Genomic DNA, 281,320 nt, shown 5'->3' with positions numbered 1-281,320 from the left:
CAAGGTACACAATGAAGTCATCACCAAAAGACTTCTCAGTCCTTCGTCTCTTACTCTTTCGAGTCCCTTGATTGTCAACCTTCTCATGATTTTCTTCATGTGGTTGTTCAAAGTGTACTACTGTATTATTATGTTTAGGGGAATTAACAAATTCATTACTAGAACCGCTAGATGTTTCTTTCATAGGAAAAATGCTCTCAAAGAATGTGGCATCTTTGGACTCCATGATTGTACCAACATGCATGCCCCGTACTCCAGATTTTATTATCAAGAATCTATATCTAACAATATGAAAAGCATAGCCTAGAAAAATACAATCAAATGTTTTCGGTCCGAGCTTGCGTTGATTAGCAACTGTTACATTAACCTTTGCCAAGCATCCCTAAGTACGCAAGTATGAGAGTGTTAATCTTTTATTTTTCCTATTCCTCCAATGGTGTCTTCTCTTTGTTTTTCATAGCAACTCTGTTAAGAGTTTGACAAGCAGTCAACATGGCTTCACCCCACAATTCCCAAGAAAGTCCGACTGTTTCTAACATGATGGCAACCATCTTAGTTAGAGTGTGGTTCTTTCTTTTAGCCACTCCATTTGACTCAGGGGGAATACGGCGGTGTTTTCTCATGAATAATACCATGTTCCTCACAAAACAAATTGAACTCATTAGAGAAGTAATCTCCACCTCGATCCGATCGAACACGTTTTATCTTTCTCTCAAGTTGATTTTCAACTTTAGCCTTATAGATCTTGAAAAAATTAAATTTCTTATATTTCATTTTAAGCAAGTACACATAGCAGTATCTAGTAGAATCATCTATCAAAATTATGAAATATCTTTTTCCACCTTTGGTCAACACACTGTCCATTTTGCACAAGTCTGAATGAACTAATTCTAATAGTGCTAAGTTCCTCGCCTCGACAGCCTTGTGAGGCTTGCTTAGATTGCACACACACTTGACACTTAGAATTTTGGACCAAAGTGAATTTCAGAATTAAACTCAAATTAGCTAGCCGCAACATACATAGAAATTAACATGACAAAGCCGTGAATGCCAAATATTTGATTCATCATCATTACACTCATGATTCACAACTTTATTACAAGAGTCTGATAACGACAAGCGAAACAAACCATCACAGTCATATCCTTTACCAACGAAGGAACTAAATTTAAACACAACTCAAATACCAACTTTAAACCATCTTTACACATAAGGGATTCGCTAACAAGATTTTTATTGTTCCACGAGCCTGTAACTCATGAGCTTGTTCAACTATAGATTGTTCATCAACCATCTTGTAGTCATAGAACTATTCCATGATGTACAGCTCGCTGCCTGCATCATATACCCTGAAATTTGCCTAGAGTGCATCCCACAATGCTTTGCCAGAGGGAAGTTGCATGTATGAATCGACCAAGTTCTCAGCAAGAACACTAATCACAGCCCCTTTGAGCAAGTTGTCAGCAGACATGTACACACTATCCTCCACGGAGGTGTGCGGTTCCACAGGACGCTCCTTGGTAATGAGCCACACATTCATAGCCATGAGCCACAACAGCCAACAACCGAAAAAGCCCAGACCAGCCCACACATCATGTTCGGCCGGTCGTGTCGCGTCGTGTCGCGGCTTGGCACGGCTCGGTGAGGCGAGCGAGCGCGTGCTCACGTGCGGCATCTTGCTATCCTTTCCTCAACTTCTCAACAGGTGCAGCATGGCTCCACCTTATATGTTGGTTAGGGACCCTCTCAACTTCTTCTATTACAAATGTAACTACCACTGTGTGAATGGGTCTTGAGATTTAATTGAATTAATAGGCCACCAGCCCATTTAATCTAACACCCTCTCTTCCCCAAGTTTGCTCATTCCAGTTGGATATCTAGCCATTAGGATATTGGTTTCATTTAGAGACAGGAGAATCAGATTCCATGTTTGAAGTGTTTACAATTTGTAGTGACTAAATTTTGGAATTTTGCATAAAATATATTGTTTTCTTATATCCCCCTCCTCCTTTTAGATTTCTGAACGGTGACATGCATGAAATGCTTTCTCCATACTGTTAGGTGGTATTGGGTTCACATATTTGTGTAACGTATCCCGTTTACGCTAGCTGGGTAATTGATTCTATTAGTTGGTGTTTGGTTTAGAGCAAGGTACGAAATAGCGTTTAGCGGTATGGTAGCGGATTAGTGCTGGTGTAGCAAATCGCGGATAGTGGATGTTATAGCGGACGCTAAGTCCAAATAGCGGAATTCAAAAAATAGTCACAAATTTAGAGTATATATGAATATTAACATCTAGTTTAATTAAAAAAGTTAAAGTATTCAAGTTAGCCATTACATTTCATGGTAAGAATCACAAATAAATAGATATAATTAAGATGTATGGATATATATTAATATTAAATTATCATATTAATGAATAAAAAAATTATTTGTCATCCCATAATTCTTCATCATTACCTAAATAATCATTTTAAACATTATTATTAACATTTGATTCAAGCGAATAGTGGCTTAATATTAGCAATAGTGTCTGCAATAAAAGTCAATAGCGGACAATAGCGGCTGCTAAGTCCAAACATGCTATCTTAGATCTGCTACCTTGTAGGGTAGCGTACCACTATAGTGGTCGCTATGAATGCTATTTAGTCCCTTGGTTTAGAGCCTCCATAATTAGACACAGTGGGAGCTGATACCGGCCCAATGCACAATCGACCATGGGTAAAAAACCAATATTTATAACGTATTAGGAAACAAAATATATTGAAAGAACTCAAGCTTCGTACGCATTAGGAAACAAAATATATTGAAAGGAAGTACTTTAGGCCGATCACTCTTGCTGAATGTACTCCTGTGAAGTGGCTCCTCGCACTCCTGCGATCAACTAGGGTGACAAGGTGCAGGACGAGCGAGACGGTAGGTGTGACGCATGCTTGGAGTTTGTGATGGAGGAGGCGAACGTCACACGAAGAAGAGGCGGCGACACAGCCTGAGGGATTCTAGGGGCTGGATCGATCAGGTTTAGGTCCGATCCCTCGTGAAAGAAAGGCCTGCCGCATTGGCCAAATTACATATGTGTTGAGTTCAACTTGGGCCATTTTAATGCTAATTTCATTTTAACCAAAAGAAAGACCTACCTAGAAACTCATCTATTGCCACACCTAGAAGTGTCGTTGCAATACCACCTTGTGTGTAGCAACGATTTTGGTGTTTGTAGCTATATCTAAGACTCATTTGCAATAATATAGTTTTGCGTTGCTATAACATATACTCTTTTGCAACACACGATAGTACTAATAGCAACGCTTTATATTCGTTGCGAAATGAATATCTATTTGCAACCATTACAACTAGCATTGCAATAACATCACCATAATTACAACGCAAATATATTCATTGTGATATATCCACCTTATTGCAACCAACAAAATTTATATTGCAACACCACACAATTGGTGGCAACATATCACCCTATCACAACCAAAATCGACTACTGTTGCAATAACCCCTATATATTGCAACAAAAATCAACTGTTGCTAAAAAATCGTGGCATTAGGCAAAAAACCTTGTAGTGAATCTAAACAACCCTGCAAGACTCACAAGGCACTACTAGAATTAGTTCATTCGAACTTGAGCGAAATGAACAGTGTGTTGACTAAAGGTGAAAAAAGATACTTCATGACATTGATAGATGATTCTATTAGATACCGCTATGTGTATTTGCTTAAAACAAAAGATGAGGCATTCCACTTTTTCAATGTGATTTTGAGATGAAAGACATGTGAGTGGCTCATGTGATTTTGAACAAGCTACTAAGAGAAGGCAATGGTGGTGTTACATTACTGCAATCCCATTATGTGGAAAAGATATTGAGTCGCTTTGGTTATAGTGACTGCAAGCCTGCTCCCACGCCTTACGATTCTAGTGTGATATTGCGGAAAAACTGAAGGATCGCAAGGGATCAATTGAGATATTCTCAAATCATTAGCTTGCTAATGTATTTAGCTAGTGCTACAGACCTGACATCTCGTTTGCTGTGAGCAAACTCGGCAGATTTGTTTCAAATCCTGAAGATGATCATTGGTATGCTCTTGAGAGAGTAATGCGCTATCTAATAGGCACCGCAAGTTATGGAATTCACTATGCTGGGTATCCTAAGGTACTGGAAGGCTACTATGACTCAAACTAGATATCAGATGCTGATGAGATAAAAGCCACAAGTGGATATGTGTTCACAATTGGAGGTGGCACTGTTTCTTAGAAGTCTTGCAAGCAGACCATGTTAACAAGGTCAACAATGGAGCAGAACTCATAACACTGGATATGGCCACTGTTGAGGCTGAATGGCTTCGTGATCTCTTGATGGATTTGTCGGTGGTTGAGAAACCGATACCGGCTATCCTAATGAATTGTGATAATCAAACTGTAATTGTCAAAGTAAATAGTTCACAAGACAACATGAAGTCATAAAGGCATGTGAAAAGGCAGTTGAAGTCTGTTAGAAAAATGAGAAACTCTGGAGTAATAGATTTGGACTATGTCCAGACTGCTAAAAATCTGGCATATCTGTTTACTAAAGGTGTTTCATGAAATGTGATTGACAAGGCATCGAGGGAGATGGGATTGAGATCCACATGAAAGTTATATCATAGTGGTAACCTATCCTATTTGATTGGTATCTTGTGAATTAGGATGGTGAAACAAACTATTGTTTAACTGAGAAGGAGAGTACTTTTGTACAAACCCATTTCGTTGGAGATGCATTCCCTCCTTTTTCTGCATGGCAGGTTGGAGGTTAATACCTTAATGTGATCCAAATAGCTTATTTTCAGGCAAAAATGTTTACCTGCAAAATTATCTTTTGAGGAGCATACCTGTATGAGTTTGACTGCTAGTCATAGTCTATGAGATTGGGTAATCCCTAGAGACTCATGAAAGGTCCAGAAGTATGACTTATATGCTTCAACCAGAGGGGATGCATTTTGCAGCCTAGTATCGGTGAAGGACCTAAGTGAAACTTATTCGCACAAAACTGGCAATTGAAGGCAAAGTCCATTGTTCAGTTGTGGACAAATGTAGCTTATGCTCTAGGTGGATGTCCAAATTTCCATCGAAAAGCCAATACATCAAACAATAGTGGAACTGAACATGTGCCTTGGAATTTGGTGAGGATTGTTAGATTAAATGGGCTGGTGGCCTATTAATTCAATTAAATCCCAAGGCCCATTCACATGGTGGTAGTTATATTTGTAATAAAACCACCTTAGAAGTTGAGAGGGTCTCTAACCAACTTATAAGGTGGAGCCATACTGCACCTGTTGAGAAGTTGAGGAAGGGATAGCAGGATGCCACATGTGTGAGCGCTTGCTCGCCTCGCCGAGCTGAGCTATGCTGTGCCGAGCCAAGCCGAGACGCGATTCGATCGGTCGGATGTGATGTGTGGGCTGGGCTTGGTCTTGTTTTGCAGTTTTTAATCACGAGTTGATGACTAGTAACTGATGTGGTGTTTAGTGACTAGTAACTTACGTGATGACTAGTAACGGTTGCCTGTTGATGGCTGCAGTTACTAGTAACTTATCGTTTGATGGCAGTCGAGTAATGGCAATTAACCTGTACGCTCAAGAGTCACGGCTGCCTATAAGTAGAGGCGCTCCTTCTCTATCTTCCACGCGCTACAACTACTAAGAGAGTTATGTGAAACCACTGCTGCGATGCGTTTTGCTTCACCATTCCAACAACCTGTGTGTACACAGGGAACACACCAGAAGAGCAGGCCTCCAAAGCTGCGCCCTTTGCCCGAGATTCTGCACCTGAGGAGCAGAAGGGCGATCAAGTTTTTGGGGAGCACATCGCTGCACACCTCTACTTCCTGGAGGCTCATCTGCACGGCATTGCCTTTTGATTGACTACACCGAACAGGCTTGACTAACAATGTCGGGTAACGACGCATGCGGTTCCTACGGACCTAACCTCGCCGCAGGGTACTTTCTTGTGAACTTTATGGTTCATTATTTGTTTTATGTAGTATGAATCGCATGCTTTATGTTTATCGCTATACACCCAAAAAGATCATGCTCATGTCTTTGCTATCATATATGTCATGACTTATTTAATATTGCGAATTAAAATTATTCCAACAGTCGGCGCCCTACATGGTGGTGCTCTTCGTGCTCCCGTTACTCGCCTTCATTCCTCTACCTCAACGTCGTCTTCGTCGTAGCTGCGGCCGACAGGGAGCACCGTGGCGTGGGCGCGCTCCGGCAGGCGTGGCGGTTGATGACGCGGGTGTGGAGGAAGCCGGGCTTCGTGCTGGTCCTCGTCATCCACCTGGTGGCCATGGTGCCGTCCCCGCTCTACATGGTTGCTCTTGGGTACACGAAGAAGCATGGCGATGGGGATGGCTCTGCTCGTCGTGTACGCGCTGCTGTCAGGATTGGTGGAGCTCTTCTACTTCTCCGCGGCCACGGTGTACTACTACCAAGCCATGGAGAGCAAGGAGGTGGTGACGGCCCATGACTACGTCAAGATCCCGACCGGCGAAGCAACCGTGTGATTTATTGTCAAGTGGTGGGGAAATAAAGAAAAAATCTGCATGGTGATGTATACTTTTCCATGGGATCATATATGTAGTTTGATCTATCTGACTAGAAATGAACAATGTAGTTTTATGTTCTGTGCTGAGAATAGCTTGTATACAAGACAATTATTATATGTAGGTTTTGTTGGGAAATGGATTTTTCCTTTTGGTCTGTATAGGTTAGACCTGTAAAAGTTCAGAACTAAATAAGTTTCTAGTCGTTAAGAATATGATGCTATATTAAAATATTTAAACTTGATCAGACCCTTCTGGAAGGTTCTCTTATGAGTTAGATGATTCATGCATATCAATACTAACATTTCCGAGGGAAATTGTATGCGCAGGGATTATTTTAGAAATACCAGGCTTGTGTACCAATCAAGCTACCGTTGGGCCAATTTGATATAGCACACGATGTTGTTTGGGTTGCCAATTCATATACATCAGTATTCTCTTGTCACAACAGAACAGTAGCGCATTTTCGCTGGACTTCTCCAAATGTTCACCAAGAACAAGAGGACGTCATACCCGTATGATAATCACAATTAGATTGTCGTGCTTCGGAAGAAACACTTTAGTCGTAGAAATTTCTCTGCCTGATTATGGGGTGTTTGGATACACCTCCTAAAAGTTTAGTAACCGTCACATCGGATGTTTGGATACTAATTAGGAGTATTAAACATAGACTATTTACAAAACCCATTGCACAGATGGAGTCTAATTCGCGAGATGAATCTATTAAACCTAATTAGTTCATGATTTGACAATGTGCTGCTACAGTAAACAAGTGCTAATCATGGATTAATTAGGCTCAATAGATTTGTCTCGCGAATTAGTATAGAGGTTCTGCAATTAGTTTTATAATTAGCTCATGTTTACTCCTTCTAATTAGCATCCGCACATCCGATGTGACACTCCTAAAGTTTAACACCTCGTATTCAAACATCCCAGAAAAATTTCAACCAGCAACAAGAAAGCTAGTGTCGTATCACTACAAGTAACGACCAAGTTAGCACATCTTGTGACTTTTCGCAATGCTACAGCATTACGCGTCACTTAAGAGAAAGGATGCTGCTGATGATATGATTGGGCATACGATTTAGAAGTCAGGCGCTCTGAGCTCTGACTTTTAAAATCATGCAAATTCCATGCAAACACCCCCCCCCCCCCACACACACACAAGTAAACCTTGTTGGGATGATCTCGCGGCCAAAACGTGATAAGCCTGTCGGCCTGAGTCTCATGGGCCCACGGGCCCACAACTGTCTATGCGCCTTGATCGGGGGCGCTGAACCAGCGTTGGTTCGGTTCCCCGTTGCGCAGCGCTCAATAAAGAGGGGGAGTCAGCCCCTTCACGAGGCCAACGTTCTCATGAGGTTTTCTACTCTACCCTACATTCCGGTGATCCGATCTACACCCGAGTGCTGCTGTCGATGGGAAGATCGACGTTGCAGAGGCGAGCCTCTGCACCACCAGTCTTCACTGCTACTCTACGGATGCTTCACTGACACCTGCATCACGCAGGCACGGGTCATCGCCATGTCTTCCTCAAGCTCCACTCCAATTCCCAGTGGTGATGCATCTATTCCAGTTCTTTAGATCCTAAGTGTTCTAATGCATTGCTAATCATTAAGTCAAGTTCTTGTTCATGTAAATCTAACTTTTGGTATCATAGCCATCTAGTTCATGCCTAGAATCCTAGATTAGATCCCTGTTAGTACTAATTGATCATGCCTTTGATGTTAATCACCCTTTGTTAATGGCAAAAGCATGGAATTAGGATCAAACTAAGTCAAGTCAATCATGTTTTACACCTAATTGTCCTCTATTATGGTGCTTGTGTGGTCAATTAGGCTCGGTTTAGATGCAATCTCATGTTAATGTTGATGTTTTGCATCAGTTTAGTCCTAATTTGATGCAATTAATCATGTTTAGTGATACTCATGCAACTAGGTAGAATCAATGTTGATTAATCAAGTTCAGCCCTAAATGATCTAGGGTAGATGCAATTCATGTCAAAAATGATGTTCTAATTTAAAAGATTAGCCCAAAGTTAATGCAATTTCTCATGATTAGTGACATCTAATGCCTCGGTTAGGGTTAATTCCACCTGGCTTATTATGAGATTGACACAAATCCCAAATCCAAGTCGTTGAATCATAAAATCGTGGGCACGGGTAGCATGTAGGAGGGGATCGAATCGAATGAAGAAAACCCTTAAGAAATCCCCAAAACTGAAACCCTAGTACTATTTTCCCCAAATCCCTTTGAACCCAAAATCCCTAGAACGAATTGGTGGCAGCACTTATAGGTTGCTGATGTTGATTCTGCTCGGCTCGCGTGGACCTGCTTTGCCACACGTGTCGTTGTCGCGGAACCGAATCGCCGCCGCCATCCTTAACACCGTGGGTGACGCTATTCACATGTGCGCCGCCGCCACTTAAACGTGCCACCGAGGGACCAATTGATGGAGCTGCGCGCGGCTTCGGTCGCACGTGAGCTCCGACGAGAGGACCCACGACGGCATGGCAACCCTCGGCTTCCACGCACCACCGCTCGTCGCTGGTTCTCCCCTCCCTCGCGCGGAAAACCTGGAGAGAAAATGTTTTAGGGTTTCGGGAGCTAGCTAGCTACGGCATTTTTGATCGAGGCGAGGCGAACGGGAGCCGTCGGATCGAACGGACGGCACAGATCAAGACGGGCGAAGGAGGGTTGGCTGATGGACTAACGGTCCATTTTGGGTCGGTTTATGTTTGGGCTTGCACGTCATGACTGGCCTGCAAGAAAAGAAGTAGGGGAACCGGGCAGAGGGGTGGTATTTTCGGCCGTCTTTCCCCTCTTGGGCCGAGGCAAAATTGTCTCAGTCGTTCGCTATTTATGGGTTTTTCATTATAATTTCAGTGTATTTGAATGTTTTAATATATTTCATGTATTTTTGAACATAATTGATGTTTTATCATGTATTTGAATGAATTTTTACACTGAATAATTTATTATGAATGCCCAGAATAATGTTGAATATTTATGCATTTTATTCCGCTGCATATACTTTGTCTCTAATTAAAATGGCGTCTCTAATTAAAATGGAACCAACGGGAAATTTTAATTAGTGATTTATTGTAATTTTATTTTGCAATCATGTTTAACACATGTTTATATTTCTGACAAAAGTTGATTTATAAATATGTGTTATTAATGTTGTATGTTTTCCAATTCATTTCTGCCCAACGGTGATATGTCTTAGATAATTGTTCTCATGCAATTTTGTATTAATGCTTTGCTCATAATTATAATTCTGACCAAAATTTTTTTATAATTATGTGTTGATTAAGTTTACATGTTCTAAATCATTTCTTCCCAATGGTGATATGTTTTAGAATTGTATGTTGTTGATCATACCAACATAGGTTACTTTCATGCAAATAATATTATTTACTTATGTGATGATATATCAATTTTTCAGTGAGCTCCATTGCTGCGCAACTCGGCTCGATTGAGCCACTTACAGGCAGCAACTTCCTAGCATGGAAGTACCAACTAACGATGGGTCTTGCCCTCGCTGACCTGGATTATGCGCTGAGGGTTGATGAACCCACAGCACCTGAGGCTAATCTTGAGCATTATGAGGCAAGAAGGGTCGAATATTTGGCCAACAGTGAGAAGTGGGAGCGGTCAAACCGTCTCGTAAGATAGATTATGAAGAACTCCATATCGAAGGGCATAAGGGGAGTCTTCTCCGAGTGGCTAATGGGTAGGAAGCTGAAGTTAGAGCGATAGGACTGGTTCCTTTAGTTTCAAATAATGGTCATGTTCTTCAGCTTAAGAATGTTCTTTATGTTCCCTTGATTAGGAGAAATTTGATTTTTGTTTCATGTTTGGATGATGATAATTATTCATGTAATTTTGGAGGTGGACAATGTTTGGTTAATTATAAACATAATAATGTTGGTCGTGCCTTCCGACATGACAAACTTTATATGCTATCTCTGAATGAATATGTATCTATGAATGTCTGTGATGTAAGCAAAAAGCGCAAGAGCTTTAATGAGTCGTCTTCGAAGTTGTGGCACTATCGTTTGGGCCACATTTCGAGGGGGAGGATTGAATGACTAATTAAAAAAAAATCCTTCCTCCACTAGAATTCATTTATGCATATGATCACTGTCTAGATTGCATCAAGGGGGAATATGTAAAGCACAGGACCGTAAAGAAAGGTGCTAACTGTAGCACAAGACCTCTACAAATATTTCACACTGATATATGCGGTCCTTTCCCAATAAAGTCTATTGATAGTTTTGACTTGTTCATTACATTCACTGATGATTACTCACGATATGGGTACATATATCCCATTAAAGAACGATCTGAAGCACTAGAAAATTTTAAGATATTCAAGGCTGAAGTAGAAAATTAGCATGATTTAAAGATTAAAATAGTACGCTCAGATTGTGGGGGAGAGTATTATGGCAGACACACTACTTATGGGCAGGTCCCTGGTCCTTTTGCTAGGTTCCTCTGAGAAAATGGTATACCTGCACAATACTCAATGCCAAGTGATCCACCACAAAATGAAGTAGCAGAAAGAAGGAATTGCACACTTATGGATATGGTGCAAAGTATGATGAGCCACTCTACTTTGTCGGTTAAGCTGTGGATGGAAGCACTAAAGATAGCTGTACATATCCTCAATCGGGTTCCTAGCAAATCAGTACCGAAAACACCTTATGAACTATGGACTGGGAGAAAACCGAGTATGATTATTTTCACATATGGGGTTGTCCATCTTAGGCTAAAGTATTTAATCCACAGATTGGGAAATTGGATCCCAAAACAGTAAGTTGTCATTTTATTGGATATCCTGAAAGGTCTAAAGGGTACCGATTCTATTGTCCGGATCGAATTACCAAATTTGTTGAAACAAGACACGCGGTGTTCTTGGAAAATGATGGGATAAGTGGGAATTTGGAGCCTAGGAAAATTGACCTCGATGAAAAGCGGGTTTATATTTCGTCACCGCTAATCCCACAGGTTGTTGATCCCGAGCCCCAAACTGTTGTGACTACAGTACCTTTTGCAAGTGCAACACCAGTTGTCCCTGCAGATGATACTGTGACTGCTCCTCATATTGAGAACTCTGAGGTTGATACAAATTCTGCGAATAATGAAAAACCTCAACAACCTCCCACAATTAACGAACCAACTCATGAACGTGTCAGGAGATCACAGCGAGAAAGAAGATCTGCTATCCAGATGATTACGAGGTTTATTTGAATGAAGATGAAAATGATATTGGGAAGGCAGATGATCCTTGCTCATACAAGGAGACCATGAAGGATGAAAATTCATCTAAGTGGCTTGATGCGATGAAAGATGAAATAAAGTCGATGACTGCAAATGATGTATGGGATCAAGTAGAAATTCCTAATGGAGCCAAAACAGTAGGCTGCAAGTGGGTCCATAAAACCAAACGTGACTCTAAAGGGAATGTTGAAAGGTATAAAGCAAGACTAGCAAAAGGTTTTACACAAAGAAAAGGAGTTGAATATAATGAAACTTTCTCGCCTGTCTCGACTAAAGACTCTTTTAGAATAATTATGGCACTTGCGGCACATTATGATTTGGAATTGCACCAAATGGATGTCAAAACAACATTCCTAAATGGAAACTTGGATGAAAATATTTACATGACTCAACCAGAAGGTTTTGTTGTGGAAGGCCAAGAACATTTAGGATGCAAACTTAAGAAATCCATATATGGCCTTAAATAGGCATCTAGATAATGGTACTTAAAGTTTGATGAAGTCATAAAAAGATTTGGTTATGAGGAAAATAAAAAGGACAATTGCATTTATGTAAAATTCAAGGGGAGTAAATTTACTATCCTTGTTTTGTATGTGGATGATATTTTATTGGCCAGCAGCAACATGGATATGCTGCTTGAGACCAAGAGATTTCTCTCATCCAATTTTGATGTGAAGGATTTTGGTGAAGCATCTTATGTCCTTGGTATTGAAATTCACCGAGATTGATCTAAAGGAACTTTAGGACTATCACAAAAGGCATACATTAACAGAGTACTAAAGCGATGTAACATGCATAAGTGCTCTACCACGCTTGCTCCTGTAGTGAAGGGCAATAAGTTTGGAGAATATCAATGTCCAAAGAACAAGTATGAAATTAATCAAATGAAGGTTGTGCCTTACGCTTCAGCTATCGGAAGCCTTATGTACGCTCAAGTATGTACTCACCCTGATATAGCTTATATCATTGGAGTACTTGGCAGATATTTGTCAAATTATGGACCAGAACACTGGAAAGCAGTAATGAAAGTAATGCGCTATTTGCAAGGAACTAAAGGATACATGCTTGTATATAGAAAGTCTGACAACCTTGTGATTGTTGGTTATGCTGATGCTGATTTTGCAGGGTGTACTAACACTAGTAGAGAATTGGACTTTAGTCCCGGTTGGTAGGGTGCAAATATCCCGAAAATCCATCCGGGATAAACCAACCGGGACAAAAGGGGGGGTCTTTTATCCCAGGTCACTCAACTGGGACAAAAGACCCCCTTTTATCCCACAACCTCTAGCCTCGCGCGTAGCTTCCTTGCCATCCCACCTACACACCACATCTAAGTATGGAGGGGATGCTATCCTTTTGTATTAACTCGTGGGGGACCCTTTTATCCCGGTTGGAAACACCAACCGGGATAAAAGGGTTCGAGGATTTAATCCCCTTCCAGTCACCTTCCAGTCACCTCGTTGGGGACCCTTTTATCCCGGTTTGAAACACCAACCGGGATAAATGACCCCCTTTTATCCCGGTTGGTATTACAAACCGGGATAAAAGGCTCTTGACAACACCAACCGGGATAAAAGGGGGAGTCTTTTATCCCGGTTGGTGTTTCAAACCGGGATAAAAGGCATCTCAGAGTCTTTTTTTCCCACTAGTCTTTGCAACCGGGATAAAAGATCCCGGTTGGTGAGCCCCCCACCAGTGACCGAGTTTTAGTCCCGGTTGGTGAACCTTTTGTCCTGGGCCAACTTTAAACCGGGACAAAAGGGGGCGCATGGAAAGCCAATTCTCTACTAGTGTAATGATCGTAAGTCCATGTCAGGTTACATCTTCACCCTCGCAGAAGGAGCTATATCGTGGAAAAGCTCAAAACAAACTGTCACTGCATCATTGACAACGCAGGCAGAATATGTGGCATGTTATGAAGCAACCGGGCAGGCTGTATGGCTAAAGAATTTTATTTCGGAATTAAGAGTGGTAGAAAGCATTTCAGAATCACTACTTATGTACTGCAATAATCAACACGCAGTGTTGTATTCGAGTAACAACAAGTCAAGTGCCTCTGCCAAGCACATTGACATCAAGTATCATGTGGTGAAAGATAGAGTCCAGGATCAAACAATTAAGATTGAGCATATTGGTACCGAATTTATGCTCACTGATCCGCTTACAAAAGGCTTACCCCCCAGTAATTTTTATAATCATGTAGCCGGCATGGGTTTGCTGGAAAGCGTATGATTCTGAATGAGGACCATTATAAAACCAACTCCCATGCAGTTTTATGAATGGAATGTAGCACTATATGTGACGAGGTATGTGATATTTAATTGATCATTATGACACATTACTTTGCTGTGAAATTCTATTGAGAAAGAACTTATGATACGATATTTTAGCCTTAAGATCATGGGGGAGAATGTTGGGATGATCTCACGGCCAAAACAGGATAAGCTCGTCGGCCTGAGTCTCACGGGGCCACGCACCCACAATTGACGACACGCCCTGATCGGGGGTGCCGAACCAGCGTTGGTTTCGGTCCCCCGTCGCGCAACGCTCAATAAACGAGCGTTCGACATCCTCTTGGAACATCCCTTATTTTTCCATTTTATTTTATTTTATTTTTGCAAAATGGCCGATTTGATTCCTCAACTTTGCTCTAAGAGTCGAGTTCGTTCATCAACTTTCATATAGGCCAATCTACTCACTTAACTTTTGTTTTTTATCAAATTCATCCTTATGCTGATAAACACTTGTTACCTAACATGAAACTGATGTGAAAAGTTTTTTTTAACCTTGAATCTTTTTTGCCACCACCTCAATATTCATCGGCAGTGCAAAGGGCAAAGCCTTCGATCAACTAACCACAAGGACAATACTAATGAGATGACGCTTACTCGTTTCAACCGATCATTTTTCAATTGCCTCACCAATCACCATTGCTGGTCACCAACATTGATATGTAATTAAAGAACTCAACAGTAGAGACAACATACTATTCTTTGAACCACCATCCTTGTATGTACTTCCTTCATCATATCTGACTTACACATGCAAAGCATCAGCCTTTCCACCACCACTTTCATGCTCTAGTGCACTCTTGACTCTCGAGCTAGCTCAATCCCAGTTCACTGTTCACACAGACAGCTGCAGAAGATGGAGAAACACACGACATAGCAGCTAGCTAGCTGCTTCGATCGGATCTGAGAAACGATGGCTAGGCTTGCTGCTACAACCTTGCTTGTGTTGCTTTGCTCGGTGACATGCGGCTAAGTTGCAAATGTGCCAGTGGAAAGTGGGTAAGGTGTAAGAAACATGATCCTATTAAGTTATGGTTTGTGATTTTCATGATTGAGTGATAATATAGTTATTAGGATTAATGGTTTACAATAAACATGTCCCAAGAATGCAATCCAAATCAAGAATTATTCTATGGTATCCAAGTCACGGTATATGGTGTTGAAGTAACGGTATCCGAATTGAAGTGTTGAACATGTTCGATACACTCCTCCTTTGACTTCTGATCCTGCGATTGCATGAGGTTGTTGATTCAGCCCTGAGATTATAACCTCAGGGCTCTGATAGACTCTGACTTCCGGTCACCTCATTCGTTCCGTTCCACCTCGTTGTTCTCTCTAGCTCCAACCATGGCAACCAGGCAAAGCACGACAATTTACAAGCAGCCATGATTTATTTACTCGGTGAACATAATTAGCAGGCGCTAACGAAAATATTCTAAAGTAAATAGATTTTGTTGCAACAATCACAAACTCGCCCCATTTTGGGTCAATTTCCAAATGGTACAGCTAGCTTACATATCAGTCGCCAGGAGGTAGGAGGCTGAAGCTCATTGGACTAGGATCCAGAGGTCAGGCGATCTGACTTTTAAAATCATGGAGATTCTCCATGCAACTTCCATGCAACTTCTCCCAGCATGACCAATTCAGATTTCAGAATAAACGGCTACGCCTATCTTGGCCTTTATTATCTGCTGACTCTTCTCTCAGCAACGACTTCTAATCCGCGTGAAGTTTTTCTCTGAGGTTGCTTTCTCCAAACTCAACCCTGAGCTTATAACCTTTGACATCCTCCTCCGAGTTCTACCTCGTTCCATTCCACCTCCGATTCAGCCATGGCCACCGCGCAAAGCTCGACGCCATCGTTCTTCAACTTCCTAAAGGAAGGCCTGCTCCTCCCTACCCACAACAGGAGGCTCTTCGCTGCGGTCTTTGCGATCATCGTCGCCTCCAGCTCTCTGCTCCTACTCGGCAACGACCTCGCCGTCCAGCCCATCTCCGATGAGATCCGCATCGACGCCATGGCGCTCAACGGCACCGACCCCAGCAGCCCAGAATTCCTTCACCTCATCCAAGAGATCCAGGAGGACACCCGGAAGCTCTTGATCACCGGCGCGGTCTATCTCCTAGTTGCCGTTGTCATTGGATCTCTCATCCGGATCCTCCTCCAATTCGCTGCGGTGGCGACGTACTCCGGCGAGCTGCACACCTTCGCGTCGCTCCTCGGCAAAGCAAAGGCGCAGCTGAAAGGCCCCCTACTGACGCTCGCCTTCGTCTACGCGCTGGAGATCGCCTACACCGCGTTTCTCACGGTCATGGCTGGGATCCTCCTCACCTTCGTCGTCGTGATTAAGCAATACCTCGCCTTGGTCTTCGTAGGCGCGCTGCTAGCCATCGTCGCGGTCGTATTCCTCGTATACTTCTTCTTCGTGTGCTCCCTTAGCATCATCGTGGCAGTCGCCGAGCCCGGTTGCCACGGCGCCGGCGCAGTCGGGCGAGCCTGGCGGCTGATGAAGGGGAAGCTCCTACGGGCCGTGGTTTTCATCTTGGTGACTGTCGTGCTCGCTGCCGCCATCTGGCCCGTGTACAATCTAGCCAAGACGTGCGCCCTTAGTAACATGGCGTCAGGGTTGCTCCTGGGGTTTCTCTACACTATCCTGATGGCCGCCGTGCAGGTGTTTGAGGTCTGCGCCATGACTGCGTTCTACTACGAGTGCAAGGAGAGCACCGAGGCATCAGCGACGAAGTACATCAAGGTGTCTACCAAAGAGCCGATAAATGTTTGATTTATCTCTGCACTGTGCATGTAATCGTATGTTAATATCAAAGTTACTTGGCTATGTAATATGCTATTATTACCTTCTCATTTGAGAATTTACTACGTGGATGTGATGCACAAAAAAATAAGTGCAGCTTTTTTCTTTCTGGTGGGAAAAAAAAGGCCATGAATATACAATAGCAGGACTTATACGAGGCAACAAAATATGTCCTCGAGTTCTAGTTGAAATACACCGTGGCCATATGTTCCATCTATTAGTGAATTACATGGAAAATATTCCAACCAGATACCAAGCACAAGCCCGAATGCTCTTTTTTGTGCTGGGCCGGCCCGTGAAGCACAGCCGGCTATGGGCCAATTAACTAGAGGCATGGCAGGCCCTCACGGCCTGCTCCCTGCGCCGCCTCCAAGCTCGCTGTCTCCTGCCGTTGGGAATCGGCCCGCCAGCCCCTGCGCGACCCCCGCCTAGTTGCCTCCGCCTGCTTGCTCGGCGTCACTGCCACCTGCGGCTGAGGAGCATCAAGGAGGCGGAGCACGAAGGGGTGGACTGCGCCGCGCTGCCGCACACCAGGGGGAGCCGAGGCTGGAGGGGAGGAGGGCTGGGAGCCGGGGGACGAAGGGATGGACAGAGGTGGAGGCTGGAGGGGAGGAAGGCACGGACGGAGCCGGGGACAGAGGGTAGCGGAGGCTGGAGGGGAGGAGGACGGGGAGCCGGGGCTTCGCTGCTTTGGGTGCGGGGTGTGGGTGAGGGAGGCGAGATGATGGGAGAGGGCAGGTCATCAGGATAAGGTTCGAGGGGAGGTGAAGGTGAGGATAAGGTTTGATGATGTTAACTGGCCATATTGGGCCGACCTCTAAAAATCATACCGGGCTGGGCCACTTGTCGTGCTGGGGTGGCGGCCCACACCTGGCACGAGCCACCGGGCTGGGCCAGCATGGGTCCGAAGGGATTCGTGTTGGGCCGAGCTAGGACCGGGTCAAAAAACGTGCTCCGTACAGGGCTAACGGGCTGCGGGCTGCATGGAGACCTATACTCTCATGCAGACTATACAAAAACCTTTAGATCTATTATTTCCAACCATCTGTGAAACCCTAATCCTACAAGCATAGTCGAGAAACTCGACCTGTAGATTGATGAAATCACCACATGCGCCTTGCTATCAACGGGCACGTCACTTACTACTGAAAACATAGCATCATTAATTCCTAAAATAAACTTTTTAAAAGAACAAACCCGGTGGATATGTTCCACCACAAGTAACCTAACTGAGCTATGCTAAAACCATCTGTGATTGACTATATAAAGACGGTGGTTTCACCGTTTGCACTGGGAGGCGACATTTCCGACCCTCTCATGCACACTATACCAAAACTTTTAGGTACATTGTTTTCAACCATTTCTACTGACTCTACACCATGGTCATATGTTTCATCAATTAGTGAATTATACTTGGTAACTATTCGAATTCAGTCAAATAACTTCTCATTCGTAAATGCGGAACAGTTGTACGGCCGGTCTAGGGCGACGGCAACGATAAGCACCTAAGCCTACCATCTGCAGCCCTCACATGGCTGTCCATTCAATTTCACCTCTACCAGAGAGAGCCAAAGCATCGAGAAGACAAGGTTGTAGCTTTGACTAAGTAGTTTGTTAAACAGATCAACGAGAAACTGAAGTATTTGTTGTGCCAGTAGCCGAGGGGCAACAGCTAACTGACTGGTGTATGAGACGCGATATAAACCATTCATTTCTCGCAGATATATATCGTAAAGAACTCTGTGATCACGAAAAATCCATTGTATTTTGCGGTTTTCTTTTTGGTTAATTACATTAGGTACGTAGCAGCAAATTAAAGGTCATCCTTCTTTCGGCCGTGTTACGTGCACGACCAGTACAAGCGTAATCCACACGCTGCACGTTTTGACTGTGTATTGGTCCATCCCTGGCTGGCTGGCTCCAAGCGATCGACAAAACCACTCCTCTATCAGAGTTGCCTCGTGACCAGGCTTTCCAAGTCGCTGTAGACTCAGATATCAATGACAGTGACCTCCACAGGAATTGGCGCTCGTAGTCTAAAAGCGCGAGGGGATGAATTAGGCAACCTAAAAAATTCTTAACATGTGACTTCCACGGCTTGAATCGGAATTCAAATTATACTGTTTTAAGTACATATTAACTGGATTAATCATTAAAAGGATGAACCACTTAAACTAATTTAATTTAGGTAGTTCTGCCACTGCCACGCTGCCTTCATTATTTGCTGACTCTTCTCTCAGCAGCGACTTGTAGTCAGCGTGAAGTTTTTCTCTGAGGTTGCTATAATTCGATATTCAAACTCATATTTGCTGACTCTTCTCTCAGCAGCGACTTGTAGTCCGCGTGAAGTTTTTCTCTGAGGTTGCTTTAATTCGAATATTCAAACTCAACCCTGAGCTATAACCTATGGCACCCACCTCCGACTTCTCGTCACCTCATTCCGTTCCACTCCTCGTATCTCTCTCTTCCTCCAGCCATGGCAAGCAAGTCTCCCTCGTTCTTCAACTTCCTAAAAGAAGGCCTGCTCCTCCCTACCCACAACAGGAGGCTCTTCGCTGCAGTCTTTGCAATCATCGTCGCTTCCAGCTACCTGCTCCCACTCGGCAACGACCTCGTCATCCAGCCCTTCACCGACGAGATCGGTATCGACAGCAAGGCGCTCAACGGCACCGACCCCAGTAGCCAAGAATTCCTTCACCTCATCCAAGAGATCATAGATGACACCCGGAAGCTCTTGATCACCCCCACGGTCGGTCGTCTAGTTTCCAAGAGCATTGGATCGGTCACCCAGATCGTCATCCTCTTCGCTGCCGTTGCGACGTACTCCGGCGAGCTGCTCACCTTTGCGTCGCTCCTCGGCAAAGCCAAGGCGCAGCTGAAAGGCCCCCTACTGACGCTCGCCTTCGTCTACGCGCTGGAGATCGGCTACAGTACTGCGCTTCTTTCAGCCATGGCTAGGCTGATCACCTTCCTCATGATGAAGCAATACCTCGCTTTGACCTTAGCCGCGCTGCTCATCATCATCGCGTGCATATTCCTCGTATACTTCAACTTCATAAGCTCCCTGAGCATCGTCGTGGCGGTCGCCGAGCCCGGTTGCCACGGCGCTGGCGCAGTTGGGCGGGCCTGGCGGCTGATGATGAAGAGGAAGCTCCTACGGGCCGTGCTTTTCATCGTGGTGACTGTCGTGCTCAATGCCGCCATCTGACCCGTCCTTAGTAAAATGGCGTCAGGGTTGCTCCTAGGGTTTGTGTACAGCATTCTGATGGCCGCCGTGCAGGTGTTCGACGTCTGCACCAAGACCGCGTTCTACTACGAGTGCAAGGGAGCACCCAGGCATCGGCTACCAAGGTGTCTACCGAAGACTCGATAAATGTTTGATTTATATGCTCTTCACTGTGCATGTAATAACCTGCTAATATCAAAGTTACTTGGCTATGTAATATGATATTTTTTCCTTTTCATTTGATAATTTACTACCTGGATGTAATGCAAGAAAAAAAACCACTTTGAGAACTCAGATGGCATCTTGAGATAAGTTTATGATCTAAAAATGCATTTTAAGAGTTTAAAATTTAGATGACACCTCATGACAAATTCAGGAGCTGCTTATGTATCTTACTCTTTTTTTTTGCTAGTAGCTGAGGACCAACAGGTAACTGACTGGTGCATGAGACGCGATAGAACCATTCATTTCTTGCAGATATCGTAAACAACTCTGTGATCACGAATAATCCACTGTATTTTGCCATTTTCTTTTGGTTAATTATATCGGCAATGCATGGACGCGGGAGTTCGGACGCGCGCCCGCTTCCAGACGATCACGTGGCAGGGAAGCCTTATCCCTATCCTCTCTCACGCTGCCTTCTCTCCTCTACCACTCGTTCGTCTTTTTCCTCTCTCACGCTGCCTTCTCTCCTCTACCACTCCTTCATCTCTTCTTCCTCTCTGGGATGCACCTCTCCTGTTTCCCGTCGATCCCCCGCGGCCAGCGGCCAAGGGTGAGCCGCGCAGGCCGCCGCTCCCCCGCAGCCAGCAGGCGAGTCGCGCAAGGGGCCACCGCTCCCTGGCCAGGGTGCGCCGCGCGGGGCCGCCGCTCCCTTGTGCGGTGAGGAGGAGCTCTAGTGGGTGAAGACCCGCAGCTGCCAGCTGCGCAGGCTAGGAGCGTGTGAAGCGCGAGGAGGAGGCCAGCGGGGACGCCAAGGAGCGGTTAGTGGTGGCCGCGCGTGGACACTGCGAGGCCGCGATCGAGAGGACGGTCTGGAAGGCGAAGACGGCGAGCCACTGCTGGCCCACGGCGTCGTTGGGCACGTCGGTGGTCCCGCGCCTTGAGCTCTCCACTGTGCCCTTGAGCTGCAAGATGAGGAGGAGGTGACGTGCTATAGGAGCGGAATGAGGTGTGGATCCATGTTGCAGAAAAAAATTGAAGATGTTGCAAAAGATATTTAAAAATGTTGAAGCTTTACGTTGTAGATGTTGCAAGATTTTTTTCTCTCGATGTTGCAACATGATTTTTTTTCTGATGTTGCAATAAGTGATTTTTCTTGTTACATTAGTCTTTTCTTGATGTTGCATCAGATGTTCCCCACCAAGATTTTGATGTTGCAATAAGTATTTTTTCTTGTTGCGTTAGCCTTTTCTTGATGTTGCATCAGATGTTCCCCACCGAGACAATCCGGGTACTCCTCATCAGAGGAATGTTAGTTCCCCATCTGCTGAGCTCTAATAGTTATTCATGTTGCAATTGATTATTCTAAATGTTGCAACAGATGATTATAGATGTGGCAGATTTTTAATGTTGCAATTTTCATGTTGTGGGTGCATCTTGGTTGTTGCAGTATTATTTTCTGAGTGTCGTAGATGTTGTTTTCAAATGTTGCAATTCGTGTTTTGGGGCGGATCGAAGTTTTGGGGCAGATCGTAGATGCGACTGACATCTCCACATCTGCACTCCCCGGCGGCGGATCTGGGGGTGCCGCATCGCCTGGAACTTGCCCCTCCCCGAGCCGTGCGAAGAAGATGGCGTGCTGGAGCCGCTCGTGTAACGTGAAGAAGGTGGACGTTTCTGGGTGGTCTCGCATGGAAAATATTTGCTGCATCCGATGGCTACGATTCCCTCAATTGGATGGCGGCGCGTGCGTCCGACGTTAGCGCTCGGATCGGACGTCCGGGCGCCAGTAGCGCGGTAATTATATTAGGTACGTAGCAGCAAATTAAAGGTCATCCTTCTTTTGTCTTTGTAGTATTGGTCATCTCTGGCTCCAAGTGACAACCACTCCGTTATCAGAGTTGCCTCACGAGTCACGACCAGGCAGGCTTTCCATGTCGCCTTAGACGACTCAGAGACCGATGACAGAGGCCGCGGCCGCCACGAGCCACAACTACGACCACGCAGTGGTTGGCACCACATGGGAGCATGGCAAGAAGCTGTTCCTCATCTACCTCGCCTACGTCGCGAGCAAGCTCGCCGTCGCGCTCGCCGCCTCCGCGACGTACTCCGGCGAGCGCCTTACGCGTAAGGTGGTCAATTAAGGAGAGGATCGGAGGCCTCCTCGGAACCGCCGCCTTCGCCGGCGTGCTGGAGCTGTCCCTGACAGCTGTCCTAGTGGCACGCACTTCTCGTATCCACATGGACTTACTCATCATCAACCATGGAATTGGAATCTTTGTATGGTTACATGCTGTTCTCAGTGGCTCTTCTACCCTTATGTCTACCTCGGCACGGTGATCCCGGTGAGCGTCGCCGCGTCGGCGGTCGACAGAGGCTGCCACAGCGTGTGGGCGCTCCGCCGGGCTTGTCAGCTCATGAAGGCGACGACGAAGGAGGAGGCTGCCGTGCTCGTGTTCGTCGTCAACCTCCTGCCTGCTGTCGTCTACCCGGCCCCCGTGTACGCGTTCTCGTTCGTGTACCCGGCGGACGAGTACTCCCTCTAGCTACTACCCGGGGGACAGGTCCTCTCTATCAGCAACGAGGACGTGTGGTTCGTCGGGGTTGTTTCTGGATCGGGTCTTCCCACTGTTGGTGCGCAGTTGTTCTCCATGGTCACGGCCACGGTGTTCTGCTGCCTCTTCATGGAAAGCAACGCCGGGGGGGCGCGTGTCCATTTGATGAGATGAACGCAAGCATGCGAGAAAATCACCACTGATGAATGCTCATTGTATCTTAAGGGAATGGTTGTACTTTCCGCTATGTTTGGAAAAACAAAAGGAGAATGAGTGCTGCCATTTTGATTCAATACAAAAACTTGTCTGGCATGACATCAGACATGAAGCATCAGGACTTTGCCAACGAACAATTAAGTAGTCGTCTCATACTGAGTGTACCGCACCGTATGGATTTTTTTTTTTGACGAATATACTGAGACTCTATTACCTAACAGTTGGAGACCTCACTGTCCCAATATCTGGGTAACATACCCTCCTTATCAGAGCCTAATAACTGGGAAAGCATATGAGCTGCCTGATTATAATTACGGCCATACAAAGCAACACAGCACTGGTAATCGATGGCAATCTGTATTTTTTGATGGACCGGAATGGGCAACCAGAGCCTTTAAAATTCTCTACGAGAATAAGACCTATATCCTATTGCCACCTCAAACACACCACTCTTTTAGTTGTCAAGATACAAGAGCTAATTCTGATAAATTCGTCCTAGGAACGATTATAAATATACATAGAAATATAAAGATCAAAGCCTAACGGAAGAAACGCAAAACGAGACTCCAAAAGCTTGCACAAGAGAAATTAAACTTAACCACTATTAAACCTGAACTTATCTAAGTATGCAAACATTAAATAAAGGGACTAGCAAGTAAAGGTTCTAATTAAGGTGCAAACATTAAGTAAAGGTTCTAATTAAGTAGCTAAACAGGATTGTAGGATTAACTAACTAACAAATGCAAGAATTGAAGGCTTCAAATCATACCTCACTGGGCTGCAGGGCTGCGAATCAATGCTGCTGGGCCAGCTCCTCCGCCTGGGCCGGCGCATGCAGCGCTGGGCAGCTGGGTGGGCCGCCTCGCTTGGGCCGCCAGCTGCGCAGCTGGGCTGAACTGTGTGACCATCGTCGGAAGAAAAAAACTTATCTTACCCTGTTTGAGATTGGTGCAAACTTCAACCAATGATGAGATCAGAGCTGAGGGAGAGGGCACCGTGAGAACACGTGGCTTTGGGGTTGACCCGGATACGTGTCAACATTCGGTTTGCTCTTTTCTATGGGAGGGATGGAGTTCTTTTGAATTTCAAATTTTGATCTCATTTTTCTCTCAAACCGTAAATGCATTTTGGATTCCATTTAACCTGAGAATTAACGTAACACAATGAGATCCAATATGACCATATTTTGTTGTATTTTTAAAAATTAATATTTTAAATGAACTGCCTTTACATTTTTAACTAGAAAAAGTTGGTAAATGTCAAAAAATATTGATGAATGCAAAAAAAAAGTTGGTACGTGTAAAAAATCTTGGTGAATGTAAAAAAGTTAGAGAAAATTGTTGCTACATATATAAAATGTTGGTCAACGTCAAAAAATGTTGGTGATAACTTTTTTAAAAAATATTGATAATGGCAACAAATGTTGATAAATATCTAAAAATGTTGTACATGGGTTTAATATGCACCGTAAAGATACATTGCTTACCTACTTTCCGGTAGTCATTTAGAACCCGTTATGTGAAGCAAACCGGGAGTCTTAGCATGTGTTTGGTTTTGGGATGAAGTGGAACGGGTTAAGTTCATCCCACTTTTATGGGTTGGGTTCAACCTGTCTCATGTTTGGATGAGAGGGATAGATCTGTTCCAACTTTTTGTTTGATTGGAGGGGTTGAGAAGGTTGGGATGGATGCCATTTTAACACCGTTAGCCACAACTATTGGTGGACCCACTTGTCATTTTTTCCTTGGGGCTTATCCTTCCTTCTTCCCGCCCCTCCCTTCTCCCCGACCGTAACACCCTAAATTTCAAATTTTGCAATTTAATAAAATTGGCTAGAAGTAGATTGCATGTTTTTAAGGACTCTAAGGTTGCATTTAAATTTTCAAGTTAATTAAATTCTTTTTCAAAATAAATCAATGGATCATAAGATTTCATTGTTGCATTCATGCTGGTGCATTATTTTTGATTGTTTGAATTCAAATTTATGTTTGAGTTCAGTTTTGAATTTAATTTTGTTTTCGTTCTCCAAATCTTTTTCTTTCTCCCTTTTCTTCTTCGGCCCGCACTCTTTTCTCCTTCCCGACCCAACTCCCGCCATGACCCAGCAACGGCCTGCGCTCGCGCACTGGCCCATGCCTGCTCCTGCGCCTCCGCTCTCTCTCGCTGCCTCATGGGCCCCGCCCGTCATCCCTAACCTCCAGCGCGCGCCGCAATCACCGCCCGCCGTATCCACGCCAGACTTCAGCGCCTCCTCAACCACCGCTCCGCTTTCCTCGCGAGCTCGCACGATTGGGCCTTATCCCCACAGGCCTATAAGTACCCCCGCCACCGCTCTCTAGCTCCTCCACCCTTAACCCTAGCCACGCTCAAGCTCTGCGCTGCTGCCTCTCTCGCCGCTGCTGCACCCGAGCACCCGCCACCGTCAAGCTCCTTCGCTACCGCTCGCCCGTCGATGAGGACACTGCCCGGAGGTGACGAAGCCACCGGAGTAGTCCCCGTGCGCCCCGTGCTCTTTTTTCGCACGCCCGCGCTCGCCGGAGTCACCGTACCACGTCGTGCTTCGCACCGCTGCCACCGCTGCAAAAACCCACCCGTCGGCACCCAAATCGAGTTCGCCACAAGCTCATATAGCTCCTAGTCAAACCCCCGTCCAAAGCTGCACCCGGAGACTCGTTTTCGAGTTGCTCCAGCGAGTCGCCGCCATGCGCCACCGCTTGCCGTCGGTTCTGCCACCACCGCGAGTCGTAGAAGTTTCCAGCCGTCAGATCCGGATCCAACGGCCTGGATCTAATCTGACCGGGTCAGCTTACCAGTCAACTGCACGTGCCACGTCACTTTTGCTAAAAAGCCCCCGCGTTTCTTGTTTTTGCTCCGCAGTCCAGCTTAGTTCAAAACCCTTTAGATTTAGGGCCCATTTTCTTTCACTTTAACCCTCGAGTTTCTGCATAATAGTACCCGCCATCTAGCTTGGCTCTTTTGCATGTTAAACCTTCAATTTATACGTGTAATTATGTTTTAGCCCTCGATGTCTTTAAGTTTAGCCCCTGAAAGTTTCAAACCTTCACCAGCAAGTCCCTGCATCTTGTTTAGTGCATATCTTTAGCATTCTAGACCCGTTTTAGGTGCTTTTTGCGTCCACGAGTTCATCTTAACATGTAGATTACCTTTTTGAGCTTGTTTTTCTCTGTTTATTCTGTTTGGTGTACTGTTTCTTATTTTATTTATTTGGTTTGCTCGTGCGATCACGTTAGAAGGACCGCCGCTCGAGGGATTTGAAACTCAAGCCTTCGAGGACTACGAGCAGTAGGAGGAAATGCAACAAGGCAAGTCATGTCCTTGACCATAGATTTATCCTAAGAACTTTTAATTTCAATGTCAATAACAATTATGCTATGCACTTTAAGTCTTAAACATGATGGGACCTAATTAAGGATTTCCTAGTCTTATTCCCTACACCTTGATCAACCCGGGCTTACATGATGTTGGGTAATACATGCTTAGTTGCTTAACTGGGACTTGGTGGTATTAATGAACTCAATTATTAATCCTAATTTATTTATTCTATACCTTTCGTTAAGATAAGACCATTCATGCTTAATTGGAACATGGAGCGATCTCCCAGGAAAACAGTACAACCACAAGAACTATATGACTTTGGTCTTGGCTAATTAATTAGGGACTTTGATTAGTGGTAGCTTGACCTGAAAGGGGCAAGATGGGGAGACAACAGTTGGTGTATAACCAGGTCCTGTTGGGAAGGGAGCTTTGCTAAGATCCTATGCCCACTAGGGAGGTTTATGCATTGTGCTGATCATGAAACCTTAGCGAGCTATCCTGACTGAGAAAACTTTATGAAGGCCTCGTAGCGTCCCTATGCAATCACACCTCGGAAGTGTGGTATGGTGCCTAGCCAGCACCGCATGGTTGGGTCCAAAGTGTTTTGAACTTTTACGCGACTTGTGGGTAAAGATGTGCAACCTCTGTAGAGATGATAAATTGATCGATCAGCCATGCTCACGATCAAGAGCGGCCTGGACTCTCACATGATTAATTTATCAAAATACAAGAATTAAATTCTTGTTATTATGTTGTGGTTATCTATTTTATGTTCATGTTTATGTACGTGGTATATACTTCCATGTAGTAAATGCTAATAAAATTTGACAAACTAAATAAAATGTTGACATGCTATTAAAACCTTAGGCTATCCTTAATTGGCCTTACACTATACATTCCTCATGCTTGTTGAGTACTAGTCATAAGTGTACTCACCCATGCTAAACCAGCTGCTCAGAACAAGTCAACACCGTGGAGGTACTGCAAGATTGGGAAGAATACTAGGCGTACGTTTCTCCGGTCAGCTACCTGTGGAGTTGCCGAGCTTATTGAAGATCCGCTGCGAAATTTAATAAAGTTCTGTGTTATTTGATTTAAAGTCTGCCGGTCATGTAATAATGTTATATTCTCTTACACTATGACATTGACTTTGATATTCACTTATATCGTCGCATATGTGTAATTTGATCCTAACGCACATGTGACTTATGCATTTGGTTACCTTTAAAACCGGGTGTGTGAGAAGTGGTATCAGAGCTGTGTTGACTGCAGGATGTTAGCTTAATTTAGAAAATGGTCAAATTAAGGATTATAACATTTAACAGCCATTCTTGATTGAAACTTGTTAAAAAATGCTTTAATTTTGTTCTTGATTTTATTTCATCATTTTTGCCTTATTTAATCTTTTATAAAAATTTTAATTTATTTTATTTTTCTTTGTTTTAGATGGCCCGCACCAGACGCACTGCCCGCAAGAGTGCTATCCCCCAGTATCATCCTCAGGAGCTCGTGCAAGGGGCCGAAGCACCTCCTTACTTTTTCTACCACCCGGGCGATGACTCTGAGGACGATCTAATTCCAGTGGAAGAGGATCCTAAGCTGGAGTTTGAAGACGTGGAGAACACCCATGACGAGCCAACGTCTACACTAGCTCCAGCGCCTACGCCAGCTCTAGCTCTAGCGCCTGCACCTGCTCTAGCTCCAGCTCCAACACCTGCGCCAGGGCCTGATCCAGAGGATGACCCGAATGATGCTCCAATTGGGGAGGAGGACGCGCTAGAGGTAGCACTAGATGTATGGACTATGGTGATACAGGATGAGTTGGGGGAAGGCATTCCCATGGCTGGTAAGCTAAGGAGGACTTGGATCAGCTTAGGGAAACTCTTGAAGCCGGAATACAAGTGTCGGCAGTACACTCATCCCCGCTATGATACGTACTGGGAAGTGGTCGTGTCCCTCTACGAGAAGGTGGGTGAAGGATGGAGGGTGGTGTCTACTCACCTTGATGTGGCTCAAAGGGAAACCATTGAGGCAGGGATCGCTGAGTTTGCTAGGAGGGCACTCTATGTCCTCTCACATAGGGCACGCCACTAGTTGGAGAATAGCTATTGCCGGTAAATTCCCTACAAAGCCAGTGGCGAAGCTAAGACGTACATCACCCCAGTCACTGGAGATTGCGCCTGTGACTGTATTGTAGAGCTCAATGAGTCGTTGGCTGCCACCAACACTGCTTTGGATGATGCCAACAACACTCTCCATAAGGCTTAGGTGGAACTGCAGGAACTTAGGAATGGGAGAGACAGTCCGCCTGCTATTGTGGATGGAAGAGATCCCCCAGGAAGTCCCGAAACGGAGTTCCCACCGCTGTCGCCATCCCAAAAGAGGCCACGCTACAATGAGCCAGATGCCCACACCGAAGACCTCAGGGAATAAGACTTTCAGTTTAATTTTAATGTAATCATTAGCATTGTGCACTGTTAGTTAAGTGTGCTTAGTTTAGAATGTGCTTGAAGTGCTTGTCATTATGAACAATGTTTGAGTCGTTTCTTTGTAATGAGTGCGGTGTGTTGTGGAGTAATTGCCACAACAATATCAATTTTTAGTAATAAAGATTTGCTTAGTTTGGAGTTTATTTCTGTATCCTTTAATCATAATCTTGCAATCATGCTATTTTATTCCATTCATATCTATCTATCATGCAAATGACATTGGAACCAAATCTGCTCGCGCTGTTCTCTGACACAGTGGTAATGTTTCCATTATAACTCGAGCTACAGAACTCCAATTGATGTAAATCCAGTTGGGTTAACTTTAGAATTTTGTGGGTTAGTTTATCTTAACATTTAAGAACTTTTAGATACTCTGGCAGAGAGATACATTAGAATTTGTGGGGTAATCAGAAACTGTTACGGGAACCTGACACAGTCAACTTGTTTAATTTATATCTCAAGTTCTAAACATCCAATTGAGATGATTTCAGTTGGGTTGGGTTCATAAGTTTGTATAGTATGATTTGAAAAATTTCACGAATTTTGGACATCCTGACTGAGAATTACAATTGATTCATTGGAACCAACAGAAACTGTTTAAACTGGATTTCATATTGCTTTGTCTTTTGGATTATCTTTTCTACATCAATCTAAATCTTATATTTCTAATGGTCAGATGGTGAACACAAGGTTCAGATCAGGAGTTGACCAGCCCACATAGTCTTGTTGGAGGAGCAACAGCAGCAACACCAACCTCGCTCCTCAGCCGAACCAAGAAGTACCTGCAGGAATGGAACAGTTCCTTGCAGCCCAGACCCAACTCCTCACGAACATGGCCAACACCATGGCGGCCATGTAGGCTCAGCTCAACAACAACAACAATCAGCAACAACAATTAGCAGCAGCCACCAAGAGACAAGTATCAGGAATTTATGAGCCACAGGCCCCCGACATTCTCCCACTTTGCTGACCCGCTTTTGGCTGAAGACGGTGGAGAAAATGCTTACTATCACTCAGTGCACCGATAGAGAGAAGGTCCTGTATGCCTCACGACGTCTGGAAGGATCTGCTACAGACCGGTGGGATGCTTACACCACCGCTCATGCTGATGCTATCACCTAGCTGGAATGCAAGAATAGCTTTAGGACTCACCACATTCCTGCTGGTCTTATGAAGCTTAAGAAGAAGGAGTTCCTTGCTCTTAAGTAGGGAACAATGTCCGTGAGTGAGTATAAGAACAATTACATCCAGTTGTCCCGTTATGCACCAGAAGATGTGGCTGATGATGAAAAGAAGCAGGAGCTATTTCTAGAGGGACTGATTGGGCCACTCTAGTATCAGCTAATGTCCCACACCTTCCCGTCCTTCCAAAAGATGTTGGACAAAGCTATTAGCTTGGAGCACAAGCGCAATGAGCTGGGTGAAATAAAGAAAAAGTTCGTCTCATAAGGACAGTCCGAAAGCAACACCCGCCCCCGCTTCACTCCACCACAAGGGACGCCACTCCGCTTGATGGGCGCAAGTGGAAAGTTGGGCAGCATCCGTTCCCGTGCCCGGTACAACAGTTCCAGCACCCTATTCAGCAACTACTGTGCCCGGTACAACAGACTCCGCGCCCCAGCTTCCCACAGAACCACCAGTACCCTCCTACAGGCACTCCAGTGAGGCCTAACACTTCAGTGGGCAACACTTGCTTCAAGTGTGGAGAGGTTGGCCACTATGTCAATGCATGTCCCAAGAGGAATGGCTCGAACACCCCCATGCCGAACAATAGTGCTTCTAGGTAGAAACAGCAAATGCAGCAGCTGAGGAATGGGAAGCAGACCCCTCAAGGCAACCAGGGGCAGCAGAGCTATACACGTGGCAAGGTGAACCACGTAGATGCTGAGACTGCTCAGGAAGCTACAGATGTAGTGCCCGGTATGTTCCTTGTCAACAAAGCCCTTGCATCAGTTTTATCCTATTCTAGAGCATCGCATTCTTTTATTACTTCTCAATATGTGGCCAAGCACAATCTTCCCATCTGCACCATAAAGCATCATATGTTAGTTAGTTCACCAAGGGGGAGATGAAAGCATTATACATGTGTCCTAAGGTTGATCTTAAAATTAAGGGAGTTGACTTTTTGGTAAGGTTGATAGTCCCGGATTCAAAGGGGATTGATGTTATTCTGGGCATGAGTTGGTTGAGTATACATGATGCAATCATTCGTTGTGCAAAGAGATCATTTCTTCTCACAAGTCCTGGTGGAGAAAAGGTTGGGTTTGTGGCTACGCTACCTTCAGCAGCAGATTGTGCGGTAAATCAATTGGATGGAAAGACTTTGGAGGTATCAAAGTGGTGTGTGACTACCCAGATGTATTTCCAGATGAGTTACTAGGCATGCCACCTGACCGAGATGTTGAGTTTATTATTGATCTTTTACCTAGCACTGCACCAATTTCTAAGCGTCCAAATAGAATGTCTGTTGATCACTTAAAAGAACTTAAAAACAATTGAAGGAGTTATTGGATAAGGAATTCATTCGTCCCAGTTCCTCACCATGGGGAGCTCCAGTTATCTTTGTGTAGAAGAAGGATGGCACGCAAAGGATGTGTGTAGACTACAGATCACTCAATGAGGTAACCATCAAGAACAAGTATCCATTGTCCCGCATTGAGAATTTGTTTGATCAGATGAGGGGAGACAAGGTATTCTCCAAGATTGATTTGCGTTTTGGTTATCATCAGATGAAGATCAGGCCATCTGACATTCCCAAGACTGCTTTCACCACCAGATACGGTCTTTATGAATATATATTTTTTTCCTTTGGGTTAACTAATGCACCTGCCTACTTTATGTATTTGATGAATAAGGTGTTCATGGATTATTTGGATAAGTTCGTTGTGGTGTTCAATGATGATATCCTGATTTACTCCAAGAATGAGGAAGAACATAAGGAGCATTTGAGGCTAGGTGCTTCAAAGTATGCAAAGCTCAGTAAGTGTGAATTCTGGCTGACTGAGGTTTCTTTTCTAGATCATATCATCACCAATGGAGGTATTGCAGTGGATACAGGCAAAGTTAGGGATGTTCTGAAGTAGAAACCATTGCAGACAGTCATAGAAATTAGAAGTTTCCTTGGACTTGCAAGATACTACCGCAGGTTCATTGAGGGGTTCTCGAAAATAGTGAAGCCTCTCACATCACTATTAGAGAAGGGAAGGGAATTCATATGGACTGAAGCTTGTCAAGCCAGCTTTGAAGAATTGAAGAAGAGATTGACTGCAGCTCCAGTGCTAGTGATGCTAGATCTGTAGAAAAGTTTTGACACCTATTGCGATGTATCTCGATAGGGCTTAGGTTGTGTTCTTTTGCAAAAATTACTCCAAGCAGTTGAGGAAACATGAGCAGAATTACTCTACTCATCATTTGGAGTTAGCAGCAGTGGTGCATGCCTTGAAGATTTGGAGGCATTATGTTCTTGGAACCAAGTGCCAGATCTACACTAATCACAAGAGTTTGAAATACATTTTCACTCAAAAGAACCTTAATCTGAGAAAGCGCCATTGGTTGGAGTTGATCAAGGATTATGATCTAGAAATTCATTACCATCCGGGGAAAGCAAATTTGGTTGCAGATGCCTAGAGTCGGAAGGGTCATGCTAATATGGCTCTAGCTTTCCAAATACCTGAAGAGCTGATGAAGGAGTTAGAGAAGATTAACTTGGGGATTGTTGCTCATGTTGAAGGCATAACTTTTGAAGTGGAAGCAACTCTAGAGTAGGAGATACAGAAACGACAACTTGAGGATGCCAAGATCAAAGAGATTAAGGAACTCATGGAAGAGGGAAAAGTTCCAGATTGTATAGAGGATGATCAGGGAACTATATGGTTCAGAAAGAGGATTTATGTACTGGATGTGGGAAATATTAAAGACACCATCTTAAAGGAAGCTCTTGATTCAGCCTATTCTATCCATCCTGGGAGCACCAAGATGTACCAAGATCTCAAGGAGAAGTATTGGTGTTATGGAATGAAGAGGGATGTGGTTGCACATGTAGCCTTGTGTGATATATGCCAACGAGTCAAGGTTGAACACCGAAGACCAGCTGGGTTACTTCAACCATTAAAAGTGCTAGAATGGAAGTGGAAAGAAATCAATATGGACTTCATAGTTGGACTGCGTCATACCCAAGCCGGTTATGACTCTATATGGGTAATTGTGGGCAGGTTCACTAAACTGGCTCATTTTATTCCTGTGAAGACCACTCACCTTGGAGCTAGGTTGGCATAATTATATATGTCAAGAATTGTGTGCTTGCATGGTGTACCCAAGAAGATAGTGTCTAACAGAGGTACTCAATTCACATCCCATTTCTGGCAGAAACTGCATGAATCCATGGGTACAAAGTTGAACTTCAGCTCAGCTTATCATCCACAGACAGATGGACAGATCGACAGGACAAATCAGATTTTGAAGGATATGTTGAGAGCATGTGCTATAAAACATGGAGGTAGTTGGGATAAGAGTTTGCCCTATGCTGAATTCTCTTATAATAACAACTACCAAGCTAGCCTCAAGATGTCATCCTTTAAGCCCCTATATGGAAGGAAGTGCAGAACTCCCCTGTACTGGAGTGAGATAGGAGAAAGTTAGTTGTTTGGCCCAGAGATTATTCAGGAAGCTGAGAAACAGGTGTAGATAATCAGAGAGAATCTAAGGACAGCTCAATCCATGCAGAAGAGTTATGCTGATACGAGGAGGAGAGAATTAACCTTTGAGGAAGGCAACTATGTGTATCTTAAGGTGTCATCCATCAGAGGCATGCGCAGATTCAAGGTTAAAGGGAAATTATCACCTCACTTTAGTGGACCCTTCAAGGTATTGGAGAAAGTAAGAGAAGTGGCTTATCGATTGGAGTTGCCGAATCAACTCTCAAATGTGCATGATGTGTTTCATATCTCCCAGCTAAAGAAATGTCTCAGAGTTCCAGAGGAACATCTACTGATGGAGGATTTAAATGTAAAGGATGATCCCACTTACACTGAATATCCCATCAAAATCTTGGATACTTTGGCATGGGTTACAAGGAATAGAGTGATCAAAATGTGTAAAGTACAGTGGAGTCACCATGCAGAGGATGAGGCTACATGGGAAAGAGAGGATGAACTGAACGAGGAATTTCCCCACCTATTTGATAATCCATCCGAATCTCGAGGACTAGATTCTTCTTAGGGGGTTAGGATTTGTAACACCCTAAATTTCAAGTTTTACAATTTAATAAAATTGGCTAGGAGTAGATTGCATGTGTTTAAGGACTCTAAGGTTCCATTTAAATTTCCAAGTTAATTAAAAAAATTTCAAAATAAATCAATGAATCATAGGATTTCATTGTTGGATTCATGCTGGTGCATTATTTTTGATGGTTTGAATTCAAATTTGTGTTTGAGTTCAGTTTTGAATTTACTATTATTTTCCTTCTCTAAATCTTTTTCTTTCTCCCTTTTCTTCTTCGGCCCGCACTCTTTTCTCGTTCCCGGCCCAGCTCCCGCCATGAACCAGCAACATCCTGCGCTCGTGCGTCGGCCTGCACCCACTCCTGTGCCTCCGCTCTCTCTCGCTACCCTGTGGGCCCATCTCGTCATCCCCGACCTCCAGCGCACGCTGCAACCACCGCCGCAACCGCCGCTCCGCTTTCCTTTTGAGCTCGCACGCCCGGGCTTTATCCCCACAGGCCTATAAGTACCCCCGCCGGAGTAGTCCCCGTGCGCGCCGTGCCCTTTTTCTGCACGCCCATGCTAGTCGGACCTGTCGTACCCCGCCAGGCTTCGCACCGTCGCCACAGGCACAAAAACCCACCCGTCAGCACCCAAATTGAGTTCGCCGCAAGCTCCTCTAGCTCCTGGTCAAACCCCCATCCAAAGTCGCACCCAGAGACTCGTTTTCGAGTTGCTCCGGCGAGTCGTCACCGCGTGCCGCTGCTTGCCGCCGGTTCCGCCGTCGTCGCGAGTCGTAGAAGTTTCCGGCCATTAGATCCAGATCCAACGGCCCGGATCTAATCTGACTGGGTCAGCGTACCGGTCAAACAAGTGCGCCGTGTCGCTTTTGCTAAAAAGCCCCTACGTTTCTTGTTTTTTCGCTGCAGTCCATTTTAGTTCAAAAACCTTTAGATTTAGGTCTTGTTTTCTTTCGCTTTAACCCCCGAGTTTCTACATAATAGTACCTACCGTCCAGCTTTGCTCTTTTACGTGTTAAACCTTCGATTTATATGCGTAATTATGTTTTAGCTCTTGGTTTCTTCAAGTTTAGCCCCTGAAAGTTTTAAAACTTCGCCAGCAAGCCCCTGCATCTTGTTTAGTGCATATCTTTAGCATCCTAGACCCATTTTAGGTACTTTTTGCGTCCACCAGTTCAACTCAATGCGTAGATTAGCTTTTTGAGCTTATTTTTCTCTGTTTTTACTGTATGGTGTATTGTTTCTTATTTTATTTCTTTGGTTTGCTTGTATGTGTTCGTGTGATCGCATTAGAAGGACCGCCGCTCGAGGGATTTGAAGCTCAAGCCTTCGAGGACTACGAGCAGCAGGAGGATGTGCAAAAAGGCAAGTCGTGTCCTTGACCACAGCTTTATCCTATGAACTTTTACTTTCATGTTTAACAACAATTATGCCATGCACTTTAAGACTTAAACTTGACGGGACCTTATTAAGGATTTCCTAGTCTTATTCCCTACACCTTGATTAACCCGGACTTACATGATGTTGGGTAGTACATGCTTAGTTGCTTAACCAGGACTTGGTAGTATTAACGAACTCAATTATTAATTTTTATTCATTTATGTTATACCTTCCGTTAAGACAAGATCATTTATGCTTAATTGGAACATGGAGTGATCACAAAGGAAAACTGTACAACCACAAGAACTATCTGGCTCTGGTCTTAGCTAATTAATTAGGAACTTTGGTTAGTGGTAGCTTTACCTGAAAGGGGCAAGAGGGGGAGACAGTAGTTGGTGTATAACCGGATCCTCTTGGGAAGGGAGTTTTGCTATGATCCTATGCCCACTAGGGAGTTTTATGTATTGCACTAATCATGAAACCTTAGTGAGCTATCCTGACTAGGGAAACTTTGTGAAGGCCTCGTAGCATCCTTATGCAATCACACCTCGAAAGTGTGGTATGGAGCCTAACTAGCACCGCATGGTTGGGTCCAAAGTGCTTTGAACTTTTACACGACTTGTGGGTAAAGATGTGGGACCTCTGCAGAGATGAAAAACTGATCGATCAGCCGTGCTAATGGTCAAGAGTGGTCTGAACTCTCACATGATTAAATTATCGAAATACAAGAATTAAATCGTTGTTATTATGTTGTGGTTATCTCTTTTATGTTCATGTTACATGGGTGGTACATACTTCCATGTAGTAAATGCTAATAAAATTTGACCAACTAAATAAAATGCTTACATGCTATTAAAACCTTAGCCTATCCTTGATTTGCCTTACACTATACATTCCTCACACTTGTTGAGTATCAACCATAAGTATACTCACTTTTACTAAACCCGCTGCTCAAAACGAGTCAACGCCGTGGAGGTACTGCAAGATTGGGAAGAATACTAGGCGTACGCCCTGTGGAGTCACCGACCTTATTGAAGATCCGCTGCGAAATTTAATAAACTTATATGTTATTCAATTTAATGACTACCGATCATGTAATAATGTTATACTCTCTTACGCTATGACATTGACTTTGATATTCACTTATGTCGTCGCATGTGTGTAATTTGGTCCTAGCGCACATGTGATTTATACATTCGGTTTTGCCTTTACAACCGGATGTGACACCGGCGCCAGCCACCACCGCCCGCCCCTTGCTTCTCCCCACCTGCTCCTCCTCTCGGACGAAACGGTGGGAGACGCCGTGCACATGGGTCGGATGCGTCCCCTCATTTTGGACGGATACATCCAACCCGCATCTGAGGAGAATATTCTCTTAACTGGGTTCAACCCATTCCAACTTCCTCCAACTAAACACCTCTGTCCAACCAATTTCAAACCCCTCCTACCCTCAAATCAAGCACAAACAATAACTATTTTGTTGTACAACTTCCGGTTGTTGAGATCTGTTTTCAACTCGTGAACGGCTGAGATTTATGCGGGCGTGGGTGGACAGCGCAGCAAGCATGTAGCTGCACAGGGCGTCGGTGCATATGGATTACACATGGCAGTCTGCTGTTGGATGTTGTTGGGTTATGTGTTGGAGGTATGCCCTAGAGGCAATCATAGAGATGATGATATTCCATTTGTATCCATGATTTGTATATTGTGTTCATTGAATATCCATTAAAGGCTACTTGAATTGATTTGCAATTATGTGAATTGTATGTGAAACTCTTTACTTGTATGGTTATTCTAAAGTTGTCCCTAGTCGGAGTTCATGTGAGGACACACATGAATATTAGACTAGCACATGTATTAGTTGATGACTATGTTTCACAAGTCATGGACATGGAGATGTTGAACTAATAATGTGGACACATGTGGAGACATGTGTTAGGACTGACCCAACACGAGAAGTAGTTCTCTCTTTAAGCAACATATACGCTTTGTCCTTAGACCTGAGATTGTCGCATGTATTCTAGATGTGGATCGACCTACTTAGGGGCTATCAAACGCTACGCCGTAACAGGGTAGTTATAAAGGTAGCTTTCGGGTTTGTCAAGAAGCATGCTATAAGACATGGTCAATCAAGATGGGATTTGCCCCTCTCTGATTGAGAGTGATATCTCTGGGCCCCTCGAGTGATCGGATCCGAAAAATGCATGGCCATGCTACGTACGGTTAAGAGTTAACCTACAAAGGGATTCCGAATCACAGGATCGAGAAAGAGCGGTCGGCTTGAAGCTAGACCAAATATCGTGAGGCAAAGGGAATAGCATGTATATTATGTTGTGATGGTTCGTCTGATATGATCTTCGTATGCGTATAGGAGTTGGCACGTCTTGCTAGAGGCCGCTACCGACTATTGGGCCGAGTAGGAGTACTTGGGCCATGTCTATACGTATCCGAACCCATAGGGTCACACACTTAAGGGGCTGGAAGCCCAATTCGGATCTGATCCGAGTTGGATTAGGTTTAGGAGTACTAATGGGCCTCGGATCCAGAGGCCCATCAGGAACCTCTATAAATAGAGGGGTGGGGGCGCCCTAGGGTTTACCCTTTTGGCTGAACACTCTTGCCGCGCCTCCCACGCCCTCGCCTGTTGCAACTCGCGGATCTAGCAATCCGGCTTGCGACGCTTCCTCCCTGCACGTGTGGATACCTTGGAGGTGTTGCGCCTGCAGCACTTGGACGAGCCGCCGACGAGCCGCCGACAAGCCACGACGAGCCGACGACGAGCCGCGGTACCGGAGGCGATCTTGCTGTGCACGTGGACGAGCTGCTGAGGAGCTGCTGCACGTGATCGACTACGTACGACTACGTGATCGTCTTCACTGCACCGACGCATATCTACATCTTCCGCACCAGTAGTGCGTCGAGTGGTAATCCCGTGATCCTTATACGGCAGTTCTTCCTGGTTATACGCGGTAGAAATTTTTGATTTGCGCTAGTATAGCCTACCTCGTATGTCATCAGTGGTATCAGAGCCTTAGCTGCTTAGTTTTGGATTCGGGATGTGTGCATATGGAGATATGCGAGTTCTCTGTTTGATCTATGTCCTGATTTCGTGCCCTTGCTGCAATGGTAGTGTAACGACATACTCCTACCGGTCGGTTTCCGCCATCGGAGTTAAGTGATACACGTAAATCCAGTTGCAGTGAGCGAAGATCAATATGATTGGTCGAATCGAGATCCAGGCGCATGAGATGTGCAATAGTAGATGGGATCTACTGCCGGGGTTGGGATTTTGCCGTATGCGTATGCTTTGGTAAATCAGCCGTAACTTTTCGGTACGATCTCGGATCGGGGCGATTTCTATACGAAAATTGATCTACAAAAAAAGTTACACGTGAATTTCAACCGCTTCGCCGTTTTCGGCGAGATTAGATTTCCCAAATTCAGCTTGGAAGATGGAGTTTCGGGCCTCCCAAGTTTGGAACGTTAGGACGCCTAACTCTGTTTTGCAGGATGTATGTATGTATCTTGTGATCAGTATGGCCCCCTTGTGTATGTGATGCATGTGTGTAACTAATTCGTGACCTGCGTGTCGCGCGTACGGCAACACGGCAGGAGCCATATGTGTTGTCACTTTATTGTAATTAATGGTCTGCGTACCAATCTGTGATGATCCAAGCAACTATGTAATCTTCATTACTAGATTGTTTACTAGCTATTAGGCGTAATAGCATGCTCTAGTTCTTGGAGGACTTATCACCAGGAGGATGGCGCACATGGAACATGGAGATGGAGATCACCATGGTGAACAGGTTCTATGGAGATGGAGATCACCATATGAAAAACGGGCCATACTGTGTCACAACTGTGTGAATGCTATTCTGTTTATGTTTTACTTTCTGCATGCTGTGATGTTAGAAGTAGAACGATCCCTCGCAAAGTTTAAGTTAGTATGCCCTCCCAACTAAAACTTGCACCGTCCCATGTCTTGTACAATTAGTGGTGGGTCTATGAAATTAGGGTGCCACTAGTTTTCCTTGACTAGACGGGTTTGTGTCGGACACTTACACGCATAAGGGTTGGTTAGCTTAACGAGGTCATCTTAACGGTTAAGGACCTTGGGGCATAAAGGTTGGGCGCCGAGACATAGAGATGTCACCCAACAACAGGAGTCATATGTGATATGATTAGCAAAAGTTGCTTACCGATCTACCTCGTTTGCTAGCGGTGATGCTAAAGCTCACTAGTAGACTTGTTAGTTGTGGATCCTGAATCACTAAGTTTCAATAGAGGGATATTGATTTTAGTGGGAGTAGATTCTGTTAAAATAGTTTAATGTAATTTGCTCTATCATGGATACGTTTGTCTTAGTGTATTTTGCATTACTTTTGTTGTAGATTAAATGGCACCTAGCAACACCACCACATCGTTTGCTTTGCGTTCGGTCCTTGAGAAGGACAAGTTGAATGGAACAAACTACTCGGATTGGATCCGCAACCTGAGAATTGTTCTCAGGGCTGAGAAAAAGGAAGATGTTCTAGACAACCCACTACCAGAAGAACCTGCTGAGGATGCACCCGCTGCTGCTAAGAATGCTTACAAGAAAGCATGTGATGCTAACCTTGAAGTAAGCTGCCTTATGCTTGCTTGCATGGAACCCGAGCTGCAGATGCAGTTCGAAACAAACCATGAGGCGCACGATATGATCGTGGCGCTTAGAGACATGTTCCAAACACAGGCCAGGACTGAAAGGTTCAATGTGTCTAAGGCCTTTGTTGAGAGCAAGCTAGCGGAAGGTGCAGCAGTAGGACCACACGTAATCAAGATGGTTGGTTACACTCAACGGTTGGAGAAGCTAGGCTTCCCACTGGGCCAAAAGTTGGCCACTGATTTCATTCTTTCGTCTCTTCCGCCTAGCTATGGGAACTTCATCTCGAACTACCATATGCATGGGACGGAGAAGGGTCTGAATGAGCTGTGTGGCATGCTTAAAACAGCAGAGGCTGACATAAAGAAAAGCGCTAGTACCAGCCATGTGATGGCGATACAGAACAAGCCCAGCTTTAAGAAGAAGGGCAATTCTTGAAAGAAGAAGGGCAAGGCTGGAACGTCCAAGCCAAACCCACCGCCCAAGGTTAAAGCTGGACCTGGACCTGCTCCAGATAAAGAGTGCTTTTACTGTCATGAACTTGGTCACTGGAAGAGAAACTGCAAGCAGTACCTAGCTTCCTTGAAGAACGGCGGAAGTAAGAGTACTTCTACCTCAGGTACGCTTGTTGTTTATGTTATAGACAACATATTTCTCGCTGATACAGTTATTAATTCTTGGGTATTTGATACCGGATCGGTTGCTCATATTTGCAATTCGAAGCAGGGAATGATAAGAAGTAGAAGCGTGGAAAGAGGAGAAGTTGATTTCCGCGTGGGCAATAATGCAAGAGTTGCTGCTTTGACCGTCGGGACGATGCAACTCCACCTCCCGTCAGGATTTATTATGGAGTTGAATAATTGTTATTTTGTTCCTAGTTTAAGTCGAAACATTTTATCTCCTTCATGTTTGATGAAGGATGGTTATTCATTTGCGAGTGAAAACAATGGTTGTGTGATCTCTAAGAATAATATGTTTATGGCTTTTGCACCCATTGTGAATGGATTGTTTGTTTTAAATCTTGATGGTTCACCTGTCTGTAATGTAAGTGCTAAAAGGCCTCGGCCTAATGATTTGAGTCCTACCTACTTGTGGCATTGTCGTTTGGGTCATATAAGTGATAAGCGCATGAAGAAGCTCCATTCTGATGGACTTCTAACTTCGTTTGATTTTGAATCATACGAGACATGTGAGGCTTGCTTGCTAGGCAAGATGACCAAGACGCCTTTCACAGGTTCTCCTGAGAGAGCGGTAGACTTGTTGGAACTCGTACATAGTGATGTATGCGGACCAATGAGCACGACGGCTAGAGGAGGATTCCAATACTTCATAACTTTCACTGATGATTTTAGTAGATATGGCTATGTCTACTTGATGAGGCACAAGTCTGAAACCTTTGAAAAGTTCAAGGAATTTCAGAATGAAGTTGAAAATCAGCGTGGCAAGAAAATTAAGGCCTTACGATCTGATCGTGGAGGCGAGTATTTGAGCCACGAGTTTAGCAATCATCTAAAGAGTTGCGGAATTGTTCCACAACTTACGCCGCCTGGAACACCTCAGAGAAACGGTGTGTCCGAGCGACGTAATCGAACTTTGTTAGACATGGTTCGATCAATGATGAGCCAGTCGGACCTACCGTTGTCATTTTGGGGATACGCTCTAGAAACAGCAGCTTTCACACTTAATAGGGTACCATCTAAATCCGTAGTTAAGACACCATATGAGATATGGACTGGAAAGGTTCCTAGTTTGTCTTTTCTAAAGATTTGGGGATGTGAAGTGTTTGTCAAGCGACTTCAGTCGGACAAGATCACACCCAAGTCGGATAAGTGCATTTTCGTGGGATACCCAAAGGAAACTTTGGGATATTATTTCTACAACCGATCAGAAGGCAAAGTGTTTGTCGCTCGGAACGGGGTTTTCCTAGAGAAAGAGTTTCTCAAAGGAGAAAAGAGTGGAAAGACAGTGCATCTTGAAGAAGTTCAAGATGAGCCAATCGGGCAAGAATCAATGAGTGATGCTAACGTAGTAGAACAAGTTGAGATACCCATGGCAAGAGAAGCACCGCCACAACCACGAAGGTCGGCAAGGCTCCGCGAAATGCGGGAAATATTATTGTTGGACAATGATGAGCCTGCGACATATGCAGAAGCAATGATGGACCCAGACTCCGAAAAATGGCAGAGTGCCATGCAATCCGAAATAGAGTCCATGGGAGACAATCAAGTTTGGAACTTGGTTGACCCGCCTGATGGTGTTAAAGCCATAGAGTGCAAGTGGATCTATAAGAAGAAAAAGGACATGGATGGAAATGTTCACATCTATAAAGCACGACTTGTCGCAAAAGGTTTTCGACAAGTTCAAGGAGTTGACTACGACGAGACCTTCTCGCCCGTAGTGATGCTTAAGTCCATTCGGATTATTCTAGCTATAGCTGCATATTTCGATTATGAGATATGGCAGATGGATGTCAAGACAGCTTTCCTGAATGGAAACCTAGCTGAGGACGTGTATATGATACAGCCTGAGGGTTTTGTCGATCTGAAAAATGCTGGAAAGGTATGCAAGCTTCAGAGATCCATTTATGGATTGAAGCAAGCATCTAGGAGTTGGAACATTCGTTTTGATGAAGTAGTCAAAGGGTTTGACTTCACCAAGAACGAAGAAGAGTCTTGTGTTTACAAGAAGGTTAGTGGGAGCTCTGTAGTATTTCTAATCTTATATGTGGATGACATATTACTGATTGGAAATAACATTCCTATGCTTGAGTCCGTAAAGACTTCACTGAAAAATAGTTTTTCGATGAAGGACTTAGGGGAAGCGGCATATATTCTGGGTATTAAGATCTATAGAGATAGATCGAGAAGGCTTATAGGTTTAAGCCAAGATACTTACATTGACAAAGTGTTGAAGCGGTTCAGCATGGAAGAGGCAAAGAAAGGGTTCTTGCCTATGTCACATGGCATACATCTCAGCAAGACTCAGTGTCCTTCGACTGCTGATGAGCGGGATCGCATGAGTAGAGTGCCATATGCCTCGGCTATTGGATCTATCATGTATGCAATGATAAGTACTCGCCCAGATGTTTCATATGCGCTAAGTATGACAAGTAGACACCAATCTGATCCAGGTGAGAGTCACTGGACAGCGGTGAAAAACATTCTTAAGTACTTGAGAAGGACTAAAGATATGTTCCTCGTTTATGGAGGTCAGGAGGAGCTCGTTGTAACAGGTTACACCGATGCTAGTTTCCAAACCGATAGAGACGATTCAAAGTCACAATCAGGATTTGTGTTCACGCTAAATGGTGGTGCTGTTAGTTGGAAGAGTTCCAAGCAGGAGACGGTGGCCGATTCTACGACAGAAGCCGAGTACATCGCGGCTTCGGAAGCCGCGAAGGAAGGTGTTTGGATAAGGAATTTCCTCATTGAGCTTGGTGTGTTCCCGAATGCGTCCAGCCCATTGAATCTCTACTGTGATAATAATGGGGCAATTGCGCAAGCAAAGGAGCCAAGGAACCACCAGAAGAACAAACACGTAATGCGGCGATTTCATCTCATTCGAGACTTCGTTAACCGGGGTGAGATCAAGATATGCAAAATACACACGGATCTGAACATTTCTGATCCGTTGACAAAACCACTCCCGCAGGCTAAGCATGATGCGCATGTAAGAGCTATGGGTATTAGGTACCTTCTAGATTGACTCTAGTGCAAGTGGGAGACTGTTGGAGGTATGCCCTAGAGGCAATCATAGAGATGATGATATTCCATTTGTATCCATGATTTGTATATTGTGTTCATTGAATATCCATTAAAGGCTACTTGAATTGATTTGCAATTATGTGAATTGTATGTGAAACTCTTTACTTGTATGGTTATTCTAAAGTTGTCCCTAGTCGGAGTTCATGTGAGGACACACATGAATATTAGACTAGCACATGTATTAGTTGATGACTATGTTTCACAAGTCATGGACATGGAGATGTTGAACTAATAATGTGGACACATGTGGAGACATGTGTTAGGACTGACCCAACACGAGAAGTAGTTCTCTCTTTAAGCAACATATACGCTTTGTCCTTAGACCTGAGATTGTCGCATGTATTCTAGATGTGGATCGACCTACTTAGGGGCTATCAAACGCTACGCCGTAACAGGGTAGTTATAAAGGTAGCTTTCGGGTTTGTCAAGAAGCATGCTATAAGACATGGTCAATCAAGATGGGATTTGCCCCTCTCTGATTGAGAGTGATATCTCTGGGCCCCTCGAGTGATCGGATCCGAAAAATGCATGGCCATGCTACGTACGGTTAAGAGTTAACCTACAAAGGGATTCCGAATCACAGGATCGAGAAAGAGCGGTCGGCTTGAAGCTAGACCAAATATCGTGAGGCAAAGGGAATAGCATGTATATTATGTTGTGATGGTTCGTCTGATATGATCTTCGTATGCGTATAGGAGTTGGCACGTCTTGCTAGAGGCCGCTACCGACTATTGGGCCGAGTAGGAGTACTTGGGCCATGTCTATACGTATCCGAACCCATAGGGTCACACACTTAAGGGGCTGGAAGCCCAATTCGGATCTGATCCGAGTTGGATTAGGTTTAGGAGTACTAATGGGCCTCGGATCCAGAGGCCCATCAGGAACCTCTATAAATAGAGGGGTGGGGGCGCCCTAGGGTTTACCCTTTTGGCTGAACACTCTTGCCGCGCCTCCCACGCCCTCGCCTGTTGCAACTCGCGGATCTAGCAATCCGGCTTGCGACGCTTCCTCCCTGCACGTGTGGATACCTTGGAGGTGTTGCGCCTGCAGCACTTGGACGAGCCGCCGACGAGCCGCCGACAAGCCACGACGAGCCGACGACGAGCCGCGGTACCGGAGGCGATCTTGCTGTGCACGTGGACGAGCTGCTGAGGAGCTGCTGCACGTGATCGACTACGTACGACTACGTGATCGTCTTCACTGCACCGACGCATATCTACATCTTCCGCACCAGTAGTGCGTCGAGTGGTAATCCCGTGATCCTTATACGGCAGTTCTTCCTGGTTATACGCGGTAGAAATTTTTGATTTGCGCTAGTGTAGCCTACCTCGTATGCCATCATTATGTTTGCGGGAGAACAGAGTGACATTGGTTTGAATCACAAGATTCAAAAGTATTTATCTCACAAACCATTCATCCTTTTTCAAAACCGTTTGAACTGTGGTGTTCTTAGAATTAATGCAACAAAATGAGATCTAATATGTCCATATTCTATTTATTTTTTTAAAAAAAATCAACATTCGAAAAGTACTAATTCAACATTTTGAATTACATATCCAACAATCATGATATACTGCTTCAACATTTCGGCCTAAAATGTTGAACTGGTTTATTATAGTTGTTGAACTAAGTTGGAAAAAATATGTAATCTAGTAGTTTTAAAGTGCTACTTACCATTAGGCCTGGTTTGGTTCACTGACTTATTTTTAAGCACTCGTCACATCAAATGTTTAGATAATAATTAGGAGTATTAAACGTAGACTATTTACAAAACCCATTACATAAGTGGAGGTTAAACGGCGAGACGAATCTATTAAGCCTAATTAGTCCATGATTTGACAATGTGTTGCTACAGTAAACATTTGCTAATGATGGATTAATTAGGCTTAATAGATTCGTCTCGCCATTTAGCCTCCACTTATGTAATGGATTTTGTAAATAGTCTACGTTTAATACCCCTAATTAGTATCTAAACATTTGATGTGACACGTGCTAAAAATAAGCAAAGGGAACCAAACGCCACCTTATATTAGCTTGCTCTATCCCAGCATCCTGGATGACGGCGCTGACGACAATGTTGAAATTGTTGAACCAATCCGTTCAGATTGTTGAATGATGTTCGAACAAATGTTGAATTTGGTCTTTTAAAATGTTGATTATATTCATTTGGAAAAAAATAGGAAAAACAAGAGAAGCCTGGAAGCTTAGAAAATTCAACGCGTGCGGAAAACGTCTTTATCAATAGCTTAACGGAAAGGAAAGGGGGATTAAGGAGGTAAGAAAGGCACATCTGCTAATTGGGTTGCTAATTGGGTTTGATGGGCTATAGTTACAGAGCTTATTGAAATTCTGCAAGTTGGATAGGAAACCCCGGCCATTGCTTGGAAATCCTATCTTTCACAAGATTTTTCTTACCCACCTTCCACTATTTGAGATCCGTGCAACACTACGTGGACCATTGAGACTGCATCTAATTTTAAAAATAAATTTTTTAGATGGACTATCTCAACATTTTTTAGTTAAAAAAGTTAGTGAATGTCAAAAAATGTTGAGCCGAAAAATGTTGATGAGTGCAAAAAAAAAAAGTTGGTGCGTGTAAAAAATTGTTGAGCAATAATATTGGTGAGTGTAAAAATGTTAAAGAAAAATATTCTTAATATAAAAAAATGTTGACCAACGTAAAAAAAATGTTGGTAACAATTGAACCTGACTTTTTAAAAAGAATTGTTAATGAATATCAACAAATGTTCGATAGATGTTAAAAAATGTTGTACATGGCCTAAATATGGGGATTTTAACATAAGTTTTATCTATCTTCCGGAAGAGATACAGGAGCTCCGGCTAGCGCTGGCTCGGTGCCACTGCGTCGCGCGCAGGCTGCCACCCGAGTCTCGTGCTGGACCGGCCAGCAGTAGTCAGGCGCGATGCTGCTCCGCCTTCCACTCGACTGGAGCTGCTGGTCGACTTGGGAAGAATAGAGGAAAAATGACCAAGAACTCCGTCCAAACTTCAAAATAAAATTACTCCGTCAAAAATTAACGAATCGAGATGAAACTTGAGACATAGAAGCACCTCCTTAAGGGCTAATAGATATCATCATGAATTTTAGAGAAAACCGGACGCCCGAAAAGTTCTGTTTGGGGCAAACTTTCAATTCACGTTAAATTCGTGAGGGATTGAAGATGATGGTACCAAAATTGCTCACAAGGGTTCTAGAAACAATCCCCCAGCAAATTTCACAGAATTTGAAGCGAAGCGCGAAAAACATAAAATCCCCCAATCACCTCCGAAATCACTGACAAAGAAAGACGAGGGAGACTAGGCTTGAATCCACCATTAATGATTAGATCACTAAAATCTTAACAAGATTCGTGGCTATGTACCACCTATCGACCTCACTTTAGATTAGAAGCACTAAACCTAGAGTAATCACTCTCTAAGGCTATTCTCCTCTCGTTTAAGCAAATCCTAGCTTTTTAGGTGGAAAATAGAATGAAAGGAGTGGAAAAGATGGCTGAAAATTTCAGCCCCCTCCATACCCGCACTTGGTTGGATGACCAAAATGCCTCTAAGTCTAAAACTAAATACATGCCCACGTAGGGCGTTTTGTCTAAATTTTTGTAGAAACACCGGGCGAACATGGTGCCTTCATGAATTTGCTTCGCCTCGACGCAAGCTCCGTGATGACACCATGTGCCCTCCATCTTGAACCTCTAGCCGCATCGGATTCGCCTCGGTTTTGGGATATCCTGATTTTGAGGCCCAAACCGGAAAACCTGTCTGCAAGGTGGTTTTGAGGTCCAAACTACCCAAACCGTCCATCTCTCCTTGGCTGCCACGCACGCGACCTCCTCAATGTCAACACGTATTTGACCTTTGCCAAGATTGTGGCACCTCCATGTCTTTCGCTCCCGCTCCCAAGCGACCTCCTCGACTTGTCTCCATCCCGCTTAATTCGACCGACGCCATCTTGCACACCCAAAATTTTAGTTTTGGGTTGTGAATAGATAATGCTAAATAAAATAATTGATTTCAATATTTTTCTAAATTTTTCCAACATTTAATTGTTTTGCTATAAATTTAAATAGAGAAAAATAAAATTTTCTTTAAGATCAAGTTGATGGGATGTTGCATTCATGTGGACTGCATAATATTTTGAATGAAAAATGTATTTAAAACTGTTTTAAATACGATTAAGTTTTTGTTCGTTCCAAATCCAACTTTTAAATCCCATAAATCAATTCCTATTGAATCTCTCGTGCATACTTTCCTTTCAATTTTGGTTCAATCCAATATTCCTTTCTCTCTCATTTTGCTCTCTATCTTTCTTCTTCCTTTTTCCTAGCCGATCTAAGCTAGCTTTTCTTTGTTTTCTCCTACACGTGTATACCAGTCAAAAGAAGCTAGCAATTAGGCCTTCACGTGAACAACTAAGCCTTCAATTATAATCTATCTGATTCCATCGTCGCGAGTTGCAAGCAAGGCCGAGCCAGCCCATCTCCAGTCAGCCCAACGACAAATGAATGTACCGATTCCTCTTCTTCTTTTCGAATTCCTCAGCCTGCCATGAGCACCTGCTAGTGCTGCACGCTAGTCCATCTCTCACCAGCATTCATGTCCACTAATTAGCAAAACGGATCCCACTCCTCCTAATCAATTCCGTGCACTCATGATCATGAACCGTAGCCGGCCAATAGCTTTTGATCTCCCTTGATCGTTCCGCTTCACTCTCCTCTCTTGCTGTTTATAAGAACAGAGAAGCACTCGACACCCCTATGGTCCCTCATCGTCCGCAGTGCTGCTATTGTTTCGTTCTATCAGCCCTATTCCCCTCAGCGTCGATCGGTAAGGAGCTTCGCCATGTTCTCTGCTCATCGTCGAGGCGACGACTCTGATGATAGCTCTCCGTCTTTCGCATCGCAGGGGCACCACGATGCTGTCCCCGCGCTCTTGATCCGCGGCCGTCCCAACGAATCCCAGTAAACCGCTTCGGCTCGACGGCCCTCATCTTTGAGTCGTACTTCTTCCTCGTCGCTGTTCGCTGTGTACCATCACCTCGCCATCGATCGCTGCACGTTGGTGAGGTAGCCTCTCCTCTCGCCACTTCCTTCCTGTTTTGTGCTCATCATGGACCATAAACCTCGCTTATACAGCAGAACCTTGCACAGGATCATACACCCTTCTGGTGACCACGTTCATGCTAGTCCTAATCTACCATGCCTGTGCAGTACATGAGCTTTTCCTTTAGCAAAACAATTAGCATGTTTCCCTATTCTTTTCCAGCATGTTAAATCTTTTCTGTGGCACTTTAATTCTTCAGAGTGCTTATTCTCGTTATTTGGAAATCTGGTTTAAATAATTCTTTCACCACAATTCATCTAAAAGCATGATCTGTTTAACCTTTTCTTTAGAAATCCTTGTCAACTCCTATAACCTTTTATGTGACTTTTATGCTCACTCGGTCGTAGAAACGAGTAGTACCGTTATTAGGTCTTTTACAAACTGTGTTATAATATGGTGTACTGTTATTAGGGCTGTTTGGAAGTACTCCACTCCAGAAAAAACAGTTCCACCCCACCAACTCCACGAAATTCCCTGCTAAACACGTCCAGCTCCAGGAAAAATGTGGAGTTGGAGGCCAGATCCACGTTTTTTGTGGAGCACCTCAAGGGGTGCTCCAAAAACACAGATTTCAAACCTCCTCATGGAGTCGTGGGGTAATACCCACCATGTCACTGATTACATAGATACCGGTTCGCCAAACAAAATAAAAACACTCTCCGTCGCCCCCCTCCCCTTCTTCTCTGTCGATTTTCCCCATTGTCGCCGGGCAGCGCCGCCTCCGCCCATGCAGCCGCGTCGCCTTGGCTGCCGCCTCCTGCCGGCCGATCTGGCCCCGCCGCCCCTAGCTGCCATGGCCGACCACCTCCACCTGCCTCGGTTGCCGCGATTGCGCTGCCGCCTCCTACAAGGCCTTGCCGCCCAAAGCCTGGTTAGGTGCCGCCGTCTCCACATGCCACCGTGCCCCCCGCTGCAGCGCCTTGGCCTGTGGGGCCCCACCCCCCCTTGTGCCATGGGCACGCCGAGGCTCCCGGCTATGCTGCTGTGGAATACGGTCCCCCCCTTGCGCTATGGGTGAGTCGGGGCTCCTAGCCGCGCCGCTGTGGCCTGCGGGGCCACGCCCCTCTCACGCCATGGCTGCGCCGGGGCTGCAAGCTACTGGGCCACGGGCCGCGCCGCCGCCGCCTGCCGCACCAGGCTGCGCCGCCGCCTGCCGCACCAGGCTGCGCCGCTGCTGCTAGCCGGGACGCGCCACCGCCGCATGCTGCGTGGAACCCCGCCGGCGGCTGCTGCCGCCGCATGCCGTTGGATGGCCCGCACCAGTCCGCGATGCAGTAGTGGCGTAGAGCTGTGAAGTTGGTCGATGTTGGTAAAGGAGAGAGGAAGAGAGAAATAAAAGGAGACTGACACACGGGTTCCATTTTCAAGGGTATAATAGACTTTTCACAACAAGACCTCCTGTTTCTGGAGCTCCGTACTTCTTGCCAAACACGTGGACAACTCCAATATTTTTTGGAGCTCCGTACTTCTTGCCAAACACGTGGACAACTCTAATATTTTTCTAGAGTTGGTGGAGTGGAGTTGAGGTGATGTGGAGTTAGTGGAGTGAAGCTAAAAAATTTAAAGTGTAGTGCTGCCAAACACCTCCTTATTTTGCGTATGTTTCCTTGTATGTACCCTTGTCTTGAGTTGAAGCTGACCAGTTGGTGAACCTCTCGGGAGCAAGAGTACGAGGTTCTTTAGCAGCAAATCATTAAAGGCAAGTGTCCTTGATGATAACCAACAACCTATTTATTTTATTTTAATAGGGTAGTTAGATCAAGTTGCATGCAGAGTATAAGTTTGAATCGGTTTACTAGAAATTTCCAATATCTTCGTTGAAGCCTGGGTTGGTTTTGTAGTGTATTATGCTTAGCTCTGCAGTCTTGTGCGTTGTCCTATATAATTCCGGTGATGAAGCATGAGAATGATGGAATTCCTTGTGGTATAAGTTTAGCATGGGGAATCTAAGCAGGATGGATGGAATGGTTGGATGGTTCTGATTTGGTGTTTATTTGGTTCGCATTTTGCTCAGGTCTATTTGTAAGTAGATCGTTGAGAAACCAATAACTAAAAAAACACGCCTACGTTGAGGCCTCGCTCGTCACGCGCTTCGCATGCCGGACTTGACTTGATTAACTGCGCTTCGCATGCCGTACTTGATTAACTAGAGTAGGTCCTACTGATTACTGTTCGAAGTTGAGCTTATAAGGTGGAGCCATGCTACTTGAGGAAGAGATAGCAGGATGCCCCAGGTGCTTTTGCTTGCCTCGCCGAGCTGAGCCGTGCTGTGCCATAACTGACCATTTGATAAAAGCCGAATAGTTTCAATGAATTTGGACACCCAAAAGGTTACTGGTGTCTATAACAGAGGCGCTTCTTCTCAGTCTTCTGTGCGTGATACACACAACTAGTCTCCACTGCTGCGTTGCGTTTTTGCTATTCCCATTCCGGCGATCTATGTGCACGGACTTCACCGCAAGAGCAGGCCTCCGGAGCTGTGCCATTGCGAGAGATTCTGCACCTGAGTAGAAGGGCGATCAAGTTTTTGGGGAGCATATTTGCGTGACTGCTCGTTGCGCACATCGACTTCCTGGAGGCACAACTGCACTGCGATCACCTGCACGGCATCGACCTCTGATCGACTACATCGAACAGGCTCGACTAACAATGTTAGGTAACGGCGCATTCGGTTCCTCCGGAACTAGCCCCACCACATGTTACTTCCTTGTGAACTTTCTGGTCCAATTCTTATGTTTGATTGTGTTCACTGCGAATATAATAGATTGTGCTCCTGTTTATACTATCTTTTATATCATGATTTATGTTTTGTTTCGAATTAAAATTAACCCTAAAATACCTCTGATTCCAACCATACTGGAGATATATATACATCCATACATTTCATGAAACCAACCGATCGATGCTAGCTACCATTAGCTGGGTCTCCAAACTCTGTACGTGTGTGAGCATCCATCCATCCAGCAATCACGATGATGGCCGGTGGGTTCCTGTCGCTGCTGGCGGTGTCGTCGACGCCGCCCTCCGCGCGTGCCGACATCAACCGCGTCGTCTACGCCGTCTTCGCCGGCGCTCATGCTCGCCAGCCTCGCCAGCACCGTCACGCTCAAAGACGTCGTCGCCTGGTGGTTCATGCCCGTGAACTTCGGGGTCGCCTTCCTGGCCGACGGCGCGCGCTCGGGTGAGTGGCCGTGCTCCTCCTCAGGCCGCCGCCGCAGCTCCGGGGGCTCGTCGGCCTCCTGCTCTGCCGGTATATATACTTTAGCTAAATTGTTTGGTTAACTGGAAATGGAAATTTATAGCACTAACCGTGTTTATTGTTCTTGTCTGTATTATGAAGCAAACTTCGGCAACCTGCTGCTGGTGGTGATCCCGGCCGTGTGCGAGCAGGATGGCAACCCGTTTGGCCTGGCCAAGAAGATCCCGTGTGTGATCTCCTATGCCTCCTTCTCCATGGCTGTAACTACACTCATCATTTTCATATAAAACCTGCTTTATTTACTTGGAAAAAAAAGGTTTAATTTGCTTTATATGCATGACGTGTTCCCTCCATGGCAGCTCGGAGGAGTGTACATCTGGACGTACACGCACAGCGTCATGAAGAGGTCCGGCGAAGCATACGTACAGCAGGATGAGACTGGCTGATAGCAGCAGCATCGCTCCTGTGGTCTGCGTGGTTGACCCTAATAAGGAACCTGCCATACCTGAAGAGGAGAAAGAGCAAAGCGGCAACGATGACGATGGCGCCATCTCGCCATCATCCCAATCCGTTGTAGCGAAAGGAGAACACCAAATTGTAGGGACACAATCTGTTCTTTCACTCCCTGAATTAAATCGGCATGCCGGTTTTACTCACAAGTCGCAAGTCGTACATTATACTACATTATATTTCTGAACCTGGATTAACTTGCTATTCGTATGTGGCAAATACGGCGCGATGCGGGCAGTCAGTTCCGCTGCTGTCGAATTCTAGCAACCATCACCAGGGTGCAGGGAGCAAGAGCTTGTGGGAGAAGGTGAAAGAAGGCACTCACCAAATGACCCAGGAGTTAACCTCGCCTCCTACCACCGGCGCGGTAAGTTTTACAATCCATGTCCAACCATCAATCTGATGCAAAATGAGTGCCTAGCAAAGTTGGAGAACATATTTGTGCATATAAAAATTCTTAGTTTCGTTACCCTTTGTGATGCTGGATATGATGTTTGTCAGGTCATTGGCTTGGTAATCGGAACAGTGCCGTGGCTCAGCTCCGGTCCATATTTGTGGGCAGCAACGCTCCCCTACGAGCTGTGCAGGACTCCCTCAAGCTACTAGGGTACGTTCCACTAGCAATCATGCCATAGCTCCTTTTCTTACTTGGTATTGTGTTCTCATCGAGATGATTCCTGTGAGATGCAGAGATGGCACGATCCCTTGCCTGATGCTCATCCTAGGAGGAAACCTGACAAAAGGTAAACCCTGATGCTAATTGATCACATAGTCTACCTCTATCCTCTGATGAACATATACGATTATTTTGCTGACAAGATGTGTACCCGGCCATGAGCAGGCGTGCGCCAGACGAAGGTTCCCCCTCTCCCGGCAGTGGTGGCGGCGATCATCTGCGTGCGCTACGTTATCCTGCCGCTCGTCGGCGTGGCCGTGGTCAGGCGGCGCGTGACATGGGGTTCCTGCCGCCTGACCCGCTCTACCAGTACACCCTCATGATGCACTTCGCCGTCCCTCCTGCAATGAGCATCGGTAAGTTTCTCATGTAGGCATCTCTGTCCGTCCTTGGAATTAGGATGAATTACATTATTGCCAGCTCCCACGTCTTACACGGAGCCAGTTTTCTCACAAATGTTTACAACCTGTCGCAGGAACAATGTCTCAGTTGTATGATGTTGGGCAAGAGGAGTGCTCGGTTATTCTGCTGTACGTGGACGTACCTCGTCGCCGCCTTGGCGCTCACCGTCTGGTCCACCATCTTCATGTGGATCCTGCAGTAGGCACGCAGCATCAGAGGAGGATATATTTATGTATATCATTCTGTACAAGGCATAGTACTACATACTAGCAAGCCGTACATGCAAAGTTTTGTTGTAGCCAGAGGGGAAAAAAATGCAACTAATAACAGTGGCCACAAGGCAAATGTTCAGCGCGCGACGATATGTTTGAATGCTTAGATTCCAACTCGAATAGATTCTAACTGCAAGGACAGTGTAAGTTGCCGCTCACTACCGGAAAAAGGAAGTTTGCCTCATGCACTCGGCGAAGGCCCAAAAACACTCGGCAAAGAGTTTGCCGAGTGTAACACTCGGCAAACCGCACTCGGCGAACTTTCCCTCGGCAAACGGTGGAGTTGCCGAGTGTCGAACATCGGGCACTCGGTAAATACTTTGCCGAGTGTCAAAAAGCACTCGGCAAACATTTTCGAAAAAAATAAAAAAAATAGAAACACCGGCCGCCGGCCATGGCCACCACGCCGCCACCGGCCGCCACGCCCGCTGCCGCCCGCCACCACGCCGCCTCGCCCGCTGCCACCCGCCACCACGCCGCCTCGCCCGCTGTCGGATCCGCGCCAGATCCGGAGGGGAGAGAGCTGGGGGCCGTCGGATCCGTGCCGGGGGGAAGAAGGGGGCGCGGATCCGGCCGGAGGGAGCCGGGGAAGGAGAGGGAGGGCGGCGGTGGGGGCCGGCGCCGGACGCCGGGCGGCGGCGGGTGGTGCCGGGCGGCGAGCGACGGTAGTAGGGAGAGAGGAAGGTGAGGGGCGGGTGGGGATGGCGGAGGAATGAAGACGAGGGGGCCGGGTGCGGTGCCGGGGACTATAAGTCCTGCGCGGTTGGGGAAAAAAATCACCGAGTGTCTTAGGTGTGACACTCGGTGAAGGGTTGTTTGCCGAGTGTCTAACCTAGGACACTCGGCAAAGCTATTTTAAAAAAAATAAAAATTATCCAACAGTTTCAAAAAATTGTCAAAAATTCACATGAAATAATATATATTCTCTATTGACTATACAAAAAGTTTTGTAGTCAAATCAAAACTCGACCATCATTTTGACTCCAAATCTTATACAATCCGTCTCAACGTTACTATTCTTCTTCTGAAATGCTTCGGTTTGTAAAAATCGTACATGACGAAATGTGCAAAACATTCTCAATTTTTTTCCACAGCCTCCACGTATGATATCATCACATCATGACAAATCTCATGATTTTCAGACTTTGCTTATTTTTTTATAATTTAAAAATACCACTGCCACACGTTTGTGGTCGTGTTTCCTGAACAAGATGTTCGAAATTTCTTTTCGTTTCACGGGTCAGGTCTCAAATTGGGCCAAATAACATGAATATCATTTTTCTACTCATTTTATTCTATAATTTGAATCACTTGCGGTTCAAATTTGACTTATACCAAAAATTTTCTTGAAATACAATTAATTAAATAAATATAGCAAACAAATTCAAAAATATACTAAACTTTAACATTGAGTACCACATGTTGTACGTGGGGAGTAGAAAAAATTTCAAGGTGGAAAGAGGAAAAAATTATTATTTTGCCGAGTGTCAATAAAAAACACTAGGCAAAAGTGTTTTTTTTTGACACTCGGCAAACCTACTCTTTGCCAAGTGTTTTTTTTTTGACACTCGGCAAAGTCCAACATTTGCCGAGTGTTTTTTTTTGCCGAGTGTTCTTAGCCCGGCACTCGGCAAAGAGCTTGTTTGCCGAGTGTCGAAAAAAATACTCGGCAAATTTAAAGTTTCCGGTAGTGGCTCGTTAGGTCTGTGTATAATATTTCAGGTGCGCAGGAGGCCGTGAAGAACTGAGATCACCTCGATAATCGAAAGACCTCCCCTTTGCTACTCCACAGCAAAGATCATGCAACCGCACAACCCAATTTGGCGAAATCGGTATCAATATGGAAGCAGCAGCAGAAAGAACAAGCCAGGCCAGCCATCAGCTTATGAGCTCCAATTCGTTAAAGGCCTATCTGCATCAGCCATGTTGTGGGAACTGGGAAGCCTATGCAGAACTGAAGGTGATTCAGTTGGTGTGGATTAATTGCGAGGCACCAAAAGATACTGATGGCTGAGCCTTGGCTAGGAGGCCGGGGATGTATGGGAGCATCAACCGCTGTGCCGGCTGTGCGGCCAGGAGCAGAACCACCTGCTCATACAGTACAGCTTTGCATAACATGTTTTCAGTGTGATAAGCACCTAGATGCAACTGTTAACCATAAGGCATAGCAGGGAAACGTGCTGGACGGGCCTCAGTGCTTCAGCTGATACTCACCTACATGTCTGGAAGGAGCAGAACAGGTGGATTCTGTAAGGTTAGTGATATAGCCAAATTCAGGTGGCTTGACGTAGTCTGGAGAATTACTAATCCAAAAACTGAAATACCACAAAAAGCTGACATAACTCGCTCGGCCCCGCGTCGCCCTCCCCGTGGGCGACACGGGCGGCACCAAGTCCCTGCCGTCAAATCTCCCCCACCGCCTCTCGTGCCCACCTCGCCGCCACCGGATGGGGTCGCCGGAAGCCCGGCCAGCTCCTGAGGACGGCGGCGGCGGGGCAGACTGGTTGCCCCCTGGGACGAATTCATATACTTGCAATTAATAAATAAAAATTATCAAACGGATCCGAAAAATCCCCAAAATTTGACATGAACCAATCTATGTTCTCTATGGCCTATAAAAATAAATTGGACCTCAATGACAAATTCAACTATCGATTCGTCTCAAAATCTTACCGGATCCTTCCAACTTCTACGAATCCTCTCCGGAGATGCTTCGAATTCTAAACATTATATGTCAAAACTTGTGCGAAACCTTGTCAATTTTTTACCACAGCCTCTGCATATGAAATCATAGCATCTTGCAAAATCTCGTGATTTTCAAACTTCATTTGTATTTTTGAGAATTAAACAATCATTTGGCCACACACGTTCGTAGTCGTGTTTCCTTAACAAAATGTTCGAAATTTCTTTTTATTTTCTGGGTAAGACCTCAATTTTGACTCACTAACATGAATATGATTTTTCCACTCATATTATTCCATTATTCCAAACACCTGCAGTTCAAATTTGACTTAAATCAACAAATTACTCTAAATGAAATTAATTGATTAAATATAGCAAACAGGTCAATAAGAAGTCCACCTTGTACCATGCAGTGCCAAATCTCATACATGTGGAGTATAAAAAGTTTGGAGGGCGGAGGAGGAATTTTTTTTTTTTGCCGAGTGTGCCAAAAAACACTCGGCAACCCTCCAGGTTTGCCGAGTGCCACAAGGGACACTCGGCAAACTAGCATCTTTGCCGAGTGCCCCATCGGGACACTCGGCAAACTCCATGTTTGCCGAGTGCCCCCCGTCGACACTCGGCAAACCCTAACGTCCGTCACGGCGACGGCACAGCGCGGCATGTGGAAGTCACGTGCTCAAGGATTTGCCGAGTGCCCCGTGGGTGTTTGCCGAGTGTTTTTTTGGTGGCACTCGGCAAATTGTGTTTTCGCCGAGTGTATTATTTTTGCCGAGTGTTTCTAGGATTGCACTCAGCAAACCGGTCCTTCGCCGAGTGCCCGCAATAATACACTCGGCGAAGAAATTACACTCGACGACTTTGAGGTTTCCCGTAGTGTATGGTTCTATTCATCCATCTTTCTCAAGCCTTTGTTCCCTTGAGGTGATCAACCTACGACGCAACACCATATCTGGTGCATTCCCTCAATATTTTGCGGATTTTCTTAACCTAAGTGTACTCATGCTCCTTGAATTGGATCTTAATGGGCAGTTCCCTCAAAAGATACTTGAACTCAAGCACCTCACAACACTTGAGTTATCAGGCAATGCAAACCTCATGGTGCCAGTGCAAAGTTTACCAAAAGGAAGTAGTTTGGAGACGTTGGCTCTTGATGGCATCAACTTATCCATTGCTAAACCAAGCTCCTTTGGAAACCTAAGGTTCTTACACGCACTGCACCTTGATGCACGAATTATTTCCAAGGAACTTTCGTCATCATTGAGCACTCTTGACTCTTTGGAAGAATTGTTAGTCTTGTTGAATGAATCATTCTTGTCATGGATTGGTAACCTCAAGAATTTGGTACTTTTGACTCTTGAGTATTGAGACTTTTCTCGGACATCAAAATCTTGGATTGGGAAGCTCGCAAACTTGGAGGCCTTGGTAATTTTGAATTCTATCTTCTCAGGATGGATACCACCTGAAATTGGAAATTTCAAGAACCTGAGGATACTATCGCTCCACAATTGCAGCCTTTCTGGCAAGATACCAGCTTGGATTGCTGATTTGAAACATCTGTCTTATGTCAACCTTAGCACTAATAACCTCAGTGGTAAGTTTTGCTGATTACTTCTTTCTAAACTGGTTTTTACAAACCAAACTAGTTTTGCATTAGTGGTTGTTCCGCGAGGGCTCTCATAATTTTCTAGAGGTCAAGTCGACCAAGCACTCCTCCTGGATTAGTAAAATAATATTATTTCTTATGAGTATAGTTAGGTTTTGCATGCGCCAAATATATACCTTGGATTCTGCCAAATTCATCTGCATGGTCTTAACAACCACAACCAACAGTTTTGCAGGCCCTAACTCTATTGTCCACCTCAGTGATCTTTACTAAACTTTGAACTCTTTTCCAAAAAATTAAAAAAACATCCAGGTGACTTTTGGCTGCGAATGGACAAAGGACAGCCTTTCAATGACAGACTAAGTAATAAAATTTCCACATGACATATTTAAATAGTTCACACATATTTATTTGTATTTTGATATCTGGGCTGTGCAGGTTCAAAAATAACTTCAGTTTGACAATCAATATAGTATGCTCTGAGACTGAAATTCCGATATGGCATTCATAAATAGTTAGATTATAAAAGGCAAATTGTTGTCATAAGGGCATGCTATTTGTTAGCAAGCTGTGTATGAGTGTATATGGGCCTGGGTTGTGAGGCTAGTAGCCCGACCAGCCTCCCCCTAAGAGATACGAGATCTTATCGGCTCTGTTTCCATAAATCCTAAGATTTCCTCACCCCTATATATTGTAATCCCTCTCTCTCAATCAATCCAATCTAATATTCCACACAATCTTCATTGCTTTCACTATTGACCTAACAGACCACTGTTTTTTCATATATTTATATTGTGCCCTGACAATTTATATTAAATTCATCAAAATGGTAAAACTGCACATATATGAAGCTGGTGCATCTGAATCAACCATATGAAATCATAAACATTAAGGGTTGTGACTAGAGCTGTAGTATGCCTGAACACGCTTTAGAATACAAGTACACATTCATTTCTTTTACCTTACTGAAAAGATAACTGGTTACTAAAAAGTATAAGCTTCACCTTTATGCAGGGGAAGTACCTACACAATTATTTTCTCTTCCGGAGCTTTGAAGATTGTTACTTTCACAAAACTAGCTTTGTGGATCTATTCAGGAGTTCAACACATCAACTTCAGGCTAGGCGGTTCTTGATTTAAGTGAAAACCAATTAAGCGGGCACATTGCAAGGTCGTTTTGGCAACTCCAAACATTAAACACTCTTGATCTTAGCTCCAATAACTTTTCAGGCTTACTGGAACTTAATACACTTTTGAGATTAAGAAAACTCAGTGCCCTTTCTCTCTCAGATAATAAGCTAGCATTTTTAGATGTAGAAGTTAACAACACTTTATTGCCTGTTCTCTCTAAATTAAACCAATTATATCTCTCATCTTGCCTGTTCTCTCTAAAGCATATTCAAATGTTAGACCTTTCAAGCAACCAAATTCAAGGGACGGTACCTGAGTGGTTTTGGAAGACATGGAGCCATAGCCTCACCTACATGAACCTTTCGCACAACAATTTTTCAAGTTTGGAACTTTCCTCACATTTTCTACCTAACAAACAGTTGCAAACTCTTGACCTTAGCTTCAATAATCTCCAAGGAAAATCCCTGTCCCAGGCCACCCAATAAATAGACAACTACCGGATTACTCAAATAACATTTTCTCATCAATCCCAGAAAACTTTTCATATCTTACCCAAACTGTGTATCTAAGCTTTGCAAGAAACAAACTAAGCGGACAGCTTCCAGACACCATTTGCAAAGCAAGAATGCTTGAAGTTCTTGAATTGTCATATAACAATTTTAGTGGACAAATACCACCCTGCCTTATAGAAGATGTCCACTTGGGTATATTAAATTTAAGGGATAACAGCTTTGAGGGAAAGCTGTCTTTTGTTATTAAAGATCAGTGCACACTTCAGACAATTGATTTGAATGGAAATAAAATCGAAGGAACAATGCCAGAGTTACTCTCAAACTGCAGCGAACTGGAGGTTAAACAATCATATAATTGATAAATTCCCGTCTTGGCTTGGAAAGCTTTCCAGTCTTCATGTCCTTGTTTTGAGATCCAACCATTGGAGCCATATGTGACCCACTACAAGAAGATAATTCTGAAGAAAGTTTCACAAGTTTACAAATCATTGATCTTGCCTCAAATAACTTATCAGGTGTTTTGTGCCCAAAATGGTTTGATGGATTGACAGTAATGATGACCAAACATGATACAGATAAAGTTGTCAGGGGTGAACATCTGTCCAGAGGATCCTACCAAAATATAGTTTTAATCACTTACAAAGGGATGTACATGGCATTTGAAAAGATATGCACAACCTTAACAGTGATAGATTTTTCAGATAATTGTTTCCGTGGCAGAATTCCTGACACAATAGGAAAGCTTGTTTCATTGCATGTACTCAACTTGGCTCACAATGGTTTTGATGGAAAAATTCCTAACCAAATTGGAGGAATGACAGATCTGGAATCACTAGACCTATCTTCAAACCAGCATTCTGGTGAGATTCCACAAGAACTGACAAATCTCACCTTTCTTGGCACCTTGAACTTAAGCAGCAACCAATTGGTTGGCAGAATACCAGAATCACACCAATTTGGAACATTCCAGAGCACTTCATTCGAAGGTAATGAAGGATTGTGTGGTGCACCTTTGCCTAAACAATGCAAAAGCTCGAAAGCTCCAAGTGAGCCAAATGAGAGTAAGCCATCTAAGCAAATTGATTTTATCTTATATCTATTTTCTGGTGCTGGCTTTGGCATCGGATTTGCCGCAGCTGTCTTGACAAAATGGGTTCATATTAGCAAGTGGTGTAAAATTGCAAGGACATAACAAGGCATAAAGGATGCTGAAAAGTATTGTCTTGTTTCCATTTAAAAAGCAGAATAAAATGGATTGCAGAGATGCAATGCTTTGTATGTTATTTTCTAAACTTGCTATTTGACAACTTTCAGTAAGGCCTGCATCCTATTCTCGATGTTAAAGTATAATTTTTGTTGCGTGTTACAGTATGTCAATGTCCATTCTCCAAAAATTGGTTTTTCTTTACTCATATAGAAATCATGAATGGTCTCCCATATGGTAAATGTTGCTTCAGAAAATATCCAAATCAAAAGAAGGGCAAAAATACATTTTGGATAGCACTAAAAAAAATAGATCCCTTAACATACAAGACTAAGCTAATGTCTGATCAACTAAAACTACTATTTAGACGCTAGTCTTCGAAGCGCCAGAAGAAGTCCAAGTAATAGCGTTCAATTATATGACCTCAGCATGTTCTACATCATGTCATAAAATACATTCTAATTGAATTTCTGAAGAAGTCCATTTTCCATACAAATTAGGCTACCCCAAAGTCTTTTTATGGATCCACTCTAGCTTGGACAGGACAAAATATGCAAAAATAATTTTTGGGAAGTCAAAAGAAAACATTCAGCTAATTGAGTACCAAGTACCAAAGAAATATATTCCATTGAAGATCCTGCTCCGAGAAATTATCCACTTGTAGGATTGAAGTATTTCCTATGAAATTAATGCTCTCCAACATATGTTGAACCTACTACATTAATAACTTCTCTTTCAAAAATTAAAATCATTTATATTCACTAAACAAAATCAATGAAAAAGGTTGACGAGATCATTGTGGAAGCTATGCCGCCCTAGAATTAATAAGGTAGCTCTTCCAGGCTTCCAGCATATGTGATAAAAACAACCATATGCAAACACTGGATTCAATATGTATTATATGACACAAGTTATTCACAGATATGACAATAAATCTCATGGTGATGCCATTTGGACAGAATGACAGGTTAGCAATCAGAAAAAAGAAATGTACAATATTTGAAATGTAATATATAAATGCACTTGATGTGGGGAACTAGCATGCACAGTCAACAGCAAGCAGCAACGAGGGGTACCTCAGAGCGAAAGATGTACTACAGAAATGGGATGGATGAGATAAGTATCAAAAAAATGTTTCACACCTTGCACCTAGCATTGACAACTGCTTCAGAAGGCATCATGCACAAACGACAACAATTTAACATGAGGCCTAAGAAGACAAAAAAAACTCAGACAGTAATAATTGCTGAAAGCGAAAGAATCCTTAAAAGGACTCTGTTGCCCTTTAGTAAACTGAAACTAAAGCATTTACTCAGCAATCAAATAAGCACTCATAGAACAAGCCGAACAGAAGTGTGGTGCCTTCTGCATTATTATGGCACAATATCCCAACTAGCCAGGAGGATCTGATCAGAACTGGATAGGCTTCATCGATGTACAGAAAAGGATCACATTTTTTAATCTCTGTGATAAAATTAATTATACGAAAAATGGGGAGAACATTCAGTAAGAGTCTAGGGTTAAGTATCAAAGGGATCAACTAAAGAAATGTTACTTGCTTGCTTTAGAAACCTGATGTAGCTCTTGGTAAACTTCTGGAAAACAAATTGAGCCCCTAATGATGCCCTGTTGTCCAACAGTAATTGCCTTTTTTGGTTTGCCAACCATGAAGGCTTGCAGTCATTCTCACACAAGAATTTTATAACCTGTAGAACTCTTGCACTACGAACAAGAAACATGGCTAACTGGAGCTCATGCTTCCGCCCTCTGTAACCTTTCAGCACCACTGTTTTGAGATGATCGTTGAGGCATTCTATGGGATCAGTCATCTCATAATTCAATATCTTCATGCTCTGGGGAATAACCATGTGAGACTGCAACTCAAACAATAAACTTCATCAACATAAGCTATAACTATAACCAGGAATGAACAATCAATCCGTTTTCCATAGGACTAAAAATTACCGTAACATAGAGCGTTTCTAAGCAGGGGAAGCACCGGAGGAAGTCTGCTACAGGCTTCAACTGCGGATCTGCCATCTCCAGTGCCAGCATCCTCACACACCGGAACTCTGCTGCCAATCTAACAGCGCACATTGAGCGAAACAGTGCCGAGCCAAACTGCAGCTCCAGGATCCCGACCCCCAAGTAGCCGAGCATCTGCAGCCTCGGCGCATGTACTACATTTATCGATGGGCCCCAGTTGATGTCGTGCGCGAGCAGCCTCTCCAGGGCGGGCGCGTCCTCGACGACGAGGTGTTCCAGCTCGTCGGCTTCCTCCAGGACGCGCCGCCGCGTCAGGGAGACCGACACCGTGAGGCTGCGCAGGCTGCCGGACCGCACGCGGAGGGTCCGGCAGCCGAAGACGCGGTCGAGCGACAGGCTCGCGAGCTCGGGGCCGCCTGCGAGGAGGCCGTGGAGCGCGGCGGCGGAGGGGACCCGGGAGAGGCGGAGGGTGAGCTCGGCGAGGTGGGGGAAGCAGACTTCGCCGCCGACGGCATCCTCGGGGAGACTGCAGTTGGTGAGCTCAGCGGAGCGGAGGGAGCGGCAGGAGAGTAATGACGGCGGGAGGCGCAGGGGCTCGTCGGATGGGGGCCGGAGGACGAGTTCCTGGAGGTGCTTGGCGGCGAGGGAGCGGAGCCAGGAGTCGTGGTCGGCGGCGGAGGGGCGGGCGAGGAGGAGGTGGAACCGCGCGGCGTTGCCGATGTGGGAAGCGAGGATTCGGGAGACTGCGGCGGAGAGGGAGGAGGTGGGGACGGGGATGTGGGAGTCGAGGAGGTGGAGCGGCGCGGAGGCCCAGAGGCGGCGCCAGCGGCGGGAGAGGATTTGGGTGCGCGCGGCGGCGGGGAGGTGGAGGAACGAGAGGATGGTGGTGAGTATGCAATCGGGGAGGAGGCTAATTAAGTCGGGGTACTCGCCGTCGCAGCCGCCGGCGGCGGCGTCTCCAATCGGGCTCGCTGGGACAGTGCTCATTTTGGGAGAAGAAAAGTGCATCTGTCGCCTGAAGCCGACAGAGAGATGTACGTGGGCCGCGGAATAAAAGAAGCAATAAGTGGGCCGTGGAAGCAATACAGTAGGGCCTTGCATGGGCCGGAAAGCCAGTGCACCGTCCACGTGGGTCGCGATGCGTCTGGTGGTGGGTGGTCCGGAGACGAGCGAAAGCTGATGACCAGGTACCTTCTTTATTTTCTTTTCCACAGGTCATTCCCAGGGAAGAGTTTCGGAATGCCAAATTATCTTTAAATATTTAAGTTGATAAATGAAGCAGCCCATAATATACAGTTTCATATTACGATTTCATAAGCTACTCATGAGTAGTATTTAATTGTTATATTGTATTGAGATAAATATGGCGTATGAATACGTAACCACTTGTAAATTAAGTAGTAGCACACTAGTCATGGCCACACAGGATCCACAGAAGGTATAAAGATGAAATAAATTACTCTCAATGGGGTTTCATCATAGTTTTAAAGTCTAGGTAACTGTGTACACATAATTTCATCCCCATGAAACTCAACTCCTCTCTCTCTCTTCATAAATTTTATGCCATGTCACAATTTTTGTCTATGTGGCATGTCATTTAATGAGTTTGAAACCCTCATGAAAATTGCATTGAGAATGGCCTTATCTCTTTGTTTCATTTTCTTTCTCTATTATTTTTATTTTTATTTATTTTCTTCTCTTTTATTTATTTATTTTCATCCCTTCTCTTTTTTTCCTTGTTCTCTTTTCCTTTGCTTTTTTTCTTCTCTCTTCTTCTTTTCTTTTCTTTACCTTTTTCCGATTACACCTTTTTTCTCATTCCTTTTCTTTTTTCTCTCTTTTATTTTGTTTCCCTTTTTATTAGTTTAATGTCTATTTTTTTAATATTTTAATTTAAATTCTCTTCAACATATTCCCTCTTGGTACGCAATTTATCTTTCTTGTTTCCTCATTGATTTTTTTTTGCTTTCTCCATTACTTCATTTCTTAGTACATAATTTTTTTAGCGGTACATTCAAAATTATAATTTAAAGTAATCTTATATTTAGTTGTTCTATATAGACTTATTAGTTCGTAGTGTAAAATTATGTGTTCAATTTATACACTCATTGTTGCTAATTTATTTATTCGCCTTTTATAGATTGAACTGGTCAAAGATATAGACTCATTTAATTGTTGAATACTAACTTTTTCTTCTTATTCTTTCTATAATAACTTGTTGGTCATGTACAAATATTTTTTTTTGCCTATCATGATATGAATTGGTCAACCATATCACGTGTTGAATTATTTGTTCTCTTTCATAGACTAAATTGGTCAACCATGAAGACTCATGGATTAAAATATTGTTATATATACATAATGCATTTGTTTCAAGTGTACACATTTTTATTCGGTGAGTTTATATAATTTGTTTTATGTGTATATATACTTATAGTGTGAGTTCCTACAATTTGTTCATGGTATATAGATTTTTGTTCCGTTAGTCATATAATTCAATTTGTACTGTTGTTTTTTTTTGTGAGTTTATATAATTGGTTCCGGATGTATTTATTTTTATTTTGTGAGTTCATTTATTTTTTTTGTAAGTATAATTATTTTTCTTGAGTTCGTATAACTTGTGCCAGATATATGTATCTAAAAAAATCTTCCAATGCTCATATTGTACTATTTTATCATATAATATCAAATTTTTATTGTTATGCTTGAGTATATTATTATTTGTACGTCTCCGTTATTTGCATCATACAGTTTTCTTCATGTTCAATATTTTATTCGTTGTTTATAATCATTTGTTCATCATATGATTTTTTTTGTTCGCATTAGATAATCATTTTTTCTAGTTATTCAAGTATTTGTTCGTTATAATTAAAATTAATATTTTGTACTAAAAATAGTTTTAAAATTTTTTATCTAAATATATTTAAGTGTGATCTTGTTTTGAAGATGCTGTCAAAAAAATACAGTGGTGCAATCGGGATCCAATTTGGATGCTTGGTGTATAATTTATGATTTCCTTTAATTTCAAAACTACATGCATGTGGGTGATGTCATCAACCTTATCCTCTCTCAGCGCATCGTGTTTTCTCCTCGTAAGCTGGGCCTTGTGGGCCAAATAAGGGTAGATATGTGTAAAGTAGATAGGTGCATGCGTTGTTCCTTTAGTTTGTATAATTTATTTCAAGAGTAGACTTTGTTCAAAGTAGCTTTGGCAATTAGAGCAGCCTCTATAATTTATTTCAAGTATACGTATATTTGTTCTGGGAATTTATATAATTAATTTTAACGATATACTTTTTCTGTGAGTTCGTATAATTTGTTTGATATGTATGATAATTTTGTTCCATGAGTTTGTAGAATTTGTTGCATGTGTACGTGTGTCGCAGAAAATATACAACCTTGATTAAAAAATATGAAAAAAAATTCATCCAAATATAGTGCAATGGGACCTTGTTGCGAAGGTTTTATTGTAAGAAACCTAATGGTGTAATCGGAATTTAATTTTGATGCTCGGCGACGCCTAGGAAATAGTCAAGCGGTGTGACAGCTGCCACAGAATGAGCAAGATGAGCCACCATCCAGCCACTCAGCTCTAGCCGTTAGCTTCTGTTTGGCTACTAGCCCGATGGAGCGTTTCAGCGTCCCCCGTGAGGTCACTGTCAACAATGGGAAGCAGTTGGACTCCGAGCGCTTCCGTCAATACTATGAGGAGTTGGGCACTAAGGTTTGTTTTGCCTTAGTGTATCACCCGCAATCCAACAGGGCATGTGAACGGGCCAACGAAAGCATCTTCGCGGCGTTGAGCAAGCACATCTTTGGGGAACCCAAGGGGGTGTGGACCGATGAGCTCCCGAATATCTTATGGGCTCACCGCACTTCCACGACGCGACCCACCAGAGACCCCTTTTTGGCTCCTGTTTGGAGAAGAAGCCATGACCCCAGAGGAAGCATCCCGCAACTCCTTCCGGGTCACACACCAGGCGAAAGCTGAAGAGGATACGGTCTCCAAGGAGCTCATGGAGGAAACAAGAATTCAGGCCGTGGCCAACCTCGAGAGTTACCAAGCGGAGACAAAGACCTAGCGCGACAAGAAGACGTGGGATCGAGCCTTTGCGGCAGGGAACCTGGTGCTATGCCCCGCAAGAACTTCGACACCTTGGGCATGTTCGAGACTAGGTGGGAACGGCCCTACATCGTCACCATGAGCAACCGTCCGAGGAGTTACTGTCTGATCTCCCTGGATGGTGAAAAAGACCCACACTCATGGAGTGCTGACCTCCTCCTCCAATACTATCCATAGGGGGTCCTACGGCGACGGCCTCATGGGAGGAGCATGATGTTCGAAGCTTGATTTCTATTTTTTCCTCAATTTTTTTTTCTCTTCACTATGTCTCGTTCTGACCTTTTCACCCCGGCAAGGCTGCATGGGTAGCACAACATGTCTCGTCGTCTAGCTACTAGCAGCATTTTTTTTGGCCTACCGCTAGGCTGCCGGGAACCGCCAACATGTACCAGCTCCAGTGTGCCGATCCCAAGCATCAGGAATACTTCCTTCGGCTCATCCTCGTTGTTCTTCTGCGGAAGTGATGCCTTCCGACGAGTCGCACGGAGCAGCTAAGGGCTGAGACCCTTCAGTGTTGGCGTAGCACCGCACGCCCGCTCATTTTCCGAAAGCGATGCTTTTCGACGAGTCGCACGAAGCGGCTAAGGGCTGAGGCCCTACACCCACTCATTTTCTGGAAGTGATGTTTTCCGACGAGTCACACGGAGCGGCTAAGGGCTGAGGTCCTCAAGTGCTAGCACAGCACCGCTCGCCCGCTCATTTTTCGGAAGCGACACTCTCCGATGAGTCACACGGAGTGGCTAAGGGCTGAGGCCCTCGAGCGTCGGCGTAGCACCGCTCGCCCGCTCATTTTTTCAGAAGCGATGCTTTCTAACGAGTCGCATAGAGGGGCTAAGGGCTGAGGCCCTCAAGCACCGGCGTAGCACTGTATGCCCGCTCATTTTTCGGAAGCGATGCTTTCCGACGAGTCGCACGGATTGGCTAAGGGCTGAGGCCCTCGAGCACCGGCGTAGCACCGCACGCCCACTCGTTTTTTGAGAAGAAATGCTTTCCAACGAGTCGCACGGTGCGGCTGAGGGCTAAGGCCCTCAAACGCCAGCTAGCACCGCACGCCCGCTCGTTTTTCTAGAAGCGATGCTTTCCAATGAGTCGCACAAAATGGCTCAGGACTGAGGCCCTTGAGCTCCAACGTAGCACTGCACGCCCGCTCGATTTTCCAGAAGTGATGCTCTTCGACGAGTCGCACGGAGTGGCTAAGGGCCAAGGCCCTCAAGCGCTAGCGTAGCACCGCATGCCCGCTCAGTTTTTCAGAAGGGATGCTTTCCAACGAGTCGCACGGATCGGCTAAGGGCTGAGGCCCTCGAGCACCGGCGTAGCACCGCACGCCAGGTTGTTTTTTCGAAAGAAATGCTTTCTGACGAGTCGCACGGTGCAGCTGAGGGCTAAGGCTCTCGAACGCCAGCATAGCACCACACGCCCACTCATTTTCCAGAAGCAATGCTTTTCGACGAGTCGCACGGAGCGGCTAAGGGTTGAGGCCCTCGAGCACTGGCATAGCACCGCACACCCGCTCATTTTTCCGAAAGCGATGCTTTCCAACGAGTCGCATGGAGCAGCTAAGGGCTGAGGCCCTTGAGCGCTGGTGTAGCACCGCTCGCCCACTTGTTTTGCAGAAGCGATGCTTTTCGATGAGTCACACAGAGCGGCTAAGGACTGAGGCCCTCGAACGCTGGTGTAGCACTGCGCTACCTCATGCTAATTTCACTTGAAAGCGATGCCTTTCGGTGAAACAAGATCCTTCTCCAATCAGAGGCGCTGCCCTCCTAGAAAGCAAAACAAACAATAACCAACCACGAGCGCTTGAAGCCGCTGCTTTGGGGCGAATTTTCAAATTAATAGCCAGATGTTTACAGATTACAAGCCACAGCACAAACAAAAATCACCTAACCTAGATCTCCGCTGTTCAGGTAGTCTAAGAAGCTACGTCAAGTGTGCACCCCCGAACGCGGCACAGACCGGCTTCGGGGAGGATGATGACAGGCCGACCGGCGCGTCGACGCAATAGAAGACTTGCTGATTACAACATTTGACGCAAGATCCATGGAAAAGGCAGCCCAAGCAGCCCTCTGGGAAGCAACAGCATCAACAACTTCCGAAGATGCTTCGCTGCCCAAGATTTCTTCCGCAGCAAGACGTCTCGCCAATGAAGCATCTAATTCCACCTAGGGATTGCTCTCGGAGAGATCATACTCCAACTAGTCGGTACCGGATGATGATGAAAAGGACGACCCAAGTGCCTCCTATCTACCCTTCCCCTCTGTAGAAAAATGACTTGTTCGAGGCTCCTCCAAAATGAAAGAACCACGCTCTGCCCGGACAGGAACAACAGTGGTAAGCTAACCGTTGTACAAGGGCAAATTATGTTTTTTCGGCTCCCTCCCGGCTCTAAGGGAGAGGGAGGAGTATGGCTCCATGCCGGAACACAACATAGACCCGGAAGAGAGCTGGGGAGTTTTGTAAGATGGAAAATATACATAGCTATTCTTTATTGATCATAGTAAGAAGGGAAAAGAATTACACCTCCCGATTGGAAGAATCCCAGCGGAAATACCCTCCGCTCTTAACGAAGGGGATGAGGGGGCCCCGTCGGGGCCCCAAGACGCACCCCGTCTAGTATCTCCTACCGGAGAAGCCATGGGAATGGATCTGGAAGAATCTAGGCCCCTCGAAGGGGGCATAAGCATGGAAGCCAGTCAGGCTTCAGCTCGTCTGAAAGGCGACCGCAGTCTTCGGCAAATTTAGAAAAATCTTCTCTAGGGTGATGCTGGCGATCAGGTTGGAACGGCTGCCTCTCCAACCACTCCAACCAGTCCCGTAAGAAGGAGCCCCTAACCAACACTCCACGGTGAAGGAAAGCCTCCAGGAAAACTTCTAGAATGGCTGCGGCCCGAATGTCTAGATGACTGGGGAATCCTTTCTTGGAGTGTGGTTTTTTGCCGAGGGGGAGGGGGGAGGGGAGCCCCTTCATGGCAGGAAACTTCCGTCAATGCCTAGGTGACTGGGCAAAACAAAGTCAAGAAGAATAATAGTAAGGAAAACACAAACTTTCTTTCATTCTGTAGCCCCGAAAGGGTGCCGGGATGGAGGGCCGGGTTACATTCCGATAACTTTTTACAAGGTGGGAGCCCACACAAAAGCTAAGGGAAACCATCAAAAGAAGCCTAGGATAACAAAAGCTAACACCCGAGGGGAGCCTCGGGCACCAAGGGGCTGGCTAGGGAAGGGTATCAAACCTAGGGATCGCTCCGAAGGTCCTCATTCCCTGCCGCGCCCTCAGATCAACCGAGGCTCACCCCCGCATCGACCATGGAAACAGCCTGGGCCTCTGTAACAGCTAGGATGCGGGCCAGTTCACTCCCGCGGCTCAGCCAGTACTCCCTAAGGGCCTTCAACAGGGACTTCACGCCCTGGACATGCTCGAGGAAGGCCGCCACGTCATCAGTCAGGTCCCGGATCCTCCCCTTCGTGGCCTGGAGATGGTTGCATCCGGCTTTGTGAATCACCAGGAGGGCCACCTGCCAGGAGGTCTGGGTGCAAACGTTGGTGAAACCGGTGGCTCCGAGGATGATGCTCTTGATTACATGGCGGAGCCAGCCGATGCTCTCCATGAGGTCTCCCTGGTAGTGCAATGGAGGATCGATGTCGATGCCGATTGAGGGAAGAACCGCTCATCTCCTTCATAGCGGACGAGGCCCCCAGAGCCCCTTAGCGGAGCTGCTATGAGACTACCGCTGCTCTCCAACCTGCCTCCTCCTGCACGGACTTCTCCGCGGCCAAGTCCGAAAGGGCCGCGTCTCGGGCCGCCTCGGCCAGTGAAGCCTTCTCCGCGGCCTTCTTCTTCGCCTCATGGGCCTCCACTAGTGCAGCCTCCAACTCCCGCACGCGGGTCTCGGTGGCACTTCGTGGGAAGCAAAGGAGGCCGCGGAGGTTGCCTGGGCCAATACGACCACCTGAAAGGAGCGGGTATCCATGGTGGTAAGAAAAAGCGAGGGGACAAGCACCGAAGAGACAAGAGGTGGCAAAATACCATACCTGCACGCCTAAGGCAGCTAGTGCCTTGTGCACCTCCTTGATTAGGAGGTCCCGGGTTAGTCCCCGGAAGGTGGGAAGCCAAAGCCCCTATGCCATGGAGGCCAACCTCTTTCGGGGACCTGGGTGTCCCATTAGGTCCTCCGGAACAACCAGTCCTGCCTCCGTGGATGTAGCACTGAACAGGCCATTCCACCGGCCTGGGCAGGAGGCCGGCACATCTTCAGGAGTGGGGCTCCTTCCCTTCCCGTCGTCACCGCCCATCTCCTCATCGAAGCCAATCGCCCTCTCCTCCTCTGCAGCAGACGGACCAGTGTCCCCTGCAGGTGACAGCGATAGCGCCCATTCAACCATCCATTGAGGAAGTGGAGACAGCATAGCTGGCATTGGGAAAATCAAACAGCTTATGGATCTCCTCCTCCTCATCATCACAGTTGAACTCGGGGCAAAGCCCTGGGACTCAAAATGAAGGATGAGGCCTGCGGGAGGTGGAGCTCGATCCCCCCGCGTGTGATGCGGGGGGAGTGGAACGAGGGAGGGAGCGGGGGGTCCATCCCTGCAGGTCTGGGAGAAGGAGTGCCGTGGGGGGACTCGACTGTGGGCGCCTCCTCATCTGATTCCCCCTCTTAGTCCACCACCTCCTCCATGCGGCAAGAGGAAGGAATCGTGCCCTCGGCCTGATTGCGCAATGCCGTGCTCGTGCCTTGACCGTGGCCCCTCTCCCCCTTCGGAGCCTTCTCCGGAGGTGCGGGGCATTCCAGAGTCTCCACACCCCTAATGGTGAGGATCCAATTCACCCGCAGGCCCAACACCAGCGAGGCTTGAGCATTGTGCTCCAAAGGTAGGTAGGGGCCGAGCAGCTCTATCACCTTCTCCTCCACCTCCTCTAGAGTTAGGTCTACAGGGATGAGCACTTGGAGGTCAGCGGAGAGCTGCAGCAAGTCTCGGAGCACAAAAGAGTGGCACTCACCGGGAAGGGTCCACTTAAACCTCTTCCAGAAGTAAGAATTCCCCTGCTGGTCCCGACCTACTACGGAGGGAGTTTGGCCGTTGCCGACCGCCGAAAACTCCCATACACCAGCCAAGGCCCAAATCCCTATCGCGAGAAATTCCTTGGCAAGGTCCTGCACTGCGAAACATCTCGCAATGCTCCCCACCAATGCAATTCGAGTGCAGAGGCTGTCGTCCATGGTGAAGGAGTGGAAGGACACAAACTTCGGTTTCTGGTCGGTGGACCTCATTTGGGAAGTGGACAGGACCTCCTGGTAGAACCATCAGGACAGCCAAGCAGTCTCTCAATGGTACTTGTACACCTTGGCTAGGACTAAGGCTTGGTCCCGGGGGTGGAAGAAGACCTGGCCATAGCACACCTCCTTCTTCATGCCTTCGAAGACGTGGAACTTCCTACGGACGGAGGCGGCATGAAGGTAGGCGAAGGCGCGGGCGGAGGGGATAGCGCCTTTCTCTCGGAAGGCCTTCTCGAAGGAGTTAGGGGAGATGTGCTGGATCTCGAGTTTGTAATGGGCCAACATGGAGCAGAGGAAGTCCGAACACGAGAAATGAAGCTCGCACTTGTACTGCTCGACGAACACCACCACCTCGTTAGGATTCGGGGTGGGGACCTTCTTTGATCTGGGAGCGTGAACAAGCCTCCAGTCCGAAATGAGCCCCCGCTCCGCCATGATGTCGAGAAGGTCATCGTCGACTAGGCTCCGGGGGAGCTCCTAGGTGCAGTCAAAAGTCTTAGGACCCGAGTAAGAAACAAAAGGAGAGGGGTCAAATTTATAGCTTGAAGGGTGAGGTGGGACGAGCGTGGTCCGCATGGTAGCTGAACCCAGCCACAGTCTCAAGGAGCCAACAGGAGGGGGACACGCATCTCTGCACGCCACAATGAACGCCTCACACCCCATGACCCCTCGGGCTCACAGTACGAGAAGACCCCTCAGTTCCTACTTTGGTCTCCGTGCTGCCTACTTTGCACCCAAGAAGTTTCTCCCACCTCATCGCGGAGGTCCAAACCCACACCCCAAGATCACAGACCTTGAGACGGCGAGGACACATTCCCGTGCCTTTTGTTCCCTTGGACCTTTCCTCCCCGGTGGCTTGGGAATCCAGCCCAAAGACGCCCGGCCGGAAAGGTCCCGGTCGGCGCCCACTAGGAAAGGGCTACTATTGGGGAATCAGTCATGAGTCACAGGCCCAACAGGCCGTGCGACCTGGATGAACCCTGAATCTGCCAAGGCCCCTCCGGACACAGACAGATGGGGTTCTCTCCCTCTCTTCTCTCTCTCTCCACCTAGAAGTCCAAGACAGCAGACAAGGGCACGTACCCAGGGAAGGTACGCGCAGGATGCCGGAGGACTCCCGAGAGGGCCGAGAGTCCCCCGGATCGGAAACGATTGGTGAAGTGGATGGGACTCCCCCATCATCTTCCGCAAGGCCCACGGGTACGATTGGGCTAGGCGTGCGTCAGCCATAAGGGCGAGTTTGTTGTACCGACCCTACCTCCGCTAAGGAGGGCCCTGTATAGGGCCTCCACGTCCTCCCTAAGTATGGAAACCCCTCGTACCATGGAAAGCAAAGGCATAAGACCAGAGTACCCCTAAAAGGGGTGCCATGGGTGGGAGGGGTCGTACCGGGGGTAGAAGGGTCTTCTACTAAAAAGGTTTGTTTCCCAAGGCTATAAATGGGCGAGCCCTAGGCTCGTCTAAGACACAACATTCTAGCGACTCAGTCCCCTAGAAGCTCTTTGGACAAGTGCTGTGCCCTAGAGCCACCCTCTACTGCTTGGTCAAAATTGATGCTACGTATGTTGAATGTCTCGTCGTAGTCGATGTCGTGGCACTGGGAGAAACCACGAACCACCTAGCGGGCCTTGTGATGGGCAAGGATGCCGTCAGAGTGGAACTTATGCTTGAAGATCCACTTCCCCATCACAATATTGGCACTGGGAGGGTGCAGAACTAGGCGCCAGGTGTCGCTGTCGATGAACACTTGATACTCCTCTGCCATAGCAGCACGCCAATTGGGGTCTGCCAACCCACTCCTGTAGTTGGTGGGAATCGGCGAGGCTAATGACGTCCAGGCAGAGGCGGAGAGGTTGGTGTACCGAACACGCTGAACAGCCGGTCTGGGACCGAGTCACAGGGCATGACAAGGCCGGAGGTTCATGAAAAATGGTAACTCCAAATTGTGATGTCAGAAGTTTTGAATAAAGGCAAAATATCAGAAAGCTTTCAGGTTCCACTACAATAGCCAATTTCAATTTCTATTTCAGGAAAAAAATAGATTTTGGGATCTAAATTAGCCACTTTCTGAATTCGTGGACAAATTTGAACTTGAAATCCTGATATATAAACAATTTCTTATTTGTTTTTATCTTACAATGCTCTTGTTAAGTTCCCCTTCCAGATAACATTTGAAGAAAGTTGGTTAAATGAAGCAGATGTCCATGGTAAACAAAAAATGGCTGAAAGAAGGAATGAACTGCAATTGTTGTACTGTAATGGGAAGGTATTTCTTATTTTATTTCTCAGATCATTTGCTATTCAATTGATTATTCTCATATTTTCCCATGTACTGAATTTCTAGATGGTTACCATTTCGCAATGATGTTTTTTCAGTTAAATCTTTATATGGAACAATCAGTGGCTTGCATCGATGCAAAACTGGAAGAGATATGGTCTGAAAAGGAAAGAGGTTTGCCTGAATTGCATCGGTGTGTTGAATCAGCCTGAGTGAGTATTGGTGCATGATGACAAGTTCATGAAGGCTGAACCTGTGATAGCCAGTGTATGTGGGCACAGTGCAATGTAATGTATATGTTACCATGTGCTCGAACCATTGCGCATGTTGATTGATCTATTTGAATTTACAGTGCTCAAGGTAAGCTGATGTTCACATTATTTCGGTCTCACATGTTTCATAACAGGCATGCTCTAACTTTTCTGCGGCAGCAATGGCAAGTTCATGTGTGTTAAATGAATTTAAAACATGTGTTCAATAGTTTATTTTTAAAACACCCGCATGCCACACGTGCACTCTAACTAGTTAAGGAAAATGAAATTACCAATGATTTTTCAGTCACCCTTTACGATAGATGTCAACTAAAGAAAATAGTTGGACAATGAAGGAACGCCTCACACAAACCTCTAGTGTTCTTTTTATTATTGCTACACATACCTCGTACTTAAAACAACATGCAAAATTGCCTCAATGGCACTCTCCACACGAACCGGTTTGCTAACATAGCGTCACACCTGAAACTTTTGGATTTCAGGATATGATTAAAAATAATAATTAAACAATAATTTTCTCATAAATTTAAAAAAATTCAACATTTATTTTCTTACCAGGAAATATAGTATAGGAAAAAATTAGTTATTTTTCTAAACTAAATAGTGTTGTTCTGTGTGTATTGCATTCGTCGATGCACCTTGGTGTTTATTGAGTGCAAATATTTTAAAATGCGTTTAGACGACGACCACGTTCCTCTGAGAATTTTCCAGCTTTTTTCTCGAATTTATTCTCAGTTTTTAGAGCTAAATCTATTTATTAGAAGGCTCTAGAATCCTTTTTCACGAGCTTCAAGTATTTTATTTGGACTCCTCGTGTCCCAAACTATCTCTAGAATTTTTTCCTAAATTTTTTTGGATTTTCAGAGATTTTTTCTGGTTTAAATGATTTATTTAGAGTTCTCTGGATTTTTCTTTGCATGGGAAATTGTTTTTGAAAATAAAAGGAAAAGAAAACCTTAACCTACCCTTTTGGCCGAGCCCACACCCACGACCCATAGCCCACATTGTCAAATCATGGACTAATTAGGCTTAATAGATTCGTCTTGCGAATTAGACTCCATCTGTGCAATTAGTTTTCTAATTAGATTATATTTAATACTCCTAATTAGAATCAAACATCCGATGTGACAAGTCATAAAGTTTAGGAGGGTGTATCCAAACACCCAAAGTCGCTGCCCGAGCCTCTTATGCCGCTGCTACTCACCCCTTGCCGTCTCGTGCTCCCGCCTGCGCAAGCGCCGCCGCGCCATTGCTGCCTGTTCCACCACGGTCGCCGCCCGAAGCCAATCTGGCGCCTCCTCAAGCGTCCCCGCGATGAGCCGTGTCCAGAGAGCTATGACTCGACGTCGGATGTCTACCGGAACACCGCCGCGTCATGAAGACCGACGAGCCGGCCGTCCTCCTCCAAAATCCGGCCGCCTCCGTCTCTCTCCACCGTCGGTGAGAACCTCCCCGTGCTCCCCTCGACCTCCTCTTCTCGTACACCACCCGTATGCACCCTAGGCCACCTGAGTCACTGGCGATTTTGCCGCCTGGATCCGCCAGCTGCCATGGCTAGTCAAGCTCCGAGCTTTTGCGTTTAAGCCCCTGAAGAACCCTGTAATCTTTACCTTATCTCCTGTGTCTTGAATCTCTATCAGATAACCCCCTAGGTGTTCTCAATCTTCACAAACAGGTCCAACCCGAGATCTTTTATAGATCTAACCCTGATCTTTTAGCCTTTCGCAAGCACTATTTATAGTGTCTTGTTAATCTTACCTGCTAGTCCTTTAGATCTACGGTTAATTTTGTTCAGGTCCCTAGAACCTTTCGATGGCAATAGATCTCGCATTTTGTATCCGTTTAAGCTTGTTCTTGCTGCGTTAGTTTCATCTCAATATAAACTACGCGCTAGTCATGCTGTTTACCTTAATGTGTGTTTTAAGAATTTATTCTAAAATTAATTTGATTAATGTTTAGTTGAATGCCTTTTCTTAATAAAACTTAATTAGGGTATACATATTGGTTTTCATAGTTAACATTAATTTGACTAATCATATTAACTGAGTTTTCTAAATAAAATCTAATTAGAGTTATACCTCGCTTTCATAATTGAAGGTTAATTTGATTAATGCCTATTAAACATGTCTTCTTTAATTAAAAGCTATTTAGTGTTATACACCGCTTTTCATAATAAATGTTAATTTGATTAATGCTTACTCTCAATTGTTTTTCTAATTAAAATCTAATTAGGCTTATACATCGGTTTTCTCTAAGCAAGTGTTAATATGATTAATACCAACATGAATGAGATCATAATTATAACTTGTATAGTTCAATGTGACATATAAATTAGATGTTATTGCATATAGTTTATTTTCCAAAGTTAAATGTTTAAATGGCATAATTTATACATGAATGTTTACAAATGTGATCTTGCTGAGTACTAACCATAAGTGTACGCACCCTTTCTTACTACTGCTCAGAAGAAAAAGGTGTGTGAAGTTTTCTGAAGATCATGCTGAGTGCTAGGCGTACGCGACCCCAATTGATTCCGTGAAGTTTGGAGCCTTGATTTCCAGGATTAAGCTGTATATCTCTGATAAACTCTTTTTATTTACGTGATACTGTTACTGTTATTCACTGATGATGTCATTATATGTATGAAACTAGATCCTGGCATACATAATACATATAGGTAGCACTTAATTTTATTTTAAAATCGAGTGTGACTCCAAAAAGTCAGTTTGCTATTTAGCACTCCATAGCTTCCCCGTTCTTAACTCACCGTTCTGTCATGAGATCAGTTGCCAAGACACTGCTTCTTCTCTAGCTCTTCTATATCTCTACCCCTATAATAAATCTATCTAACTTTTCTTTCCTACATCCACCCCACCAAATGTCCCCTACTGAGATGTGTACTTCTTCATGCATGCTAAACTGTGTACAAAAAATCTCACTATATTCAAACAAAGCGCCCATATTTTTTCTCGAGTCTTCTCTCTCCTCACTCACTCAAATCCAAATCCAATGGTCCATGGTATCTGGATCATCCCAGTACTGATTCGCCCTCCGAGGCCACACCAGTCAAGCTAGCCCATCCTTCCCAGTCCTCGCGCATGGCCACCGTTTGCTCCTGCCCGACTCCTCAGTTTCACGCCTCCTCAAATGGAACCATCAAACTGACTTCCACTGCTGATTTGTGACGAACAAAAATGCGTCGTAAGAGCAACTCCAACACATCCCTTTTTCTCTTTCCACTTTTCAGCCATAAAGGGGATTGAAGAGCAAAAAGCTCTCTCCAACATATCCCCTTTCCCCTTTCTTTTTTCTCAATCCCCTTTATCTTCCTCCCTCTCCCCTTTACAAAGGGGATTTGCCCCTCCTCCCTTTCCATCTCCCTTTCGTTACTCTTCTCTCCTACCACACGATCTCCGGGCCACAAAACATCCTAGCCGCTCGATGCTACTTGCCATGCCAGCCATGCATTGCTCACCTCCCTACCGGACTTGCGCCGGCTGCCGTCCACGAACCAGCCTCCACCGTAGCACACCCATCGACTCTGCCTCAATTGCTGCCGCATGCTGTGTGCTGGCCCCTGCCGCAGCCCGCGTGCCAGCCCGCTGCCGTGCAACGCAGCCCACGCGTCGGCCTGCCACCCTATCCTGCACCGTCGCAGCCTGCGTGCCGGCCACCAGCCGTCAGCCACGCGCCGCTTCGCTGCTTCATCTCCCACACACCGCACCCAGGTTGACACACCGTCCATCGTTTGGCCCTAACCCCACCCCTTCCCCGCGTGTACGGCGGGGACGAGCGCCGCCGCCCATCAACCACTGGAACCTCTAGTTTGATCAAGGAAACCACTGGAAATGAGTCTGCCAGTAAACAAACAAAATCCATGGGTATTTGAACCCGAGTACCCGGGAAAAAGCAGCACCCCTGCCGTGGCTACTCCCACGCGCACAGGAGGCCAAGCGCCGCCGCTTTCCCAGCCGCTGCCCCTTGCCATGGGAGAAGCAAGAGAGAGGAGAGTGAGGGGGAAGAGGAGAGGAAGGAGGAAGAAGAAGATGGTTTGGTCATTGACAGGTGGGTTCTACATGTTAGGTCTAGAAAAACAGGAAAGGGGATATGCTGGAGCACTCTTCTTCAAAATCCAAAAGTTGTGAAAGGGGATTCCCCTATAAGGGGATAAAGGGGAAGGGGAAGGGGAAAATTAATCTATTGGAGTTGCTCTGAACATGTTTTTTTTTAAAAACTGTGATTTACGAGGGATTCAGCTGTTGAAGAATTTAGATGAATTTTTTTTGATGTTTACACTATTGGCTGCATATTAAAATTATTATGGAGATTGACGATTCGTGCACTGATTGTTGACTTGAGGATAAAAATGGCCGTAGGAATAGGATTATTATCTATATTTGTGCTTCTACAACATATAATTCAAATTGATACGATGGTTACTGAAACTGGAAAAGGAAAAGACCAAAAGATTATGCCACATCTGGCTGAAAGTTACAGACTATGGTTCATCTTGCTCAGATGCAAGAATTGAGACAATGGTGCGATTTGCTCCTTTGTAGGTGGACGAGGAGACGAAAATAAGGTGGACAAGGAATGATCTGGTGCCAAGAGTATATCTGATGCTGGATTTTAACTGTGAGATCATGTGTGGTGAAAAATTGGGTTATATTAAAATTGGCTTTGCAAAGTGATTAGGACAATGGTGTGCATTGCTTGGATGTGCTTTTTATACTATACTGATACACTCTTGGTAGTGTAGTTGTTTTGAGATGAATGTAACACACTCGGGGGAGTGGTGTTATGCGGACTGATTTGAGTCAAGCCTAGGACTTGTGCTCGTACACGGTTTTGTGTCCATTCATGTGCAGGTGTTGCTTGAGGCGGAACGTGATCGGTGATGTACTGGAACTAGATTCATGGAAAATTAAGATTTTGGGACTAAGTTCAGGGAGGAACTGAGATCCTATTGATCAAGGATGTCATGCAGGATGTTCACGCTAGAGAACATGCACGTGAGAACTTGTTGATATGCGAGTATATGTCTCGGTGTCGATGGAGGATATTGGTCGGAACATCACTGCTACCGTTCTAATTGGAGGAGCTAGCAATGTGAACACTAGATGTGGCGGTGTAGCAGCTGGACATGCGTGGGCAAGTGGCACTACTGGAAAATGGACCTTTAGTCCCGGTTGGATAGGACCATAAATCCTGAAAAATCCAACCGGGACAGACAAAAGGGGGTGTCCTTTAGTCTCGGGTCATCCACCTGGGATTAAAGACCCCTATTGTCCCGGTGTTATCAACTGGGACTAAAAAGTTTCTGAAAAATAAAAATAGGCCACCCGCGCCGGCCGCCCGCCGCCCTCCCGCTGCCCGCCCGCGCCGCCTACCCGCCCGCTGCTCGCTTGCGGTCATGCTGGCCGGCCACTGCCCTCCCGCGCCGCCCTCCCGCCGCCCGCCCGCTACTCACTTGCGGTCACGTCGGCCGCCCGCCCACCTGCATCCGCCGCCACCCACCTCGGCCCGCCTCCGCTCCGCCTTCACCCACCACCGCCTGCCTCTGCCCGCCCTCGCCCGCCTCCGCCACCGGCCACCTCAGCCCACGCCTGCCGGCCGGCCGCCCACCCGCACCCGCTGCCGCTCCTCACTGCCAATGATAGGCGAGCAGAGGGGGAAGGGGAGGGGCAGTAGAGGGAGAGGGGGCGGCGGCGGCACAGAGAGGGAGGAGAGGATGAGGAGAGGGAGGAGGGGAGGTGCCGGTGGAGAGGATGAGGAGAGAAAGAAGATAAGGTGGAGAGGAGGAGATCGCTGCCTAGAAGAAGATAAGGAAGGTGGAGAGAGCGTGGGGCGCGTGGAAAGCCCCATTTTGTCCTGGTTGGAAATTACTAATCAGGACAAAAGAAGGAGAGGAGGGAGGCGTCAGTGCTAGATTTTTTAGCCGTTACAACCGGGACTAAACTAAAGTGGAGGCTTTAGTCCTAATTGATCTTTACAACCGGGACTAAAGCCCTCCCCCGGCGGTGTTGACCCGGGACTAAAGGCACAGACGTGGTCTGGCCGTGCAGTTTTATTTTGCAGGTGAACTGAGACTGCTGCGTAGCAGCAAGGCCATGCATCCAAAAGAGGCCCCGAAGGAGGAAGTCGTGATCGTGTAGGACACGACTCACGAGCTCCTGGGATTGGCCGGCCAAATAAAATAAAAAAGGGTTGGTGTGCAGTGTGCTTGCTTTTGTTTTTCGAGAGGATGCAGGAGGCGGCTTCTGGTTTTGAGAGGAAAAATAAATAGCCATCTAAAGTTTTTGGAATTCATGAAGATTTTTGTATGGATGCTTGTGTAGGCATCTTTTAAACACATCTTCGGTGCAATAAAGATAAAGGTTTCCTAAGTGATGTGTTGGTAAATCTTGTTCCCTAGATTTCTCCGCTTTTAATCTTGAATGCTCAGTTTTGGATTTAGATTGATTTTTTGCTAAACATTTTTATACTTGAATTGGTCTATTCAAAACCGTGCTAGGGCATCAGGATAGTGTGCTGCAAAATCTTGTTGGTTAATAGATTTTTCTTAATCACGAAATTAGGGTTTAATCTATTCTCGTTACCATGTGATAGGGTCTTCTTGTTATGTTAATATCTCAAGTTCTATACCTCCGTTTGATGTGATTCCAGTTGGGTTAGCTTCCTAATTTCATAAATTATTTTATGATTAATTTTCATTAATTTAGGAGTTACAACCTAAGAGCGAAATACAATTTAGTGGACGATCCAGAATCTGTTTAGTATACTAGCGTACCCAAGATGCTAAGCTATTGTCTCTTTCATCATTGCCCAGAGATCCATGAAACCATGAAAGCAGTTCTGTTTTTCTTGCCTGGCCTGCGGGAATACGTGTGTGATTGAGTGGCATGTATGTTTATGTAGAATATTGTTTATGCAACAATTGTGATTCATTTTGTAATCTTATACTGAAATTTCATTCGTGTCATCTAGGTGATATGGATCTAGGACAAAAAGTTATGGTTGAGGTTGACAGCCGTGATAGTCTGGTAACTGATCAGTCAAGTCGATCATATAGGAAGAGAGCTAAAGTTTGGGAATTTGTTGATACCGAAGTGGTTGATGGCAAGGAGAAGGCAATATGCAGATACTGTAAGTTTCATTTGTCCTCTGAACTTGGAAAAGGTACAACACACCTCCAATAGGCACATTGCAATTCACTATCATTCCATTCCGCAAGAGGATAGGGACATATTCATAGCAACATTGAAGCCAAAGTCTTTGAACGAGAAAAGAGTGTCTTTGATCCAGAAGTATTTCGCATTTTGATTGCCAAAAATTTATCAGTGCAGAGATTGCTTTCCGTAAAGCTGATGATCCTCATTGGACAAACTTGATAAACTATTGTCAGCCATCTTTTATAGTTGTTGGTCATCAAAGTGTATGCACAGATCGTGTTTTGTTTTATGAATAGGAGAAGTTGTAGTTGATGGACAAGTTCAGAAAGGTGAAGTCCCATGTTAGTCATCTTACTGCTGATCTGTGGTCTTCTAACCAGAACCTAGGTTATCTAGGTGTTACTGCATATTTCATCGATGAGAAGTTTGAACTGCATAAGAAAATCATAGCATTCAAGAAGATTTCTTTCCCACATACATCATATGCGGTACAGGATGGAATTACCTCATGCCTGATGGAGTGGGAGTTGATTGAACAATTGTTTACTTTGACATTAGACAATGCCGGTGTGAATAACAAAGCAGTAAAGGACATTCATAATGCTTTAGGTGTTGGGATGTTCTTCAAAGGTGAACACCTTCATGTCAAGTGTGCTGCCCATGTGCTCAACATTATGGTTCAGACTGGTGTAAAGGTAATTTCAAATGCAATTGGGAGAGTGAGGGACACCATAAAAGTTGTTACATCCACACCATCCCGCATGCAGATTTTCAACACAATTGTATAGAATTCAAGCCTCAAAGCAAAGTTAGGACTGATTCTGGATGTTCCACACCATTGGAATGCTACATATGATATGTTGCATGATGCTTTGAAATATAAGGTGGCTCTCAACAGATATGCGGTAGAGCAACATCACCAATTTCCAAGTGAAGATGAATGGGCAAAAGCTGAAGCCCTTCATGGTTTTTTGCATCAGTTTAGTGAGGCAACCAAAGCATTCTCCGCAGACAAGCATCCTACAGCCCACCTTTTCTTGAAGATGTTGCTAGCAATCCGAGATAGTTTGCTCGATGAGGCATGGAATTCAAATGAGCTCCTTAATGAAATAGCTAATGCCATGCATGCAAAGTTTAAAAAGCACTCAACAAAGCCTAATCTTGCTCTTCTAATAGCTGCTATTCTTGATCCAAGTATGAAAACTGACTTCATCAACTTCTATTTCTATACCATTGATGAAAATATTGAGGTGAAAATGAGGGAGCTGAATCGGTATTTGAAGAAATATTACCTACAGTATGAAAAGATTATCAGGAGCAACAGTGTGGTTGTGTTCAATATATCAAATGATGAGCAGAGCACAAGTCAATCTGGCGAGTCTGGTAGCACTTCTTTAGGACAAGTTTCTGGTAAAAGGTAGGTAGAGCTTGCATTCGCTTAGTTTGAATCACAAAGCTCGGAGGCCCGTCAAGAACGGTCAAAGCTGGATATTTACCTGGAGGACCCTAGAGTCCTTGTGAGGTCAGATGAGCACTTCAATGTTCTTGCATGGTGAAAGAAGAATTCTGATGCTTATCCAATCCTGTCTTTGATGGCTAGCACTACCGGAAACAGTAACTTTGCCGAGTGCCTGGGGCACTCGGCGAAGGGCCAATTACACTCGGCAAAGGGTTTGCCGAGTGTAACACTCAGCGACGTTTACTCAGCAAAGTTTCCTACGGCAAACAGTGAGTTTGCCGAGTGTCGATCATCGGGCACTCGGCAAACTCTTTGCCGAGTGCCACAATACACTCGGCAAAGTATAACACTCGGCAAAAAGATGCTAACGGTCAGTGACGGTAACGGCTCCTTTGCCGAGTGTCAGACGGCGGACACTCGGCGAACCTATAATGTTTGCCGAGTGTATTGAAGATGGCACTCGGCGAACCTTTAATCTTTGCCGAGTGTTTTTTCACATTGCACTCGGCGAAGCTTTAAGCTTTGCCGAGTGTATTTCTGCATTGCACTCGGCGAATTTTTAACGTTTGCCGAGTGTACTTCCACAATGCACTCGGCGAAAATTTACCCTTTGCCGAGTGTATTCTATGCGGCACTCGGCAAAGGAGCCCCGCTGGCCAGATTAGTTTAGGCTTTTACCGAGTGTTTGCTTGCGGCACTCGGCAAAGCTGCGTGTTTTGCCGAGTGCCCTCCCTTGGCACTCGGCAAAGGGCCCTTCTGCAAAAATTTTTTGGCACCTTTGCCGAGTGCCAAGACAATGGCACTCGGCAAAGACGTCGATACAACAGAAAATGGGCTATTTTCCGAGTGTTAACACTCGGCAAAGTGCCCGAGCTCCCCCCACAAAACAAAAATGTTACGTATAAAAGACCCCTCTCAAAAAAAACAACCAGAGAAGCACATGCATATAAATTACACCACAGGCATATAAATTGCAGCACAAGCATCACAAGCACACAAATAACATTCACAAGTTCTGGTCGAAACAGGTAATTCACAAGTTTTACCACAGCTAACACCTCTAGTTCACAAGTCACTGAGGAGGATGAGGAGGATGAGGTGGATGAGGAGGCTGAGGAGTATGTGCAGGTGGCCACTGCCCCCAAGAAGATTCTGCATTGGACGCCGCCGATTGATTCTGCACAAAGTTATAGAGATTGTATTAGTCACTTTTCTAGTGTAAGTCTGTAGTGCCTGTAGTTTCTAGTTTAACTCTAGATTGATTGTAAGGTTGAGAGTGACTCACAGGAGTAGCTGCAGGAGGTGGTGGAGGTGGCGGGAATAGGTTCGGTGGCATAGGTGGTGGAGTCTGACCTAAACTGTGAAAGACACTCTGCATGTATTGGAACATCTGCTCCGTCCTCTGCCTTTCTAGCTGCCGATCCGCCTCGATCCTCGCCTCTAGTTCCTCCTGGTGCTTCCGTTCTACCTCCACCTGGGCCTACAATATTTCATCCCAATGTCTTATTGCCAATGCCAAGATATGAACAAAATGAATGAAAAATTAAAGAAACAGGAATAACCTGCAGAGCCTGCATCTGTAACTGTGCAGCGGTAGGCCGTGCCCGTATCGCGGGGCTCGAGTCAGTGCTCCTTGCTCGGATCTGGGAGAGGGTGGGAGTACTGGCAGTGTCGATCACGCTATCTCCAATCCAGTACCTGCCATGCTTCTTCCCTCCTCCCACCCTCATCACAATTTCAGGATCTATATCCTGAGAGCTCGGATCGAACTCTGGCCCATGAACCTCCCTCGCCATTGCTGTGTACTCGGTGACACGGCTGTGGATGCTGGGATGGCTGTATGCCTCGGGCGGGTCCTCCGGGTTGAAGTCGATGTCTGCCGAGGCCTTGCCCTTTTTGGACATAACCCATGCCTTGAACCGGGAGCACTCCTGGCCTTCATGTGATGACGTCTGCGGCAAAAATACAAAAGGATTACAAAATATGCAGTATTATGTGCATTATGTGTGATAATAAAGAAATGAATTCACGTACCCATTTTTCCTTGTATTCATCAAGGCTCAGGCTGCCTTGATGGTGTGGTGCATATGGCATCTGCAGACGCCGCTCCCGGCAAGCATTGTGGTTCTCCAACCACCCGGGCTGCAACCACACGTCCACCATTTGTTCCCAGCACCGGGTAAAGGATCGGCACCACCACGGAGGCACCTACATCATCAAGTGTGTGACATATAACAAAAGAAGTGAAGCGTAATTAATCTCAAAAATACTAAATATTAACTTTTTGTACGTACCATCATGAATTCTTCCTTCGTCAGGTTCATTGTCCTGGCCTCTTCTTTTTTGACCCTCATCCTTTTGTATTCAGCATATAAGTCGATGATGGCCTGAACCCGCGCCTCGTAGTGCATGTCCTTAACGAGCTTCTTTGCGGCTAGTTCAATGACGGAGGCCGCCCTAGCCTCGAATCCCTCTTGGCATCTATAAAAGTCCTGCGTATAGACACATTGCAAACAAGTATTTTTTCAAGAATGTCTAGCGAAACTTGTGTATTAAGCAATCTAGTGCTTCGAATACTTACCCACAGCTCGGCCTTCACTCGCTCCGCCTTGTTCGCAAATTGCCTGTGGTCACGATCACCGACGTCGGCGGCGGCGACGTAGTGATCCCACGTGTAGGCCGGCTCCTCCTGTCCGGCGAAGACCACTAGACCGGGAAAGTGTAGCCTACACAAAAGACCGATGATGCCATTGACCTTGCGGTTGTGGGCACCCCCACTAAGCTTAGTCCAACTCCTACACAAGTGAGTAATATACATTATTAGTTTCTATTGTAAATTTGAACATATCAAAAGTACTAATAATATGTAAAGGAACTTACTTTGCCCCGGTGGGTTGAATCAGTGGGCGTAAATGAAGAGGGATCGGTCGCCTCGGGAGGGACGAGGGACCTCGCAACCAGATCTTGGACTGCGAATCCCCTGCCTCCTCCCCTGCCTCCCTCTCCTGCTCCTGCTCCTGCTCCTGCTCCTGCTCCACCTCCGCCTCGTCACTAGAGGCATACGCGGAAGGTACCTCATCCTCCGACGACGACGAAGGCGCAGGCGAGGGGGGCCTCACCCCTTTACCCTTTCCTCGACCCCTGCCCCGACCCCTGCCTCTAGCAAGGACCTGTGCCCCCTCCGTTTCCTCGGCCTGTGCATCACCCCTGCCTCCACCCCTCCCTCGACGCCTCCCTCGACCTCTCGAAGCGTCTGACCTTGTACCTGACCCTGAAGCTGCAGCTTTTAATTTTTCGTAAAGCGCTGCAATCTTCCTCGTACCGCCCACCATTGTTGAGTCACCTGCATTTGCCAAGAGTTAACCAATTAGCACAGATAGTGTATAAGATGTGCAAAATAAAGTAAACATACTTAATAAATAACATGGTATGACAAATATTAAATAAATGTGTACGGCCCATACATGTCTTAGAAATAATCGTCATGATTAGGATTAGCTGGATCATAAGTCTCATCATCATCGCTGTCACGCGTGTCAATAAAATCATTCTCGTGCTCTGAAGGAGGAGTGTCATCATCAATCTCCTGTCCTAACTGTAACCGCTGAAGTAATTCTAACTCCTTCATATTATGAACCTCCTCTCCAGCATCATCGTTAGGAACCATTTCATTGTCCACTTCCATTCTCATACCGTCGGTTAAATCAATCTCAAAATTCCCTTCGAGCCCATCTTCTTGAAAAAAATCTCCGTCATATGTGTTGGGGTCAATGTTGTAATCTTCATTGTTTGGTACAGCTAATTTACCGTGCGGCGATACCTTGTACACAACATCCCAACCTTTAAGACGGTCGTCCGATTGGCACGGGTATGACAAATAATAAACTTGCGTGGCCTATTGAGCCACAATGTATACATCATCTCCTTCTAAGACGGATGATTGGCGAATTTCGACTAACCCAAGATTAGGTGCCCGTCTCACGACTGATGGATCAAACCAATGGCATTTGAATATGACTGGATTAAGCACTTTGCAACCATGAAAAGTTAGTTCGTATATCTCTTCAATTCTTCCGTAGTACTCTACACCATCAAAGCCAGGCGTAAAAACTCCGCTATTTGTCATTTTTCGATTGGGCCGACTATGCTCATGGGTTGTTGTGTGAAAGCGATATCCATTTACATCATAACCGGTAAAAGATTTGACCCTGTAGGCACAGCCATCGGCAACCTGTCTCAACTCGGCATTCATAGACGAATCGGTTTGAGCCTGCAAGTTGAAGTAGGGTGGTTCGTTATATTATTCGCATATACGATCAACTTCTAATCAAGCTAAGTACGAGCTAAAATCGACTGTACCTTATGTTTGAACCAAGAAATGAAATTGGGCATTCCATTTCCTGCACCCTCTTTGAGAAGAGTCTCGGCTTCGTGTGGGGTAGGTTCCCTTGAATTACGCCAGAACTTACGATGGAATTCCCTGTACCAACGAGAAACATGATAGTATGTCGAAGAATACTGACAAATTCAGAAAAGACTAGTTTGTTCAGAACTTACAGTATGTACGGCTCCACCTCGGATAGGTTGGTCAATACATACAACATGATAGTGCGCCACTCTTTATGTTTCAATTTTTTTTGTGTCGCACCACTTGCACTTCCAAGTTGTCCTCGAAAAAGACTAAGGCTCGATTCAACTTCGCTGTCATTGTAACGAGGCAGTGGATTGTGCACGTTAGGAAGGTTGTCAGCATAGTATTTTGTTGTGAAGTTTGACACCTCCTCTAGAATGTATGCTTTTGCAATGGAGGCTTCAATTTTGCATTTGTTTTTACATTTCGTTCGAAGAACCTTTTGACACCTCTCAATTGAATAACACCAACGGCCCTGCACAGGCCCCCCCATTCGTGCTTCATAAGGGAGGTGTAAAATCATATGCTGCATCGGATTGAAGAAGCCAGGAGGAAAGATCTTCTCCAACTTACAGAGCAACACAGGCGCCATTCTTTCCATTTCGTCAACCACGGTCCGAGATAACTCCTTAGCACAAAGCTGGCGGAAGAAATTACTCAACTCCGCTAGCACCTGCCACACATGCTCAGGGACATAACCTCGAACCATCACCGGAAGTAGGCGCTCAATCCATATGTGATAATCATGACTTTTGAGCCCGTTGATTCGCATAGTAGCTAAGTTCACTCCCCTCTTCAGATTTGCTGCATACCCATCAGGGAACATTAACGTTTCGAACCATTGTAATACCTCCCTCCTTTGGGCCCTCGTCAGGACGAAATCAGCCTTAGGCTTTCTCCACGACTTGCCTGCTCTGGGAGGCGCCATGTCTAACTTTGGTCTGTTGCATAACATTGCTTGATCCACTCTAGCCTTAACGTTATCTTTTGTCTTGTCAGGAATGTCCATAATTGTACCAAAAATTGCCTCGGCAATATTCTTTTCAGTGTGCATAACATCAATGTTGTGTGGGAGAAGAAGATCATCAAAATAGGGGAGGTTCCACAAGCACGATCTCTGAGTCCAAGCATGTTGCTCGCCATATCCCATAAAACCACCATCTTGATTGTTGACCTCAAGAGTGTCTAACTGAGCACGAACCGCGGCTAAGGTAAGCATCTGCGGTGGAGGGTCGTTAACTACGACATCTTTTGTAAAATTTCTAATATCTCGTCTGAAAGGATAATCAGGAGGAAGGAATTGTCAATGTTTGTCGAATGAAGAATATTTGCCACCCTTCGTCAACCAAATGAATTTCAAAGAAGCCTTGCATACTAGGCATGGGAACTTCCCGTGAACACACCAACCACAGAAAATACCATATGCTGGCAAGTCATGCAGGGAGTAGTGGTACCAAACATGCATCTTGAAGTTTGTCCTTGTAGCACGGTCGTATGTCCATACCCCTTCATCCCATGCACGGACCAAATCATCAATCAAAGGCTCCATGTACACACTCATATTATTTCCTGGATGTTCTGGAATTATCAACGATAAAAATATGTTCTGTCGCTGAAAGAGAACACCAGGGGGGAGATTGAGGGGGATAACGAACATAGGCCAACAGGTGTACGGGGTGGCAGCCATTCCATAAGGATTGAACCCATCTGTTGCGAGCGCAACCCTTACATTACGAGCCTCTCGAGCTTTCTCATGATAAATCGCATCAAACTTTGTCCATGCTTCGCCATCGGATGGGTGTACCAGCTTCTCAGCATTGTATCGACGTCCGGTTTTGTGCCATGTCATTTGTTTCGCGGATTCTTCACACATGTATAGCCGTTGGATCCTCGGTATGAAGGGAAGGTACCGAAGGATCTTCACAGGGATTGCAAGCTGCTTCTTCTGACCTTCACCAGAGTCTACCTCCAGGAACCTAGACGATTCGCACTTCACACAGTACTTTGATTCCGCATATTCCTTTCTAAATAAGATACATCCCTTCGGACAAGCATGTATCTGCTCGTACGGCATCTTAAGTGCACGAAGAAGTTTTTGTGCCTCATACATAGACTTTGGCAAGATGTGATCCTCCGGGAGCAGACTACCAAAAACTGTCAAAATAACATCGAAGGCGTTTCGACTCAAGCTAAACTGGGACTTCACAGCCATTAGACGTGCAATGGCATCCAATTGAGAGACCTTGGTATGCCCGTGAAGGGGTTGCTGTGCCGCACACAACATGTCGTAATACGCCTTTGCGGTAGCCTCGGGTTCCTCCTCCCTACGAGCTTCATGATAGTCATCTAACATGTCTCCCACCCCGGCGTCATCATCATATTGCTCGATCCGTTGTCTGATGACCTCGTCCCTCCCACGATCGAATTCACCATGGTAGATCCAGATGGTATAGTCTGGGGTAAAACCGTGCCTAACAAGATGTTTACCCATTTCTAACTTGGTTTGCCGACGCAGATTTCCACATTTTCTACACGGACACCAAGTATCTCTTCCTCCTTTGATCCTTGCAAATGCCCGTTCCAAGAAAGCATCGGTCTTGTTTATCCATTCATCGGTCAACGAATTCTGACTAGATCGGCCCGTGTACATCCACTGACGATCCTCCATCCTCTAGCATATCACCGAGTAATATAAAAACTCACGTTGCATCTACACGTTCCTATATTATCTATTAGGTGAAGATAGGTCCTAATCCCACACGAGGATGTGTAGGTGGGATTAGTTTCCATGGTCTACTGCAATCCGAGATAGAATTTCGGCAGCACCTCCCCGCTGTTCTCCAAATACACGTCCTGGAATGGAGATTGTGTATCCGGAGAACAATTGGGAGGTACTGCCGAAATTCTAACTCGGATCGGAGTAGACTATGGAAACTAAACCCACCTACACATCCTCGTGCTGTCCAAAGTGACGTGGACAATTCGAAACAGATACGGTTATAAATATGCAAACATCTACATATTTCCAACTGTATCTCTTTCGAACGGGAGACGCCTAACTAGGTTACGTGATATACGAACATCATACGGAAATAGAGGTATAGGATAACTCACCTTGCTATCGTACAAAGTGACGACTCGAGGACAGTAACGTAGCCTCTCCTGCAAAAAAAAAACATACAACTGTCAACTACAATTTTCGGCAGCACCTCCCCTGCACGTGGAGGTTTCCATAACCTGCATCAAATGAAACGGCACGATGGCCGACAACCACATGTAGAAAAGAAGGAACGGCACGATGGCCGACTTCCACAAACATTCTTATACCTTAGATTCTCAAGAAAAACATCATTTTCTAATTTCTACAACTACAGCCCTACAATATCTAATTTCTAATTTCTAATTTTAACCTACTTCCTAATTCTGAATTTGTAACTTGAAAAAGAAATATTCATTACCGGAAGGGCGAGGGACGCCGGCCTAGAAAGTCGATGGGACGTCCGGCGGCGGCGGGAGCGTCAGGGGCGGGGCACCAGGGTCCAGGACGCCGGTGGCAGGGGGCACGGGCCGGGGAAGGGGTGTCGGGGCCGGGGACGCCAGGGGCGGCCCTTGGGGCGGGCTGCTGGACAGGGGGCGTCGGGGCCGGGGCCGCCGGGGTCGGGGCAGGGCCGGCCGGTGGGGCGGGCCGCGGGGAAGGGGCGCCGGGGCCGCCGGGGCTGGGGCGTGGGCGGCGGCCGGGCCGGGGCACGGGGAGTCGGCCGGCGGCGGGGCGCCGGGGTGGGGCGGTGGGGCGGCGGGGCACCGGGGTGGGGCGGTGGGGCGGCGGGGCGCCGGGGCCGGGGGCGGGGGCTCCGGGGCGCCGGGGCCGGGGGCGGGGCGTCGGGGCGCCGGGGTGGGGCGGTGGGGCGGCGGGGCGGCCGGCGGTGGCGGACAGCGGGTGGCGGCGGCGGGTTGCACAGGCGACTCGAAGATTTTGGGATAGAGGCCAGGCCGCGCGCGGCGGTTCGGGGATAGCCTAAGTCCGGTTCTTTGCCGAGTGCCCGCGATCTGGCACTCGGCAAAGTAAAGAAATTCGAACGGGAACGTGTGTTTGCCGAGTGCCTTGGATTTGGCACTCGGCAAACCTTCTTCCTTTGCCGAGTGCCAGATCCAAGGCACTCGGCAAACACACGTTTTTCTTTTTTAAAGCAGGACGAGAACACTGCCAGTGGGCCTGTGTACCCTTTTTGCCGAGTGCCTGCGATCTAACACTCGGCAAAAACTACCTTTACCGAGTGTTTTCTTTTATGCACTCGGTAAAAAACACTAATATTTCATGTACCTTCTTGAACAACATGTTTTACAGATCTTTTCCTAATATACTTGGGCAAAATCGTGTCAACATCACTCAACAATGTTTAAATTATTTTTCTACTGATAATGTTCTATTATTTCATGCAGTTATAGCGAAAATTGCATTTATATCTACTAAAATTCTATAATTGCATTTAATCAATAAAAAATAGTAAACGCATCCAAAAAATTTCCAAATTTTGACACGAACCAATCTGTGTTGCATGTTGCCTATGCAAAAAGATTTGAAGCCAAACGTTAACTCAAGTGTCACTTGGACTCCAAATCTTATTGTGTCCTCTCTAACTTCTATGAATCCTTCGAGGAGATGCGTCGGCTTCTAAGCATCATATGTCAGAAATTGGGCAAAACCTTCTCAATTTTTTACCACAGCCTCCACACATAATATCATGACATCTTGACAAATCTTGTGATTTTCAGATTTCGTTTGCTTTTTTTAGAATTTAACCACCATTCAACCACACGTTCGTGGTCGCGTTTTTTAAAAACAATGTTGACAATTTCTTTTCATTTCCTGGTTGAGAACTCAATCCGGACTCCATAATATGGATATAATTTTTCCACTGATTAAAAACCATCATTTCATGTACATGCAGTTAAAATCTGACATGAATAAAAAAATTCTTATTAATGCAATCATTTCATTAAAAATAGCAAACAGACCACAAAATATACCAAATTTTCTTATGGATTACAAAATCTCCTACGTGGGGAGTAGAAAAAGTGTGGAGGCTAGGGGAGGATTTTTTTTTTTGTTCGCCGAGTGCCAACATTTTACACTCGGCGAAGTACTATGTTTGCCGAGTGTCCAGGCTTAGGCACTCGGCGAATGGACACCTTTGCCGAGTGTCTTGTGCTGCCACTCGGCGACATTCTCTATTTGCCGAGTGTCGGAGGGCGGCACTCGGCGAACCTTGTCTTTGCCGAGTGTCGGAGTCCAACACTCGGCAAAGAACTAACGGCCGCCCCAGTCCGGTGACGGACGGCGCACGTGCGATGCACGCGCCGTTGATTTACCGAGTGTCGGAATTTTGCCGTGTGTCACTGAGAGGTTTGCCGAGTGTCGGATTTATGGCACTCGGCAAACGACCTCATTGCCGAGTGTAAACATTTTGCCGAGTGCCGAGTTAAATACACTCGGCAAAAAGGCCCTTTGCCGAGTGCCCGAAGGAATGCACTCGGCAAAATTTTTACACTCAGCGAATTTACTGTTTCCGGTAGTGTAGAGACTTTCTTTCTATTTCTGTTAGCACAGTACCCTCAGAATCAACCTTTAGTACAGCTGGAAGGATTCTTGGGAAAAATAGGACATCTCTCTCACTTGAAACGCTTGAAGCATTGATCTGAGCAAAAGATTGGCTAATCGGCTTTGATGAAAACGAAGAAGGTGAACCAATGACCGGTCATAGAATGTTTAATTCAAATGAGGAAGATGAAGATGATGAATAAAGGTAAATGAGTCTTACACTTGGCTGATTGTATTTCTCTGAACATGTTGAATTCCTATCAGTACTATGCTTGTTCTGTTTTTTAACTAGCTATGGTGACATACTTAAAATCTTCTTCCGAACAAAATCTGGTGATGCTTGTTCAGGAATGTTTTGACATATGTAAACACATGCATCTAGTTTTATTTAGTTCTTTAGTGCCTGGGAAGTTTCTGCTTGTCTTTGTTTTGCATCTAGTTTCATTCATGCATGCTTGAGGATGTCTTTGTTCTGTCTTGACTTTTTTTATCCTGACTAACTGTCATATATTCCTGATTGTTTGCTATTGTTCTGTTCTAGTACCCTCACACTGCATTCAGGCAACTGTCATTTGGATGAGTGTGTTTCCTTGCATTTTGCAATGATTTAGTCATATTCAATAACTATTGACTAACGGATATGCATTATTACTTGTTTGAAACAGTTGTCCCGGACAAGGATGCGATTTCTTTTGTTGTTAGAGATACTGGAATGTGAAAACTTGGTGATCTTGTGGAATATGAAAACTTGGTCTTGTGGAATATGAAAACTTGGTGGATTAATTTCTAATATCATTATTTACATTGTCTGCTATTTATATGTGATATGTGGTGACCGGTGGCAGCCTAACAAGCAATGCTTGTTGCGGTTATTGCTTTCTAGCTTGTACTATTGGTAGATTGGCCCGTGGATCATTATTTACATTGTATGCTTCCCGGCCCTCTCTACACACGGCAGTGTTCGTGCTTGTACTATTGCTTGTGGTTATATGTGATATGCTTGCCCACGGATCGTGCTCCTTCAGTGCAACTGGATTGGCCCGTGGGCATAAATAGGATAAGGGCTGGATTAGGAGGATGTTAGCTGAAGGGTTGGATCGGATCGTAATAATCAATTGAGGATTGGATAACGATTGAGCTGACTACTTAATTAAATAGGGCTAGGGCTGAAGCAGGGTTAGGGTCAGATCACGATCCGTTACCAAGCCTAGGCACGGGAGGAGATAAGGTCGTTACCTACTTTTTTTAAATAGAAGAAGTTGCTAGAAATGATGGATGTGGCAGTATAAGACCAACATCCGATTTTCACATCGGATGTCCTCATCCTAGAATTATCGTAAAACAATTCAAAAGGGTGAAAGAAAGACATTTGACATTCACCAAAAGTCACCAATGTCTATGCTGTTGCCAAATACTACCAAGCAGCAATTTTGATCAGACAACTGATGGAATTAAAGTGATAAATTAATACACATTGAGAAAAATCATTGTACACAATTTCTTCTTCATATAATGACACATAGCTCTCCTGCATGTTCAAGAAAAAAAATCATTGTACACACATAGCAGTTCCAACTACCAAGTCACGGAGCATGATCCATTCTCACTGACAGCACGAGAGAAGACATCCCCAGAAATATTGAAGGGACTAAGGACATCACAGCAAGTAAACCTGCCTCATCACATGGCATCAGGTCTCAGTAACATTAAACATAAGTAGCATCATGGCCACAAGATTTGAAACAAAAGGCGAACATGGTTCGTAATTAGAGTGCATCACTAGCATAACATATTTCCCTATTGTACTATCCAAAACCTGCCAAAGAGAATAATGAGTCCAGCAGGAACACAAAAGAAGCCTGGGTATCTCCGTAGCAGCAGCAAGGCTTCTGTCTAGTAGCAACAAAATATGTTTAACACCTGCACAAAAATGAGCGGGAGTTGAGTGGCAGAACTCAAAGTATCCAAACAAGATATTTTGAAGTCTTGTATTACTACCGCTAAACATGTTTCAGGCTTATTTCCACAATATATTCGAAATGATCAAAACAATCGAAGACTCTGTTTGACTTTTCATTTTCTATATGTTCTTGGATGCTTTTATAAGCAATCTACAAACCAGGAAAAATTAACACATATATAAATGGTACCATTGAGGGTGAATTCTTTACTTGATTTTGTGGCAAACCTTCGAAACCACAACTATTAGACTTTTCATGCAAGGAGGGAAAGCTAATTGGTTGAAACATGGAACACATACCAAAGCAGCTTGCTCGTTGGAATTTTGAGTAATGAACAAAAGATGCCTTGTAACTGAAATATCAACTTACAGGTCAACAACTCTACAACATAAAACTGAAGTCTCCAACATAAACCTCATGTGGCACAAAATGATTATAGCAGCAGAAGCTTTTATGCCTGACCATAGTGAATTCAACACTGAGAATCTCCATTTCAAAATTCTCATGTGGCCTAATTGTAGAAATTTCATCTCAGACCAGGACAGCAGCTCTAAAGTAAAACTGTACTTTAGACCAGGATAGCAGTCTAGCTGTACTTTAAAGTGAAACTCTTCAGAGGCCCCCATACCACTCTAAAGTACACAGCTTATTTTCACTAGACTGCTACCAAATACTTGGTTGGCTTCTACATAATGAAAAAGCTTTTACTGATGAGCAGCTAGAAGATTAATAGCTAGCTCCCAACCACTTGTATAACAGTCTTTTTTAAATGCAAATGTACCAATGGATTTTCACACAGCCCCAGCTATCCGTTCATAAAGTTAAAAGTTATAGTATTTCTTTGCCATATTGGAATGCAGATTAGGACTCCAACAGTTCACGGCCAAAACAAATTGACAAGAGTAGTATCCATTAGTTATTGACAGATGCCTCAAAAAGCAGCATAAATACAGTCTACAACATCAGTGTAACTAGCTATACAAAAAGACTCAACCATTAGCTGACACATCTAGATATACATGCTTCCTCATCCACATAATTGGAAGATGTAAAACAGACAAGTTTCTAGTAAACATCAATCATGACGATTATCAACTAATAAAGTTGCAATGTCTATGTACTACACAAGAAAAAAAGGAAACATCAATACAACAGCTGCATGTCAAAACTTTTTAGTTGAATAACTAACAGGGTACGTAGGAGGCTCACAAGACCACACCAAATGAACAGTAAAATCTACATGAATCAATAAATTTACTTGCTAACAATAACACTGCTGACAAAAAAAAACTAATCCCAGGAACATAAGGCTGCATCGCAAAATAATCAAGTACTTGATGCTTACCAAAGTGATCGTACAACTGATAATCAGCTTCAGTGGAGTGCATCACCATGGCATCTACACGATGATCTATCAAACGGATCCATAGCCAAATCATGGATGTGCTTCATGTCGACAATGCTAGCTGGCCCGCAGCTACAGTCTGCTTCAAAATCAAATTTCGCTCTCTGTGAAGCTCTGTCATTCACCTGTAGTTTCTTATGCTGACAAGCAATCCATTTTGCACCACATTTGTCACGACAGACTACAAACTTCATAGATTCAAGCACCCTAGCATTTAAGACGAAGAACTTGATGAAGTTTACATCAGCCCTTTTCTCCTCATAATTTATTATCTGGACCTTCTTGAGATGTCGGTCAAGGCATTCGAGTGGAGCATAGCATTTCACGTCATTCTTGAAAATCATCTGAGTATATGACTGGAATGGAAGATTGGGTGGAAACAAACACGATATCAATTAAACCTGATGGATGATCACGCAGCATAGACAATAATGTAAGCAATAGAATTTAGCAAAGAAGAAACCCTGACCACAATGTGTAACTTCTCAACACACGGGAAGCATTTCAACAAGCCAGTAACAAAATCCAAATTGGGAGCAGAGAGGAGGCCTAAAATCTTCACAGAGCGTATCCCATCAGACGGCCTAACAAGCACCATTTTCTGAAATAAGATATGAACATAAAACCGTATGAGCGAGCAAGCAGCAGCAACATATGGGAACATGGATGAAAAAAGCCTTGGGCACAAGTGGCTATGCAGCTACCTCAAAATGCATGGTTCCAAGCTGCAGTCTGGGGATATCATCATGCAGATAGCCCAATGTCCTCAGTCTGGGTGCATGTATTACCCGAATCACTAGGTGATGACTTGGAACACGTGGGATCAACCTTTCTAGGAGCGGAGCATCGACAATCATGAGCTCTTCCAACCTTGCCTCCCAGGGATACCCACAATCAGATACGCCAACACTCCGAAGGGTCAAGGAGTTGATCCGGACACAGCGAGCACGAATGTTGTCCAGCAACAAGGTCTCCAGCACAGGGCATCTCGACAGGACGCCATGGAGAGCGCTCTCAGATACATCGACGTCGACGAGGGTGAGCTCCCTGAGGCTTGGGAAGCTGAGCGTGCTAGTGGTCCACAAGGGGGATTCGGGACTCGAACATATGTGGAGCACGCGCAGGGCTGCTGGAGATAAACTGAGAAGAGACGGCGGAAGGTCACCGCGGACGTAGAGCTCGAACTCCTGGATGTCCTGGAGACGGTGAGACTGGAGCAGTGGCGCGATAGGTTGAGAGAGGCCGTACCGCCCGTTGCATTTGAGGGAGAAGCGACGGACAGGGGCCTCGTGAGCGCTCAACAACTTGCAGAGTTGGGAGGCCACGCGCTCGGACTCGAGGAGGGTCAGGCTGCCGAAATCGGCCTCGAGGTTGAGAGGCGCGGCGCGCCAGAGGGGCCGCCACCGGCGCGAGAGGATCTGGGTGCGGGCGCCGTCCGTGGTGGGGAGGAGCGTGATGATGCTGCCGAGGACCTCGTCGGGGAGGCGGCCGATCAGGTCGGGATCGTCGCCGTCTTCTCCGACTCCTCCTCCGGACGGCACCTCTTGGCCCAGCCTCCTCCGCTTGCTTGCTGCATCCTCCTCCGCCATCCCGATTGCAGTTTCCTCGAACCCTGATTGCAACGGAGGAATCCCGGGAGAAATTAAGGAGGGAGGAATCCAGGGAGGGAAATTAAGGAGGAATCCCCAATCAAGAACCGAGTGGAGCCGATGCGCGTACACGTAGGCCGTCGGCCGCCTACTAGCAGAGCACGGCCCCGTCCAGGCAACCCTTCATTCGCCGGCGTTCCGCGCAGGCCACCGGCCGCCGACACCGATCGGAGACTTCGAGGGAGGAGTGCGAGACTGAATGGGAGCCGGGAGCGGAAGAGTCGGCCTGGGGCCGCCAGTAAGTAGACTAGAGCGAGGAGGAGTGGGCCGAGCGAGCCGGGCCGCCGGGGACGGAAAGTGGAGGATGTACGCGACGCGGGCCGACGCCTCAGCAGGCCGTAGGATTGTGGTGCCGTTTTGTTGTCTCGGGTCTGAAGTGTGATCGTTCGTTCTTCCAACCGAGATTGGTTACGCGGGTATCATGAATCATTATTTACAAGAATTAGTTATTTAAGCATGATAATAGATATGCTAAGGCCTCATTCGTTTTCACCGGATTAGCCCGGAATGAGGTCCATTCCGGATGGTTTGAAGTGACCCGGTTTGAAACCAGACTTGCATTGAAAGTGTTGTTCGTTTTAGTCTGGTCTGGAACGAAAACCGGCCTGGATTGGAATCCTTCTACATTAGATGGCCCGGATTGAAACCATACCTCCTCACCCCTGGAATGAATCCTGACCGGATTGAGTGACACGGGTGGAATCACTCAAACCGGACCTGGAAGTAATCCTAGCTGGAATCCAATCCTGGTGAAACGAACGAGGCCTAAGTGGGATGATAGGTAGGATTATTTTCTTTGTCATTATGCTAAGAGGAAATAGTACAGAATGGAGTGTGTAATACTTACAGAATTTGCAAATCATATATAACTTTCAAAATTATTTTTATTATTGGACTTTTCACTGTTTGAGAGATCGGTGCAACACAAACTAGATAACTAGAAATTTTATGAGACGGACGTGCGAAGCCGAGCATGCAGACAAGAGAACGACGCGGCGGAGCAGGTGGGCTCTAGCCTGCGCATGGACAGGTGTCATCGCACCATAGGAGACATTTGGATGAGATGGTAAACGAATTTGAAACTTCAAATAATCTTTTTCTCCCAAACATGTACCGAATTTAAATGCATTTGAACCATAGTATTCATTGGAATGAATGCATCAATAGAGCTGTGGGTCCTTAAACTAGTCCTGAAATCTCATCTAGGTTCATAAATTTTTAAAGTTGTCATCTAAACTCATGATTTAATAAAGAGTGGCCGTGGAGATCCACGGATGTCCACAGAAGCACCTTTAACCTACGTGGCGATGCCAGCATGGCAACAAGTTACAAATGAGCCGTCCCTCTTTCATTTCTATCTCTCTTGTCCCTCGTCCTCACATGTCACATATGAGGGCAGGCCCACTAGTTAGTCTCTTTTTGTTATACATACACAAAAGTTGACACATAATCTCTACGAGACTGATCACGCGTTAGCGCTGTCCAATATGAGAGCTTATTTTAGATTTTTTTTTAACTTCTTGGTTGTCTTCTCTTGTGTGTTCAAAAGGGAGCCGCTCACCTATGCGAAAAATGGTGAATTTATCTCGTCCCATAATCCTAGCACCATTTGTTGTGCCACCACTGACGTTGCTGCTTTGTTTGGGTTTTGGATGGGATGGATGATGCTTATAATTAGGTGATGTTATTCGGCAGTGTTGGTAGGATATGGTCGGTGGCAAAGGCTGTCGGCCGTATATCTATGGATCCATTGGGAGGCTTGATAGTTCTAGATACGTGCCCGTATGCCGAGACGTGTCAGATATGGAGACTATGGTGTAGGACGGCGTGGTCTACGTGGAGGAAAATAACTAGTCGAGATTAAGAAACTACTCGTAGCAATTAGAGTAGGACTCTCTAGTTGAATCCGACTAGGTAACCTTGCCCCTGGCAATACAAAGCGAGGCAGGGACCCCCTCCAAACAACATCAATCAACACATAGGACGTAGGGTATTACGTGACATAAGCGGTCCGAACCTATCTAAATCGTGTGATCGAGTTCACCTTCGAGTTCCTGATCTTCGACGAGCCCCCTGCATAAAACACTACCTTAGGTACCCTCTCGGTAGGTTGTCGATCAGGTCTAAACAGACAGGGGACATCACATAGGATGGGGCTGGCAAGGGAGATGATTAGCTGTTAGAAAAAGAGGACAAGAACAAGTACGAAGTCGTGGACCAAGGCGAGGATGGAGAAATAGCGCCAACAGAGAGAGGAGGGAGGGGCAGCGGCGCGGCACCAAGCACGGCAACGATGGTAGCGCCGGGGTGGAGGCACGTGCAATAGACCATGGAAGGTGAGAGGGTAAGGTTGCCTGCTGCTTCTTTTATTGTTCGTTGGTTTATCTGGTCCGTTTTTGGACGGCTAAAAATTTGATAGATTTTGATCTCCTTTTTCTAGCGACAGATAAATAGTCTATTCCTAAAATAATGAACTAGGAACAAATAATTAGTATTTTGTTGACCTTGCAATTTAGCTGGAGCTAGTTCCCGTGGGTGCACCAAAGATTAGACGATGGTACAAACATATGGCATAATTTTAGGGCGAGCCAAATTCGGATAGGGAGCACCCCAAGCTAGGCCTTTTTTCTTCAGTTGGAAATACTTCGTCCATTTTAAATATATGATGTTTATGATAAACTAATTAGTTTTTAAATATCATGCATTTAATTAAAACAAAGGTAGTATTCAAGTTCGGTACAACAACATTAGTCAATAGACTAATAATGATGCATGCAGTTGGGAACTACGATTTTTAATCCTGGAATAGGTAGCCATTTGGTCCACAATCCTGCTGAGGTGACTTCAATGTTTTTAGCCATCATAAATACTCCACCTCTCAACATACATACTTCCTCCATCCTAAATTACTATTCGTTTTAGCTTTTCGGGATACATAACTTTTAGTATGTATCTAGATATAGTATATATCTAAATGCATATTAAAAGGTATATACCTAGAAAAGAATTTAGGACGGAGGGAGTAGTTCTCTATCAATTGATAAATGTTTGATAAAATACCCCCCTCCACTCACATTTGGACCCATCAAACATCAATACAGTCTCAAAATTATTTCACTAATACTATCTCTGTATCAAAATATTTGTCGCTATTGACTTTTGATCATGTTGTTTGACCATTCGTGTTATTCAAAAAATTAAGCAAGTATTATTTTATTTATGATTTACTTTATCATCAAAGGTATTTTGAGCATAACTTATCTTTTTTATGTTTGCAATAAATTTTTGAATAAAATGAATAGTCAAATGTTGTGAGAAAAAGTCAACAACGACAAATATTTTTATATGAAGTGAGTACTTTAAATGTAATATGTTTAAAAACATATTAAACCAAGCTATACTTTGTAAAAACTATGTTTTGAAAAATTTACACAAATCTAAACCAAATACATAAAAAGTAATTAATTTATAACTAAAGTTTGAAATAGTTGACTGTCGTCATCCAAAATGTCATTTATTACATGTGACCAGAGAGGGATATTTTCTATGTTTTGAACATAAATTAAACCAATGCATGGCAAGATCTCCTAACACTAATCTAAATTTTTTCATTTGTTTTTAGCTTCTTTTAAATGGCATACCTGCTTACATCGTGCTATAGTTATTTCACATGACTAGGCAAAATATCTTGCTACCTATAAAACAATATATCTCGGAGCAAGCATCAAAGCAATCATTGGAGCAATTGGTACAACGTGCAGAAGCAAAATTAACTTAGGGCACCGGATGATCAGATGAGTGTCGGCCAAAGGCATCGGATCATCTGATGATTCCAGTAGCGGCTGTACATGAACAGGACCACCAGATGATCCGATGGTCTACTTTTTGAGAGCATCAGATGAATCGGTGAAGGGAAGCCACGGAAGAATGAAGCATCAGATGATCCGACGACTATGAGGAGGTGACCGTCGGACTAAGCATATTTACTTTGAAATTGTCCAAAAGGTTTCCGAGCAAATCCTCGTCGGTACCGGATGATCCGATGGGCATCGAATGAAGTGTTAGAGCAATTTTGGGCAGAAGGATCCAACAGCTATATGCGTCAGTAGGGGGCACCAGATGATCCGATGCCTACCCAAAATTACTATCAGATCATCCGATGCTCACTGTTTTTACCAGCCATTGGAGCAACTACTCTTTTAGGTCCATGGGCTATTTATACCCCCTCAACTTACCCATTTGGGGATTCGGAATAAATATGCTTTTGTATCTTTTCTTTAAATTGCTGGAGAATCCACACAACAATTGAAGACCAAGACTCATCATGAACATATTCATGCTTAGAGAGTGATTAGTGCTAGGATAGGCCTAGATTGAGTAATATAAGTGCAAGGTATTGCTACCTTGTGATTGGTTCAAGGAGTGAACTACTATTGTAAGCTTAGTGCGCTGGCATCTTGGGGCCTTGGTGGCTCACCGATAAGTCTTCGACCGTTCGACTTGGTGTGCATCGGCGACGACGATCGTGTGCGGGGGATGAGGAGACCCCTTCCTTCATGGAGAAGCTCCATAGTGGAGACGACATCAAGGTGACCGGAAGAGAGGGAGCGGTGAACCTTGCTTTTGTGGCAAGTTTCTCATCCGGCTTGGCGAGAGGTTTTGTGGTGAGTCCAAGACCTTGACCGGGAGCATATCCTTGGTGGAGCTCCAACGTAGACTCGGGGTGTCATTTGCCTACCGATACCATGGGATAAATTATCATGCCGAGTTTGCATCCTTCGTAACCTGCTCCTTTACGTTTCCGCATTTCTTACTTGCAACTTGTGTGCCTTTACTTTCATAGAGAAGTTTCACTAGATTAACCATAGATCCACATCTAGATAGCATGATCTAGTTTATATTTTGATGCAAGTAGTGGAAGCTATAGGCTCAGAATTTTAGGTTAGCCTAATTCACCTCTCCCCTCCTAGCTACGCTAGGAGCACCGATTCCTTCCACTTTGGCCCTTGCCATACACCACAAATGTGTCTCGTCGTAAATGAATGATCACACTAAAGCTTGGTGACACCCCATAAAAAAACACATCTATTGGTGTGTTTCCATACCGACCAAGCTACTAACACCCAAAATATTGAAGCCCCCATGGAGATGCTTGCTTGGTGCTGTGCTTGGTTTCACCATTCAGTAAAAATGAGATCATATGGCCCTGGCGCTTGCTGCTGCAGACCAACCAGGGACAGCACTGTAAACCAGGTCACATGAGGAAACAACACATACAGATGTTGTATAGTTTCCTCCTCTTATCAAACACTCAACAAGCCAAAGAATCAGACGATGAAGGCTCAATGGATACAAAACAAAAAAAATAGGCATCATTTAGAATTCATGATTTTCACATGTAGAACTAATCAAAAGACAGGTTGATGAACAAGCGATTGACAAATTAAAATAAAGCTTTTTTCCGCTAAGTGCAATGAGGTTTAATGATTTGTTTACTACAAATACTGACATGAAGACTTTTTGTAGCTAACAGGTATATAGTACATGTAATGTATACTGAAAAACTAAAAACTATATGTAACTTTTGCACAATACGTAACAGGACCACTTTTTTGGGATGAAGCTCCACTGGCAGAGAATTGGCCTTTAGTCCCGGTTAGTAAGCTGCAAATCTTCCAAAAATTCATCGGGATAAACCAATCCTTTTGTCCCGGGTCACTAAAACAGGGCACCACGGCAGGCGCTGCAAAAAAAAAAAAGAAATCCTAGGCTCCCAGGAGGCCCCCCACACGCGCATGTCGCAAGTCACAAGTCACACGATTTTTCACGTGAAATATACGCGTGCGCGCTGCGTGGGATTCGAACCCACAACTTCCAGCCTCGCGCGTAGCTTCCTTGCCATCCCACCTACACAGCACATCTGACAATATAGGGGATGCAATCCTTTTGTATTAACTCGTAGGGGACCCTTTTATCCCGGTTGGAAACACCAACCGGGATAAAAGACCCCCCTTTTATCCCGGTTTGTATTACCAACCGGGATAAAAGGGTTCGAGGGATTTAGTCCCCTTCCAGCCACCCCGTTGGGGACCCTTTTATCCCGGTTTGAAACACCAACCGGGATAAAAGACCCCCTTTTATCCCGGTTGGTATTACAAACCGGGATAAAAGGGGGTCTTTTATCCCGGTTGGTGTTTCAAACCGGGATAAAAGGCCTCTCAGGGTCTTTTTTTTCCACTAACCTTTGCAACCGGGATAAAAGGTCCCGGTTGGTGAGCTCCCCACCAGTGACCGAGCTTTAGTCCCGGTTGGTGAACCTTTTATCCCGGACCAACTTTAAACCGGAACAAAATAGGGCACATGGAAGGTGAATTCTCTAGTGCTCGAGACATTCGATTGGATCCAGTGGACCATAGCTCCGTTCATTTTTCATATTCTCCTGTAGGCAAGACTGAATAAAGAAAGTGAAAACATTAGAATATAGTATACTGTCTCAAATTTCATTTTTGGCATTCAAAAACAAGACAAATACTCACCGTAATATACAGTTTCTCCACACATGGGAAACACTTGAGAAAGTCAACAACTGAGTCCAGATTAGGCCCCAAAGATTCAATGGACAAAACCTTTACAGAGCGCATGGAGGTTGTGTCAAGCTTTGGGCAATCATTTCCTTGCAACAAAACAGCATGCATCAGATTCAATTAATAACCAGGACATAGAAAAGCAGAATGCTGGATGGAAGAAGATTTGTAGGTACCTTAAAAACTGTGGTTCCAAGCTCGAGTTTGGAGATGCCAGCTGACAGCCTGCCCACTATCTCTAGTTTAGGTGCCCGCATCACACGGATGGTTGCCGGACCATAGGCAGGCACCAGCGGTAACATTCTTTCAAGGCAAGGAGCGTCCTCTATAACCAGCTCCTCCCCCCCCCCCCCCCCCCCCCCCCCACCCCCCCCCCCCCCCCCCCCCCCCCCCCCCCCAACCTGAATTACTGAAGCTAATTGTTTTGAGAGTTGGCGAGCTAATGCGTAGGCAACCAAAGCCGAAATTATGCTTCAGCAAGAGGGTTTCCAGAACAGCGCAACCGGACAGCAGGTGCTGAAGGGCGTCCTCGTAAATGGTGACGCTGCACAGGGCAAGTCTCTTGAGGTGGGGAAAGTTCAGCGACTGCTCCATCTCTCCCTCTCCGGGAAAGACGCAGTGGCCAAACTCAGCAACGCAGAGGGTCGATGCGAAGCGAAACGCAGATGGCGGCAAGGGGTGCCGCCACGACGGCGAGTCCAATAAAGATAAGCTCAACTTGATCTCCCGGAGGCTGGTAAGCTTTCCGGAGTTCAACCAGCCATCGATCTCAGCGAAGCGGGCGCCTGCGGGGAAGTTGGCGAGGGCGAAGCACCGGCCGCGGCCGTGATGCTCGGAGAGGATCCTGGTGGCCAAGGTGATGTGCTTGGGGAACGAGAAGGAGAGGCTTGTGTCCACCTGCAGGTTGAGAGGCGCGTCGCTCCAGAGGGGCCGCCACCGCCGGGAGACGGTCTGCGTGCGGGCGCCGTCCCTGGTGGGAAGGAGGCTGACGATGCCATGGAGGATGTTTTCGTGGCGTGATCGGAACTAAAGGACATTTAACCCTGATTTCTAATACAAATCGAGATAAAAGGGGATCTTTTATCTTGGTTTGTGATCACCCGCGATAAAAGATCCCCTTTTATCTCGATTTATGATCAATCAGGATAAATGGGTACTTCCAGGTGGGAATCGAAAAGTCCCTTTTATCCCAGTTCTACTTTATAATCGGGATAAATGGGAGCCTTCTCCTGTTTTTCATCTCCCAGGATAAATGGGGGCCTTCTCCTATTTTTCATCTCCCGACTGGTTTTTGGAAATTTATTCGATTTATGTTTTCACTGGATTTTCGGATGCAAAAAATAAGATATTACATATTTCAAATATGCAAAAATATATTAAATTATCAACAATAAGTCTTAACTGGTCATAAATTCTATACTATTTCTTTTTGCTTCTATTTGGAAATTTATTCTATTTATGTTTTCATTGGATTTCAGGGAGCGAAAAATAAGAAATTTACATATTTCAAACATGCAAAAATATATTAAATTAGCAAGTTTGTTTACAATAAGTTTTAACTAGTTATAAATTCTATCCTATTTCTTTTTGCTTCTATTTGGAAATTTATTCTCGTCGGGTGGAACTTGTAGGCATCAGATCTCGCCAGGTTTCGTTGGATTTTATGAAGCAAAAATTAAAACTTTACATATTTCAAACATGCAAAAATATATTTAATTACCAATTATATTTACAATAAATGACTCATTAATTCTACACTAGTTATATTACCTTTCTTAAATAATTATTTTACTGCATCACTATCATCTATCGTTAATCCCAGAGGGCAAACAATCTGTTTAGCTTCATATGTTGTGGATGGCAATTCATTATTCTCAGGAAGAATCTTCTTGATAATTTCCAACATTAGTATCGCAAACTCAAATATTGCTGAAAGTTTACATAGAAATACATAAATTATTTAGCTCATATTTAATTTACAAATAACTAAACTATTAAAAAATTCTGTATTTCCCACATAATTTACTTATTCTAAAAATGGCTAATTCGATACCTCTATCTAAGAAGTACTAAAGTATGAAATTACACCTACAATTTATATGGCTAATTTATAAATATCCATCGCATTGTAGCTCAAAAACATATATAAATACAAATCCTCTACATACTTAACAACAAACAAACTCATTCTTCTCCCTCTCTAAAGTATAAAACAAAGCTTAACAACAATAAATGAACGGAGCATGAAGTAGCTAACCTTCACAACATTTTGGATGAATGAAATCCCCACAAAAATGAGGAAAAAAAATTCAGCAGCAGCTCCCCTAGACTTGCTTCGGCGCCATGGAGAGGATGAGCTTCTCTGTCTTTGTGGAGTGGAGTGGCTCGGGCTAGAGGAGTGATCCCTCCTGTAGATAAGATTTTATCCCGGTTGGTAAATCCAACCGGGACAAAAGATTATAACTTTTGTCCCGGTTGTTGTTTACTCCCGGTTGGTAATCCAACCGGGACAAAAGCTCCATCCCTTTGTCCCAGTTTGAATTACCAACCAGGAGTAAAACGGTTATCCCGGTTGGTAACTCCAACCGGGACAAAAGGTTGGATCTTTTGTCCCGGTTGGTGGCTCCAACCGGGGGTAAAGGGTGGCGCCATAGATGCCCGGAAACTAGCTGTTTTAACCGAGACTAAAGGGTGGCCTGTAGTCCCGGTTGCAAAAAAGGAACCGAGAGTAAAGGTGCGCCCTATTCCAGCCTACCATGGCACACCCCCTTTTCTTCCGGGCCGAAATTAAACCGAGACTAAGGGGGTGGTATTTAAAGTCAGTTCTCTAATAGTGAAACATATACACATGAAACATGGAACAAATCATAGAACTTCCAAAAAATAAACAAAAATAAACTAGAGCCGTGGATAAAAGAGGGTAAAAAAATAAAACCAGCATCACATGGAATGGAAGAAAACATCAGGGAAAAAAGGTGACAAAAAACTATTTTTTAATTAATGTGAGCCAGCTGCAAGAAACGATACCAAACCAAGGGTGTTCAGAATGTGTCTCCAAAGTAGTCTATGGTAATTAAAATATTTCTTGCAACCTAGAAGAACCATTGTACAAGTAGTTCATAGGGCTTGAATAACAAAAGCCCCCATACCACTATGGCCAGTCCATAAGCCATTAAAAAAAATCATACTTTTGCATTTCCATTGTATACAAACACTAAACAAGTAAAATCAGCCAACCAAAAGTGAGGGTGGACAATTTTTTTTTACTTTAGTGGCACTTGTCTTATTTCTTAACATTGTATCTCTTACCATAACTAAGAACTGCCCAGCTGGGGACCCCACTTATATGGGCTGGTTTGCCAAAAGCATTACGGTTGCCCAAATATAAGCAAGTAAAGTGGGCTTTGCAGACAGCTATTGGTCCAATAGACGGACCGGAGTATTCTCGGGCATGGTTCTCTGAACCAATCATTGACATAATTATCATCTGCCTTTGCATAGAAGCCTTGAGGGATATAGAGATGCCGAAAAGGATGGATTAAATTAAGGTCCAAATACCTAAGTCATACCATGGACCTAGCTATGGTAATCAAACCTTGATTGAGCTTGATCTATAGCTGTACAGTTTTGAGGATTCTTGGGCAAACTAAAATCTAGGGGCCTTTAGACTAAATATTTCATTTTTCATTTGTAGTCTAAAAAAGTAGATTATAATATTAATAACATACAAGTGATCTTGGCTCCCTCCACCATGCCCCCCCCCACCCACACCCCCCCCCCCCCCCCCCCGTCGGTCGGCTCTCCCACTTATGCCTAGAACCGGGCATGTTAATCTATGAAACAAACTTCAAATATACAAAGTATTATCACAAACTTACCTCCTATAGCGCTCAACTCCAAGGAAATAATGAGAAAAACCTTTGCCTCCACATTTTCTTTTTTTAGCAGCAGTTCCTCAATTTTTGCTTGGAACTGTGCTGGTCTGCTCGGGGAATAAGAAGCGGTGCAGGGTTTTATGCACTATTTTAAGCGGGGTTGACCCTAAGAACCGCCCCTAGAAATAAATTTACAGGGATGGTTCAGCATCACCTGGCCCCTGCAAAATAGCACGATTTTTCGGGAGTGGTTGACACTGTGAACTGCCCCTAGAAATGTACCACCCCGGCCCTAGAAATGAAGGTGATTTCCACCTAGACTTGGAAGGCCCACTCATACTCCAAAGGTTGGATGTTCGTGAGACGAGAAAGTCAAAGACATCCAGGGGCAGTTTGCTGCGTGGACTGCTTGACGTTTTAAATAGCTGTCAGTGGAGGTTATAGCAGTTATAGCATACTGACGCAGTGGACTCTAGGACAGTGTTCTTTTCATGCTACTTGACATATGCCCTAATAGCGGCGATTAGCGCATTAAATATGTGGAATAAGAAGTAATTTGTGCCGCTAAGTAACAGTCAGATTGAAATCAGCATGGGCTGTGGACCTAAATTGCACCGCGGGGGCCCAAAATGACCACAGAGTAGCTGTGGCTGCTGGGAACCACATAACCGGCTAGCCATTCCTTATTCAATTCTCTAAAAATAACGGAGGCGGCGGCAAGACCTGAGGTGGTACCAACATTGGTGACTTTGTAGTGGTGCCTGCAACTGTGGTTACGACCGGATTTAGAGGCAGTGGATCTGCCATCTACTGCTACTAGCGGCTGCAACCAGCTACAACAGCGGCAGGACCTGTGATGCCGTCGGCGTCTGCTACCTGCGGCACTGGCGCTTGTGGTCGGCTGTGGTGGCTGCTGAGGAAGACAAAGACCTCCTCCACGCCATTTGTCCCAGCCGAAGCACAGGCCGGGCACCATATCTACTGAACTTAATTTTTGTGTTGATTCTATGTTCTAGTGTTCTCCATTATTTGTTCCTTTAAGATATGTACTGAACTTTGTGTGTTGATTCATGATGTAATGAAGGCATAACCATTTGCTTCCATGTCTATGTGCATAATCACTTGATTTCTCTTAGATATTTACAAAACCGCTAAATTAGGGTTAACGGAGGTTATAGCCTGCTATAGCATTTTTAGCCTCTGTAGACACTTGCAGCTAAATGGCTTAACACCGGGACCACTAGAAATCCATTTGGTGCGGTCCAAATGCTACAATGTTGCTCGGAATTTCCTAGTGTTGGGATATGAGGTAGGCTACGCTAGTGTAAAATAAAAATTTTCTACCGCGTAAATCAGGAAAACAGCCGTATATGGATCACGGGATTACCACTAGACGCGCAGATGCGGAAGTTGATGAAGTGCGTCGGGGCAGTGTAGTCGATCACACGTCGACATCGAGCAGCTCCTCAACAGCTCATCCACGTGCAGCAGCGTCCTCCTCGTGCGCCGGCTTGTCAGATTCCTTGTCGGCTCGTCAGGTTCCTCGTCACCTCGTCAGGTTCCTCATCGGAGCTCTCATGCATCGGCTCGTCCAAGTGCTGCAGATGCAACACCTCCAAGGTATCCACATGTGCGGGGAGGAAGCGTCGCAAGCTGGACTCCTAGGTCCTCGAGTTGCAACAAAAGTGAGGGTGTGGGAAGGGGCGTGGTTGTGGTTCGGCTAAAAAGGGTTAAACCCTAGGACGTCCCCTACCCCTCAGTATATAGGGATTCCTAACGGGCCTCTGGGTCCGAGGTCCATTAGTACTCCTAAACCTGGTCCAATTCGGATCAAATTCTCATTAGGCTTCCAGCCCCTTAAGTGTGTGACCCTATAGGTTCGTATACGTATAGACATGGCGCGAGTACTCCTACTTGCCCAATAGTTGGTAGCGGTCTCTAGCAAGACGTGCCAACTCCTATACGCACACGAAGATCATATCAGACGAACCATCACAACATCACATACATGCTACTCCCTTTGCCTCACGATATTTGGTCTAGCTTCAAGCCGACCTCTCTTTCTCGATCCTGTGATTCGGAAACCCTTTCTAGGTTAACTCTTAACCTCACGTAACATGGCTATGCATTTCCGAATCCGATCACTCGAGGGGTCCAGAGATATCTCTCTCAAATAGAGAGGGGCAAATTCCATCTTGACTGACCATGCCTCACAGCATGCTTCTTGACAAACTCGAAAGCTACCTTTATAACTACCCATTCACGGTGTAGCGTTTGATAGCCCCTAAGTAAGTCGATCCACATCTTGAGTACATGCGACAATCTCAGGTCTAAGGACAAAGCATACACGTTGTGTAAAGAGAGAACTATGTAACTCGCGTTGGGTTAGTCCTAGCACATGTCTCTACACGTGCCCACATTATTAGTTTGACATCTCCATGTCCATGACTTATGAAACATAGTCATCAACTAATACATGTGCTAGTCTAATATTCATATATGTCCTCACATGAACTCCGACTAGGGATAACTTTTACAATAACCATACAAGTAAAGAGTTTCACATACAATTCACATAATTGCAAATCAATTCAAGTAGCCTTTAATGAATATTCAAGGAACACAATATAAATCATGGATACAATGGGATATCATCATCTCTATGATTGCCTCTAGGGCATACCTCCAACACTTAGGCCGGTAGAACTTCTGATCCACCCCTAGAAAACGGGTTCTCCTACAAAAATTATTTTTTGTATGGTCCCGTTTGGATCATATAGCAGATATTGTAAAAATTTGGATTATTGGTAGTAGATCCTTGGATTATAAGAATCTTGGTTGGTAGGTTCTATAATCCTAGCTATAATCTAGCACGTTTTGGATCCCTTGTTTGGATCACTTTGGGATAAATCATAGCTGATTTTCGTTATCTCTAAGAGATCCACACAGAGCCTACTAAACCCCCAGTTTAGTCAGGTCACCATATGATATCCTTCAGAGTACATCATGTATTGGGAGCTATATATGCAACCAGCCGATCAATATCTATTTTTGACGACTAAATAAAATTATCATGGACGATACTAACCGACTAATGGTTCCCATCGATGGTGTTATTTTTCCCAATCCAAGTGCCTGTTTGCTAGAGTCATTTAATTATTAATCACGCTGACCATTACTAATCTTGCTAGCTTTATGAGATGGCACACTTTATGCGAACTAAGGGCACGTACATGCATAGTTCTCTATTACGGCCGGAGGAGATACTATCGAAATTATGTCTGAATGAACGTTGGGCGAAGTTTTTCATGGAGTGTGTTCACACAGTCTCATACAAAATAAGAGTACGTAAGGGTCATGCTATTTGTTGGTCACCTGAAATTTCATAATTTTTTGAGCAGCTAAGCTCATCCGTACTGGGCCTACAATTGTTCCATCTTTAATATAAGCGCTACAGCGCTCAGATTACCTCGCGCCGCTTGGCCATGCTGTACGTCTACCCTGCCATAGTGTCTCTCCCGCTGCAAGCGAAAAGTTCAGTGTCATACTTTTTTCTGAAACATGCAGCTGGTGAGCACCTGCATACGTATCATTATATTAAACAACACCACACACTCTCACCATACAATAAGCTTGCACAAACTCGCAATTTGAGCCAAACTCCAGAAGTGCATCACCTCTCTAACGAGTAATATAGCACCCCATTTAGTATAGGCGGAATTCCATCAAATATGCAGCGATTACAGTGATTCCAAATCGACCATTCACTTTATCATTTACTTTGAAGGAATTGTCATCAGGCTGTCAGGCTGACCTTCTATAAGAGGTTGAACCACACTTGTCGAGCGAAGACACATAAAGCGACCAGGTGGTCAATCATTTACTCAGCTTGGTCACAAAGCGGGCAGTGTTCAGGGTGTGGCAGCCCTCGGCTAGCAAGGCGATCAGCAATCCAACATCTACTTTGTGCAACTAGTCACATGAAGAACTTACACTTTGCTAGGCCTCCAACTAAGCTACTCTCCAATGGCCTGAACTGAATGGCGCCATGAAACAATCCTAGGCAGGGAATTGCCAAATGTGGGAGTCGTCTACCTCAGGCTGCAGCACCACATCCGAGAGGAGGCCACAGTGAGTGCACCTTGTATATCAGAAATCCATTTCATCTCCGCAAGAGCTTCAAACACCATCCTTTTCTTTGCACTCTTTTAGACACTGAACCAAATAAGTGTGGCACAAGATGAGCTAACCTCTGATCATGAAGTCACCTATGGTCCAGAACACTGTATTTTTTTTTGCCATTCCCAACCTCTGAAATGATGGCCACGGAGAAGAAGGCTTTGACCGAGGGGTGGACATGGATGCATGTGAAGGCTGCCCATGGTCGATCATGCTCAATTTTTTACAATGCAACCAAAGCCATCTCATTCGGAGGGGCCCATCCAAGATGCTGCAGGTGAGAAGTCCTCCCCAAGTTAGTGTCAGATTTTTCAATAGTGGAGCTTCATTTTAGGCAGTAAGGTTTATGATACCTAGACCACCATCTTCTTTGGACTTGAAAACCATTGTCCATGCAGCTAAAGGTGGTTAATGGTTTATGTATTTATTGATCTATTTGATCACTATCACATGCATTTTGAAGATACACAGGAAGAATGTTGACAGAGGAGTCAAGGTGGCTGAGTTCACCGAGGTCCATTAGTTCGTATGCTTGAGATAAATACATGGGATATGCTAGCATTCTTCTTTCACATCTAGTGACCAGGGGTAAGAAGTCAACAACCTCTAATTTGGCTTTGTAGGCCCAAGTGAGTCAAATGCCACTCTCGTGTTTCACCTTCATAAGATCCACATGAGTCCAACAATTTAGAGAAGGGGGCGACCAGCCTTATCATATATAGTTTATGCAGTAATCTCCTATCTTCATTCCATGCATTACCAGAGTTGTATGCATGCTTGACGTTAGTTGACCATCTGTACATAGCCAAATGGTTTGGTGTTCATGCCCCTATTTTGAAGTGCAATTGTGATTTACCTTTTTTTAACTTTATGATTTTGCCTTTAATTAGTCACAAGTAAATGCCATTTTGCTCTTGGTCTTTTGCATATTTGACCTTGTTTTGACCGTGGAATAGGAGTAAAATCGCATTTCCTTGTCAACCGTAAACGAGAGCACAATTACACTACAAAGTAGGGTAAATAACACAAATGCCCCCTAAAATGGTTTATGCCCTTATCTAAAAAAACTTATCATAGGCTACCTCAGATTTGTTCTGATTCTCAAACCAACTCTAATTAAACTTTTCAAACCTCTCCTATATATTAAGTTGTTAGGTTGGATTCATTAGAAGTCCACACCAGGGGAGCCTTATGATTCCTAAGAACAGGAAAGAAATACTTATTTTACGTCGTGCAATACAAGTATTCCAAAATTTCTACCGATAAAGCACAAATTAATATCATGTTAAAATTCTGCCTAAAGAGACACTCACAAAAAGATGATGTATCGAATCATTAAAGATGTGCAAAATGCAGCTACCAGAAATTTTGCAATTTACCTCATGTTTAAAATTCTGCATGCTCACGTAAGGACATCCAATGAAACCGAACCACTAATTAAATTAAGAAATTGACACAGAAAACATGTAGACTTCAGTTTCAACAAGTATATCCTAGTTATTCTTGTGACTTATGTCTGACTATCAACAAACTTGAGAATATAACAGGTTGCCAGTGGGCCAGTACTAGCATGGCTAAGGATCTTCGTCTCGCCACCGGTGGATCCCAGTACCCGCAAGCAAGGAAGAAAGCGGACTCCTACTAGAATTGCCCTATAATCCTACTAGGACTCATACCATATAATCCTGCTAAGACTCCTCCTTGTAACCGATTAGTAATCCCGCCCTCTGGAGTATATAAAGGAGGGTAGGGATCTCTCGATCCGTAGGCCAAGACCTCATAGAATCACACCAAATCCTTAATACCAAACAACACCCAAGCGCAGGGCGCAATATACAACACCCCCAATAGGACATAGGGTATTACGCTACTCTGGCAGTCTGTGTCTTGTGTCCTCACATTTACCTTCAAGTTCTAGGTCCAATGATCCCCCACCAACCCATCAACTACATGGGGATATCCCCTCCGTAGGTTGCCGGGTATAAAACACCGATATCTGGCGCGCCAGGTCGGGACGATCATTGACATCATCGGACGAGCTCGAAGGACCTAATCATCAAATTATCAAGATCAATCTACTCAACGTAATGTTGCATCGTCAAGATCAAAGCTGTCAAGTTTGGCGGCTCTAGGCGCGCGCGCATGTGCGTCGAAAGAGTAGAGCTGAAGATGGAATTAATTTCTGCTGGGGTCGCAGACTAGCAATTCGAGTCTGTATCGTCCATCAGCATGTCGCAGCTATCCAGACGGAACCATCTGGATTTGCCGAGTTCTTTTCCGAGTCGAATCGAGCGCTGACGCTCCCATCTAAAAACAGCCGCGTCAGGCTGGTACTGCTATTGGGTGAATCAGGACCGTTGTTTGCTGATCAGTGCTCACAATTGGAAATCCAAGCAGAGGAATCCAGCCACAATTCCCAAGGAGGAAAAGCATCTGCTGCCCCGAGGTAAATCTAGCAAGCAACCACACGGATCAAACCGAGGCTGTTCCTGCCGTTGGAAATTAATTCAGCAAAAATTCCTACACTCACACAAAGGAGTACCAGAAGACTTCAAGTGCTTCACTACTATGGCCCACATCCGGCCATATCGACTCACCAACTACTGCTTCGACAGCTCGTCTTAACTAGAAAACTAGTCGGGGCAAACTTCACGGTCGACAACTAGTCGGAATCGACTCCGACTAGTCGGCTTCATCAACAACCGTCGTGGCTTCAGCGATAACCGTCGTGGCTTCAGCGACAATCGTCCATGAATCGAGCTAAGTCACATTTTTTAATTATTTTATATAATTTTTCTAGCTTGTTTTCCGCATGCAGAGCAACGCGCCAATTACTTTTTTGTGTACGCCTCTCAATAGAAATTACCCTCCAGAGCTACACTTTGCCAATTATTTCTGGGACATGTTAATCGACAGCTATGGGCTTGGTACACCAAATTACGGAGGCTATCACCACGGGTTTCGTGCACTGTGTTTCGGAAGCTCTGCCACGGGCTTGGTACACCGAATTAGGAGGCTATGCCACGGGTTTGGTGCACTGAGTGCTGGAGGCTCGCAGTGGCTACACCCTAAGGAAGCACAAATCCTTTGTGCGGCAACACACGCTCTCCTTACCAAAAGGTAGAAAAGTTTCAACGACTACTTTACACGCAATCGCGTGGTCTTTTTGTCGCAATGTTGACTACTTATTTACAAATGTCTAATCTTAATAGTCGCTAATGTTCTCAAGTACAACAAGTCTTAATTCGTGAAAGCCTCGGATCTTCTGTCATACCTAAACGCTAGGATGCGTACACGAGACAAAGATCTTAGACGCGTAGCAGCAGTGCCAGTACGCGTACACGAGACAAAGATCTCAAACGTAGTGGCAATGGCTAAATAGGGACTGAGAGCCTAAACGTAGCAGGCTAACTACTTGAGAGAAATATAGCCGAAACAAGAGAGTGACACACAACATTTACATTCATCACCGAATAAATTTCAAAATTCTACAAATATGCTACATAATGTATGCATCTCTTTTTGGAGGTCAAGCTTTAGTGACAACTCTCCAGGACGCTCAACGTACCTCTAATCGCTCAGCTAGTTCCCAAACTCGGGGGCTAAGCGCCAATTACTACTCGGAATACCTCCAGTAGCTCCGCTAGTTCTCAAGCTCGGGAGCTAAATGCTAACAACTACTTGACATGGCTCCTACGGCTCACCTGGTGCGTAAGCTTGGGGGCTGGACATGGCAAAACTACTCAGACGACGACTGGCGTGAAGACTAAAGCTCACTAGACCCTCGGATTGATTATTTAATCATTCCAAGGCTCGGGGGCTGATAAACTACACGCAACAGTTTATTTTTTCAAGATGAAAGAAGAAGATTCAAGATTTTATTGACCCTCATCCTGATTCTTCGATTCAACTTAAGGCTCGGGGGCTACTCCATATGGAGTGCGACTTTCGCCGCCCTCCATATCACAATGAAGATTACAAAGTCAAGATGATCAAGAGCTTGAGCACACCATAGCCTCATGGCAGCTTTGAGGAACTTTCAAGATTCAGCTAGACAAAGTATTTGAAGAGCACCAAAACTACTTGGTGAGGATTTGAAAAGTACTCGAAGGCTTCTACACTCGACTATGAAGCGCTCGAGGGCTTGTCGGGGATAGATCCCCAGTACCCGCAAGGAAGGAAGAAGATGGACTCCTACTAGAATTCTCTTGTAATCTTACTAGGACTCATACCATGTAATCCTACTAGAACTCCTTGTAACCGACTAGTAATCCCGCCCCCTGGAGTATATAAAGGAGGGCAGAGATTCCTAGATTGGTAGGCCAAGACCTCAGAGAACCACAATAGAGAACCAAATCCTTAATACCAAACAACACCTAAGCACAGGGCACAATATACAACATGCCAAACTGTATGCAGGGTATTACGCTACTCTGGCAGCTCGAACCTGTATAAATCCGTGTCTTGTGTCCTCGCTTTTACCTTCGAGTTCTAGGTTCGAAGATACTACCTCAGGATATCCCTCGGTAGGTTGCCGGGTATAAAACAGTGACCCAGGCGTAAGAGCTGCTGCTTGCTGCAGGTTTGGCATCATTGCCATCTCTAAACCGCGTGCAAGTGGATGGGGAGGAAAAGACGATGGAGAGGAAGGATATACATGGGGCAGCTTGTTGAGAATGTAAAGGAAGACTATATATTATTGGATCATGAAAGAACTATACTGAATGCAAATGAAGACTATGGAATCATAAAAAAAGAGTATTAAATCCTAGAACTATTGGATGTGAAAAGAAGATCCATATTCTATGATACCAGTGACACAATTTTACTACAACTTTGAACTACCAAACCATGAAAGAAGATATACTAAATCATCAAAGAAATTACTATAGGAATGAGGAACTACGTACTGAGGGGGAACACTAGTACATTACTAAATGAAAATCGTCGAGTAACACAAGAGAGTGCTGGTAGGCAGGTAGTTATTACGAGTTATTACGAGTCAGTAAATTTACTCTTTCATGGAGTTTTTAGAAATTTCTCATCGTGACACAACATACAATTAGGTTTACTATGGAGATCAACCGAAAATAGTTCAAAACATATCTCCGCTCATACCTACAGTGATGCATGTAACTCTAGCAACTCCTATTACAAACTCTTTTCTAGAATTCATATATATAAATTTGTTCCATTACAAATAACACCGAATCAGTACTTAATCAGGTTCTTGTAGAAGATCGAATGATAAGTGCCACCTTAAAAGAGGCTAGGTCCAATCCATAACATCAGGTAACTATAGGTATACAAAATCAGTCATGGACAATTCTGACCATAGATGCTTGTGATCCAAAAATAAATTAATTTGAAGAGGAAACAGGGTTTGGTGCTAGTTTTCTATTTCTGTATTCTAGTAAACATCAATCATGTCAATCAACAACTAACAAAGTTTGCAAGTCTATGTACATATGAATAAAAAGGTGAAGCCCATACAGAGGTAAGAGGACCAACATATAGTTTAGTTTAATCCTCAACATATGTGGAGCCACACGGGATGATACTAAAAACAGTAAGTAACTAAGTCAATATCATTCAATCTTCAATGGCGGAAAAACAATGTTGCTGGCTACAACTAATGAACGCATAAAGAAGGTTATCATAGGGTTGAAAATAATAACAATTCTTGACAAAAAATAATGTAAGAAATCTCATATACGAAAATAATCAAGTGATTAATGCTTACCAAACTAAATAACTGATGAATAGTTTTAAAGGAAAGAGCCACGATGATCTAGCAAATGGATCCATAGCCAAATCGGAGATATGCTTCCTGTGTACCAAGCTAAGCTATAGGACTTCATTTGCTTCAAAATCAAATCTAGCAGCTCAAGAAGCTCTGTAATTCAGACTCGTGTAGCTTCTTAAGTTGATTGGCAATCCCATATGCGTCACATTTGCCTTTGGATTACAAACTTCACAGGTTCAAGCACTCTATCATTTAAGACAGAGAACATGAAGTTTGCAGCTGACTTCTTGTCCTCATAATTTATGATGTGCAGTTTCTTGAGATGTTGATCTATCAATGCACTCAAGTGTAGTATACTGCTGTACATTCTTGAAAGTTACCTGCATATATGATTGAAAAGGAAGAGTGGGTGGAAATAAAATAAATTAGAAAAACAATCAACTGAGTTCCAACTTGATTCCGGCTGCACAATGTAGAAGAACCATGGAACAAAACAAGTACAATAAAGTTTAACAAAGGACCTCTCACTGCGAATTACAATTTCTCTACAAATTTTAGTAGAAACAAAACAATGAGTTAAACAACAAATACTACAGACCAGAAATTCAGTACTTTTTGGTAGTTAAAGCTTGTTGGTAGCAATATTATTCTCAGTAGCTGAACCTGTTTCAATAACATGGTTCATAGCTGTGCAGTTGTTGCTGCTGTCAAATCTATGCGCCATTGCTGGGGATGGACCGCCTTCATTGTTTAATTCCCTGGTGGGGCGCACAACTGATAAACTCAACAGTTAGATCCAAATAGTCACTTCTGTTTGTCACACCTCAAATCTAAAGCAGGCGCCATCCAATTGCACCACAGCGGCTCCATGAGGTTCCACCCAGACAAAAAGAGATCTGCAAAAGATATGTTCTCATTCCCGGTCTTCTTTAATTCCATAACTCGCGACATCCAGAGAGGCTGAGTGAAATTTGTCACTGGCAGAACGAAAAAAGCATATATTCAAACCATATTCTCTGGTTAAATTGCAGCATCAATGGTTGTTGATGGTACGACATTGATGAACTTCACCTGTAACTAGGTAGCAATTATTGTAAAGATGATTTTTCTCTGAAAAAAATGTTTGAAAGGATGACATGGGAATTGCATCGCGGAGCTCACCAGGGGGCCATCTCTACTTCGGGGTGTTTGGATACTCCGGACTAAACTTTAGTCCCTGTCACATTAAATGTTTGAACACTAATTAGAAGTATTAAATATAGTCTAATAATAAAACTAATTGCATAAATGAGGGCTAATTCGCGAGATGAATCTATTAAGCCTAATTAGTCCATGATTAGCTCATGTGATGCTACAATAAACATGTGTGGATTAATTAGGCTTAATAGATTCATCTCGCGAATTAGCTCTCGTTTATACAATTAGTTTTATAATTAGTTCACGTTTAGTCCTCCTAATTGGTATCCAAACATCCGGTGTGGCTCGAACTAAAAATTAATACATATATCCAAACACTGCCCTACTGCTCCTACTCTGCGCTAGAGAATGAAGCCTGCTAGGAGCCAGGTTGCAAGGTCTGCTCTGTTTCTAGCGCCAGAAGCTCATGGTGAAGGCCACTGCCTCCGATCCACCAGTTCCCAATGGTCCTGCAGCACTTGGTTGAAGGGGACGCATGATCCAGCTTGACATAAATTTTGTCAGGAGGCCTCAGCAACCAAAACAAATAGACACGCAAACAAGCAAATTTGCTTAGTATATGCATGTAGTATTTTTTTTCTTTTCAGATTATTCCATGTCACCTCAAGGACCCAACCATAGGAGAAAACACTCAATTAAAAATCAAATTACGTCAATAGCTAGGCTTCAATACTGAAGTATTAGTAAGAAGATTCAAACACAATAATACGAAAAACACTAGAATAAACTAGAACATGGATATTGAAGGATTAATTTGAGAAGTAGAAAACTAATTCAATAGGCAAATGAATCAGCATACATCAGCACAAAGCAAAGGGAGGCAACTGAAAGAAGAAACGTGAAAGCTCAATAATGTGTCAGCATAAGTTACTGAGGCTCCACGGTTGTAACGTGACGTTCAATCTTTTGTAATAACAAAAAAACATTGGAATTTAAAGGGAACTAGTCCAATTTGAATTTTTTGTTTACACAAGCAAACTAATAGAGATGCACGTGCCTGTAGTAAATATAAATTTTATATTTATAGAGAATCTAGTGAATAATAATATTATATTTATAGTAAAAATGTGTATGCGGTAAGAATGTATTTTAAAAAATCCTACTAAACAAGAATATTATATTCACAAAAATCGAGTTAAGAATAATTGATGTACATGAATGGAAGAAGGATATATAGTCTAAACACAAATGGAAGGATGGTGTTGCCATTGATCTCCTTCAATTTCTGCACACAACCATGAATGAAAGTCCAACACCATGAATGGAAAATGACATGGTTACCAATCTCCATCGATTTTTTACATGCATGCCAAATGGAGGATTTTTGCACTCACACCGAATAAAAGGTTCTTATACCAATACCCAAGCACATGGAGCAAGCTTGTTTCCAGCTTAAACCGTTTACAGACTCCATCTTGAAAGGACTCACATGTCAATCATTTATATGGAGCATAATTGTTCCAAACAAATAATATTAGTGCTAACTTCTGAATTTCCTATACTCTGGTTCCTAATAAGAATATTATATTTTTCCATCCCCCCATTTTTCTACCTCTTTCAATTTCTATTCCTCCGTTCCAAACATGCACTTGGTGTTAGTGCTATCCATATTTCTCTGTCTCTCCCACTCCCACTATCTCTGTCTCTCCATCTATCTTTATCTATCTCCTCCATTCATCCCTCTCACATCCGTACCCGTATATTTCTTATTGTTTGGCAATACATCCCACTTGACTTTATTTTAACGGACAATTTGGCAAAGCAAAGATTAGTTTATTACACCACAGGAATGGCACTTGAATGATCAACAATATTATTCTTAACAATGTTCTTTAATTTGAAAAGAGATGCTTGAGAATTAAAGTACAAGAATAGTAAAGGGAAATGGAACAAAACTCATGAACAGAATGAGAAACTGGATTAACATAAAAGCAAAGTCTATTAGGGCACTGATAGAAAAAAAAGAAAGGACAAACTATCAAGAATTTCTGCATCACGCAAACACCAATATGAGAATTGTTGTCTCATCAATACAATGCAATCCCTATTTGATTTGGCAATTTACTGGATAGAGCAGTTCATAAACGCCACCGCATTACATATGATAATAACAAACATCAAACAGCTTCAACTGTCAACTTAATTTGATGGAAAAAAATATTATATGAAAGGATCCTATGGAAGTGTCTTGTATTTACTATTAGGAGACTGAGAAGCACTTCTACCTTAGCTTGTCATTACTATTAGGAACCTGAGAAGCACCTCAAGAGTCTCCTACGTACTACGAGTTAGCTGAAATTAATTATAATGACATTCTAATTACTACAAAAAAGGTCAAGTCAATTTGGTTTAACTACCTTGTGGTTCTGGTTTGGTTGATGGCACAACTGCTCCCCCGATGGGTCTTCTTCTCAAAGGACTCCATGGGCGCACAAGAAGCCAAGCTCTGTAGTTCTCTTCCTTACACTTGCTTGCATCAAGTAAAAAGCACAAAGGAGCACAGACAGAATGTATGCTACAACAGAAAACGCCAAGATAATCATTTCAACCAGAAATTCTTTTACAACTGAAAACACAATCGATAAAAAGCGCTCCTTAGTTCTGATTGTAAATAATACCGGACCCAAGCATCAGCTCCTTCAAATTCACATGATACATCATACATCAAAGTCCTGCAGATAAATCATATCTACACCATGGAATAATTCTATGCATAAATAGAAAATGTTTACAGGTGAAAAACAATAGGGTAGTTTCTAGGAATACATGCTTTGGCAACTAATAGAAAAATACTTATATGCTTAAGATTGTGACCATGCATGTATATATAGAATGACAAAAAAAAAACAAAGGTACCAGCGTTGTGGTGTGGTCTGACACTAGGGTTGCATATCATTTGACTATCCACCAATATTGCGGTACGGTGATGCTAATCTTGTCTTGCTTTTATGTGCCTCTCCTCCTCAGCATACATCAACACAAAGCAATGCAAAGGGAGGGAACTGTAAGAAGAAACAGTGCTTAGTTAGACTTAACTAGAACAAATACGTGCAAGCTCAATATTGTGTCAGCATAAGGTACTGAGATTCCATGCGTTGTAAGGTGACCTTCAGTCTTTTCAAATAAAAAAACAAAGGAATTTAAAGGGGACTAGTCCAATTTTCAATTTTTTTTGTTTACATAAGAAAAGTTTGTATATTTCCTAGGACTGTAACTTTTGAGAAGGGATGGGTCAATGTGAGTTCTCTTTGTTTCTTTAAAGCACTAGTACACCAATGTGAATTTAAAACTTGGACATTCCAAGATAGAACATTCCAGTTTATGTATTTACTATACTTCTGAGGACAATAATCACGGGCAAAACAAACATGGGGACATATGCCAACAATATAACCCAAAAGGCTGGGAATCGAATCCAGAAGCACAGAAATATCAATTATCAAATATCATCGGCTTGATAACTACGCAGTGAATGTCAAGATCCCATTAATCACAGATTGCTTGAGGATCTAGAATAACATCAACTGTCGATAGGAATCACACAAGGAACCAAGCTAAACTTACAAATAAATTGTCGCCATAACCACCATTATAATGAGAACTAAAACAGAAGAAATTGAAATTATATATATTCTGGTAGCATCTGTCAATATCTCTCATATTATTCAGTCAATAAATTCCTTACTCTTGTATAATAAAATTGGCTGAGAAAGGATCTATACAAGTGACAAGGGAAGTAACTTTGCTGCCCTGCTCATGAAAAGATATTTTAGTATTCAGAAACTATGTTTTTGTGCAGAACATGCTAAGAACCCTACCTGATCAAAACCAAACTCACTAAATATAGAATAACGCGTGGTCCCAAGTGCAACCTTGTCATGTATATAAAATGTGCACCTATTGAAGGAACCATGTAATATGAAAAAACCTCTTTGGTCATTGTGAAGAAAAAGACACCAAAATATTTTCGTAAGCTTCTGATAATATGAGCTCATTGCCAATATTTATCTTTTAATTCATACACAAAATAAGCTTATATACATGTCTATCACCAAATAGTACTGTTGGCTATTTATAACTCGTTAGGCAAAACCTCGTTGTGTCATAATAAGGGACGGGATAGCAAACACGTACTAGATATGGCCTTTATTTTCTACATACATTAACATCAGTAACTCAAAATGTTACCAATTCAGATGCTTCCACTCATATAAAAAAAGCTATTCGTTGCATACTACTAGACAGTAACTAAATAGGGCAGGAATAATACATTCTTTCACACAAAAGATAGAAAGGATCAGTTTGCACATTGATTCCAGTTTCTATGTTTACTGTATTTCCATGGAACTAATCAGGGCCCAAAGAAAAATCAAGGACATATGCCAACAATATAACCTGGAAAAACTTGGAATAGAATCCAGGAGCATACCAATATCAGTTATAAAATATCATCAGCTTGGAAAACTATGCAGTGGGTGTCAGGATTAATTTCATTAATCATATCACTTGAAAATTTGGAATAACATCAACTGTCGATAGCCATCACACAGGAGGACAAGCACTATCACACAGGAGGACAAGCTAATAAAACTGACAATAAACTGTCACCATAACCACCATTATAATGAGAATCAAAACAGAAGAACATATCTGAATGTTTCATATGTTTCAGCTCGTAAATTTATAATAAAATTAGCTGAAAAAGGATCTATACCAAAGACAAGGAGAGTAACTTAGCTGCGCTGCTCATGAAAAGATATTGAAGTCTGTTGTAGTTACTTGCTTCTGGTAGTTTGAGTTATATGAAGACCTTCTGCATGTTCTGCATAAAACATGGCCACTACTCGGAGAGAGTTGCAAAATGCTAAGAACCCTACCTGCAGATAATAACCGACCTCAAAAACACATACTTGCAGTTACAACCTTGTCTCGTATGTCAAATGTGCACCTATTGAAGGTTCCATATATGTTATATAAAAAAGCCTTTATAAACAATTGCATTCCCTTGGTCCCTGCAATTCAATGCATTGACCTATCTTATTATGAGATCTCAGACACTCTATGCCTGCTGCAAACAAAAACACACTAGAATCATATGCGCTGATCTATTAGAAATATTTGGCCACTAATTATCTTTTTAGTCATACAGAAAATGACCTGTCGATCACCAAATATTGTTAGCTATGTCTAATTCTTTAGACATGACACCGTATGTCATAAGGATAGCATACCAAACTCTAGATAATGCATTTATTTTCTACACGCCATTAACATCAGGAACTCATAATAATGTTGCAATGCAAATTGAGATGCTTCCGATGATATAAAAAAGCAATGCATTGGTTACCACTAGACAACAACTAAATAAAACAGGAATATTACATACATTCACAGAAAATATAGATAGGATCAGTTTGCACATTGATTCTAGAACATTATAGCCAAAAGCATATAGTAAAATGTAGAAACAACTAAAATTTATTACATAATATTCTTTTATCTACTCTGCGCGCACTTCTACAACAGACAATAATGCTCATAACATGCCTTTAAACGGATCGGACTCCGTTAATGCATGTGTGCGGTTTGTGTCCTCATAATTTCTAAAAAGACAGGTATGGTACACAAAACGAAATCGAGCAGCCTGAGAAGCTCTGTCACTCTTTTTTGGAAGCTTACGCCGCTCGTTAGCCTCCCACTTCTTGATGCTTTGTCTGACTGGAGCTCGAAACTCCATCAGCTCTAGGACTCTAGAATTCAGAATGAAGAACTTGGCGAACCTAACATCTTCTCTGGTGCCTGTGAAGTTTCTCAGTACTATTTCCTTGAGATGTGTCTCAAGGCACTGGATAGGTAGTAGAGCACCATTATTCTGCATTGTTTCGCCAGATTCTATTACCATTGACTGAAGAATAAAAATTTGGAAAACCATAATTAGTTACATATGGATATAATCGCATGACAAAGATTGATCAAAACAACAAAAAACTAAAACATGACAGAGGACTTCACCGTAAAGTAAAGCTTCTCCAAGCAGGGAAAGCATCTGAGGATATCAACGATGATATTCAATTTAAAACCATCGGCGCCAAGTGCAAGAATCTTAACAGAGTGCATTGATGTTATCGCATTGATGGCAATCATTTCCTGAAAAACAATAATGAAACACAAAATTAGAGGGCTTTTTTCGTGAATATGCTGGAGAGTTGCGTATCTTTGTATTAAGAAGATGTTGTAAAAACAATTAGTACAACGCGGGCCATTCAGGCGCACTCACACAGTTAGAGGTGATTGTTTAAAGCTGCAACATAACATGTACTTCAATTTGCAACACAAAATAACAGTCAGTGTTCGTACCTGGAGAACTGTGTTGCCGAGCTGTAGTCTGAGCAAAGAACTGGGCAGGGATCCCAGGACCCGAAGATTTGGAGCACCAATTACACGAATGTTAATTGGTCCCCCCTCTGTGTCAAAGATGAGCAGCCTCTCCATGCTGGGAGCATCCACTATTGTGAGTTGTTCCATCGCTGGCTCATCATCATGCTCCCCAACAGACAGGCCAAGGGATATGAGGGTCGGGGAGCTGATGCGAACGCGGCGGAACCCCTTGTTGTTTCTGAGCAGTAGGCTCCTAATTTGTGGGCAGGCTGAAATCATGTCATGGACTGTGCGCTCCGCATTTGTGAGATCATGGAGGGTGAGCTGCGTGAGGTTAGGAAACCTAACACCAGCAAGATTATCTGGGAAGTGGCACCTGCCGTAGCTAGCGATTGTGAGGTCGGTGAATCTCAGCGCTGGCAGCGGCAATGGGTCGAGCTCATCGGCTCTGTACCTGTACAGGTACTGGAAATGGACCTCCTTGACCCTGTTGAGGACGGGGGACCTGAACCAGGCGTCGAAGGTGGCGTAGCGGTCGTCGCCGGTGGTGTTGGAGACACGGGTGAGGTTCATGAGGGACAGCCGGCGAGCTGGGCCGGGGTGGGCGGACAGGATGGAGGTGATGCGCGCGGCGACGCGGTCCCCGTTGCGCCAGCTGGGACGGAGACGGAGCTCGCGGTCGTCGAGGTTGAGCGGAGCGGCGCGCCAGAGGGCTGTCCAGCCGGAGGCAACGGCCCGGGTGCGGACGCCGGCGTCGGTCGGGAGCAAGGAGATGATGGCGCTGAGGACCTCGTCCGGGAGGGCGCGGATGTCAGCGACAGGGGCCTCCGGCGGCACCTCCGCTGCGACAGGAGCCTTCTTGTGGGAGCGGCGGCGGCGTTGGGTTGCCGGCGGCGCCATGGGGTGGCCAGCTTACACTCTGAAGTCTAAACCAAGGGTTTGAGATTCCGAACTGCTATGCTGGGGTTCAGAGATTAGCTAGGGTTCGGGACCAGGGGGCTTTGCGGTGAGGTGAACCATGAGAGGACAGGTGCAGGAAACCGACCTGAGATGGCTGAAAAGGAGAGGACCTCTGAGGTCGGGATCTGCAGCGGCCTAGGGTTTCAGATTGCGACTGGCGGTGGGGATTCTCAGATTAGGGTTCCGAAATGGAGCTCAGGACCAGGGGGCTCTACGGCTAGGTGAACCATGGCAGGAGGGAGGAACTGACCTCAACTGAGAAGGAGAGGAGCGCTGAGGTCGGGGACTCGGGATCTACATCGGCCTACCCGGTTCCGCCTATTCAGGGAGGAAGACAGAAAGTGATGTCAGGCGGCGGCTGTCAGTGGGGAGCCCTGGCCTTGGTCGGGAGGAGAATTTATAGCCTAGTCTGGTCGTCTAGGGTTTCGTGACACTGTGGGCTAGAGCCATCCGACGGCTGCGCTCGGTTTGTTTTTTCGCTGATCTTGTAATGGAAATTAACTAGAAGGAATCCAGATGTGAGTTGCTGGTATACTGGAGAACCAAAACAGGGGGCGTCTAAAACTAGGGCAGTGCAAAACCTTATTGGGCTGACACAAGTCAAAAGGCCCGTGTTGGCATTAGCATTTACAGCCCCGAATGATTGGTGAAAGTATACGATGGATGTCCCACCTAACCGTGCGTTCCGGTCCGAGGCGCCACGGCCCACGGGGGTGACCAACAGTGTCCAGTCACGCACGCACAAACCCATCTCGTCAGCGCGCACGCACGGCCCGTCTCGATCGCCATGACGCTTACGAGGCACGAAGCTAGCGGAGTACAGAAAGGAGATGGAGGGTCTCCGGGTCGTGCGGCTCTCGCTGTCGTCGACGTCGCCGGAGCCGCGGCGTCGGCGGGCGGCAACAGGCCGCCGCCGTCGTCGGCCGCGGCGGAGTGCGTGTTCGACAGGTGAAGAAGGCAGCATATATAGTACTATACGATAACAGAATGGAACACCAACATCCTGATTTCTTATCATGCTTTTGACCAATCCACCCGTCATTGCAAATAACTGCTCCTTGCTCTTTGATTGTATATGTCCATTTATGCTTAACGTCTGGCTCACCGGATCTGGTACGCTCCGCTTGCCCTTCGACTCCCTTTTCCTAAGTCCAGGTAACCGGTACGTTCTAGGACCCTCGTTGGCCACCGCGCGCCATCGGCCGTCGTAGCGTAAAGCCCCAGTGCCATCCCATAAAAGGTCGTGGAGGCGCATGGTGCAGCAAAAATAAGGATCTCAAATTTCACTGGTATCTCGGCATCATATGGCATGTGAGGCTAGCTTGATCGTTTCCCTTTTTTCTAATTTCACCTGTTCCCTTTTTTTCTAGAAAGTTAATTAAATATATTTCAGATAAAATTAGAAAATGGCATCTCTTCCATGAAAGTAGTGCAAATAATTTAAGAAATATTTAAGAAACATATTTTAGAATTTTTTTAAAATATTCCTAGTAAAAATTACTATTTAAATTCTTGAAAAATGTTATTAAAATAATTAAGTATACCGTTGAATAGTTATATCTTTTTTGAAAAAATTATCTCAAAAAGTATTATTTGAAAACAATTATAAAAATTACCTTATTTAATTTATTGAAACTTTTTAAAAATGTTTGGTTTGTTGTGACATCTGTTAGGGATGGTAGGGTGGAGTTCGAAATAGGAAACAAACAAAACATGAAAAATCTAAACCGTGCAGGGTAACACCAAGAACGAAAAAGGAAAAAGAAGAAATCTAAACGGAGTTTCAAATTACCGGGTCGGATATATCTATATGTGTTATCCGTGACCACGAGGGTGGGAGGAGGGGTACACACCTTGGGTTGTGCATCACGAGCTCCCCGTTCATAGGTTTGTAGAAATCCTATGGATGACCCTATTTTATGCTATATAGAGACCCATAGTAATTAGAAATATAATTCATAGGCGCCTTCTCCCTCCTTCTAATATTAATATCGTAGTTTTCATTAAAGGGGAATTCACTGCTGCACAACCTCTATCACCGCCGGCCTTAAACCCTGCACCATTGCCGGTTTTGGTAGTCGTTGGATATAGATCGGCAGTGATGAGGACCCCTATCACCACCATACCATAAACTTGCAGTGAAGCCTATTAAAAAAATTAAAAAGCATTGCAGGCCATGGTGCGTGCCCACACTACCGCGCCCATGCACCCCCTGCCGCGCGAGTCCACACCGCCACGCCCACACACCCACCGCTGCTAGAGCCCTGCACCTACCGCCACCCGCTCGCCCACTAGATCCGGTCGAGAAAGAGAGAGAGAAGCTGTGGCGGTGCAGCTCACCTTGTAGCTGTTGCTCCCCTTCCATGCCCCTGCCTTGCCCGCCATAGCCACCGCAACTCGCGTGCCCTGCCCACCCTTGCACCTGACCGCCGCACCTCGCCCCACTACTACACCTCACTGTCGTCGTGAGTGAGGGGCGAGTGGAGGGGGAGAGGTGGAGGAGCAGAGGAAAGGGCGGAGGAGAGGCTAAGATCCGGAAGGAAGGGGTGGGTGGAGGAGAGGCTGAGATCCGGGAGGGTGGGGAGGGGCTCGCCGGCCGCCGAGGAGAGGGTATTGAGTGGGAGACAGAGAGGATGGAAAGAACTTAGGGGGGAGGACACGCGAATAGGATAATAAGAAATAACTAGGAGGACACTATACCATAGCCCGAGAACAGCGATGGGCGGTCAGCCGTTATAAGCAGCTTTAACATTGGAGAGTATATACCCACGGACACACTCCATCGGTGTAAGTCCAGTCAGTAAAAATGTATACCTACGGACTTCACTTACACTGACGGAAGACCCAACGCAATCAATATATACCCATGGACAACCCGTAACAAACTTTAGCCACGAACAATTTGTTATTAACTGCTTTTACCCACTGACCATCCAACGAGAGCATGTAAATGGATAATAAATAAATAAAAGCTCATTTGGCTGCAATTTAGTTTAAAAGTGCACAAGCACATTATATTATCAGGCATACAAACTACAGCAATTCATGACAAGTTCATTCTTTACAGCAATTCATGACAAGTTCATTCTTCATATATCAGAAGCCATTCAACACATCACATTAGCCATACAAACATTGTTCACCCATGCTTGAATAGTACAAGTTAGCATCAAATCATCAACAGATCAACACAGGCCAGCCCAACGTAGTTTGTCATGTCCATAGAAGCCATCAGAGTCTACAAAAAGGCTCAAATTCACAACTATGCAGATCTATTGTTTGGTTGCACCAGCCATTAGTTTTGTTGTACAAAAGGTATGATCTGTAGAGTCAAAAGCGACCAACTAGCACCTTGCATGAGCTTTGGGTGGCTTGCTGTCCACAACTTGCTCTTTCAGCAAGTCGACAAAAGGTGATTATCCAGCAACATGTAAGTTGCTAGCAGCGCCCACCGGTTCCTGAAAATGAAGTGCCATGTAATCAGCTCCATATCATATGTTAATCAATGCCTTGAATTTTAAGCCACTTAAACAAATGAGGGTATGTATGTAGGAGGCAGTGTGCAAGGAAGGCAGTCAGGTGACAGGGACTTGGTTTCATGTTAGGTGGATCTGAACAATTCTAGTTTCCAACTGTACGTGCAGTTCCTAACAGTGACTTGGTTTCAAACAGAAAATGACAGGACTACTCTACTCCTTACAGAAATTTAAAAAGGAAAAGATGCCCTGCTGACAGACAACACCTCCTGCCCAACTCTACTCAAAGAAAAGCTATATGTGATTCAGGACACCTGCCTAATCTCCAAAGAAACAAAATGATCAACAATTCATTCATGAGCAACACACACAAACGAAAGTAGGATAGAGGGCTACTAATCCGATTGGGCTGCAACATAGAAACACTGGTAGAGAATTGGCCTTTAGTCCCGGTTGGTAGGGTGCATATCTCTCGGATATCCATCCGGGATAAACCAACCGGGAGGGGGGGTCTTTAGTCCCGGGTCTTTTAACCGGGAGTAAAGGTCCCCCTTTAGTCCCGGTTGGTGTCACCAACCGGGACTAAAGGGCCTGTCCCGCGCCCACCAACCGGGACTAAAGGGGGACCCCTTTAGTCCCGGCTGGATTCCAACCGGGACTAAATGGCGCCTGCATGGCACTGTGGCGCCTGAATTTTTCATGCATGCATCACGTATACGTAGTACCACGGCCCTTTTAATTTGTTAACCTTTAGTAGTTGAGATTTTTTTAGAACGAAATCAACTAGTATTTAAACGAATGGGATTTTTAATTATATAATTACTATATATATACACAATCCTTATACACAGTTCATATACACAATTCAACTAGCTTAGTACAAATCGATCATAATTAGCGCGTATTATAAATAAATCAAAGTATCTGTCTACAATCTTCCCGTCGTGGTGTTGCTGATCGGAGTGTCTAATTGTCGTCCATCGTAATAAAATTCTCCTTTTGGATTTACCACCTCGTCCATTATGAATCCAATAAGACCTTCACATATTGCCGCTACTCTTTCTTCCTTCAAGAGTCCTTGTTGAATATTTAACATCTATAATTTGGAAATTTGTGAATATTACACGAACAAATACATATAAGGAGCTAGAAAATAATTAACTAGTAATAGTTTTATTTTACGTACTTTAAAGTTGTGCGGCGTCATCTTCGGTCCCTTGGGTCCCATAAAACTGTGCATGTGCTCACAGATGTAGTAGCCACATAGATTATTCCCGGGTTCCTATCTTAAGCACTTCAGTGCGGAAAAAAAATAAGTTATGAAATATTCGTGTTATACAATGTAATAAATGTGCAGACTTCATACGTACCGGGAAGTCTGTGTTCCATGTAAGTTTTTCTTTGAATGGACCTTTGTGTGTCCTTATGAATTGTTTCCATGCGCTGCGGATTAGAATAATGAATGATATAGTGTAACAGGGATAAAATTTAGGAAATAAACTTTTGCATAGAGATAAAGGTCCAGAATTATTACAAGCCTAGCATGTCTTGCACTTCTTGGTACTCCACCGGATCTTTCCTTAACGAATCGAAGACAGTGACGTGGCTTCTTTCAGGCTCAATTATAATAAGGATCCAGTGGAAGTTGCGTGCATAAAATGTTCATGCATATTAGAGCTAACTAACATGTAGAGATAAAGGAAAAAGACATCGAAAGTAGACGGTATACACACACTTACTTGAAGTTGTATGGAAGTAGTATGAAATCTTTGAATGTTTGTTTGTCTAGGAAATTGTATACTTCCGCAAAGGTTTTTTCCAGCGCTAATTGTATCTGTTGTTGGTTAACTACAGATGGATCCATGAAGCCTACATGTAGGTACGCCTCTCGGCGGCATGTCTGAATTAGCATCCTACATGAAATGGAAGACGAAGTTAGTACGGTGACGCACGCCAAAATTTACATGTAGAGATAAACGGACACTTACAGAACCCAAGCGCTGATCAGAGAGACGTCCAGGGCATCATGATGGTACACTTCGTATATATCATTGAAGTCTAGCCACAGCACTTTCTCCCCTTCACCGTGAAAATCTATCGGTTTTACCTTCATGCCGATCATCTCCCTTGAGTCGGCGGATGCCATCATGTACCATTGATGGAATGCGTACATCTTTGTTGATAGCTTCCGTACCAATGAAGGCTTTACTAGAGGTTTGCCTAGCTCATAAGGCCATCTCGGCTCAGGGGGCGGTGCAGTTGGCGTCTCAACTTGCCCTATGCATTCATCAAGTCCCAGACCTGTTTCTTCCATGAACTTCAATACATTTGCTTGTTGATCCAAGGGCATTGCTTTTACCCGTTGAGCATCTTTTTTTGATAAATGGCTGAGGTCGGGGACAGGACCGCTGGAAGATGACTTTCCTTTCCTTTTATCCTTTTCATCAGCCTTTACTAAAGCCCGTTCATAGTTTGACAAGAGTGGTATCCTTTTCTTGGCTCCTTCTTCCATCCTGATAAAAAAGTTTAAATCTCGCCGACTTACTGGTGGTGGCTCCATCTCCCTTGCTTTTTTTTCTTCGGCTTGTTTCTTGAACCACTCACTGGCCTCTCGTTGGATTTCTGCCCACTGTTCCGCATGAGACATTGCCTCCCAGCGTTCCTTACGAGTCACTTCAGGCTCCTTTATTTTCTTCTTTCTCTGTCTTTGCTTGGGAGGCGGTGCTCGTGACTTCTTTAGTGGTGGTGCAGGTTCCTTCAAGGGGGCCGCTCTTGGTGCCAGCGACGGTGATCGGGGACGGGTATTGTTATTGTCGTCGTCGCTCCCAGCACCAGGATGTGGTGGAGATGGAGACCTTGATATAGATGGAAGGGATGGTCCTGGAGCAGGAGATGACGGTCTCGAGGTATGAGGAGAAGGTCGCTACTGGGGATCTACGGGGAGCGGTCTTGAGCTCTGAGGAGATGGCTCCGTGCCGGGAATAATGATGTAGTGTTTTCGCCATAGAATGATCCCATGAAGCGCATCTGCCAATGTCTTTTCCCTGTCTCCTCCCGGGAGGTCGAGCTCTAGACCTTCATACTGCCTATCAACTATTTGCTCTACGCAGACGCTGGCGTAGCCTGGTGGAATTTCCATGCCATGACTGCTCTGCCCCGCCAGGGTTGCTAACGCACTCCCGTACGCTACCTGTACATATAGTAGAAGTAAACAAGTTGAACTCCGATCTCGAGGCCTGGATCAATTGACAAGATTGCATAAATATTATGTATAAGTATACCTTAATAGTGAGGTTGCCGACCGGTGCATGCAGCTCACATGAGGTCCATTGTGTGATGGCATCCACGGGGAACTGTTGCTCCTCCACGGGTAACCTGGGCGTCTGCGCATCGGGGACCCCTGTAGAAGCACAACTGCTCAAGAGGTGTTGAGAAGGGCTGGCGGTGTTAGGAATCGGCAATGCTCCAGATTGGGCCAACTCCGCAACTGCGTGGGCCACCCGCCGATTGATTTCATCCATCATTCTTTGTTCTTGTGCCTGCACTTTAGATTCTAGCATCTGCCGCCAGCTCTCCTCGATCTATTCCTTTCTTCGCTTCCGGTTTCTGTACGAGGCGCTGTCGCCTAGGAAAGCAAACTTCCACGGAACCACCCCGAACCCTCGGCAACGTCCTGGGTGCTCCGGATTACCGAGGGCCAATGTGAGCTCATCATTTTCTCGGTCCACCTTCAACCTCCCAGCTTTAGAATCTTCAATGTTCTTCACAAGATGTTCGGCCTTCTCACGTATTGTGTCATTAAAAATCAACATCCCATCCTCTTGGCTTAGGGAGCCTCCATGAGTGTAGTACCAATTTTTTGATCGTTCGGGCCATTCAATAGTTGCAGGTACGATTCCCCGTTCGATCAGATCTTGTTCCATCTTCCTCCACTTGGGAATTGCTGAGCCATACCCACCTCGCCCCAGATGATGGTGGTAGCCCTTCTGACTAGCATTTGTTGTGTTGGTCGTGATCTTTTTCACACCGTCTTCACTCCTCTTATATTCAACAAATGCATCCCAGTGGTCGCTCAACTTTGGCCACGTGTTGAAGTCTGGAGTTTGGCCCTTCTTAATGTAGTGGGTATCCCATCTTCTTGAATGTCTGAAATTGTGTAGCCATCTTCTTAAGCGTCCGCGCTTTGACATCCTTCTCACTATATCCTTTGGGGAATGTGAAATGTCTCTTCACGTCTTCCCACAGCATATTCTTTTCTGTCTCCGGGAGGATGTACGGATTAGTGCTTTTGCCCTTCCATTCTCTGATGTTGATAGGCACGTTGTCCCGGACGATTGCCCCGATCTGACTCACGTACTTCTTTGCTACTTTCTCGGGAGCAACCGGCCTGCCCTCTTCTGTCACTTCCGTGATGACAAGCCTCCCTTCCATCACCTTTGTACGACCTCGGGTCTTCTTCCCTTGTGTCGATCCGGAGGGCTAACAGTTCAAGATTCGTTAATTAGTACGTAGTAGTAACGGTGGCGTGAAACAATACAAAAATCGTTATATATACCTCGCCGGAACCTTCCGCCACGGCAAGTTGTTGCTGCGGCTGTTGCTCTTCATTCCCATCGGCGGACATGTTGAGGAACATGTCCACCTGGGTGCCCTCTTCATCCGTGTATGATAGTGGAACGTTGTCGCCACTACCATCACCAGCGATTATCTGCTCCATGATATACCTTGCGGTCTCATCGTCTGCCATTTCAACTATTGATTGAAACATACATGGAATCATACATGACAGTCATAGAAATCGTCTTACTACAAATTTCTACAAAGTCCGGAATCATACATGTATATAATGAAATCATAAAATAACATGAATCCTACAAAGTCCGGAATATTTATACAAATTTCTACGAATTTCTACGAATTTCTAGCAATAACCACATGCGGTGCCTAGGTTGTGACGGCGGCGGTCAGGGCGGCGGAGGCGGGGACGGTTCCCTGGAACCACGGGCGGTGCTTAGGTTGTGATGGTGGCGGTCAGGGCGGCAGTACGGCGTAGGCGGGGACGGTTCCCCGGAACCATGGGCGGTGCCTACTAGGTTGTGACGGCGGTGGTCACGGCGGCGGGACGACGGAGGGGACACATATACAAAAATCTAACTTAAAAAAAATCTAACTTAAAAATCTAACTTAAAAATCTAACTTAACAATCTAACTAAAAAATCTAACTTAAAAATATAAATTAATTTTCTAACTTAACAATCATACTTAAAAATCTATCATAAAAATATAACTTAATTTTCTAACTTAAAAAAAAGGCCCTCCCGGCGCCAGTGCCGGCCGGCGCGGCGGCGGACCTCTCGCGTGCGGTCGTCGACGGTGGCCGGGGCGACGAGGTGGCCGGGTCGGCGGGACGGCGGCGGCCGGTGCGGCGAGGACGGCGGCCGAGGCGACGACGACAGAGCCACCAAGGCGCGCGGGCCGACGGCGGGACGGTGTAGGCGGGACGGCGACGAGGCGGCGACGAGGGGCGACGAGGCGGCGACGAGGATGGAGGCGGCGACGAGGATGGAGCCGGTGGCCGGAGGCGACGAGGTGGGGCCGAGCGCGACGGATGAGGAGGATCGAGGCGGGCCGGCCGGGGCGATGGAGGATGACGATGTCTGGGCGCGGTCGGCGGCGGGACGACGACAGCTGGCGCAATGGGGGATGACGGCGGCGGCGGCCGGCGAGGGAGGCAGACGGGCGGCGACGGCGGAGCAGAACGCGCGGGACTTGGCGAAAATTTTGCTAAGTGTAACTGGCGTGGGGGTAGAAGGGAGTACAGTGCCTTTTAACCCCCCCCCCCCCTTTTATCCCGGTTCGTAATGGCACCCGGGACAAAAGAGCTTTTTGTCCCGGGTCCCGTCACCAACCGGGATAAAAGGCCCCCCCTTTTATCACGGTTGGTGACGGGACCCGGGACAAAAGGGTGCGTCCGCCAGGTGGGGCTGGGAGCGTACCCTTTTATCCCGGGTGCCACCACCAACCGGGATAAAAGGGGGGGGGCTTTTATCCCGGTTGTAGTTGGCAACCGGGATAAAAGGGTACGTTCGGGCGGGAGACGAAAAGTACCCTTTTATCCCGGTTGCCGTTTGCAACTGGGATAAAAGGGGGGCCTTTTGTCCCGGTTGCTGTTAGCACCCGAGACAAAAGGTCTTTTTTCCTAGTTTTCTTCTCCCGCCTATTTTTTGGAAATGGATTTTATTTTATCTTTTCACTGCATTTCAGGATGAAAAACAAAACCTTCACATATTTTGTACATGCAAAAATATATTTAATTAACGAGTAAATTGACAATAAGTATTAATTAATCATTAATTCTATACCAGTTCATTTAGCCTCTAAAATATTTATTTTACTGCATCGCTGTGATCAGGAAATTATTCAATTAAGTAATTTCAATGCGTAGAAAAATCCATGTTTGTATGTGATTAACATTGTTCATGTTTATCTAAAAATCTTCACCTAACGCATTAAAAATTGTATCAATTAATACGTCATGTACATTTAACGCATTACAATACAACGTTGTAAAATTTCTTCTTCACGAAAGTTCCTTGATCATGATCGCGGCATAAGTACGGAGCCTCTTCTTTGGATAGCAGGATGCTTGGATCAACTTCAACGGCGAATGGAGGCATGCCATCAAACTGATCATAATCATCTGATTGGTCTGTTTTATCCTCGACTCCCACGATTTTTCTTTTACCTGGAAGAACTATGTGGCACTTTGGCTCCCATGTCTCTTCTGGATTCCTCTTGGGTTTGCTACACATGTCCTTCACATAGAACTTCTGATGCACATCATTGGCAAGTAAGAATGGGTCATCACTGTATGCAGTCTTGCTCAGATCTACTATTGTCATTCCGTACTGATCTTTGGTTACGGCAGTTAGCTTCACCCAATTGCAAAGAAATAGAGGGATGTACAGCGGTCCATATTCGAGTTCCCATATCTCCTGTATGAAACCATAATACGACTCCTTGCTATTATTTCTGTCCATGGCATCTATGCGGACACCACTATTCTGGTTCGTGCTTTTCTGGTCCTGGGCTCTCGTGTAAAATGTGTAACCATTTATCTCATAGCCTTGGAATTTGACGATTGTGCTAGCAGGTCCCCTGGCTAACCAGGCAAGCTGTGGGTGAATCTCAGAGTTACCCATAAGTTGTTGGCGCAACCAGGAGGGAAAAGTTTCCATGTGATAACGGGTAAGCCAAGCATCGGATTTGGTCGGGTTTTTGGAAGGTACCATCTGCCTGTGCTGCTTGATATACAGAGACACAAAGGATGATTGTTGTAGAACAATGTAGTGTGCCTTGTCGAACAAATCAATATCATTGCTCAAACTTGATTTCCTTCCAAGGGTGCCCATTCCTCGGAGCCTCCCCTCGTGGCGTGAAGTTGGAACCCCAATCGAGTCAATTGAATCAATAAAATCAACACAAAACTCGATCACCTCCTCTGTTCCATATCCCTTGGCGATGCTTCCTTCTGGACGAGCCCGATTAAGAACATAGTTTTTTAGGACTGCCATGAACCTCTCGAAAGGCCACATATTGTGCAGGTATACAGGTCCGAGAATACCAATCTCTTTTACTAGGTGAACCAGTAAGTGCGTCATAATATTGAAGAAGGATGGTGGAAATAACAACTCAAAACTGACAAGACATTGCACCACATCGTTCTGCAGCTTTGATAGCTTGGATGGATCGATTGCCTTCTGCGAAATCGCATTGAGAAACGCGCATAGCTTTACGAGCGGCAACCGGACATTTTCTGGTAGAACACCCCTCAGTGCAACCGGAAGCAACTGGGTCATCAACATGTGGCAGTCATGAACCTTGAGATTTGTAAACTTCTTTTGTTTCATATTTATTATTCCCTTTATATTCGAGGAGTACCCAGACGGGACCTTCATACTATTCAAGCATTCAAACATGCTATCCTTCTCTTCCTTGCTGAGAGTGTAACTGGCAGGACGTAAGTAGTGCAGTCCATTATCTCTCTTTTCCGGATGTATGTCATCTCGTTGCCCCATGGCTTTCAAGTCCTGTCGTGCTTCCAATGTATCTTTTGAGATTCCATAAACACCCATGAAGCCTAGCACGTTCACGCAAAGATTCTTCGTCAGGTGCATCACGTCTATTGCGTTGCGAACCTCTAGGATTTCCTAATAAGGTAGCTCCCAAAATATTGACTTTTTCTTCCACATGGGTGCATGTCCGTTATCATCGTTCGGAACAGGTTGGCTACCAAGTCCCTTTCCAAAGACTACATTTACATCCTTCATCATCTCGAACACACGCTTTCCACTACGGTGTGCAGGTTTTTTACGATGGTCTGGCGCCCCTTTGAAATGCATCCCGCTCTTTCTCAGCTGGTGGTGAGCATGGAGAAATCGACGATGACCCATATAGACGACCTTCTTACAGTGCTTCAAGTACATGCTGTCTGTGTCGTCTAAACAGTGGGTGCATGCCCGATATCCCTTATTTGTCTGTCCTGAAAGGTTACTCAATGCAGGCCAATCGTTGATGGTTACGAACAACAATGCTCGTAGATTAAAGATCTCTTGTCTATCCTCATCCCACACACGTACACCTTCTTCCTTCCAGAGCTTTAAAAGGTCATCAACCAACGGCCTTAGGTACACGTCAATGTCGTTGCCGGGTTGTTTTCGGCCTTGGATAAGCGCCGGCATCTTAATGAACTTCCGCTTCATGCACAGCCAAGGAGGAAGGTTGAACATACAAAGGGTCACAGGCCAAGTACTATGGCCACTACTCAACTCACCGAATGGATTGAATCCATCAGTGCTTAAACCAAACCTTATGTTCCTTGCTTCACTTTCAAAGTCTGGGAATGTTCTATCAATTGATCTCCACTGTGCCCTATCTGCGGGGTGTCTCAGCATCTCATTCCTTACGGTCTTCTTTGTGCCATCACATCAACTTAGCATTCGCCTTGTTCCTGAACAAGCGCTTCAAGCGTGGTATTATAGGGAAATACCACATCACCTTCGCGGGAACTCTCTTCTTGGGAGACTGCCCCTCGACATCACCAGGATCATCTCGCCTGATCTTATACCACAGGGCTTCGCAGACGGGACAAGCATCCAATTTCTCGTATTCATCACCACGATAGAGGATACAGTCATTAGGGCATGCGTGTATCTTCTGAACATCCAATCCGAGAGGGCAAATAATCTGTTTAGCTTCATATGTTGTGGACGGTAATTCATTATTCTCGGAGAGAATCTTCTTGACAATGTTCAACATCCCCTGAAATGCCTTATCGGACACACCATTTTTTGCCTTCCATTGCACAAATTCTAGTGTCGTACCTAGTTTTTTATGGCCCTGCTGGCAACCTGGGTACAACAATTTTTGGTGATCATCTATCATGCGCTGCAACTTTGCTGCTTCCTTCTCAGTTTCGCAATCTCTGTATGCATCTCGTATCACCTGACCAAGGTCATCAGTAGGGCCAATTTCTGCAAACCCATCTTCATCAGCCTCGCCCATTGTAGTACCTGCAAAAGCTTGGCCTGCAACCCAGTCCGGAATGGTGTCATCTTCCTCCTCCTCCTCGCCATCTTCCATTACGACCCCTAGTTCACCGTGCTTGGTCCAAACCAAATAGTTAGGCATGAAACCGTATTTAAACAAGTGACTATGAATAGTCCCCCAGGAATCCTTTGAATACTCCTTCTTGTTATTGCATTGGAAGCATGGACAACATATGAACCCATTCTCTGGCTTGTTCGCTTTGGTCACTTCGAGAAAATAATACAAGCCATCAATAAACGCCTTGCTCCGCCTGTCTGCATTATACATCCATTGCCGGTCCATCTGCATCGTATTACGCATGAAAATGGATTACACTTGACAATGGATTACGCGTGAAAATCGATTAAAGATCCAAACAACATGGTACAATACAACAACATGAAGATCCAAATACACATATTTAAATTAAAGTCCCGAACAACATGATACAATACAACAAGCCATCCACTGGTTATTATCAAGGAGGACTTTAAGCATCCTTGGACGGTGAAGACGAAGGTTCCGCTGACCCAACCTCATCCTTAGGTTTATTTGTGCCGCCTGAAACGGTAGTACTAAGTGGACGTGAAACACCCGGGACTGAGGGTGGAGCATAACGACCACCAAAAGGAGGTTCCTGACCCGCGGCAATAGCTTCTTCATGACGTTGCTTCAAATAACGAAGCATTGCTTTTTCCAGCGCGCTCTTTTTCTTCAGCTTATGCTGAGGGCCAACTATGATTGGAACCTTGCCGAAATAGGAACCACGATCGCCCCCAGCATCGTCACTTCCTCCAGTAGCAGAAGCCATCTATGTACAAAAATTATTACCTTAACACTGCATAAGTTGTTGAACTTGAAGACCGTGATCATCTCGCGAGCATGTCCTCAACTGGGCGGCACCGCACTTCGTCATGAAAGAGGTTAGATGCTACGGAAAAGGGGACACGGTCACGATGTCCGTATCCACTCTTTCTCGTAGAATCGAACCTCCTTCTTGACATACGTTGCTGCTCGATGGAGAACATCCTCGGAGAGATGAACACGGTATGCAAGTTCAACAAGTATGGATTTGAAAAACCTTATTGAATTTGATAAGTTCAACAAGTAGCAGAAGTCATCTATGTACAAAAATTCTTTCCTTACCACTACAGAAGTTGTTGAACTTGAAGACCGTGATCATTTCGCGAGGATGACCTCAACTGGGCGGCACCGCAATTCGTCATGAAAGAGGTTAGATGCTACGGAAAAGGGGACACGGTCACGATGTCCGTATCCACTCTTTCTCGTAGAATCGAACCTCCTTCTTGACATACGTTGCTGCTCGGCGGAGAACATCCTAGCAGAAATGAACACGGTATGCAAGTTCAACAAGTATGGATTTAAAAAACCATATTGAATTTGATAAGATAAACCGTCTAGACAAGGTAGCATCATTTTTAAACCACTGCAATAATGCATACTATATATGACACATCAATCTCCCTCACATTCTAGCTCAAAATACCTCTCCATTTTTCTACTTCATCATCACATTCTAGCAAATAATCTTTCCATCTCCAAAGCATAAATCAAAGCATAACACGAGGATGAAGTAGCAAACCTTCACAACACTTGTGTTGGCCGAGTGAAATTCCCACGAAAATGAGGGAAAAAACTTCGGGCAGTACCTCTCTTGCTTGCTTCGGCACCACCGGAGAGTAGGTGAAGCTCAGCTCTCTCTGTCAATGTGCTGGACTGGCTCGGGCTGGAGGAGGAAGAAAGTCCTCTGTCTTGGCCGTATATAATGGGGATGAGTTTTTATCCCGGTTAAAAACTCCAACCGAGACAAAAAGGAACATCTTTTGTCCCGGTTGAATGGGTAGTCCCGGTTGGAGGCTCCAACCGGGATAAAAGGGTGCCGCCACCGACAGCGCTCCACTAGCCGTTGCAACCGGGACTAAAGGGGGGCCTTTAGTCCCGGTTGCAATTACCAACCGGGACTAACTCTCCCTCCATTTTTGCCTACCGTGGCGCACCCCCTTTTGTCCCGGGCCAACTTTAAACCGGGACAAAAGAGGGACATCGAAAACCAATTCTCTACTAGTGAAAGAAGTAAAGAAATGGTAGCCATTATTTAGATATGATAGTGTAAATTACACAAGTTGCAACAAATTACATGTATATTAAAACAATTAGGACCTCAGATCTTATGGTTTAATTTCAAGCCTAGCTTGAGGTTCCTCATTTAGATGTGCATCATAATCATATTGCAAATGGCATCTACTACTTACATTATTTAAGAGTGTATGAGGGGATGTAGGTTTTGTAAGAAGAGAAAATAAAACACAAGTCAGCATTCAGTGTTCACATGGATACAAACAGTGAAAAAACAGGAGAGAGGATGGGAAGAATCATTATTTTCGATGGAACGGAAAATGTATTAGTAGGCATCACATGAGAATAAACCCCAGCTGCTTATTGCGCTAATCTTCTCAACATACCATCAAAGATATCCTCGGTGTCATCGTTTGGGTCTCGGAATTGCAGCAGCACGTTGTCAAAGTACATGTCAGGATGCTCTTCTCCTTGATCATCGTGCTGGCTATATGCAGAATTAGTAATTATAATGTCTTCTTATGGTGTTTGTTTTGCTCTGGTAGAGGCTGCTCTAGAGAACCTGATACATCAACATGCTGTTGGTTCCAGGGTATCTTGCTCTCCTAGGGGTGAAACCCTCGCAGCATTGGATCTTGGCTTCACGACACTATCAGTCATTTTATGCTTGGTTTTCTCCTTTTCTGCACACGACAGCAGACGAGGAAGCGGTGGGCGGGTGGCAGGAGGCACGCCTGGCCAGAGAGGGAGCCACGGCCGGCGGCAAGCAAGGAAGGCTCGGCGGCCCGAAAGCGGCAGGAGAGAGGCACGGCGGGCGAACGGCGTGAATCGCCGTTGGAACAGATAAGGTTCATGCTTATGGTCATTTTAGGCATTTTGGAATCTAGAAAATGGAGAAAAGGGAAATAAAGATATTAAAGAGGTAAAATGTCAAGTAAATCAATGTGTCAATGATGTAAGTGTCAAATTTGCAAAGTCCATCTTCACTACCGGAAACAGGAAGGTTGCCGAGTGCCTGAGGCACTCGGCAAAGGCCGAAAAACTCTCGGCAAAGAGTTCGCCGAGTGTAACACTCGGCGAACGGCACTCGGCGAACTTTCCTACGGCAAACGGTGGAGTTGCCGAGTGTCGAACATCGAGCACTCGGCAAATGATTTGCCGAGTGTCAAAAAGAACTCGGCAAACATTTTCGAAAAAAATAAAAAAAAACAGAAACAGCCGCCGGCCGTCGGCCGCCGGCCACGGCCACGGCCACCACGCCGCCACCGGCCGCCACGCCCGCTGCCGCCCGCCACCACGCGCCAGATCCGGAGGGGAGAGAGGTGGGGGCCGCCGGATCCGCGCCGGAGGGGAAGAAGGGGGCGCGGATCCGGCCGGAGGGGAGGGAGCCGGGGAAGGAGAGGCCGAATCCGAAGGGGAAGAAGGGGGTGGCGGGGCCGGGGGCCGGGGGCCGGGGGCCGGGCGCCGGGCGGCGGGGCGGGGGGCGCCGGGCGGCGGGCCGGGGGGTGCCGGGGGCGGGGGGAGAGAGAGGAAGAGGTGAGGGAGTAGTGCCGGAGGAGATCGAGGTTGCCGGGTGCGGTGCGGGGATAAGGCGTTGTGGTTGGGAAAAAAAAGGGTCGCCGAGTGTCCTAGGGTGACACTCGGTGAACGGTTGTTTGCCGAGTGTCTAACCTAGGACACTCGGCAAAGATATTTTTAAAAAAATTTAAAAAATATCTAACAGTTTTAAAAAATTGTAAAAAATTTAAATGAAATAATATATATTCTCTATTGACTATACAAAAAGTTTTGTAGTCAAATCAAAACTCGACCGTCATTTTGACTCCAAATCTTATGCAATCCTTCTCAACGTTACTATTCTTCTTCTGAAATGCTTCGGTTTGTAAACATCGTACGTGACGAAATGTGCAAAACATTCTCAATTTTTTTCCACAGCCTCCACCTATGATATCATCACATCATGACAAATCTCATGATTTTCAGACTTTGCTTGTTTTTTTTATAATTTAAAAATACCACTGCCACACGTTCGTCGTTGTGTTTCCTGGACAAGATGTTCGAAATTTCTTGTCATTTCATGAGTCAGGTCTCAAATTGGGCCGAATAATATGAATATCATTTTTCTACTCATTTTGTTCCATATTTTGAATCACTTGCAGTTCAAATTTGACTTATACCAAAAATTTCCTTGAAATACAATTAATTAAATAAATATAGCAAATAAATCCAAAAATATACCAAATTTTAACATGGAGTACCACATGTTGTATGTGGGGAGTAGAAAAAATTTCATGGTGAAAAGAGGAAAAAAAATTATTTTGTTGCCGAGTGTTTTTTATTTGACACTCGGCAAAGTCCCGATTTGTCGACTATTTTTTTTTGCCGAGTGTTTTTGGCTTGGCACTCGGCAAAGAGCTTGTTTGCCGAGTGCTCGCAAAAAAACACTCGGCAAAAAAAATACACTCGGCAATTTTTAACTTTCCCGTAGTGCTTCATGGTGTTAAATATACGAAACTACATGTTTAGGTGCTTCATGGTGTTAAATATACGAAACTAGGTGTCAAAAATCCAAATTCCTAATAGAAGAATAGTCGGCGACAGTAATAGAGAAGTAGATCACGTGCCAGGGAGAGGAACCGGTCTCCACTCTCCAAATAGAAGCCAAACAGTTTTCAATGCAATATGGTTGCACCATATTGCTGTAGAGTAAAAGAAAATTCCTATTCTTAAAAAATCAATTGACATGAATTTTGTGGTGAACTTAAACTTTATAGTGCAGTCAATCGCTGCGCTTAAGAATGTTAAGCGTGTGTCAGCTAATGATGCTATGTTTTTCTTAATTGCTGAAATCTGAAACCAATTTTGTGGCAAAGTCCTGCAGTAACGTAACACTCAGCCGTGTTTACTTTGTGGTATTTAGAGTTCCACTTATGTTAGTAGATTTAGTGCTTGAGGATTATGAAGTACAGAAGTTGATTAGGCTGCCAGCCAAAGTTGAGAAAAATACAGGGCAGCTTAGACGCGTGGGTGGCAACATGCAGAGTTGCAGACCAAGCTCGCCTGCCTGGCTATATCTGCAGCTCTCCATCTCATTCTCCTTGTTTCCATTGACACAGCCTGCTCCTCCTTTCCTCAGCTCAGCTCTACGGCCAAGAGCACCAGCACCAGCTCATGGCTTGAAGCAGGGCGCCGCAGGGGACAAGCTATTGCTGCTGGCCTATTCCCCCCTCACATGTGAACTGGAGTTTCCCTCTCCTTCCTCTAGTTTCCTCAGGTACTGGTGCATCGATTGATCCTTTTTCCAAGCAAATAGTACAGATTGCTCTGGATTTGAAGCTCCCGTTGCAGCTTCCACCTTTCTGTTGATATTGACAGCCCTGAGCTCACCTCCATCAACCTGCAGCTTGCCGCACGATTCCGGGAACCAGGGCGGCCGGAGGCTATGAAGGGTTTGCTTAGCTGAATTTTCCAATGCTTTCTAGTTAGGAAATTAAATATAGGCTTCATTTGGTGGGGAATGTGTTTCTCTACTGCCATTCCAATGAGTTTGCTACGAAGCTAAGGATAAACCAATTCATATCATTACGGGAAAACTTGAGCTAGTTCCTAATACAAAGGCATTCGAGTATTTTTAATGCTCGTCTAAAAAATAAATCCTATTGAACCATAATATAGAAGGAAAACTATACTTTTTATGCTGATATATAGCATTGCTCTCGTAAGTCATGAAAATGTTCACTCAAACAAAATGGTTCCAATTCTGGCTTGCACTTTGTTAACTAAAGTTTGCAGGAGAGTGTTTTAATTTATAAGATTGAACAGCCTGGAACATCATAATAGCAAATAAGGATATATGAATATAGATGGTTTGAATTGGAGATAGCATGAAGGCACAGGCGCAGAACCGTGTACATTGTTTAAAGCATTCAAATATTTGTGCCTAGTTGACCACCCCTTTATTGTAAGCAACATAGGAAAGGATGATAACACTCCTTTCTATGAGATAACAGGAGTGTAGATTATGCCCCAGCTGCACGCTCATAATTAGATAGACTTTCCAAGTATTTATCCACAATATCGAAACCACATAGTTCTTTCACCAGTGTCATTGGCGCAGGGACATCCATCTGGAATTCCAGAGGTGAGCTTCCGGATCCAGTGCTGTTTGCAAACTCCCTTCTCGCTGCTCTGATAGCTTCCCTCAGTGCACAATGAACCGATGAGGCAGCAATCAAGGCAGGTTCACCAGAAGCTGGCAGAAACAGTAGTTAATAATATCACCAAGTTTTTGTCAATCTATGTTGCATTCAGGAAATCACTGAAGTGCCTACCTTTTGAAGAAAGCACACGGTTCTTATGATATCCAGTGTTCAGAACCTCGGCATTAAACTGCTTTGGGATTATGTCGACGCTTGGGATCTTGTAGTCCCATGTGCTGTTGCTAATCATCAAGCCGTCACTGTTCGTAACATATTCTTCATATATGAAGAAGCCGATTCCCTGTATAAAGGAACCTTCAATCTGCAAAATAAATGCCACAGATAAGATATGCTGTCATCATATAAATGTGCTAGATCCCAATAAGTACGTTGCAAAACATATGCAAGTATTTAGTGTTCCAGCAATGTGCCCAAAGGATCAGCATGGCACACAACAGAGCAAACTCTTGACAAGAGAAATGCCCAAATAGCTAAACGATAATTCTGTCAGTGCCAGTTAGTTGCATCTCATTGTTAGCTTGTCCGTCATATAATTAGTCAGAAACATATGCTGTTTGCAAAAGTTACAATGGCTGAATGTTGCGACATTGGGAAACATGCAACATTGTTGCAGAAACGTTCAAGAACTGCAACATCTCAAAACAGCATGGTACACCTGCAGCAAATCAGAACAATGTTCGCAAATAAAAATAAAAAAATAAACTTCCAGCACTTACCCATTTTGACTAGAAATGTCAACCAAGTTATTTCTCTATTATATATCAAACAACGAACAGAAAGTGTGATTCATAATTCTCGTCTACTTAAATTATGTCATCCTCAACCTGTCTTTAACTTAAGACAGGGTATGTTGCATGAACTACATTCAAAATTTAGAATTGGGTAAACAGGAAACAGAAAAGGATCAACTGCAAACCTGGCCTAAGTCCACTGCAGGGTTCAAGCTCTTCCCACAGTCATACACAAGATCGCCCCTTAGTAAAGTAATTGCTCCTGTAAGAAGATCAATCTCCACCTGCACTTTTCAGAATATTTTGAACAGAAAGTATCACCTAAAAGACATGATTAAAATGCATTGTTGTAAATTGGCCTTTAAAAGAACATTTTGTCGCACCTCACTTATACCAGCTCCATAGTTCAGGTACTTATTAGAATCTTGGCCAGGTACCCAGTATGCACTCGCAGATAAATTAACATTTTCTTTCGAGGCCTGCTTGGAACAGTGCATTATAGGAAGAAACAGCATTGTACATAGCATGATGAAAACTAGAGGGGGATAAACTTACCTGAGAAATCAAAGTATCCCATGAGACATCTTCGGATTGCTGCTGCAGCCTATCCAGGACTGGCTTCAACCTGTCAACCAGCATATTGCACACCTGAAGGGTTGCTGCACAGCTAGATTCAGATGAAGTGCTACCAGCAGTAAGTCCGCCTTGTATTAAGTTCAAGGTGTCAGCCTGTAGGACACGCACTCTCTCAAGAAAACCTTCAACCCCATCTGGCCATAATTTTCCCAGAGCGAAAGCCGTCGTCTGCTGTACTTTTGTCCACAGTCCTTGGCCAATTTCAATTCCTCCAATCTCCACCACTATGGAGCCATCATTGAGCACAGAAACCCGTCCTGGAGCTGCCCTTGGTTCAGCTCTAAAAATGAGGGGCACACAAGAGATGCCCCGTTTCCGCCACTTGTTGCTACTGTTAAACATCTTTATGGATTCAGCTCGATCGAGGTAGCTTGAAGTGGAGACCAACCTATCAAAAATAGAATGTAATGTGTATGTAGAAGCTTCGCCTGCACTGTCTGGGTAGAACAACTGAAGAGTATCATAGGTGTGAAAATTCTTTTCCCTCACGCTGTTAGCATCAAGTGAAAGCACAGACGCGACATGTTCAATTATAGCATCAGCAATCAGAGAACCTTGTGTATCTCCTGGAGCACGCATTATAGATTTAGATGAATTATTTGTCTTGCATAGCTTGAAGTCAAATGACAGAGCACCCCAGTTGTATTTCTTGACACTAGATATAATAACGCGTGGTATACTGGGGCTTGCATCTTCAGATATCCCAGCATTAATTAATAAATCTAGATGCAATGCCGTAATTTTCCCATCAGATTTAAATCCAACAGAATAGCGAGCTTTCACAGGGTGCCGACCACCAATCATAACCATATCGGTGTTGCGATTAAGGTACATCCGTACAGGACGTCGTAGCTTGTATGCACAAAGTGCCGCTGCCGTTGCAACCTACACAAGCATGTAGCATATCAGTAAGAAACAGCTGGTAATGTATTCTAGGTCTTTATGATTCATGAGATCAATATTAGATTGTCAGATATTATCATCAGAGAAGGAAATTATGTCGATTGGGCCAGATCTTCAGAATGCATGTTTTGAGAGTTAATTTGGATCTGGGCTGTGACTTCGCAACTGCAGCGCCCAAATAAATAGTCAAAGTTAGATGTACTTGCTTGTTGGTACAGAAGCACAAAGAGAATTCTAAATGCCTTTCCTTAAAAACATGAAGCCTACATAGCCAAATCTCATAGTTACAACTATCAATACAACATCTATTGTCCAATGATCATTTGATCGTATCTCATAGTTACAACTAATAATGAAGTTAACAATGTGTCAAAATATAAAACAGTATTTATAGACAGAAAATAATAGCATTGTCAACTGTACAACATATGTAAACTTCAGATGTGCTTTTTCAGCTTGGATGTCCAGAGAAAAAGGCATCAAGTGAGGAATAATAATAATGCATACAAGAACACAGCACTAATCCTGGTCTAAACATGCATAGGCCTCACAAGTTCAAAAGGATACAGAAGAACAATCATTTCTCTTTCAGAGTAAACTTTTATATTATTTAGTTTTCGTAAAAGTAAGGTTTGAAATGATTAGAGTAATGATCAAGTTTTGTTGACTCTCACTTGGAATGATCTGAATGCCTTTCCTCCAAAGCCTCCTCCAACTCTTCTTGTAATGACACGCACATTACTGAATGGAATGCCCAGGCACCTTGCTATGACAGTTTGCGCAAGCTCAGGGCACTGTGACGAACTGTAGACTACCAAGGTGTTATCCTCATCCGGAATTGCTAGTGCTGTCTGTGTTTCCATGTAGAAGTAGTACTCAGAGGCAAATTTTACCTGCAGTAATCAAAATCATATAAGATGTGGTAAGCTCTCATAAAAAGGGGAAGTAGGATTGGTACAAGAAAAAAGTACAGTGATGGTATGTAATTTAGAGAAAACTGCATTGCTTCAATTTTGAAGTTCCATATTCATAAATCCCTCGACCATTGGCACTTAAAAATCCATGTGGTAAAACATCCCAAAAAATGTTAACGTGTACGTTTCAAATTATCAAAGTTGGATATACAAAATGTGTCACTAAAAGTAGTTTTGAAACATTACACTACTGTGATGCAAAGTTACGTACAGTAATGACCCAAAATCACATCTCAAGACAATCAAAAGATCCAAACCATCAGGTAAGAAAGAACTTTGGAAGGTGGGGTGAGGGGGAGGGTGTGTATTAGCATTGCAACTTCAGTTTGCACTTTGCAGATTCAAAGGAAAAAATAGTTGCAAAGCAGTACATATACCGCAATAGTTTTAGTTACTAATTTAGCAGCAAGTACTATTCCATACCTAAGGTGTAGCTACACCCATCCAGATCATCAAATAGAAGACTGAGATTTACTGAATGCAGTAAGTAATCCTAACTGACCATCATTACAGAACACCAATACACCATTACCACAGTGATTCAGTAATCCTAAACTTTTGGTTAAGTAATGGTGTAGGTTGTATTCTTCACTTTATTACTAATGAATGCATCTTCTGCTCAAGGGACTAACTCAACTTTTGGCTTCTCATATGTAATAAGGTTTCTTTCTCTATTGATGCATTAATGCTATAGTATGTATGGTATAGTTCAAAGGAGACTCCACAAACGATGCAAATATAAAATTTTGGAGAGCGTAGAACTGCATGCTATAATTTCCATTCATTTTCTAATAATGCAAGTGACATTAAATTAGTAAAAGGTCTGGAAGATTGTTGAATCATAATACTTCTGTTGATGGGATCTTGTGATCAGCTTCTGCCATGCCCCTCATCACATCACCAACTTCTTTAGGATAATATTCTGGGGGAACACTGAAATAGCTACTGTTTTCCACTGCTTGTTCCACAGTTAAGATCGGTGGACTCAAACCTTTTGTGTCATATTCAATAATAACCTGCTTGGCTGCCATGTCAGCGTACCTCTGTGTTTCTGCAATCTGGTAAAGGTAATATTTTAGCGATATTGAGTATGGTCAGTAATATGCATAACTATCCTATATTAGTGTTTTAAGACAGCTGCAATCCCTGGTAATGGGTCCTACCACAACGCCAAGAGCTTGTCCAGCATACTCAGCAATTGGATCGCCAAACAATGGCTCATCCCCCCATATGAAGCTTGATCCAATATTTTCTCCTCCACTTGGAATATCCTTCGCAGAAACAACATCGATTATCTTCTCTGATGCTAAAGACGATTTGAATTTAATACTCTTGACATAAGCAAGAGGTTGTGTGCTGTAAATAAATTCCCCATAGAGGCAATTCTTTGGAGCGGGAATGTCATCCACATAAACTGCCTCGCCTGGATTACACAATACAAAGTTCAAATTTATCCCTGTAAGTAGAATTTGGAAAATATCTTGCTAAAAATGCTAATGATGTAACTACCTACCAGAAGCTTGAAGTTCAACAGCATACTTCTTAATCGGCTCACCAACTGGTTTAGAATCGTTGTTGGAAATTTTTTCTCGACGTGATGACAATGGCAGGTTGCGTACATCATCTGTATCTGCTGAATCGGATGAACCACTGGTCAAGGCTTTTCCAGGCTCTGGGATACCTTTGGCAAGCGGAGATAGGAAACTGAAGAGAAATCCAACAGCTGCACTGACTCTATATTCAGGATGTGATGTTCCCTCCATTGGTACAATTGTTTCTCTGAGTAACTGAACTGCTCTAAGCACAACCGATGCAGTGAGTGATTTACCAGTTAGGAATTTCTCCACCTTCTTTGCTCTAATAGCATGTTCTGTTCCATATGCACCAAAAGCCAAGCGCAGATTACTAAATACAAGAGTGTCTGATCGTTCATCCACAGAAGAAAGCCCTAAGAAAGCACAATTTACATATGAAACAGCATTGCCAAGAGGACGAGGTGCTGCTCGGTAAGTTTCAAATAACAAACTTGTTTCTGCCTGATAATCTGAAACCCAATGAGGAATAAATATGCTCAGTAGTAAAGTAGTAGAATCCAAAGGAGGCTGCTCTAGGAACTCTTCCAAAGTAATTTGCCTTTGTCCTGCAACATCCTGAAGACAAACAGTTGTGCCAGCACCGAGAAGTATGGTTGCAATGTCTGAAGGAAATGGGTATTTTTGTGCCAAGATTATGTTTCCTCCAATACTAGCTGTGTTACGGACAAATGGTGTGGCAACTTTACTCATGTGGTCAGCAAGTTTTCTGAAAACCACACTGCCATTTGGAGAGGATATAGATTCACATTCTTGCATCAGTATCTCAATGGTCCTAGAAATTGTTGTAGCTGCTCCAATTTCAAAGCCCGACTCTCTTTTCACAATATGTGAAAGTTCTGGAATGCCACCTATATCAATATACTTATTGTAGAGGTCTTGATCCTTGTATCCTGGTACACCGGTACTAGTATTCCCAACAACCATTTTGACAGAGTCACTACATAGACAAGAATCTATTAGCTCATAGTACTCTTTGATACTTCTCGGATGATACCAGCCCTCCCTGGATGCGGGAATACAAGCAACATTCAAATGATCAAGGGAAGATTTTATCTCAGATTTTAGGAAATCTGGGAAAGTGCAGACTCCGCCACCAAGAGTGTAACTTGGCAATTCACTAGCATCTGGATTCTTATCGCTTCTCTTCCAGAATATATTAAGACCCAAATCCTCCAAGTCAACATCTGATGCAAAACTTTTGCAGGCATCAACAATTGGACGGTAACCAGTGCATCTACACAAGTTGCCTGAGAAAGCCTTTTCTGCTTCTGATACTTTTAGCTTTGAGAACCCTTTTGGTGGTTCAGGCCTCTTGGATTTGTCAGCATTGATAAGGGAGGTGAAAATAGACATGCACATTCCAGGAGTGCAGAAGCCACACTGAGAGGCATGAAACCCGGACATCCTCTTCTGAACAGCATGAAAGCCATCTTGGGTATTCCCCAGACCCTCAGTAGTAAGAACTGAACAGAAATTTATACTGTAAAGAAGTGTCAGACATGAACTTGCGGTGAATTCAGTCACTTCATCTGTCGTGGGGTTATACTTCGCTACAAGGACAACACAAGCCCCACAACCGCCTGCAATATGAATTAGTGATAACATGTTAGATAAAATCTACCATCACAAATGCGCAAGTATATGCTGAACTGGAAGATCTGAATCTAACTTACTAAAATAACCAAATTTGTTGCGATTTAATTTATCCCAGTCGGTTAAATATTTTTATTCCAAGCCTTAATTAAACAAAAAAGCAACAAGACAGTCACACAATATGGTGGGGATGGACTAAATTCATTCAGTTTACAAAACAATAATTTTCATAATTCAATGTCTATTCTATTCTCCCCTTTTAGGAACTCTCGCCGATATTTGTGTACATGACTTGAAAAGTCAGGAGCACTACGGTTATGCGAATGCAATCACCTGATGATTCTGTTGCAAAAGAGATACTCCTTAAAATACTTGGAACATTGCAATGTTAGAGGGCTAACCCAGAAAGAGATTTGCCCATCAACGACCAGCAAGATGACTCGCTTTCTAGATTCAATACCTATATTGGGGACATCTCAAGTGTGCTCCACTTAAATTTCTTTTTTCTTGATAAGGTCCACTAAAATTTCAGAAAGATGTAACCTGATCTGAAAGTCGCTGGTGGATTCAAGCAGGGGAAGAGCGGCGGCGTCGCGGGGTGCGGTGACGGAGCGTGGCAACAAAACGCGAACAGAGATGCGGCAAAGGCGGCGTACCGGTGCGGCCTCGAAGCTTGCAGGAAGGAGGCGACGGCGATGGTTAGAGGAGGAAGAGTGGCGTCCCGGAGCGGCTACAGGGTTCCATCGTTGCGCCGCCTCCGAGACCCACTCCTTCGCCTCTCACCGCCCGCCCGCCCCTGATGGAGCTAGACCCGGCCGACCGACGCGAGCTAATCTCGCGGCCACTGCCCGCATTGATGGCCGCGCATTCGGCCACCACCACCGTCGCGCCATGAACGATGGATCTCGGGCTTCGGCGAAGCACCCGGTAGGAGGAAGAGGGGGTGTTCGGAGATGTTCGACGAAATGCCTCAACCGGAAGCTGTTTTATGTATTTCGCCAAAAGGAAGAAGCTATTTTCATGTGAAATTCACGTGCACTCTCGTGATCATAACACTGATTTCTGATGGCAATAGTTTTTTTTTGACCTTTTGCACCTAAACTTTGGATGACTATTTAATTATCTGAATCATTATAAATATAAATGCCAACTACTCCCTCTATCCCAAATTGTAAGTCATTTTGGCATTACTAGATTTATAAATTTTAATATGTATTTAAATATAATATATATCTAGAGTCATAGAAAAAAACTATGAACTTAAAAATAGCAAAATGATCTATAATTTGAAACGGAAGCCTGTTCGGCTGGACTTATAAGCCAGCTGAAAAGCTAAAACGGCTGATTTGTTGTGAGAGAAAAATACTGTTCGATGACTGATAAGCCGGCTAATAAGCTGAAGCAAACAGGCTAAAGTGTAGCTCTTATGGAGACATACAATATAAACCATTTTTTATCCGGCTCTATATCAGACATGAAGCAGGCAAGAGGATGCAAGCCATCAATTATTTTCCTCGGTTTAAACGTGAACCGTTAGTTATGATTGTTTGGTAAGGATGAAAGTGGTGCGGAAAATTTTCGAATCCAATCCGATTCGATCAAAAATTGAATTTCACGAATACGGGGAACAGTTTTTAATATCCATGTGAATATGGATAATGCAAATCAAATTGTTTAGGAAGGACGGAGTAGGGTATGAAATTAGAAAAAACCAACAGATATAAATTATCCGGCTTATAATAGGATACCCAACTACTTTAAAGAGCCCAACATGTTTTCGAAAAAAATTAAAGAGCCCAACGCTGTACAAATCAACAAGCTTTCTTAATTAAGAATCTTTATTTTTGTTCACCGTGCTCTCTCTTTATAAATCTAATATTTGTTCGATGCCAAATGCAAAGTGTAAGTATCAACCATTTCAAACATCTTACAAAATCCGTATCTGGATCCGCTTTGGCTCCAACGTCAGTCCAATTCTGCACCATTTCAAAAAACTTACAAAATCTGTATCCGAATCCGTAATTGTGTCCGATAAATATCCGCTCCACTCCGTATTCAATAAAATAAATGGATGAGGATATATCTGCTCCAATCTCTGATCCGCTTTCACCCTATCGTTAGGTATGATACTTAATATCTCACCATGTAGTCATCGTCGTTTTTATTATCGTTAAACTTGGAACCGAGAGTTGGAATACGTTGCTGAAATGCATTTGATAAATGTACAACATTTTGAATACTTTTTGTTGCTTGAGCAGCATGTCATCGGCATGGTGTTCAAAGTCCCTCCAAAAAATATACTCGAATTAAGCAAGATGGCTAGAAGATTTTCTGATCCATGTGAAAAACTTGAGTTCAATTGGCTTAGTATATAATACTAAGGATCTATTAGTTTGAGCTTCTGAGCAGCTTCTCAGCGTGAAAAGTCAGAAGCTCAAATAAAACGAACTTCTCGTGCAGCTTCCGAAAAATTAGAAACTCAAACGAAGAAAAGTTGGAACAGCACTTGATTTCCTATCCTTGTCGTGCAACTTCACGAGTATTTCCTGTCCTTTCTGAAACCCATGAACTTCACTTGGCAGGTTGATTTGGACTTAGACTCCCATATATAGAAACATCGTGAAGTTGAAGTTAATAATATATATTTCCCACCAACCCAAATCACTGTCATTTTAATTTTTTCTAGATATATATAACTTTGACATACACCTAAATATATATTATATCTACATACATAGTAAAAGTTATATGTACCTAGAAAAAGTAAAAGGAATATTATTTTGAAACGAAGTGAGCAAGCCCTAATGTATAGAAAGGATGGTTTTTTTCCTTCTCCCTCTGCCGTGTGATATGTGCAATGTGAATTGTGATCCGTACAAATAAATGGAATTAACTATGGCTAGCGACTCTTGAGGCTTAAAGTATAGTACGTACGTCGTCTTTGGACCACGGCAAAGTCAGCATTGCTACTAGTGGAGAGATGTCACATCATCCGTACAGTACTGCATACTTATATACATACACGTAATAGTTATGTCACCGTCAGTGAAGATATATAGCTACTTCCTCCATTCCAAATTACTTTCTCTGAAAATTGATCAGCATGTGTCATCCATCCTCTAGCATAGATGATCGACCCATCAAGATCGATCCTGGCATGCCATGTGGGGATGGGAGAAAAGGGAGTCGCCAATCATGCAACCACGAGCTAGGCTATTCATGCATCGATCGCGACGGCAGATATCGTCAGAGCAGCTAGAAGTACTCGAGTATACTTCTATACCAGCAATTTTTTTTCTTCAGAACTAGTGCACGATCAAATACGGCAAACTAACTGATGGTAGCTTAGTGCTTTGTGGTTGCCTATTTTAGTTAGCAATTTTGTTGACAAAACAGCTCCATAAATAAAACATTGATATTTTGACAAAAGAATGGGCAAAAAAATTAATGTTTGGTAGCTGCAGCTAAATTCAAAAATAAATAAATAGCTACTTCCTCCGTTCCAAAATTGCAAGTACGTTTTAACTTTTTAAGATTATAACAATATCTATAAATCTATAAAAATCAAAACAACCTATAATTTGGGATAGAAGGAGTACCTAGATCTCGATGTATGTACAGAAACTAAGCATGCATCACGGGTTCGACGTCGTCGCTGTACCTTCGCCGCAGCCAAGCTTGGTGCCCTTGAACGGCGTCCGCGTGCGGATGAACTCCAGCAGCGTCATCGACGGATCGGCTCCGGCCACCTCGTACCGCCGCCCGTTCAGCGCGAACACCACCCTCTCCACCGCCGCCACCGCCAGCAAGCACATGACGCCTAAGCTGTGGACTGTGGAAGGGAACAGGGGAGAGGAGAATGTGGGCGATCGAGTGTCTAGCTATATATGCGAGAGGTGGCCGGACGTGTTGGGTTGCGTGACGCCGGGTTGAACGTTGGTTGCAGCTCCCTCCATCGCAGGACGTACGACGCGAGTGCACCGTCACGTCTTTGCCAATCAGGAAATAAGAGAGACAATGCTCCCTCCGTGTCGTCGTTTTCGCATTTCTAAATTCGTAGTTTTTATTATATATCTAGACATAATATATATCTAGGTGCAATAGCAAAAGCTATGAATCTAGAGATGGCAAAACGACCTACAACTTGGCACGAAAGGCGTAGATAGCTAGCCATCAGTATGTCGCGAAATTAGAGAGAGTTGATTGTTACTGGATGCTTTATTATTTTTGCAACAGCAACCACCAACCACCGTGCTGCATGTTCCTATCTAGATGCATAGTGAAAGTTATAAATTTAGAAAAAAAGATTAAAATGATTACAATTTGGAATGGAAGGAGCAGTATATAGTTGCGACTGTATGGTTTCCCGTCGAGATCTCCAAGCCAGTTTACAATCTCTGATTTTCGGACCCATGATGGACAGAAGGTCAACTAGCACTTAGGGTGTGTTTGGTTGGGCTGTGGTTTTTGGAAAAGCTGCTGTGAGCTGTGGGCTGTGGAAAAGCAGCTGTGAGAAAGCAGTTGTGGGAAAAGCAGAAGACCATTTGGTTAGAGGAGCTGTGAAACTGTAGGCTGTCTAAGAAATACCTATAATGCCCCTAAAGGTCTGTGAGTGTGTTTATATGCAAATTGCTCATAACAAAATAAATTTTATATATTTTTCATCCATTAAAGTGATTGGTCCACATAAATAGAATTATATCCATCAAAAGTTCTATACAAGGATGCCATCCTTCAACATGGATGAGCAGGGAGCGGCGGACGGCTGGTAAGGCGGCCGGCACCCGGGGGCGACGGGCAACGGGGTGCGGCGACCGGGGTTGTCGGGCGGCAGCCGTCCGGGGGGCGGGGTGTGGCGGGCGGCCAGGGGCGCTGGGTCGACGGCCGTCCGGGGGACGGGGTGTGGTGGGCGGCCGGGGGCGCCGAGCCGGCGACCGGGGGCGCCGGGAGGCGGGCCGGCGACCGAGGGCGGCGGACGGCGGGCCGGCGGATGGCGGACGGCTGGCCAGCAGCCGGCGACCTGGGGTGACGGGCGTCGGGCGGCGGCGGTCGGGGTCATCAGGCGGCGGCCGCCCGGAAGCGGACCGACGACCGGGGGTGGCGGGTGGCGGGCCGGCGGACGGCGTCCGGCGGTGACGGGTGGCGGGCCGGCGGACGGCGTCCGGCGGTGACGGGCCGCCGATGGCAGCGCGCAAAGAGACGGAAAGGGTATGCGGGGAGGAGCGGACGGACGCGTCGGGAGAAATAGATCGGGGCAAAAAACGAATCGTTACCTTCATAATCAGTGGCAGGTGGGTAATTTTTTACCCCAAAAGCACTTGAAAGCAGGGGGAAGGTACTTTTGATTTTGTACTAGAGCAAAAGTAGCTTTTGAGTAAAAGCACGTAGAGCTTTTAGGTCCTTTGGTTGGCTTTTAGCTTTTGCAAAAGCAAAAGCAGGCTGGAAAGTCCAACCAAAGGCACCCTATCCATGGTCGTGGATACATGTTGACCACTTAGGCCCCCGTCGTACAATACGGCGAGGCAATCATATCAATTCACCATTGCAAGAAATATGCACTAGACGGATATATATATTTATATATACTCCGATCGTTTTAAATTATATGTTGTAATGACTTTTGTTAATTAGGTTCGTAGATATTACTCTCTGTCTTAAATTACTAACTATTTCAACTTTTTCTAAATACATAGCTTTTGATATACACCTAAATACATAGAAAAAATTATATATCTAGAAAATCCAAAATATATAGTATTTGGAATGGAGGAAGTATTATGTATCTATACATACAATCCACTCTAAATTATATGCATAGTAAAAAAATTATACACTAAGAAAGTCAAAACAACTTAAAAATTGAGGTCGGAGATAGGGAGTAGAAAGGAACAACGAACAAAGATCATAAGCGCCCATGCGAAAAGTTTGCAACGTGGGTCTTTCAAAAAGAAAGTTTGCACTGTGCGTACCTTCGCCGCAGCCGAGCTTGGTGCCCTTGAACGGCGTACGGGTTCGGATGAACTCCAGCAGCCTCGTCGACGGGTCAGCTCCGGCCACCTCGTACCGCCGCCCGTTCAGTGCGAACACCACCCTCTCCACCACCGCCACCATCGCCGTCTCCATCTCCGCCATGGATGGGTCGTCGATTGCCACACACCCTGCCTGACCCACCGCTCCCTCTACACCGGCTACCGCTCCAAGCTCTTAATTTCTACGCTAAGTGATCATGTCCATCGTGTGCTTCCAGAAATGCAGAAGTGCGAGGCGTGTAGAGCGGCGTTGGCCGTGGAGCTGAGCGATCGGGGGGGGGGGGGGGGGGGGGGGGGGGGGGGGGGGGGGGGGGATCGTCGTCTATATACGCGAGCTGTGGACATGTTTGTGTGTGTGGTTGCGTGACGACGCCGGGTGCCATCCTGCGATCGGATCGGGTTCGCCGCGACGTTGTTCGCACCGCGTGTTGCCGGCCGCGAGCGAGCGGAAAACCGAGTAGTAGTTCCGGTTGAAGAGAGTTATATCTCTCAAATATCTAATATCTAATTAGGATTGAAATTAAAGGCCTCTCTCTTTAGTTTCGGATAAATCTTTAGTCCCGAGTCATTCACCCGGGATAAAAGATCTCCTCTGGGACTAAAGATTTTTTTAACCCTGAATTCTTTTCCATATTAATGCTAATTGTTGCTTCACTTATATATACATACACCTATATGTATACATTCTTAGCGTACATTACTCACAAGTATATGCTCGTATTGTATGCATTTTGTATATATATTTCATGATAGTATATAGAACTACTATATATACAATTCTTAGTACTTTATACACATCAAACTAGTATTTATACAATTACTATATATACAATAATTTGTTCTTGTAATTTTTAGGATCCTCCTGTTGTGGTATTGCTCGGTTCGGCTATTGAATGTTCATCATAATAAAATTCTCTATTGAAATTTATCATTTTGTCCACCAGAAATCCTATGAGAGCTTTTTGATTGCCAAAAGCCTCTCCTTTTCCAAGAGTTTCTTCTCTAATATGCATCATCTGTAATTTGAAAATATATGAATGTTACACAAACAATTAAATATAAGGAGCTAGAAAACTATTAATTATTAATAGATTTATTTTAAGTACAGTTATATGGTCTGATATCAACTTGTCCCTCACGAAATAATACTTGTGCTCACATATGCAATATCCACATAAATTATTCCCTTGTTCTTGTCTCGAGCACTTTAGTGGAAAAAAACAAGTTATGAAATATTCGTGTTATAGAATATACAAAATGTGCAAACTTCATAGATACCAGGAACATTGTACTGAATGTAAGTTTTTCTTTGAAATCACCACGGTGATGCTTACAGAATCATTTCCATGTGCTGCAAATTAAAATAATAAATGATACAGTGTTAGGTGAAAATTTAGGAAACAAACTTTTGCATAGAGATAAAAGTCCAGAATTGTTACAAGTTAAGCATGTCTTGAATGTCTTGGTACTCATCCTTTGGTTTTCTCAAGCACAATAACGTTGCTTTGATCAATCATTAAGGAGAATCCAGTGAAAACTGCGTACATAAATATTCATGTTAGAACTAACTAACATTAATTAGGTAAGAAAAAAGAAAATGAAAATAGATGGTACCCACACTTACTTAAAGGTGTAAGGCACTAGTATATATTGCTTGTAATTCTGTTACTTAAAGTGAACAAATCTCTGCCTAAACAGGCTATTGGGCCACCATACTTCTATTATGAGAATGTGACTCTAAAAGACATTTGGAAAACTATTTCAAGATCTTTTATGATATTCAGCCCGAGTTTGTGGACTCGAAGTTTTCCTGTTCTACCATTTTTTTTGGATTCTTGACTCCGTGAAGTCCACTATGGAGCATCTATAGTCTTTAGTGTATCTTTGTTGTCATATTCCACAATTCTAGCATTAAGTTGACCAGTGCAATTTTCATGTCACTCTAATTTAACATGCAAACTATCCAAAAAATTATAGCAATGACCAAATTCTATTTCTTACACCTACAATTTATTTACCTCAATTTTATTGCAAGGACTAAATATTAAAAACATATTTACTCTATTTTTTCCTATACCTAATATTGATCAAGATATTTATCTAATACGAATTGCATAATTCTAACTCAAAAACATGTATAAATAAAAAAATCTTCTCCATTCTCCCTCATTCTAAAAAGCTCATTTTTCTCTATCTCTAAAGCATAAAATAAAGCATAATAACAATAAATGAAGAGAGGATGAAGTAGCTAACCTTTATAACAACTTGGATGAGTGAAATCCCCATGAAAAGGAAAAAAATCGGGCAGCACCTCCCTAAGCTTGCTTGCTCATCGTGGAGAAGGAGCCCGAGCTCTTGGTCTGATGTGTGGATCGGGCTCGGGGAGGAAGAAGGGGATTTTGATAGGGCGGGCGTTGTCGGTGTTGTATACCCGGCAACCTATCGAGGGGTATCCCGAGGTAGTAGATTGGTTGGTGGAGGAACGCCGGACCTGAAACTCGAAAGTAAAAGCAAGTACACAAGACACAGATTTATACAGGTTCAGGCCGCTAGAGTAGCATAGTACCCTATGTCCCGTTTGTGGTGTTGTATATTGCGCCCTGCGCTTGGGTGTTGTTTGATGTTGAGAATTTGATCCTCTGTTGTGGTTCTATGAGGTCTTGGCCTACTGATCTAGGGACTCTTGCCCTCCTTTATATACTACATGGGGCATGATTAGTAGTTAGTTAAAATGTAAGAGTCCTAATAGGATTACAGAGGAAACCTAGTAGGAGTGCATCTTCTTCCTTTCTTGCGGGTACTGGGGATCTATCCCTAAAAAGCTCCCAAGCGCTTCATAGTCGAATGCAGCAGCCTTCGAGTACTTTTCAAATCCTCGCTAAGTAGTTTTGGTGCTCTTCGAGTACTTTGTTTGGCTGAATCTTCAAAGTTTCTCAAAACTGCCATAAGGCTATGATGTGATCAAACCCTTGATCATTTTGATTTTGTAAACTTCATCTTTGGAATGTGATATGGAGTAGCCCCCCGAGCCTTAGGTTGAATCAAAGAATTAGGCTGAGGGTCAATAAAATCTTGAATATTCTACCTTTATCTTGAAAAAACAACTGTTGGCTGTAGCTTATCAGCCCCTGAGCCTTGGAATGATTAAATAATCAAATGGAGGGTCTTTAGTCTTCACATAAGTCGTCTTTCGAGTAGCCATTTAGCATCCAGCCCCCGAGCTTATGCGCATGGTGAGCCATAGGAGCCACGTCGAGTAGTTATTTGATGCTTAGCCCCCGAGCTTGGAAGCTAGCTGAGCCACTAGAGATATCGAGTAGTAATTGGTGCTTAGCCCCTGAGCCTGGGAGCTAGCGGAGCCATTGTTGGTACGCTAAGTGTTTTGAAGAGTCATCGCCGAAACTTGACCTTCAAAAAGAGATTCGTACATTATGTAGCATATTTGTAGAATTTGGAACTACTGAAATTTATTCAGTGATGAATATAATGTAAATGTTGTGTGCCATGCTCTTGTTTCAGCCATATTTTTCCCAAGTAGTTAGCCTATTACGTTTAGGCTCTCAGTCCCTGTTTAGCCATTGCCGCTGCGTGTGAGATCTTTGTCTCTTGTACGTGTATTGGCACTGCTACTACGAAGATCTTTGTTTCATATTCTAGCATTTAGGCATGATAGAAGATTTAAGGCTTTCACGAATTGAGGCGTGTTCTGCTCGAGTAGATTAACAACCGCTAAAAGAAGATATTTAAAATAAGTAATCGACATTGCGACAAAAAGACTGCACGATTGCGCGTAAAGTAGTCATTGAGACTTTTCTACCTTTTTGTGAGGAAAGCACGTGTTGCCGCGCATAGAATTATGCCTCACTAGGGTGTAGCCACTGTGAACCTCCAGCACTCGATGCACCAAACTTCGTGGCAGATCCTCCTAATTTGGTGTACCAAACCTATGGCGGAGCTTACGGAACTCATGCACCAAACCCGTGGATAGCCTCTGTAATTCAGTGTACCAAGTCCGTGGCTGTCGGTCAACATGCCCTAAGAGTAGTCGGCGAAATGTAGCCTGGAGGATAATTCCCGTCGAGAGATGTACACAGATATGTAGTCGGCGTATTGGCCAACCATGCTGAAAACAAGTCAGAGAAAAAATAATTATTAAAAAAATGACTTAGCTTCATTCAGGAACGATTGTCGATGAAGTCGTGATGGTTGTTGATGAAGCTGACTAGTCGGAGTTAATTCCGACTAGCTGTCAACAGCACGAGACCCGCCCTCGATAATTTGAGCTGTGCGTTTGGTTGCGTGACGCCGGGTGCCTCGCCTAGAGCCATCGCGATCGCGACCGGTTTGTTTATTTTCCGAGCGAGTGGCGCACGAGCGATATAGGTCGTTTTATCATGTCGCCTCTCGATCGCTTGCTGACAATCAGGAAAGGCCATGGATCGTACACGACTACTCTCACTCGATTCTTTTTTTAATTTCTTCCCCGGTTGAACGTTGGTTACACAGCTGGGTCACTGTTGCAGCATGTAGCATGCACGTATGGGACGAGATGGTGGCGGTCAACTGAAAGACGCGGGCCTAGCCACTCATTTCTTCACGGCCTTTTTCTGAGTAGCGCGTAGTACAGTTTACGTTTGTAAAAATCTGACGGTTCACACCGTTGTGACAAATTCCACCAATTCTAATACTTGAATCTCCTTCAATCCGAGTCAATTGATTATATATAGCTAGCTACTCAAGATAGCAACGGGGTGTTTGACTAAACTTAAGTTTCTCCGATGTTTGTACATTAATTAGGAGTATTAAATATAGTCTAATAATAAATTAATTGCATAGATGAGAGCTAATTCGACAAGACGAATCTATTAAGTCTAATTAGTTCATGATTAGCCCATGTGATGCTATAGTAAACATGTGCTAATTATGAATTAATTAGACTTAATAGATTCATCTCGCGAATTAGCCCTCGTTTATACAATTAGTTTTATCATTAGTCTATATTTAATACTTCTAATTAATAGCTAAACATCCGATGTGATCAAACAATCCTAAGTCAAGTCCCTTTCGATATGACCAAACGGTAAAAGTTCAAAGCCTAGCAGTGAGGCCCTTTGACTATATACGTGAGTATACGTATCGTGTCTTTCGTAAACTCTCTAGCCCTTTGTTGTACCTTCATTATTCCAGAATCTCTCTTTGAATTTTCATAGGGATATTAGCTTTGTTATAAAGCCCGATCCTGAAAATAGCTGTATTGTTACAGGGCCGATTGTCTTAGGTCGACTGGGCATTGAAATGGATTTATAGGGCAGGTCCCAACGTTCGGTCGGCCCTAGAAAAAAAATGAGGCATATGTCTTTAAAAAACCCCATTTGTGGCGTATTATTGCCTCTTGGCTCGGTGTGGTCGGTGTCGAGGACGAGTAGGGGTGTTGGAGTGCCATGCTTCTATCGAGCCAGAGGAGTATGCATGTATGTATGTGAACTTGTATTGTGCTTTGGTGGAGAAAAGGACACGATATGTTCAATTTTGTGACGGCGAGGGTCCGGTGGGATCACCCACTTAAACGTTAGATATGGTCCAATCTGTTATGAAATACAATTTCTATTTCTTCGATGAGTCCTACGATTTGTTTCATGTGTCTATTTCTTTTTTGTTACGTGAATCATATAGTTTGTTTCATGCTTATAATTTTGCTTCGATTCTTATAATTTATTCCATGTGTATATCTTTTTTTCCACAAATCTTATGATTTGTTCCATATGTGTTTGTATGATTTGTTCCATATGTGTATTTTTTTAGTCCAAGGTGTACCATTTTTCTTTTTGAACAACTTATCTTAAACATGTAAAATTTTCTGCTAAATATAGAACCTTTTTCTTCATTCAATAAGAAAATGCTCCTTTCCATAAAAAATATTACTAAGAAAATATCTTAACCGGTTGAAGGTTGTTGGTTGCAGCTGGATCACTGTTGCAGCATGTAGCATGCACGTCTGGGACAGGATGGGCAGATGGCTGTGGTCAACTGAAAGGCACGCGTATATTACACGTTTAAAGAAATCTTCCATCATTTCTCCTGCTCCAATCTCCTTCAATCCGTGTCAACTTTGTGGCCCTTATCAGGATAAGTCAAGTCTCTTCCGATCTCACCACACATTAAAAGTTGAAAGCCTAGCCGTGAGGCTCATTGACTATGTGAGCATGTACCGTGTCTCGTGAACTCTAGCCCTTTGTTGTACCTTCGTTCCAGAATCTCTCTTTGAATTCTCTTAGGGATTGTTTGGTTCTAGAATTAAATCTCATTCTAGGAATGCAATTCTAGCAATTAGATTTTATTAGGAATAAAATTACCTAGAATCAGATTCTTTTCAATTTTCTTATTTGGATGTAAAAAAATTAATTCTTAGAATTAAATTCCAAATATTGTTTGGATAATCAGAAATTCAAATGGAACAACATGATATTAGCACAACTCTTTCTCTCTCTCATCCTGTTGAACTCTGTCACAACAACCTAAATGGCAGAGTACATTGAGCCTACATGACAACAAGAAAGAGAGCATATGAATAGTTTACAAAAATCGATCTGGTAACATTGAGCTGTTGAACAATTTACCAAAATGGCTGAGTACATTTCACACAATGCAATGCAATATCTCCCTCTCTTTGAACACAAAAGTTTAGAAGAACCTGGTCTAAAGTCTAAACAAAGTTATACATTATGATGATACACACTCAAAATGACATGACTAATGAGCCTAGTGATAGTAATCAAGATCTAAGCATGCATCACTTTTTGAGTTGCTTTAAGAGCCACCTTTTCCTCATCTCCACCGGAAGTGACAACAAAGACTCATACTTGCGTGCATCACCAGTCAGGATATCAAATAGGTCCAACAAAGTGTCTTCATCCAATCCTTCTACCTCATTCAGTGTGTTTAGAATTTGATTCGACGTTGGGCCTTTAGATGCTTCCTCCTTGAGTGCTTCAGCGAACTTGTCCAATTTTTCAGCCATCATAGAGGTAAAAGAGTCACCTGACCGTTGCCTCTTTAAACTTCCTGAAGTTGCTGATGATGTAGGCTCTTTGTTACTAAGATTTTCCTTACTCATGTCTTTTGAGCTCTCAGCTGCAGTCTTTGCCACTTCACCGGCATCATGGTCTTTGCCAAACACCAAGCTAATTGAGTCCCAATACAAGACAGTCTTGTGCCTGTGCCTAGTAGCTTCTTTATTTTTCTAGTATTGTACTTAGTTAGAAAACAAGTGTAGAACAGGTTCATCCTACTGTACTTAATATAGTTTCAATGTACTTTCTAAATATCAGTTTAGTCATCTAAATCAGCTAGAAGTTGATTTCTAATGGGATGGACAGAAAGGAATTCTGTATGTTGAGAACAAAAGAAACACCTTTCTTTCAAAAAAGAATAAAAGAAACATTCTACTGCAAGCCAACAAAAATCACACTTAGTACATAGCTCAAAACATAACCGCACACACCAAATTAAAGAACAGGGAGGTCAATATTTCCAGCAACCACTCTATCTAAATTAAAGAATCACTATAAATAGTCTCTCCATCTCTCAGTCTCAGACACAATTATATGCTTGTCTGGCAAAGGACTAATTTAACTTGACAGTAAGATATGGGGCAAAAGGGGGCAAAAGGATTTGTAGATATGTGCAGGAAGCAAGTTGTCAGCAATTTAAAAGGATCCGTAGATATGTGCAGGAAGCAAGACATGGAGCAAAAGGACTAATTTAACTTGACAGCAAGACATTATCTGCTATCTAAAAGGACTAATTTAACTTGACAGCAAGACACATTAGTGTGTATCATCAGTCATGTGCAGGAAGCAAGTTAAGCAAGTAAAATATTAGTTTTTGAAACTTACCGTCACATATGTTTCCCATACAAAATCACTATCAACAGATATTTTATTCTTATTCCAATCCTAACCAAATCCACTTGATTCCAGCATACCATTGATGATACTGTAGTGCTTGTCAAAGGTCTTGTTCCTCGACATGATGTTGTCTTTTGTGATATCCACATTACACTTTTCTCGAACATTCTTGATAGCAGCTGTATAGAAATGAGACTTCCACCTATTTTGGCATCTATCACCCTTGTTATAGTGCTCCACAAATGTGTCAAGAAGAGGCTTGTCCATGTCATCATTCCAAGAAATGTAACCCTTGCCCGAGCCTGACTTCTTACCCTTCTCCATATCCTACAGGGAAAAAGTTTACAAAGGTTATCAGTAAAATATTAGGGAGCAACACCAAATCTACAAAAAAATATTCTTTATCATAAATTTGAGCATGCATTGATGATAGATTTTATCATACATTGATCACGTCTCACTTGTTAATCAGCAAACATTCGGTTAGCTTTGGTATTCCTAAAATTGCTCCATTCATTTGATGATTGAACATTGGTAATCATACCCGCTTCACTTTGAACTTCATGAGATTCAATAGATATTACTTGATCAACTTGGTGTGTAAGTAAGTCATCCATATCTCTCTGCCTATCACTTACAAAGTTGTGCAATATGCAGCAAGCACTAATCCTATTTTGCATGAATTTAGTAGAAGTGAGTTACATGCTAGGCTCATTCAAAGTTGAATTTCAAGCTAGGCCACTAACTACGGAATACCTGATTTTGTAGGTCAAAATATGAGTTGCTTCTTTGTATAGCCCATCTCATCTTCAACAGCCCAAATGTTCCCTCTATCACATTTCTAGCTATTGAATGGTGCAAATTGAATAGTTCTTTTGCAGTGGATGGGTTATGCCCTTGAGCAGCCCACTCATTCAAGTGGTAGCGAGTGGATCGATATGGAGCAAGAAAGCCTGATCCATTGGTGTATCCAGCATCTACTATTTCCCACTTGGAATAACAAATGCATCATCCCGAGACATTGCATCAAGTAGCACACGTGAATCTGAAGCTGATCATTCCCATCCTGCTAAGACGTAAACAAATTTCATGTGACGATCACAAGCCCCCAAAATATTGGTGGTAATCTGTTGCTTCCTATTCCTATACCTCCCTTGGTCAGCCAAAGGTACAAAAACGTCAATGTGTGTACCATCTAATGCTCCAAGGCAATCTTCAAACCACATCCACTTGGAATCCTTAGGTTGTACAGCTGATGGATTGGGAAGCATAATAAATTCATGGCATAATGATAGAACACTCTCAACACCTCATTGAAATGATGGCAGATTGGCTCAAGTGACCACCCGTATGAGCTACGAATCATCCTCATCTTAGTGCCATGACCCACTAAAAAGATAGCTACCTTTTCTTCTACCGACACATTCAAGGTATCACACATACCGCACCTCTCACATAAGATAGCGCATAGGTCAGAAAATGATCTCTTAGTTAGGCGCAAACTCTCATAGCAAAAAACATTTGATCCTTGGTACATATTCCTTAGCATTTGTTTCCGACCAGCAACATTTCTCTCTTCCACTTCAGCAGGATCAATAACATGTCTAGTCTTTTCCGATGATAATAGTCCACAATCATGCCTATGATAGTAGCAACAAATAGAACTGCTACTCTCTTTCTCTTCTTCCTACGCTTCTCTCTCATTTCCCCCACACTTGTCTAACCAATTCTACGTTATTGCCAGGCCTCTGTGAGATATAGTTTTCTGTTAACATTGCATTATCAAAATAGGTGTGCAGTATAGAAATAGTGCTGAGAGAAAATAGACAAATGAAAGTTCCACATAATTCAGTGACACGGTCAAGACAAAGGGAGGGCACACAATATCTGCAACTACTATCATGGGGGGTTCACCAGACTTGCAAGCCTTAATCTTATCAAAACATAGTTCACACTTCCCAGGTTGCTCACATGATTAAATACAAGCTCTTTATTTAATGCACATACATTATTAATTCCACAAACCAAGCTCCAGAAGGCATAATTAGACACAAGGTAATAACAAATGAATTGGTTGCTTTGGTAATGTAGAAATCACAAAAAGATACAGTATCACACTAGATGGAACAAAATCTATAAAGTCCGTGCATAGTTAAAACTTGTGTGATATTGACAAAGAAATTACCTCTACTTCCAGATCAACAATAGACTCTGAAAACCTTACAACGTTAACCACCCTTGGAATAAAACAAAAAAGGAGTTCTCGCAATAATTAACATTACCATTTTGCATTGCATCTGAACTTTCTGAATAAGAGTATTTTATCTGAACTTTCTGAATAAGGGAAGATTTTTGGACTAATTGATGCAGGTGTAAAAGTTAGAATTGGAAATAGGATTAGTATATTGCACCAAAACCACTGGCAAGGCTAATAGCATCAGAACAATTTCTTTATTAATATAGCTTCAGTACCAGCAAATGCGAAGTCCTTCCACCATGCTGTTGTAATCTTAACCAAAATATAAATCAACATAGATGAATGGAAGAGGGGATTAGCTATCCTTGTATGGATTCATTGCACGATTTACTGGCAGCAAAACTCAAACAACAGGCTGATTTGAGGGGCCGAATACCGTCGATCTGAAGCAACTTCCACCACGATGGAGGTCAGAATCAGAGTTGTTGCACATTAAGAAACTCAAATGAGGAACACAAAATTTATAAAGTAAGCATGACTAGATCCTACAATACATTGCTCGGAAACTACACCACGAATCTAGCATGATTTGTTGTAGGTGAAGTTGCCACAACAACCCCCCAAAAATATCAGTCCAAAGCTTATTTCCTACAAAAAGATTTCACAATGTTTGGAAGTCCAAAGCTTCGGAACATTTGGAATGATTAGCAAAATATATTGATCCAAACTTATTAATATCAGTCAATCAAAACAACCAGATCTGCACCTAGCAGGCTAGCAAATTTGGATTGGCAAATCTAATCAGTATATATGTCTTAGGAGCGGTGGTATTAGCTCTGATATTTATTTCAGGATACCATGCTAATGTTAAGATGAAGATATCGTTCAAGTACAGGGAAACAAAAGATAAGCGACCCCTGGTTCTAGCAAATTATCATTATTATTCTAATTGATCTAAAACTATAGTATCATTATGCATCCGAAGAATCTGAATAAAAGTAGTTTTTCAGGAAAGAAACCTTACAGATATAGTTTACATCTCTGAAAGTAAACATGTTGAATAACTGAATGAGTTTGAGTTTTATTTAAGCAAATCACTATTGAGTATTTTCAACATTCAAGAAACAATGGTGATGGCATTAATTTGGAACATTAGCTAAAGATGAGCTGATAATACACTGGTGTGCCGTATAGCTCACGGAAATCAGTAGCATTCATATGGACATAAAGTTATAAAACATGCTAGCTTTACTAAGCAATTAAGCTCACCTCCACCTCAGTTGTTGCCAAAAAATAAAAGAGCTATGCAAAGTTTAGGAATAATCTCCAATGTCATGAAGGACCTCAAAACTCCATATAACATTGTCAAAAAGGAATAATTTCCAACATTTCTCAAACTAGTTCAGGAAATGAAAAGGTACGATTCTATTCTTGTGAGATAACCCTAAAATAATTAATTGCATGGCTACAGAAAACAAGCAGCACAAACCAGGGAAATTATGAATATATAGAAAAATCACTTGCAAAGTAAAAGAAGGAAATCAAGATAGGGAAAAACAAAACCTGCAGTGCTTCATCTCGGCATTGTTGTGATTTCTCTAGCACACAGCTTATTCTAATTAGCATTTCTAATTCAGAATTAGAAAATATACTCCGTATTTAGCAATCTTGAATACACATGGATGTGGATGGATAAGCTCACTGAATCCATTAGAGGGCCCATCTGTGGCGGAACCGTCCAAATTAACTTGGCTAAAATGCACTTAAGTCACCTGACACGCGATCATGCACTTTAAGCAAGTCAACTCGGTTGTCCGTCGGATTTCATCCGATAAACCACTTACACAGGATCGAGAAGCATTGCTCACATGAAGGTGAGTGGCATAGAGATTACAATATTCCCATCACATTAACATAGTTCAACAATTTATTACATCAGAGTTTTCGAATTTCAACCAAATTTGCAAGGTTCAACCAGACGAAGAAAACAAGCAGAAGCTAAACGTCGATACACGATATCATGACGAAGCCGATCATGACATCAATAATCCCTGCCCTCGCCGTCCGAGGAGGGATCCCACTCAACTGTCCAGCCCGGAGGGAGCTGGGTAGGCCAAGTGGTGCCAGCAGCCAAACTATGAACATCACCTGAAAAGTTAAGCCACAACAAGGCTGAGCAACTAATACTCAGCAAGACTGACCCATCGGGTGATAACTATTTTTACCAGAACCTGACATGTAAGGCTTTTAGCTCAAGTTCTACGTTCTTTAACGAGTCTAAATTAGCAACTTATACTAAGCAAGCATAGTTTCCAAACAATTAAGAACAAGCATCAAGATTACTATCATCATTATGTTCCATCTTTACTCAGTGCAGAATAGCGATCAAGCAGTCCCAAACTGTGAGAGGCAGATGAATCGATTCGAATTTATTAACCATACATGGCGAATCTAATCTCACAACATCCGCGCACCACGAAGGGTCGCTTCATTTGTCAGCTGTCCCCATCGATCCCTAGGCACGTGTCAGGGTCAAACTTCCCTTGGCATGCAATGCTCCACAGTCCCGACCTATTGCTGCACTGCGACCGCACTTGTAGCCACATGATGCACCATGGGAACCTCGTTCCAGGGACAGCAGGAGTATAAGCCACGTCCCAGTTCAATCAGGTATTAGGCTTCACCATCCCATACTAGGTATGAGATTAGTACTTTCAAACACTTGATCACGAACGCCGACACGTTTCGACCTTAGTCCATTTTCATTTAGACAGACAGGGCAAACCACCAAGTATCGAGCATAATCCCGGCCCCGTCCATCGTCCTTATAGTTGCAGCGTAAGTAAAGTAATCAACTCCTATAACTCGCGAGTGACAGGAAATCACTCGACTTTTACCGAGTCCTATTAAGCATTGCAACTACTCTACCTTAGCAACTAGTATTCAGATCAAGGTACTTAGTTCATGCATCTATGGTTTCAATCAACTCCTACAAACGTAAATGCACAATCATAAGCATCAACAACTTGCATAAATTTAAAACAGGGGGTCATGCGCCGGGGCTTGCCTTCAGGAAAGGTTAGCGGTTCCTCGGGGTCTTGATCTAGCTCGGGCTCACCCTCCAAGTGATGAAGCTCCGCGGTGGGTTCTTCCTCCGGTGTAGGGTGGAGCTCGTAGGTTCCGTCGGCGAGATTAGTGTAATACCTGCCATTTTTAGTCATCAAAGTGACTCTGAAGAGAGGGAAGCAATCCATGAAGAAAAGAAGAAGAAATTGGCCAAAAATCAAATTCGGGTCAAATTTGACCGAAATTTGACTTTTGAATTCAAAATTCAGAAAAATTCAGCAAAAATATGGAATGGAGGTGTAAGAATGATTAGAACTTAAAGATCAAGATTTGGGACAAGATTTGGTTCTAAATACCTCAAAAAAATCAAAGAGAGAAATTAAAAATCAAAGTACTGTTCCCTGTCCGACAACAGGAATTTCAGAAAAACAGCATAAAGTTCATTTTTGGAAATTAGATTTTGTTGAATTTTTCAAATAAGTGGATCCAAACAACTATACCATATTAAAGTATGGACTTTGGACAAGTATCTTCAGGTGTTGTTGATCAGGAAAAGTGAGGGGAACAAATTTAAATTTAAGCTCAAAGTCAGCACATTGTCACGGGTTGACTGTTTTGCTGAAAATGGCTAAGTCTGAAACAGCAGTATGTAGTCAAATTTGAAGCCAATTTCAGCAAAATCTAGTGCAAAGGGTATAAGTGATTATGGGCAAAATGGAATCCTTGGATGTTGTAGAACACGATTGGGAAGAAGTTGGACTACAAGAAGAGGATTTGGACCACCAAAATGATTCACCAAGTCGGGCAAATGACCACATTGATTGACTGACGAAACTGAATGGAAGGATAGAAGGGTTCAGTCATTTGCCAGAGAAAAATTCAAATTTGAAGACTTTTGGATGTTTATCTCGGGCAAAGGTTTAAATATGAATTGAAAAGCTCAAGATTATCTACAACTTTAGTTAAGACACATATGCACCGTCGGATTGGAAATCGACCGTGATTTGGGTCTGAAGTTCGGGCGTCAGAAAAACAAGAAAAGGAGGGGGATGACAGAGCTACGCTCGACGTGTCGCCGCCGGCGCTCTTGGTTGCCCGCCAGCACGGCAGCTACGCCACCTCCTTGCCACGCGAGTCCATAGGTAGGCCACGGTGTCGTTCATGCGTGCGGTAAACCGTTCGTATATCTACCGCTCCCGCGCCGCCCGTTTACCGCCGTTCTTTTACCGCCGCCGCTCCTCTGTCCAAGCCGCCGCTGCCAGGAAAAATTCTCCCACCACGCCTCACCTCCCGTCGATTCCTCTCGCCCACTCCTCCACAGACACCCCAGCTACACCCCAGCTAAGTTGTTGTCCAACATCTTTGCCGGAGTACCCGTGCTCGCCGTTGTTTCTATCCGTCGTCGCCGCACCATCTGCTCACGGTGAGAACCTCCTTGCGCTTGCTCTCTTCCTTCCTGGGTAGTCATAGGCAGGTCCTTGGGATGCTAGGAAGGTGTAGCAGTAGTCGTTGGGATAGGTTGCGCCGTCGTCATGCTTGACCACGACCGGCCATAGGCACCGCCGCCTGCCGCCGTGGAGGAAGCAGCTCCGGCCGTCTTCCGGGAAGATGTCACCGCGCGCGGGTGCGTGAGGGCACAGAGACGCTCCCCCGGCCTAGCCCCGTCGCCGGTGGGGCACCGGCCGGCGAGCCGCACCGCCCCCTGTCGCGCCCAGTTTTGGCAGGAGGAGGAAGAAGAGCCTGGCGTCGATGGGCCCACGCGTCAGAGGAAGAGGAGGAGAAGGAGGCCGGCCGAGCGGGAGAGTGAGTTGGGCTGGAGCCCAGTTGGCCCAAGGAGCCGGCGCGGTTGGCCGATGGGAGAAAAAGGCCGGAGGCCCAGAGATCCAGCAGGCCAGCGTGCGGGAAAAAAAGAGAAAAAGAAAAATGGGCCGTTAGGCCGTCACCAGTAGGGCCCGGCCAAGGAGAAAGGGGCCAGCGGGTAGGATGGATAGGAGAAAGGGGTGGGTCCGCTCCGCGGGCCCAGCGCAAGTGAGAGGGGTAGAGTAGGGTCGCGTGAGAAAAGTTGCCGGGGGTGTTTTTCAAGAAAATTAGATTTCCTTTATAGAATAAATAGTTTAAATCCGAATCTCACCATTTAAATCACAGAAATTTATAGGAGTGTCCAAAATTAGTGAAACCAATTTTGTTAGGCTTGTTTTATTTTCCTTTATGCATTAAAATTTTTATACCCTAGAAAAATAATAAAAATTTGGGTATTTATTTAATGCCTTTCTTTTAAGGTAATTAAATAAATACTTAATCTTTATTAAATGCATAAAATATGGAATAACATTTTCATAATCACAAATTATTATTAACTCATAGGAAATTAGGTTTTCAAGTTAGAAAATAATTATAACATTTTCTAAAATTAAAAAGAAAAGGCCTTAAGTAAGGATAATTAAGGAAATAAAAACTGTGGGCTAACCTTTTCGGGTTTTTGTGTGTTGGCTTGCAACTTTATCATGATAAATTGTATAGTCCTTGTTGGCTTGCAACTCTATCATGAAGGAAAGTTGTATAGTCTTATATTCAAAATTTGCATTCCTAACCCCTGCATATGTTGTGTTATAGACACCGAAGCACCAGAAGGAGATTTTTCGGAATATTCAGAAGGATCTCTGGAGTTTGAGGAAATCTTTGAATTGGTCCCCTGCGAGGCCAACCCTTCGGACAGTGCTAACTTTTTTAGCGAACAAGGTAAGCCCCGGTGCATTATACCTATTATTTTGGAGTCAATATTTCATGTGTCCATTATTGGTTATTTGCTATATGTATGCACTAAGTCTAGGAGTTGCTTGAAACCCATTCTTGTGCATTATCATACCTTGTTTTAAGGACATCTTTGCCACTTGTTCAAACCTTTAGTAGATAACCCAAGTCTAGAATTGCTTAGTTGCTTAAATGTTTGGTTTACCAACCTTAAGGAAAAATTTTGAGTCATACATGTTAATTATGAAAGGATGGCTTGGAATTGAGAAGCGGACAGAAGCTAAGGATGTAGTTCTGTCTGCTAGATTAATTTGGTTAAGGCCCGATCCGTTGTCTTAACCTTTGATCAAGTGATAATCATCTGATCACTTACTGGGTATGGGACCAGTAAAGCCCAGTAGGTTAGTAAAATCTCTGATCGGGAATACTTTGTACCCGCGCTTGACGTGCTGGAGATTGGCAGGGGCGTAGCCTGAAACTCACATGGTGATCGGGCCAGACGTGGGCTCCCATGTGGGGGTGCGTCCCTGGGTCCGGGTAGTCTTATTCCCAATCATTGATTTTGCTAATCGAAAAGTCGTTACGTACGACCTGGACAGTCGTGTATAACTGGTGATCAGGGTACTCTCCTGCAGGATGTAATATGATCCGGATCGCCGCAATTCTCGGTTATGAATGCACTTGATCACCGTTGAGCATCGTAGCATAAATTCATGAATGTCATATCTTTCTGATAATGTTTGATGTATGACTTAACACCTTGTTGTTCGCAATTAATCTTTTATCATCATCTAGAATGGCTAGGTAACGACTTAACTCAAATAAAAGATAAAACTAAGGTCTCACTTGTAGTAAGCTTTTTGGCAAAAATGTATCAGCCAAGTACACCGAAAAAGCTATCATGCACTTCCAAGAAAAACTATATATTGGTTAGTCGGGTAAGACTTGCTGAGTACTCCGTACTCAGGGTTATCCCTTGTGGCTATCTTTTTAGAAGCACCGCAGGAGTCCACCGAGGAGGAAGCCCCAAAATCCTAGGGTATTGTTACGAGTCTCACAATACCCCTAGAAGAAGTCTCATAATGCTCATCTCCATCCGAACCGTTTATGTTTTAAATCCTAGAACTCTGTCTAACACTGCACTGTTAAGTTTGCTTCAAACTATGTTCTGTATTAACTCGTACCTCGTGTATGTATGTAAAAAATGTAATATTTGTTGATTCTATCCCATCGCGGATGCAATCCTGATGTATGGCTATGAGACACGACGTGGATCTTTCGAGGAGTCCTAGGGACACTCGACGGACGACCGGACTTATACTATTTTAAGTGCGTTTCGCATAATTGCAGCGTCAGCAGCAATTAGGCGCATTTAAACCAGTTTAAGTTGGACGGTTCCGCCACAGCTAGCTTCTACACGACATGCACATGCAGGAGGTCAGTTGTATTCATGCTTGTACACATTTAGATTCTTGCAACTTAGAGCTTGCACAGAGAGAGAGAGGCTACGTTTGGGGTGGTTCAAGTGCATTAGGCGAGTTATGTACTTCTGAATATTTTTATGTACCTCTTCCAAAATTACCTATTTTTGCAAGAAACTAGACAGAACAAGGATTCCAACAAAGTGATTTCACATTTTTCCGATTTTTCCTCAATTTAAGATGAAACTTCCAAGCTCCTGTTGATTTAAAATGAGTTAAAAGAGTCGGACCAGGAAAAACCTATAATCTGACCCTTAGACTTAAGGAAAGACTGTACCGGGATCCTCAGATTCAACACAAAGAAGTCCCCAGAATTTACACAGATACCCTCAGTCAAAAGACAAGACACAGCCGAGCCCTCGAGCGAGGCGGACAACACTCGGGCGAGTCGGGCGAGGCGGACAACACTCGGGCGAGACGGACAGGGGTTGGGCGAGATGGACAGGGGTCAGGCAAGACGGACAGGGGTCGGCAGCTTACCTCCGGTCCTATGGGCGAGGTCTTGGGGTCGGAAAGAAACAAGCCGAAGCGGAACGGCGAAAGGCGGTAAGCTTCGGGCGGCGGCGAGGTTCGGCGGTGCTCTGGCGGCGGTGGGGCTTGTCGTGGACAGCAAACAAGCTCTAGAGCTGTGCAAGAGGATGGTGAAGCGGTGGGTGGTGTCGGCAAGGTGCGGTGTTGGGCGGAAGGGGAGTTCCACAGAGAGCTCAGGCGGCGGCGAGTGCGGTGCAGAAGAATAGAGCAAGTAGTGCAGCAAAGGCAGTGATGGCGAAGGGGACTCCGGTAAGAGGCTTCGGTACCCTTTTTATAGCTGCGCGGAAGTGTTCAGAGGAAGGAAGCGAGCTCAAGCGGGCGAAAGGATAAGATCGAGGAAGAAGGAAGTGCTCTGTCGCGGCGGTGATTGGTCGACGCCTCCATTGGCCAGAAAAGCGGAGTTCCGGGGACAAGATCCTCCGAGCATTGGGCAAGGGAGATAGCGTCAGGCAAGCGCGGTTTTGCTGGGCGGGAGGATTGGTGAGTTCGAGCGTGTGTCTGGTCGCGTCAAGTGCCGGATTGGGGGTGGTGGCTCCGGTGGCGGAAGGATAAGGCCGGGAAAGGCGGGTGCGTGGGCGAGGCGGCCATTGGCCAGTGGCACCATTGGCCCTGGGAAGCGGAGCTCCAGGCGCGCTCTTGCCGTGGTTGGCCACGGGCGAAGCGTGGCGTGTGCATCCGGTCTATCGGGCAGGTGAAACGGAGCGCCAAGGCTCTGGTTGGGTGAGCGGGCGGGGACGTGGGACGATGGCGGCGTGGTGGCTTCTCCGGCAAGCGGGCAAAGCTCCGGTTGGGCAAAGCGGATGCGCGGCAGGAGCGAGGGATGTGCTCGGTCGGCGACTGGCCAGCACGGCGCTCGCCCCGTCTTGTCGTGGGTGCGAGTTGGGCGTCGAGGCTCTCGCCCTGTCGCTTTCTCGCTGGGGATAGGGCGCCGGCGAGCTGCCAGTGGTCGGCGGCACGCGGCGCGCAGCGGGCGGGCGAACATGCCCGGGCGCGCTGGCGTCGAGGCAGCGTCGGGCAGCAACTTGACCAGCTTTGGGGGCTTTCCTCTCAAGATTTACAACTAAACATTCGAGTACCCCTTAAGTAAACTTGTAGAACTCTGGCCGTAGTTCAAACTTTAGTAAAGGTATTTGCTCAGATTTTGAAAGGATTTTGAGATAACTCAAGCTCAAGTTTGCCAAAAACCACAGTTCTCAGACTTGGGCATTTTAGCCGAGTGGGTGAGATTTCAGGGGTTTGGCTATCTTTGAGTCAACTTTAGGGCAGCTTGTGAGTAGAATTAGACCCAAAGTGTTATTGAAGGAGTTGCTCTTCAATATGAGGACTTCAACTTGTATTAAGGGTTTTTCTTGAGTTCAGCTCAAAAATTTGGAGGAACACCTTCGCCAAGGGGCGCACTCTGGACGGTTTCCAGGACTTAGGTTGTTTATAGGGTTCTATAATACTCCTATTTTGATTCTTGTTTTTGACCTTCTCCTACTCCGAATTAGCCAAAGTGTCTTTAACAAAAGTTGCTTGAAATAAAAAGTTTTACAACTCTTATTTGGGCAAAAATTTAAGTTTGAAAACAAATCTCAAGTTTTATTTTAAACTCCAAAAAGAGCTTCTTAGGTTCAAAAATGGACATTTCACCCCTTTTGCTTAGTGACTAACAACTGGTTTCAGTTTAAGTACACCTAATTAAGGCAGAGTTGTTACACCATCATGGTCCGAACCATCACACGATCTGAAAGGCTGAGGATGGAGCTGAAGAGCTCAAGCAGGCAGGGTCCTGCAGAGGACATGGAGAGTGTTGAGATAGGCAAAGGACACGAAGATATTGCCGAACCCACCATCAGGAACCTTGTCCACGACCCTTGAGCTTCTCCAGTTCCTCTTCCGTTGGGAACCTCGTCCTCTCAAACCTGCCAAGCACCCCAACAAGCCGCTGCTACACTATATCCTTGCTAGCCTACAACCGCTACCCTCCTGTAAGCCGCGGCTGTTGCGACTAAAAATCAGAAGATATGAGAAATTAAGCCTTGTAATGCAAGATCTAATCCCTAACAAAAAAAACATGAAACCTCATCATCCGATTACCTGTATCTAATTGGGAGAATGGTTGGAAGATAGCTTGCTGACGAGCTAAGGTTAGAAGCACAATTCGGTGGAGGGCCTCGCTGGCAGCGTTGGTGTGCAGAGAATCAGACGGCCGAGGACAATTGGGAGACCTAACACCGGAAGGTTGTTGCGGTGTCGACGCGCAGGAAAAGGCGAGAGGCAGCGGCGACTATTGGGGGGAAATATTAACGACCTCCTAATGCCCCTTAAAACAACAATCATGAAGGCCCAGGGCCGCCTGCGGTAATGACGATTACCACCGACCCAGCATGGGCAGGGAACATCCCGCTCCGTCTCGCCCGACTCAGGGTCCCGAGGTCGGACACTCCCAGCCCCTCGGTGGCGACACTCCGCCTCGCCCGACCCCCGGTCCCAGGGTCCGGTGCGCCCGACCCCTCACCGTAAGGCTCCGCCTTGCCCGACCCCGGGCGTAGGGGGTCGGACTCATCCGGGCCCACAAGACAAGGGTCCGCCTCGGGCGCAAATCGGCAGACAAGGGCGCGGATCTTGTGGGCCCCTCACCGATCTTACCATAAATGCGCCGCGGCTCTAGCGTGCAGAAAGGCTCCCGCGCCCCTTGACGTGACCCATCACAAGTACCCGGGTGGAGCACTATAGCCACGACAGCACAGGCTACAGTGACCGCGGCTCTCCCTGATTCGTCAAAGGGCACTCATAGTATGTGCCGCCCGGCACAGGAGGGAGCGCCGCCCGTTCTCGCGCCCAGCATATCCGGCGATAGGGACGTGACGTCCGTGTTCCACGGGACGTAAGCAGGACAACAGGGGTCAGCCGTCTCCCCCCAACGTGCACAGTTGCCACGACCGGACACCATCATCATGCCCGGTGGCGACGGTCGCCCGGAGGACCGGCGACAGGATCCGGCAGCAGCCGCCCACCTCCGGTGGCTGCGCTGACAGGAGCCGAAGGCTGGAGCAGGAGGCGGCGACCCGGGAACTTGGTCCTTCTCCTTGAATTTACCTTACTTAGCTTATCTCTTTTACTTCTTCAAGACACCCGGCCTCACCTGTAACCCTGAACTCTCCTTGCGCTATAAAAGGAGAACCAGGGGCCCCGAGATGGGGGACTCTCAAGCCAACAGAACCCACACACTCACCTCGAGAGCATCAGTGCACACCCAAGAGATCTGGAACAGGCTCCCTCTCTGACCCATTTGTAACCCCTACTACAGACCTTGTGTGAGTAACACGAGCAGCTCCTCATACTGGACGTAGGGCTTTCCTTGCCCGAACCAGTCTAAACCCGTGTCCTCTCACGCCACCATCCGAAGCCTTACGCGCATAAAAGAAATTTACTAGCCGCCGTCTTGATCCACTAATCTTGACAATGATAGCGACGCTCCGCCTGCACGAAGTTCGGCAAACGACGCGGCGTCGGTTGCATCGGCGGGAACGCGTCGGGGCTGCACGGCATCGACAGGAAGGGAGGCGGCAATGGAAGGACTCAAGGGCGGACGGTGGCTACAGAGCCAAAACCGGCAAAACCGCGTCTGGGTGGTGGACCCACGATCTACTCGCAACGTGGTGGGATCGAGTTGGTAAAAAAACTCGGAAAAAGCTTTAAAAAAAGACAGCGATGGGGCGCGGTGGCGCGAGTCTGGCTCGGTGGGAGGGCTCAGGTGTGCAGGGTACTTATTTTAGCATTAATATATATATATATATATATATAGATAGATAGATAGATAGATAGATAGATAGATAGATAGATAGATAGATATATCGGCTTCGGCGGTGAGCCCGAGTCTTGATGGTAGATTTGCAGTTACAGGGTTGGGAAAGTTTATAATTATGATCAGGTCCTTTTCTCCAGAGCTTTTCATACGAAATGCAACTCTTCTAGGGTCATAAACACAAAACAACCAGCTTGCCCATCTTCTTCCCTGACAAGTCGCTTCCGCGCGCGGCGCGCCCCTTCGGCTCGGACATCTTCTCGAACGTTCTCGAAACCCAACCCTCCGCGCGCCATGTGTGCCATGGACCAAGTCTTTAATTTGTTGCAAATTAAACATATATCCATCGGAATGTTGGATATATGGTTCTAATTCTGGCTTGCACTTTGTTTGACTAAGTTAGCAGGAGAGTGTTTAATAATTGATCGACACTCAAATTTAAAAAGTTTAGAGGACACTTACAAACGCAATCACAAACATGTCACACCAGAAGCACACATCCTAAAGCTTTACACCCACTTTACGTAAACAACATACGATAGGACAATGATACCACTCCTTTAATAATGAGATAACATGATTATCGATTACGCCCCAGCTGCACGTTCCTGGGTAGATAGACTTTCCAAGTACTTGTCCACAATATCGAAACCACATAGTTCTTTCACCAGTGTCATTGGCGCAGGGACATCCATCTGGAATTCCAGAGGTGAGCTTCCGGATCCAGTGCTGTTTGCAAACTCCCTTCTCGCTGCTCTGATAGCTTCCCTCAGTGCACAATGAACCGATGAGGCAGCAATTAAGGCAGGTTCACCAGAAGCTGGCAGAAACAGTAGTTAATTAATATCTACCAAGTTTATTTCAATCTATGTTGCATTGAGGAAATCACTGAACTGCCTACCTTTTGAAGAAAGCACACGGTTCTTATGATATCCAGTGTTCAGAACCTCGGCATTAAACTGCTTTGGGATTATGTCGACACTTGGGATCTTGTAGTCCCATGTGCTGTTGCTAATCATCAAGCCGTCACTGTTCGTAACATATTCTTCGTATACGAAGAAGCCAATTCCCTGTATAAAGGAACCTTCAATCTGCAAAAAAAAATGCCACAGATAAGATATGGTGTCATCATATCAATGTGCTAGATCCCAATAAGTATGTTGTAAAACATATGTAAGTATTTAGTTATAGTAATGTGTCCAACGGATCAGCATAATATGAAACAGAGCAAACTCTTGACTAGGGAAATGCCCAAATAGCTAAATGATAATTCTGTCATTTAGTTGAGTCTAGTTTTTAGCATGCCGATCATATAACCCAGAAACATATGGTGTTCGCTGAATGTCGCAACATTTCGAAACATGCAACATTGCGGCAGCAACATTCATGGATTGCAACGATCCATAACTACACCTGCAACAAAACGAAACAATGTTCACAAATAAAAATAAATAAATAAACTCCCAGCACTAAACTCCCAGGAATGTCACCCAACAAGTTAATTCTATAATATACATCAAACAATGAACAGAAAACGTGGTTCATATTTCTCATGTACTTAAATTACGTTGTCCTCGTCCTGTCTTTAGCTTATGACAGGGTTTATTCGATAGATCAATTAACTGCTGAACTTACATTCAAATTTAGAATTTGGTAAAACAGGAAACTGAAAATGATGGACTACAAACCTGTCCTAGGTCCACTGCAGGGTTCAAGCTCTTCCCACAGTCATACACAAGATCGCCCCTTAGTAAAGTAATTGCTCCTGTAAGAAGGTCAATCTCCACCTGCACTTTTCAGAATATTTTGAGCAGAAAGAATATCATCTAATAAGACATCCAAACATGATTAAACTGCATTGTTGTAAATTGGCCTTTAAAAGAAGATTTTGTCGCACCTCACTTATAGCGGCTCCATAGTTCAGGTACTTATTAGACTCTTTGCCAGGTACCCAGTATGCACTCGCAGATAAATTAACATTTTCTTTAGAGGCCTGCTTGGGAACAGTGCATTATAGGAGGAAACAGTATTGTACATAGCAGGTGGAAAACTAGAGGGGGATAAACTTACCTGAGAAATCAAAGTATCCCATGAGACATCTTTGGATTGCTGCTGCAGCCTATCCAAGACTGGCTTTAACCTGTCAACCAGCATATTGCATGCCTGAAGGGTGGCTGCACAACTAGATTCAGATGAAGTGCTACCAGCAGTAAGCCCGCCCTGTATTAAGTTCAAGGTGTCAGCCTGTAGGACACGCACTCTCTCAAGAAGACCTTCAACCCCATCTGGCCATAATTTTCCCAAAGCAAATGCAGTCATCTGTTGTACTTTAGTCCACAGTCCTTGACCGATTTCAATTCCTCCAACTTCTACCACTATGGAGCCATCATTGAGCACAGAAACCCTTCCAGGAGCTGCCCTTGGTTCAACTCTGAAAATGAGGGGAACACAAGAAATACCCCGTTTCCGCCACTTATTGCTACTGTTAAACTGCTTGATGGATTCAGCTCGATCCAGGTAGCTCGAAGTTGAGATCAACCTATTGAAAATAGAATGTAATGTGTATGTAGAAGCTTCACCAGCACTATCTGGGTAGAACAACTGAAGACTACCATAGGTGTGAAAATTCTTTTCCCTCACGCTGTTAGCATCAACTGAAAGTACTGATGCAACATGCTCAATGATAGCATCAGCTATTAGAGAGCCTTGTGTATCCCCAGGAGCCCGCATTACAGATTTGGATGTATTATTTGTTTTGCAGACCTTGATGTCAAATGACAGAGCACCCCAATTGTACTTCTTCACACTTGATATAATTGTTCCTGGCATCAGAGGGCTTGCATCTGGAGATATCCCAGCATTAATTAATAGGTCTAGGTGCAAAGCTGTAATTTTCCCATCAGACTTGAATCCAACAGAGTAACGAGCTTTCACTGGGTGCCTACCACCAATCATAACCATATCAGTGTTGCGATTAAGGTACATCCGTACAGGACGTCGCAACTTGTATGCACAAAGTGCAGCTGCTGTTGCAACCTACACAAGCATGTATCATATCTATCAGAAGTTAAATACAAGGGAAACGAACAGAAAAGGATGAAAGCAAACAACTGCTGATCACTTTAAGGAATCTAGCCAATCTATTGGGCGAAGGGCGCCAGGGCCCAAGCACTGACACAACAGGCCCAGCCATGGCCCACATGGGGCTCCTATGGTTCAGGCATGGTCGAGTGGGAGTCCAACTCACAGACCTTTAGAAGGTTGTGTTAAGTCTCAGTCGTTATATAGTTGATGCCACCGTATGGGTGGCCTAATCTCTTCAATTAACGTGGCGGCTTCCTAAGAGTCATTATATAGTTGATCCCGCCGCAGTCCCGCTCACCGTTATGGGGCACACAGTATGGGGCACGTTTTTGTGCCATCAAGGAGTCGAACCCTGGACCTTGGGTGCTACTAAGGTTGTTGCTGCAACATCTAGGCTAACACCCCTTCACAATGAGGAATAATAAAGATTTTCATATGCACAAGACTAGTCCCAATCTTTTTTATTTTGCAGGATTTAGTCCCAATCTAAACATGCATAGACCTCCAAAGTTCAAAAGATTCAGAGTATTAAAAATTCTATCTGCAAGTAGTGGTATTGTGTACCTTAAAAGAGCTTGCAAGGAAAACCTTTGAATTATTTGGATTAAAAAATATAATTTGAATTATTGGGCTAGTGATCTAGTTTGTTAGATTCTCACCTGGAATGATCTAAATGCCTTTCCACCAAAGCCACCTCCAGCCCTTCTTGTAATGACACGCACCTTGCTGAATGGAATTCCCAGACACCGTGCTATGACACTTTGTGCAAGTTCAGGGTACTGTGACGAACTGTAGACCACCAAGGTGTTATCCTCATCTGGAATGGCTAGTGCAGTCTGTGTTTCCATGTAGAAGTAGTACTCAGAGGCAAGTTTTACCTGCAGTCATCAAAATCACAAAATATTGCTATGCTCTCTTGATTTCCACAAAAAGGAAAGTAGACTGGTGCTAGAAGAAAAAGTGCAGTGATTGATCTTATCATATTATCCAAAGATAGCCTGAGTCGATTCAATTTTGAATTTTCATAACCCCCTCTGCAATTGATGCTTTTGAATCCATGCGGTATATGTTTCAAATCATCAAAGATGGATATACAAAACATGCGTGACTAAATGCATTGTCGTAGTTTTGAAATCTGAACATTGCACTCTCTGTAAATTCTAGAGATGTGAAGTTATATAAGATAATGGCCAAGTCGCATACCAAGACCGTCAAAAGATAAAAACCATCAAGTAAGAAAGAACTTTGGTGAAGGAATTGAGGGGGTGAGGGTGTATTAGTATAGTTGTACCTTCAGTTTGCATATGAATTCAATGGAAACAAAATTATAAAGCAGTATTATGCAACAACATTTAGTTATTGATTTAAAACAACTACTACTCTACACCCAAGGGTGTAACCACACCACCCAGATCACTGAATTGAAAGCTGAGATTTACTGACAGTCATTACTGAAGACAATTACCATAGTGACTCAGAAATCCTGAATTTTCAGATATGTGATGGAGTAGATAGGACTCCAAAGTCCAAACCTATTAACAACAATAGTAATGTTCTGTTCAATTGACTGACTCAACTTTTGGCTTCTCAAATGTCATAAAGTTCCTCTCTATTGATATATTAACGCGGTAATATTTATGGTATAGATCAAAGAGGATGAAAATTTCAAATTTTGGAGCAAGTAGAACCGTGTCTATAATTTCCATCCAATTATAAGGATGCAAGTGAAAATAAATAGTGAAAGGATCTGGAAGGTTGTTGAACTAAATACTTCTGTTGACGGGATCTTGTGATCAGCTTGTGCCATTCCCTTGGAAACATCGCCAACTTCTGTAGGATACAACTCTGGGGGAACTTTGAAGTAGCTACTGTTTTCGACTGCTTGTTCCACAGTTAAGATCGGTGGGCTCAAATCTTTAGTGTCATATTCAATAATAACCTGCTTGGCTGCCATATCAGCATACCTTTGGGTTTCTGCAATCTGGGGTAAAGGCAATGTTTTAGCAATATAATATTATTCATAACTATCTTCTACAGTCTATGAAGTGTTTTAAGTCAGCGGGAGTGAGCTCTACCACGACACCAAGAGCCTGTCCAGCATACTCAGCAACTGTATCACCAAACAGTGGTTCATCCCCAAATGTGAAGGTCGATCCAATATTTTCTCCACCACTTGGAATATCCTTGGCAGAAACAACATCGATGATCTTCTCTGACGCTAATGAAGACTTGAATTTAATACTCTTGACATGAGCAAGAGGTTGTGTGCTGTAAATAAATTCTCCATAGAGGCAATTCTTTGGAGCCGGAATATCATCGACATAAACTGCCTCCCCTGGTTTACAAAACAGAAAGCTCAAAGCTAGCCCCGCAAGGAGATTTTGGAAAATATATTAACAAAAATACTAAAAATTGTAATGCTGTAACTACATACCAGAAGCTTGAAGTTCAACGCCATACTTCTTAATCGGCTCGCCAACTGGTTTATAATCGTCATTGGAAATTGTTTCTCGACGTGATGATACTGGCAGGTTACGCACATCATCTGTATCTGCTGAATCAGCAGAACCACTGGTCAGAGCTTTTCCAGGCTGTGGGATGCCTTTCGCAAGAGGGGATAGGAAACTGAAGAGAAATCCAACAGCTGCACTGACTCTATATTCAGGATGTGATGTTCCCTCCATTGGTACAATCACATCCCTAAGTAACTGAATTGCTCCAAGTACAACCGACGCAGTGAGTGATTTACCAGCTAGGAATTCCTCCACTTTCTTTGCTCTAATAGCATGTTTTGTTCCATATGCACCAAAAGCCAAGCGCAGATTGTTCAATACAAGAGCATTTGATTGTTGATCCACAGAAGCATGCCCCAAGAAAGCACAATTTACATATGAAACAGCATTTCCAAGAGGACGAGGTGCTGCCCGGTAAGTTTCAAATAACAAAGTTGTTTTTGTCTGATAATCTGAAATCCAATGTGGAATGAATATGCTCAGGAGTAAAGTAGTAGGATCCAAAGGAGGCTGCCCTAGGAACTCTTCCAAAGTAATTTGCCTCCGTCCTGCAACAACCTGAAGACAAACAGTAGCACCAGCACCGAGAAGTATGGTTGCAATGTCTGAGGGAAATGGGTATTTTTGTGCCAAAATTATGTTGCCTCCAATACTAGCTGTGTTACGGACAAATGGTGTGGCAACTTTGCTCATGTGGTCAGCAAGTTTTCTGAAAACAACACTGCAATTTGGAGACGATATAGATTCACACTCTTGCTTAAGTATCTCGATGGTCCTAGAAATTGTTGTAGCTGCTCCAATTTCAAAGCCTGACTCTGTCCTTACAATATTTGAAAGTTCTGGAATACCACCTATCTCAATATACTTATTGTAGAGGTCTTGATCCTTGTATCCTGGAATACCGGTACTGGTGTTCCCAACAACCACTTTGACTGAGTCACTAAATAAACAAGAATTTATTAGCTCATAATACTCTTTGATACTTCTAGGATGATACCAGCCCTCCCTGGATGCTGCAATACAAGCATCATTCAAATCATCAAGGGAAGATTTTATCTCAGATTTTAGGAAGTCCGGGAAAGTGCAGACTCCACCACCAAGAGTGTAACTTGGTAAATCACTAACGTCTGGATTCTTATCACCTCTCTTCCAGAATATATTAAGGCCCAAATCCTCCAAGTCAACATCTGATGCAAAACTTTTGCAGGCATCAACAATTGGACGGTAACCAGTGCATCTACACAAGTTGCCTGAAAAAGTCTTTTCTGCTTCTGATACTTCTAGTTTTGAGAACCCTTTTGATGGTTCTGGCCTCTTGGATTTGTCAGCATTGATAAGGGAGGTGAAAATAGACATGCACATTCCAGGAGTGCAGAAGCCACACTGAGAGGCATGAAACCCGGACATCCTCTTCTGAACAGCATGAAAGCCATCTTGGGTGTTCCCCAGACCCTCAGTAGTGATAACTGAACAGAAATTTATACTGTAAAGAAGTGTCAGGCATGAACTTGCTGTAAATTCAGTCACTTCATTTGTCTTGGGGTTATACTTTGCTATAAGTACGACACAAGCCCCACAACCACCTGCAAAGTTAGTGATAACATGTCAAATTAAATCTACCATCACACACGCACGAGTATATGCTGAACTGGAAGATCCAAATCTGACTTCTTCCGTCCCAAATTATAAGTCGTTTTGGCTTTTTTAGATTCATAGACTTTGTTATGCACTTAGATATGCCCTATTTCTAGATGCATAATAATATCTATGCATCTAGAAAAGCCAAAATGACCTATAATTTGGGACAGAGGGAGTACTAAAATAACCAAATTTGTTGCGATTTGATTTATTCCAATTGGTAAATATTTTTCTTCTAAGCATTAACAAAACAAAAAAAACACAAGGTAGTCATACAAAAATGGTTGAGACATACCAAATTAATTCAGTTTAGGAAACAATCAGTTTTAGAATTCAATGTCTATTAGATTCTCCCCATTTAGAACACTGACACTCAGACATTGACACAACATGACTTGAAAAGCAGAGAGCATTGCGGTTCTATGAGTAGAAGCACCTGCTTCTGTTTCAAAAGCGATACTCCTTAAAATACTTCGAACATTGTATTCCATTACAATCAATCAGAACAATTCTCCTTCCCATGCAGTTAGAACAGATTTTCCCAGCAACTTGCTGCATCCTCCAATCTCTCACAGTCATGAAGATAACTCGCTCTCTAGATACAATTCTTCTGTTGAGGACGTCTTAGCAGATTGCTCCACTAAAATTTCTGATGGATGTCGAGAAATGCAGAGCTAACCTGAATCCCAAAGTCGAACTATGGTATTTCGCGATAGGCGTCACTGGTGAAATCAAGGGCCGTCGCAAACAGAAGGCGGCACCTGAGGACGAATGCACTGACGAAGGAGACCCATCTGCCCCACTGCAAGCAGGGGAGGGGGCAGCGGCGTCCCTGAGCAGCCTGGGGATGAGATCGCAGCGCGCACGGCCTAGTCCCACCGGTTACAAGGCTCCCTCGTTGCGCCGTCGCCGCCGCGACCCACTCCTTCCGCCGCCCGCCGCCCGCCCGCCCCTGATCGAGCTAACGGACCCTGCCGCTGACGCGAGCTAACCGTGGCCGCATTCCGCGCCCCCCCCCCCCCCCCCCCCCCCCCGGGCCATGAATGGGACCGTACTTTGGCGAAGCAAGGAACAGGAACGGAGACTCCTCGTTGTGCGCATCGGCGAAGATCGCTAGAGAGCCTGGAAGAGGAGACGGCGCCGCCGCAGGAAGAGGAGGGAGCTCCGAAGCTGCTCGACGAAATGCCTAAACTCAAACAGGTAGCATTTGCGATCGAGGGCAAATTGGTCATTTGGTTCCCATCAAATCTCGTTTATATTATGGAAACGGAGACTAACCTCTAAACAGCCTCATACTTTAGAGGATCAAATAAAAAAAAATGCACCCCGGCATACTCACTGGAGTTGCTCTAATACCCCTCAATCATTTACTTTACAAAACATGACTTATCTTTTTAAGGTTTTATCGTATTTTTATCTCTATTTTATCATGTGATTTCTGTTGCTTGCTACTTTCTTCTTTATGTCTTCCCCGTTCCTTCTTCCTCTCCACGGGCTCCTTGTCCATTGTTGAAGAGGTTTCGTGGATCGCTAATCGGTACGAAGAAACCTCAAATGATGTTGAGTTTTGGGTTGATACAGAGAGTTGGACGTATCCCTAGGGAAAAAAGTTCAAACATATATAGAAAAGATAATGATCAAAATGATTAGTAGAAATATATGTAGTATTTTATAGCGGTATCCGCTTGCTCATACAGGGCAAGAAGAAGAGGAATTCCCTATTTGATACTGGAAAATAACTTAATTTCTTTTTTGAACCTGAAATTTTGCATTCGTAATATGACATCAACTTCTAACTTTCATTCCTTATTTGATATTTTTGTCACTTTTGTTAGTTAGATCAGGTGAAACTATCTTCAGATCGACTCCAGAAATCATAAAACTTTTTGCAATCATAAAACAAATGAATATAAACCCATTTTTATTAAAAGGACAGACTTACCTTTAGGGTTTAAAATTAAAATTCACCAAATTATGATACTTTTATAAATTATGTGAATTTTTATGGTACCAAAATACTTTAAAAAATTATAAGAAAATAACTAGTATTTCTCACAGTAACTTATTAAATTATTTCCTATATAAGAGATAGAAAATTTGTAGTGTCACGAGAGGAATTGAGTCATCTTTTAGTGTCAAATAAGGAATGTTCTCCAAGAGTAGAATGATAGGATGCACTGGTCCTTGTGGTTCACAAGAGAGAAGTGGTGAAGTTTAAATGTCTACTGAACTTAAAAACAATCAAATTCTAAGTGGTTAACTCGTACAAAAAAAAATTCCTTTGATTTTCTGCACGTGGGGTGTCCTCCGTAGCAATGAGACGTACTCCCTCCGTTTCAAATTACATAGTTTTTGCTACATATATAGATATGATCTATGTCTAGGTGAAACGACCTACAATTTGGGACGGAGAGAGCCTTTTTGACCTATTAGTCCATAATATAACAAGATGGGTATCTATTTTATTCTTGTCGTGTGATCTGTGCAATACGCACCATCGATTCCGTACAAATATAGGGAAATAACTATAACTACTCTTGATAGCTTGTTATGTTGGCTTAAAATATGCACTTCAGCGAGTCAACATCGCTACTATATGCGGAGCATGCCACGTTATCTATACTATACTTTATATATTATATATATGTAGTCCTGTCACTATCGGCGAAGATTTTTAGCGTCTGATCTGCTGCAAATTAAAACTGTACTGTATATGCTGAAGAACAAGTAGTGATCGGTTGCGTGACGCCGGCTGCTACCATATGTTATCTAGCCGCCAGTCTTCCGTATCTTATTTTGCCTGATCGCTAATGAGATTTATTTCAACGTTGCATTATTTGTTCTTACAGCCTTTATTTCCGACAGGAAGCACACCACCGTGATGGTGTGCCTTCTCTTCCTAACTAGTACTACACTATCTGTTTCAAAATATAGGTCGTTTTGATTTTTCTAGTCAGATACATAGATTTTGCTATGTATCTAGACATAACCCTATATTAATTTAGATGCATAGCAATATTTATGTATGGAGGGACTACCTTATTGTGTGATATATGTGCTTGCCATGTCGTCATCTAGCTAAAATGACAGTATTGATGGAATTGACCGTACTTAGAGTAGTGTTGAAATCTTTGGCTTCTACAGAACTCTAAAATAGCTAATAGCAAATGAGCTATTATACCGACGCTATAGCAGCGTTGTCATTAGCCGAAGACTTAAAATCTTGCTTTAGAGTCTTGCTTCGTTTAAACGACGCAAGCATGCATATGCAATTATGCATCCATCAATCAGATCACGATGGGATTTATAGACCATGGCAGCCTACGTTGTTGGACTTGTTACACAACCCCATGCTTCCTCTTTGCCTCCATATTATTGTTAAGTTTCTTTGAATGCTAGCTACTCCCTCCATTTCAAATTGCAGATTATTTTGATGTTTCTAGATACATATTTTTTGCCATGTATATAGATATAGTGTACATCTAAATGCATATCAAATTAAAAGCTATGAATTTAGAAAACCAAAACGGCATAAAATTTGAAACGGAGGAAGTAGTATCCAACCAAACTATACATTGATATAGTTTGCTATGTACATGTTTCCGAGTTTAGTAGCTGTCTAGGCTGGAAGTCATACTTTTGTGTTGTGAAAAAAAGAATTTATGGTATCTTCTTTTTATGTGTGTTCTCTATGTGCTTTATTTTTTTACATCGTAGCGTATACTTTATCAGCTATTCTACTTTCACAACTTGTGGGACGATGCACACACATATGGATCCGGCCAAATGCACAGAGCTTGAATTCCATGTTCATCCAGCTGTCTAACTCTGGGATGATGGCAGCATGTATGTCGGTGCTCAAGGATGTGTAAGGACGTGTGGCACATAACTATAGATGAGCCTCGGATCCAGAAAATAAAGAAAAATAAGTATATCGTTTGCCGTTGCGATTCCAGCCATGGTTTGTCACTTTGTCAGATCGATATGCATGCGATTCTATGACGTTATAACCTGTATTGGTTTGAACTTTGAACTATTGTAACGCAGTGATTGTAGTATTACTATGATTTGCTTTTGATCTGTGTGATTTCGTGTCCGTACGTGATTGGAACACAGAAGCACACCAACACAAACACAGTGCATGCATGGACGCCACAGGTAATAAAGGTACCTTCGCCGCAGCCGAGCTTGGTGCCCTTGAATGGCGTCCTCGTGCGGATGAACTCCAGCAGCCTCGTCGACGGATCCACGTCGGCGGCGGCCACCTCGTACCGCCGCCCGTTCAACGCGAACACCAACCTCTCCACCGCCGTCGCCTTCCCCACCACCGACGACATCGACGACGCCATGGATACCACCCCTGCTTGATCGAGCTTGACCCACCGCACCCTCTACACCTGCCCGGCCGGGGAGCTATACATATATATATGTGTGTATATATATAAATATAAATATGCGAGCTGTGTGTGTTCGGTTGCGTGACACCGGCTGCCTGAGATCGCATCTGATCGGCGACGCAACGCGTGTCGCCGGACGCGAGAGCGACGACGGCGAACGGCGCGACCGTGATCGCTTTGTTTATTTCCAAGCGCGATGCCGATTGGTAAGGTCGTGCAAAGTGCAAACAGTGTGTGTGTTACCCCCGTTTGTTGGCGGCAATCAGCGGCAAAACGTGTGCACGACCTCGCTCGATTTTTTTTTCCCTTTCCCGGGCGATTTGGACGTTGGTTACAGCGAGCTCAAATGCCCTCAATCGCTGTTGCGGCATGCGCCACACGTCGATCCGAGACGACGACATGGTGGTGTGGCCACTTTTTCCTTCACTGTTTTGGGGTAAGCGTGTATAGTACTGCAAGCATATGAAGTCCTGGAGATTTGACGTGCGTTGGTGTACTGACTATTGCGCTGCGATGGACAAGTCAAGTCCTTTGATTAAATAAGCATGCCGCTTTTTGTAACCAAAGTTTTTTTTAACCCGGTCCATGTGTAGTCACGGTGATCCATCTGCATCCACGTGCCAAATTCGTAGAGAGATAATATACTCAAGTGTGCTCTAGAGCAGACATCGCTACATGTAAGCTGTAATATTCCTCAAAGTGGAGTAATATTAAATGAGTGAATTTTCAAAAATTTCAAAACTTTGTGTTTGAATTGTGCGCTCATTTAAAACTTTGTTCAAACGGCCTCCCAATTCTCTCCTCAAATTACATTTAGTAATGTGCTTTTAATTTAAATTTATGTGTGCTTGTGTAAATTGGATTTTCTTTGGATTTATTTGGATCTTAATTGTGAGTGTGTTTGAATTTTAAATTTAAATTCAAAATTCAAACTTAAAATGAAAACAAAACCTAAAGTAACCTATCTAACTAACCCGGGCTGGCCCACAAACAACTTCGGCTTGGCCAGCTAACTTACCTCCCTCTCACTACTCGGGGCAACCCACTCGGCCAACCTAGCCAGCCCGCTAACCCCCGCACTTCTCTCTCTTCTCTTCCTTTCGTCGACAGGTGGGATCCACCTGTCAGCTTTACCCCTCACCTCTCCACACCTTCCTTTCTGCTCTACCCGCTCGCTTGCACCGCTGGCGTCACTCCTGCACGTCCTCCCTTGCTCTGCGATAGCCAAGGGAGCGCCTCCCCTTGACCACTTGCTCCCCCTTTAACCACGCACACACCCGTGATCCCTTCAAGAAGCCTCCGCACCCGGGGGAATTTCTGGCTGTTAAGTCATCTAGTAGATCATATGTCTTTGATGTGTATCCCTCGTCCAATCGAAAGAAAGCTAGCTAGTATCCTCAAAAGTCTTTTATTGTAGATTAAACGTGCATCTCTCGGATCGTGATGGGACAATCGTCGTCGTTGCTTGATTCTTAAGACATAACTGTATGGTGGTTCGTCGCTAGATATGACTTCGAAAAGGCAATTCTCTCAAAATAATATATATATATAAGAAAAAGAGAAACCGAAATAATGCAAGTGGGTACCCGATAGCAGGAGCGGATCTAGCACAAATCTTAAGTGAGGTCACACCTTAAGAACATGTAAATTTGCAAAGCTTAAGCATGGTAAAATCTTATTGGTTCCCTTCACACACACACAAAAATGAGTGAGGACCTATACCCTCACTCGGTCCGCCGTAGGTCTGCCCCTGCCCGATAGCCTGTACAGTTCTAGGTGACTTTATATCACCATTCAAAATTGTTGATTTGAACCGTGCCAATATAAGCAACAACTTATTCTGATCAGCTTATGCGATGTTAGAAATTTGTTGCCTTGTACTCCCTCCGTCCCAAATTATAGATCGTTTTGACTTTTTAGATGCATAGATATTATTATGCATCTAAATATAAGGGTATATCTAAGTGCATAACAAAGTCTATGGATCTAATAAAGCAAAAACGACCTATAATTTGAAACGGAGGGAGTATCTTGTTTGCTCCAATTAACTTCCCAATTTGATATATCAATATTTTTAAGTCAACAATTGTACAAGGTAGTTAGTTTAGTTTGTGTGACTTTAGTGGAGTGTTCTCCATTGTCAATTTCTTTCGGATTGGCCGGCGCCGGCGCACACCGCGTGTCGCCGGCTGCGACGGTGACGGCGACGATGATGATGCTTTGCTTGTTTTTGTTTATCTCCGACGTGGCTGGCCGGGTGAAAATAATTAATCAATGCTGCACGTGCAAATGGCCTTTGTATACGCCGCTTGGTATCACATCGCGCGCGGTCTCGATCGAGGCGTAAGCTTGATCTGGCTGGTGATGCAGCTCCCTGTGGTGAACCTCTCTGTGGAAGGACGAGCGCGCGACTAGTGTAGTGCCCCGTTGTCACCGCCACCTCTGATATGATCCTTGGCATCCCGAAACGGCTGCGAGAGAGTGGGACAAAGGCATCCATATATTTTTTCCAGATGTTTCTTCTCCTTTCCTTTTTCTTTTTCAGCTCAGGCAAATTGACAATTTTGCCCCCTGCCTCATCTCTTCTTCCTCCTCCTGCCTGGCCGTCAGTTCCCGGTTTTTGGGTGAGTAGTCGCTCCTGGACAGGCTAATTGGGAGCATGGCACCTCGGTGCTTCACTGGTGGTCCGCACGGGTGGGGACTGCTACCACAAGTGGCGGATCTAGGAAAAAAACATTAGACTTCTTCCCTTCATCTTCTACCTCTAGATCCTCCTTTCCCCCTTCAATGGATACAAATTTGTGAGGAGGAGGGGAGGGGCTTAGGAGAGGCTCCATGCTTCCAGCAACCATAGGAGGGGCCCTGTCTGCCCCTGACCACCGCTGACAGACGAGGATTGCGGAGCCTAATTATATTGGTGTGCTAGATCATTTGGAACGAGAGAAATGCAAGTATTTTTTAGCGCTCGGAATCAAAGAGCCAACAAGTTTTTTTGAGGATCAAAGGAGAAGCTGCTTCATCAGAGGCTAAACACCTCTCGCATGTTGTGAAGCCTTCTTGAGCAGAGATTGTACTTTGTCTCGAGCTGTTTTGAGTTTTTACTCTTTTTTTTTTTACCGTGGATGTAGGAAGTGAGCCTAGCTCAATTGGTTAGAATGGAAGGTGTGGTCATGCACTTTGAGTCTCCGACACGCTCTCTGGCATGGACTCCGACTTCTGCGCGCATATGACCGCTTTTCTTTTTCCCTTTTCTTTTACCGCAAAATCGTTTATATACTGTTACACACACATATATTTATTTATTTAAAATTATTTCGTACGCTTCATATGGATACACATTTGTGGGTCATCATTCACCACCAATACTTGTTGCTACGAATCATGAGTCGCAATTACAGTTTTGTCTGCAAAGAAGATACACAGAACGTGTGCATGTACATAAAAAAGAGTTCTCATGTTTCCACACAATTCGTGCCGCAATCTGTCTAACGCAGCTGCATCTTTATTTAAAAGTTGAACCAACAATCAGCTCGAAATCATTTCCCAAAGTCCCCTGCACTGGATAATCCATTCGTAAAAGACACATCGATTATATACCAGTATAAAGATTTCAATGTTTCTGATCGTATTTACCTGTTTGCAAGACAATATCAAGGGGCTACTTCTGTCACTGTTGGTGCGGATAGCCGCAGATTATGCTCTAGTTGTTGCTGTCACTGTTGGTGTTGATAGCCGCAGATTATGCTCTAGTTGTTGCTTCATGGGCTGATTGATTTTCTAGGTACTTCTCCACGATATCAAAACCACATAATTCCTTCACAACCGTCATTGGTGCAGGGACATTGAGCTGGAATGTCAGCGGGGAGGTTCCATACTCAACGCTGTTTGCGAAATCCTTCCTCGCCGCTCGGATTGCTTCCCTAAGTGCACAATGAACGGATGATGCAAGAACCACGGCAGGCTCACCAGAAGCTGCACATGCAACAGTTAGTTGATTTCAAACATTGTTCATTTAAATCTGTAAAATACATATTACGTGCAGTGAGATCACAAAAGGGGTTACCTTTTGAGGAAAGCACACGGTTCTTATGATATCCAGTGTTGAGCACCTCAACGTTGAACTGCTTTGGGATAGTGTCGACGCTTGGGATCTTGTAGTCCCAGGTGCTGTTGCTGACCACCAGGCCGTCACTGTTAGTCTGGTGTTCTTCATATATGAAGAAACCAACTCCTTGTATAAAGGAACCCTCAATCTGTCACAGATTACACAGCTTAAATACTAAACCATCAAAATTAGGGTAGCTATTATTGAACGGATTTGTAAAAGCGAAAGGTCAAATTTCATAGCAAAATTTAATAAAAAAGTAAAAAGATGGATTTCATTGCCATTTTACTAGTAGGAGGCGACTCGACGGAGAGGGCTCTCCCGGTAACGATCGGTCGAGAGCCCTCCCCTACGCGTACAGTGTCCTTATCCGCTTCTCACGCGAAAAAAAAAAATGAAAACCGCACGCCCGCTTGCTATCGTCTCGTCTTCCTCCGTCCGGATCTGAGGAAATTTCGTCGCCATCCTCATGATGCTCGACGCCGACGGCCATCTTCATCTCCGTCGCCGATGCTCCGACCCCGACCCCGACCCCGACACCGCCGGCGGCGACCTCGCCGCCGTGCCGTCCGCCCGCCTCCCGCCGCCGCCCCCTTCCCCACCCTTCCGAACCACTCCTCTTCCTTGCCCCGGCCGCATACACCGGCCACCGGATGTCCTCCACCATCGCCGCCCGGCCTCGCTGCCCACACCCCGCCACCTCCGCCGGGCCTGCCGCCGCCGCCAGTCATCCCTCTAACCCCGCCGGCCATGGAGCCCGCCCCCAGCAACCCCGAACCGGAACCTCGAACCCTAATCTGGCGGTCTTCTCCGATTCCGGCGAGCCAGTCATGGAGCCGAGTTACTTTTTTGCTGTTTTATTTATCTGCTCTGGTGAAGAAGAAACAAAGGGGCTCTCTATTAAGGTCCCGTTTGTTCCCGTTTGTTTCTTCAGGATCTCCTAAAATTTCTATCGCATCGAATATTAAGTCTAATTAGTTCATGATTTGACAATGTGGTGCTACAGGAAACATAGGAAACATATGCTAATGATAGATTAATTAGGCTTAATAGATTTGTCTCGGGAATTAGCCTCCATCTGTGTAATTAGTTTTATAATTAGTTCATATTTAATCCTCCTAATTAGCCTCCGAATATTCGATGTGACATAAATTTTAGTCGGGATCATAGATCAAACACCCCCTAACTTTAAATCGAGAGGCCTCTCTGTTTAGTTTTTGCGTTACTAGTATGGTATATTTCAAATATAAAAGGTGGAATTGCATTCTTACCCCTACTATCGAGTTCAATTGTGATTTGCTCCCTTTTTCCTAACATTATGATTTTGCCCCTGTTTTTTTTTTATTGAAGCTACCGTTTGCCCCTGTTTTGGAGTTCTATTGGGTGGTGCAGCCGTGCAGGATTAAATGAACTGGAAAAAATAATTGGAATAAAAAGAGATCAAAGTATCACTCCCTTATCCTATTCTACCGACTAACCCTACCTGTTGAGTGGCGGTGGACTAGCGGGAGCGCACAGGTGGGGAAACTGGAAAGTCATGGAAGAAGCCAAACGTGTGGCGCATGCAAGCATTGCAGTGGCGATGGCCATGAATCCAGCCTCCCTTCACAACAGACGTATCCAGGACAGAGCTGCAGGAGGCAGCAAACAGGTACCACGACACTCCCCTCCTCGCCATTGACATTCCCCGCACCAGCCCTGTCAACAGCTCTTTGGTTGGCCTTGGCCATGCTTGGGATGCCACTGCAGGTCCACTTGCCTGCAGTTTGGGTGGCGAGAAACTGCATGAGGCTGCAGGGGACAGCAGCATGCAGACGCCTGGGCACATATACCAAGCTGGATGGAGCCCCGGTGACATAGGGTCACGTGGTTCCAGGCTCCAGGAAGTGCCAGATCCTAGTCACTTAGGTTAGTATATTTTTTTCAGTTACTACAGTTGTGCTCTTTGTTGTCGTGTTTAGCTCCAAGTAATGATCAAAGTGATCTTTGCCCCCTTTCTTCCTGAACTAATCTTGTGTGGGCAATTCTTTATCAGGAGATTATCTTTCGTGGATTGCCTAATCAACCTGATCCTTCCATATAAATTAGATGCTATCAAGGTTAATCGTCTGCCTGACTGCTACTACTCAAATGCAAAAGAGGACTGGCACGTGCTGTCATCACTCATCAGCTGGAAGGAGTTTCACAGCCCGTGTCATTGTCATGGATAATGGGGAGGTACGACGTACGTAGTCCGTCAAAATACAACATCTGACCATGTGTCTACCATGTGATACTATAATGCTTGCTATATAAAGTTTCTCCTTGAATATAATACAAGTTGTGTCAAATATCTGTCAAAAAATGCTTAGTTTTTAAATATATGCAAATTCTATGATGTTTTCAGTCAAAGTACTTATGAAATTTGTCAAAATGCTTGATGACAAAACAGTGGCAAAATCATAAAGTTATTAGGAGGGGCAAATCTGCAAAGGCATACATGTCTTTTTACAGCTGAATAGACATAGTTAAGTGCTCTTAATGAGATAGAGATAAATACAATATTCAGTTTGAAAAAGCAGGGGTAAAATCACAAAGCTGGAAAAGTAGGGGCAAACCATAGTTGAAGAGGAAAGTAGGGATAAGAATGCAATTGCCCCAATATAAAATATATGCTAAATGAATGAAACATAAAATTTGTGTAGAAAAAAGGAACAAAAAAGAAGAGAAAACACCAACAAACCTGGCCCAAGTCGACTGCAGGGTTCAAACTCATGCCACAATCATACACAAGATCACTCCTTAGTACTGCAATTGCTCCTGTGAGAAGATCAATCTCAACCTGCATTTTTCAGAAGATTTTGAACAGAACGAATTAAATAAATAGTATCCATACACGAATGAATCAAACTCATTGTGAATATTTAATTGACATCTGGCCGCAAATTTGGCACACCTCACTTATTCCAGCTCCATAATTCAAATAGCTACTGGACCCTTCAGGTACCCAGTACACACTTGCGGACAAATTCACATTTTCCTGATAGGCCTGTGCATGAAAGAGGTTAGATCAATGTCAAGTAAATTAGGACCAAATGAACTTTTCCATGGATGAATAAGAAACAGCAGATATAAATTACCTCAGAAATTAAATCATCCCACGAGACAGTGGCTGATTGCAGTCGCAGCTTATTCATGACAGGATTTAATCTGTTAATCAGCAGCTTGCAGGCCTGAAGTGTTGCTGCACAACTAGATTCAGACGTGCTGCTACCACCAGTAACTCCACCCTGTATTAAGTTCAATGTATCAGCCTGAAGAACCCTCACTCTCTCCAGAAGGCCTTCACACCCCTCAGGCCACAGCTGCCCTAAAGCGAAAGCTGTCATCTGCTGTACTTTCGTCCAAAGTCCTTGTCCAATTTCAACTCCTCCGACCTCAACCACAATAGAACCATCCTTGAGTAAAGAAACTCGGCCAGGTGCTGGCCTTGGTGATACATTGAAAATTAGGGGCACACAAGAGATACCCCTCTTCCGCCACTTGTTGCAATTGTTAAACTGCTTGATGGTATCAGTTCGATGCAGGTAACTTGAAGTTAGTGCTAATCTACTGAAAATAGAATGTAATGTGTATGTAGAAGCTTCGCCTGCACTTGCTGGGTAGAACGACACAAGGCTATCATAGGTGTGAAAATTTATTTCCCTGACACGGCTACTGTCAAGTGATAGAACTGAAGCAACATGCTCAATGATAGCTTCAGCAATTAAAGAACCTTGTGTATCTCCTGGAGCCCGCATTGTTGATTTGGATGTGTTGTTTGTTTTGCAAAGCTTGATGTCAAACGAGAGAGCACCCCAGTTGTACTTCTTCAGACCTGATATAACACCATTAGGTATTATAGGGCTCAAATCTTCAGATATACCAGCATCAATTAGCAGATCTAGGTGTAAGGCTGTAATTTTTCCATCAGACTTGAAACCAACAGAGTAATGAGATTTTATAGGGTGCCGACTGCCAACCATGATCATATCAGTATTACGATTGAGACACATCCGCACAGGGCATTGTAACTTGTATGCGCAAAGTGCCGCAGCTGTTGCAACCTACAAAAGCATATTTTGCATCAGTCAGCGGCAAGAAATGTGCTCATTGTGCCTCTTTATCTTGCAGTTCTTGTCAGATGAATAATCACATTTTGGAATTCTTTCAAAAATCATATTGTTTATGCCCTGCCTGTTGCAGTAGAAATGCATAGTGAAATAAAAGAACATGTTCTTAGAATGGATGCTACATGTACCCTAGATGGCCAGATCTCATGCATGTTACTTTGAGCAATCTACCATCTTCTGGCCTTGCTATCCATTGTGGTTCTTTGGTCAGGACCATGGACTCATTTATTCTGTACAAATATATACTTGTGCTGCTAGGGAATTGTCCTACTGCTCTCCTTAAGAAAAGAAAAGAAAAGAAACACACTCATGCATGTTTTCTACTCTTATGTTCATCAAGGCACAAGCTAAAAGTAACAATGCAGTTGCTAATGCGAACAAGTATAAATCTATATGATTGTGCTAAACACCAAAGTATAATAATATATTCAGTCATAGCATATGATAAATTTGGTTGCGTTTTGTCAACTTGAATAGTTTAAGAAGAAGGCCTTCAAATACAAAATAATAAGATTTGCCAATTTCCAATAATATTTAATGGACAGAAGAAGATAAAAATCGTAGTCGCAGATCTAATGTAATCACTAAGAGCACTGATTTAATTCATCAGATTCTCACAGGGAATGATCGATATCCCTTTCCACCAAAGCCGCCTCCAACCCTTCTTGTAATGACACGGACATTCCCGAATGGAATACCAAGGCACTTAGCGATGACAGTCTGTGCAAGTTCAGGGTATTGTGATGAACTGTAGACAACCATGGTCTTATCTTCATCTGGAATTGCCAGTGCTGTCTGTGTTTCCATGTAGAAGTAGTACTGGGAAGCAAGTTTTACCTGTGAAGATCAAAGGAACACAAATTACTAAATGACACAAGGTATTCCTTGCTGGCTTTCATGAAAAAGGAAACTAAAACTAGATACTATTTTACAATGTAATAGTGTTTATACTTGTAATATGGCAAAGCTGTACGTCTGCCTCCCACGGGTGGTAACATTTGTATTATGATAAGAATTGATCTATGTTTTACTTAGAGAAAGTTGCATGATTCCCTTTAAGAAATTCAGATATAGCTTGTAAAGGTATACTGTATTAGCACAAATAAAACTTATCTTATGAGAGTCCGTTTAAAACCAAAGCAGTTCATACTACATACACAACTACATCATAACATTAATCTAATTAGATTTATGGACTATATGGAGTATGGTGTGGAAGGAAACCATTCAGCATGAATATTGGTTTACACTTGTATAAATAACATGCAGAAGATGGCTGCATGGCATGGATCGAAGGGGGTTTGAAGTTCTACTAGAGAGGGATAGACGTACATTGGGATAAGAGAGCTATAGGGGGTTAGATATTGCAACGAGACGAAAGAAATACTCCTATATCTCTTTCTTTACAATGCATGTGGTTATAGTACTAAACATTGAGACCTCCGACACATGTCACGACTTGAATTCTATCATATTCACAAATACTCCTATAAACCCTCCTTGACAAAATCCTTTCATAGTACTAAGCATGGTCTCAATTTTCTTAATTATCTCCAAATATTTCTCAAGTAACCCTCCTGAATGCCTGTACTGCTTGCAAGCCCCGCCCCAGCCCCCCCCCCCCCCCCCCCCACACACACACAAAAAAAAAAAAAAAAAAACTTTGACTGCTGGAGTTCCAGTCAAAACATGTCCTTCACTGACTGGACCTTTATCACTAGCATTTTGCTAAGGAGGGTTTATGTAAATTTATTATGACACTCCTACATGCCATTTGTCATTATTGAGTTGCATGAACCAACCAATTCAACCCAAAAGCTTAAGCTGATAGGGATAGGGAAAGGTGGGCAATTCACTTATACTCCAACACTCCCCCCTCAAGTAGGAGTCCATAATATCATTTATTTTCTTTTCAGTAATGCATTTGAGACGACATCGTAAGTTGTTGTCAAAGACTATTGAATTAAACATACTTCGGTTGACAGTATCTTGTGATCAGCTTCAGCCATGCCCTTAGAAAAATCACCAACTTGTTTGGGATAGAAAACATCAGGAACATTGAAATAGCTATTGTTCTCCACTGCTTGTTCCACAGTTAAGATTGGTGGCTTCAAATCTTCAGTATCATACTCAACAACAGCCTGTTTTGCTGCCATGTCGGCATGTCTCTGTGTTTCTGCAATCTGATGTAAACACCAAGTTTTAGCAACATCTATCCTAAATTCTATTGAGTGTTATATGTTCAGGAAATAGAAATCCCTTGTATGACTGCTATATAGGGACCAATGCTAATGGCCCTTGCATTCACTCCTCTAAGGAGGTGGGAATAAGAGAGAATATTTAAAGATGAAATAGATAAGTACCACAACACCAAGAGCTTGTCCAGCAAATTCAGCAATTGGACCACCAAATAGTGGTTCATCACCAAACATGGTCATTGATCCAATATTTTGTCCTTCCTTTGGAATATCCTTGGCAGAAACAACTGTGATAATCTTCTGTGATGCTAATGAAGACTTAAATTTAATATTCTTGACAAAAGCAAGAGGCTGTGTGCTGTAAATAAATTCTCCATGGAGGCAATGCTTTGGAGCTGGAATGTCGTCCACATATACGGCCTCACCTATATAACCCAAAAGAAATATGTGTGATGTCCTTTAAGAAAGACACTTTTGAAAAAATTTAATGACTGTATTAGTTCCTTTTTTTATTTCATGGTTGTATTAGTAATTGTGATGATTTAATGTAACCACCAACCTGAAGCTTGAAGCTCAACTCCATACTTCTTCATTGGCTCACCAATTGGTTTATATTCATCACCAGAAATTGCTTCTTGACGTGAAGACAATGGCCAGTCACAGACATCAATTACATCCACAGAATTAGCAGAGCTACTACTAAAAGTTTCTCCAGGCCCTGCAATGCCTTTAACATGTGCAGAAAGAAAACTAAAGAGAAATCCAACAGCCACACTGGTTCTATATTCAGGATGTGATGTTCCTTTCATTGGTACAACAGTTTCTTTAAGTAAATGAATCGCTTCATGAACAGTTGATGCAGTGAGTGATTTGCCAGTTAGGAATTTCTCCACCTTCCTTGCTCTAATAGCATGTTCTGTTCCATATGCACCAAAAGCCAAGTGCAAATTACTAAAAACATGATCACCTGATGATTCATCAAAACTAACATGCCCCAAGAAAGCAGAGTTTACATATGAAATAGCATTTCCAAGAGGACGGGATGCTGCTCGATATGTTTGAAAGACCAAACTTTTTTCTGTTTTAGAATCTGAAATCCAGTGTGGAATGAATATGCTCAGGAGTAAACACATACAATCCAGAGGAGGCTGCTCCAAGAACTCCTCCAAAGTAATATGCCTCTGTTCTCCAACAACCTGAACACAAACAGTTGAGCCAGCACCAAGAAGTATGGTTGCAATGTCTGAAGGAAATGGGTATTTTTGTGCTAAAATTATGTTTCCTCCAAGGCTTGCTGTGTTACGGACAAATGGTGAGGCCACCTTGCTCATGTGCTCAGCAAGTTTTCTGAAAACCACACTTCCATTTGGAGAGGACATTAATTTACTTTCATTCTCAAGTATTTCAATGCTCCTAGAAATTGTTATTGCTGCTCCAATTTCAATGCCCTCACCTTTCCTCACAATAGATGAAAGTTCTGGAATTCCTCCTATGTCAATATACTTATTATAAAGGTCATAATCCTTGTATACACCAACACTAGTATTCCCAACCACCACTTTGATAGAAGATGCACTAAATAGAGTAGAATTTATTAATTCATAATACTGTTTAATACTTCTAGGGTGATACCAGCCTTCCTTGGAGACTGTATTGTTAGCATCATTCAGATGATATCGCGGCAATTTAAGGCCAGACTTTAGAAAATCCAGGAAAGTGAAGATTCCACTGCAAAGAGTATTTTGCAATCTAGGATGGTACCGACCCCCCTTGGAGGTTGTAATGTTAGCATCATCCAGATGTTGTAAAGATTTGAGCTCAGACTTTAGAAAGTCTGGGAAAGTGCAGATTCCACCACCAAAAGTGTAGTTTGGCAACTTGCTAACATCTGGTTTCTTATCACCTTTTCTCCAGAATATATTAAGGCCCAAATCCTCCAAGTCAACATCTGATGCAAAACTTTTGCAGGCATCAACAATTGGTCGGTAACCAGTGCATCGACACAAGTTGCCTGAAAAAGCCTTCTCTGCTTCTGATACTGTTAGTTTTGAAAACCCATTTCGTGGTTGAGGTCGCTTCGAATTGTCAGCACCAACAATAGAAGAGAAAATTGACATGCACATGCCTGGGGTGCAGAAGCCACATTGAGATGCATGGAACCCAGACATTCTTTTCTGAATTGCATGGAAGCCATCTCGGGTGTTCCCAAGCCCCTCAGTGGTGATAACTGAACAGAAGTTTAGACTGTAAATGAGCGTGAGGCATGAACTTGCTGAAAATTCAGTCACTTCATCTGTTGTGGGGTTATACTTTGCAATAAGGATTACGCAAGCCCCACATCCACCTGCAAGAAGATAAAGTAATTGACAAAGTGACAAAACGTTACACTCTAAGGTTGATTGGTGCCACATTAGGTACATAAGCATGGTCAAAATTTTAACAATGATTCCCATAAACTATATACCTAAAATCCAATAAAAACAAAATGTAATAAAATTGCACATACAAATTCCATATGGCAAATCTAAATGCACAAAAAGATATTGCAGGTCAGAATTAAAATGGTCTCATAGCCTACATTCCGAATGTCAATTTTTTTTAATATTACTGAAGGGTGTATATTTTCTTCTCAAGAAATAGCATGACTGAGGAATGAAACCTTGACTAAAATAACAGCCTTATTTGTTCCAATTTGGTTGGGCTTCTAGTATCAAAATCTGATGTAGAAAAAAGAACCAAATAAATGAAAATACTAAAAAATATTTACACATAAAGTGAGGTATTCCTTTCCTTCCATAACAGAGTAGAGTTTATATGACCCCAAAATCCAAGCTTTACGGTTATGCGAATGGAAACAGCTGCTTGGCAGTGTGCAGAGTACAATATTGATAAAATTGCAACAAGGTTTCCCCAACAGGAGGTTAATCAGACCATAGTTTTATGAGTCACATTCGCAGTGTCTATGCCAAATTGTCCTTATTTCCAGATAGCTAGCCTAGTATAGGTATAGCAATGCCATCCTGCCCCTGGGGCATAGATCTGCCGGTCCGGTGAGCAGGGTGGGAACTAAGGTGAATCTTCCAATGGCATCGATGGAACTGAGGTGAATCTTCCAATGTTGCAATATGCTTACTCCAGATTTGATAATGCCGAGGTCTACTTGAATCTCGCAATGTGGGCACAGATAACGGAAACTTGGTTCCGATGCCTACCTCGAGGATTGCAGAATTTGGCTGGGGAGGAAGTCCCGGAAGCAGGAGGCGAGGACGCCGCCGGAACAGGAAGGCACCGAAGGAGCCCCTTGCCCGCGGCGGCGTCGTGGCTGCGCCAAGTTCCGGCGGCCGCATTGCGCTGAGGAGGCACCTGGAACGGACTGCGCGGACGCGCCGCACGGGGGCGGTGGAGAGCCGGAGACGGGGATGGTGGAGCGCAGCAGTTTTTTCTTTTCTTTTTTTATTTAGCAAATAATACGAGTAGTCGACATGGTACTCCGAGTTTCTCCAAACGTCTTCGAATGAAAATCCAATTTACATCCTAATTATTGGCCTTGTTCAACTATATTTGCTTATTTTCGACGTGAGTTTCGTTTTGCAATTTCCAAGAATGTCATGTGATCAAAAAAATATTTTAGTCCCAATGCACAGTTTTATTTTGCAGTTTCATAGACTAGCCCCTAATATTAGTTTCAATCACTTCCGTAGATTTGGAAACAGTATTTCCCCTCTCTCTCTCCCTTGAGAATGGACTTAGAACATGAGCAATTAACATCTTAATTTTTTATGGGTGAGTTATGTTAGCAGTGCATTTATTTAAAAAAGTTTTCCTTCTCTCCAAGTGACTAAAAATTTGATTATTCATCCTTCATTCACTCATAAATTTTGTACTAAAAAATAAAAATTTGAACCTAGGGTATAGAGATTAGGAGGTTCGGGGTTGGGGGACCAGGGCGCAAAAGGATTAAATGCTAGCAGATAGCACACAGGGTATGAATACAAATAGTTATTTTTGGGACAATATTAGCTGTGCCATGAGATTGATGCGTATGGAGATCAACATAATCTATATCCTACTTTTAGTTTCTAGGTTTGGATAGGATGTTGGATGAATATCTGGACTCTAATACACACGGATAATGTTCTTACCATTTGCACCCCTACATGCATGCCAAGAGGGACCTCCAGGGTGACTCGTGTGCTAGCGATGGAGGTGGGACGGAGAAACTAAGGCGACATTAGCAAAGTTGTTAGTGGGGGTAGCTTTGGGTGACAACAAAGGTCCAACAGGTTAGCTTTGGGTGAAAACAAAAGGTCACCAAAGGCGAGCAGTAGGTGGTGGCAGAAAGGTTGCCATGTTGTGATGATGCTGCCGAACTAAGAGAAGCGACGGCAGAGAGCGTGGCATACCTCATGGAAGGAGGTGGGGGTGAGGGAGGAAAAAGGTTGAGGAAGAAGAATGTAATAAGAAATAGGTAGTTGGGGATCAGATGGTCGAAATATATGCGGATACAAACAAAAAAATTAAGAAATAAATCCTTTTTAAAATCAACATAAGAAGTTTAAATCCTCATTCGCTGTTGAATGACTGGTACCTATCGACTTGTTTGAAAATTAAGAATCCATAAATTACTCTTCTACTAATTAGTCTTTCTTCATCTCAAAATAATTGAGTCAAATGAAAAGATAAGAATAATGTATCTTTCCCTCCACTGCACTTTCGATTGTTTTTCTCGCCCCCTCTTTAATTTCTCGGCTTAGCTCGCAATCTGATTAGATTCGATTACATCGCAAAACCTTTCTTCGAACCATCATTGTTTTGGTTCCTGTTATGTATGATTGATGATGTGTGTCCGAGGGTGAACGGTGACAATGGATGAATGAAAGTTGAGTCACCACTGACAATTGTATGTGTGAGCTAGTTTGCAACGTTTGACTAGGGAAACCAGCAAGTCTGTTTTTATATTCATGGATGGTGACACGTTGCGCTATCTCAGCTTTTATGCATTGTTAGAGCTCCTCCAAAAGGCTATTTCCAAAGCCACTCGATCTCTACATTTCCATGGCCTGGTAAGATATTGTATAAGCTCTTTATATTTGGTTCTCTCTCTAACGAACGAACGGGCACAAAATGGTACCGATTTCATTGATAAAATTGGTCCTCTTTATTTACTCTCATGCATGGCTATCAACAAGTCTCTCTTTCTCATGGAAACGGTGCTAGGTGGTGCGGCAATTTGTAAAGCCCTCGCTTCTCCACAAGTAGGGAAACCAAGTCGGTGCATCAAGGCGGGAGGTTGGAGGAATAATCCTATTAATTATCGGAGAGGTCGTTTGCAAAATCATACTAAAAGTTTTAAGTTGTGACCGGTAAAAGGAGGTTAAGGAATCTAGAGCAATAAGAACAGGATAAGGGCACGTCGCTTTCTGCACAGCGGGGGATCGAGGAAATGAGCTAGTTTGTCTTGCTGTGCGAAGGTACGAATGATGAAAAAGAAACAAACCGACTGCTACGTATCGAAATGTCGACCATCAACAAAGTATCTTTCTCGTGTCAAACATTTATAAGATATTTTCTGTAGGGCCATTTTCGGTACTCTTTCAGGCTCCCTCGCGCCAACTAACAATGCATCCAACTGCAACGTGTCCACCTACCTGCCTATTGTTCAAAGACTCGAAGTAGTAAAATGCTCATCATCTAATTAGCCAGTTGACAGTCGATTAAGCTTTGCAAAATATGATATAGTAGTTACGTCCTTGTCATGCCATATGCCAGTCTGAGAATTAGTAATATTCTAGCCAGTTGACAGTTAATTAAGCTTGCAAGTCTTGTCATGCCATGCCAGTTTGAGAATTAGTAATATTATGGCTATGCGATTAGTGCAAGTAATTAATAAGTAAAGACCTGCTCGCTTTGTGCCTGCTAGAGATGCAGTCAAGAAGCTAAACATGTATCCGGATGTGTCCTCCTCAGTAAAAAAAAAATTGAAAATGAAGAAGTAAATAACACAACTGATGCTAGCAGAGACGACGACGCACCTTCGCCGCAGCCGAGCTTGGGCCCCCTGAAGGGCGTCCGGGTGCGGATGAACTCCAGCAGCGTCGTCGACGGCTCCAGCTCGGCGGCGGCCACCTCGTACCGCCGCCCGTTCAACGCGAGCACCAGCCTCTCCACCAGCGACGACGACGCGCCGCTCCTCGCCGCCATGGTCCCGCTCACTGCTGCCTCCATGGCTCTGAGAGGTCTGAGCTAGCTGTGGCTGCTAATACCCCCGCTCTCTGGTTGAGAAGAAAAGCTCGTCCATGCATGGCCGCTGCTAAGCTCTAGCGCTAACGTAAGTAGCTGGTGCAAAAAAAAAAAAAAAAGAGAAAGGGACGAGGAGAGAGGAAAAGCAACACACTCTGTGTCTGTGTCTTATCTCTCCAAAATATCTTTCGCTGGTGCTGCACGAGAGGGCAAAATAGGCCAACTGCACTCCCATCGTTACAACATATAACATGTATTTTGTTTTGGATAATTTAGTGAAGTTTATACTTTTTTTTTGTGTGGGGAAAAGATCAAATTTATGTATTTCGACTTATGTTAATTTCTGTGAAGACAATGATCGAAGTTAAACTTTGAAGGTTGACTCAAAACGAAGTGCTTTGTATATGTTCTTGAACACAGCATGTACTACATGTTTTTCGAAATTTTAAAAATTCAGATCGTAACAAGCTACACTTGCTGTTAGGTTAGACCTACAAAATACCAAAAACAAATTAATATTATTTAATTTGTTAAGTACGAGACAGATAATTTCTTCTCTCTTTTCCGTTACAAATAGATAACGTTCAACTGTAGCAATGCACACGACCAATCCACGGATTTTAAAGTTGTAAAAAAATTGAGTTTTGATTGTGTAGCGGACACAACAAAGATCGGGTCATGCCATAATAAAAGTATCATGGCGAGTCATATGCAATTGTTTCAAATAAAAAAGTGAAATTTCTAAACATCACTTGGGTGTTTATCTGTTTCATTTTCACTCGAATTTCGATGGCTGGGAGGTTCCTGGTGATCTGTGCGCTGTCTGTCTGTTTTCTTTTATACCCAGCGTCGTGGGCTGAATGTTCCTTGTTTTTTTGTTTGCGTACGAGATTGAGCCCAATGGAACTATTATCTTTGTGGCAAATTTGGCCTAAACCGTGCCCAAACCAAGCAAGGTTCTGGGCCATATAGTGTTCTTGAGCCTTTATCTTGCCTTACGCCCGTTTAGTGTCATGTTTTTTTCGCTTTCTTTTTCTCTGTCCTCCTATTTGAACTAGAATGTGTGCTGTTCCCATTTTATTTTTTAACACCTGTCCTCCAAAACCGCACCATCTAGCCCTTCTTAGGAGCGAGCACACGTGCACGTAGCACCATGCTTGCACTCTCATCTTCGCTTCGTGTAAAATGGTTAACATGATATACTATAGTTGTAGGACAAAGATTTATAAGTTGGCTCCACCATTACTATAGCTCAACTACCAAGGTGGTACTAAACATGTGCACCTTCGCTCATGGGCCACTACTGGCCATCCAAATTTGGGTTGGGTGTTACCGTTTTAAATTTATCATAACCTAGTTTTCCTTGTTTTTAACTTGCTTGTTTCTCAATTCATTTTCAATTTCACATACTAAAACTCATTTATTTAAAAAATCATTTCAATATTTTGGGAAAAAATAGAATCTGTAGTGCTGGTGACATGTATCTAAACGTACTAGAAAAGAATTTTTCAATATATAAGTTAGAATTAGAGGTGTACTTCCTCCGTCCCAAATAGGCCCGATGCACCCAATCGGTCAGCTAAATTTTGGGCCAATGCACCCAAATCGGGCCTTCACATCAAGCTCTTTGTGAAATGTTTAAACTTTAGTGATAAAATTGTTAAGCAAAGTAAAACGTGGACACGCATTTTAGCACTTTAAATTTTATTGTACCAATCACTTTTATATATTTTGAGTAACATCAAAAGTCCTTGGGGTTAAATTCAAACAAAAATTCAACTTGCCTTTGACATGTTCCCTTTTGGTTGAATTATAATGAGAGCTACCTTTTTCGAAGTTCAAATGTAGGATTTAGATTTGATCCATCTGAGTTGGGAACAGCTTAATAATTTAGAATAAAATGCCTACACACAGTCATACCAAATGACCCTGGCCCCATCCATTAATTGGCCGCTTCTTTCACAAATGAATCTTAGAAATAAATCAGATGAGACAAGAACAAAGCCCTAACAAGAGAACGAAAAGGTGAAGAGAAAAATATAACCGAGGGAATCTGGATGGATCTAACACAACATATTATGACTTGAGGCCTCGAGACGATACCTGATTTGATATTTTGATCTGAGGTAAGTGATTGATGCATTCTTATAATCTATCATATTATGCATGTAACGTTTATATCATGTGTAACATAAGCTGGATTTGGATGGTCAAGCAATTATACGATGACAACAAGACATTAACTAAGCTCTAGTTGCAACTTTTCGAGGGCTAGAAATAGCGAGGCTATCATTATCTAGAGAGGCTTAGGTGTGACGGGCAAAAAACGAAATACAAGTCACTTCACTAATGTTGGATACAAAAATGGAAGAAATAAACACAATTACACAAGTTAGGGTATATCTAGAGTGGTGTCACTCCCCGAATTCATGAACCACATAGAAGTCCGTACAAGTAGTTTAGAGCCTCCTGACCATCGCCACGCAGGCCACCACTGTATGATCCACTATCACAAGCCATGACACCTTGAGCCTCTTGCTGTAGTGTAGGTGATCAAGGGGGTGTTTGATTCAGCTTTTCTAAGTAGCGATTCTCTGGAAAGCTAGCTGTCCTAAAAAGCTGCTGTCGATGGAATCTGCTAGCAGGAGAAGCTGAGAGTTTGGCAATCTGATTTTAACCTGATAATAACTTGTTTGCCAATTCGGTAAGAATAGATGGCAGTTGCACTAATTATTTTCCTTTACATCATAGTCAAATAAAGGCTTTAATAGCCTATTAAATTCTCTTTGTCGAAAATAACACAAGCAACATTGATTCGTTCGATCCATTGTTAGCTTGCATTTGATTGAATTGGCAGCAAATTGAACCCATTTTACATTTAGCTAGCATTCTGTTACAGCAAGGGAAATAGTAGAATGGATTTTCCCTAGATCTGCGAGCAGCTCGATGTTGCCGTAGGGATGGTTGGAGCAGCTTGCTGATGAAGTCGAGGTACCATGGCAGCGTGTCTTGGGGCCAGCCGGAGCCACGCGTGCTGGATATGGATCCCGTGCGCCATCCTCCACCAGAGATGTAACGTACACAGGAGGTGGATATGGATCCCGTGTGCCGTCCTCGAGATGTAACGTACACTGGAGGAGGGAGGGGCGGACGAGCTTGGCGACTGACGTCGGGACGCGCTTCGAGCAACCGGCGTCGGAGGTGGGCGGAGGGGTGGGTGGTGGCGCGAACAGCGGAGAGGCGCGGAGTTGCACCCCTGGTGGTGCTGCGGGACCCGATGGGGTGGGGAAAAGGGAGGACAGAATCCTAGAGATGCTATTTATGTGATGGCAGGGGTGGGTAATTTCCTTCAATTCCAGGAGAATTTTGTATCATGTTTATCACAATCGACGGGATTTTCCCACAAGCGAGGGGAGAGCCGATTCCTTCCCGCAGTTGTTCGCTTGCTATGGGAAAAATCTCTTCGCTAGCAATCGAACAAGAATCGGACCGTTTGGGATGGTTCCCTCAATTTTTTCCGCAGGAATCAGCCGAATCAAACACCCCCCAAGGCTCGTTCAGCTGCCAAGCTATGTACTTCCGCATTGGCTTGTAGCTCGAGCCTGTATTGCGCATACCGAGGCCAGTTTCTCAATGCGAGAACCAACATGTGCATGCACTCCTACAACACCAAAGCGCTGAGTTGGTTTCCTGTCTAGGCCAATATTGCATGCATGGACCACCGCGCAGGCCATCCATTGATTCATATGCACTCTAACCATGCATATATATTGTAAATTATTTCCTGTGTAATTCAGCTTCAGGATATCAAAAGCCGAGGATGGTTTTTCTTAAGGAGAGTATATAAAGGAATCCAATATTTGATTTTCTTGGGTGTGTGCACTTCAAATTTAATATCCATGTAGATGTAGATGTGTTTATTATAAAATTAGAGTATCTTTTGGAATATAGGATTCTACCTTGATAGTATATGTTTATTTATTTGTGCATTATTGTGGAAAACATTGTGCTACTTAGATTCTAAATTAACTATGAATAAACGACATTGCCTATTGATGTGTGCATGAGCAATATGGAGTGAGTGATACTTTCAATGTTACTGATTTACCAACATGATCTAGATTTCACTAGGTAGAGTATGTTAATAAGGGCATCACTACATAAGTTCCTTAACTAACTTTAGAAACCCCACCGAAAGATGTGAATAGCTGCACTCTTATTCCTAATCTTATAAAATTCCTTAACTAACAAGTATATACTGACCCGTTTTAACACTACCAGAGAAAACGTCTTTACTACCGGTTGGGAACCCCCCTCTAGTACCGGTTGTGCAACCGGTACTGTCAATTCGGTACCAGAGGGGGGTTCCTTAGTACTGGTTGAGATAACCGGTACTAAAGGATATTAAAAAATTAAAAAAATGAAATCCCCCAACCGCCGCCCCTCCACCCACCTCCGACCGACCCCGCCGCCCCTCCGCCCGAGCGCCGCCCCCCCCCCCCCCCGCCCAAGACCACGACCTCCAACTACCGCAGCCACCAGCGCCGTCGCCACCCACCAGCTCATGCGCTGCTGCCGCTCCTCACCTTGCCGCCGCTCCTCACTGCCATGAGTGAGGGGCGAGCGAAGGGGGGAGGGGAGGGGCAGCGAGAGAGGATGCGCCGGAGGGAGAGGGAGAGAGGGAGGGGGCCGATGGGGAGAGGCAGAGGGAGGGAGGATAGGGAGAGGGAGGATGGGAGCGCCGGGGAGAGGGAGCCCGGGGAGAGGATAAGACCGCGCGTGCGGATCGATGGATAAGGCCGCGCAGTGGGAAACCTCTAGTACCGGGTGTAGGTTTCACCTGGTACTAAATGTCTCCATTTAGTACCAGGTGGAGTTCCCACCCGGTACTAAAGGGGGTCACAGGGGCCTCCTCGAGGACTATCCCTTAGGTGCGGTACTAATGTTTGCTAACATTAGTACCGGGATCAAATTGAACCGGTACTGAGGTCGTGGACGAGAGGTTATTTTTCTAGTAGTGTAACGTGATGTTACATTTTGGTAGCACTGCTTGTACACAAAAAGAAAATTGCCTGGCAGACACTAGGAATTACTCGTCAATTAGTCAGTAACAACAGGCTTTCATGCTGTCCCTCAGAAATCGTCAAGTGATTGAACGGAAGTGAAATGGAAAAAGATTATGAAAATCGGAAGGAAGAAACAAGGTACGTGTGCCCATGCACCCACGCCCTCCTCTCAGAACGCAAAGATGCCGGCGGCCGCCACAGTGGCAGCAACTGCAGCTGCGCGGCCGCCGCCGAGCACCGGAGCCGCAGTGGCGCCGCTGGTGGGAGCCCCGGGGGGCGCGAGCTCCGGCGTGGGCTCCGTCATGGTGGTGCCGATGGGGGAACCCACGGGCGCGGCGCGCTTGTCCTCCGTGGCGTCGTCGGCGACGGGGCCGTCGGCGCCCTCGAAAGAGCCGACCGGGGTGTGCGCGACGGGCGTCATGACGCTCGGCTTGTCGCCGCCGGACTCCTCGGCGGCGGAGGCGGAGGTCAACAAGGCCACCACAATGGCCGCCGCGACGACGACGACGAGCAGGACGGCGCGGGACAATGCCATGGTTGATTAGTGATCTGCTCTGCTCGTGCGTGAGAGAACGGAAAATTTGGGCGAGGATCGGAGCCTTGCAGGTCGATGAACAAGAGAGGCAGGAAGGTGAGTGTATTTCTAGGATGCATGAACGCATGCATGGGCGTTTGCAGAATTGGTGCGTGCGGAGAAAATGGTGGGGGTAGAGGGAGACGAGGACGGATGGTGGCGAGTTGAGGTGACGACCCTGATGGATGTGGGTGGTGGAGAGTAGGCGCAAATAAGTAGCTTTACAAGAAGTCAGAGTCACACCACTAGAAAAGGTTAATACTGTCGGGATGCAAATATGGATTCCAAATTGGGATCAGTGCAATTGACTTTTTTAAATAGAATGTACTCTTTCCGTCTCAAATTACTATTTGTTTTTAGCTTTTCCATACACACATATAGATGTACATGCAGCCTGAGCCCGACAGCCCGGCATGAAGTCCGATTTTTTAGCCCGTCCCAAGCCCGGCCCGGCTCGTAACTCTTCGGGCTCGGGCTGGCCCGACCCGATGGTTCGTGCTGGGCGTGGGCCTATCCCTTGGCCCGATTGAAGTCCAATCTGTTTATTGGCATGTTATATTCATTATTGCCTATTTTAGAAGTGTGCATCAAGGAGATCAAAAGACTGTTGGTCATTATGCCACCTCCAGCGCTGAAGTTGGCCGACCTCTGCATTGCGAGCTATCGCCCTTTGCCATTTCCCAGAGGATCTTACCAGTGTTAAATTTCCAAACCTTAGGCACTTGACACTCTATGACCTCACAAATTAAACTTGGAGAGCCCAGCCCATGACATGATCTCGGCCTGCCTAGAAATTTGGAGCCTGCTCCTTAAAAAATAACAAGAGGTTGTGCCACGTCTGCATCAGCTCCCTGAGCCTCATATCCCTTGGCGTGTCTGTGGACAATCATGATGAGGCAGTGATGGAAGAACTCACAATTGTGCATGCTCGAACAAGGGAGAGGCTGCTCATTTTCGACACAGATGGGGAACAAATTAACATTGGTGTAATTGGTGCTCCAAATCTTCGGGTCTTGGGATCCCTGCCAAGTTCTATGCTCAAAGTACATCTCGGCAACACAGTTCTCCAAGTATTGATACCGAGTGTTGTTAGTTAAGAATGATGGGTTCAAATTGAAGTATGTGTTTTGTTCAGCTTTAAACAATCACCTTTTTGTGCTTCATTATTGTATCAGATTATGGTTGCCATCACTAAAATAACATCAATGCATGTTTTGAAGATCCTTGCACTTGGTGCCAAAGGATTTAAATTGAATATCATTGTAGCTATCCTCATATGCTTTCACCGCTTGGAGAAGTTTTACTTTACGGTGAAGAAGTCCTCTTTCATGTTTTTAGTTTTTTAATTTGCTGTTTCGATCAAGCTTAGACATGGGATTATGTCCTTATGTAACTTATGGTTTTCAATTTTCTTATTTACTCAATGGTAAATAGATCTGGCAAATTAATGATGAATAATGGTGCTCTGCTACCTATCCAGTGCCTCCACACACACACACACACACACACACACACAAACAGACACACGCACGATACCTGTATTTTCTGGAATTATGAGGACACATACTGCGCACAAGAATTATCGGAGTCCGATCCGTTTATTGGCATGTTATGATCATTATTGTCACTTGTAGAAGTGTGCATTGAGGAAATAAAAGACTGTTGGAGTGCACTCTATGATCTTGGAGAAGCATTACTTTACGACAAAGTCCCCTTCCATGTATTTAGTTTTTTTAATGTGGTGTTTCGATCAAGCTCTAACATGGGATTATGTCCTTATGTAACATATGGTTTTCCATTTATTCTTTAGTCAATGGTAAAAAATTCTGGCGAAACACTAATGGATAATGGTGCTCTACTACATATCCAGTGCCTCCACACACGCGCGGGGGGGGGGGGGGGGGGGGGGCGATACCTGTATTTTCAGGAATTATGAGGACACATAGTGCGCACATGAATCATCGGAGTCTGATCCATTTATTGGCATGTTATGATCATTATTGTCTATTGTAGAAGTGTGCATCGAGGTGATAAAAGACTGTTGGTCATTATTCCACCGCCCGGGCTGAGGTTGGCTGACATCTGCATTGCAACTAATTGCCATTTGCCATTTTTAAAGGATCTTGCCAGTTTTAGATTTCAAAACCTCAGGCATCTGACACTCTATGACCTCACAAACTTGGAGAGCACAGTCCATGACATGATCTTGGCCTGCCCAGAAATTAGGAGCCTGCTGCTTAGAAATAATGAGAGGTTTCACCGCATCAGCTCCCCGAGCCTCATATCCCTTGGTGTGTCTGTGGACAAGAATGATAAGGCAGTGATTGAAGAACTCACAATTGTGCATGCTCCCAGCAGGGAGAGGCTGCTCATTTTCGCGACAGATGGGGTTCAATTAACATTCGGTGTAATCTTTGGGTCTTGGGGTCCGTGCCCACTATGCTCAAAGTACATCTTGGCAACACAGTTCTCCAAGTATTGACACAGACTAGTATTAGTTAAGAATGATTGGTTCAATTTGAAGTATGTGTTTTGTTTCATATTTAAACAATCAACCTTTTGTGCTTCATTATTGTTTCAGATTATGGTTGCCATCACTAAATCAATGCATGCTGTGAAGATCCTTGCACTTGGAGCCACTTGATTTAAATTGAATATCGTTGTAGCTACCCTCATATGCTTTCCCCACTTGGAGAAGCTTTACTTTACGGCGAAGTCCTCTTTCATGTTTTTAGTTTTTTTTAATTTGCTGTTTCGACCAATCTCTGACATGTGGGATTATGTCCTTATGTAACTTATGGCTTTCCATTTTTTGTTTAGCCAATGTTAAATAGATCTGACGAACCAATGAAGAATAATAGTGTTGTACTACCTATCCATACACACACACACGCACACACACACAAACAGACACACGCACGATACCTGTATTTTCAGAAATTATGAGGACACATACGGCGCACATGAATTATCGAAGTCCGATCCATTTATTGGCATGTTATGATCTTTATTGTCTATTGTAGATGTGTGCATCGAGGAGACAAAAGACTGTTGGTCATTATTCCACTGCCAACGCTAAGGTTGGCCAACCTTTGCATTGCCACCAATGGCCGTTTGCCATTTTTCAGAGGATCCTGCCAGTGTTAGATTTTAAAACTTCAGGCATCTGACGCTCTATGACCTCACAACCTGGGAGAGCATAGTCCATGACATGATCTCAGCCTGCCCAAAAATTAGGAGCCTGCTGCTTAGAAATAACAAGGGGTTTCACCTCGTCCGCATCAGTTCCCCGAGCCTCATATCCCTTGGTGTGTCTGTGGACAAGAATGATGAGGCAGTGATGTAAGGACTCACAATTGTGAATGCTCCTAGCAGGGCGAGGCTGCTCATTTTCGATACAGATGGGGGGCCAATTAACATTAGTGCAATTGGTGATCCGAATCTTCAGGTCTTGGGATCCCTTTCCAATTCTATGCTCAAAGTATATTTCGGCACCACAGTTCTTGAGGCATGGACACTGACTATTATTAGTTAAGAATGGTGGGTTCAAATTGAAGTATGTGTTTGGTTGCAGCTTTAAACAATCACCTTTTTGTGCTTCATCATTCTTTCAGATTATGGTTGTTGCCATCACCAATATAACATCAATGCATGCTGTGAAGATCCATGCACTTTGTGCTAATGGATTTAAATTGAATATCGTCGTTGCTATCCTCAATGCTTTCCCCGCTTGAAGAAGCATTACATTACGGCAAAGTCCCCTTCCATGTATTTAGTTTTTTTAATGTGGTGTTTCGATCAAGCTCTAACATGGGATTATGTCCTGATGTAACATATGGTTTTCCATTTATTCTTTAGTCAATGGTAAAAAATTCTGGCGAAACACTAATGGATAATGGTGCTCTACTACATATCCGGTGCCTCCACACACACACGCGCGCGCGCGGGGGGGGGGGGGGGGGGGGGCGATACCTGTATTTTCAGGAATTATGAGGACACATAGTGCACACATGAATCATTGGAGTCTGATCCATTTATTGGCATGTTATGATCATTATTGTCTATTGTAGAAGTGTGCATCGAGGTGATAAAAGACTGTTGGTCATTATTCCACCGCCAAGGCTGAGGTTGGCTGACATCTGCATTGCAACTAATTGCCATTTGCCATTTTTAAAGGATCTTGCCAGTTTTAGATTTCAAAACCTCAGGCATCTGGCACTCCCTGAGCCTCATATCCCTTGATGTATCTAGGGACAAGAATGATAAGGCAATGATTGAAGAACTCACAATTGTGCATGCTTCCAGCAGGGAGAGGCTGCTCATTTTCACCACACATGGGGGATCAGTTAACATTGGGTGTAATTGGTGCTCCAAATCTTTGGGTCTTGGGATCCCTACCCAGTTCTATGCTCAAAGTACATCTCGGCAACACAGTTCTCCAAGTATTGATACCGAGTGTTATTAGTTAAGAATAATGGGTTCAAATTGAAGTATGTGTTTTGTTCAGCTTTAAACAATAACCTTTTTGTGCTTCATTATTGTATCAGATTATGGTTGCCATCACTGATATAACATCAATGCGTGTTTTGAAGATCCTTGCACTTGGTGCCAAAGGATTTAAATTGAATATCATCGTAGCTATCCTCATATGCTTTCACCGCTTGGAGAAGCTTTACTTTACGGTGAAGAAGTCCTCTTTCATGTTTTTAGTTTTTTTAATTTGCTGTTTCGATCAAGCTTTGACATGGGATTATGTCCTTATGTAAGCTATGGTTTTAAATTTTCTTCTTTACTCAATGGTAAATAAATCTTGCAAATCAATGATGAATAATGGTGCTGCACTACCTAACCAGTGCCTCCACACACACACACACACACACACACACACACACACACACAGAAACAGACACACGCACGATACCTGTATTTTCAGGAATTATGAGGACACATACTGTGCACTAGAATTATTGGAGTCCGATCTGTTTATCGGCATGTTATTATCATTATTGTCTCTCATAGAGGTGTGCATTGAGGAGATAAAAGACTGTTGGTCATTATTCCACCGCCAGAGCTGAGGTTGGCCGACCTCTGCATTGCCACCAATGGTTGTTTGCCATTTTTCAGAGGATCTTGCCAGTGTTAGATTTCAAAACCTCAGGCATCTGACACTCTATGACCTCACAAACTTGGAGAGCATAGTCCATGACATGATTTTGGCTTGCCCAGAAATTAGGAGCCTGCTGCTTAGAAATAACAAGGGGTTTCACCACGTCCGCATCAGCTCCCGGAGCCTCATATCCCTTGGTGTGTCTGTGGACAAGAATGATAAGACAGTGATTGAAGAACTCACAATTGTGCATGCTCCCAGCAGGGAGAGGCTGCTCATTTTCGCGACAGATGGGGTTCAATTAACATTCGGTGTAATCTTTGGGTCTTGGGGTCCATGCCCACTATCTCAAAGTACATCTTGGCAACATAGTTCTCCAAGTATTGACACGGACTAGTTAAGAATGATGGGTTCAAATTGAAGTATGTGTTTTGTGTCGTATTTAAACAATCAACTTTTTGTGCTTCATTATTGTTTCAGATTATGGTTGCCATCGCTAACATCAATGCATGCTGTGATGATCCTTGCACATGGAGCCACAGGATTTAAATTGAATATCGTTGTAGCTACCCACATATGCTTTCCCCACTTGGAGAAGCTTTACTTTACGGCAAAGTCCTCTTTCATGTTTTTAGTTTTTTTAATTTGCTGTTTCAATCAAGCTCTAACATGGGAATATGTCCTAATGTAACTTACAGATTTCCATTTTTTGTTTAGCCAATGTTAAATAGATCTGACAAACCAATTATGAATAATGGTGCTATACTACCTATCCAGTGCCTACACACACACACAAATAGACACACGCACGATACCTGTATATTCAGGAATTATGAGGACACATACTGCACACACGAATTATCAGAGTCCGATATGTTTATTGGCATGTTATGATCATTATTGTCTGTTGTAGATGTGTGCATCGAGGAGATAAAGACTGTTGGTCACTATTCCGCCACCAACGCTGAGGTTGTTCGACCTTTGCATTGCCACCAATGGCCGTTTGCCATTTTTTAGAGGATCCTGCCAGTGTTAGATTTTAAAACTTCAAGCATCTGATGCTCTATGACCTCACAACCTTGGAGAGCACAGTCCATGACATGATCTTCGCATGCCCAAAAATTAGGAGGCTGCTGCTTAGAAATAACAAGGGGTTTCACCTCGTCCGTATCAGTTCCCCGAGCCTTATATCCCTTGGTGTGTCTGTGGACAAGAATGATGAGGCAGTGATGTAAGAACTCACAATTGTGAATGCTCCTAGCAGGGCGAGGCTGCTCATTTTCGACACAGATAAGGGGCCAATTAAGATTCGTGCAATTGGTGATCGAAATCTTCGGGTCTTGGGATCCCGTTCCAATTCTATGCTCAAAGTATATCTCAGGAACACAGTTCTCCAGGTATGGACACTGACTATTATTAGTTAAGAATGGTGAGTTCAAATTGAAGTATGTCTTTGGTTGGAGGGTTAAACAATCACCTTTTTGTGCTTCATCATTGTTTCAGATTATGGTTGTTGCCATCACCGATATAACATCAATGCATGCTATGAAGATCCATGCACTTGGTGCTAAAGGATTTAAATTGAATATCGTCGTTGCTATCCTCAAATGCTTTCCCCGCTTCGAGAAGCATAACTTTACGGTGAAGTCCCCTTTGATGTATTTAGTTTTTTTAATTTGCTGTTTCGATCAAGCTTTGACATGGGATTATTTCCTTATGTAACATATGGTTTTCCATTTTTTCTTTAGTTAATGGTAAATAATTCTGGTGAAACACTACTGAATAATGGTGCTCTACTACATATCCAATGCCTCCACACAGACACACACGCGCGCGCGATACCTGTATTTTCTAGAATTATGAGGACACATACTGCGCACATGAATCATCAGAGTCCAATCCATTTATTGGCATGTTATGATCATTATTGTCTATTGTAGAAGTGTGGATCGAGGAGATAAAAGATTGTTGGTCATTATTCGACTGCCAGGGCTGAGGTTGGCTGACATCTGCATTGCAACCAATGGGCATTTGCCATTTTTAGAGGATCTTGCCAGTGTTAGATTTCAAAACCTTAGGCATTTGACACTCTATGACCTAACAAACTTGGAGAGCACAGTCCATGACCTGATCTCGGCCTGCCCAGAAACTAGGAGCCTGCTGCTTAAAAATAACAAGGGGTTTCACCACATCTTCATCAGCTCCCCGAGCCTCATATCCCTTGATGTGTCTATGGACAAGAATGATAAGGCAGTGATTAAAGAACTCACAATTGTGCATGCTCCCAGTAGGGAGAGGCTGCTCATTTTCGCCACAGATGGGGGATCAATTAACATTGGGTGTAATTGGTGCTCCAAATCTTTGGGTCTTGGGATCCCTACCCAGTTCTATGCTCAAAGTACATCTCGGCAACATAGTTCTCCAAGTATTGATACTGACTATTATTAGTTAAGAATGATAAGTTCAAATTGAAGTATGTGTTTTGTTGCAGCTTTAAACAATTACCTTTCTGTGCTTCATTTTTGTTTTAGATTATGGATGCCATCATTGATATAACATCAATGCATCATGTGAAGATCCTTGCACTTGGCGCCACATGATTTAAATTGAGTATCGTTGTAGCTATCCTCATATGCTTGGAGAAGCTTTACTTTACGGCGAAGTCCCCTTTCATGTTTTTAGTTTATTTTTTAATTTGCTGTTTCGATCAAGCTCAGACAACTTTCCATTTTTTGTTTTATCCAATTTTAAATAGATCTGGTGAACCAATGATGAGCAATGGTGCTGTACTACCTATCCAGTGTCTACACACACACATGATGCTTGTATTTTCAGGAGTAATGAGGACATATAGCGCATACATGCATTATTGAAGTCCAATCTGTTTATTGGCATGTTATGTTCATTATTTTCTATTATGGAACTGTGCATCAAGGAGATCAAAATACTGTTGGTCGTTATGCCACCTCCAGCGCTGAAGTTGGCCGACCTCTGCATTGCGAGCTATGGCCCTTTGCCATTTCCCAAAGGATCTTACCGGTGTTACATTTCCAAACCTTAGGCACCTGACACTCTATGACCTCACAAATTAAGATTGGAGAGCGCAGCCCATGACATGATCTCAGCCTGTCCAGAAATTAGGAGCCTGCTACTTAAAAAATAACAAGAGGCTTCGCCACGTCTGTATCAGCTCCCTGAGCCTCATATCCCTTAGTGCGTCTGTGGACAATCATGATGAGGCAGTGATGGAAGAACTCACAATTGTGCATGCTCCCACCAGGGAGAGGCTGCTCATTTTGTACACAGATGGGGAACCAATTAACATTTGTGTAATTGGTGCTCCAAATCTTCGGGTCTTGGGATCCCTGCCCAGTTCTATGCTCAAAGAATATCTCGGCAACACAGTTCTCCAAGTATTGACACCGAGTGTTATTAGTTAAGAATGATGCATTCAAATTGAAGTATGTGTTTTGTTCAGCTTTAAACAATCACCTTTTTGTGCTTCATTATTGTATCAGATTATGGTTGCCATCATTGATATAACATCAATGCATGTTTTGAAGATCCTTGCACTTGGCGCCAAAGGATTTAAATTGAATACTATTGTACGTATCCTCATATGCTTTCACCGCCTGGAGAAGCTTTACTTTAGGGTGAAGAAGTCCTCTTTCATGTTTTTAGTTTTTTTAATTTGCTGTTTCGATCAAGCTTTGACATGGGATTATGTCCGTATGTAACTTATGGTTTTTCAGTTTTCTTCTTTACTTAATGGTAAATAGATCTGGCAAATCAATGATGAATAATGGTGCTCTGCTTCCTATCCAGTGCCTCCACACATAGACACACACACACACACAAACAGACACACGCACGATACCTGTATTTTCAGGAATTATGAGGACACATACTACGCACATGAATTATCGGAGTCCGATCCGTTTATTGGCATGTTATGATCATTATTTTCTCTTGTAGAAGTGTGCATCGAGGTGATAAAAGACTGTTGGTCATTTTTTAGAGGATCTTGCCACCAATGGTTGTTTGCTATTTTTCAGAGGATCTTGCCAGTGTTAGATTTTCAAAACCTCAGGCATCTGACACTCTATGACCTCACAAACTTGGAGAGCATAGTCCATGACCTGATCTTGGCCTGCCTAGAAATTAGGAGCCTGTTGCTTAGAAATAACAAGGGGTTTCACCACGTCCGCGTCAGCTCCCTGAGCCTCATATCTCATGGTGTGTCTGTGGACAAGAATGATAAGGCAGTGATCGAAGAACTCACAATTGTGCATGCTCCCAGCAGGGAGAGGCTGCTCATTTTTGCCACAGATGGGGGATCAATTAACATTCGGTGTAATTGGTGCTCCAAATCTTTGGGTATTGGGATCCCTTCCCAGTTCTATGCTCAAAGTACATCTCAGCATCACAGTTTTCTAGGTATTGGCACTGACAACTGTTAGTTAAGAATGATGGGTTCAAATTGAAGTATGTGTTTTGTTGCAGCTTTAAACAATCACCTTGTGCTTCATTATTGTTTCAGATTATGGTTGCCATCACTGATATAACATCAATGCATGTTGTGAAGATCCTTGCAAGGACGCTGTGATGTTCCTCCAAGAGTACTGCCTACCATGCCGCACCTTGATGCCTGCCTCGTGTGGAGCTTGCCGCCGCCGCCGCTGAGGTACCCCGCGACTGCCGAGGTTAGCCGTCACCACATATCTAGTTGGACTTTACATCCAGCTCAGGGGAGACTGTTGATTTTGGAAGTACAAGGCGGGAGTTTGGAGGGGCACTGCGGTAGCTGTGTTTTTATTATTTGGGGGAAGATAAGGGAATACAGAATTTGAAGATCCCGCTTTCAAGTTCCTGGGCACGAAATTTAAATTTGGTAAGCTGCGTATGTGAAAATGACTGGTTTATTTGGTGTAATCAATAGTTTAGGTATTAAATTCATGTTATTATTGAAGGTAAACAGGGGTAAAAGTGTGTCAATAGCAAGCGTCAACAATCCCCCTATACTTAAACCTTGCTCGTCCTCGAGTAAGTCTTCAAAAGAACTCACCGGTGCCTTTCGGTGTTCAATCTTGCACTTGATGACACTCAAGGAAACATAATGCTCTCGTAGGATTTTTAATTAATATGGAGGGTAGATATCATTTAAGCACATCCCAGAATAAATTTATTCTTTTGCTCTCAATTTTAAATAAACCTCAGAAGATTTTCAATAATTTTTTTTAAAAAAGAAACTGAACTGAAATCAACAATTTAAACTTCATTGCAATTGCTCATGTTCTCTCAACTCATCAAGTCTCTCAAACCTATGCTAGAACTTCTCCGACCTGTCATCACTCAAAAATATGTGTAAGGCTTTATCCGGATCTTTGGGAAGGTTAGTCCTAGCTAAAATATTATAATCAGGATATTATCAAAACAAGAAAGACTTCTGATGGATCTTACGGAGACCTGTCAAAAAGATCATGGAAAATAATTGCTTATGAATAGGGAGAGAATGAACACACAAATTTAGATAGTGGACATATGCAAGGGCAAAGGGTGATCGCGAGATACAAATGAAGTCCTCGTAATCGGATTGCACAAGGTTGGAATAATGAGTATGGAGTAATCCTTAATCTTGAAAGCACTTGGGATCTTTGTGAAGCTCATAGAACTGAGGAGTATTTTATTTCTTTCTTTCTTTTTCTCAGTTTTTTATTTCTTTTTCCTTTTTTTCTTTCTTTCTTTTTCCACAATATATTTTTTTATTTCTACTCCTTAGAACTCTTTGCAACATATTACTTACTTAGCAGTAGTCAGAGATAATGCGATGACTCTCCACCCATGCTTAGATGATGCTCGTCCTCGAGCATGAAAAGGAAGAAATATAAAGTACTGATGTAAGTACCGAAATCTTCGATCTTCTAGAAAAATTTATTTCATTCCTCTGGAGGGGCTTCCACGCCAAATTTCAAGGGTAACAGAGGGGGGAACACCCCAGGCCGATCAGCATGGCCCGTTCTGGCCTATGTTTCCTCTGCTTTTTATTCCACGCACTGGTGGTTGCCTCCAAGTCTTAACTTTCATGAAAAGGCATTGAATAATCTTCCGAATCTTCGTTGAAATATTTTCCATACTCAAATTGGGTTGTGGTCAAGGAGGTAGTCACAAAAGAATGATATATTTGGGTTTAGGTTTGGATACCTAGCGAAGTTTTCAAAATTTTTAGTGTAGAAACTCACAATGCATGGATAGAAAGGCTAGCAATAAGAGGTTAAACAAAGAGGAATGACCAGCTTCTAAGTCTCGTACCACAGAAGTAGATCCTAAATCCATTCACCCAAAAATAAATTTTGCAATCTATGGCACATATATATTTGGCTTTGGATGGGTAGAGCAATTGCAAAACGTATTATTGACAAGGTCAGCTTGAGTTGTAACCAAAAATAAAAGGGCCTTTGATTCATTTAAAAGAGAGAGAGAAATAAACAAATATATGGGTCCAAATTTTCATAACCTCTACAAAAAGATAAGCCGGTATGTATGTCAATTCTAGTTCGTGTTAGAGAGAGCATTAGTTCAATGGTACAATAACCAAATACAAAAATTAAACAAAGAGGCAACAATCATCATCTTTCAACATGATAAGAACATAAACTGTCACAATTAATCACATATCATTATGTTCAGGTGGTGCATATTTTATTTAAGCATGGCATTGTGAAACACACAAACTGAAAATAAAGAGAAAAAAATAGAAAAGTAAAATATAAAATACTATGCACACCCAACACATATGCTGAAATAAATAAAGAAAAAAAAGGAAACTCAAACCACATGTGTGCGTTTTTATTCGTCCCCTTCAGTCTCTAATCTAGGTCATCTTGTGGCGGGTCATAACGTGGTTCTCCTTGCGGCGCATCTCCTTGCTATTGGTACTCATGATACCCCTGCTCGTAGTGCTCTTGCGCTCCACCTTGGTACTCATCTGGAGGCACAATCCCTAGCATGCCAAACTGATAGGCAATGGTTACGTTGCCGTCCTCAATTCTGTCAGCGGTTTTCCTCATTGTACCTGCATATTCTAAATTCCTTTGTATATACGCGCCTATGATGCGCGCACTTCTCTGTGGCTATGGCAAGTGGTCGTACTGAGCAGACAATGGAGCATGTGGTGGGGGTTCCTGAAAAGGAGGTGGCATATACCCGTGAAAAGCATATGGTGCCAGTGGAGGTGGATGTGCTGGTTGCTGAAATTTTGGTCGTACTGGATACGCCGGCTGTTGGATATGTGGTGCATAAGGGCCTTGTGCCCATGCTTCTGTCAGTGCCTCCAGCACTATTCCTGCTGCCATCCTTCATGGACTCCCTCATAACTTGGTGCTTTCTGAAACTTCGTCTACCAGTAGCTTGATCTAGGTGGTGGCATTTGTATTTCTAGAGTTGCTGATGAGCCTTCTTCTATTCTTTGTCCTCTCTTGATCTTCTTGGCTAGAAATAAAATTCCTTCTTCCCGCCAGTTAGTTTTGCCTACATGGTAAATCCCCAGTCTTTTGTTAGGCAACTTGAAATTAGTGACTCCAACTGTAGATCCTTTCTCTCTGTCGCAACCAATTAAGTGTGCATTTTTCATTGTCCTAGCATCAATGCTTGCTTACTTAATGAACCACTCAGGGACCTTTCAATATTAGGCTTGAAAAAGGATACAATCATGGTTAGGTAGCAACCCGACCCAACAGTTTCGGTCTCTATCATGGCTTCAGCAAGCCATCTATTTATCATCACAAGGGAAGAGTCAGTCACTTTCTTTCCCACTACCGCACAATAAAACCAGTTCATCTTAGAGTCAGTAATTTTGGTCTCCTTCATTCTTCCTAAAATGCAGTGGCTCATCCAAAAATGAAATACTTGCAGTATGGGATTGCAAATATTTTTTCGTTGCCTGTTTTCTTCCTTTGCAATTTTCTTCCATAATTCCTTTATATCTTCTTCTTCTTCCACTTCTCCATATATTGGGGCTTTAGGATTGAAACCCAGCAGTGTTGTGATTCCTCCATATGTAATAATCTTTTATTTCATCCTTTATTCTAAAGGATAGGCATGGAATTTATTCATTTGTCTCGTTGTTCCATGGCATGACCTTTTTCATGGTCATGAACATCTCCATAGCCACATTCCTGTATACACTAACGAGGTCATTAAGAGCAAATTGCATGAATCCAATATTTCCTAGGAGCTTGTAAATATCATTATGAAATCGAATATCCTGAAGAAAGTCGTCGTCGAATTCATGGTTGGTGACGATTCTCCCTTCAATATTCTTCAGCCGCTCTTCCTCCTCATTATTTTTTATCATGAAGCCATATGCTGACTTCTTTTCAGTGAAGCCCACACGAGAGCGAGTCGCTCTCCTTGAAGTGTCTAGTGTGGCTTTAGGAATTCCACACGGTTCATCGAACCGCATGGAGGAGCTTCATGTGTCTATCCCACCACGCAACATACGATCGCTGCATGGTGGTGCCGCGTCATCTTCCATGCCTTGTGGTAACTCAGAGACCGAGTGCTGTTGTGAAGCCCTTGATGTAGATGATGCTTCGACCACCGAGCGGGACTTCTTGGTCCTCCCAAAATTCTTCCCAGGCTCTTCATGGCTGCACACTCAAGAAAAAAACCTCATCGGGGTTTCTTGCCAACGAGAAAATTGCATAAGAACAAGGACTAGCAAGAGATGATTGCTGAAATTTTTCTAGTGGCTAGAATTCTTTGTATGAGTGGAGTTTCAAAATTTTTAGAGGCTATTTAGAGGTGTTCTTGGTGTGTTGGATGAAAAATATGATGAATAAGTGAGAGAGGGTGGTACGTACCAAAGGAGGGCATATGGAGGATTAAAAAGACCTCAGGCCGATCGGCTTGGTGGTTTTCCACCTCCTTTGCTTGTCATTTTTCCTCCCATGCTTGCTTGGCCATCATTGCACTGAATTTTCAGGTCCTTCACATGAATGCACCACCCAAGCAATCTCCTCCACTCCTTTTGTGTTGTCACTTTGTTGAAAATCATGCACCTATGTGTCATAGCCTTGTTGCCTTCTCAATTTCAATCAATGCTTTGTCCTTTGAGCTGCAACAAACAAGTATGGCAGGCTACTCTTTGTTTCTTAATGCATGTGTGGTAGATGAGAGTGCCTCCATGATTGTTCCCATGATCACAAAATCAACCATAAGTGTAAATGAAGCTTATAAAACCCTCCAAATCATGTTTAGATGCTTAATCCTCCTCTAATTTTGAAAATTAAAAATTAACTCAGAGCTAGCAATGAGTTCAAATATGATGTAGCACTGGCCTGATCTTTTAAGCAAACCGATGAGTTTTCATGTTTAAGCAAACCAAAATCCTATAGTCACGCGAGTCCTAGCACGTGTCAAAAATTTACAAAGTATGAACAATGTGGTTCTACTCGTGTGTTTATCATAAAAACAAGTCAGGCTAAACATCATGGTTAAGATGAAAAGTCTTATAGGATAGGGATATATGGTTCTAGTTTTCCAAGAAAAATCAAATAAAAATTAGGATAGCTCAAGTCATTGGTTTATGAAAAAAGAAAGGAACAGAAAATGACCGAGCGAATAAAACTCTAAATATTGTTTTGACCGAAGTTTCAACTTATTTAATGTTCACTAGGTATGACGTAGCAAAAATTGTGACTCACTTACTTGACTCTTCAAATGACTCCAGGGTTGTCTTCCCAGTAGCTTACTCTGGACTCGATGATTGGGTTGCCTCCCGCAAAGCGCTTCATTTATAGTCTATAGCTAAACGCTTCAAATCTTCACTTCGAACCAGCGCTCGGTGTTGGCGCTACAGTCTTCAGCATCACTTCTTCACCATCTTTGCATTCGATGCTGGCACAGGCTTGGCTATCTTTTTGGTCTTCATAGGCTAGCATTCTTCCTTCTTCTGGACAATAGCAACTTTTTCTGCTGGCTTCATTTCTTCTGCCTTCTTATTCTTCTCCTCCTGCTTGACGCGACGATGTGGTGGTATATACGTGCTAGAAATCGTGTTGCATACCTCAAAGCATGGGTGAAACTTGAACGCGCTCATAGTGCCATTGATCCTGCCCTTCCCAACATTTATGTTTGCTCTTGCGATCTTCAGGAATGGCCTTCCCATGATGAGTGGGGATTTGGATCCTTCTCCCATCTTGAGTATCACGAAGTTAACAGGGACAAAGTGATTCCCGATCTTCGCAAGTACATCTTCAGCAATGCCTTCAGGATAGCAAATGGTGTTGTCCGCCAACTCCAGGCACATAGCAGTTGGTTCTGGCTTCAGCAGGTGTAGCTTCTTGAACACAGCTTTAGGCATGACGCTCACACTTGCGCCAAGATCACATAATGCCCTTCCGAACATCAGAGCTCCAATTGAACATGGGATGGTTGGACATCCAGGATCTCTTTTCTTCTAGGGAGTTTGATTAACGATTGTAGAACTGTACTCTTCTGTCATCTTGATATGACCTATAGTGAATTGTGGAATCTCTCGCTTTTTCATCAGGATATTCTTGAAGTAGCAAGCGTAGGTTGGAACTTGTAGAGCGTCCAGCAGTGGCATATTGATGTTCAAGCTACGCACAACTTCAACAAACTTTTCAAACTATTCATCAGTTTTACCTAGATGATGGCGTGGTTTCTCTGGCAGAATCTTTGTATCATCTTGATCGACCATCTCAAACTCTGGCTCTTCTATTTTAATCTCTGGAGCTGGGGTAGGTGTCTTCTCCTTTGAAGTCATCTCTACTTCTATAGCTGGTTTAGGCCTCCTAGCTCCCGCCAGACGTTCTGGATCTTCTATTTCCTTGCCTGAGCCAGTTTGAATAGCTTTAGCTGACTCTGGATTGATCGGTTGTCCTGACAACTTCCCTTGATTGCTTGTAAAATGCATAGCTAACTGTGTAACTTGAGTCTCCAGCATCTTCATCATGTTCATCACTTAGTGGTTCGAACTTTCGACCTGCGTCACCTTGCTATCAATATTTTCCAGAATTTTGTCCATAGCCTTGAACTTAGTGATGGTGTCTTTGTTAATCTTGCCTTGCTCCTCCATGAACTCCTTCAGCTGAATGCGTAGAGGCACTATGTTCTGAATAGATGAGCTTGCATTGAATTGAGGTCTATTATGTCCATACCGATAGTTGGATGGTGGAAACCACTCTCCCTTCTTCATATAGTCTAGCAACTTTGCTTCCTCTAAACAGTTCTTCCCGACATGGCTGTAGTGCCACACTCTTCACATGTTGATCTTGCTTCTGCTGCCTTCAGGTCTATAGCATCAGCTTCCTTTATCTCCATCTTCTCCAGTCTTGTCATCAGTGAGTCAATTGTTTCTTCAAGCAATTGATCATGCTCCACCTGCAACACTCCTTGTGTATTTCCAGTAAGTTGAGCTGGGAATAGGCGCACAGATGATGCCCATGCATTGTTGTCTGCAACCTTCTTGAATTACTTGAAAGCTTGAGTTGGGGTAAGGTCTATAATTGATCGTTCAGCCGATGCGTCGATAATTGCCCTTAATGCTGGTGTCAGCCCTTGATAGAACTTTTGGACTAGGTCCTCCTTCAAGTACTTATGGTGTTGAACTGCACGAACGTAGTCAATGAAGCTCTCATGAGCTCAGCAATCATCTCAAAAGCATATTAAGCAAAAGTAGCTATCCTGCTTCTAAGATTCTGAGTCTTGGCTAGTGAATAGTGTTCAGTTAAGAAAGCCTTCATCAACTCATCCCAATTCTGAATTGTTGCCATCGATAGAGAGTAAAACCATTGAAGCACTCTTCCAAGTAGAGAGTAAGGGAACAACCTTGACCTTAGTTGATTTTGAGTAACCCATACATGTCAAAGGTGTTACATAGCTGTGTAAATGCTTGTAAATGAAGATTAGCATCTTCCTTGCTAGTGAAAGGTGGACTTTGCAAGATCCTCAATCTTGAAGCATCGATTTCAAACAGTCGGCTGATGCTGCCCAATTCATGGATAGGTAAGTCATTGATGTTCGGAATGCAAAGTTCCTCGATAGTAGGCTCTCGCTCTGGTTGTTGATCTCCCATTGCAGGTGCTCCGGTAGTTCTGGAGCAACTGTTGCTCCTCCAAGACTTTCTGGTGGTGTCAACTTTGCAGGTGCTCCTCCTTGATAGTAAGCTTCGATCTCCAGCTTTCTTGCTTGTGCTAAACGTCTTCCTTGCCTGTAAAGTCTTTCTGGATCATCCACAAAAAATTTCTATTTGTTGGAGAGGTAGCCGCCCATCTCCTGTTAGCATTAGTGAAAGCAAACAGATATATACAAGAACTAGATCTGAAATTTTGATTGAGATTGCACAAAAACAAAAAGTTTAAAAAGAAAAGACTGAAAAATCATGAACAAAAAGTTATATCTACAGATGCATAGTTAAACTAGAACTTGACTGTTAGTTTCCCGGAAATGGTGCTAGAAAAGCTTGTTGACGGCTGTTAGCATGCCAAGTAGCTCTTCCCTCAGAGTATTCCCCCAAGGTTTATCAATCCGTGGAACTTAAAGCATAAGATCTATTTCAACTAGCATTGTTAGCATTAACTTGGTGTTTATGAGAGATTCAGATCCATTCTATTAGCATACAAAGACAGATAATTGATAGAGCAAAGGTAACCAATCTAGAGCAATCCAGACTATGTATATCAAGTAATTCTGAGCATGGGTAGCAAAGCAACACAGATATGATTTTAGTAAAAAAGCATCTTTAAATCTACACCTCTGGTTCGGATCCTGAAACCCCCCACCTTACACAAGAAAGATCCTATCACGATCACAAGAACATGTCATACTCAAAGGTAGATCAGGCATGCAAATCTGGTCACCACGACCACAAAAATACCGTAAGGAATCTATCATCGATTCATAGATTGAAAAGCAAGCAAACCCAATAAAAACATAAAACCATCAAAGGAGATACTGAGATTGCTAAGAACATAAACACATCTATTACTTCACCATAAATGATTGTACATCACAAGATCACCATCGGGATCCTACCTCGATCTTGATGACTCCTAGCTCCAGAACTCCAGCGTGATCTTCGTCGCAGGGTGATCACGCTGGCAGAGGTTTGCCTACGCTAACCCCCAACAACTCCACAGCCCTCAACTCTTTGGAGAGGTGTCCCTCAAGCTCCTTCTGCTTCTCTACTGCTTCACATCGAGTACGTTGTCTTGGATCTCAAGCTCAGTGGATTTTTTGAAGTATTTATAATCTAGAGAGCGCGTGGCAAAAATTGAAAGGTGAGGGGGCGAAGGAAACCCTAGGCCGATCAACCTGGGAGGGTCCAGGTCGATCGGCCTGGGCCTTCCTTTTGGCCCCTCACATCCTACTTCATCTCCTCTGGTGCTTTGAAGTCCTATTTTCACTTGCATGTGGGCCTGGCATGTCAGTTGCTTCTGGATGAGATTGATCTTCAATGACTTTCCAAATCTACGCTTGATCTTCTTTGATTCCTCTTTGATCCTGAAGTGATCCATGCCATATCTTCACAAACTTAGCCCATAATTCATCTCGGAGTATTGCTTGCCAAAGACGGGTGTCGGAAGCCTCCAGAAGACCCTAGGCCAATCGGCCTGGGCTCCTTTTGGCCGATCGGTCTAGGCTCTTCCTGGGCCCATTGGCCTCCGTCTTCATCTGGATCGATGCTTGTCAGTGCTTTATCCAAAAATACACTTTTAGGTTCAATTTCCTGCAAAAACAGAACATCCTCCAAAATCTGTTGCATATGTGAAAATGATTTATTTATTAGGTGTAATCAATAATTTAGGTATTAAATTCATGTTATTATTGAAGATAAACAGGGGTAAAAGTGTGTCAATAGCGAGCATCAACAAATACGCAGCCTTAATCCTTTTTCGTTAGTGCTCTCACTGCAAGATAAATCATGAAGATGTTATGTAAACTTTTATGCTACCTTAATCCTTTTGTAATCCATACAAGAAAGATTTGTATGTTCTTCTTATGCATTATATTAGCATCAATCAGACGTATGATCCATTCTCAGAAAATTGAATAGGCCGGACTAACATTTGCAATCCTTTATTAGAAAAAGGATGCTTGGTCTGAATTTTGGCAAGGGGAGCAAGGATTTCCTTGCTTTTGAGAGAGAGCCAAATAGGATCACATTATTTGTTAATAATCATCACACATTGATTTTCAACCTCTCAAAAAACTGATGCACCATTCTGACTACATTCTCATTAAATGAAAAATAAGATTTGATCCATCTTTGTTTCTTGGTGGATGCGAGTAAGAAAATGACCCATTAGGAATTAAATGAGGGAATAGCACAAATTGGTTTCAAGTAACCATGCCTACATGAGAACTGAGGAAGACCAGCTGCATGGACGTGGAGGATGTGGCATTACATGGTGCTGAAATGTGGACGGTTGCCATGCTAATCCTTAGGAACAAATTAGAATTCGTTACAATATTTAGGAAAAATATGTATAGATGTATGATCCGTTATAGGAAAAATTAATAGGACGAACCAAAATGTTCGATCCTTTGTTGGAAAAATGGTTTGAATTTTGGTGAGGTGAGCAAGGATTTCCTCGATTTTGAGAGAGAGCCAAATAGGATTACATCATTTGTTAATGTTTGTCTCATATTGATTTTCATCCTCTAAAAACCGGATGCGCTATTCCAACTACAATCACATTAAATGAAACATAAAATTCGATCCATCTTGGCCTCTTGAGCTATGTGAGTAGGAGACTCACCCCTTGGCAAATAAATGAGGGAAGACCAAAAATTGGTTTCAAGTGCAAGTAACCATGTTTACATGGGAACCAAGGAAGAGAGAATGGGTGAGGGAGAGGAAACAGAGCACAAAAACAGAGGATTGATCTTCCATCCAAAGAAAACAATCCATGGATCTTACAAACAAAAGATAACATTATAGCAAAGATGGCTAGGGTTGCAACAAAATCTGAAGTTACTAATTAACAGCATAGCAAAGATAACAACATTGATCTTCCACCTGCGCAGCTCACTCACTCCATCCACCCCTCATTCCAGGCCACAACATGGTGGTGGCTCCACTTCTTCTTGTTCTCGCCCCTCAGGGACGCGGACGTTGCCATCCCTAGGACATGGTCCTTGACCTCATTCATGATCGTCCACTAGTGCCTCTTGATGGGGCATACAAGGCACATGAATGTGTTGTCAGCGTGGTGGAAGACGCACAGAGCGTCGTCCCGAGGGAAGGGCGTGCAGTAGCCGCGAGGACGGTCGTCAGATGAGTCCATCTCAGTTTAGGACTCAGAGTTGGAGTCAAACGCATCAGCTGGAAGGGTCACCGTTAAGGTCAACTTCTTGTGAGGTGATGAGGGCGCAGGAGTGGAGGAAGCTGCCCCCACCGCCGGAGGAGGCTGGGAACACGTCGAGTTGCCCCTAGCAGCTCTGTGGCAACCATCTGCGGGCGACGGCGGGTTGAGGTCAGCAGCGTCGAAGTGGGATCCCAACGCGGAAGCACCGTCGTAGCAGGATGACTGCGCCGCCTCGACGTAGCGCAGTAGCGCCACCAAGAAGTGGTGGCCGACGGTGCTATGGGAGCACGACGTTGAGGAGGAGGTGCAGGAGGACCGCTCAATGCACAAGGGGGAGCCGGTGGGGGAGAGGCAGCGCGACGGGGTGCTAGAGGAGGCGGGGGCTGAGGGGGAGACGAATTGCTTCATGGCATCGGCTGGGCTGCACGAGTGAGGCACGTGCGTCGGGGATGAGATGGTAGTGGAACTGGTAGTGACACCAATGGAAGGGGAAATGGTGATTAAATGAGGAGTTTCTGACCTTCCATGGGAAGTTGCGCCAGCTTCCCTGGGAAGATAAGGCCACCGGCACCTCTCAGGGATGGCAACTGGCTCCTTGAAGAACATGCACAGGAACAGGAACCGGGATGGCAACCACCTGAGGCTGTAGCATTGAATAGTCGATCTGAATGCAATTGGTTATGATTCTTGGCGAATCTAGAAGGAAATTCCATTGTTGGAAAAGTAAATAGGCTGGACTAAAATATTATGAGTGTGGAGTTAGTCAAAAATATTTGAGTAGCGCAGTGGTGGAAAATTTTTGTTCGCTTATTATCTGAGTGTTCGAAACCATGCAACAGCAATTTTTTTGAGTGTTTGAAACTGTGTGATAGAATTTTTGCTCGCTTATTATGTGCGGGCTCCACCATTACACGTGGCAACAATTTTTTTTTGCTCTCCCCACCTATCAAGGATTGCCTTGCCAAGTCTTGGCAAATAAGGCTAGTGGGCATGCTTGGGCAAGACAACCAAGCAGACTCAGAGTTTCATCCATGGTTTTATTTTTATATGTTGATGTGGCACTCTTGGAAACAACAAAATGAAATCATGCAATGAGATTGGCAAAAGTGATAGTACATCATCGGCACAATGTTCAGAAACATAAGGCAACATAACCAAAGTGACACTTGCAGAATACATCATCGGGAAAATGTTCAGAAACTTAAGGCAATCCTATTGTACTTTCACTCTAAGTACCATTAGCTACCAAAATATAAGAGCACCATCCCACCTATGAACCATCTACTACTTAATTATCCTTGCCACCAAGCATCAATCCCGCGACAACAACAAATAAAGCAAGTAGCACGTGCGCGAGTTTGACATTGTGCCTATAATTCCCAATTGACTTCAGCTTGGCAGTAGCCTTCTGAAGTTGTTGCCGCACCGTCTGGAGCTCATTCCTAATCCCTCTAAGCTCACTGCTAGCTTTTGCCAATTCTTCCTTCCACTTCTTTGCATCCTCTTCGGCTTGCACCTTTTTCTTCATGAGCTTCACTAGAACACCAAAGGCCCTATCATCCCATTCTAGATCAACCCACATCATGTAACCGCACTGCTTCTTTTCATCTGCAAATTAAATGCCCTTTACAAATCGCCATTGACAATAGTAACATGAAACCACAGAACTAAAATCTCTGTGAAGCAGGTACCCATTACCTTTTGGCAGCAAGCAAACCAACGGCCAGGGTTGAGAAACATCCAAGAATACTTCACCACAGCTCTCAACCCGTCATCGCACTTGTTTTCAGGATGCTAACGGGTAGTGTTGCAGGAAGATGTCTCCGAGCAGTAGCTACCAACGGAACAAGATGATGGAATACTTAGAATCTTCAAAAAAGTCATTGTAACTTGAAATCAAAGTTTAGTTTTGCACTTTATAAACTATAGCCTATTAACTTCTAACACCAATCGGAATGCAAACCCAAGGATAGGACGAAGTCGGAATCGACTACCTTCAACCCAAATCCCCAATTCTAGATAATCCCCTTCCATCTGACGAAAGGGGAAAGTAGCGGCACAAAACAGGGGACTGACCTGATTGGCTCCTACTCCTCCCTTCGCTGCTAGGATGCGCCATTCCCACCGCCCATTGCAGAACTACGCACCAATGCCTCTAGGCTCAAGTCTTTGCCACAGTCAACAGGAGCATGCCGGCGAGCCCCTTGCAGTGTACGCCATTTTAGATATACCCATTGTTCTAGCCTGCAACTGAGAAGTGGAGCACACTTATTAGAACTATAATATAAATAGGCTGCCTTTTTCAAAAATCATAAACTGCATCATGTCTCAGTGGTAGTGCTAACTCATCAGAATCAAGAGCTCACAGGTTTGACCCCTGCTATGGACACTCTTAGCATTTTATTTTTCTTCCTTTTTTCATCTCAGACTGAGTTGTGGGACCCTGCTAGATTTTATGAAGAATTGGAACACCTTATTTCTCAACTCATGCTTGCATGGGACCCCTCTCGGTTTATGATGTTTCTGCACACCTTATTTTTTCAACAAATGCTTACATGTGGAACCCTAGTTGGTTTATGATATTTTCGCAGACCTTATACCATCACAAAACTACCATGTAATAGCGAGTGACAATTTCTTTTTGGCTATAGTGGCAAAATTTATGATGTTCAGTAACTTTGTCATTAAATTTGCTCGGATGTGAAACTTTATGATGTTTTTAGCCAGAAATATCGTAGATCTATGATGAGAACAAATGTGTCATAAAATTTTCATCATAGATCAACACATTTCTGGTAGTGATAACATCAATGCATGGTGCGAAGATCCTTGCACTTGGCGCCACAAGATTTAAATTGAATATCGTCGTAGCTATCCTCATATGCTTTCGCCACTTGGAGAAGCTTTACTTTATGGCGAAGTCCTCTTTCATGTTTCTAGTTTTTTTTAATTTGTTGTTTCGATCAAGCTCTGACATGGGATTATGTCCTTATGTAACTTATGTCTTTCTATTTTTCGTCTAGTCAATTGTAAATAGATACACACACGAGCGCGCCAGATAGCTGTATTTTCAAGAATAATGAGGACACATATGGCATACATGCATTATTGAAGTCAAATCTGTTTATTGGCACGTTATGATAATTATTGTCTGTTGTAGAAGTGTGCATCGAGGAGATCAAAAGACCGTTGGTCGTTACGCCACCTCCAGCACTCAAGTTGGCCGACCTCTGCATTGTCAGCTATGGCTGTTTGCCATTTCCCCGAGGATCTTACCGGTGTTAAATTTCCAAACCTTAGGCATCTAACACTCTATGACCTCACAAACTTGGAGAGCACTGCGCATGATATGATCTCAGCCTACCAAGAAATTAGGAGCCTGCTGCTTAGAAACACTACTGGAAAATTGACATCCACTACCGATTCATAACCCCCCTTTAGTACCGGTTATGCAACCGGTACTGCACAATCGGTACTAGAGGGGTAAAAAAATAAAAAAATTATGAAAATCCACTACCCACCCCCGGCCCCATCCCCCCACCCCCGCCGGCAGCCCCCTACGGCCACCTCCCCGCCGGCCACCTCCTCCCGCCACATCCTCCCACTCCTCCCCGCCGGCCACCTCCTCCTGCCCCTCCCCACCAGCCACCTCCTCCCGCCCCTCCGTGCTAGTCACCTCCCCGCTGGCCACCTCCCCGCCCCTCTCTTCCACCCAACACCGCCATTCGGTCGCGCCGCCGCCCCCCCTCCTGAGCACCTCCCGAGCCCGGATCTAGCCCCTCCGAGCGCCGCTGCCGGCTCCTCCCCACCCCCACCCCCACCCCCACCGGCTCCTCCTCCATCCACCCCCAACATCCAGCTGCACCGCTGCCGCCCCTCCCGAGCGCCTCCCGGCCTAGATCGAACTCCTCCCACTCCTCCGAGCGCCACCACCCCTCCCGAACGCAGCCCTACCCCTCCCAAGTGCCGCCCCGCCCCGCTGCCCGCTGCTGGGGCGAGCGGAGGGGGGAGGGGGAGGGGAGGCAGGAGGAGGGTTGGGTGCTACCGCTAGCTGCTGTGCCGGTGAGAGATCTAGAGAGAGCAAGAGGGGAGAGAGGAGGGGGAGGCAAGCAGAAGGAGCGTGCGTTGTTGAAATCTAAAAAATCCTAATTGTTGGCTGGTGGATGGAGAATGGCTTCCAGTACCCTCTAGTATCGGTTGGTGCCTCCAACCGGTATTAAATCCTTTAGTACTGGGTGGGGGCTCCAACCGGTACTAGAGGGTGACCTCTAGTACTGGATGGAGCCCCCATCCGGTACTAGAGGGGCTTCGAAGGCTGCCTACTCTGGAACCGGTACTAATGCTAACATTTGTACCGAATCATCAAACAATCGGTACTAAGGCTTGGGATGAGAGGTCAATTTTCTAGTAGTGAAATAACAAGGGGTTTCGCCATGTCTGCATCAGCTCCCTGAGCCTTATATCCCTTGGTGTGGGGACCACCCCTCAAGCGTCCACACTTAAGCAATATAGTACCATGCCTTGGATCAGCATCTGACACTAGTAATAATCATAATGATTATCAAAGTAAGAAGAAGAGAAAAAGGGGAGAGTTATGACGGTGTCATCTTCACCTTTAGGGAATAACAAGCAGCAATCAATGTGTAGTGGAAAGTCGAAAGCTGGCTCCCTAGAAGACTTGGCAAAACAAGCAAGGTTGAGTACTTTTGCCAGAAGTACTCGGCAAGTATCTTAACATAGAAAGTTAATGACATATAAGGTAAATCAAGGAAAGTCTAGGGTTATATGCATAAGGTTGTTTGGATGCAAAGTGTAACACCATTTAGGCTTTTAAAGGGTAAGTTATTTTTAATAATAATGTTGGGTAGCCCATACCAAGGCCTTTGGTGGTACTACCCTACAAGAGCCATACCCACCGGCATCCATCTCTGGACAACATCCTCTAGCTCCATCCATAGACAACACTGGGGCCTAGGCGAGGGCCATTCAACATCCCCTCAGGGAAAAACCTAGGAAAAGATGCATCATATCATGATATAAAAAAGGTCCTATGGACCTCAACAAATGACCCGTGCCAGCCGGACCTGGGACTATACGAGGGTCCTGTTCCAGTCCATCCTTTGCCCATCGTGGCCCCTTGGGATTGTTTACTAGATTTTGTAGTGGGGTGTGAATAAAGTTCTCACATAAATAGGCACTCCCGAAGGTTGTACCTCTTTGGCTCATATGGTTGCACTTATACACTAGAAAGACTTGCTCAATGAACCGGTCCTTATATGACCGAGATAACGTTGGATAGGAGCTCCCTGCGAGGCTACCCAACTTACCTCGTATTCCTCCTTAGCTTGTTGCTAGTCAAGTTTTATAATTGTTTCCTTTACCTAACTCACACCATTTGTGCATCCTTGGAAGGCTTTTATTTAGGGTTTATAGCAAGGAGGAGAAAATAGGGGCTCGCTTCTTGGGATATGCCTAACCTTATAATTTAAGGGGTTATGAAATTATGCAATATCATATTATTATCTTGGTTAATTTTAGTATTGCAAAATATAGTATAAAAGCATGATCAAAGGGTTGGTGTTAAGACTTTCCTTGCTTTTCGAGCGAAGAACCCAAATCCTTATATGGATGTCTAACTCCAAGGTGGAACGCGATCCTCCCGAAGAGAGCTTAAGTTACTATTAAACAGAAGAATAATCATGCAATCAATCACCAATCAAAGCAATCCAAAGCTCATTGAAAGGAATTCAAGGAGGGTTACGAAGGGTGTTGGGTTATTCGATAGGACTAAGATGGCCTTTCTTAAGTTTCTTGTGATCTCCTATATTTTATGTGGGTCTCTAGATGTGAGCGGGTGGGCTAGAGGATGACTTGATGGTGGTTTTCATGCTATAGGGTTTGGATATATGCTAAGGATTTCCTAAGTCCTCGGAATCATTTGGGAATCTGGCATGATTTCTAATACAAAGAAAATAGAGTTTCTGTAGGTTTATTTAGGTGGCTTTTTGGTTTTGGGGGTTTATGACATGATTTTGGGGTTATAAACTGATGAAAATACTTAGAATATATTCTAGCATTTTTTGAGAATTTACTGGTCATTTTTGGAGCTAAGAAATGTAAAATAGGGAATTTGGGGTACACTTATGGGGCTTTTCTATTTGCTGAACATAGTTTTATTTGGTTTGAGACCTTAATAAGATGCCAAAGAGGATTGTATAGTTCTAATATGTTTGTGAATCTACATAGTATTTTTGGGAATTTTAGTAGAATTTTTAGATAAAAGGATTGGGCAGAATGATGTTTTACCTGGACTTAGCTGGGTGGACCTAGCATTTTTGGCTTGGCTATGAGGCTGACTGGTGGGGTCGAAATAGCAGGGCTGGCGGTGCGTGTCCCCATTCCATTGTGCTGTGGACTGGGATGGTGGTCACATCGACCAGGGTAGGTGCACGGGAGGTTTAGGCGGCTGATGTGGTGGTGACGTGGCGGAGGGGATTGCGGGAGTGTGCGGCTGGTGGCGTAAGGTGCCACTTGAGGGGGGGCGCCAATGCACGGCAGTGGAACAGGGGAGGTTGCTAGAGGTTGCCACACCGGCGGCTGCAAGCTGGGGTTGGGGATACGGGCTAGGGTTTTGGCCTTAGGAGACCATGACGCACCGGATGGGGTAGGTGTTGGGGTAGACTAAGGCTCACGGTGGCCGGCGCTGCTCGTCGGAGAATGGCGGTGGTGTAGGTGATTTGGGCATGGGCAACTGGGCCTTAGTCCGGAGTTTCAAGGCCTAAGATGTGTAGGGGTGCTATGTATGTGCGTGTGTGTGCACCTTGCAGAGTTGGGTGGCCACCAATGGTGAGCAGCGGCGCAAGGATAGGGCGATGGTGCTAGGATAGGGCGGCAGCGCTCGGTTGGCTTGACACCCATGGTTTTGGGGAAGGAGAGGGACTGGAGAGGAGTCAAGGGGGTCAAGGAGGTGGTGTGGAAGCTTACTAGAGGCACGGCTTGGGCGGTGGACATTCATCGGCGGCGGCAAGCAAGGGGGTGAGCTGCGGCGGCGAGTGTGCACGGAGCGACAACGGAACGGCGCTATGGCGCAAGGCTGGGAGGCTACGGGCTCACGTCGCACTCGACTTCGACTTGTCATAGCTCTAGGGGACAGAGCATAGTGGCGGGTGGAGGTGGCGAGCTCGGGTTCCTACAACCAGCGGGGGAGGGGAGAGGTGGTGGTGCGGGTTGAGGAGGCACCGGGAGGGGGCTATTTATAGCTTCGGGGTGAGCTTGTGGTGCAGCTCAGACTGGCAGATAGGGTCAGGGTGAGTGGAGAACCTCGAGGGCTCGGCCATGGCAGCCCATGCATAGCGCGCATGCCGGCGTGCAGGCGCATGTGGTTGAGGGGCGGAGAGAGTGCTCTGGCGTGTGATGAGGGGTCAGGGCGATGTGGCCCATCGAGGCGGCTCCAGCGCGCGGCTCAAGGCAGCTGGAGGTGGTCAGGGGAGAGGGATCGAGGCGGCGATTGTCTCGGCGCTACCACGGAGTTGCGCGTGGAGGTGCGAGCGGCAGGCCGAGGCTATGAGGAAGAGGGGAGGTTTCTTGACAGGGGGAGTAGGGAGGGATGAGGCGTGGCAGTGCGGCGCGCATGGGACGGGATAGGAAGGTGGTCGGGGGAGGCGGATACGGACAGCGGCCAGTGCCGCGTGCAAGGGGGGAGGAACGAGCGGCGAGAGGAGGGAGAGAGGGTGAGGAGGAAGATAATGCGGGCGAGGCTGCAGTGGGCTGGGCCAGCAGCTAGGCCAAGCGGCTTGTTGGGCCTGCATGCATGCGAAAGGAAGACAGAGGCGAGGCTGAGGTAGGCTGGCAGGTTGGGCCGGGAGGAGGGAATAGGAAATTGCGGCCTGTTTGGGAATAGGAAAGTATGGTATTTGTTTGGAAGGAGGTTTGGATAGGTTTTGAACTCAAATTTGAACTTAGTTCAGATTTGAATTGGGTTCAAAGCTTTGGATCACACCTAAACTTTATAGCACACAAATGCACATTCTTGTTATGTTTATGCATATTGTGAACATATATTGAAATAATTTTAATTATTAGGGAGAAAAGAAGATTAGTTTAGAGAAAAATTAAAAGGTCCTTATTTTTAAATACTTTTAAATTTAGGGATGTTACACTTTGCGTGTCTGTGGACAAGCATGATGATGTAGTGATGAAAGAACTCACAATTGTGCATGCTCCCAGCAGGGAGAGGCTGCTCATTTTCAACATAGATGGGGGACCAATTAACATTCGTGTAATTGGTGCTCCAACTTCGGGTCTTGACATTGACTGTTATTAGTTAAGAATGATGGGTTCAAATTGAAGTATGTGTTTTGTTCAGCTTTAAACAATCACCTTTTTGTGCTTCATTATTATTGTTTCAGATTATGGTTGCCATCACTGATATAACATCAATGCTTGTTTTGAAGATCCTTGCACTTGGCGCCAAAGGATTTAAATTGAATATCATCTTAGCTATCCTCATATGATTTCCCCACTTGGAGAAGCTTTGATTTATGGTGAAGAAATCCTCTCTCATGTTTTTAGTTTTTTTAATTTGTTGTTTGGATCAAGCTCTGACATGGGATTATGTCCTTATGTAACTTATGGTTTTCCATTTTTTTTCTTTAGTCAATGTTAAATAGATCTGGTGAAACAATGATGAATAATGGTGCTCTACTACCTATCCAGTGCCTCCACACACACACACACACACACACAACTATATATCATTGGTGCAAGCAGTAGATAATTCTATTCCGTTTTCATCTTTTTTTGTCTAAAACACTGACCTATTATTTGTCCAAATAAACGGACTTCATATCAATTATAAAATACAGATTTGCAAATCTTGCTGAAACCTACAATTTTCATATAAAGCTTATCTCCATTTGAATCGGTATGTAAATGTTATGAATTTTTTAATACAGGCTTAAATTGCAACTTTACAAATGCAAGAAATTATCTGTGCATGCTCTAATGAAGCTGTCACGTAAGGCCATTATAGATAATCTGGAGGTATCCGTGCCGTCTTTTTATTAAGAGCCAGCATGGATAACCATATTATCGTGTCGGCTCTTTTATAAGCCAACATGGCTGACTTATTCATGCTGTTTTTAAATGACCGGGCACGGATGAGACGATATAAATGACATTTTTCTAGTAGTGTGTGAGATGGAGAATACATAAGGACATTTTATGTCTGGCTTATGTCAATAGTTGTTGAATTTTTGTTGATGAAACATATTATACATTTGTTTTCAAAAGTTCCTAAAAGATGTGAAAAGCATGTGATATAACCTAGCCACCCTGTTATACGTTATGGCCAACCAAACCCCAAATCCTACCCCCAAGATCTTAGCCATGGGCTGGCCCCACCAGGGGGCTCTGCCGTAGACGCTCGCATGTATGCCTTCTGGTTTGATCCCTTAGCCCTCTTTCCTTGTTGTTCCTGAATTATCATGAAATCATGTAAACCTTGAAAAGGAACCCGATTTTTTACCCGCCCATGCTTCTTCTTGCTTAGAGTATGTGCGTGTACGTTCTTTATTCCTCACCTAGTATTCTTGTGCTCGTGAACTAATTAAATTTCACTAGTATTCATATGCATCAGCTCATACGTGCCGGTCCAAAGCCCACCGGTGCATTATGTACATTCGAGTATAAGGTGGGACCTAACCGGCACGTATAATAACTAAATGTACTGGCGCGGCTGTAGCTCCGGAACGTTTAATTAAGCGTACCGGACCTATTTTTACACTGTTACATTTATTGTTCATATCCTAGCCAGCTTGAATATGGATCGAGTCATTTAGTAATTAAACATAGCGGTTTGAATTTGGACTGATTAGGTTACCAATTTCAACCATTCTAGCGCGTTCTGAGATGCGACCTCCCTGTCTATATTCAGCTGCACTCCAAGTGTGAATTAGAGAAGGAAGTTGAAGTGCTTCACCTTCCACAGGAAGTTGAAGTGCTTCGTCTACTATGCGAGAAACGATTTGTGCTGACACGTCAAAATTAGCGTGCTGGCGGGCAGAATTAGCACCTGCCAACACAGAGGTGACCGTGGCCGTCAAGCTAGTACCCGCCAGCACAGAGCGATCTAAGCGCCCACTAGCACAAATGGGATGCATTTGTGCTGGCCCGTGCGTTAGGTGGCCGCCAGCACAAATGCTGCCTAGATAAAGCCGTGGACAGCTTCTTCCCCAGCCAACCTTCCATTTGGAGCTTGCCCGAGAGGAGCTCGAGAAAAGCTCCAAAAATATCAAATCTAAGGGTGGAAGTTTTGCTCTTATTTTCTTTGGAGGAGGTGGCTATAAAAGGTAAGTTTGTGTCATGCCAACCTTCTTTTTCAACTTCTATCTATCATTTCTAGCTTCATTAGGTTGTCATCTAGATCTAGATCTAGACCTAGAAGAGAGAGGAGGGAAGAGAGAAAATAACTAGAGATGGATTATTTTTGTAAATAAAATTCTATGGTTATATTATAACCATTACAATGCTATATTTGTCATTTTAATGTAATATAGAATTGAGTTTGATTATATTTTTCCTAACTATTACATCCATAGTTTTAATTAATGAGTTTGATTGAATTTAATATATAATTGAGTTTGTTTTTTTCCTTCTACCTATTAATTATTACATCCATGGTTTAATTGAGTTTCATTTAGGGTAATATAGAATTATTTTTATTATATTTCTTCCTACTTATTAGTTACTACATCCATAATTTAAATGAGTTTATAGAATTGCGAGCCATAGTTCATTAAATTAGTTAATATAACATAGAATTGTTCTCATAGGTTGTTAAAGATGGATCATAGAGCACGGATGTATGGCATACAAAGACTTTGACATACATTCATGTCAGAGGTATCCACTACGGAGAAGCACGCTCGCATTTGCAAGACAAAGCAAATACATTATCCGTGTTTTGACTGTAGCAACAATATTGTATGGGAGGATACTAATGTCATCAAGAGGCATTTGATAAAGCGAGGTTTTGTGAATGGATACGCAATTTGGTCCAACCATGGTGAGGCAGGAGGTACTTTCAACAACACAGATATCGATACTAGCTCTAATGAAGTGGGGGTGATGGTACAAATGAAAATGATCATGTTATGATGGATGATGATTATGATCGTGGAGATCAAAATGGTGATCAAACAGATGCGCATGTGGAACCACAGGTGGACGAGGAATGTGATGTTGATATGGAGGACATGTTGCGCCACATTGAACCGAAAGTGTTGCTAGGTAGTAATAAAGGGTTAGAGATTTCGAGACACTCAAGAAGGTAGCAAAGGACCGTATGTATGAGGGATGTGGGAAGGAGTGGACAATGTTGCGTTTCGTACTTCATCTTCTGATTCTGAAGGTTACATTCGGCTGATCAAACAATAGTTTCAATGATCTCCTTACTTTGCTGGGCAAGTTGCTCCCGAAGCCTAACTTTGTGTCAAAAAACACATACGAAGCAAAGAAGATTATCAATCCATTAAAGGTGCGTGTGCAAAGAATATACGCGTGCAGGAACCACTGCATATTGTACCATGGTGAGTACACAGCATTGGAAAAGTGTCCAAATTGTGATGCTAGCCATTACAAAAGTAATACCGATTTCTGTGAGGACTGTGCCAGTTTAGCATTGGAAAAGTATCCAAATTGTGATGCTAGCCGTTACAAAAGTAATGCTGATTTCTATGAGGACCGTGCCAGTTCCTCCATCGGGAATAAGAGGAAGAAGGGTGCAAAGAAAAGTGTTGGTGCTCAAGTGGAGGATGGGTCCTGTACAGGTACTAACACGATGACTCACGCAGAGTCCCTGCCTTGGTGATGTGGTAATTGCCAGTAGTGGACCATCTGAAGCGTTTGTTCTCAAACCCAAAGACGCTGAAATGATGACTTGGCATGCTGATCGCCCAGTAAAGGCTGATGGAAAGCTTCGACATCCTTCTGATAGTTGCCAGTGGAGGACCTTCGATGCCAATCATCCAAAGTTTTTATATAAAAAAGGAATGTATGGTTCACATTGAGTACATACGGCATGAATCCATTTGGTGAAAGAAGCAACATGCAGAGCACATGGCCAGTGCTGATGACCATATACAACCTTCCCCCACGGCTATGTCACAAGAGAAAGTTCCTTTTGCTAACCATTCTCATCCAAGGCCCAAAGCAACCTGGCATCGACATAGATGTTTTCTTTGAGCCATTGATGGAAGATATGCAAAAGCTTTGGGAAGATGGGGTTCGGATGTGGGATGAGTACAGACAGGAGCACTTCACACTAATGGCTATTATCTTTGTTACCATCAATGATTATCCCACCCTATTTGTCCTGACAGGTCAGGTAAAAGGTAAGATAGCATGCGTAATTTGCTTGGATGGAACATCATATGTGTACCTTAAGGGATCTATGAAGACAGTGTTCATGCGGCACAGGCGCTACTTACTGAAGACACACAAATACAACAGGATGAAGGAGTTTTTGGATGGCACCAATGAGAATGATTTTGCTCCAAAACCGGCTATGGGTAAAATAGTATTTGAAATGTGCGAGAAGGTCAAGTTCAAACTCTGAAACACACTAAAAAAAATTCAAAGGCCCAGCCAGCCCAACCCTTTTCCCTGGCCCGTTGCCCCCCTCCCATCTTATCCAGACCGGTCCTCTCTCCCTTCTCACGTTTCTTCCTCCTTCCCTACTCTCCCATACCTTCCCTTCCCTAAATCCCCTCTCTACAGCAGCAAACCCTTGGGGGGAACTAGCAAAACGGATCGAGGACAACAAGAGGAGCAAGAAAAGGTGCATCTTCCATATAGATCGATCCTTTCCCCATATCTTCCAGCTGCCCTAGGCTTTGGGGAACGACCAAGGTGAGGTGAATCCACTTTAGATATTCTAATTGATGTTTTTAGGAGGTTCTTGGTCCTGAGGATTAGTGGATTTGTTGGAGAAAACACGGTTTGAAGGTCGATTTAAGGTGCGCTGTCCTGTAGCTCGGGCAGTGCTACTGTCCTTGTAGTTTTGGCAACCTAAACGATTTCTCCTCCAAAAGTGGATCATACAAAATTTGTAGAGGATTATGATATGTAACTTCTGTCCAAGTTTCATATTTTTTGGTGGAGTATACCTTTAGTTATTGAATATTGTTTGGATGCTGTTTCTGAATGTCTAGATTTTTGACAGCAGATGTTCAGAGATGTATTAGATGATCTTAAGGATGGAATTCGTGGAAACCCATAATAAAAAAGTTTTATGTTTCTCAGAGATATATGTCCTGACAAAATTTTAGAATTTTTGGACAAGTAGTTTGGGAGATATGAATTTTTGTATGCTGCTGCCTGAAATTTCAGACAGATTTTGTACTTCACATTCAACTACAGTTTTACCCCTCTTTGGATTATGCTAAAAATAAACGATCTGAATAAAGTTGTAAGATTTCTCCCTTATTTTTCTAAGATGTATTTTTTTGCTATCATATCTTTTGTAATTTTAAAGATACAAAAAAGTGAAGCAGCACTGCTGCGGTTAACCTAGGTGATGTTTACCATTGTCGCTTGTTTGACGGGTTGGGCTATATGGGTGCTTTACTTGCTGTTTGCACATGGTTGTTTGAGGATATGTTCTGATCTTATTGTGTCAAAACAGGTGGTAACGCTCCGGATCACGCTTAGAGCGGCTATCTCCTTCATTGGGAGGCAAGTAACATAGCGGTGGTTGCTACAAGCTTTAATTTCCTATTTTTCCTACCTCCACCTTAAATTTAAGAATGATAACTTATCCAATATCATCCATTCAATAATAAGTTTATGCACATCTTACTGTTGTTATTACATATGCTTTGTTCTTTACTTTATAACTTGGTAATGGCTCTTGTTGGCATAATTATGATGAGGTTTATGTTGTCAAATGAGGAGAGACTTATCTGGTATATGCAGTGTATACTCTCTGTGGGATCTGTCTTGGCATTGCATTTCATTGCATCATAATGCATGGCATATGGAGTTAATTCGCCGCTTGATAGCCGCAACCGTACGGGTACAGCATCATTTATTGGGCATAACAATGCAGCTTCATACTTTATTGAGTATGAAGGCAGGAGACATGTCATTTGCATTGCATTTGCATTTAGGGTGCTATCGGTTTTCTATGGTATTTATTTGGCAGTGGTGGTGAGAAGTGAATTTTCTCCGAGGTTTGGTGATGAATTGGTTTTATTTATGTATGAGGGTGTTGGAGTTATTATTATTATTATTATTCATTGAGGAGATACGCTTGCTGATAATAATTAAACCATGGTCTAATGAACTTGTAGTTTAAATAGCTTGTTAAAGCTAGTTACGTGCTGAGATTTTATATCTCACCCCTATTTTTTTATTATCCTCTCAGGTACTTGATGGATGGATGCTTTGCTTGGGGGTTGGGAAGTAGCAGCACGTCACACACTTCTCTTTAATCAAAATCCTCTAGTGTGATGTTGTAATATTTAAGTCCTTCTCTATGAGAGTCCGTTTGTTGCTTAATGATGGTTAAGCTTTGTTAAACCTTGCCTTAATCGTTTGAATATCATGTTAGGATCTTTTATTTATGCTAGTGTGCTTTATCTATTTTCATATCTTATTGTTTCTTGCTTCCACGGTGTTCCTGTTTTAGGGAAGATGCTGTCAAAATCTTTCCCTTTTGTCCGGTGTGGCTTAGTAGCATCCTAAGGTGGCGTTTGTTTTTCTTGGGGTGTTACAGTTGGTAATTAGAGCTTAGGTTAATTTAATCCTAGGAAAAATAAGGTCTAATTTGACACACTTGCACTTGTAGGTTGGGTACGGGTACATTTGTATGTATGGATTATTTTGTCTTTATGCATACTTTAAATTGTTGGAGCTTGATATTTGTGTTGTTTGTGTCTTGTGGTGGCTGCAGTTATGCCGCCTAAGAAGCAAGGTCGGGCGCGACCAGCGAGCGGTACCCAAGCTGATGGCACTAGTCAAGCAGAATTACTTGCCGCAATGCGTGAGATGCAAAATGAGATGAGGACTTTGAGGTAGGCTGCTCGTGCGGGTGCAACACAACCTAATCCTACTACCTCTACTCAGGAAGTTGCTGCCCCAGTTGGCCCTGAGAGTGGTGTCTCGCTGAGAGAGTGGGTTGGCATGAAGCTGGATAGTTTTGATGGCAGTGGTACTCCTATTCAGGCTGCTGATTGGTTGTCATATGTGGAGGATAAGATGGAAGCTTTTGAGGTGTCAACTCATGATCGTGTTCGTTATGGGGCACAATTACTAAAGGGTGAGGCACAGATTTGGTGGAAGGGTGTGCAGTCAGCTCGCACGGCTGTGCATGGTTCTTTAACTTGGCCTGAGTTTTTTAGGCAGTTTGAGAGAAGGTTTTACCCAGTGACCTTCCTGGGCAAGATGAAAATTGAGCTAAATAACTATGTGCAGGAAAGGAAGACAGTGGCTGAGTATGAGGTGGGGTTCAACCAGATTGTTCGTTTTGTTCCACATGTGGCCCATGAAGATGCAGAGAAAGCAAGGCAATTTCGTCAAGGCCTTAAGCCTTCAATTCACCATGTGTTGGGTGCCTTTGAAGTCACAGACTTTCGCTCCATGGTAGAGAAAGCCTTGGGAGTTGAGATGCAGCTTCAGGTCACAGCTGATCTAAATAATCCTTCGAGTGGTGACCAGTCTCGTGGTCAGGGTGACAAGAAGGGCCATTCTGGTGGTCATGTTCATAGGAAGGGCAAGTTTCAGCGTCACCAGCCGTACCGTGGTGGTTCAACTCAGTCTCGTACTCCAGGAGGGAGTACTCCTCAGTATCGTGCCATTCCCAAACCTGGTACGGGGATGGTGTGCTTCAAATGTGGAGATGCACATCGTCTTCGAGAGTGCCGATGGTCCGGCAAGTGCTCTATTTGTGGTCAAGATTGCAAGGACGTGGTTTGTAGGAAGAATCCTGATGCCAAGCTTCATTGGGAGCTAGTGTCTTCTTTAGCTCCCAATGGTGCATTCCATATGATGGTGGCTGCATCTTCTACTCCTCACCTACCTGCACTGTCACCGCAGTAGCACCTACTTGCACCGCCACCGCAGCAGTACCTACCTGCCCCTACACCTCAGTACTTGCTAGCGCCACCGGTGACTCCGTCAGCTGCCCCTACGCTTCAGACTGGGGCTTACTGGATGCCCCATGCTACTCCTTTAGCACCCATGGTTCCATGGGCTCCCACTCCGACGGGTCCTACTTCGGGTGCCTCTTCTTCATCTGGTGTTCCAGGGGCATATGTTATGCCTGCCACTAACGCTAGAGATCGTGGTGACGTGGTAACAAGTATCATCTCAGTTGATTCTTATGATGCTCATGCTCTTTTTGATTCTGGAGCTAGTTTCTCTTTCATCTCAGAGGCTTTTGTTGGTCGTTTGGGTCTTTTTGTTGAAAGGATTGGGGAGGCTATCGTTGTTAGTTCTGCTAGAGGGCTTGTTTCGAGTTCTATAGTTTGTCCAGGCTGTGTTGTCACTCTTGCGGATGAGGATTTTATTGCTAGCTTAGTGGTGATTCCGTTGGAGCCTTTTGATGTGATTCTTGGCATGGACTGGCTCTCCTAGTATAAGGCTGTTATCTCTTGTTTCTGGAAAACAATCACTTTGCAAGCACCATCAGGACGAGAGATGATCTTTCAAGGGAGTGGTTTGAAGTACTCTATCTCCTTGTTGTGTCAGTTATTTCCTGATTGATGGACACAAAAAACTGGTATTCTTTTTGTGATGATTGGTGATCAGGAGGTTCCCTTGCGAGTGGATGATATTCTAGTGGTTTGTCGCTATCCAGATGTTTTCCCAGATGAGCTCCCAGGTTTACCTCCTGAAAGAGAGGCTATTTTCCACATAAAGTTGGTTCCTGGAACACAACCTACATATAAGACACCATACAAGATGGCTCCTATGGAGCAGGTGGAGTTAAAGAAGCAATTGGATGAACTTCTTGCTAAAGGGTTTATCCGACCAAGCATGTCACCTTGGGCTGCCCCAGTCTTGTTCGTAGAAAAGAAGGATGGCACTAAAAGACTTTGTGTTGATTATCAAGCACTTAATCAAGTAACAATCAAGAACAAGTACCCTTTGCCTCGTATTGATGCTCTCTTTGATCAATTGAGAGGTGCCAAGGTATTCTCTAATATTGACTTGCAATCTTGTTACCATCAACTACGTATCAAGGAAGAGGATATTGAGAAGACGGCTTTTAATACCAGGTATGGGCATTATGAGTATGTGGCTATGTCTTTTGGACTAACAAATGCCCCTGTTGTTTTTATGGAGGCCATGAACAGGATGTTGCATGAGTACTTGGATGTTTTTGTTGTGGTATTCATCGATGATATCTTAGTTTACTCCAAGTCAGAGGAGGAGCATAAGGTTCATCTCAGTCTTGTCTTGGATGCACTCCGGAAGAACAAGTTCTATGCAAAGTTGAAGAAATGTGCATTTTGGCTTTCTGAAGTGAGCTTCCTTGGTCATGTCATTAATCAACATGGCATTAAGGTGGATACTAAAAATGTTGCCTCAGTGGTGGAATGGCAAAGACCGACCAATGTAACAGAGGTTCGGAGCTTTCTTGGGCTTGCAGGTTATTATCGCCGTTTCGTGCAGGGTTTCTCAATTGTTGCTAAGCCAATGACTAATCACACTAAGAAGGGTGTTCCATTCATATGGACTAAAGAGTGTGAGGCCAGTTTCCAAACTCTAAAGAATAAGTTAGTGAATGCTCCTATATTGACATTACCTGAGAGCGGCAAACACTTCACTTTGTATATAGATGCTTCTCGAATCGGGCTTGGTTGTGTGCTTATGCAAGAAGGTAAAGTGATTGCTTATGCATCAAGGCAATTGAAGAAGCATGAGCAAAATTACCCCACACATGATTTAGAGTTGGCTGCAGTTATTTTTGCTCTAAAGATTTAGAGGCATTATCTTTATGGAGAGTCATGTGATATATTTACAGATCACCAAAGTCTCAAATATATTTTCACACAAAAATAACTCAACTTGAGGCAACAGAGATGGTTAAAATTGATTAAGGACTATGATCTCACCATCCAGTACCATCCAGGAAAGGCAAATGTGGTGGCAGATGCTCTTAGTAGGACAAGTGTTCCTAAGACAGTGATGTCCTTGATTGTTGATATGGATCGCATGGGGGTTTCGTTTTGTTATGCGGGCGGTGCACATCAAGAGACTCAAATGCTTATTCAGTCTCCCATAGTTGATCAGGTGCGTGAGGCTCAACAACATGATCGTTTGCTTCAAGAGGTTCGAAAGAGAATTTTAGGGGGTAGACCACGGGAGTTCACCATAGATGAACATGGTGCTATTCGCTTTAGAGGGCGTCTTTGTGTGCCACAAAATTCTGATGTGAAGATGGATATACTTAGGGAGGCACATCGAACACCTTACACAATTCACCCTGGTGAGACCAAGATGTATTGGGATTTAAAGAAAAATTTTTGGTGGAAAAGGATGAAAGTTGATGTTGCAAATATGTAGCATCTTGTGGAATTTGTCAGCAAGTTAAGGCAGAACATAAAAAGCCTGCGGGTTTATTACGGCCTTTGGAGATCCCTGAGTGGAAATGGGAACATGTCACCATGGACTTCGTGGTCGGGTTACCTCGCTCACCTCGAGGGAGAGATGCCATATGGGTTATTGTGGATAGACTCACTAAGTCTGCACATTTCATTCCGATGAAGTCAACTAGTTCAGCACCAGATTTGGTTCCCTTATACATGAGAGAAGTGCTAAGGCTTCATGGTGTGCCAAAGTCCATTGTTTTTGATCGAGATCCCAAGTTTGTGTCTAACTTTTGGCAAAGCTTGCATAGTGCATTGGGCACAAATTTGACTCTTAGCACTGCTTTCCACCCTCAGACTGATGGTCAGTCGGAGAGGACTATTCAGACCTTAGAGGACATGCTTCGTGCTTGTGTTCTTTCATGGAAAGGTAGTTGGGAGGATCATCTATCTTTGGTAGAGTTCGCTTATAATAACAGCTATCAAGCTAGTATCAAGATGGCTCCATTTGAGGCTTTGTATGGTAGGAAGTGTATTTCTCCCATATGCTGGGAAACTTTGGGTGAGAGATCTTTGATTGGTCCAGATTGGGTCTGAGAGAGATCTGAAAAGGTGCGAGAGATACGACAGAATCTGTTGGCTGCTCAGAGCCAGCAGAAGAATTATGCTGATGTGAGGAGGCGAGATCTAGAGTTTGCAGTGGGTGACCATGTTCTTCTTAGGGTATCGCCAACCAAAGGTGTTGTGAGGTTTGGCACCACAGGAAAGCTTAGCCCAAGGTACATTGGTCCGTTTGTGATCACAGCCCATGTTTGCAGTTTGGCATATCGCTTGCAGCTTCCAGAATCATTGAAGCAAGTGCACAATGTTTTCCATGTATCTATGTTAAGAAAATATTTGAGGGATCCTGAGCACAAGATTGATTTGGAGCCACTTATTGTGGAGCCAAATCTAATTGTGGAATATCACCCAGAACGCATCTTAGACTCATCCGAGCGAGTCATGAGAAAGAGGACCATCAAATATGTCAAGGTTCTATGGAGTAATCAGTCTGAGCATGAAGCGAGTTGGGAGCTCGAGGACCAAATGCGCAAGAAGTACCCACAACTCTTTGAGAGCGGTAAGTTTTAATTTATCAAGTTGGTATATCTTTGAGTAGTTAAATTCGGGGATGAATTCTTTAAAGGAGGGGAGAATGTAACACACTAAAAAAATTCAAAGGCCCAGCCAGCCCAACCCTTTTCCCTGGCCCGTTGCCCCCCTCCCATCTTATCCAGACCGGTCCTCTCTCCCTTCTCACGTTTCTTCCTCCTTCCCTACTCTCCCATACCTTCCCTTCCCTAAATCCCCTCTCTAAAGCAGCAAACCCTTGGGGGGAACTAGCAAAACGGATCGAGGACAACAAGAGGAGCAAGAAAAGGTGCATCTTCCATGTAGATCGGTCCTTTCCCCATATCTTCCTGCTGCCCTAGGGTTTGGGGAATGACCAAGGTGAGGTGAATCCACTTTACATCTTCTAATTGATGTTTTTAGGAGGTTCTTGGTCCTAAGGATTAGTGGATTTGTTGGAGAAAACACGGTTTGAAGCTCGATTTAAGGTGTGCTGTCCTGTAGCACGGGCAGTGCTGCTGTCCTTATAGTTTTGGCAACCTAAACGATTTCTCCTCCAAAAGTGGATCATACAAAATTTTTAGAGGATTATGAGATGTAACTTCTGTCCAAGTTTCATATTTTTTGGTGGAGTATACCTTCAGTTATTGAATATTGTTTGGACGCTGTTTCTGAATGTCCAGATTTTTGACAGCAGATGTTCAGAGATGTATTAGATGATCTTAAGGATGGAATTCGTGGAAACCCATAATAACAAAGTTGTAGGTTTCTCAGAGATATATGTCTTGACAAAATTTTAGAAGTTTTGGACAAGGGGTTTGGGATATATGAATTTTTGTATGCTGCTGCCCGAAATTTCAGACAGATTCTATACTTCACATTCAACTGCAGTTTTACCCCTCTTTGGATTATGCTAAAAATAAACGATCTGAACAAAGTTGTAATATTTCTCCCTTAGTTTTCTAATATGTATTTGCTTGCTGTCATATCGTTTGTAATTTTAAAGATACAAAAAAGTGAAGCAGCACTGCTGCGGCTAACCTAGGTGATGTTTACCATTGTCGCTTGTTTGACGGGTTGGGCTATATGGGTGCTTTACTTGCTGTTTGCACATGGTTGTTTGAGGATATGTTCTGATCTTATTGTGTCAAAACAGGTGGTAACACTCCGGATCATGCTTAGAGCGGCTATCTCCTTCACTGGGAGGCAAGAAACATAGCGGTGGTTGCTACAAGCTTTAATTTGCTATTTTTCCTACCTCCACCTTAAATTTAAGAAGGATAACTTATCCAATATCATCCATTCAATTACAAGTTGATGCACATCTTACTGTTGTTATTACATATGCTTTGTTCTTTACTTTATAACTTGGTAATGGCTCTTGTTGGCATAATTATGATGAGGTTTATGTTGTCAAATGAGGAGAGACTTATCTGGTATATGCGGTGTATACTCTCTTTGTGCGATCTGTCTTGGCATTGCATTTCATTGCATCATAATTCATGGCATATGGAGTTAATTCGCCGCTTGATAGCCGCAACCGTACCGGTACAGCATCATTTATTGGGCATAACGATGCAGCTTCATACTTTATTGAGTATGAAGGCAGGAGACATGGTATTTGCATTGCATTTGCATTTAGGGTGCTATCGGTTTTCTATGGTATTTATTTGGCAGTGGTGGTGAGAAGTGAATTTTCTCCGAGGTTTGGTGATGAATTGGTTTTATTTATGTATGAGGGTGTTGGAGTTATTATTATTATTCTTATTCATTGAGGAGATACGCTTGTTGATAATAGTTAAACCATGGTCTAATGAACTTGTAGTTTAAATAGCTTGTTAAAGCTAGTTACTTGCTGAGATTTTATATCTCACCCCTATTTTTTTGTTATCCTCTCAGGTACTTGATGGATGGATGCTTTGCTTGGGGGTTGGGAAGTAGCAGCACGTCACACACTTCTCTTTAATCAAAATCCTCTAGTGTGATGCTGTAATATTTAAGTCCTTCTCTATGAGAGTTTGTTTGTTGCTTAATGATGGTTAAGCTTTGTTAAACCTTGCCTTAATCGTTTGAATATCATGTTAGGATCTTTTATTTATGCTAGTGTGCTTTATCTATTTTCATATGTTATTGTTTCTTGCTTCCACGGTGTTCCTGTTTTAGGGAAGATGCTGTCAAAATCTTTCCCTTTTGTCCGGTGTGGCTTAGTAGCATCCTAAGGTGGCGTTTGTTTTTCTTGGGGTGTTACAAACTCGGTAAGAAGTCATTAGGTAGTGTTGATAATTCAAAAAGGGGAAGGAAGCAGACTGAAACTAAAAAACGTTGCAGATATGCCGTCTAAGAAGATGTCTATCTTCTTTATGTATTTGCTATAGTGGCAAGAGCTGGCAGTGCACCATGCCATTGATGAGATGCATCTTCAGAAGAATGTGTTCGATAGCACCATCAGATTCTTGAGCTTAACATGCAAGGCAAAAGATGAACTAAAATCACATAAGGTTCTAGTTGACCTTCAAATTAGGCCAGAGCTCCACCCACAAGAGCTTCCTAATGGTAAGAAATACCTTCCCCCGGCTAGCTACAACTTAACACCAGATGAGAGATTGGCTATGTGCAAGTGCTTGCGCGAGTTGAAAGTGCTGACCAGATTTTCATCCAACATCCGGTCACTAGTCTCATTGAAGGACATGATCCTTGCGGGCTATAACTCTCATGATTGCCATGTGATGATCATAGTTTTTCTTGCTATTGCGATCCGAGCTATCAAACCAGTATTCGTAAAGATGGTTATCACATGGATGTGTTACTTCCTCAACGTGATTTCACAGAAAATGATCGATTGTGTCGAGTTGGCTACGCTTCAGTTGTTTGTGTCAGAAACTCAGGCCCAGCTCGAGATGTGCTTCCCTCCATCCTTTTTTGATATCATGGAACATCTCATGGTCCACATGGTCCATCAAATAACTGAACTAGGGCCTATGTACTTCCATCAGATGTGGACATATGAACGGTTCATGTCGACTCTCAATGGATACATGAGAAACAAGGCCTTTCCAGAAGGCAGCATGATCGAGAACTACCATACAGAAGAGAGTGGTGATTGCTGCATAGATTACATAAAAGATAAGAGAGCTATTGGTCTATCAGAATCTCGACATGAGGGCAGATTTTCCAGGAGAGGTACCATTGGATTGAAAAGATTCATCGACAAGGACAACCAGTATTTAGAGAAAGCGCATTCAAGCATTCTACAACATCTCGCAATAGTAGAGCCCTTCATTGAGAAACACCTAAATGAGGTCCAAGGAGAAAGTAATGGTTGCTCCGAGGATTGGATCATCAAAGAGCAAAATCACCATTTCCCATCATGGTTGAAGGACCATGAGCAGCTATTTGAAGGAAATTCCATACACGAAGTAACATTGACCAGGTTGGCGTCTAGCCCATCAAGCAATGTCACCTCATGGCAAGCATATGAAATTAATGGATACACATTTTATACCACCACAAAGGACAGCAAAAGCATGGTGTTCCAAAATAGTGGTGTCCGCATAGAGGCAATTGATACATCCGGACAGAACATAACTTACTATAGTTTCATAGAGGAAATATGCGAACTTGACTATGGAGAAAATATCCAGATCCCCATCTTTCGGTGCTAATGGGTCAAACACCCGAATGGCGTTACAGATGAAAATTATGGGTTGACACTTGTAGACCTAGCCAGTGTTGCTTACAAAGATGACCCATGGGTACTCGCTGAGCGTGTCGCACAAGGATTCTACATAACCAACCCTATGAATGCAAAGAAGCACATTGCGATCTGTGGAAAACAAAGGATCCTTGGAGTTGAAGGTGTAGTGGACATTGAGGATTACAATCAGTATGAGGAATTGGACCTATTCAAAGACCATGAACGAAAAATCAAGCATGTTGAAGCAAGCATTGATAAATCCATGAAGCCATGGTTATGTAGTGACTGTGAAGGAAGAATCGTTAAAGGATAAATTAACATTTATTATAAGTTATGATGTAAGACTTATTAATTATCTTGTAAGCCTTTATTAATGTGGATTAGACTTTATTATCTTAAAACTGACCACCACCATAAGAAAAGGGTAAGGGTACGTCCATGCCACAATACAATATAACTAGTTCTGATAATAGTGCAAGTTCGTACATCAATACTTAAAGATCCTATAGAGAAGAAGTTCAAATCCATAAGAAAAGGGTAGGGGTACAACCATGCATGTTACATATTTTATACTCTGGCTCACTTCCTTAGATATGGAACATAGTTAAGGTCTTCAATCGTCCAGCCTAGAACTTCATCAAAATAAGTTAAAGCACGGATGAGTGCATTCTCCTTCGCTTCACATGGTCGATCACATACACTACTATAAATCTCGAACAATGGAGACGTTAACTGATGTGGCCTATAGAAAGTGAGATCAGCCTGGAACTTCCAATCTCTGGTGAACATCAGGTTTCCACCCATGTAAGTCAAATCAAACACATCTAAGACTTGTTCCAGAATCGCACGAAAGCTCACTGCCGCAATGGTAGTACCAAATATATCCTAAAAGATTATAATAACATGATGAAAGTTAAAAGATGTAACATAACTAAAGTTAAAAGAATGATAAAAGAATATTCCATACCATGTCATGTTGATTAAGCCGACAAAGCATCTCTATAGTCACAATCAAATTGCCTTCTCCCTCCTCGAGTTGCATTATTCGAAAATATGACAAGTCTGGCAGAAAGTACCCATGATCCTTAAGCAGTTCTAGGCTGGCCTCCATGACAGTCTTCTCAAAAGTTACCCTATTTGGTGCTATTTGACCCCATGCGGCAATTGAAACCATCAGGATGGTCTCTCCTGGTGATATTGAGATGAAATCTATATCTCGAACAGGTATTTGAAAAGAGAGATGTACTCTTTTGAAAAGAGGTTCACCAACAACCTCGGTTTGCACTATAGGAGAAGTACCACCCATAGCTTTGACAACATCTTTGAGCCATCTAATAGGGTTGATAAGCTACATTGTATGTAAGTAAATTTAGAATTTATTCATGTGTAGTAGAAAAATCAATCAAAAGAAGGAAAGAATATTACTATTGGCAAGTCAATGGCACCATTAGGGAACTGAAGTCCTTGACGACTAGCGGGAGGGTCCCCAAATATGTATTGCCCCCTACCACCTCCACGGCCACCACCACCATGGGAAAAAGAACTTCCACTTGCCATAGTTAGCCCAAACTATCCAAATAAAACTATAATAAGATATAGGTGGTTCCAGAAACATCAACTTCAATGATAATTATGCCGAAAATTGATTAATTCACGAAATGCTCAGAATAAAAGATTGTCAAAAATAATGGAAGAAATTTACAATTGTTGGTTTAGATCTCATGTACATTGTTATAACTAATCATAATATATTTATTATCATGTTGCAATTGTGTGGAATAAAAATGAAAAAAAGGTAAAAATTGTATACTTGAGCACAAAAATGATATATATTGTACAAAAATATAAAAATGAAACAAGTATTCTCCTAAAATTTATAATAGAGAAGCATCAAATTTAATAATCGAATACATATTTAAGATTTGTCTAGTCAATCCATTTTCCTTAATGAATTTACTTAAAAAAAGAAAAAAACCAACCGCCGAACGGGGAGGAGGCGCTTGACGGGGAGGAGGCGGCTCGGCGTGGAGGAGGTGCCACTCAGGGAAGGAGGTGGCCCGATAGGGATGAGAGGCGGCTCGACACGAAGGAGGAGGTGCTCAGGAAGGCGGCCCGGCGGGGACGAGGAGGCTCGGTGGGGATGAGATGCAGCCTAGTGGGGAGCAGGCAGCACTCGAGGAAGGAGGCGGCCCGGCGGGGATGAGAGGTGGCTTGGCAAGGAGAAGGCGGCACTCGGCGAGGAGGCGGTGCTCGGGGAGGCAGCCCGGCAGGGATGAGGAGGCCCGACAGGGATGAGAGGTGACCTGAAGGGGAGTAGGATGCGCTCGGGGAGGAGGCCTACGGCGCTCAGGGGCCGCAACAGAGTTGGGCAGCCTGACGGCATCATTTCCATTCACAACGTTGGTACTTGGAAAATTTCAGGAACTCCCCCAGCCTTTGTAGGGAGGCATCAGTGCTAGTGGTGTTGTGCTGGTGAAATTAGCGCCCGCCAGCACAGATGATCTATGCTGACCCGCCAGCACAGAGTTTTCACTAAAGTTCAAATAATTTAAATACTTGCTAAATGAGTTCAAAATTATTTCAAACTTCTACACCCGAACATAAATGTTACATAGTGAATGTAAAAAATATATTTTCATACACAACACAAATATTTTGACTAGTTAGTTCACATGTCACTATAGGTTGAAACACCTCATAAGTTATAGGGTGATTATGACTTGGATATCCATTTGGGAAGGACCTACTGTTACACTATCTCAAAATTATCTTATTATTTTTTGTCCATGTTGGTGCACTGGTAAAGCGGTTACATGCCAATTATCATGATTGTTCGACAAATTAATATTTTATTAAAGTTAAATTAAACCTAGATGGAATGGCACAGTCCACCTTCCCCTTGGATTCGGTATTTTCTTGTAAAGATACATTTTAGTTTTTATCTCAAATCATGAAATTTTCTTAAATATGGACATGTTTAAATGATTTAACCTGAAAATTCATTTACTTTTTGATTTAACTAAATTTTAATAAAATATAATTTGGTCCAGCAATCATGATATTTGGCACATAACCACTTTACTAGTGCACCAACATGGACCAAACATAATAAGATAATTAGGAGATAGTATAACAGTACATCCTTACCAATATTTGGCATGTAACCACTTTACCAGTGCACTAACATGGACCAAAAATAATAAGATAATTTTGAGATAGTATAATAGTACGTCCTTCCCAAATGGATATCCAAGTCATAATCACCCTATAACTCATGAGGAGTTTCAACCTATAGTGACATGTGAACTAACTACTCAAAAATGTTTGTGTAATTTATGAATATAATTTTTACAACCACTATAAAATATTTATGTTCAAGTTTAGAAGTTTCAAACAATTTGAACTTACTTAGCAAGTATTCAAAATGTTTGAACTTTGCTAAAAACGCTTTGCTGGCGGGTGATGACACCCGCCACCATAGAAGAGATGTGCTGGCGGGCACTAATGCCGCCCGCCACCATAAAGCCTCTGTGCTGGCTGGCGGCATTAGGGCCCGCTAGCACAGATCTCTCCTATAAAACGCGCGACCAAGGCACCAAATTTTCTAAGTCCCGATGTGAAAGTCTCACTACACCATCAGGCTACCCAATTTTTGTGCTGGAACAGCCACCCTCCTAGACGCCGCCGCTGCCCACCCGTGCGCCGCCGCGCCTCCCGGAGTGCCGCTGCAGCCACCTCCTCGTGCGCCGCTGCGGCCCTCGTCCACAAGTGCCGCTGCCCTCTTCCCGTGCGCCCCTGCGGCCCTCCTCCACGAGCGCCGCCACGGCCCCTCCCTGACGCCACCTCCTCCCCAACGCCGTTGTGCTACCCCGTGTGCCACCGCCCCTGCTCCCATGCACTGTAGCTCCTCCTCGAGGCTGCGATGCCACTCCTTGATGCCGCGCCATCGCTCCTCCCTGACTACCGATGCGGCGCCGCCTACCCCAGCACTGCCGCTCATCCCCGAGGTGCCACTTATCCCTGAGCCCACGCCACCGCCGGTCCTGCCCGAGGCTGCCATGCCCCTTCCTCTCCCCTGAGCTGAAGCGCCTCTTCCTTTCCCCAAGCCTGAGCGGTTGGTTTTTTATTTTTTTCATGCAAATATAATTACTGGATTGCAAATTATTGTAGGAAATAAAATGTAATGATAAATTTGGTGTATAAATATTTATGGATTGCAATTTTCATGGATAATAAATATGTATAAATTGTAATAGGAAAAGTTTGATGTACAAATATTTATTGATATGCATAAGTTCATGAATAATAAATATGTATAAATTGTGATAGGAAAAGTTTGGTGTACTAATATTTATTGATATGCACAAATTCATGAATAATTAATATGTATAAATTGTGATAGGAAAAGTTTGGTGTACTAATATTTATAGATATGTATAAATTCATGAATAATATATATGTTTAAATTGATGATATTGATATGTATAAATCCATAAATAATTTTTAATTGCAAGTATTACAATTTTGCATATTAAGAGCGATGGTCAACATTGAGAACAATGTTGGATCCTCCGAGGAGGATTAAGATTCTGATGATGATTATGGATCGTATTCTACTCCACCTGAGTGCAAACCACGCCCACCTAGGTCTCCCAGGCATCCAGATGAAGATGACCCTGAATATGATCTAACCTCAGATCATTAGGTACCTGCATGCATATTCATATACTAGATAGTGATATGTTTGTTGTTCACATGAACATGATAAACTCCAACTATTATCCCCACCGCGACATCATAGAACATCTACTCTGCATGAAGAAGAGGTAGCTGCCTCTACGCCACAACCTTTGGCTACTACTGCTTCTAGTAGTAATCCTTGAAGGAAATGGGGGCAACGAAGACGAAACGAGATCCCTGAAAAAGGTAGTCTTGTAATAGAAGAGATTGGCGCCAAAGGCGAGCCCATATTACCTAAGGCAATAACTACTAGGTTTCGGAACATATGTGGAGCTATTGTCATCGATAAATTGCAGACCTAGATCATGACTAGTAATTGGCAGAAGGAGCCTACCACTACAAAGGATGTATTGTGGGCCATAGTGAAAGAAATGTTCACTTTTCTTGAAGGTCAAGAGAAATTTGCAAGAAACTTTGTCGAGGGCCTCCTTGGGAGATGTTTCAAGAATTGGAGGTCTACTCTTAATAAAGAATATGCACAAAAAGGAAAGATGCTAGGGATAACTTCAATAAGATTCCTCCAGAAATGTGGGAAGAGTTCAAACAATAGAAGAATATGCCGGAAGCAAAAGCCCTGAGCGAAGAAAATACCGTGAAGGCTATGAAAGCTGTCGAGAACCCCCATCAATTGGGTGTGGGAGGGTAGGCTGCCAAGAGCGCTAAATGGAGGAGAGAGGAAGAAGAATGGAGGAGAGCTAACTTACCGGATATGTTTGCAGACTAGGATGAGCGCAGTAGGAATTCGGTACTAGCTCGAATTCCGACTATAACACCCAACAACAAGGTTAAATTAAAACACCCCTCAATAGAGCTAATTTATGAGAGGTTGGAACAGATCGCCGGGGCACAAAATAAGGGTCTTTTCAGGATCAACAAGGAGAAAGATCAGCTAACCGCCATGGTCGGAACCGTTGGAGCACTTTGGGCATGTTTGACGGATGTCATCAACATTGACATGGGGTAAAGCATTCCCCAACGACCAAGCAAGCTACAGGAAGCGTGAACGTTATAAGAAAAACCTTGAAGAGAAGATGAGAGAAATCACCAAGCAGGAGTTCTTAAAGTTCTTGGCAACCATGCAATGAGCGAAACGATGGCTGACCTGACAGTATCCGATGGTCAATGACAGGAAGAACCAACCATGCTACTTGCCCGGACAGGATTCGTTGCTTGGAGTAGTGCTGGCTCCATTGCAAACGTGAGGTATCCCATTGACGACATACAAGTGGATACACCATGCAGGTTGGTTATACCTTATGGAAGGAAACAAAATAAGTTTTGAGAGGTCGCAACCGGCATAGCGGTAACGGGTCATGTGTTCCCAAAGGCACCTCCTCCAGAATATGCCTGGGTGCAAGTTGTTACGGTGTTGAATGAGTCATGCGAGATAGACATCCCTACTGATGAGGGGATTGAGGTTCTTGGTGATACGATGAACCAGTACATATTGTGGCATGGCCGAGATATCGTTCTGAATGCATCACTAGGAATCTCATGGCCGAGCCTAGAAATACCCCTTCCAGATTCAAATGTTGACATGGAGCAACCGATGCTATCACATGTGCAGGGAGCTAACAATGAGGATGAGCAGCCAATGCTATCACCTGTCCTAGAAGCTCTCAATAAGGACGATGGGACATCAGCACTAGAAGTTGCTGAACAGGTAGATGATTTAGAAGTTAATGATCCAACATCGCCTTCGCCGGCATCTCCACCTCCCAAAAGGCTAGCGGTACCTCGTATGGTCAGTACATATGAAAAGGCTCCATCAGCAGACGTCGATAAGTTTTAAAACGTATTGAACAAGAAGGCTTCATCTTCTAGTGAAAAATCTGTAACTCGCAGTGCCTCTCGGCAAAAGGAAAAGGATCAAAACCTCACTTTCTTTGCATCAGATGATGTCCCTGTTAGGATCTGGTAACATCGGAAGAAGCTAGACCACAACACAGAATGAACAACGATCTTACTTAGCTTCGGTCTGGGAGAGAGAACCAGGTGAGACAAACAGCCGAATAAGTAAATGGCCAAGAGTCCTTCCTCCCACCTCTTGGTTTCCTTTTAAACGGGGGAGGAGGAGGAGGCTGTTTATAGTTATTCCATTGGTGGGGTTTGGAATTACAAAGAGGTCCCTGGACTATTACGACGAGGTCCCTAAACGCAATAAACGAGTCCCTAACCCTTACAAACAAACCCTTAGCCCCCTCTTAGAGCCTCTTTTACACACAATGGGGGTCTCTAGCCTTAGTCCACCTAAGGCGCACCCCCAACAGTCCCAATGGATTATGAGCATGGCAAACCATTCTTGTATCACTGGGATCTGCTGGAGGGCCCATGGGAACTGAATAAGATGCATGGATGGATTATGAATGCAATGAAGCAAGGCATTTGAGCAATCACCGTGCATGTCTCAACTATGGTTTTCCTTGGTGTTCTCCCGTACTAGATTGTAATCGATTTCAAGGATTTGCATAGACTTTACCATCGACAACACCTCGACGTGAATCTCATTTCCGTATGGTGCTTGTAAGCCCACATGTACGGCATACACGAGTTTTAAATACATACATATTTTATGTTAGGTACCTAAGCAACCTATTTTGCAGGATGCAATGGAGGGAGGAAGAATTGACGCACAACAGGTTCAAGGTAGTGTACCTTGACCAGCATGAATAAGTGAGCCAGAACACAAGCTCAAAATGACGGAAACGATCAAAGCACAAAAAAGAAGTAGCAGAGACACAAGTGGAGAAAGATGCTATAAAAGAAATCCCGTAGAGAAGAAATGCACAAAGTGTCCATGTACATTGCAAAAGTAATGAAGAAAAATGCTGACAAGGATTATATCACGGCTCTTTAAGCTAGTTTTAATTACTATATATATACTAGGTGCTATTTAATGCCATCTATAATATAAATTATTTTAATATAATGCAGAGACCACTGAATTTGCATCATTATTTTACCCAAGCTAGGAGAAGCAGTGGTCCTCGACTCAGCCAGCTATCTACAAGGATTTCATAGGTATTATACAAAAGTAGAATATTTCTTGGCAGTACTTAAATGCATGTTGATATTCTATGCACCTAAGTTGTATTACTAACTCTTATCTTTATATCCTCAAAGTACGTGCAAACTACATACTAAAAGGTGGGTCCACAATCCATAAAGGATGAAAGCTATGAAATAATATATTACGAACATAAAAACTTAGTTTTTTTCATATAATATAGACTTGTCATTAATAACAACTCATTATTTTTCTATTTGTTTGCAATGCCACAAGCAACATCTCGGCTCTGTGCTATGCGGATATTACGTGTGCGAGTTCATCAAAAACAATGGGAGGTACCGGACAAACCCTGAAGATGTAAGTCTCTTGTACACTGCCATGTGCTAACTTGCTAATGGTAATACATCTTAATCTTCATTTATTGTATACTTGCAGATGCCTACCATCGCAATAACTATAGCAAGATCGAAGACAAATAAATCGACAACATTTTTACTAAATTTAATTTCATTTTTTTTTAAATTAATTAGTCGGAGTAATTCGAGTCCAGCGTTGATTTAGGGTGTTGCGTGCAGTTTCATAAGTCATCTCAGTTTTGAGATGTTCCTTATATTTTAAATCGTTTTAGCTGCTCTTGAAACCTGGTATCCAAGTCGCAAACCTTTAAACTACATGTTCAACTGCTGCCTCTCTGTAAGGCAGAGGAGGTTAAACAACCAGCTCCCAACACAGAAAATATGCTTCTTGAGCAGGATTATTTCACGCTCGAGGCAGCAGATGTTTTTTCGAGTAGCCAATCGCCAGTGTCAATCGAGGAGATTAGTACCACCTTGGGGCCTTTTTCAAGTGCAATGTAAATGGACCTTGTTCTGTCAGTAATGCATGTAGCTTCAAGAACTCAAGGTTTTCCTATTTGATGGGCTGGCATTTCAATAGTAAAAAGCAATTTGTACAGGCTACAACACCGCCAGGATTAATGAAGGCACCGTCGACAGGTTATTTTATTAATTGTTTAGTTTGTACTAATTAAAACATACGGATTATATTTAGTAAATTTTGGAATTTTCTTTCGAGCACTAAAATTGCCAAAATTCATGAAATTTCAGCAAAATTTGACCAAAATTAGTAGAAATTAAGCAATTTTAGTGCTCGAAAGAAAATTTCAAAATTTACTATTTCATTTATGCATATGCTCTATTATAAAGAAAGTACTCTAGATCCATATTTTCTATTGTTTGTGTTGCATATTCTTCGACTCAATAATTGTACAGTCATAAATCATACTTGTTTATAGTTGGTGAAGACTTAAAAAATATCGGCAAAATTTCACAAATTTCGATAATTTCAGCGGTGAGAAAACAAACGAAACCATAATTGTAAATCCTAGTTAATTCTTCCCTATCCCATAACCGGTCATCATGGTAGCGTGTACGGAAAAAGACTATTAGTTGGGGGTCAACGGCTCACTAGCTCTAAGTATATGTCAATTCCGGAACTGCCGGATCGATAAAGGTGGCGCCGTGTGGCGTGCGTTTGGAGACGCCGTGGAGAGTACGCACGACCAGCTACCAGTTCTACAGTATTGTCACCAACGCAACCTCGGATGCATCACGCCGGCGATCGCGCCACCGGCCGGAAATCCAGCTGCTCCCTGCCTCCCTCGCACATGCGCGCGTGAGCCCCTGACCCACCCTATTATATCAGAAAGACGTCGCAGAGTAGTGGCGGAGCTCCATGGAGATGACGACGAGCGGCGCTAATTATAGGCGCGTGCCGGAGCCGGAGAATCTGGCGGTGGCGGAGCCGTGGCCGCCGGCGAGGGAGAAGGAGAGCCGGCGCCGCCAGGTGCTGGTCGCTGTCGGCCTGATGGCGCTCCTCGCGTTCTTCGTCCTCGGCCGGGAGAGCGCGTCGGCGGTCTGGGAGATCTCGAGAGCCAAGCTCACCGCCATGAACAACGGAGTTGGCGTCGCCGCCGACGAGCTCCTCGGCGGGCTGCTGGCGCCGGGGATGGACCGCGGCTCGTGCCTGAGCCGGTACCAGTTGTTGCGTTACTTCAAGCACTTCCCCTACGCACCGTCGCCGTACCTCCTCGAGAAGCTCCGCGCCTACGAGGCTCGCCACCGGCGGTGCGCCCCCGGCACGCTGCTCTATGCCGAGGCTGTCGAGCGGCTCAGGTCCGGCCACAGCGCCGAGGGCATGGAGTGCCGCTACATCGTGTGGCTCCCCTTCGACGGCCTCGGCAACCGCATGCTCTCCATGGCCAGCGGCTTCCTCTACGCTCTCCTCACCGGCCGCGTCCTCCTCGCCGCCATTCCCCCGGACTCCGCCGACCTCTTCTGCGAGCCCTTCCCCGGCGCGACGTGGCTGCTCCCGCTGGAGGACTTCCCCGTCGCCGACCTGCTCCATCTCGGGGCGAGGCCCGAGCAGTCGTACACGAGTCTCCTCGCCAAGAAGAAGATCGTCGTGGACGTGGATGGCAATGCGACGGCGCCGCCCGTGCCGGCGTACGTGTATCTGAGCCTGGGGTGGCAGATGGTGGACCGTCCCTTCTTCTGCGGGGAGCACCAGCTCGCGCTGGCCAAGGTGAACTGGCTGATGCTGTACAGCGACCTCTACTTCGCGCCGTCGCTGTACACGATCACCGAGTTCCAGGACGAGCTCCGGCGGCTGTTCCCGGCCAAGGAGAGCATGTCCCACCTCCTGCTCCGGTACTTGCTCCACCCGGGCAACCCCGTATGGGGCCTGGTCACCAGGTACTACCACTCGTACCTGGCTCCGGCGACGCGGAGGATCGGCGTGCAGATCAGGATGGCCGGCGGCGATACCGTCCCCGCCGACGACAAGTACAACCAGATCCTCGCGTGCTCCAGGCAAGAACACATATTGCCAGAAACCAACGACGGCGGCAACAAGACGGATGGCGGTGGCAGCGATGGCGGCTCAACAACGGCGATCTTGATCGCGTCTCTGTACGCCGAGTACTACGACATGCTGAGGTCGAGGTACTACGAGCACGCGGCCGAGGGCGGCGCGTGGGTCGGCGTGTTCCAGCCGACGCACGAGGAGCGGCAGGCGACAGGGAAGCTTGTGCACAACCGGAAAGCGTTGGCCGAGATGTACCTGCTCAGTTTCTCGGAGGAGCTGCTCACGTCCGGGCTGTCCACGTTCGGATACGTGAGCAGCAGCCTGGCGGGGGTGCGGCCCACGATCCTCCTCCCTGCGCATGGACACAAGGTTCCTGCGACGCCGTGCCGGCGAGCTGTGTCCATGGAGCCGTGCAACCTCACGCCGCCGTGGGGCGTGAAATGCACGGCCAAGGCCGTGGATGGGGAGGATCTTGCCCGTCACCTCAAGGTCTGCGAGGATTGGGGGAAAGGGCTTAAATTGTTTGAATAGGCGGCACTATTGACTTAATACCCCTCTCCTCTCAATACCAGTTTTCAAATTCAAAGTTGAATAGAGTAGCATGAGGTCTAATGCATCAATCAAATCAAAGGAATCAAAATTAAAACATGAATGTGTTTTGTTGCCCATGGACCTGCCACCGAAATACCGAATGCCTTGGCAGGGCACCATGTTGATGTTGCTAGGCATATTGTATGGGCTAGTTATTGTTTATATAGTACTTTGGTTTGTGCAAAGTACAGTTCTGAAAATTATATGCAAAAGTCAGATTAAATAATATGCATACTGTGAATTTTAATGCTACTAGCAACATGCTACATGCATTTCTCTACCTTTATGCATTGGTAGCAGAACAAGTTTATCCCCCGGTTATTAACTAACTGTTAACACTCATTAATGACATGTTTTTATAACTTTTTGTCTTCGATATTGGCATAAAATTGACATCATTTTAACTGATCATATCTAAAAATTGGGTCATATTTGCATAAACCTTGTGTTTTGGAGATTGTTCTATTTTCACAGGAAATTAACCTAATTTGAAGGACAAACGAACAAGGTTCAAAGCAAAGCCCAAACCTGCCCTAAAAAACAAAAGCAAAGCACAAACCCACAAAAGATGACGCGCAACGGGACCAGGAAAGACCTGTGCTTATCGGTCCAGTGACCCAAGGCTGATCGGCCTAGCACATTTTCTAGCCGACGTGCAGGTTCTATGTATATCCATTCCTGAAGACTACTAAGTATCTAAAGATTTGGCAAGTTGATCTAAAACTGTTGAGAATACTAGCAGATCATGCTGTATCTGCAGCCTGCAAAACAAGCATGTGCTTACTCACGAAAGGGAAGGAGCTGAGACAAAATCGTCAGTTCATTTAGAGAAATCACATATTGTACCAAGAAGTCTCAAACTTAATGAATACTTGGAAATTGGACACTAAACATTATGGAGATGGTAATGAAGCTGACCTATATGGATTCGTTGTTCATAGCCAAGCATGAAGTGAAGTATATAACCAAGTCTCTCTCTCTATCATACAAGTAAGGCAAACACTGATCTCAGGCTACATTCATGAGCGCTCTGAAAAAACCAGATTAAATGACCATGGAAACCTACTCTTCCCTCAGTGTGAACATCCCCACTGAAAACAATCATACTATAGTTAGCCAATTAACTGAAACAGAACACTTGATGCATTGGCCCTGCAAGATCATGCTTGACCATTGAATCCTCATTGGTAGCTGCTTACACCAGGATGCTCTAAAAATATAGATTGCAGAATAGCACAAGCAGAGTACGAATGGCAGCAAACCAACCAAGCTGAGCTACGAAAGAAGACGCATGAGATTGAAACACCACATGCCCCCGGTGAAGGTCAGGACGGGCACGCGGCGGCCAGCGGGCAAAGCAGAGAGGGTCGCCGGGTGGGGTGCAGTTATGCGCCACCGAATCATCTAGCACGCGGCCCAAGACTACCACCAGCCCATGACGGCAGCCGGCCCATCCCCATGCCGCCGCCACCTTCCTCTCCCTGCACGCTCCCCCGCCGTCGGCTGGCAACCCTCCCCCCTCCCCCACGCACTAACCCAGCTCCGCCGCAACTCCCCCGCCGCCTTCCTCCTCCGGCTCCAGCAACTCCCGCTGCCGCATCCGCCACCACCACCCTCCGCCGCTCTAACCCGGCTCCACTGGGGACCTCACCTCCAACCTTCGCCCCCCGACCATCCCTGGCCCACCGGCTGTCCATCCGCCGCGCCTGGCCAGCGGCGTCTCCGCCGCCGCACCGCGCTGCCCCGCTACCCACCTCTGCCGTCGGGCTTTCCTACGCCCCTCCACCCCTTTATAAGGCTAGAGACCATTAGACCTTCCCTGGCAGCCCTGAACCTGAAATCCTAACCCTAGAGTTGCCCGCGACGAGCGGACGGCGGCAGAAGGTGACACATTGTTATTTTGTCGCGTAGGCGACATATAGCCGCGGCGCGCTAGGTGGCCCGCTCTCTGCTCTACTTTGCACTTCACCCAGGCAATTTGGGCCAGTCCATTCCGACTGCGCCTGCAAGCCCCTCCTGGTAGAGACACCCCTCCATCGAGCTGGTTGAGCTAGGCCACGCAAAGCGAGCCGCTCCTTTCCCTTCCGAGTTCTGGCCATTCCCCAACCAATCCAAGCCAAACCCTATCGTGACTCCACTCTGGCGACAAGACGCGGCATGGCGGAGCCAGTGGCACTGCATATGGACGAGCTCGTGGAGGAGATCCTCCTCCGCTTCCCACCCGACGACCCCACACGGCTCCTCGACGCCGCCCTCGTCTGCAAGCGCTGGTGCCGCCTCATCACCGACCGCGGCTTCCACCACCGATTCCGCAAGCACCACCGCACGCCCTGGTGCTGGGCTTCCTCTGCCAGCACGGAGGCGCGGGGGCCTACTTCACAGCCACCTCTTCTCCCTGTGCAACGCCTACCACCGCGGCCGGTACGTGCTTGACTCCCGCCACGGCCACGTTCTCCTCGTTAGCTTGCCTGTGCGCCGCGACCCCTCCATGATCAACCTGGCCGTCTAGGATCCCTTCACTGGCGACCTTCTGGAACTGCCCAAGTCACTGCCGTTGCAGCTCCGGAGGTATAGGCACAGCTGGAATGCGGCAGTGCTCCACGCCTCCAGCCCAAGTGGCGCCAGCACCTGTGACCACCTCGACTGCCGCCGCGAGCCCTTCCTGGTTGTCTTGATGGGCACCAGCCACGTGGAGGTATCCGTCACCGGAGCGAGTTGACCTATGCTGCGCAGCACCCCATGGATGACCGGTTCAATGGGAGCCCTGCGCCCTTGCTGGGAACGCGCTATACTTCATGGCTGCGAGGAAACAGAGCATCAGAATCCCCCTCAAGTACAAGTTTGACGCAGGGGAAATCAGCCGGGTTAACATACTACCATACCAGGAGTGCCCAGTTCTGCTCACAGAAACAGAGTATGGTGGGTTGGGATTCGCTGCACTAAAGGATTCACGGCTCCACCTGTGGTCAAGGGATGATGGTCCCAGCGGACATTTGGGATAGGCACAGAGTATCCGATTCTGGAGCAAATCTTTCCTTTTCTTTTTTTTAAGGATTTGAGCTGCTTTAATACAAGGCTAATTCTTTTTCTGCCTTTCCAAGTAGATCATTTCTTATGCTTGTTTCTCGTTATGCTTGTTTTGAAGTTTCCGCGTCAGCCCTTTTCTTCTCACTTCTTGTTCTTAAACTAGCCTTGACTTTTTTTAATTTCTTCGGAGTATCTGTGTTGTCTTGATCAATAGGAATGAGCCCTCTCTCTTACTCTCTTTCACCCTCGATGGTTTCCTGCAGTGCGGTCTTCTTCTTCTTTATTGGTGGCATCGTGGGTTGTTGTGTGGCTAAGACACGGTGGGCGCCCTGTTGGTCTCAAAGGAATTCGACACCAACAGATATGTGAATGAAAAATGATAGCACTTGTAAGCTCTTAGAAAACAATGAGTCTCTTTTTACAACGGGGTAAGGCTCCCCTTTTATAGTGACTCGTGATCTACTTTACATTCCGAAAATATCCCTTCTCAACCACTACATTCCTAGGATATACCGTACATGAAGGTTATTGGGGTAACGTTACAAATTGAATTCTTCCATATAGTCATGCTTCTCAAGCCTTCATGTAGTCATGCTTCTCACGCCTTCATGTAGTCACGTCTCTTATGCCTTCATATCTTCAACCTCGGGACTTTATCTTGGCGCCACAGAAAAACGCCCAGCCTTGTGATATTTGGTCCATCATGTTGCTTCCAAGAGCTTGTAACCTCGCGACGTCTCCCTTTAGGTTCTGCCCTTGAGTAAAGAGTAAAAGAGGTGAAAGTCCGGTGTTCAAGACTGACTTCGAACATTCGAGGGTTAGCTCAATTGAAGTTTAGTAATCAGCCAACAGTTGTCAGCTTCGAATCCTCAAAGTAACATGGAATATGCGAGGGTACGAGTTTTATTACCAGAATAGCTTCTATGAGAAGTTGCGAGGCTGACTGAGTTTTGTTCTTTGGTTTAGAAGTTGCGAGGTTAGAGTATTTTTTATCTCCAAACAGCGCTCGAGGTTGCCGTGGATCCAAAAATTGACCTTAACTAATGTTTTGTCAAATTAGAGAATTCTGTTAGGCATAACCTTTTCTTTATTGCAAGGGATTAGGCTTCAAAATGGGCCTGCAAGACTTGGTTCCATAGCCTGAGCTGGAAATGGGCTTCAGCGGCCTGCTAGGCGAATACAGACTGACCAGAAAGAGCGCGGTTAGAATGTGGTTGACCTAGCTATATAACTAAGAGACACCGCGACGGCGACACTAAGCTAGCCTTTTCTGCCAGAAACCCACACAAGCCGCTGCCCATGGAGGCCGAGATGGTGTCTCCCCTTGTAAAGAAGAGGCTGCCAGAGGAGGTACGACTCATCTCACTACTAGAAAAATAGCCTTCTATACTGGTTGGGAACCCCCTTTAGTACCGGTTTCCCAACCGATATTGCTAGTTTGGTACTAAAGGGGGGCCTGGTATTAAAAAATAAAAAAACAAATCCCGCCACCGGCCCCCGCCCCCGCCGTTCCCACCCTACCCCCGCCCACCCGCTCTCCCACCGCCCCTTGCGTGGGAGAAGAGAGAAGTGTACCTGTGAGAGAGAAGAGAGAAGAGATAAGAGGGGGAGAGGAGAGACGGGAGGAGAGTTAAAGGTACCGTGACCCCTTAAGTACCGGGTGGAGCTCCCACCCAGTACTAAAGGCCCTTAAGTACATTAGTACTGGGTGGAGCTCCCAATAGGAAACTAGTCACTCCCAATAGGAAACTAGTCACTCAAATCAAGCAAGAAGATTACAAGAGCTGAACTCACCTTAATATACGCCACGCCATGCTGATTCATCTCCAAGATGGAGGATATGGCCTGCGGCTCCAACAGGGGGCTCTCAAAAGCCTCAATTTCCATTCGAGGCAACGGATGCTCAGTCGCTGAACTAGTCTTTGCGCCAGGCACCAAGTCTAGTTCCTGACTAAATGATGGCCCTACCTATGATGACATCCCTGCAGCTGCCGCAACAGAACCAAGGGCACGCGTGGCCTCGAGCTCGGGAGTTTCAGTATCTGCAGAGTTGAGAGGAACGGCACCCAAGACATCTGTCGCAGACGGTTCTTCAACTAATACGGTCTCAGGCAGCGATCTGAGGGCAGTAGTCTGAGGAGCTGCCGATGATACATCTTGAAGAGAACCGATCACGTCCTGCAGTAACGCAGCCGCCAATGACGTAGCATCTTCCCCCACTGCCAAAGCTAAGTTCTCCTTCGATTCAATGACAGGCGTGGGGGCTGGGTTTGCAGTTGAGTGGTTTTCAACATCAACTGCTAGGCTTGCATCTGCCGCACCAAGGTCAACACTCAAAGATTACCTATACACAACAAAGCATCAGAACCAGAGAGTAACTACTGAATACAAACTCCGTACTCAATCACAGGGCCAGGGTACTCACCTGGTTGACTGACGAGGCATCAGGGGAGCTTTCCTCACCAAGCGCATTGGCCAGGTACTAGGAATTGGCATACTTGATGGGACAGGCAGCGGAGCTCCAGGGTTGTCACCAATACCCGCAACAATTACTTGGGTAGCGGCAGCCACATGATTGCCACTGGTGTCCACGCGTTCTCTACCGCCAGAAATTTTGGACAAAGTAGCATCAGACACAGCCTCCGGCGTCTTGACTACTTCACTCATATCCATCTCCATTGAACCGGCTATACCGCCGGCAGTCACTGCTGCCTCCAAGGTCATGCGTGGAGTAGTCACCTCCAGAGCCATGGTCATATCACTAGTGGCTGTGTCTGCCACATCAGTCCCCTCGTCGACAGTTGTTACCACAACTTCGCCGGCACTATTGATAGCTGTCTCTGCGGCATCAACATCATCATCAGCAACTGCCTCTACGGTCTCGACCACTTCACTAATAGTCTGTAGAAGAAAAGAACTTAAAGATAAGTAGTCAAAACTACACAAAATAAGTACAATAGTACTCTCAGCTCAAGGCCTTGCCCATCAACAAAAGACATTACCGGCGGGGGCGCATCATGAATGCGAAGATCGCACCTAGTGCGCCTCTTGGGCACAACAGTTCGCTGCTTCTTTGACGGTGGCACCAAATCAGCATCTACATCATCACCAGCACGGCGTCTCCGCGCGACAGAAGATGACTTGTCTCGTTTTGAGGCGCGCGACTGCAATACAAAGAAACCCTCACTGTAAGAATCAGAGCTGTCAATGGGATCAGTCTCTTCATCCTCCCCCTCCTCCCGTTCCTCTTCTAAGGAAACCCCAGGCAATTGTAGTGAATACACTAGCATTGCGTTCTTCGCGGCATCTACACCAGGAGGAGGAGGAGGCGAATAATACACAAGTACATCTGCCTACACAAGAAGAAACAAGTTGGAAAACAACAGATCAAAACAATACAAGTACTCAAAGTAGAACAATGACAAATACTTACTTTATTCGGCTTGTTCCGACTATCGAACTCTTCAACCGCTCCTAGTTTGCCCTCAAGTTCTTTGAACATCCGACACAGTCGAGCTCCAACCTCTTCATCAGAGATATCATCAGGCGACATCCGCGAGGGATCGTCAAGCCCAAAGTACTCATATGCAGGAGTCTGCCGAAGCTACAATGGCTGCAGACGTCATTTCAGAAAGCTAGCAGCTACGACTACTCCTGTCAAACCCTACTTCTTCAACGCAGCAATCTTGGTCAACAGATTGGGTACTTGAATACTTTTAGCAGTTGTTGGTTCATCAAGCCACCGGCTGCTGTACTTTGGATGATGTCCAGTAATCTTGGGCAGAGATGGCCTGTGATCTTGAATATAAAACCACTTCTCCTTCCAACTGTCATGAGATTCCACTAGCTCATACTCCAAATATAGATCCGAGTACTGCTCATGGATCTGGAGACCGGCACCTCCAATAACCTGCATATTCTCCCAACTAGGTTGCGGCTTTAGATGAAAGATCTTGCGGAAAAGATCAATATAAGGCAGAATCCCCAGAAAAGATTCGCACAAGTGAACAAAGATGGAGATATGCAAGATGCTATTGGGATTCAAATGGATGAGTTGTAATGAATAGTACTCCAAGATGCCTTAGAAGAAGTGAGAAGTTGGAATAGCAAGCCCACGCTCTACAAACCGAGCAAATATTACCATCTCATTGGGGTGCACTTCAAACATCCAAGCATTGCCATAAGAGGACCTCCAGCCCATCACCGCCTACTCCTGCAGCAGCTTGATGTCCACCAGCTCTTGGATCTCTACATCCTTCATGGTGGATCGCTTCCAGGCCATCACCTGATTGGGCAGCGCAGTTTAGTTGGTCTCTCCCACACCTTGCCGCCGGCAGTTCGGACTCCTTCCCCTTCTTGGAAGTTCCCCTTTGGGAATCCTCCTTGACATCCTCCTTGGACCCCTTCTTCGGACCTTCGAGCTTCCTCCCCATCCTGATTGTTGCCTTGGTCTTCACTCGCATGCACTCGGGGGCTTCAAGGAGGCGTCACAGGCGACGGAAGACGCAGCGGCACTGCCGGTTTAAGATGAGATCGCGGCGGTGCTGAGAGCTAGGGTTTCTTCAGCCAAATGACAGATGCAAAATGGCAGCGTAAGGGGCAGGGGTAACTCTCCTGTAACTTCTATAGCCGAGGCAGAGTCTCCGGGGTAACGGCCCAATATTTTCACTAATCAGCGGCAATTACGGCCTTATCCAAGCCTTATCCAGGCCTTATCCATGTAAGACAGGTTTTCCAAAACAGCAAAAGCTGAAAGGTCATGGTAACAAATTAGAAGACCCTTATACCTCCCGAAACTAGTCGGATAACGGCTCGGGGGCTGCGTATACCGTGCCCAATGGATAAAATTTCTTTTTTCAAAGATCAAGATGATGATGGAAAAAATGCAGACTGACCCTCAACCTGACTCTTCGATTCAACCTAAGGCTCGGGGGCTACTCCATATGGAGTGCGATTTTGATTGTACTTCCATATAAAAATTTCAAGATAATCTACTCAAAAGCCACATTGGATGAGGCTAGAGTATCTTCCAGCCACATGACAGCACTCAAGTACTCGAAGGACTCAGCTTTGACAGAAGTGCTTGGAGAGCACCAAGAACTAGTTGAGCAACATCTACGAGTACTCAAGGCTGTTGCATTTGACTACAAAGTACTCAGAGGCTTGTCAGCCATACACCTATGGGCCCACCAGAAGACCTGTACGGACCCACACCAGGAGACATACACCGAATCGTATCAAGACATGGAGACTACGGTATAGGGTGGCGTAGTCTACATGGACTCTAGGGGACTAGTCGAAGACATGGAAACTACTCCTCCGAGTTAGATTACAACTCTCTAGTCAAATCCGAATGGTACTCCTATACGACAACTACCCTGTAACCCTACTTCTCCAGTATATAAGGGCGGGCAGGGACGCCCTCCAAACAGGTTCAATCCAATACAAGCGAACAACATACAGGACGTAGGTATTACACGATCTAGGGGTCCGAACCTGTCTAAATCGCGTGCCTACGTACACCATCGGGCTCCTAATTTCGGCGATACCCACCAACCAAAAACCCTACCTCGGGTACTCCCTTGGTAGGTTGCTGGGTTAAAACACCGACGGGATATTCATTTGTGCTTCAAATAAATAAGAGCGAAGGGAAGACATTGTATACTGCTGAACAAACAAACCAACCATTACTGTGCAGCGAGAGAATTAGCATCAGCAGGTCCAGTGTAGTGTGATATTCGATCAGATCACTAGTCCAGTGTACCAAGTAATGATTTGTTAGAAAACTCAATATGTTATCATATAAATTAAACTCAATTATGTGTTTCCCTTAAGAACCCGTCAGATTGTTTCACTACGCTCTAGAAGATCCTAAACTCAAAGAAACGTGGGCAACACAGTCTACAGTTTTTCTTAATCTGCATAACCTTAACTTTTCCAAGCTAATTATAATTTGCTCATTTAGAAACAGTGTTCTTAAAAGGAGCAAACAAAATATAACCATTGAAAGCAGAATAAAACAAACTGGCTATTTTAATTATGCGACTCAGACTCCAAAGATCATAAATTCTTACTTAAAGGTGTAGCATAGTGTGCTGATTGTAATTCATATTCGTAATATTTTCTTTCAGTCTGTTTGGAAGAAAAGGTGTGGCTACAAAATGTGATGGTAAGGTAGTAATAAGAGGGTGAAAAGACACCACAGGAGTTTTGCAAAACATATTGAACCTAAAAGTAGCAGTAAACTAATTAATACCTTATATGCAATCACATGTTAGTATGTTACTGGCTAATGGAAATTGTAATAATAGGAAAGGAATGAAAATATACAACAAACAGTACGAATAATCAAAGGAAATGAAAATTTCTTTTCTAACATGCTTCAGCCCATAGCAGTCAAACAAAAACTGAAAGATTAATCTGAGCTGCAATGCGCAGATATGAGCAATCATTCAATGTAAACCAGGATAATGCAGGTAATGAAAGGAATCCTAGCTAGGAAGGAACAGTCATACCCTAACAGACCGATATGTTGGACTCCAATCAGATTGTTTACATGTCAGAAAAACCATGTTAGAAAAGAGACATCACCGCACATCAATGAGAAACAATGTGCTAAATTAACATGCATGCAGTGTCTAACACATTGAGTATGAATTTGATAATGAAAAAAAAAAGAAACTTCAGCAAAACGAAATGAGACTGCAGGCAGATGAAGGAGCTCACCTTTCAATGGCATTTTGGTGAAGAGGAAGACAGAGAAAGAACATCAAGAAAAGCTGGAGAAGAATGGAAAAAGGTGCGATGACAAAAAAAAAAACAGAGAGAGATATCACCTTCCTCCATAGCATCAGGTGACTCCTGATCAATGGAATGAACCCCTCCAGCATCAGAATCAGTAGCTCATCACCCCAAAGCATCAAACAATTAATATCCAAGAGTTAAACGAAGCACCTGCAAAAGATGCTCATCACTCTTGCAAAAGTAGCTCATCAGTCTTTGTAATTTATAATTTGTTTGGCTTCTTTTCTTTCTTTGTTGCTTGCTTAGCTTTCTAGTTTGTAACTCCCTTTTTATTTAATATATATCCAGTAAAACACTCGGCAACGCATTTGCCGAGTGTAACACTCGGCGAACCAGACTCGGCGAACTTTCCCTCGGCAAACAGGGGGTTCGCCGAGTGTCATACGTCGGGCACTCGGCGAAGCTTCGCCGAGTCCCAAAAAACACTCGGCAAACATATTTTTGAAAAAAAATAAAAAAAACAAAAACTCCAGCCGCCGCCACCACCGGCCTCCACCACCTTCACCACTGCCGGCCACCACCACCGGCCTCCACCACCGCCACCCGCCACCACGCCGCCTCGCCACGGCCGCCGCCCACCACGCCGCCACGTCCGCCGGGAGAAGGGGAGGGGCAGGCCGCGCCGTCGCCGAGGAGAAGGGGAGGGGCAGGCCGCGCCGTCTCCAAGGAGAAGGGGAGGGGGCGCCCGGCCACCCACCGCCACCCGTCGAGGAGAAGGGGAGGGGGCCACCACCTGTCACCGAGGAGAAGGGGAGGGGGTGACCGGCCGCCGCCGGATCTGGCCTGGAGGGGAGGTTGCCACCGCCGCATCCGGCCACCACCACCACCTCCACCACCACACCCGTCGGCCACCACCACCACCTCCACCACTACACCCGCCGGCCACCACCTCCAGATCCGGGGAGAGGAGGGGCGGGCGGCGGCCGGAACCGGGGAGGAGGGACGGGCGGCGGCTGGATCCGGCCACCACCACCACCTCCACCACCACGACCCACCGCCGCCGCGCCAGATCTGGCCGGGGAAGAAAGGGGAGCTAGGGGCGCCAGATCCGGCCGGGGGAGGGAGAGGGGAGAGGAGGGGAGGGAAGGGGAGGATTTGCGCCGGGAGGGCCGGC

General features: G+C 44.2%; 11 protein-coding genes, 1 long non-coding RNA gene and 6 pseudogenes across 16 annotated transcripts; 9 read left to right on the top strand and 9 right to left on the bottom strand.

Moving 5' to 3' along the window:
• Positions 1-15,886: 15,886 nt before the first annotated feature.
• LOC117842867 (uncharacterized) lies at positions 15,887-17,088 on the top strand. The gene has a single exon (XM_034723392.2). The coding sequence runs from the start codon at positions 16,003-16,005 to the stop codon at positions 16,951-16,953; it is 951 nt and encodes a 316-aa protein (XP_034579283.1). The 5' UTR covers positions 15,887-16,002; the 3' UTR covers positions 16,954-17,088.
• Positions 17,089-19,402: 2,314 nt separating this feature from the next.
• On the top strand, positions 19,403-20,566 carry LOC117845696 (uncharacterized; annotated as a pseudogene).
• A 184-nt stretch (positions 20,567-20,750) lies between these two features.
• LOC117846273 (uncharacterized) lies at positions 20,751-23,231 on the top strand (annotated as a pseudogene).
• Positions 23,232-52,155: 28,924 nt separating this feature from the next.
• LOC117844091 (protein PIN-LIKES 7-like) lies at positions 52,156-54,084 on the top strand (annotated as a pseudogene).
• Positions 54,085-57,838: 3,754 nt separating this feature from the next.
• On the top strand, positions 57,839-61,277 carry LOC140221822 (receptor-like protein 33). Its single transcript, XM_072291792.1, has 4 exons — positions 57,839-58,163; positions 58,287-58,430; positions 60,107-60,277; positions 60,601-61,277. Exons 1-4 carry the CDS (start codon positions 57,839-57,841, stop codon positions 61,275-61,277), a joined length of 1,317 nt encoding a protein of 438 aa, XP_072147893.1.
• LOC117842165 (F-box/FBD/LRR-repeat protein At1g13570) lies at positions 60,185-64,304 on the bottom strand. The gene is made up of 2 exons (XM_034722530.2): positions 63,255-64,304; positions 60,185-63,163 (listed from the first exon to the last, which is right to left on the bottom strand). The coding sequence occupies exons 1-2, from the start codon at positions 64,281-64,283 to the stop codon at positions 62,810-62,812; spliced, it is 1,383 nt and encodes a 460-aa protein (XP_034578421.1). The 5' UTR covers positions 64,284-64,304; the 3' UTR covers positions 60,185-62,809.
• A 17,912-nt stretch (positions 64,305-82,216) lies between these two features.
• LOC117844090 (zinc finger BED domain-containing protein RICESLEEPER 2-like) lies at positions 82,217-83,817 on the top strand (annotated as a pseudogene).
• Positions 83,818-84,861: 1,044 nt separating this feature from the next.
• On the bottom strand, positions 84,862-91,047 carry LOC140221821 (uncharacterized). The gene is made up of 5 exons (XM_072291791.1): positions 90,350-91,047; positions 85,418-85,498; positions 85,282-85,335; positions 85,225-85,248; positions 84,862-84,870 (listed from the first exon to the last, which is right to left on the bottom strand). Exons 1-5 carry the CDS (start codon positions 90,932-90,934, stop codon positions 84,862-84,864), a joined length of 753 nt encoding a protein of 250 aa, XP_072147892.1. The 5' UTR covers positions 90,935-91,047.
• A 4,485-nt stretch (positions 91,048-95,532) lies between these two features.
• On the bottom strand, positions 95,533-98,830 carry LOC117846101 (F-box/LRR-repeat protein At3g26922). Its single transcript, XM_034727201.2, has 4 exons — positions 97,936-98,830; positions 97,701-97,832; positions 97,172-97,587; positions 95,533-95,785 (listed from the first exon to the last, which is right to left on the bottom strand). Exons 1-3 carry the CDS (start codon positions 98,818-98,820, stop codon positions 97,201-97,203), a joined length of 1,404 nt encoding a protein of 467 aa, XP_034583092.1. The 5' UTR covers positions 98,821-98,830; the 3' UTR covers positions 95,533-95,785; positions 97,172-97,200.
• A 6,426-nt stretch (positions 98,831-105,256) lies between these two features.
• Positions 105,257-112,826, bottom strand: LOC140221820 (putative F-box protein At3g44060; annotated as a pseudogene).
• A 13,171-nt stretch (positions 112,827-125,997) lies between these two features.
• Positions 125,998-128,449, bottom strand: LOC140221819 (F-box/FBD/LRR-repeat protein At5g56420-like). The gene is made up of 3 exons (XM_072291790.1): positions 126,819-128,449; positions 126,474-126,608; positions 125,998-126,366 (listed from the first exon to the last, which is right to left on the bottom strand). Exons 1-3 carry the CDS (start codon positions 127,737-127,739, stop codon positions 125,998-126,000), a joined length of 1,425 nt encoding a protein of 474 aa, XP_072147891.1. The 5' UTR covers positions 127,740-128,449.
• An 18,348-nt stretch (positions 128,450-146,797) lies between these two features.
• LOC117843295 (putative aldehyde oxidase-like protein) lies at positions 146,798-159,908 on the bottom strand. Of its 3 annotated transcripts, none has more exons than XM_034723863.2 (10): positions 159,582-159,908; positions 151,938-153,599; positions 151,588-151,847; positions 151,273-151,482; positions 150,125-150,343; positions 148,467-149,432; positions 148,295-148,390; positions 148,097-148,195; positions 147,292-147,481; positions 146,798-147,212 (listed from the first exon to the last, which is right to left on the bottom strand). In XM_034723863.2, exons 1-10 carry the CDS (start codon positions 159,742-159,744, stop codon positions 146,980-146,982), a joined length of 4,098 nt encoding a protein of 1,365 aa, XP_034579754.1. In that variant the 5' UTR covers positions 159,745-159,908; the 3' UTR covers positions 146,798-146,979. The 3 variants fall into 3 exon arrangements, with proteins under 3 accessions (XP_034579754.1, XP_034579755.1, XP_034579757.1); XM_034723864.2 differs by lacking the exon at positions 159,582-159,908 and adding an exon at positions 157,274-157,458; XM_034723866.2 differs by lacking the exon at positions 159,582-159,908 and adding an exon at positions 154,269-154,593.
• A 6,523-nt stretch (positions 159,909-166,431) lies between these two features.
• Positions 166,432-167,872, bottom strand: LOC117844089 (uncharacterized; annotated as a pseudogene).
• A 13,903-nt stretch (positions 167,873-181,775) lies between these two features.
• Positions 181,776-193,182, bottom strand: LOC117843294 (putative aldehyde oxidase-like protein). Its single transcript, XM_034723861.2, has 10 exons — positions 192,771-193,182; positions 186,883-188,544; positions 186,524-186,783; positions 186,220-186,429; positions 185,108-185,326; positions 183,435-184,400; positions 183,262-183,357; positions 183,053-183,151; positions 182,266-182,455; positions 181,776-182,184 (listed from the first exon to the last, which is right to left on the bottom strand). The coding sequence occupies exons 1-10, from the start codon at positions 192,946-192,948 to the stop codon at positions 181,952-181,954; spliced, it is 4,113 nt and encodes a 1,370-aa protein (XP_034579752.1). The 5' UTR covers positions 192,949-193,182; the 3' UTR covers positions 181,776-181,951.
• Positions 193,183-196,324: 3,142 nt separating this feature from the next.
• On the bottom strand, positions 196,325-209,810 carry LOC117843615 (putative aldehyde oxidase-like protein). Of its 2 annotated transcripts, none has more exons than XM_034724266.2 (11): positions 209,483-209,810; positions 204,010-205,794; positions 203,616-203,875; positions 203,226-203,435; positions 201,871-202,089; positions 200,221-201,186; positions 200,037-200,129; positions 199,824-199,922; positions 197,060-197,249; positions 196,630-196,968; positions 196,325-196,554 (listed from the first exon to the last, which is right to left on the bottom strand). In XM_034724266.2, the coding sequence occupies exons 1-10, from the start codon at positions 209,673-209,675 to the stop codon at positions 196,736-196,738; spliced, it is 4,248 nt and encodes a 1,415-aa protein (XP_034580157.1). In that variant the 5' UTR covers positions 209,676-209,810; the 3' UTR covers positions 196,325-196,554; positions 196,630-196,735. The 2 variants fall into 2 exon arrangements, with proteins under 2 accessions (XP_034580157.1, XP_034580156.1); XM_034724265.2 differs by having other exon boundaries at positions 196,325-196,549.
• On the top strand, positions 197,457-204,302 carry LOC117843616 (uncharacterized). 2 transcript variants are annotated; one of them, XR_011897579.1, is made up of 5 exons: positions 197,457-198,006; positions 198,452-198,752; positions 198,851-199,009; positions 199,137-199,318; positions 204,076-204,302. It is a non-coding gene; the product is annotated as an uncharacterized lncRNA (long non-coding RNA). The 2 variants fall into 2 exon arrangements; XR_004637780.2 differs by having other exon boundaries at positions 197,462-198,752.
• A 41,145-nt stretch (positions 209,811-250,955) lies between the features above and the next one.
• Positions 250,956-251,870, top strand: LOC117844086 (uncharacterized). The gene has a single exon (XM_034724859.1). It carries the CDS (start codon positions 250,956-250,958, stop codon positions 251,868-251,870), a length of 915 nt encoding a protein of 304 aa, XP_034580750.1.
• Positions 251,871-268,458: 16,588 nt separating this feature from the next.
• Positions 268,459-270,585, top strand: LOC117846063 (galactoside 2-alpha-L-fucosyltransferase). The gene has a single exon (XM_034727166.2). It carries the CDS (start codon positions 268,654-268,656, stop codon positions 270,313-270,315), a length of 1,662 nt encoding a protein of 553 aa, XP_034583057.1. The 5' UTR covers positions 268,459-268,653; the 3' UTR covers positions 270,316-270,585.
• Positions 270,586-281,320: the final 10,735 nt, after the last annotated feature.

Source organism: Setaria viridis, chromosome 2 (genome assembly GCF_005286985.2).
Source record: "Setaria viridis chromosome 2, Setaria_viridis_v4.0, whole genome shotgun sequence".
Taxonomy (NCBI): Eukaryota; Viridiplantae; Streptophyta; class Magnoliopsida; order Poales; family Poaceae; genus Setaria; species Setaria viridis.
The sequence above is the reverse complement of the archived record's forward strand: the minus strand, read 5'-3'. Positions and strand labels throughout refer to the sequence as shown.

Bases quoted from the DNA above. Each gene is read 5' to 3' on its own strand.
- LOC117843295 (XM_034723863.2), bottom strand. From the start codon at position 159,744: ATGGCGGAGATGGAGACGGCGATGGTGGCGGTGGTGGAGAGGGTGGTG. The intron at 151,483-151,587 runs GTAGGACCCATT...TACCTTTACCAG, and splicing joins GACAAGCTCTTGGCGTTGTG to ATTGCAGAAACACAGAGGTA. The intron at 149,433-150,124 runs GTGAGAGTCAAC...ATGCTTGTGTAG, and splicing joins AGGCATTCAGATCATTCCAA to GTTGCAACGGCAGCGGCACT.
- LOC117846063 (XM_034727166.2), top strand. From the start codon at position 268,654: ATGGAGATGACGACGAGCGGCGCTAATTATAGGCGCGTGCCGGAGCCG.
- LOC117844086 (XM_034724859.1), top strand. From the start codon at position 250,956: ATGAAGCTGGATAGTTTTGATGGCAGTGGTACTCCTATTCAGGCTGCT.
- LOC117842165 (XM_034722530.2), bottom strand. From the start codon at position 64,283: ATGCACTTTTCTTCTCCCAAAATGAGCACTGTCCCAGCGAGCCCGATT. The intron at 63,164-63,254 runs GTAATTTTTAGT...TTTGAGTTGCAG, and splicing joins TAGAAACGCTCTATGTTACG to TCTCACATGGTTATTCCCCA.
- LOC117842867 (XM_034723392.2), top strand. From the start codon at position 16,003: ATGGCCACCGCGCAAAGCTCGACGCCATCGTTCTTCAACTTCCTAAAG.
- LOC140221821 (XM_072291791.1), bottom strand. From the start codon at position 90,934: ATGGAGGATCGTCAGTGGATGTACACGGGCCGATCTAGTCAGAATTCG. The intron at 85,336-85,417 runs GTTATTCCTGTT...GAAATATTGTAG, and splicing joins TACAGATGCAGGCTCTGCAG to GCCCAGGTGGAGGTAGAACG. The intron at 85,249-85,281 runs GCGGATCGGCAG...CAGAGGACGGAG, and splicing joins AACTAGAGGCGAGGATCGAG to CAGATGTTCCAATACATGCA.
- LOC117846101 (XM_034727201.2), bottom strand. From the start codon at position 98,820: ATGGCGGAGGAGGATGCAGCAAGCAAGCGGAGGAGGCTGGGCCAAGAG. The intron at 97,833-97,935 runs GTAGCTGCATAG...ATCTTATTTCAG, and splicing joins TTGGAACCATGCATTTTGAG to AAAATGGTGCTTGTTAGGCC. The intron at 97,588-97,700 runs GTCAGGGTTTCT...CTTCCATTCCAG, and splicing joins TTGAGAAGTTACACATTGTG to TCATATACTCAGATGATTTT.
- LOC140221819 (XM_072291790.1), bottom strand. From the start codon at position 127,739: ATGGCGCCGCCGGCAACCCAACGCCGCCGCCGCTCCCACAAGAAGGCT. The intron at 126,609-126,818 runs GTACGAACACTG...ATTGTTTTTCAG, and splicing joins TCGGCAACACAGTTCTCCAG to GAAATGATTGCCATCAATGC. The intron at 126,367-126,473 runs GTGAAGTCCTCT...TTTATTCTTCAG, and splicing joins TGGAGAAGCTTTACTTTACG to TCAATGGTAATAGAATCTGG.
- LOC117843615 (XM_034724266.2), bottom strand. From the start codon at position 209,675: ATGGAGGCAGCAGTGAGCGGGACCATGGCGGCGAGGAGCGGCGCGTCG. The intron at 197,250-199,823 runs GTTTGTTGGTGT...AATCTGTGACAG, and splicing joins CTGCAGTCGACTTGGGCCAG to ATTGAGGGTTCCTTTATACA. The intron at 196,969-197,059 runs GTAACCCCTTTT...TTGCATGTGCAG, and splicing joins CCGTGTGCTTTCCTCAAAAG to CTTCTGGTGAGCCTGCCGTG.
- LOC117843294 (XM_034723861.2), bottom strand. From the start codon at position 192,948: ATGGCGTCGTCGATGTCGTCGGTGGTGGGGAAGGCGACGGCGGTGGAG. The intron at 186,784-186,882 runs GTATGTAGTTAC...TTTGTAAACCAG, and splicing joins CGTTGAACTTCAAGCTTCTG to GGGAGGCAGTTTATGTCGAT. The intron at 184,401-185,107 runs GTGAGAATCTAA...ATGCTTGTGTAG, and splicing joins AGGCATTTAGATCATTCCAG to GTTGCAACAGCAGCTGCACT.
- LOC140221822 (XM_072291792.1), top strand. From the start codon at position 57,839: ATGCTCCTTGAATTGGATCTTAATGGGCAGTTCCCTCAAAAGATACTT. The intron at 58,164-58,286 runs GTAACCTCAAGA...CTATCTTCTCAG, and splicing joins ATCATTCTTGTCATGGATTG to GATGGATACCACCTGAAATT. The intron at 60,278-60,600 runs GTATATTAAATT...ATAACTTATCAG, and splicing joins TATAGAAGATGTCCACTTGG to GTGTTTTGTGCCCAAAATGG.